The 277,219-nt window shown below is 49.6% G+C and overlaps 5 protein-coding genes and 1 pseudogene across 7 annotated transcripts; 2 read left to right on the top strand and 4 right to left on the bottom strand.

Moving 5' to 3' along the window:
• The first annotated feature begins 39,592 nt into the window (after positions 1–39,592).
• FIBCD1 (fibrinogen C domain containing 1) lies at positions 39,593–74,431 on the top strand. The gene is made up of 8 exons (XM_033858862.2): positions 39,593–40,088; positions 40,697–40,809; positions 50,035–50,514; positions 54,187–54,346; positions 54,757–54,893; positions 64,608–64,704; positions 69,791–69,970; positions 70,581–74,431. The coding sequence occupies exons 2-8, from the start codon at positions 40,738–40,740 to the stop codon at positions 70,838–70,840; spliced, it is 1,386 nt and encodes a 461-aa protein (XP_033714753.1). The 5' UTR covers positions 39,593–40,088; positions 40,697–40,737; the 3' UTR covers positions 70,841–74,431.
• An 11,342-nt stretch (positions 74,432–85,773) lies between these two features.
• ABL1 (ABL proto-oncogene 1, non-receptor tyrosine kinase) lies at positions 85,774–219,463 on the bottom strand. Of its 3 annotated transcripts, none has more exons than XM_019920219.3 (11): positions 218,746–219,463; positions 115,053–115,226; positions 114,223–114,518; positions 106,965–107,237; positions 98,882–98,966; positions 98,051–98,228; positions 96,052–96,236; positions 93,503–93,655; positions 92,217–92,306; positions 91,708–91,872; positions 85,774–89,480 (listed from the first exon to the last, which is right to left on the bottom strand). In XM_019920219.3, the coding sequence occupies exons 1-11, from the start codon at positions 218,879–218,881 to the stop codon at positions 87,769–87,771; spliced, it is 3,447 nt and encodes a 1,148-aa protein (XP_019775778.1). In that variant the 5' UTR covers positions 218,882–219,463; the 3' UTR covers positions 85,774–87,768. The 3 variants fall into 3 exon arrangements, with proteins under 3 accessions (XP_019775778.1, XP_019775779.1, XP_033714752.1); XM_019920220.3 differs by lacking the exon at positions 218,746–219,463 and adding an exon at positions 130,165–130,722; XM_033858861.2 differs by lacking the exon at positions 85,774–89,480 and having other exon boundaries at positions 91,839–91,975.
• On the top strand, positions 157,509–158,528 carry LOC109547473 (S-adenosylmethionine decarboxylase proenzyme pseudogene; annotated as a pseudogene).
• A 32-nt stretch (positions 219,464–219,495) lies between the features above and the next one.
• Positions 219,496–219,594, bottom strand: LOC141279016 (uncharacterized). The gene has a single exon (XM_073806730.1). It carries the CDS (start codon positions 219,592–219,594, stop codon positions 219,496–219,498), a length of 99 nt encoding a protein of 32 aa, XP_073662831.1.
• Positions 219,595–223,862: 4,268 nt separating this feature from the next.
• Positions 223,863–238,061, bottom strand: EXOSC2 (exosome component 2). Its single transcript, XM_019920259.3, has 9 exons — positions 237,921–238,061; positions 236,476–236,577; positions 234,681–234,726; positions 234,367–234,456; positions 233,223–233,288; positions 227,289–227,357; positions 225,953–226,129; positions 225,424–225,552; positions 223,863–224,901 (listed from the first exon to the last, which is right to left on the bottom strand). The coding sequence occupies exons 1-9, from the start codon at positions 238,040–238,042 to the stop codon at positions 224,821–224,823; spliced, it is 882 nt and encodes a 293-aa protein (XP_019775818.1). The 5' UTR covers positions 238,043–238,061; the 3' UTR covers positions 223,863–224,820.
• A 7,769-nt stretch (positions 238,062–245,830) lies between these two features.
• On the bottom strand, positions 245,831–260,604 carry PRDM12 (PR/SET domain 12). The gene is made up of 5 exons (XM_033859290.2): positions 260,382–260,604; positions 258,418–258,608; positions 256,766–256,921; positions 248,906–249,017; positions 245,831–247,496 (listed from the first exon to the last, which is right to left on the bottom strand). The coding sequence occupies exons 1-5, from the start codon at positions 260,602–260,604 to the stop codon at positions 247,087–247,089; spliced, it is 1,092 nt and encodes a 363-aa protein (XP_033715181.1). The 3' UTR covers positions 245,831–247,086.
• Positions 260,605–277,219: the final 16,615 nt, after the last annotated feature.

Below are 277,219 nucleotides of genomic sequence, written 5' to 3'. Positions count from 1 at the left end.
CTGAGACCTCAGCTCCTAAGACTCCAGAACTCCCACATCGTCGGCCAGCACCTTCCGACCCTCAGGCTTTCCAGGTCCCCTCCAACCCCAGGACTTTGGCACCTGCCAGTCCCTCTGCCTGAAACGCTCCTCTGGTCTTCTCACCAGCCTGATTCTTGCTCCTCCTCTAGGGCTCAGGCCTCGGGATAATGTCACTTCCTCAGGTTGCCCCGCCCCCTGGCTTCATGGCACCTCTAGACCCATCATTATTTTCATGTCCCTATTTCCCGGTCCCAGAGGACAAGAATCCTGTGGCTTCCCGCTCTGTCCCTGACGCGCACCCAAGGCAGGGTGTACAGAGGTCCATAAATGGTACAGAGTGAATGAATGAGTGCAGGAAAGCAGACTGGATCGAGGGAGGGAAGGAAGGAGAAAGAAATCTGGCAGCGAGGCCCAGGCTCCAGCTGGGCTCTTCTTTGGGGGTGAGGCTGCCCGTAAATGGGGGTGAAGGCCAAGGGCGGGGAAGGATCTCGCAAGCCCATGACCCATGACTGGGAAGTGATCTGCAAATGCACCTCACCCTTCACGTGGCTTTATTTTGAAAACGTGAACCTGACACATGTCAGGGAGAGGCTGGGGTTCTCAGCCTGGGGCCACAAGGAGCCATTTGCATTCCTGGTGCCAGCCTAATGGGGCTCTGCAGGGGCTGCGGGAAATTTGTGCCGCCTGCTGGGGCCGGTCCAAGGCCAAGGCAGGGGCAGGAGCATCTAGAAAATAAAACGGTAAGGCTGCCGAGTCTGTGCCTCCCCCAGGAGGGTGGGGCACCTGGAGGACAGGCAGGTGGAGAGGGTACCGCCCACAGGTGAGGGTAGCCGTGGGGACCGGGCAGTTAGGGGCCCCCCTTTGCTGCACCGCTCACCCTCCCCGCCTCGGACAGGGCCTGTCCCTGACCCCCTGACACGCAAACCATCTGGCTCCTTCTCACGGGGATCCTACTAGGGCGCAGGTATCGGCCCCACGCCTCGGATGGGGAGACTGAGGCACAGGAAGCAAAGTAACTAGCCCAGCGTTACCTGGCTGGGAGGGGTCAGGTGGGGTTTGAACTCAGTTCTCTCGGATTCTCTAGCAGCCTCCGTGCCTGCCCTCCCCCACCTTTCCCGATTTCCAGAACAAATCACATGTAGGGCGGCCCCCCAGCATGCTCTCCCCCCGAGAGCATCCTGGGTGCTCTGCCTGGGCCACGGAACACTTGCACATGCGCTGTTCCTGCCACTGGATCACCTCCCCACCGCACCCCCTTCCTTTCCAAAGCTGTGGTCGATTGTCCGTCCTGCTCTCCAGCAGGGAAATTTATCTCTTCAATGGGGATCATCTTTGCAAATCGCCCTTCCCGCACGGCTGTGTCAGGGGTGTGCTGGAGCTGCCAGGCTTCCGTTTGGATGTGTGCGCACGCGCGTGTGCACGTGTGTGTGCATTCACGTGTGTGTGCGTCCATGAGAGGTGTGTGTTTTGTGAGTGTGAGCCGTGTGTGTGTGGATCGATGTGGGGTATGGGCGGGTGTGTGTGGTGTGTGTCTGTGTGTGGTGTGTGCTTGTGTGGGTGTGACTGTGGTGTGTGTGCTGGGACCTGGGCTGGGGGTGGGCACAGACATGGTCTGAAGTCCGTGGAGCCCTGAGACACGTGGGGTCCCGCAGGCAGGCTCCGTGGGAGGTAGAGGAGGAAGAGTGGCGGGAACTGATGGGGGGGTGAGGGACGCATCCCCTGGAGCCTGAGGTTAGCGGTGCTTGTCCTAGACCCTGTGGCCTGGCCCAGCTGGGGGCGTGCGGGGCTCCGAGTCTATTGCTGGGATGGAGAGACACAGGACGGGAGCACCTCGCGGAGTGGGACTCGAGGCCAGAGGCTGGCCCCTGGAGGACAGTCCCCGAGGGGCACAGGGTGGGCACTGCAGGCTACTCAAATCATGGGGTACAGGAGTCCACATGAGATGGGGGGCCACAGAGAGGCTGTAGAGGGCAGCCTTGAAGCCAGCCTCAGGGCTCTCCAGCTGTGTCCTCAGCAAGGAGCAGGGGACCAGCCACTGAGCCCTTCTGTCACCCCCAGAACAGGGCTGGCTGAGGGCAGGGCTGGGGTCTGCCCATTCCCGAGGCCCCTCAACCAGTCAGTGCCCGGGCAACGTTTGTGCGGACTGAACGCCCAGCCCTGTGCCGCGAGCGTGCGCAGGGCCTCCCCGCATCTTGGAAGCAGCCCCGGGATAAAGGCCGCTGCCCCCTCCTCAGATGAGGAGACAGGGGTCAGGCAGGGTGACTTCCCCAGGCCCCCAGGGCTCAGAGGGGCCGCTGCTTGGTCTTCAAGATGTGGTTTGTCTCCCAAGCAGAAGCACGGCCTGGCCACTTGGCGTGGGGTCCCCACGGGAGCGCGGGCAGGGGGCACATGTCACGAGTCTTCAGTGTCCTCCACTCACAGCAGAGCTGGCACATCTGGACCTCAGGGGTCCCTGCAGGCGAGTGGCACTGGTTTCGGTCCTGAGTAGGGACGCCTCGGCCCGGTGGCAGGCAGAAGGTGGGCAGGGCAGCCTGCCAGCAGAGACCCCTAAATAACAGGGAGTGACCAGCATGACTGCTCCCGTCCCAGCCGGGGGACAGGCTCAGGCTTCATAAAGCGTGATAGATGGGCCTAATATGGGACTGGAGACGGCGGGCTGGCAGCCCCGGCCCGGCCTGCCGGCTGCCATTTACCCATATATTTATTTATTTATGCATTCTCCTCCATGGCAAAAGCCCAAAGACAATAAAAGAAATTGAATTGCATATCAGATGGGACATCAGAGGGAGAAACAGCCATAAATCACGTCGTATTTATTCCATAAATATCAACACCTCCCGAATAGCCGGTGCCCGTTATGAGGTTATAATCGGGAAGCTGGTCCCGCGATGCTCACCACCAGCCCCTCTCCCATTAGACAAACGGGCTGCGTCCCCAAAATAAATAAGCACTTCCTCAGGCCACCTGCCCTCTTTAAGACAGGCATCTGGTCACCCGGGCTGCCTTCACCCAGAGTAAGGGGCGGGGTCCTCGGGAAAGGGCAGGCGGTAGCTGGAATTACAAGGTGCCCAGGCCCCGATGCAGTGAGCCCATGGAGGGAAGTAAGTTTCTGCAGGCCCTTTGCTTCCACCTGCACACCTACCACCCTGGCACCTGGTTGGAGCCTGGATTCTTTCTCTTTCATCCTATGACAGTTTTTTTCCCAAGATGTAATTCACATTCGGTGGAATGCACACATAAGTACACAGCTTGATGAATTTTTACATGGGTGTAGAAACACCACCGGGATGGGCTTCCCTGGTGGCGCAGTGGTTGAGAGTCCGCCTGCCGATGCAGGGGACACGGGTTCGTGCCCCGGTCCGGGAAGATCCCATGCCGCAGAGCGCTGGGCCCGTTTTAATTTGTATTTCCACCACCGACTCTTACCTAGATGACTGCACTGACCTCCCACCTGGGGTCCCTGGGCTGACTTCCTGTCCCCTGCAGTCCATCCCACACTCTGTAGCCAGAGGGACACTGTTGCCAGGTCAAGACCCTCCTCTGCTCAGAACCCTCCCATAGCTCCCAGCTCACTGAAAGTAAAAGCTGAGGTCCTGATGGGTCCTGCTGTGCTCGGGCCTTCCCCCACCATTGTCATCTGTCCCCCCTTCCCTGGTGCCAGCTCTCCAAGGGCAGCACCTGTGTTTTGCTCGCTGTTGCATCCCCATAGCCTAGGTCAGCGCCTGGCACAGAGCAGAGGCTCAGTCAATACTGGCTGAACAGTTGAAACGAGTCAGTGGCAGGTAACATGGCATTTAGCAGAGCCCCTGTTCTGAATGAACAAGAAACTCATAACGTAGAAGTAAGCATTTTAAAGCACGCAGTCCAGTGGCATATACCGCGTTCACACTGTCGTGCAACCACCATCCCCGTCTTGTTCCAAATGACAGCGGTTTTAATGTGGCCTCCTCAACTTCTGATGTGACCTTAACAGTTTCCCCTCTTTATTGTTTTAATCAACTAAATGTCTTTGAGTTTCCAGCTCCCAGCCCTGAGTCTTGCTGTGTCCTGGAGCTCTCTCCCACGGTGTTTACAGATGGTCCAAACGTCCCACTTTGAAGGTTGGCTGACCGGGGACTCCCACCCCCGTGCCCAGAACGTCCCCCTCCACGTGGCCTTCCCAGGGGCCTGATGCAGAGACTGAGGGCAGGGGAGTGGCTGGTTGTCCCCCCGCCTCTCCCGCCACCCACCAACACACACACTGTTGACCTCTCTGCCTGGGCCCACAGGTCCCCTAGAGGTGGGACAGTCCTGGGCAAACCTGGCCTCTGCCGTCCCACACCGCTGCCCGCCTCCCTCACACCCCCGGCCTCCCTCTTTGACCCGCAGGAATCTTTTCTTTCATTTGGCTGATAACTGGGGGAGGGGAGGACGACCCAATTTATCTGGCAACAAATAAAGAGCTGCCGTGATTAAGAGCGGGGGAGAAAGTTTAAAGGAGGAAAAATACCTTGGGTAATGCCATCTCCTGCGTCTTTATATTCTGAAGCGGATCGTTCTGGATGCGGGCAGAAGGCCTGATTTAATATCCTCATGGAAAAGACTGCACCTGATCCAATTACCACGGGAATTTTGACACAGTCAGCAGTCAAGTTGAAAGATTCGGAGGCACTCACCGTGGGAATAAACACAGAGACTGAATTACGCAGATGCCTCTGGGGGGTGTTAAGCGGTTCGGATCGCTGTGAGGGCACCTCAAGCCAGGCTGGGGGGCTCAACGGAGGCCAGTTTGCTGTAGCTGGCCCTGCGGCTATGCCTTCTCTGTCCCTCGGGCTGCCCTCCACGCTGGACTCCAGGCCAGCAGAAGGCCCTCGGCTTGGGGCCCTGGTATGGCAGGCCAGGGGGTCCACACACGTGCCAGGGCCCGAGCAGGCCCTGGAGGTCCTCCTCGACGTCCAGTCCCTCCCCCACTCCACCCTTGCCAAACCCCGTCCAGGCTGCCAACGGAACCAACCTCAATGCACCCAGCTGGCTCAGTTTTCCAGCCACTAGGCTGGCCCAGGCTCCAGCTCCCTCACCTGGACGCCAAAGGCAGCCCCTCTCTTGTCTTGCTGCCCTCCCATGACGGACGGTTTACAAACATAAGTCCAACCATGTCTCTTCCGTGCTCAGAGCCTTTCAATCACCTCCAGCTCTTCTCAGGAGAAAGTCCAAAGGCAGGAAGCACCTCCAGGGTGCTGCCCACCCTGGTCCCTTTACCCACTCCAGCCTGCCCCCCATCTCCCTCCCTTGCACCCACCCGGCCTCCCCTGTCCCCAGACCCGTCCAGGTCTCCCTGCTGCGCGCACTCGGAGCCCCTGTCCTCTGCCTGCAAAACATTGGCCATGACAATAACTATTACAAAACCATCTGAGGACTGTATGTGGAAATCCATCTCCCCCCACCGGATTTGGGTTACACAGAGGTTGCAAGGGCCAGAAGCTACTGAGTCTCTGTCCCATGCTGGCCATGCAGCCTTGAGCAAGGCTCTGGACTCTCTGAGCCTCAGTTGACTATCTGCACAATGGGACAATAATGTCTACTTCCCAGAGGTGGGAGGATGGAGGAGATACTGAAGGAAAAGAGCGTGATGAAGACCCAAAGTCCTGCCACCAGACTCTTGGGAGCCACGTCCCAGCTTTGCCACCCACAGCTCTGTGTCTCCGCCCCCGCATCTGTGAAATGGGTTGCTCTGGCCATCTCATGAGTTAATAACACCATAGCCGTGTTAGCTTTTGTTACCTTGTTGGGTACCTTGAACACTTCCTAGTTACGACTGGAGCTCTGTCCCCCCCCTTGAACAGGAGGGTCAACTAAAGGCCTCGGGGCAGCCCCACCATTAGAGACCAAGGCCAGGGTCAAAGGGCCAAGTGTTTCCCGCTGAAGCCAGACATTAGCCTGTTAACCATAAACCCATGAGTACAGCCAGGCCTGTCACCTCCAGAGCTCACCTTTGGGAAGGGACATGGCAGGTGGGGTACACGGGAGGGATAAGTTTTGAATGGGGGCAGGAATGTAGGCTTGGGATTTTGTGCACAGAAAAGATGCCTGAGACAATGACTTTGGCTTTAAACATTCAGATTTGATTCATGAATGTGCCATATCAAAAAAATGTTGCTCTGGGACTTCCCTGGCGGTCCAGTGGTTAGGACTTGGTGCTTTCACTGCCGAGGGCCTGGGTTCAATCCCTGGTTGGAGAACTAAGATCCCGTAAGCCACGTGGTGTGGCCAAAAAAAAAAAAACCAAACACAAAAATGCTGTTCTTTCTTAAGTTTTTAAGTTCACCTTACATCTCACTATTCTATTTCTATTTCTATATTTATCAATGTAACACAACTGAACAGTCTCTTTTAAGGGCCATTTGATTACTCTTTGGTCCCATTTACAAAACTAGTTAATCAAACTCCTTTAAGCATTTGAAACTGCATAAATAAATTGGATAGATCCGGTTTTCTTTTAAGTACTTCAACGATCTGACCGGGAAGGCAGGCTCTCAGCAAAATTAAGTACCTCCTTTGCACACCTAATACACGGAATTTGTAAATGTGGTGAACTCCAGCACTGTTTACAAACTTCCCAAGAGTATAACCTGAAATCCCAAGTCTTAATCAAGTACTCAATTTCATATTTTAAATTCGAATTGCAAGGTTGACTAGTGCTTTAATCGGCAAATCCTGAAACTTACAAACGCTTAAGCCACCCAACCTGCACACACTAAAGACAAAGATATTAATGTTGTTTTGATTCTCTTAAAAGTGCCTTTTTTTTTTTTCTCCCTGTGGCTGCACCGTGCGGCATGTGGGATCCTAGTTCCCTGACCAGGGATCGAACCAGTGTCCCCTGCAGTGGAAGCACAGAGTCTTAACCACTGGACGGCCAGGGAAGTCACAAAGGTGCCTGTTCTTAATTCTAAAGCTTCTTGAGGCTGAAAGATGCTAACCCAGCCTGGAAAGATCAGGTTCCCGGGGCTCCCTGGCTGGTGGGGATGTGCCCCTGGGCCCTTCATTCTCCTCTCTGCTCAGCCCAGCCTGAAGCCCCCCATCCTGTCCTCCCCTTCCCCAGTAGATTGGATTCAGCTAATCAGTTTACTGATTCCTTCTGTCCTGAGCTCTTCATATCCCTCCTCTCAGTTAGGGCTGCTGCCATGGAGGACTCCTAATGACAGGTGATTGGATTCTATGTGTCTCTCAGGGATTCTGTCACAGTTCTGAGGTCACCACAAGGACAGGAGGTGGGTAGAAAGCCTGGCCACCACCCAGGAAGAGGCCCAGAGTAGGAGGAAGGGGTGGTCATGAGGAGACTGGGGCTCTCCGAGGGCCGTGGACCCTCATGGAGACTCCAGTGTCCCCACCGTTAATTGCAGGCCCTGCATCCCCTGCTGCTGAAGCCACGGAAACTTGGGGCGGCTTAAAGAAGGCAGGCTCTGGGGAAGACCCTGGGCTTCGAATCACAGCAGTCTGGCAGGCTTGCACTGCCTCCCCCTCCCTGCTGAGTGCTGTGGGCAGTAGCTCACTCTCTGAGCCCCACCCGTTACACAAACCAACCGCAGACAGGGTCTAACGCTGGGCATCGCTGCTGCAACACTGAACAGGGGCTGGCGGCCCGCAGGCTCTGCGTACACATCTGTCCCCTTCCCTTCCAGAGGGTGGGGTGGGGACAGAAACAGTTCTGGCATCCACAGTAGCCCCTTTCATCGACTGAGCGCTTCCTAGGTGCCAGGTTCATGGGAGGGACTGTCCGCACTGTGTCTTGTTTGATGTCTCAACAACCCCATGAAGGCTGTAACTGCTGTCTGGTCAGTCCTGGAGCTCAGCAAAGCTAAGTAACTTGCCCAACGTCACACAGCTTAGAAACAGCGGAGCTGAGGTTCGCACTCAGGCAGGTCTGACCCCTCGGGCCCCTGGTCCTGGCCCATGTGCTGTCCTTCCCCAGGGCTCTGGACCTCCAAATTCGGGCCTGGGCCGAACGAGGCAGCAAGCGGCAGGGGGAAGCAGCCATGACCGAGCTCTTTCCACAGTGGAGAGGATTTCCTTCCGTCAACTCGTCACCCCTTCCTCAATTATCTCGCCACCGGGAGCCTGAGAGAATCATATCTGCTGCAAAGGCAGCGTCTCACAGGGGTGCCCGCCGCCCCAGCCTCTCCTGGCGGGACCCGCTGGAGGGTGGGCACCGCGGGTGTGGGTGGGGTCGCCCGTCCAGCCTCTCCTCCCTGCCCGCCAGTGGTGGGCAGGGAAGGATGTCTTGGTAACTCGGGCTGAGTTGATGTTAGTCATCTTGGGATTCTTTTCCCTGTGATGAAAGGTCCAGCGAGGGGCGTGGGGCAGGGGGAGGGGTGGGGGGAGAGGCAGAAGGAGGCTGACGCCCTCCTTCCACGGGGCTGCTGACTTAATAAGAATAAAGGCAGCTCTGATGGTGCAGGAAACACCAACTGAAGGTTTGAGATGTGGCCTGGGGGCCGGGGAAGCCAGGCCCAGGTGTGAGGAAAGTCCTCAGTCCCAAACACCCCCCCAGGCGGGAGCAGAGCCTTGGAGGGACCAGTGTGGCTCCTGAGAGGTGGGCACGGCCGGCCAGTGGTTAGAGTTCAGCTCTGGTTGGCCGTGAGTCCCCTCTTTTCACAGGCTGGGCGGCCTTTTCCTCATCAGAACTGAGGGAGTAGCGGCACCCCTCCCCGGGGCTGGGGGGTGGGGGTGGACTGAGAGAGCACAGTGAGGCCCTTAGTGGGGAGCCCCATCCAACGGCCAGCACTGCCCTCATCATGGATGTGGTGGGGTGCGGCCTCGTCCCAGCCTGACCTTTTCTTTTTTTTTTTTTTTTTGGCCTTTCCACGCGGCACATGGGATCTTCGTTCCCCAACCAGGGATTGAATCCACGTCCCCTGCATTGGAAGTGAGGAATCTTAACCACTGGATCGCCAGGCAAGTCCCTCCTTTTCTTTTTCTGAAGCAGTTTGCAGAACTGCAAAATCATCTCCCTTGGACTTGGAAGAGAGGCTCACCATGGCCTGCTCTGGGGCAAGGGCACGTTCTTACCTTGATCCCTTATTCACTTATGTCCCTCTTTACAGATGTGGCCACAAGCCCCGGGAGACCATATGACTTGCCCTGGGCTTCCCAGCCAGTTGAGTCTTCTCTGGCCGAGGTGGGTGGCCCAGGGTGGGGATGAGATCCAGGTGGCCCCCACCGATGGCTCTTTTTTCTGACAGCCCATCGGCTCTGCCGTCTGTGCAGAGACCCTCAAGTCCCCCCGCAATGAGGATGGCTTCACAGTAAAATGCCCACACTCTCTAACCCAGAGCCCCACGTGGCCTAGACCACAGCTCCAGGAAATGACCGTGTCAGAGGCCAAACCCACTCTCGTAACTGACCACCCCCCAAGGCACCAATGCTCGGCCTGAGAGCCAGAGGGGCTGTTAAATCACAGAGCCAAGGATGAGAACTCCTCTGATGGGAAGGGGTGCGTGGGACGGGGCTCAGAGGGGCTACAGACGTTTTCTGAAGCTGCTTCTGCTCAACCACTGTGCAGGTGACCCGGGACACCCTCCACTGCCCGAGGGCCAGTGTCTCGTTCCTGAGTGCCCATACTGACAGGACTGCTATGCATTCCACAGCAATCAGAAGAGATTTCATTTAGTGAGCACTTACTGTGTGCCAGGCCCTACACTAAGGCCCTTCGTGCTAACTGCATGCAGCAGGGAATGTCATGTCTGTCCATTTTACAGGTGAGGTAAGTGAGGCTCAGAGAGGCAAAGTCACCTGCTGTCTTAGGCGAGGTCTTCCAGGAGCAGAACTGAGTCAAGGATTTCAGGGCGAGTGATTTTATGAAGGAAGTGCTCCCAGGAGAAGCCAGAAGGAGTGGGGGGAGCAGGACGGGGAGGGAGAGAAGGCAGACAAGGGTGTGATTTCAGGTGAGGCCCGGACTCAGCCGGATGCCGTGAGGAGCGCTGGAGCCGGGACTGTACCCTTGGCCTCTGTCTCATCCGAGGGCCAGGCTGGGCTTCTGTACCCACCCACCAGCCAGTGGCTGTAAACTGTTACCAGCAAAGCCAGAGAAGCTGGCAGATGGGCAACAGTGCCAGTAAAGGGGACTCTGGGGACCCGGCCGAACACCAAAGTCTCTGCCTTACTTGCTGTAAGTCACACATCTGGAAAGTGGCAGAGCCAGGATTCAAACCCAGTCCAGCCAGGCGCTAAGCCCTGGGTTCTCACTCACTGTCCTGCATGGGCTCTCCCGGGGCTGGCATGTCCTCACTCAGAGGTCGGCGTCCCTTCTGTTCCCTGCTCTCTACTAGGAAGCCACGGGGCATATTATTGTAGGTGCCAAAGTGACACGCCTTCATTATCCCACGCACTGTATCATGTCTAATACACGTCTCACCATGGAAAATGTAGCTCAGGGCCTCATGTATCTTTTATGCAATGGGACTCTCGGTGGGGGTACAGGGGGTGAGCCTTGGATATACACCCCTATGGCCCTGCACACTCGGAGAACTCCCCACGCGCAGAGGGACAATTAGACGCTCCTGGATTAGGGCCCCTCTCCTTGCCTTGCAAAGCGAGCAAACAAACGAGTACATTTAAAGAAAACGATTCTGTAGATGATGTGACCATTGGCCCATGGATATGGCCGGGTGACAGGTTTGGATCAAGCCGCCCAGTGGAGGGAGGAGGAAACAGAGGGGCAGGGCTGGGGAGTCACTCCTGGAAGAGTCATTCCTGCCTATACGGGGCATCGGCTCCAGACAAGGTGGCTGCCATTCTCACGACGCCCTGGGAAGTGGGATCCAACACCCCGCTTCTGGGGGCGGTCACCTCTCGAAGTTACACGCAGACGTGTGGCAAAGGAAAGCTGATGGGGAGGTAGGGGGCCACTTCTGGGCCAGAGCAGGTACCTGTGGGTGTGAGACCCCCGGCTCTGCTCTCCCTCCAAATGGTGGAGCTTCCATTCGCCTGGTCCCCAGAGCTTTTAAGCTAAGGCAACTCTGGGCTTGTTACCAAACAGTCATGTTGATGGAGCATTTCACAAATAAGCAAACAGGCTCGGCGGCCAGAGGAGACTTGCCCGAGGTCATGCCCCTGGAAGTGGGGCGGCAGGACCCGGATCCAGTCCCTTCAGCACCCCCAGCCCAGCTCCCTTCTAGCCCTGGGGCAATCTGGGCTTGTTTCAGTCCCTCAAAACCCTGCACACAGGCTGTTCCCACTGCCTGGAACACTTATCCCTGCAATCTTAGCTCACTCTCACACCTCCTTCAGGCCTCATCTCAGACGTCTAAGAGGCCTCTGCAGTAAAAAAAACCAGTAAACGTGAGGGTGGAGGAGCCCCAGAGCCCAGAGTCGGGGCCCAGGAACCGTGGGTGCACACACGTGAGCGTGTGTGACCTCCATCTTCCCTAACACCCCTCCCCAGATGCTCTAGTCTCTGCCCAGGCCCTGTCCCCACTGCATCAAGCCATGCTTCCTCCCAATCCACCTCCCCTACTTGAACAGAAGCTCCATGCGGGTGGCGACGTTGCCTTTTTACTGTGTGTCCTTAGAGTCTTGCCCAGTGCCTGGCACAAAGGAGGCATTTAAATAGTCACTGAATAAATGAACGAATGAATGAATGAATGCCTTGTACTGGTTGACACCTCGAGTGGCCATAAGTCAATGAAGATATATTTGAATTTCCCTGCCTGTCCCAGCTGGGACACAGACCCAGCTGCCCCTGTCCTGGGGTCCACACCCAGGTCAAGACCCGCCCCCCGTCATGGACGAGCCATGCCCTTCATAGGGCAACACCCTCGTGAACTCGACCTTCCTGCCCACAGTCCTGGCAGCGCCTGGTGCCCCCTGTGCTCAGGGTCTGTGTTCTCTGAAGTTCATGTGCAGAAGCCCTTGTGGCCCCAGGAGTCAGGCCTCCAGCCTTGAGCATGTGCCTCACGCTGGTTCTGGGTAGTAAAGACCTTGGCCTTTGGAGCCAGAGAGACCTCCCTTCCAGTCCCTCTTACTAGCTGTGTGACTTTGGACAAGTCACTGGACAACTCGGTGGAAGCCTCAGTCTTTTCCTCTGTAAAATGGGTATGAAATGGTACCACCTCCGAGGGCCATTATGAGGATTTGGGGAGCCAACTTCCAGAGTCTGAAGTTGTTGCTATTATGACCATGGCCACCCAGCCCTGCCCTTTGGACCTGCTCCCCCAGGCTGGTACTGCTGACCACGAGAGATTCACAGGGTGTTAAAATGGACTGGCCCTCTGAGGAAACTGCCTCTCCCACCGAGGGGCCTTGATGGTGGTGTGTTTCACATCTGGAAGAAACCACTCACCTGTCTGCATTCTCAAGGAAGACGTACCCATCGAAGGTGTGACACCAACATCGCTGGAGAATGCTCCCACCCCGAGAGCCCGTGTGGCCTCACCTTGAGAGAAGGGCCACATCCCACCAGGCTGGCAGCTATCAGGTGACAGCCTGAGGGATCATTAGGTGAACCTTCTCTCTTCTCTCTGACCCCAGGCACGGCTTGAGAGAGAAAGTCTTGGTCATGTTTCCAAACCTGTGATCCCCTGGCCATGATCAACTACAATGAGCAGAAGTCCCTGGAGTTTGGGCAGGAGTGAGCGTGAAACGTGGGCTGGTTCAGAATTTGAATTTTTGACCCAAAGCAAAAGGTGGGAGCGGCCGGAACGGCCAGGGTTCGTGGCCCGGTGGACATCGCTGTCCTGGCTCCTGCTGCCCCATGGGAGCTCCCCGCGGCCTCCCACTTGCCTGGGACCAAGGCAGGGGAGTCCCCACCATGGGGCCGTCGAGGGGCTGCCTCTGTGTCTCCCGCTCCCTGTCTCCTCCCACAGGGGCAGAGCTGGGAAGGCAGGGCTTACAGGTGACAGCACGGCTCAGGGAAAGGCTGTGTGGCCCCCAAGGAAGCCCCGGAGAGGCAGCTCCTCCTACACTGAGCTCTGGAAGCATTTCCACCCCTTCCTCAATGGGTGCCCGCTTGGGGCCAGTGGAACCGGAGGAGGGGATACCACGGGGATGCACACAGACATGACTCTGGCCACAGCTGCAGGAAGCAGAGTGCGCAGTCCTTGGCCACGGGCTGTGATGGAAGTTCAGGGGCCGGCACGGGCCGTCGGGGAAGACTGGACCCAAGGGTCAACCAGAGCTACAGTCAGCTGCTGATGACGGGCAGGGAAGAGCGGTCTAGGCAGAAGGGCAGCTTGTGCAAAGGCCCTGAGGAAATAAGGACGCAGAGTACCTGTGTGTTGTGTGTGTGAAGGGAAGGCGGGGTGGCTGCTCCTGGCGGGGCGGGGGTTGGGGGAGGAGTGAGACACGGGGCTGGAGAGGTGGGCAGCCCCACAGGCACGAGTCTGGGCTTTGTCCTGGAGGTGGGGCTGAGCCAGGAAGGGAGGGGATCGCCCCTCCTGTCCCACCGGGGAGGTGGCAGGGTCTGCACTGAAGGGTCCCAGCTGTGGCCACAGCTGTGCCCCCAGCCTCCAGGCCTGATGGAGGGACTGTCATTTAAACAACCTGGGGATACGCAGGAGGTAGAGGCTGGGGCTGGGGCCGATGGGAGGCTGCTGGGAGCAGGGGACCACCACCCCCAGCCCAAGGGTGGGCAACTACGCTCTGGAAGAAAGCCGGGCTGTGTTAGCAGCCAGGGACTTGCTGCTCTGGGGCCTCAGTGAACCCCGGTGCCCTCAGACCTAGGTCAATTCCTCTTCCCCACGGCACGCCGGGAGGGGATCAGCCCTCGGTGGCCTGGAGGGGAGCCCCCAGCCACGGTGCTGGGACCATTGCTTCTCCCTGCACACCACTCCCTTCTACAGCGACGCTTCCTGGAATGGCCCTGCCCTGCCACTGTCACTGTCACTGTCACAGGCGACGGCTGCCCACAGCCTGGGAGCCACAGGGGCTGGCAGAGACCTCAAGAAGGCTGGTCTGACATCTGCACAAATGGGAAGTGGGAAGTGGACCCAGCACCCCTCCGGCTGGGCCCCCAGTGGGCTGTGCTCCCCGAGGCCCCAGCCCACCTGCTGGAATTTCAAAGGCAAATGTTCTGAGAGATAATGAGGCTTAATAAGCCAGGCTGATCGATATTCCACCGAAGGAGAGGGACAGAGGGAGGGGGAGAGACTGACCCAGAGAGACACGAGAGACCTAGGGAAACACAGATTAACAGAGCTGAAAACAGAGAGAGATACTCATACACGGAGAGAAACGACACAGAGAGATACAGGCAGAAATCCACAGAGACAGAGGAATGGAGAGAGACAGACACAGATAAATACATAACACGGAGACACACAGAGATACAGTACAGAGAAAGGGAGAGACTGAGACCCCCACCACGACACATATACCCAGAAACAGAGACAGGGACATGGGGGGACACCCAGAGAATGGGGGACACCGGAGATCCGGGGCGCTGGGGGGAGTAGAGCTATGGGGTCTGAGCCTCCTCAGGGGAGCTTGGGTGAAGCTGCTGGAGTCCTGGGCCCACTGTCATGCTAGCTATGGGGTAGTGTCCTTGGTCCTCAGGTGAGGGGCGTGTGTGTGGTCATCCCCCTGCCCCAGTGCTCAGGACACAGAACGATGGACCACCTGACAGCAATGCCTGAGGTCAGAGGGATGGGCAGGGCTGTGACCTCCCACCCCAGGCCAGCTCACCGCTCTCCTGCCTCAGTTTCTATATCTGCAAAATGGAGGGGGAGGCCCCAACTCTTGCCTCCAGGGTGATCTCGAGCGTTAAACGAGGTGAAGACGATGAGAACCACTAGTCCAGCAGCAGCTATGCTTTCCGGAAGCTTCTGATGTGCCAGGTCCATCTGGGGACCTGAGGACCTTCAGAGTGAGGCACAGAGACCCCATTTCCAGATGAGAATAAGGAGGCCAACAAAAGAAGTGACGCGACCGAGGCCACAGAACTACCTCTGCAGAGATGAGATCGGGACATGGACCCTTCTTGTTCTTTCCATTTTTAAATCTGTTTCTACCACCCAAGTCCTAGGAGCAGGCGGACCAAGCAACCCAAGTCCTTTGTTAAGAATTGGGTGAATGGGGCTTCCCTGGTGGCGAGTGGTTGAGAGTCTGCCCGCTGATGCAGGGGACGCGGGTTCGTGCCCTGGTCCGGGAAGATCCCACATGCCGCGGAGCGGCTGGGCCCTTGAACCATGGCCACAGGGCCTGTGCGTCCGGAGCCTGTGCTCCGCAATGGGAGAGGCCACAACAGTGAGAGGCCCGTGTACCGCAAAAAAAAAAAAAAAAAAAGAATGGGTGAATGAATAGCCAAAACATGGAAGCAACCTAAATGTTCATCGACAGAGGAATGGATAAAGAAGATGTTGTACATGTATACAATGGAATACTACTCAGCCATTAAAAAGAACGAAATAATGCCATTTGCAGCAATGTGGATGAACCTAGGGACTGTCATACTAAGTGAAGTAAGTCAGACAAAGACAAATATCATATGATATCACTTATATGTGGAATCTTAAAAAAAATGAAACAAATGAACTTATTTACAAAACAGAAACAGACTCACAGACATAGAAAACAAACTTATGGTTACCAAAGGGGAAAGGGAGGGTGGGAGGAGGGATAAATTAGGAGTTTGGGATTAACATAAACACACTACTATATATGAACTAGATAATCAACAAGGACCTACTGTATAGCACAGGGAACTCAGTGCTCTGTAATAACCTATATGGGAAAAGAATCTGAAAAAGAACAGATATGTGTGTATGTATAACTGAATCACTTTGCTGCACACCTGAAACTAACACAGCATTGTAAATTAACTATACTTCAGTAAAAAAAAAATAGGCAAATGTCCACCACCAGGGGCAGAGAGCCATTCACTCATTCATTCCCCCGTGCACTCACTCATTCATTCACTCACTCACTCATTCATTCACTTCTTCAACATGTGTGAGGTGTCTGGCTGGTGTAGATTCCTGATAAACAATTTTGGAAACTAGGTATCTCCCGTCCCTTCCACTGTTCCTCAGAGGCTGTTCTGAGTGTTTTTGAGCACCTCAGGCCTCCTTTTCCGAGAGCAGAAACCGCGTGGAGCCTCTTCTGTGCAATGTTACCCCGGCTGGTGCACCCTGAAGGAGAGAGGGGAGGGGAGGCTGGAGCTGGGCATCCATCTTGGGGGGCCTGCCTGCCGCACCCCATCAGGTCAGGCCGGGGCAGCAACATGCAGGCTGCCCTTCCAGCCACCACCGGGAGAGCCTGCTGGATGGCCACCCTGTGCCAGGCCCACGCACGGCCCCCTCTCAGCTTTGCCACCGCAGGAAGGAGAGCGCCTTCACAGCTTCATTTAAGAGCTGGGAGAGGGAGGTGTCCCATCTGAGGTTGCACAGCTTGTGGTGGCAGAACTGGGACCCCGGCCCGTGCTCTGGGCCACCTTCCCGTCTATCAGGCCGGGGCCCTTGCCCAGCAACACTTCCTGCCCGTGCCCCCAGCCGTTGTGTCCTCGCTCAGGGCCTGCACAGGTGTGGCCCCTTCAGGCTCGTCTCTGGGGCTTGGTCCTGGAGTCCTGCCTCTGCATGGAGCAAAAGGTCTTCGCCACCCTGGTCTACGCATCGTCACCATAACCCAGCTAAGCAGCGATCCAACCCTGCCCGCCCTTTCTCTGCAGACTACCAGCTCGACCGCACAGCCTTCCTGTCTCAGCGGGCAGCGTCCATGCTGCTCGGCCCCAAGGGCTCAATAGAACAGAGGGTTAGAGGGAAACTGCTCCCCTCGCTGGCTTATTCCCCCCACCCATGAGCTTCCTCTCCAAACGTACGCTTCCTGAAGCCCCTCCCTTAGGTGGCTGTCCCCCAACCCTGGCTCTACATCAGAGGCCCAGATTCCTGGGTCCCACACGGCACAGTCCGGTTCCACCAGCCCGGATATCTGGTATTTGTTTACAGTGGTAAAATACACAAAACATAAAATTGACTGTTTTAACCATTTTTTTTTTTTTTTTTTTTTTGCGGTACGCAGGCCTCTCACTGTTGTGGCCTCTCCCATTGCGGAGCACAGGCTCCGGACGCGCAGGCTCAGCGGCCATGGCTCACGGGCCCAGCCGCTCCATGGCATGTGGGATCTTCCCAGACCGGGGCACGAACCCGTGTCCCCTGCATCGGCAGGCAGACTCTCAACCACTGCGCCACCAGGGAAGCCCCGTTTTAACCATTTTAAAGTGTACAGTTCAATGGAATTCAATACTTCTACAGTGCTGTGCAACCGTCTCCACTCTCTGGTTCCAGAACTTTTCCATCACCCCAGTGGAAACCCAGAAAGCAGTCAGTCTCCATTCTCTCCTCCTCCAGCCCCTCCCCCCAGCCTCTAGCAGCCACTTATTCTACTTTGTGTCTCTGTGTATTTTTCTATTCTGAGTATTTCGTATAAATGGAATCATACAATATTCAGCCTTTGGTGTCTGGCTTCTTTTACTTGCCATAACGATTCTGAGGTTCATTGACGTTGTAACATGTATCAGAATGTCATTCCTTTTTACGGCTCAGTAATTTTCCATTGTATGAATGGACCATATTTTGTTCATCCATTCATCCATTGATGGACATCTAGACTGCTTCCATCTTTTAAGTATTGTGAATAATACTGCTAAGAATGCGGGTGTACAAATACCTCTTTGAGACCCTGCTTTCAGTTCTTTTGGGAATGTATTTTTCTTGGAATATACCCAGAAGTGGAATTGATGATCATACAGTAATTCTATTTCTAATTTTTTAAGGAACCACCATTTTACATTTTTACCAGCAGTGCACAGGAGTCCAATTTCTCCACATCCCCACTAACACTTGTTATTTTCTGTTTTATTTATTTTTTTTGCGGTATGCGGGCCTCTCACTGTTGTGGCCTCTCCAGTTGCGGAGCACAGGCTCCGGACGCGCAGGCTCAGCGGCCAAGGCTCACGGGTGCAGCCGCTCTGCGGCATGTGGGATCTTCCCGGACCGGGGCACGAACCCGTGTCCCCTGCATCGGCAGGCGGACTCTCAACCACTGCGCCACCAGGGAAGCCCCCTTGTTTTGTTTTCAATCATAGCCATCCTAATGGTTGTGAAGTGGTATCTCCAGTTTTGATTTTCATTTCTCTGATGGACGCCTCTCATTTCTTTTTCTTGCTGTGGCTAGACCTTCTAATACTACATTGAACAGATGTGGTTAGAGCAGACAACCTTGCCTTGTTGGTTCACTGTGGTTTTGCCCCCAGAATTTTTTCAGGACCTGGGTGGTTCTGATGGGCAGCCTGTGGTATAAACCCCTAGCATGCTTTGGTCAGTGTTTCCCCACCTTATCTCTGATTCTCATTACAGTCTTCTGAGGCCTTGTTTGTGTACCCACTTTACACTAAGAGAGAAAACAGATGGCCAGAGGTGAGGGTTCTCCACAGGATGGGTGGTGGGCAGCAAAGCCAGGAGGACCCAGGCAGGGTAACGGGTCTCAGGTGGCACCTGTTCTGATTGTTGGAACAAAGATGAACAAGTTGCTGAATATTTCAAAGGTCACCAGCCCTGGCCCATGTCTGCCTGCTTCCAAAGTCCTTTGCTCCCCCGTCTCTAGGCACAATATGGTAGCCCAGGGGTTGGCAAACTACAGCCCAGAGTTAAATTCAACTCCAACCCGTGAGCTAAGGGTGTTCATATTTTTAAAGGGTTGCCAAAAGAAATCAAAGATGTACATGCAAAGCCTAAAGCATTCGCTGCCAGCCCTTTACAGGAGAAGTTTGCTGACCCCAGCTTTGCCCAGAGGAGAAACTCTTAATGGAGGAGCCCCCCGTCCTCAGGGCAGGGGTGGGTGCATGAGGTTTGGGGCACAATCCACACCCTCGGACGGTGTCTCCCAGCTGTGCCTCGTCCAAGGCCCAGGCGATGGCCGAGGGGCTGGGCCTGGGTCCCCAGTGCCAGATGTCAGCACTCAGCAGCTCAACCCTCCCTCATCCCAGGAGGTGAAAAATGTGACACCTTTAATGGGACATTAAAGTTTCATGGAGACGATGCATATTTAATGGCGCTTAACAAAGCATTCTTAAAGGCGGCCCAGACAGCCCCGCAGGGGCGGGTGCAGGCTGCAGGCGAGCCGCCCTGCCCGCGGCAGCCCAAACGCTCCCTCATCTGTCTGCGGGGGACAACTTGGCATTCCAAGCTCCTGCTGGAGCCAAGTGCAGGCCCTTTCATGATTAATATTAATATTAATAATATTAATATTATGAGGATGTCTGAGGGGCTGCGTGGGCAGGGATGCAACTCAGGCTGCCTGGTCCCTTTCCAAGCAGCCCCCAGCCTGGGGGACAGATGCGGGAGGCCTGCCCCTCATCCCCCCCACTTCTCCCTCCATCTTCTGACCCCCCCACTAGTGTCAGGGGCCACTGCTGAGGGTGGAAGGTCAGCCGGAGGCATCCTTAGGAGAGGGGCACGGGGACGGCCCCCCGGGAGCTTTGCTTGTGATGGGTCCCAATCACTGACTCTGAGATCAGTGTCTGAGAATCAGAGGTCACAGATTCTCAGATTCACGGCATCTTGGAAGGGCTGCTGCGGACCCTCCTGCATCTAAATGGCCCTGGCAGCTGTGAGTTGTGACAAAGTCACGTGGGCCACAGCACTCACTTTGCCGCTCTCCACCAGCCACACGACTCTGTGGCTGCAGCCTGCTCTCAGAGCCACCCAGATCCTGGGGGCTTCCCAAAAGGAGGCCACCAGTCCTGACTGATGTCCCGCACCGGCCCTTGACGAAGGAAGCTCCCCTCAGCCAGGCGGCAGGCGACCTGCCCAGGATGGCGACCTGCCCAGGATGGCGACCTAGGATTCTCAAGCTGGGAGTCCCTGAGACTCGGCCCCGGGATCTTGCACCCACGATCACCCCGTGTGCAGCGATGATACACGACCTGCACCTGCAGTCCAGCACCTGGACCTCTAACTGCCTCTAACTGTGGCCTCTAACTTGCCACATGGAATGATTCAAGGGCTCCCCCAACCCACTGTGTCAGTAGGAAGCTTCAGATCCACCCACCAAGCCTGGTTCTCACCGGGTTTCCTGTTGAAGTGACTAGCACCCTGTCATTGAAATGCCTGGGCCACATGCCAGTCTTAGGGTCACTCATGACACCCGCCTCTCCTTCACCTGTTTCTGACACTGTCCTTCCTAAGTCCCTGCAGCTCTGTCCTCTGCACTCCGTCTCCTCTCCCCAGGCTGGCCCAGGTGGCCAGCACCTCTTCTGACCCCTGTGCAGCCCCTGGTTGGCCCCCAGTCCGTCTCCTATCACCATCAGAGTGGACTTCCAGAAGCACCATCTGGTCACATTAAGCACCTCTTTAAAACCATCGGTGAGTTTCCAGTTCTCTCCCCAGCAGGGCTTGCAGGGGACACAGAGTCTGGTCCCTTTGCCCTGCAGCCCCCATTACACACCCTTCCCCTCTCCTCCCCTCCCCCACAGCCCCCCACCCCAGCACAAGGCCCTGGCTCCCTCCTCTCCGCACCTGTAACACCTGTTAGCCCTCCCATCTCACCTGCTCCTTGTCACTTCCTCAGGGGACCCTTCCTGACCAGGTCAGACCCCCAAGCAAGTTCCCGCCCTGCTGGGGTCTCTCTCCCTCAGGACACATCACAGAGGGCACTTGATAGCTCTCGGGGGACACCCCCCCCCCCACCAGCTGACCCTCCCAACGCCCACGGCATGCTGGTTCCACTGTAAGATTCCTGGCATCACCCAGGAAGCTGGCTTCAGGCCAAGATGCGAGATGGGCCACCCCCTTCCGTGCCAGTTATTCAACCTCTATTTATTAAGCACCTGCTTTGGGCCAGGCCTGGTCCCCTGGGTCCCAGAGCAGCACCGCGTAGCCCCAAGCGTCCCAAGGTCGGCCCTCAGAAGGGCCCCTTCCTCAGAGCAGACACGCCAACTCCCACCTCCTTCAGTCACCTCCACCCGCTGACATCTGGGGTCCCTGCTCAGGTGGTTATAGACACGAACAGAGCTGACGGCCAGGCTGGCAAGGAGCCCAGGCTCCCTTGCAATCTGAGGGGCTCACCCATCGTCCTAGAATCCGAGGGCTTTCCAACGTGCAGAAGCGTGGGTGTTACGTCTGCAGAGCACCCATCCAGGCCAGGGGTTAAAGGCGTCTCACAGTCTCAGGTTCTGTGGGGTGGCTTTGGGCTGTTGAAGGCAGGAGGGGCTGAAGGAGGAAACTGGGAGCCCAGGAGGGGGCCAGGGCCCTTCAGTACCCCCTGCCCCCCAACCCAGAACAACTCTGCTCTTAGACTGCGGGGTTCCTTAAAAGGTCTCCTTTAAACAGAGCGTGGCAGCTGAAATCGGATCCAGAGACCTCATTTGAAGATGGGGAAAGTGTAGCTGGGCCTGGGGGAGGGGGCGCTGGGCTGGGGGCTCCTCCTGGCCTCAGCCACATCCCAGGCCAGCGGGGACCCAGCCGCAGGGATGGAGTTAGCAGGAGAAGGAGGGAGCAGGGGGGGCTTGGCAACATCTGGAATGGGTGTCAGTCTCTGGCTCTCACCCAGGAAGCAGCAGGTGTCCTGGCAGCCTCTGCAGCCCGCTCTGTGTTTCCACTCCCTCCCAGATACCCCACGCCCACCCTCCAAGACGGCACAGAGCAATCAGCCGTCCTCACGTTTGGGAAGAATTACCAAATTCCTTTGCCATTTGTTATCTCTCTTAAAAATATATATATTATCCCAAACATCCTGGGAGGCCCATGATTTCATGATTCTAAGATCCTCTGGTCCCCAGATTCAGTAGTTGGAAGATTCTAGGAGCTGGAGATTCCCATTCTGCCCTGTGGACGGCAGAGCCCATCCTGGCCTCAGGCCACCTGTTCTCTCTGCCCTGGCCTGAGCCCTCCCTACCAGTCATGTGAGCTGAGAGACAACACCAGGGCAAGGTCGCACCTGCTGGCCTCCGGGGAGAGGAGGCCGAACGCCCTCACTCTGCTCCCCCGTCAGGGTGCAGAGGAAGCCTCTCCCCTGGGCCACCATGCTTGAGGGAGCTGTGTGGGGCTCTCTCCTCTCCTTCTCGGCCTTTGGGGGCCCCGTCCTCCCATCACAGCCTGAGCGGGCAGTCCAGGCCCCGGCCCAGGGAGGGCAGACCAACCCCACCCCACCCCGGTTCCCATACCCCTTCTCTAGGGGCCTGAGGTGAGAACTGACTTTTCCTATCCTGGCAGAGACTCGGGGTGGACACCTGGGGGCCAGAACAACCTCTCAGCTCACTTTAGTCGGGGCAGTTCAGGCCCAAGTTGCTCAGGACTAGGTAGAACTCTCCAAGGAACCTTCTGGAATTGGAGGCACCCTCAAGTCCCGTTTCACCTCCCATTCACCCATTGTCCCTGGAACCAATCTCCCTCAGGGGCCTCTGGGGTGGGGTGACCAGGGTCTGGGGCAGGATCCTTGAGTTCCTGGCCAAATCGTATCCTGCAGAGTCTGTCTCATCCCCTTTTCCAGGTGCCTTTGGGGCTGGAGCCCTGGGGTAGCCATGTCCATGGTTTACCCCATCCTGGTCCTCTGTGAGCCCTCTTAGGTTTGATGTTGATAATTTATGGAAAAGGGGGCTGACTGGTGGGCGGGGGGCGGAGGGAGGCCAGCAGGAATTCCGGGCTAAAGATAGACCCTTACTTCATAAGCAGGTCCCACTGGGTGGGCCTGAGCTGGGATGATAATCAAGGCATTAACACTGGGCCCTGTGAGCTGGGTAGAGAGCTCCAATGCTCAAGGGCCCACTCAGAATCAGCCCAGGCCCTGGGGGTGTACCTGACGGTCTATGGGGAGAGTAGGGTTGGGGTGAAAGGGGGGGAATGAGGACTTTTGTGTAAAAGTAACGGGGAGGTGTGGTGGTGACGGTGATGATGGTGGTGGTGGTGATGATGGTGGTGGTGGTGATGATGGTGGTGGTGGTGATGGTGGTGATGATGGTGGTGATGGTGGTGATGATGGTGGTGGTGGTGATGGTGGTGATGGTGGTGATGATGGTGATAGTGGTGATGGTGGTGGTGGTGATGGTGGTGATGGTGGTGGTGATGGTGGTGATGGTGGTGATGATGGTGATAGTGGTGATGGTGGTGGTGGTGATGGTGGTGATGGTGATGATGGTGATGGTGGTGGTGATGATGGTGGTGATGGTGGTGATGGTGGTGGTGGTGGTGATGGTGGTGATGATGGTGGTGATGGTGGTGGTGATGGTGGTGGTGATGGTGGTGGTGGTGATGGCGATAGTGGTGGTGATGGTGGTGATGATGGTGGTGGTAGTGATGATGGTGGTGATGGTGATGGTGGTGGTGGTGATGATGGTGGTGGTGGTGGTGATGCTGATAGTGGTGGTGATGGTGGTGGTGGTGATGGTGATGATGGTGGTGGTGATGATGATGGATGGTGACTATGGTGATGATGATGATGGTGGTGGTGATGGTGGTGATGGTGATAGTGGTGATGACGGTGATAGTGGTGATGGTGGTGGTGGTGATAGTGGTGGTGGTGGTAGTAATGATAGTAACAACAGCACCCAAAATTTACTGAGCACTTGCTGTGTGCCAAGCCCTGTCTTAAGGAGTCGATGAGCCTTATCTCATTGCATCTTCATGGCCACCCAAGGAGGTGTGGCTTCTTGTGTTATCATCCTATTTACAGATAAGAAAATTGAGGCTCAGACTGGCAAAGTCACCTCCTCAAGATCAAGGCCAGTTGGTAAGTGGTGAGGTAGGGACAGGAACCCGTGTCTGCCTGCCTACATAGCACTGCATTAACCTCTCATATTTGGTCCCCGCTGCAGGGACAAAGGTGGCCAGAAGGTGGCAGACCAGCTGGAGGAAACTGGCACACCCCTTGTCCCCTCCCGCCCCCCCACTCGCCCTTCCCTGGGCCACCTCACATACCCGCCTGCCCCGATAGCATCTGAGTGTGTGACTCACTACCTCCTCCGCAGACTGACTTCACAGCCCTTGTCTTCTTTGACCTCCGCAGTGGTCCTAAGAGGTAAACCTGATTAGCAGATGGGGAAACTGGGGCCAGAGAGGGGATGTGACTGGACAGAGGTCACGGAGCACAGTTCAGGAGGCAATTGGTCTAGAATGCAAGGTGCCTGACTCTCAGTCCAGGTTCTACCCAGCACCTCCCTGGGGCCGTCAGCCTGGTCACGGGGACACCCAAATGGGGGCAGCACAAGGTAGAGATGAGGGCACTGCCTGGCTGTGCAACCATAGGTGGGTGTCTCAACCGCTCTGAGCCTGGGTCAGGACTCAGCACAGGCCCTGGAACGGGACAAAATGTTGGTCCATGGATTTGTAGGAGGGTGCCCACGCTGGGCACGAGTGGTGGAAGCCCAGAGCCTTGGGATCCATGCAGGAGGCCACCCTGCCACCCACCGCCCTGGATGGAATGTGCTCACCCTAGAGGAGAGGACCCAGTACATCCCAGTGGGTTGGAGTCCAGTTAAGGACAAGCCAAAAGCCCCCTCCTATGGGTCTCGGAGGAGGAGCCTCGGAGGTGAAGAGCTTTCCCGGGCCTCACGTGAGTGGCTGAGCTGCGGGTCCCACGGGCTGCTCGGAGGAGGAGGTCCTCACACACACACAACCCGCTGCCACCAGGCTGGCAAGGCCTCTTGGCAGTGGGCACATCCAGGCTGGGCTGCGGCCCCCTCCGCAGCACCCAAGCTGTTGATAATGGGGGAAATTGAAAAAAACAAAACCAGATGCTTCCTTGAACATTTTTGGCATTCGTAAGGCTCAGAGTTTCATCCCAAACGCAGCTAACATCCTCTCCCCTGCTGCCGCCTGCCTTCAGCTCTACGCTTCCCCCACCCTCCAGGTGGGCAGCAGAGGGCCGGGAGGGCCAGCTCCCCTCTCTGGATCCCCCTCTCCCTGCCTCCCCCTGCCTCCTCCCCGCTTCCCCCACCCCGCCTTACAACGCTCCATCTTCTGTAGACTCAGCCCTCTGTCAGGCCTCGGCCTCCCCCGGGAGCCACGTTCCCGGTTGCTAGATCTGGCCCTGCGCCTGGGCCTGCCCCTTCCTCCGCTCCTGGGAGGCCGCGGCCTTTGCCAGGCCCTGGGGGCCTCCTGCAGAGGAAATGAGGCCCCAGCTGTGCTCCGGAGAGAGGTGACTGACGAGCTCGCCCAGCAGCACAGCGGGGGAAGGGCTGGGTCTCTGGGGGGGTTCAGCTGGTCTGCGTGTTGCTCAGGCGGCTTCGAGGGATGTTGTCCCACCTGCCAATTAGCAAAGAGGCAAAAGCCTGGGCTCTGGGCCTTTCCTCGACACCCGCCCCGGGGTTAGTCAGGGAAGGAAGCCGGCGAGGGGGCTCTGCTGTGTGTGCTGAGGGCCTCTGTGGCCTCAGTTTCCCATCTGGACACTGGGGGGATGTTCAGGCTGGATGGCCTCTCACGGCCCTCTGACTCTGATGCTGTAGGATTCTAGAACTGCCGCCCCCTATAACCTCATCTCCATCACTAAGGGCAAATAAAAGGGAAAAAGTCGCACCCGCCCCACCTAATCCTTTCCCGGCTTTCGCACCCACCCCACCTAATCCTTTACGCCAAGCAGCTCAGCTCTCTTGCCGGCTCCTCTGGGGGATGGCGGCAATGTGAATTTAAATAGAGTTATGCCGAAAGAGCATTACCCAGCGCGGTGCTGGCAGGGAGCAGCCCCGCTGAGCCGCAGAGGCAGGCCCCGGTCTGCCTGTTCGCGACGAGGGCAGCACCTTCGGACGATTTACAGTCAGGAGGCTTGATTAACCTTCCTCCCACCTGGCCCCCTTCCCAGGATTCTCCTTAATAGGTAGCTGCCTTCTCTGGGGGCGCTGGGGCCGGCTGCCGGGGACCCGCCGGGTGTAGGTGATCTGCTGGCACTGTGATGCCATCCACAACGAATGGGGACTCCAAACCAGCTCTCCGGGTGGCTCCGTGCCCCCTCCCGGCCAGGGGCGGCCGCCAGCCTGGGACGGGGTTCGAATGGCTGTCAGGTCTGAGCTGGGGGCTCAGCCATGGGGCTCCGGCCAGAACAGAGCTGGTGCCAGGAGCTGGGGGCAGCTGGGAGGCCCTGGCTCCCGCCACACAGCCCTGAGCCACCCCTGCTCTTTCCCATCACCTGAGCACCCTGGAGGGAGCGGACAGTCTGCCTGATAACTGCCGGGCACAGAGCAGACACTCTGGGCAGGGCTGTCCTTCCCCTGCCCTGGGCCGGAGGGTTTGTAACCTATAACTCAGCGGGGGCAGCTATGACAGGCGGGCAGGGCTGGCTGCGTGGGCTTGTGTTAGAGGTGCACTCCTTGGGGGCCCAGCACCCCCAAGCTCAGGCCAAGGGGGCATGGCAGTCCCCAGGGGGAGAGCCAGGAGCCGGAGGCCCAGTGGAGTTAGGCCTGAGCCAGGCTCTGGATTGACTACACAGCGGGGAGCAAGAGACCAGGTGAGCCCAGAGGGCAGGGATCCTCACGCCGTCAGAGCGAGGGGTCTCTGACCCCGGAGGGGCAGGGGTCAGCACGGGGAGGGGCCTTTACCTCCCACCGTCCCTCCTGACGCTGTGGGGCTTGTGGTGGCTGAATGGTGCCTGCTTTGGGGTTAAGTTCCAGAAGCTGCCCTTACCCCCCAGAAGTGGCGGTCGTGGTAGTGGTGATGACAGCTATGTGTAGGCTCCCAGGATGAATCAGATGCTTCTAGAGGGTCCGCCTGGCCCAGCGCAGGCCCCAGCCCTCGCTCAGAGTCCTGGCTACTGCTGGAGTCTTCGGGGTGGGCTCTCAGGGCCCCAGGAGCAGGGGGCTCCGGTCCTGTGCCTGCAGGTCCTACCCCCAGCCCCCTGAGCAGGCTCCTGGCCAGGGCCCTTCTCCCAGCCCCAGGAGGCAGCAGTGCGAGGGCGACCCAGCCCTGGTAGCTGTGTCCACGCGAGTGCTGGACTCAGCCTTGCATCTCAGGTCTGACATGGAGAGAAGTCCCCTTCCCCTTACTGAGCTGAACTCAACCCCTCCCACCCGTCAGACACACTCTTGTGTCCAGAGCCTCAGTCTTTCCTGGGAATTGCTGCTGGTTCGAACGTTCTGGGTCAGCCCATCCCATCGCCTCCAAACCCTCGACTTCTAGACACCTGCTAATACCTCTGGGGCCCCACCATCCCACCTGGTGCTTTGAATGAATTAGAAGAAGGCACCCATTTCAGCTCCCACCACCTTTCTCGGCCAGGCGCCCTTGTGCAGGGCACAGCCTGGACAAGTGTTCCAGGCGACTCTGCCTCATTTCTCCTCCTGAACCCCTAAAGCAGAAAGTCCTGTTGCATTAGTTGCATGAAGCTGGATCTCCCAGGTGCACCATTCTTTTAGGCTGTGAACAAATCCACTCTGGTTCCCAGTTTTGACTCAGCTGTTGGTGCCATTTGACATAGACTGGGTGCTGGGTGCTGGGTAATTGTAATAAGGCTGAGTGCTGGTAGTTACAATAAAACAACAGAGTCACCATGGACTGAGGGCCTGCAGGTGCCCAGCACCAGGCTCAGTGCTTGTCAGGCACATCTCCATGTGTTCTCAGCACCCTTGGGAGGCAGCTCTGGTGGTTTTAAAGAATTTCCATTCCTCTTTTAGGGCAAACCTAATTCCCCTGCCCTTGAATGTGGACTGTACCTAGGTGCTCACTTCTAATGAACAAAATGTGGAGTGTGACTTCTAACCATGGGTCATAAAAGACACGGTGGCTTCTTTTGCTCTCTCTGGTCCCCTGCTCCAGGGAAAGCCAGGGGCCATACTGTGAGGATGCTCAAGCCATCCTCTAGAGAGGGCCATGTGGTGAGGAGCTGAGGCCTCCCACCAAGCAGCCATGTGAGTGTTCCACCTTGGAAGTGGGTCCTCCAGCCCCAGTCAAGCCTTCAGATGATGCAGCCCCAGCCGGCATTTTCACTGCATCCTCCTGGGGGACGCTGAGCAAGAGCCCCCCAGCGAAGCTGCTCCTGAAGTCCTGACCCTCATGGACTGTGTGAGATAATAAACGTTTGTTGTTTCAAGCTGCTTAGTTTCGGCGTAATTTGTAATGCCACAGTCGATAACCAGTACAATAGGTATTTTTGTTCCCTGGTTGTTCAGACTTGAAAACCGAGCTCCAAGGTACCCTGGGGAGCAGGTCTGGCTTAAGCAAAGGTGCCCTGGCTGGAGCACCCATCTCAGAAAGAAAAGCAGTTGTCAGGAAAGGTGCACAGTGGGGATGAAACCAGGGATGGCCGTAGGGCTTTGGTTGCAGACCGAGGGGTTTGGGTCTGCATGTCCCCTTCCCTCCTGTCTCCCCACCCAGCGGTGGGGAGCTGCCCCTGTGGGCTCCAGAGTGTGGGGGGGTCTGCTTCACAAGGAGCTGCTGGGGAACCAGAAGTGGATCCAGGAAGGCCAAGGGTCTTATTCATTCATTCACTCGTTCATTCAATGATAACCAAGCCCCTACTGTGTGCCAGGAGCAACCACAATCCCTCCATTAAGACCCTCCCCTCCTCTCCCATCCTTTCCGGGAGAAAGCTGCCTCATTGAGCGCCTCGGCCCTCCTCAGTGGGGACACAAGTCAGGACCTGGGATGTTGGGCTGGAGGTCAGGTGCAGACTTGGGCAGGTTGGGACCAGGTGGAGAGAGGCCAAGGCTTGATGCTTCCCAGTGATGCCTGGCTCAAGACAGTGTGGGAAAGAAGGTAAGAGATTCCAAAAGCAAGGCCAGAGCAGGGGAATTGGGATTGAAGAGTGTTAAAGACAGTCCCGTCCTTTGACGCTGTAATTCTCTTCCTGGAAATCCACCTTAAGGAAGTAATCAGCAAGGCCGACAGCAATGGGGGCCGGGCGGGGGGCTGGAGGGGGAGGGGAGGCTGTTAGCTGGGCACTGTTTACAACAACCACAAAATAGAAGTAAATGTCCAAAAATAAGCGAGGCTTAAAAACGCTGTGTCCCCAGCCCCAACTCTGGAGTCCGATGACCCGGATATAAATCTCCAGTCTACAATCGTGACCTCTCTGTGCCTCTACTTCCTCTTCTGTCAATGGGGAGAATAACGGGACTTAGCTACGGGCCCCTGTAAGGGTTTGATGAGTTAGCACCCGGCGCAGGCTAAGCTCAGTTCCTGAAAGAGAGATCATCTTCCGTACATATTAGCTAATAGCATCATTACGCAGGCTTAACTCTAAGTGAGTTCTGGAAGCTTTAAGAACATGGGACAATCCTCACGGTCAGGTTATGCAATGGTATGTATGGTATGATCTCCATATGGTAAAACACGACATGCGCCGGAAATAACCTTCTCCACTTCAGCCTGAGGCCCTCCTCTGGGTTGAGGGTGGGACCTGGTCACTGGGGCACAGACGCTGGGTCACTTCCATCAGCGCTTTGGCCACGATCAGTGTCTGGCGCACAGTAGCAGTGGAGGTAACACAAGAACATGGTTGCGCTAGAATTCGCTGGATCACTGTGAGAGGGGACAGAGGTACACGTAAAGCCTATACACACAGCACCTGGGTGCCTTACGTTGGCTTCCCCAGAAGCAGAGATGTAAATACAAGAGGTTTATTTGGAGGTGATCCCAAGAAGCGCTGCCAGGGGAGTAGGAGGGTGAGGTAGGGGAGGGAAGGCAGCCTGCACTGGGTGTGTTGTGTATCAGATTGTACCGTGGCACCTGGAGCACCGGTCCCCAGGGGGCCTCTGGGAAACGGGGTAGACCATGCCGTTGCCAGAGAGTGAGGGAGCTGGGGTATTTACCCTTCACTCTCCCCCGACTCCCCTCTGTCGTTCGCCAAGGGCTGCCCTTGGGGGAGAGGGTGCAGTTGTTGGTCTCCGCACATTCTGGAACCGTGCGTGGTGAGTGCCCACGTGGGCAGAGATCCAGCAGTGCCCGCTGCACTGGTATCTGGTAAACATTGAGTAAATGCTGCTGGTATTTTCCCATCTCAATTCCACGGGCCTGCCCACAAAAACACCACCAAAAAAAAAAAAAAAAACACCACCAAGATCCTCTCCCCATGTGTGTGTGTTTTTGTTTTGTTTTACTAATGCTCTTTTTTTTTAAATTTTATTTATTTTTTAAATTTTTACTATTTATTTGGTTGCGCTGGGTCTTAGTTGCAGCAGGCAGGCTCCGTAGTTGCAGCTCACCAGCTCCTTAGTTGCAGCATCCGGGCTCCTTAGTTGCGGCAGGCATGTGGGATCTAGTTCCCTGAACAGGGATCAAACACGGGCCCCCTGCATTGGGAGTGCGGAGTCTTATCCACTGCGCCACCAGGGAAGTCCCCCCACCGTGTGTGTTTTATATCAGTACATACAAATAGATTCCCAAGACGTTGCTGGTCCCGTGGCCCATAGTGTCCGGTAACTACTTAGAAAAGACTGGAAGGAAGAACCCCAAATGGAAGCCAGGATCATCTCTGGGCACAACTAAAACAGGTGATTTTTACAACTGGAAAAACTGATGAAATCGAAGAAAGAAACATAGACGGACAGATTGTGACAGGGGCGACCATGAGGAACCCAGCGTTGGGAAGACACTTAGGGGAGCATCTCTGGTTTAGATTCACAGTTAATTCCACATTAGTGACACTAACTGGTGTTGGCTGCACACTCACCGTGCACCAGGTCCTGCACTGAGCCCACAAGTGCACGGCTGCATTTCCTCCTCCCCGCTGCCCTGGGAAGGAGGAGCTGGCCCTGCCTCTGTTTGTGCATTAGTCAGCTCCGGCTGCAGCAATGCTGTGTAATAACCACTCCCAACACTCGATGACTTACTGCAGCAGCATAAGTTTTTCTGGTTTGTGGCTCTGCTGGGTTCAGGCCTGTGCCTCATGTCTCTCAACCCCTTGGACCAGTGGCTTCCCAGGGCATGTGCTTTTGAAGGTCATGAGACAAGTGCAGGAGGGTATCTCTCAAGGTCTGGGCTCAGAACATCACTGCGCTTCTGCGTGCATTCCAGGAACCAAAGCAAGTCACATGGCCAAGTCCAATGTCAATGGGGTGGGAGGCACAGGAGAGTTACCAGGCGAGGGGCATGGCTGTGTGATTCCCTAAGAGGGAGCAATAATTCCATCTACTCCAGAGCCCACCACCTGCTTGTGACCTCGTCTCATGGCTCAGAGTTGATGACTCCAGCCTGGACCTCTCCCTGGAACCCCAGGCTTTGGTATTGATGCCCACTCCATACCCTTCTGCGAGGTCTACCAGGCACCCCACACTTAACATGGCAGGGACAGAACTCCTGATCAAAGTGCCCCACACGCCTCCCCTGGGCTTCCCCTATCTTGGTAAGTGGCACCACCACACGTCCACCTGGGTCTCGGGCCCCAGACCTCAGCATCACCCTTGCTCTCTCCCTTTACATCATTTGCCACACCCACTCCATCAGCCAGGCCTACTGGCTCCATCTCTAAAACGTGTCCCACATCTGTCCACTTCTTTCCATATCCACTGCTAACTCCCCAGTCTGAGCTGCCTCCATCTCTTACTAAGAGGGCTGCAAGCAACCTCCGTGGTCCCTGCCCTCCCACCCAGAGCCTCCTGAAGCCCAGCTTCAACAGGGCAGCCAAAATGAACTCGCAAAAACATCCATCAGCTCACACCATGTCCCTGTTACACTCTTCTGATGGTTTCTCAATGCAACCAGTGTAAAATCCAAACTCATTCCCTGCCCTGCCATCATCCATCCCTCCTTCCCTCTCCAACCTCACCTCTGCCCCCGTGTCCACTGTGCTCCAACCACAAGGCTTTTGTCAGGTCTTAACATATGCAGATCTCGATCCTACCTCAGGGCCTTTGCACCTGCTGGCACGTCTGCCTGGAGAGCCCTCCCTCAGAGCCTCCCATGGCTCCTTCTTGTCCTTCAAGCACCACCTCCTCGCCAACCACCCTGTATGACAGCACCCTGTTTTATTTTCCTAGAGCACATATCACCATTTGAAAGTATCTTATTTGTTCATTAGAATTAAGCTCCACATAGTAGGTGCTCAATAAATATTTGTTGAAAGAACTCTTTGATGGGTTGGACATGGGAAGTGACGGAAGAGGTGAGAGAGCAAGCGCTCTCCCTGGAGCTCAGCTGGTCTGGTGCAGGGTGCTGGGGGTGTGTGGGAGGCTTTCAGATGGGTCTCCAGAAGGGGGCATGGATTGCACGGGAACCACGGCTCTTGAGCCCTGGGCCCCGCCAGAGGGTGGTCCAATCCCTGCTGAGGCTTGGGACATTCTCACCCGCAGGAGCTCTCAGGGGCCGGTCTACCTGCTGGGCTCTCCCTATCTGGCCTCACCTGGCACTCCGGGTGAGACCTGGAGCATGAGATGGGGGGCACCTGGAACCTCCCACTCCAAGGCCTTAGGCTCCAGGAAGGCAGGGAGTCAGAACCCAGCAGAAAGCCAGGGCCACACCCTCAGTGAACAGGCAGACTGAGAACAAATCCACCTGCGGGTAAAGGAGCCAGGAGAATAACAAGGAAAAAGTGTCTCCCGCAAGTGTGTGGCCACAGGCTTGTTCTCATGGAGACTTAGGCTCTGAATTTATTCTACCCCTCGTGGTGCTAATGAGAACAGCAAGTGCTACGAGCACGCTGGGAAGCCATTTGGCCATTGTTCCATGAGGGCCCGGCCCTCAGCCTTTGATGCTGGTGGGTGCCGGGCAGTGTACCTGGAAAGTGGGGGAGTGGTGGAATGGGAGATAGAACGATGACCGACAGGCCCCTCCTCACGCTGACACATTTCTGAGGTTTGACCAGGATGCCAACTTTGGAGCACAGATGACAGCCGGCCACGGCTGCAACACAGACCCTCTGGCAGGCGTGATAGGAAAGGACACCACCCGCACGAGCAGAGCAGCACATGGGGGAAGGCTGCCCGGCCACCCTGAGGCCCAGATGAATGGGGCAAGGCAGGTGGGGTAGGCCTGCGGGACAGGTGCTCAGGAGATATCTGTGGAATGACTGAGTGAGTGAGCAAGGGGGCTTCCAGCAGGCACACCAGAGCCACCATTACCCACGCGGTACCCACAGGTACACCGGGAGAAAACCAGGTGTGAGATACAGGGCGCCTGCAGCCCAGATACTGCTAGTGGGGTGTCAGACGGTATGGCCACATTGGAATGCAATCTGGCTGTTTCGTATAAAGTTAAACTTACTCCCATCCCATCACCCAGCAATTCCAAGGAATGTGTACACGTGTGCACCAGCATGGGCGTACAAATGTTCACAGCCACACTGGGCTTGACAGCCCCAAATGGAAACGTCCCAAATGTCCATCACCAGGAAAGCGGTTAAGCCAATTATGCAGAACCATAAATAAAATACTATTGCAGTAAAAAGGAACAAACTACTGAAATACACAACGTGGATGAATCTCAGCAGCCTAATGCTGAGCGAAGGACGTCAGATCCAAAACAGCAACGTGCCATGTGCTTCCATTACATGAAATGTAAGAACAGGCAGAACGAAGCGATGGCGATGGAAATCGGAGCGCTGGTTACCTCGGGCCATGGCGGGTGGGCGGTGCGTCGGGGGAGGGCCGTGAGGGAACTTTCTAGGCTGATGGAAATGACAGGTGTGGTGGCCGAAATTCACCACACTCTACCCTCGAGATCTGTGCATTTTATCATATGTAAATTAGACTTTATTCTTTTAAGTTAAAAAAGGTAAATAGGCATGAGAGGAGAAGGGACTTTCCAATAATACGGTAGACTAGATGCCTACAACAGAAGAGCCTACAAAGGTTGGATATGATGTCACAAATATCTTTTAAATGTGCAGCTAAACTGAAAAAAAAAAAAAGGAGATCAACAGTGGCCAGAAACCAAAAGGTGGCAGGGAACCTGCAGGGAGATGGGCAGAGAGTAGGAAAAATTCCAGCTTTGGGGGAAGGGAAGAGAACAAGGAAAAAGTTTCCACTTTTTTTTTTTTTTTTAATTGGAGTATAGTTGCTTTACAATGTGTGTAAAAGCTTCCACTTTAGGGACTTCCCTGGTGGTGCAGTGGTTAAGAATCCACCTGCCAGTGTGGGGGACACAGGTTCGAGCCCCGGTCCGGGAAGATCCCACATGCCGCGGAGTAACGAAACCCGTGCACCACAACTACCGAGCCTGTGCTCTAGAGCCCGGGAGCCACAACCAGTGAGCCCATGTGCCTAGAGCCCGTGCTCCACAAGAGAAGCCACCACAATGAGAAGCCTGTGCTCCACGAGGAAGAGTAGCCCCCGCTCGCCGCAACTAGAGAAAGCCTGCGTGCGGCAACGAAGACCCAATACAGCCAAAAATAAATTTAAAATAAATAATTTTTTTAAAAAAAGTTTCCACTTTAGACTAAAAACTACAGGTCTGTTCTCATGAAGATTTGGGGTTTGAATTCATTCTACATGCAGGGTGAGAACTTAAAGTAGCCCTGAGTTCAGAGCATCCTCAGGTGCCCGGTGGAAACAAAAGCCATTCTTCTAGGGAAGGACAAATTCTCATCCCAGAACACACCGGATTCCCAAAAATAAAGCTCTAACAAAGAAGGAACACACAATCCAAAATTACAAAACACACGGGGAAACAATCACCATGAGTGAGAGTTGGCAGACATAGTGACCGACAGGATTAACACTGCGGGAACTCGAATGGTGGATCCAGTATCTTACAGCACACAGAAAGCAATAGAAAACAAGTCACGCCATTTTGGAAAGTCTGGCCGCTTGTAAGTTGGGATTTTTGTTTGGTTGGTTGATTTTTGTTGGCTGCAAGATTTTTGTTCTCCACGCCCAGTTCCTTTCATTCAACAACAAGCACTGGGAACCCAAGCTTTCGCTGCATAGGGAATTCAGCAGCTGTGGGTTCTGGAGAAGTGGGCTCTGGGGCCAAATTGCAGAGCTCAAATTCAAGCTGTGATGTTTATCAGATGCGTAACCTTGAGCAAGGTACTTGGCCTTCACGTACTTAGTTGTGAGATGGCGTAAGAAGTAAGAGCATCTGCCTCTTAGGTTCTTGGGAGGGTTTCAGTGAGAAAATCCAAGTCACCTGCATGGTGCCTGGCACAGTGGGCATTCAGTAAAACGGCACTTATCCTGATTCCTCTAAAATGAAAACGGAAACGGCTCCAGTTCAGGTCACCTGCTGGTCGGATTTCCTGCTTGGCCTGAATTCTGGACCTCTGTAGCATCCCTCCCCTGCCCTCCCATAGCTGGACCTTTGGACCTTTGGACCTTTCTTTCACCTCGCCTTGCGCTGACCTCGGCGGGGGCGGGGCCCACTCCCTCCTTTTCCCCCAAAGCCTTGCGAACACAGGCTGTTGCGCAGAGCAGACTCTTACCAAAGACCGGGGGGTAACAGATGGGATCTCCTGCAGCACCGCATGGAAACCACAAACCTGCCTCTCGTATTCATAACCGCGATGGGGTCCCCAGGCCAGCCTCCTCCCGAGGTCCCCATCCGGTTGGGTGGGCTTCAACCTCTCCCTCTCTTGTTCCCTCTGCCTCCCTTCTCCCTCCCTCACGGCCCCTCCCCTTCCAGCTGCTTCTGCCAAAACCACATTTCTCCCTGGGTTTCTAGCCTCCCTCCTGGGTCCTGCCCTCCCCTCCCTGGCCAAGCCTGAGCCTCAGCTTTTCACACCCAAATATTCCATCAGGATGTTCTGCTGAATAAAAAGCCAGAACTGTGCCTCCAGCTTTTAAAATAACAGTGTTCCTGTCCTGCTCCATGTTTCCAGGGCACTGATTATGTCTCGGAGACCCATGGGGAGGTCCCATCTCGCCCCTTCTGCCTGAGTTATCCCTCTCCCGGGTTCCAGACGCAGCCTTGAGGGCCCAGCCTTGGCACGCGTTTCTCTGGTTCCCTCCGAAGGGCACGCCGCAGAGATGCCACACACAGAATCCCAGTGGACTCGGGGTGCAGACCCACCGGCCCGTGCACAGCTCATCAACGCCAAGACCTCACACACTCACACACGCACGTTCTCTCCATACTAATTCTCGCCTTTGATCGCGGCCCCTAGTCTGTCATCGCCACTCAGTGTTGACAAAGCAAAATACAAAATAGAAAGAAAGAAATCCGCCCTGTCACTTGGAATGTCCCTACACCCACCGGGCTTGGCAGTCCCCACTCCCGCCCCCGCCTTTGTATTATGGGTTTATGTCAAGGTATGTTGGATGCTAAATTAAATGTCAGCGCACTGTACGTTTCTGGCTCCAGCCGCAGAAAATGAGGAGCTGGCATTGGAGACCATCCAGTTGTTCCTCTCCCCGTGCCTAACCGTGAGGGGTGACAAGCCTATTGAATCATTGCACAGTAGCTTTCCATGCCACGGGAAGCCAAGATAAATTTATTTTTAATGATAAATGTGACTGTCAGAGTTAAGTTGAGACAGCTTTTCAGTGAGAGTCGAGTGCCCTCGGCAGCGTGGGGAAGAGGCTGGGTGGACGAAGGCCAGTGGTCCCAACAACCCTGCCAGCCGGTCCCTGGGGCCCCATGAGACAAAAGTATTCAACACTCAGCCCACTTTCACTGAGCTCCACGTTCACTGGTCTCAGGCCCAGCTCTAGCCAACCAAAAGGATGGAGGCAGGGGAGAAAGGGAGATACACTCCAGCAGTGCAGAGCCCTGGGTTCAGATTCTGGTCCCATTAGTTGCTGTGTGATCTTGGCCAAGTTACTTAACCTCTCTGAGCTTCAGTTGCCTCATCTATAAAATGGGAATATTAATAACACCCACAGGTTTTTGGTGAGGATTACATGAAATAAGATATATTGCTGGGGCTTCCCTGGTGGCACAGTGGTTGAGAGTCCGCCTGCTGATGCAGGGGACATGGGTTCATGCCCCGGTCCGGGAGGATCCCACATGCCCCGGAGCGGCTGGGCCCGTGAGCCATGGCCGCTGAGCCTGCGCGTCCGGAGCCTGTGCTCCGCAACGGGAGAGGCCACAACAGTGAGAGGCCCGCGTACCACAGAAAAAAAACAAAACAAAAAAACCCAAAAAACAAAAAAAGAGATATATTGCTAATGAATGGTACACAGAACATGAAAAATGCTTCCTGGAAAGTAGCTATTATTTACATCATTTTACTAAGAGCACTCTTACCCAAGTTATGTAACTTACCATTTGGAGTCAGTTTTGTCATCCATAAAATGAGGATACCAATAGCTCTTGTTTATGAGGGTGGTTGGGAGGATACAGCGTGCCTGGCACAGGGCTGAGTGTAGGGAAGATGGGCAACGGATCACAGCCAGTCAAACAGAAGTAACCTGGATGCTGTCACCCAGCGTCTCTGGACACTCTCTCATCTTCCTTTCCACCTTCCTCATGTCGGCATGTCTCACTGCCTGCCCTGTACCCACTGCCTGCTAAGGGGGGTGCCCTGCGTCAGGATCCCACAGCCATGCCCTCCTTTGGACTACGGTGGGCACCTGACCAAGGACAGCTGTCTTCGGCCGGCTAATGACCTATGATGGATATGTCCCGGCTCCAAGGGATAAGCAGGTCGAATCACAGCCCGTCTCTCTGGAATTTAAACTAAAAATCCCAGACGAGAATTTTCTGTTGGTGGGGCCATCACACCTAGGTGGCCACGGGCAGGAAAGACAAGAACACGGGGAATCGGTGAGCCAGAGGGAGAAGGGTGAGTGGATGCGCAGGGAGTGGGCGGTTGGGGCGCCAGAGCAGCCTGGGGGGTCCTGGGTTCCGGATCCCCTGAGGTCCTGGCTGGTTCCTGGAATGCCCTGTCTTGGGCTGGCTGGAAAGCCCTGATCCCACTCTATCCCGCTGAGCACACGTGGGCTGATCCCTGGGGCTCTGTGGACACCAACTTTGTCCAAAGGAAATCAGAGGGCGGGGCACTGTCCCCTCTGCGGGGTCAGCTGCACTTTTGCTCACTGAGATCTCCTTGGGCCGCTGAACAGGGGGGCCTCTCCCCTCCCCAAGACACCACCCCAAGCGTGTCAGGTGAGGGCAGTGTGTAAGGCGCTGAGCAAACGCCTGCAGGCTCCTGGCAGAGCTGCGCCAGGGCTGACTGTTCTTCTGGGGGGCTGAGCAGGGGCCTCATCACAGAGGGGGTGATGGGTGAAGACCACGACACATGCACTCACCACAGCCCCGCGGGCAGGAAAGTGAGGAGTCTACGACCGAGCACGTGAGACAGCCTGACAGCAAACAGTGCCAGGAGGAGCCGCTAGGTGGCCCCCGCTTAGCTGTCCTAACCGCCCTTCTGCAGGCCTGGGAGGCGATGCTCCAGCCAGCGGCCTCCGGTTGGCACCTACCCGTGCAGGCTGCTGTCGCTCTCCATCCTCTGCCTTTGCTTTTTGGCTTCACAAAATGCCTTCCCCCCAACATGCAGCTGTCCCCACCTTCACAGCCTGGCTCACACCCCTCCTTCTCCAGGACGCCTTCCCTGCCCACCCAGAGCAGATACCCTGAAACTCTTTCGGTCCTTAGTATCCCTCCCAACACTTAGAATCTCAGTTCAGGGTCCCCCCAGGGTGGTCTTCTGTCTGTGCATAGACACGTCTGGAGTTTACATCCTCTCCCCAAACTGGAATCGATTTGCAGTCCCATCCTCATGCCTACAAACCTCACAGTTCCTCCATTTAGAAGGGGGAGATTGTGATTTCTTATTCAATGAGAAAATTGAGGCTTGGAGAAGACAGGAAATCTGCCCAGGTCATAGTGGGAAAGTTGCCCAGGTGTTTCAATGCACCATCTCTCAGAACTTCACGAGAGCCCTTCTGAAGAACGTGCTGTTAACTTTTTAGCATCCATGGGGAAACTGAGGCTCAGAGGCACAGCTGATTGCCCAAGGCCATCTGGCCCGGGCCCTGTGCTTTCCACTACACCCCTCTGCCCAAGCCTGATGGCCCAAGCCATCACCTGCCAATCCACAGGAAAGGCCTCCGGGGAGATATGCCATTCAGAAAGAGCCATGGGGCCAGGACTCCAACCCGGGTCCCCTGACTCCCAGCTAGTGCCGTGGGGCCCACTCCGGGTCGCTGGGCTGCCTCCCTTGGGGCAGAGGGGGTGGGGCAGCAGGTGAGGCCGGCAGGCAGCCCTGGAAGGAAGAGGAGGCTGGGGACAAACAGCTGGCAGGTTGTGAACCCAGCTTCTGTGGGTGAGTGACAGTCTGCTTAGGTGGCAAGGGGCAGGGGGTGCCCCGGACCCCCAGCCCCAGGTAGTCTGCTGCATCCGTGAGGGGCCGGGAGAGGGAAGAAGATGGGGCGACAGACTGGCAGCCGGCAGGAGAGAGACGAAGATGGTGCCAGGGAACAGCGTGGCGGGCCAAGGCGCCCTGGGAGCCGGGAAACAGCTTTGGGGAGAAGCGGGGGGCAGGGAATAGGGGGGTCTATTCTGAAGCTGGGGGAGCAGAAGATAAGGGGCCGCAGAGAGGGACGGGCGTGGCAGTCGGTCAGGCCTCCGAGGCGGCCCGGGGAGGGGGCGGCCCGTCAGGAACGCGGCGTCGGGTCGTGTGGGCGCCTCCCGGTCAGAAGCCACAATGGCAGCTCGTTAACAGCGCAAATTAAGGACTTTGTCAATTACCTCTGAAGGCTGCACCGGGCGGATTAAATGCTTTTAAAAGTGCTGCCAATGGAAAGGGGCGACTAAGAAACCTCTCCCGGCACAAATCCCTCCTCTACCGGGCAGAGGAGGAGGCGGGGGCTGAGGCAGCACGGGGCGCGCCCGGCAAACGCGGGCGATCGGCCGGGAGCGCGGCAGAGCGCGGAGCCGCTGGTACTCGAGACCGCGGCGCCGGCGGCTGCCGCGGCGGCGGAGACCCCCATTCAGCCCGCGGGCCGCCTGGGCTGGGAGGCGTCGGGCCGGCTCACCGTCCGCGAGCGCCGGGACCCAGGTCTACCGACTGTGGCCGAAGCGCCCCCAGAGCCGGCTCGCGGGTCGGGGTCCGGAGGGGGCGGTCCCTGGTGGCTGGAGACTCCGGGACTGGGCGCACTGGCCCCGGGGTCCGGACTCAGACCTCGGAGACCGGCAGGGGACGCACGCCGGCCGGCCCACACCCCAGGCCCAGCCCGGGTCTCAGGGTGAGCCCAGCGCCCTGAGGGGGCCAGGAGGAGCGCGGCGCCGCTCCTCAGACACGCCCGACGGCCCATCCCGGGCGCCCACGGGGCCCGCCCGGCGCCGCACCCCCCGCGCACGGTGAGTTGGCGAGGGTCCGGCCCGGGAGGAAGTTTGCGAGGAGGCGGCCCCAGGGGCTCTCGGGCCCCTCCGGAGCCGGCGAGGGCCTGGCTGCCCGCGGCTGTTTACTGCCCTCCGGGCTGGGCCCGGGGGTCTGGGCCGGTCTGCCTGCTCTCTATTAGGCTTTGGGGAGGTGGAGTTTATCGCCGTCCGCAGTGTGTGCGTGTGTGTCAGAGGGAGACCGGGCTCGGAGCAATAAAAGGCAAAGAGAGTACGAGACAAAAAAGACACGGAGATTGAGAAGGAGGAAGGGAGGAGGGAGGAGGGAGGAGGGAGGCGGGAAGAGGGAGAGGAGCGCGCAGGGGGAGGCGCGGGAGGCGGGAGCGGGGACGGCGCGCAGCGCGAGCGGCGGGCAGGCGGCTGGCTGCCGGCGGCTCTCGCGCTTCCGCTCCCGCTGTCGCCCGCACACACCCGCGCACACGCCGGCAGGCACACACACTCGCACACCCGCACACGCACGCCCGCTGGCCCGGGCCGCCCCGGCGCTGGGCACCGAGGCGGGAAGCCGGCGAGCAGAACGCGCCCCTCGTCCGAGCCCGCGCCCACGTCGGCGCCTTTGCGCTCCGCAGCGGCGCGCCTCGCCCGGCGTCCCCACCAGTCCTGCCGGAAGATGGTCAACGACCGGTGGAAGACCGTGGGCGGCGCTTCCCAACTTGAGGACCGGCCGCGCGACAAGCCGCAGGTACGCGCGGCCCGGATCGTGGGGACATGGGGCGGTGGGCGAGGCAGTGGCCTCTCTGGCCTGCGGGCTGGGCACCCGGGCTGGAGTTTGGGGCGTACCCCCGTGAGGCTCGACAGGCCCGGGTTGGGGCGGGCACCCTCCTCTCCTCCTCCTCTATAGGAGGCTTGAACTTGAGGTTCGGGCTGTGGATGGGGGCGGCACCCCTGCAGAAGCCCCTTTGCTCCACAACGGACTCAGGTGCACATCTGCGCAGAAGCAGTAGGGGACCTACGGAGTTTACAGTGTCACCGGCCCTTAAGTGTGAGTCTCCGTTTCCTCACCTCTACAATGGGCATCTGAACCACTAAAGTATTCACCCTGAGCACCCCCTGTGCTAGGCGGCTGGCATGCGCCCCATCACCCCCATCTCCTCTGAATCCTCACACTTTAGCCAGCCGACCCCCGACCCCATACAGTAGAGAATCAATAAATATTTGCCTCATGTGAGAACCCTGGATATTGTGATTCTCCAGCTTTAAGACAAGGAAAGTAAGACTCAGCGAGGGTTGCTTCTGCCCGAGGCTATGCAGCTCTGCTGGGATTTGAACCTGGATCCTTGGGCTCCAGGTCTGTTCATTCCACCCTTCTTGCTGCCTCTTCAGGGGCAGTGGAGGGTGCCCAGGGCTGTGGCCTGGAAGGGGGTGAGGGCAGAGCTCCAGGGCTGGCCAGAGAGGGGGCTGGAGATGGGAAGCTGAATGGAGGGGCAGCCCTGAGGCTGCCCCAGGCTGGGCTGCCAAGGGACTGGGGCAGGCAGGCGAGATGAGGAGTCCGCTCGGCAAGGAGAGGAAATAATGGAGCTGCCCGTTTTAAATTTCAAATTTCTCCCAGACAGATGTCATTGGGGAAGGAACAGTTCTTGTTTGCAGTGGCAGGAAGGGGGTGGCAGGGGCGGGCCTTGGCGGCCCCTCACTCCCAGGAGCGGCAGCCTGCGCATTCTGTCTGGAGTGACACTGCCGTGGCATGCCTCCACACTTTGCAAAGCCCTTTCCCAACCGTCTGCACAATCTCACTTTCTGCAGCAGCCTGGGGGCTAGGCAGGGATGCACATGCCCACGTCACAGGGGGATGGTAGCTCAGAGAGGTCGAGGCCTGCACCCAAGTCACACAGCATGTTAGCAGGAGAGCAAAGATTCAAAGCCAGGTCTGACCCCAAGCCTCTCCCAATGCCTTCCCGGGCTGGTCTATTCCTCTGTTAAATCAGGTGCACACCCAAGCCAGCCCCAGACAAAAAGTCCTCTCCTGCTGGGATCTGACTTTCTCCCAGCTTAGCAAGAGCAGTCTTACCTCCTCGACTTGTTCAAGCCATCTCCAGCCTGGCCCGCTGTCCCTTCCCGTTAGTTTCCTTACAGGTACTGGTTGCTTGTCATCTTGTCCTTTGCCAGCCTCTGGTCCCACACCAGACTGCCCATTTCCAAACCTTTGCTGTCTCATCTTCCCCCAAACACACACACACACACACACACACACACACACACACACACACACACTTCACTCAGGAAAATCCTACATATACTTCAAAACCTACTCAGATGCCACCTCCTCCAGGAAGCCCTCCCTGATGCCTGGTGGCTCTGCCTTGAAGTCCCAGCAGCATTTAGCCTGTGCTTCTCAGCTGCCTTTATCTCTCCCTGCCATGTTCCCTAGCCTTGAGTCCCTATTCCATCAGGAGCTCCCTGTGGACATGCACTCCTTCTGGGCCCCCATCCTGGGGTCTCCCCCTGAGTCCAGTCTCCTGTCCTTCCATGCAGCTCAGGTTGGGAGCTGAGGGATATTTGCTGAATTGAACTGCATGAAGCCCTGCCAGGAGGAACTGTGGGAGAGGAGCCAGCAAGTGCTGATGTGTCTCAAGGGGAGGTGGCTTCTAGGGGATCTATTTGAAATGTGGCTTTAAGGCCTCCTGGGTAGGCCCCAGCCTCTCCGCTGCTTCCTGGAAAATATATTCCAGCTGACACCAGGCCAGAGCCCAGCCGTCTGCCCCTTGGCATTGGAGGCTGCCGAGCGCTTGTGGTCCTAGAGGCCTGGGCCAGTATCAAGCACCACTTCCCCACTCCACTCCTTTGGTGATCCAGCATATAGACAGGCTGCCCTGTGCTAGCTCCAGGCTTGCCTGAAGATTCAGATACGAGACCAGGCCTTTCCTGTGCCCACTGTTGGAAGAGAGAACCTCACCTGCCCTAGTTCTCTTGGGCCTGGCCTTCTCTCCTCCTCTGCTTCTCCAATAGTTTCATCTTGACTATTGACATGCTGTGTGACTCTGGGTAAGTTACTCCCCCTCTCTGAGTCTGGGCTTTACCATCTGCAAAACAGGAAGAGCAATCCCTGCTTCCTCCTCACTTCACAAGGGCTGTTAACGAGGGCCGAGTGAAATACTGGTGTGCTTTGCAAACTGTAAAGCTCCGTGCACCCTTGAGGAGCGTTGCTCTTAAAGTAGCCTGTCCCTTTTTACAGGCTGTCAGCGTCCCGATCCCCCCTTTGCCCACCAGGGAAAGCAACTTGACCACCCAGTTCCCTCCAGAAGGGCCTGGCTGAGGTTCTTTAACAGGGCACTTCCTCCAGAAAAGACGCCAGTGCCACACTCTTGAGTGCCAGCTGGGTTCATTTGCAGATCTCTCCTTTCTTAGTCAAACCACCCTGGGAGGTTGGCGGCAGGAACGATCAACCCATTTGACAGACGAGGAAACTGAGGCTAAGAGAGCCGCAGCCAGGACTCGAACCTGGGTCCTCTAGGGTGGCCGATGAGCCTTATTGGGAAGATGCAGGGAGAGACGCTGACTGCCCTTGACTCAGCTCACTCAGGCATATTATGTAATTCCCAAGGAGAGGGCTCCAGCGCCCAGTGTGTGATCCCAGGGCATGCGCGGCACCCAGTGCCATTGAAGGGCCTGCATCCAAGTGTTGCTGTTTCAGGGACAGCCTTAGGCCGGCTCTGTCCCAGGCCTGTCTGGCCTCAGCTCCTCATTGGCTGGGTGACGTTGGACAAGGTGCCAACTTCGTGAGAACGTCCCTTCTCCCCTTGCAGAATGAAGGGGCTCTCACAGCCTTAGGGCAGGAGATTACGGTGGAATATTTGCCAGGAGTTTGGAGTTGCTCAGATAAAAGGATCTAGAAATAGACATGATTCTCCTAGTCTTGGAGTGTGGGGCAGGAAGTCACTCTGTAACCTTCTCCCCTGTTGCGGGGAAGGGAGGGCTTTTTTCTGAGCAGTCCCTGAGTCAAGCCACTCCACAGGGAGGTCGACCTCTGAACTATCCCAGGCCATGTCTCCTAATATTTTCAAAACTTTGAAAAATATTCCAGAAAGGAAAAAAAAATTCTCGTTGGGAAGTTCTTCTTGATGTCTAACCTAAAGCCTGCTGCATTTAATTCACTCAGTGACTATTTATAGAGTCCCTGCTTCATCTAGGAGACGTAGCTGTGAACCTGTGCCTCGGGAGCTTAGAGTCTCATGGGAGGGACAAACTCACATCGTGGGATTATTACAAACCACGATGGGCACTAAAAAGGAAACAATACACGCCTCTGTTGTCTTGTTGCCTGGGGTTTGGGCTGAGGTCACTGTGCCTGGGTTGAGAGAGAAGGAGGGTGAAGTAAGTGAAGAACAGGGGCTACAAGTCAAGGACTCCTTCCTTCTCCTATTTCCTGCGCCCCTCCTCTGGCCACGGGCTGCCCCACGGAGCTCACCCGCTAGCCCAGTGGTGTGGCTGTGATGGGGAGGCCAGGAGGCCAGGGGAGGCCAGGGGTGGGAGTGCAGAGACCACTTCCCCGGGGAGGTGATGCTTAAGCTGAGCAGCATTTGCCAGATCTGTGCTCCAGGGACACCAAGGTGTGTTGGGGGAAATGACAGAAGCCAGGCAGGTGCAGAGAACCACCAGGCGGAGGCTGGAGGAGGGCAGCTATAGCTGAGGCTGGTATGGGGGAGGCGGGGTGGGACCTGCTCCTGGGCCTCCGCAGCCCTGGAGGGGTCTGAGCACGAGTGTCCTGGGCCCTTTGCCATCAGGAGCGTCCCTGGCCGCCGGGTGGGGAATTGGTTGGCGGGGCCGGGAGGAGGCAGGGGGGCTAACGAGGAGATGGTTGTGGTGATGTAGAAGCAGATAACGGGGCTTGGACCAGGGCAGGGCTGGGGGCGTGGGGACAGAGGGGACCAGGGGATTAGAGGAGGTGGAGTGGACAGAGCCAGGTGCTGGCTGAGCGCGGGGGTGAGGGAGGGGAGCACAGGGAGGTTTTGGAGGGGGCGGCTGGTGAGGCTGGTACCATCCCCGGGTGGGAATCGCAGGAGGGCTCAGGTGTGGGGTGGAGTGAGCCTGGTTTGGGGCTCCGTGGGCTGGAGGCCTGGAGCTGTGGGGGGTGGGGAGGGTGAGCAAGACCCTCACAAGAAACACCTGGAGACCCTCCCGCATCTGAAACGGACCCGAAGCTGAGTGCTGTCGGGGGAGTGACCGAGCTTGGGTGGCTTGGAGCCTCCGGGAGGGGGCAGATGTGAGCCGCTCCCAGACCCTTCTCTTTGTCCCCTAGAACACCTCTGGCCACTCCCCCCAGGGCCTTCCCGGTGGCCTGAGGCTTCAGATGGCCCTCAGCATAGGTCACATTAAGAGGCAGGACAGGGCTTCCCTGGTGGTGCAGTGGTTAGGAATCCGCCTGCCAAGGCAGGGGACACGGGTTCGAGCCCTGGTCCGGGAAGATCCCACATGCCGCGGAGCAGCTAAGCCCGTGCACCACAACTACTGAGCCTGTGCTCTAGAGCCTGCGAGCCACAACTACTGAGCACGCGTGCCTAGAGCCTGTGCTGCGCAACAAGAGAAGCCACCGCAATGAGAAGCCCGCGCACCGCAACGAAGACCCAAGACAGCCAAAATTAAATAAATAAAATAAATGAATTTATTAAAAAAAAAAAAAGAGGCAGGACAGGGCACTCTTCCTCAGGGCTCATAGAACAAGTCCCAAGTCTTTGGGACCCCAGAGTTTTGAGCAGAACATCCAGCTCCTCATTTTAAGGGGTCTCTGGGATCCCCCTTCTGCCAGGGTCAGGGGATCAGAGTCCAGCCCAGGTCAGGAGTCATTTGCCTGGCCGTGGGAGCAGATGTGGGCTCCTGGGGAGAGGCGAGGAAGACTTCCCCAGGGGCTCTAGGCTGGGCAGGGGCTGGGCTGCCTGCCCCCTACATGATCCATGAGCCCATGTGCAGCTCTGAGTCCCTGCTGGGCCCAGAGCACACACCACGTCCCCCCTGGATTTCCCAGTCCACAGCCGCACAGTGTGTTTCTGCCACGATGAACAGCCATGCTGCCAGTGGCTGGGGTGTGCCTAGGAGATGGGGGGCTGGGAGCAGCCTTGCCTGGCCTCCCCCGGGGGGAGACTTTCTTCTTCCCCCTTTGGTACAAGGAGTGTAGTCTCAGCCTACCCAGGGGACCACGACCCAGCTTCCTTAAAAAGCAAAGAAGAAGAGGGGGTGCGGGCTGGGCGGAGCACGGTGGCCGTGAGCCTCTTCCTCCAGAGCTCTCCTGGCCTCCGCCAGACCCCATGGCCACCTCTGGAGGCTGGGAACTCGGAGGAGGCAGCTGGGACGGACGCCACCCCTCCACCGAGGCAGCTCTGGGGCTTCCTGCCCCCCACCTCCCCGGGCACGAGCCCATCTTGTCCTCCCCTTGGCTGGGACTTCCCGGGCAGCCTTGGACCGGGGGCCAGCACGGGGGCTCACACAGGGGACAAGACCACACCTCTCCAGCCGGGAGCTCACACGGGTGTTTAGTACCAGCAGTGGGTCTCAGACCCTGGTTCCTCTGAGGCTCACCGCCTGGGATACCTTCCCGATCTCCAGGCACCTTGCCCCTGAGAGGCGGGGGCCCTGTGTGCATCCTCCCGCCTCCCGCAGATCCCAGGGGTGTGGGCACCCAGTCTTCCCCAGCCCAGGGCTGATGAGTAAGCGCCAGACCCCCGCACGCTCCGCTGGGCTGCTCACGCCTGAAGCCCCCCCTTAGCATCTCGGGCAGATTTCTTTGCAAGGCACGTAAGCGGCAGCCTATAAAAGCGAACAGCACTTCATGTTTAAGGTGATCTCTGAAGACTGATTCTCCTCTGCTGAGTGGCCTGTTTTATCTCCAGGCTCGTCGTCCCCCTGCCCCTCAGGGGACACCTTGTAGCCTTCTCCAGCCCCTCCCCTCCCTTGTGCCTTCTGTCTTCCCGCCAGGGACCAAGGGCCTGGGTGGAAGTGGATGCCGAGAGGGCTGGGATCCCGGGACACAGGAGGGACGAGGCCGGCCACTCTGCCTCGCCAGCTGGGGACCTTAATGCTCTTCAGTGGAGGACGTCGCTCAGAGCAGCTCGGGGCAAGGTGTCTCCCAGCGGACTCCGGGAGGAGCCTGACAGGGACTCACTTGCTGACACAGGGTTTGTCTCTCAAACCCCAGTCACACTTCTGGCAGAGGCGGGAATGGGGTCAGATGGCTCAGCAAACAGTCTCGGCACAGATGGGCGATTCCAGAGTCACACGGGCCTGGGTTCAAATGCTGGCTCTACCGCTTGCCTCCCATGTGACCTTGGGCAAGGGTCTTCTCTCTCTGAGCTTCAGTTTTCCCATCTGCAGAATGAATCCAGCCACAGCAGGGGGGTGTTGGAGGTTTCAGTGGCAGGAACACCGTACGCACTCAAGGATGAGCGGTGATAAGGCAGTGCCTGCCCGTGTGGAACGTGCTGACCCGCAGTGACAGGGATGGGGCGGCCTGGAGGTGGCCTTCATTCTCTGCCAGGCCATCCCAGGTGGGCACAGGGCTCAGCGTGGAGGTTATGGCCTCTGCCCTGCCAAGCACCATAGGTCCCAGGGCCTTTGCCTCCTCCCCAAGCCAGCAGGGTCACAGAGAAATGACCTGGTCCATCTGTCTGTCCCTCCGTCAGTCCAACAACCAGCCGCTCTGCGCCTTTTGTGGGGTGGAGGGGCTCATGGTCTAGGGCAGGTTTCCTGGACCTGGGCATTGCGGGTCCCCAAGTCCCAGATTTCCTTGTATCCACAGCTTTCATCAAATCCCCAAGTCCCCAAGGGGATCCGTGCCCCCAAAGAGGGTAAGAATCACAGTCTACGGGACATGCGTTCCCTCAGGGCAGGGCTGGGGTGATTTTCCCTCCTTGTCCCCCAGTCAGGGACTGGCTTGGAGCCTGGCTCACGGGGACCCCGAGGAATATTGAACGGGTGTTTGAGTGAATGAATGAAGTCAAATTGGTAAATGCCACCGTGGGGGGAGGGAGGGCTGTGGGAACACCGAGGGAGAGCCCCACACAAATCGGGAGAAGGGCTGAGGAAACAGTCCTGGAAGAGGTGACATCCAGCTGAGGCCTGAAGGAAGAGATCAAGTTTAGGCCGGTGGAAGAGAAGCAGAGGAAGCGGATGTCTCGGGCTGGGGGAGCAGCCTGTGCAGAGCTGACGACACCTTAGGGTCTGGCTGGAGTAAATCGCGTAGGTGTGGGGAGCCCAGGATGGATGTGCCCCCCGGGCCTGGGCAGGGGTGGAGAGGCTTCCCCACTGCAGCGACAGGCTAAGGAATCCTCTCCCTCATGTTGCCAACAACACAGACCCCCTCCTTCTTCCTCCTCTGGTGCCAAGTAGGAGATTCAGGAGTGACTTGTAGAATTTGAATTTATGGAAAAGAAGCTGTTTGCTCTACCATATTTTATCATAGTAAGACGCGGGATGTAAGAGGCTATTTTATATATCACCGAGAGGGAAAGGAAAGTTGTCAATTACAATTGTAAGATTCCCCCCAAACGTCGGAGACGTTAAAATGCGAAGGGAAAAAAAATAAAACAGGGAAGGTACGTCCTAGCATCAGTGACACAGAAATAGCACTTTGGGTGGAAAATAAAAAACCCAACACCTCCAGATGCTCTGTGCACATTGATCATGAGATAGAAGAAGCCGCTAATATTTATTGCCTAAACACAGCATGACAGGCACGGCTCCAAGTGCTTTAATCCGTTTAAAGATGTGTCTTGGATTCAGAAAGTTGAAAATGTGGGGGAAATTCAGTGGTAGGAGATGCCTGGCCCTGGGGAGGAGGCAGGAGGCTGAGGGTCCAGTCTGAGCTCTGCTTCTAATCTGCTGTGTGACTGTGGGCAAGCCCCTGGCCCTCTCTGGGCCTCAGTCTCTCCGTGTGTCCAATGCTCAGTGATCGCTTTGCAAGCTCCTTTTGGGCCATGCGTGATTCGGTCCAGCGAGTCTGGATTTGCTATACATCATGGTGCCTCCTTTAATTACAAGCTGCACTGGGTTCCAGCTTCCTTTGTACTTAGTCCCTACTGGGTCTGGGGGGTGGAGGGGGTGCTTTGTGAAGAGGTGGGGGGAGGAGGAGGAAGGAGAGGAAAGGGGGAGGGGAGATGCTCAGGTGGCCACCCTCTGCCTGGGGACTTGTGGCAGCCTCGTGCGCCTGCAACGGCCTCAGGACTCAGGATGTGGGTGCTCTGGGTTGAAAGGGACCTTCAGTGACGGGCGCCCGTGACCCCAAGGCACTCATTCTGCTGAGACAGCGCAGTGATTTGTAGCATCGCTGCTGTCACTGTTACAGCTCTCTTCCTGAGTCTGCACAGCAGGTACCTGCATATGGGGTGGGCATGTCATTATTGCCCCCATTTTACAGATGAGGACAACAAGGCTCGGGGGGGTGAAGTCCCTCACCCAAGGTCACCCCGCAGGAAATGACAGCTTGGGGACCTGAGTCCAGCCCGTCTGGCTGCAGAGTGGGAGTCTCTACCTCCCGCCCTTACCAGACCCAGGAGGGCTCCACGTGGGGAGATGTGCCTACCCCAGGCGGGCCACGTGGGCCAGGACAGGGGCAGCGAGGGAAGGGTGCCTCTCTCTCCATCAGTCTCCCCGGCTCTGCCTCTGTTTCTCTTGTCATCCTCTCCATCTTTGTCTCCCTACAACTTTCGCTCTCTCCATCTTGCTATCTTTGGTGTGTTCCTGTCTCTGTCTCCCCTCTGGGACTCTGTTTCTCATCTCTGTGTGACTCCCTTCCCCCGTCCCCAAGAAGGGGACCCTCTGAGCCTCGTCCAGGCCTCACAAAGGCCAGAGGCCCCATCCTAGGGCTGCCTGGGCCCTCCTCACCGGGCAGAGCTGGAGGCCCCGGTCTGCCCCTGATGCTGCCCCCTCTCTCTCCCGTCTGTCCCTCTGTCTCTGTGTCCATGTGCCTCGGGCTGGCCCACAGCGGCCGAGCTGCACTTACGCGCTGTGCACCGTGCTGCTGTCCCTGGCCGTGCTGCTGGCCGTGGCCGTCACCGGCGCCGTGCTCTTCCTGAACCACGCCCATGTGCCGGGCACGGCGCCCCCGCCCCTCGTCAGCACCGGGCCAGCCGGTGCCAACAGCGCCCTGGTCACCGTGGACAGGGCCGACGCCTCGCGCCTCAACATCCTCATCGACCCACGCTGCCCTGACCTCGCCGACGGCTTCGCCCGCCTGGAGGGCGCCCAGGCCTCTGTGCTGCAGGCGCTGAGCCAGCGCCAGCCTGAGCCGTGGCTGGCGGGGCAACAGGAGCGGGAACTGCTGGACACCTTGGCTGACCAGCTCCCCCGGCTGCTGGCCCGGGCCTCGGAGCTGCAGGCGGAGTGCGTGGGGCTGCGGAAGGGGCACAGCGTGCTGGGCCAGGGACTCAGCGCCCTGCAGAGCGAGCAGGGCCGCTTCATCCAGGTAAGGGTGGGCTCTGTGCCTCGGGGTCTGGGCAGGGGTGGCGGGAGTCAGGGGCACGCCGGCCCGCTGGGTGCCTGAGGCCCGCGGCATCACTCAATCCCCAAGTGCCCCGGGGCCAGGGGCTGTGGCCATTCCCATCCACGGACTAGCAAATGAGGCCCAGGCAGGTGAGAGTGTCATCCGAGGCCACACCGCTGGTGTGGCCAGGATTCAAACCTTTACCTGAATGCCTTCCTGGTGACCTGGGTATTTGTGTAGCATCCACGGCGTCCAACAGTCGAGTCAAATCCAGGGCTGCAGGGGCTTCCCAGGCGCTCCAGAGCAGGTGAGACACCGGCAAGGCAGGACGTGGCCTCCGTCAGGCTAATGGAGGTTCAAGGTCATGTGGCTCGTCAGTGGCAAGCCCTCCCCCCAGTTGTGCCACGTGGCCAGAGAGAGCTGCACCCCCTCCCCAGATCCCCCCGTTCGCTGCCATTTGATGCCCACAGCTTTCCAGGGAAGGAGGGACCAGTTGAGGAGCTCAACCAGACCCGCAGACTGTCCTCACCACCTCCACCCCACCCCCGCGCTCGCCCCCTCCCAGAGCCGAGCCAGGTCCCAGCAAGCACCAGGTAGATCTGGGTGAAGGTTTCCAGCACTGACCACGCCTTGTGCACCAGCAAGAACTTCCCCCTTCATAGGATTGGAGATCCAGTATCATCTCATTGGCCCTCTGCCATTTTCCAGAAGAGAAAACTGAGGCCCAGAGTGGGGCAGTGATTTGTCCAGAGTCAGGCCTGGCATCTGGCCTCTGGAGCGCCGCCCAGCCTCCAGCCCTGTACCCCATGCCCCCCGTGACTTAGGTCCTTCGGGACTGGGAGGTGAGCCCCACCACTGCCATTGGTCCCAGCCCCTTCCAGACACCCGAGGTGACCAGGCATTTGGTCACCCAACAGCTCAAGAGCAGTGGACCTTTTCCCTCCCTCTGAAGGCTGCAGCTAGAGAAATTACAGTCTTCCTCATCCTGTCTGGGCGACTGATGGGAAGGCGGCTTCCCCATCCTTGGGTGGGGTGTTCAGCTGCCCTCCTGCTGCCCCCCGCTCCATCTGCAACATCCTCGCCCTCGTCTGCAGAGCTCGGGGAGACCTCCAGACGTTTGGGGGGCTCTGGGTGCCCCACCCCACTCTCCACATGGCTCGGCCCCTGGTCAGCCAGACCCGCCCTCAAACGCTCACCCTTAGGGCAGGGGTGGAGGATTGGGGGCAGGGGCCCAGGGTCTCCCACCCACCCACCCATGCGAAGGCCTAGAGCTGCTCCTGTGAGACTAACAGTTCTGGGACCCAGCAGTGCCTTGGCTTCCCTGATATATTTACTTCTCACAAGAATGTTTAATTTGACTCGTTTCCCACAGACTCCAGGTGATTTCAGAGACCATGTGTCTTGCAGTTAGGTCACCATAGCTCCTAGTTCCCCTTCTACAAGCTGCCCAGACCCTTAGCTGATCAGCGCAGAGCCAGGTTTTTCAAAGCAATGGCCGGAGTCTCTTTTAACATATCTTGTTAAAAGATATGTCCCTAGACCTCACCCCCAAACCCCGCCAGGGCCCCAACAGTTCAACAAGCACCCACCCGGGTGACACATGCGCACGGATGTCGGAGGCCCGCTGGCCCGGGAGCGGAAGAGCTGAGAGGTTCTGTCCTCACGATTGGAGTCAGCACAGTGAAGGCTCCACCAAGTACCAGCTGTGGGACCTTGGGCATGTCAGGTGCCCTCCCTGGGCTGGGCCTCCTCACCTGTAACACAGGGATAGCACAGTCCATACCTGATAGGTTGCTGGAGCTCGTGGCTGTACAGGGCTCGGCTGGCGTATGGCACGTGAGAGGGGCTGTTTGCATATCAGCAGCTCTTTTATTATGATGGTGGAAATTGTCTGTAAACTGAAGTTTCAGCCCATGGGGGACCGCCACTGAAAATCTTTTTTTGGGTCCACACCGGGTGTTAATAAGCGCTGTGCAGCACAATAGCCCTAGGAGGTGGGGATCATTACCCCATTCTACGGAGTGACAGACTGAGGCTTGGCGTGGCGAAGTGCTTTGTTTAAACTCAAACCACTGAGAAGCGCTGGAAGCAGCAACTCCGATTTCACTGCCTCTAAAACCTGCCAATCCCTCTTTAATGCATCTGTGCGGCTCAGCGAGCAGGGACTGACTTTCCCATTAATTCCGGGCATGTTTATATGTACATTTTCAACTTTAATCATTTGCTGGTTTAAACTGAGGTCTTCCTGGCCCGTTAGCAAGAGCCAGCCGTGCCTGAGTTTCTCGAGCATGCCTGCATTGTCACAGAAGGATGGGCAGTACTGATTCGACTTAACCAATGCACCCTGTGATCTTTGCTGCCCACACCCTGCAGGGTAGCCCCCTGCCCCCTGCTCCCTGGGGCGGCCCGCATCCCTCTGCAGGGCTCCCCCAACAGGGCCTGTCTACTGGACCCTGCAATAGAGCCCAGGGAGAAGCCCACCACCCTGCCCCGATGCTCCCGCCGTCCCTCTCAGAGCCTCTCCCCGAGGCCTCAGCCCCACTGAATCATCTGCTCAGTCGAGGAGAAACTGACAGGGCAACTAAAAGCTTTGCAGGGTCTCTGCTTTCAGACGAGCCGAGAATCATATTTTGTAAACTGCCGGCGCTGTAAATTTCTGCTTTCCTTCTTCCAACGAGCTATTATTATCTGACAAGTGACGGATTCAGTGTGTAAAACCCAGCATGCTTCAACGCTCGCTGGCTGCAGCCTGCCCGTGACCCTGTCTCCCCTCCTCCGGGTCCCATAGCGCTCCTTTCCCGCCAGGCAGCCCCGGGGGACCTCTCCTTCTGGGCCTCAGTTTCCCCATTTGTTACAAGCGTATGACGCCTCAAGCCCTCCCTCCTGGCAACGCTGTGGGGGGCAGGTGAAGGGATGGACACCAGAGGGCCCTGGAAAGTCAGAGCCATGGGGCATGGGTGGGAGTGCAGTCCCCAGGGCCCCACCTGTCCAGTGCAGACCCATCACCCCTCCTTCACAGCCTCGCTGGGGGGTCAGAAGAGACGTTGGGTGAAGGTGTTTTGTAACCTGGAAGGTGCCTTGCAGTGAGGTGGGCACCCAGGTACTGAGTACTGAGTGCCTGCTGTGGGCCCCACGCTGTGCTAGGTACTCCCCACGTTGTCACCGGTCCCCATAGCACTTGGGCCCGGGAGGCCAGGTTAGCCCCGTTTTGAGGCTTGGTTAATCACTCACCCGCAGCTGTGTAACTGGCCAGTGGGTGAGTTGGGGTTTTGAGCAACAGGGTCCCCTTTAGTCAGCTCACTTGGGCTGAAGGCACAGAAATGGATGAAAAACAGGGCGTGGGGGCAGCGGGGGCACAGGTGTCTGCTGAAGCCACTCTGTCTCCTCCCACCCGAGCCCCTGCCCTCTGAGCAGTGGGGCTGAGACAGACTCGGATGGGGGCCAGAGTAGGGCAGGGGCTGCCATCCCACAAGGAGCCCACCTCCACCTTTGGGACGGCTGTGTGCCCACCAGAGCCCTGCCACCCTGGCACTCCGCCCACCCCGGTGCTCCACCCTCCCAGAGCCCCACCCATCCGGAGCTCTACCCACCCGGAGCTCCACCCACCCCGGAGCTCCACCCACCCGGAGCTCCACCCACCCCTGTGCTCCGCAGCTTCTCTCCGAGAGCCAAGGCCACATGGCTCACCTAGTGAACTCCGTCAGTGACGTCCTGGACGCCTTGCAGAGGGACCGAGGGCTGGGCCGGCTCCACGTCAAGGCTGACCTTCAGAGGGCGCCTGCCAGGGGATCGCGGCCCCGGGGCTGCGCCAACGGTGAGTGGGGTGGGGCTGCCTTCCTTGGGTGACCTGGGTACTCAGGTTCGTCCCCACCTGCCCCACTAACAAGGAAACACTGCTGCTGTTTGCTGAGGACTTCCTGCTGCTGGGCAGCACTGAGCGCCCTACCTACACCCTCCTATTGACCCCTCTCCCAGCCTGATGAGGCGGAGCTCATTGTACCCATTTTCCAGATGAAGAAAGTGAGGCTCAGAGAGGGTGCTCACTCACCAGATTCACCCAGGGAGAGGCAGGACCACGGTCTGACCCCAAGCCCAGTGCTCTAGAGCCCACTTGACATTGCTGGATGGACAGACAAGTCAGAGAGACCCGGGGACGGCGCGGGGGGCCGTGGCGAGGGGACACGGGTGCCAGGCCCAGTGCCCTGACGGCCTTCCCTGTCTCAGGCTCTCGGCCACGCGACTGTCTGGACGTCCTCCTGAGTGGACAGCAGGAGGACGGCGTTTACTCTGTCTTCCCCACACACGACCCCGCTGGCTTCCAGGTCTACTGTGACATGCGCACCGACGGTGGTGGCTGGACGGTGAGTCTCCGGGGCTGTGTGGCCAGCTCGGCCAGGCCCCGCTTCCTTTGGGCCCTGCAGATGGTCAGGGCAGACCCTGGGGTGACCCAGGAGGCTATGCACATGAACCTGGGGTGCTCTGAGAGGCTTCTCACCCAGCCTTCCACCCTTGGCCTGAGCAGAGACCCTGGTGGCCTCCTGGCAAGGAGCCGTCGTGATTTCCTCGCACCTTCTGGTTCCTGCCTGGGAGGGAAGTGGGAGCAATGGAAAGGCAGGGGTGAGACAGCCGTAGGTGGCCCTGAGACCTCCCCTGTGCCAGGAGGAAGGGGTGGAGGTGGTGGGGCAGAGGCCCTGGCTTGAAGACCTAGGGGTCTTCAGATCTGCCAGCCGGGAAGCCCCTTCTAGAGCAGGGTCGGCCCACTGGTCTCCCACGGTCTCTGTCGCAATTGCTCAGCTCTGCCTTCGCGGGGGCGGGAAACGTAGCCACAAAGCAAAAACGCCTGGGGGCTGCATGGTGGATGCAAGGGTGAGGGTGACATCGTTAACCATGCAAACAGGAGGCGGGACCGGGAGGCCTGAGCGAGGCGGGTGGGCGGGGGCAAGCAGATTCTCTCGGGGGGCGGAGCCTGCTGTTAGGAGCTGGTGGGAGAGCCGCTGAGAATCCTCTGAGGACCCCGAGACAGACACACCTCTAAACCTCTCTTCGAGCTCCAGAGGAGAGGGTTTAAGTGTGCTGGATTCACATTCTGGGCCTAAAAGCGCTTTTGTTTTCCTAACTCGGAACATCTGAGTTATGGCCTTTGTGTCTGGGAACCCCTCGGCGGGCAGAACGGCTCCAATGCACCAGTCAGAGCCCAGAAATCAGAGTTAAGGGTTAGGACAGGCTAAATGAAACACCAAGACGCCGGCCTGGGCCATGCATCTTCCACTCCAGTGGACTTGAAGCCAGTCTCCTGGGAAGTCAGTCAGGATCGGGGCCGGGAGGCGGGTAATTCCTCGGGCCCAGGCTTCGGGGCCGATTAGAGGGGAGTCGATGAGCTGCGCCGGCCTGCTCAGCCCTCCCTCTAGGACATCTGGATCAGCTGGCCTGGAAGAAAGGCCATTCTCAGCTGAGAAGTGCTTGCGAGGCCAAGAGACGTTCATATCCATTTGGGATTCCATCAAAAGCAATCTCGTCCCAGATACCTCTGGGCATCTGTCAGGCTTACCTCCCTGCCGCACGGAATCGCTCGGAAACCCAATTGCTTGGGAGGGAGCTGGCCGCCGCCTTGCTGGACCCCGATACCATCCATCCTCATTAGGCTCCACGTCCAAGCTGCCGGGCCTCAAGTGCCAACACCGGTGGACAGGACGCCTGGGGCCGCACATGTCAACCGGAGCCTGCTTCCCAGAGAGCTGGCCGCGCCTGGGCGAGGGTGTGGCTCGGCATCCCTGCCCCCTTCGGGACACTTTACAGTTTATATACGGCCCTGCCTGGCACTGCGCCAGCCCTTCTCCAGCCCCTGGAGGCCAGCCGGGCAGCCTCAGAGAGGGCAAGAGCCACCCAGCAAACACGCAGCCCAGCCTCACACAAGTCCGTGGGACTGACTGTCACACGGTGTCACTTGTCAATGGACTCAACCACAGGGTGCCGACCACAGGCCAGAAGATTCCACAGCAAGCTGCCGGCCGGCGGGGAGCTGGGCGCATCCGCTGACTTGTGTGAGGGCTGTGGAGCCCCTCACGCCACCTGGAGTTACCAGAGAGGCTTCTGCACTGGGAGTTTGGAGCTCTGGGAGGTGAGGCAAGAGCAGTGTTCCAGGCAAAGGGAAAACGTGCGGGGTCAGCAGGGAGGTGGCAGGGCTTGTTCTGGGACTGCGGTGGCTCCGTTCCGCTGGTGTGTGGCGCTCGCGGGGCCAGGGCCAGGTGGAGAGGCAGGCAGGGCCTGGGTCGAGTGGCTTCTGCAGGTGCAATAGGAATCGGGCTTTTACCTGGGGGGCAGAGTGGGCTCCTGCTGCCCTCAGAATTTCCCCACGGAGGGAGTGACCCAGAAACGTGGGGCTGAGGGGTGGAGGGGGCGCGTGAGGTCCGTGGGCCCTGAACCCTTGCTGAGGGCATGGGAGTCGCCACGTGGGAATGAGGTCGGGGACAGATGGACACATGCCTCAAGGTGGCCTATCCGCTGATGTGGCCACTGGCCCTGGCTGAGCCCCAGCCCCGCTCTACACTCACCAACGACCCCAGTGACCCAGGCCACAGAGGGTCACGCTGATCGGCAAGGCCGCTCCTGAACCTAAGACGTACACCCAACCCCACCCCTGCCCCAGAAAAGAAGGGGGAAGGCAGGAAGGAAAGGACGGCCCCTGCTGACCTGTGACCCTGGGCAAGGGGCCCAGCTGGGTCGCCAGGTCCTTTGGCACAAGGCCTCCCGGGTCTACCCCTCATGCTCCCTTTTTGTACCTGTCACAGGTGCGGCTAAGCAGTCGCTGCCCAGGTGTCACCCGTCTGTGTCCCAGCCAGGCTTGCGCTCCGCGGGGCAGCGACTTGTCACCTGGTGGCCACTGCAGCTCAGGGGTCTGCGCGGTTCTCGCACACCATCTGTGCTGCCTAAATACTTGCCGGACAGGTGACTGTCGGCATCTTCTGGCAGTGTAACTTCCCCTTTCGTATCCTCACTTTTCTCATCTGTTAAATGGGTTAATGTAGTGCTCTTCCTGGTGGGAACAGTCAGAATCCTCCACAGGGTGCTCACCGGTAGGGAAGGAGCAGGGGAAGGGGGAAGGGACAGCAGGGGTCCACGGGAGCCCTGAGGAATCTGGCTCCACCCTGCAGGATCTTACAGTCAAGCAGTGTTTTTTTTTGGTTTTTTTTGCGGTATGTGGGCCTCTCACTGTTGTGGCCTCTCCCGTTGCGGAGCACAGGCTCCGGACACGCAGGCTCAGCGGCCATGGCTCACGGGCCCAGCCGCTCCGCGGCACGTGGGATCCTCCCGGACCGGGGTACGAACCCGCGTCCCCTGCATCGGCAGGCGGACTCTCAACCACTGCGCCACCAGGGAAGCCCTCAAGCAGTGTTTTTAAAGGGGAAGAAGATTCGTAAAATCAGAGGCCAAATTTCCTCATTTGGAAGGTGACGCATGGGACGAAGCAGCCATTTCCAGCTCATCTCCCGGCCCTGTGGGACTGGAAAGGTCACATTCCCTCTTGGGGTATCCCCTTCCTCGTCCAGCCAGTGGGGTGGCCCTTGTATGTCACGTGGCCACCTTTCAGGGCCTAGGGAACAGGGTGACCATGCCCAGGGCCCCATGTGTGTTTTATGGTTGGAAAGAGGGTCCAGCCCAGCATCAGCAGACTGGGTCCCCTGCTGTCCTGCCCCGAGGCACAGCCTCGTCCCCACCAAGATCCGCCTCCGCTGTGCGGCAAACTGGGCCTGATTGCCAAGCCCTCATCTTTGCATAATCACCGGCCGGGGCCAGAGAAATCGGGTCCAGTTCAGCATCTTCTACAGGGGGGACCTGTGATCGGATTGATTCTGCTCTGCGCCCCCACGCGGATCCATGGCAAAGCCAGCTTCCCCCAGCGCCATGAGCCAAGTGGCCCGAACCTGCATCTGCTGCCAGGCATTTTACTGCCTTGCGGGGTCGGCGGCTCAGATAGGCCTCTAATTGGCCCCACTGCGAGAGAAACCCTCCCCTCCCACCGTGCCCACTCCTGCCCTACCTGGGCTCCCCAGTGGGAGGAAAATCCTTCTCTCATCAAAGAAGCCGCCACGTGAGCAGAGCCCAGCCCAGCAGGGGGATCAGGCTCCGGACAGATGAAAAGCTCCCCAGCCCCAGCCAGCATGCCTCGGGATGTGCTGGGGGTGCCGGGACTTGGGAGTCCGCCGGGGGTGCTGCCTCCTCCCTGTGTCCCACAGGCTGTGGTGGCAGGAGGACCTGCCGTGACGTCAGCGCCCCAGGCTGTGGTCGGGCTCCGAACTGCTCTGGGGAGTCCTCGGAGGCCAGCACACGCTGACAACGACCACGGCGACTGGTGACAACACCCCTCTGGTCCTTGACCCTTAGGTCAGAGAAATCTGCCTCTGTCCGGAGCAATTTGGATTTCTCAAACCTTGAACGTAGACGGGGTGATGCACGTGGAGCTCGGCCCAGGGCCTCGGCATCTGATAGATGGCAGCTCTGAGCGGTGTTTGCCAGGAGCCGGCAGGCACCGACTGCCAAGCCTGGGAAGCGTGGCGGGGAGCCAGGCCCAGGGGTACCATTTGCAGTCAGAAACAAGGAGTGGGCCCACTTCCTTCTGGGCTTGGCACCTGGTTCTGAAGGGGAGGGAAGGTAGACCTACTGTGCTCCGTCCCCCCCACCCGCACCGCGCGTGCACCTTTTTCTTCATTGCATCTCTGCCGTGATCCTGCAGGGGTCACCGAGGCGTTGCTGGTGGGGCCTTTTTACAGAGACGGAAGGAAGCTAAGGCTCAGAAAGGTCCGGGACTTGTGCGAGGTCACACAGCCCAGGAGACGCAGAGCCGGGATGTGAACCCAGCTCGGCCTCAGTCCAGAAAGCGTGCTCTTGCCGCCAGCCCAGGCAGCGGGGCTGGGGTGGGCGTGCTATCCAGAGGTGTCCAGAAAGGATTTGAGGGGTGACTGTCTCCCGGGAAAGCAGGCAGAGTCTCCCCAGGGGCCGCCCTTGAAGGGCTGCGTTTGCTCGCCTGTCCAAGTTCTCTACGCTTTAGAGACAAGAACCCGCCTCTGCCACGGCCCGCCGCCCCTCCTCACGGGATCGCCTGCTCGGGAGGCCTGGGAAGCTGGCGGACGCCGCAGCCGCACAGCCAACACGATTCTGCCTGTAATTGGTTTCTGCAGCAGCTTCACCAGAGTTGAGGGAAAATCTCAGATGCTGCTTCGTGGGGACACTTCTCAGGCGGCAGAGACACGCCCTCCCCATCTCGTAGCGTTTGGACCCACCCCGCCTCTATCTCTTGCGCCTCAGCTCCTCTGACCACCTACCAAGACCCTGCTCAGTCTGCAGTTCAGCTGAGCATCTCCTCCTCCAGGAGGCCCTCTAGGAACACCCTCCCAACCACCCCAGCAGGTGGCTCATCCTCCTCTGAGCTCCCAACAAATGTAACAACAATTGTTACCCTTACGGAATGCCCCGTATCAACCAGCACATTTATCCTTGCGGGTTGGAGCTGTTATAATTCCCGTTTTACAGATGAGGAAACGGAAGCACAAGGATCAAAAGAACATGCCAGGTTGGGAGCTGCTCTACACTGAGACTGCTGGCTTGTGCATCCGTCCATCTCTCCTGGGGCTGTGAACTTTCTGAGGGCCAGAGTCCCGCATGAGTCCAGGCACACCATACGGGGTCTGGAGCAGCAAACCTGTCATTTTGCAGCAGAGAGAAGCCAAGACTTAGATGCTCATCCTGCCTGTTGGCTGGAGTCTGGCTAGAGCTTGAGTCTCCTGAGTGCCAGCCCAGGGCATTTTTTGGAGCAGATCTGGCTCAGCTATGATAAGGGCCACGGGGGCTCATGGGTGTAGGGGAGCAATGTCCACCCGCTCAGCCGTGGGGTACCCCTCGGCTGCCCTCAGTCTTTGTGTACCGTCAGTCTCTCCTCTTCTGGTCTCAGTGGGCCCCCACCTTGAGGCATCCCCATTCAGCAGAGGTCACCCCACCTCTCCAAACCTTACTCTTCTCATCTGCCAAAAGAGGGCACGAGCCGCTCCCTCCCGGGCTGTGGCGGGGAGGGCTGTGACTGTCCTTGAAGGCACCGGGGTGACCACACAGCCGGGCCCCGACACTCGGGAAGACTCCACACTCTGGGCCGCGTGGCAAACAAGAAGCAGGTCGGACAGGGCCCGTCTGAGGAAGGGGCCCCCGGCAGAGACCAGACCTGCAGAGCATGAGACAGGCCCCGGGAGCCCGTCTGACACACACGGGAGAGTCAGCCGCTCTGCTGCACCCCCTGTCTCCTGCCGCCCCAGTGCAGCCGCTCCTTCCTTTGAAACCGCCCGGCACCATCTGCAGGACCGTGTGGGCCCAGCGCGCCCCTGGCAGAGCCTCACGAAGCGGCACTTGGAAGACGCCGGGCAGCAGGCTGCTGGCTTCTGAGAATCCGCACCAAGAAAACGCACCCCGTCTGTCTTCCCACTCGTGGCACCTGCCCAAGAGGCCGCGGAAGCGTTTCTACATCAATCACTTTGCAGCCGGAACCCTAGGGAGAAGGCCCCAGGAGCCAGACTGATGAATGTTTTAGCCCTAAAATTAACAGTTAGTTTCCCTACCTTTCCCCCACTTTTTGCCTAAGTGGGGACCCCTGTTCTGTGGGCAGCGTGGAGGAGGGGGATCAATCCTTTCCTCGCTTCCCTCTTCTTATCTGGCTGATCCTTGCTCTGTGGCTGAAGGCCTTCTCGTTGGTGACATCCTGCCATCTGGCGTCCCCTGAAGTCCAGCTGGTTTCCAGGAATCTGAAGCCACAGCTGCAGTTCACCCTGAGCCTCTGAATCAGAGGAAACACGCTCCTAGGAGCCTCGCAGGACCCGTGGATGACCTGTGCCCTGTGCTCACTTGGAACATGCTTCCGCTGACCACGATGCACAGCGATCGGCTCGAGGGCAAGGCCAGGGTTTCGAGTCTGAGATCCCAGCCAGGGCCCAGCATGCTCTGTCACTCAGCGTTTGAACCAAGGAATCAGGGCAGCCCGTGGCAAAAGCCGGCAACATCAAACTGCGGTTGTGCTCCGTGGGCAGGTGGAGAAATCAATTTAATGGGTTGTGATCGACATTATTCTTTTAATCAAATAGAGTGGAATAGAATAGAACAGGATAGAAAATATTAGTGCCTATTCATCTTAAAGGCATATATCCTTTGGGAAGCTTTTGTTTCAGATCCAAACAGCTGTGAGTGTGTGTGTCATGATGTGAACTGCATTTCCCTGGACCACGGTCCAAAAGTCTAAAAGCCACGCGGCGTGGATGTGTCTTCAAGGGGTGGTTCATGCTTCGTTACCACTCAGGGTAAAGCGCTCGTGTTAGCAAACGATGCTGTGGCCTCTGAGCTGCTGCGGACTCGAGCCATCTCGGCGGGATGCCTGCCGCTCGCGGCTGACTGCAGATACCTTCCCAGGTGGAGGAGAAAGGCAGGGAGGCCCAGGTGGCCTTGTACGTGCGCTCATCCCCTCTGATCATACACCCAGACCGAGCCCCAGCAGGGGCCCTGCCTGTTACTGGCGCCCAGCCCCGCAGGGCAGAGGGAAAGAGGGGCCGAGGACGGTGGCTTAGAGGTCAGCTCTTGCCTCGAGAGGCCTGGCAAGGAGGCAAGGGGGCAGACTTGGGAAGCCCTGGCCAGTGACAAATGAGAGCGTGGACGTGGGGGGTAGGACATTGGCCTCCGGGTGTCCAGCCTGGCCTCAGGCTGAGGGGTGAGGTGTGGCTCAGACTGCCCACTCACGGCCACCTAACTTCTGGCCAGTTTCTGTCTCCTGTAACAAGGAGGGGGCCCAGGGGACACAGAACCAGCCTCCCAGTGTTGGGGTAAGGACGTGCGTGTTGCCGGGCAGGGAAGGCTTACGCCGAGCATATGTGTGGTCAGCTCTCAACCCCAGCCGGTCTTGGCCACTCTGCCCGTCCGCCCCCATTTCTGGGGTTCGGGTCCTGCCCGTGCCTGGAAGCGTGGTAGCCCCACTTCTACTTCATAACAGCGGGAACAGGAACAACAATACCGATGGCAACACTACTACCAGCCACTCAGTAATTTATTCCTCGCTGAGGTCCCGGGAGGTGGGCTGGTCAGTGGGCGAGGAGAGCGTGGCCCGGGGCGCGGGGCGGCGGAGGGAGGAATGATTTTCCCAGACCACACCTTGGGAAACGCAGGGCCCAGGACCCGGCCCTTCCTCAGGGCCACCCTGGATTCCTTCCCAGATGCCGGCCCCGCTGGCCACACGCCACTCGTCAGACCAGTCCTACTTCCCGCCTGGGTGGGGGTCCCCTGAGCCAGGCCTCTCCCCGTGCTCCTCTGCCCCGAGGGCCCTGACTTGGTCTCCCCACCCTGCTCCTGACATGGAGATGCTCAGTGGAACATTTGAGCGAATGAACGAGGCTTGGGGACGTGCCCTGGGACAGGAGGCTCGGGAGGAAAAGGGCCCAAGTCTGGAAGGAGGGGCTGGGTGTGGCCTGGGGCAGGGGCCAGGGAGGGGGAGGAGGGGTGGCCCTGGCCCCCTGAGCTTACTCTCGGTGGGTCACCGATGGGGGAGGTGCTGCCGGGGCCCCCATTTTACAGATGTGAAAACTGAGGCTCAGAGAGGTGGGGTAACTGGCCGGTGCTGTAAGGGGCAGAGCCCGAGCTCTAGAGCCCAGGTTTGTAACCACTGCCCCCCCATGCCCCCTCCCCGGCCCCTCCAGCCCCCCTCTCCCCCGCCTCCTCCTGCAGAAACAGGCTCCGCTGTCCGATGTCTTCTCGGGGGAGCATCTGAGCTTCTGCCAGGATCAGGCCTTTCAAGGGGCGCGTGCTCAGGGTCCCGATCTGCAGCCATCAATACCTCTCTCCGCCGGCTCTCAGATCTCCGAGCCTGATCAAATTTCCTTCCGCGCCGGCCCTTCTGAGGGCTTTCACGTGTCAGGGCTGGGCCAGGTTGCAGGTAGCGGAACAAGAAAAAAAGGTGTCACCTCCCTCCTGCCACCTGAGGTCAGAGCTGCCCAAGCGCTGTGACGGATGGGTCCCCGCGGACAGATGCGGAGCTGCGGGCAGACGCAGCTCCGGGCGGCTGAAATCCGGCTGCTTGGGGATGAAACGGGCGGCTCGCTGGTGCCGCGGCCAGATCTCTAACACGTCCGGCGTGGGCGCGGATGGGGGTGCTGGGGGCGGATGCTGCCTCCTCTGCAAATGAGCAAGAGAAAGGCTTGTTAGAAAGAGTTGGGGGGCGGGGCGGGGGGCGAGCTGGGAACAGGATTGCCAGTGGATCTTGTAGAGACTCGAGGCAGCTCTGGCCTGGACGAGCGCGGTACTTATTTCAAAGCAATTTAACCGATGGGATTCCCGACTCCCAAACCAGCAATGTTATTAAAATGAAGAACAGAGGCAGCCGGGCTGCTTGTCAGTATCCGAGTCACACCCCCGCTGGCTGTGGACCCCTGGTCCTCCCCTGAGAGGTGGCCGGGGCTCTGCTTTCCCAAGCCCCCATTCATCCCCTGCCCAGGTTCTTTATAAGGGGGGATGTGCAGTGCGTGACTGCAGCAGGGGCGTATCGAGAGAGAGCTCTGGCGGCCAGGCCTGTGTGTGTGTGTGTGTGTGTGTGTGTGTGTGTGTGTGTTATCGGGTTTTAAAAACTTGAGAATGGGGTTTTGTTCAGTTTTGTTTTGACCTGTGAAAAGATATAGGGACCCTTGCTCACCCCCTTATTATTTGACCAGTGAGGAAACCGAAGCCCCAGAAGGGATGGGACCCGTCCAGGGTCCCACAGTGGGGCGGCAGAGGTGGGCCTGGAAGCCAGGCTTCCTCCACTGCACCCCAGTCCACCCCGGTTCCTTCTTGAGGGGACGTTTCAGGGCCTGGGGGCATTCGGTCCGTCCCCCCTCAGGCCACCACGAGACTCCCGAGTCCCTGCTCTGCTCTGGGGCCCGGTGGGAGCTGTGGAGGGAAATGGAGGCCCAGCCCCTGCTGTCCCCAAGCAGGCAGGTGAAGGGAGAGTGTGGAGCAGGGGGACGCACGTGGGGTCCCGGGAAAGCTGGAGCTAGTTCTCCATCCTCCTCCTTGCTTCGCAGGTGTTTCAGCGCCGGGAGGACGGCTCCGTGAACTTCTTCAGAGGCTGGGAGGCGTACCGGGATGGCTTCGGCAAGCTCACGGGCGAGCACTGGCTAGGTGAGCCTCCTGATGCCCGGCCCGCGGGGTGGCCTGCCCTCTCCCTGTGCGCCACGCCCTGTCACGTCCGAGCCCCGTCCTCACGTGGATGCCGTCCGGGCCTCCCTGGTGCTACGTGCAGAGGGGGTCAGCGCGTCCAGTGTGAAGGAGCTCCACGAGCATGAAACCAAAGGCGGTGCGCTCGCGGGGGGGCGTGTCCCGCAGAGACGTGTGCTTTTCCTGCCGGGGACGCCCTGGGACTTGGTCGCTGTCCCGGATCAGGCAGCTGTGGCCAGTGCAAGGGCTGGAGGACCAGGACGACCCCAGTGCTGCCCTGCGCTTGGGGGTCAGCACTGCCCGATGCTGTGCTCTGGACACCGCGGGCGCATCTCCCCAAAGAGCGGCCGGTCGGCGCTCCTGGCCCCAGCTCCCACGGTCCCGGGGCCGGCACGTATTCCTTGCCTGGCACAAAGTAAGGGCTCAATGAGCTTATGTTAATATTATTATTATCACTATTATTTACTTACTATTTATCTTGAAATTCACTCAGTATTTTAAAATGTAAATATCTCACATAATCTCATTCTAAAGAATGACATCTGTAAACATCGCAGGTCGGAGGTCATGTATATATTTGGGAGCAAGCTGTGGCCTGAGGTCAGGTTTGGGGCTTTTTTGGTTTGTTTGGAATATCATTCACTATTTTAAAGGGCACAATTCAGTGGTTTTCATTATCATTATTTTTTTTCTCCTTTGGCCGCGCTGCGCGGGGGATCTTAGTTCCGCAACCAGGAATGCCCCCTGCGTTGGAAGCGTGGAGTCTTAACCACTGGACTGCCAGAGAAGTCCCTCTGGTTTTTAGTATATTCACAGAATTGTGCAACCGTCACCACTAATTCCAGAACATTTTCTCCACCCCCAAAAGAAACCCTGTGCCCCTTTAGCAGTCATCTCCCATTTATATTTTTAACATAAAATAAACACATGTCATTGGAGCCACGTGCCCCCCCCGCCCCCCGCCCCACCCCCAAGCATCGTTTGAATGACCTTGATCACCTCACGGCATACCTGTCCCCCTTCAGCTTTCTTGGGCACGGATTTCGGGAGTCTTCCCCAGCCAGGCAGGAGGGAAGAGCAAGGTAGAGGCATGTGGCTGGCCGGGAGCACTAACCAGGGGGCGCTGGGTGCCAAGGTCTGGGCTCCAGGTGGGGGTCAGGAGGGTCCCAGGTAACCCAGGAGAAGGTGGGTCCCAGGGGCGGGATGCAGATGCGTGCCCACTCTCCTGTGCACAGAGGCACCTGCTTTGCACTGTCTATGTCCCTCCCACCTGGAGTCCATGAGAGGGTCAGGACCCTCTCTGCCCTGACCTCCACTGTGTCCCCAGTGCCCAGGCGAGCACCAGCCACAGGAAAGGCCAGACACCCCACGATGGACCTCGTGACCTCAGCCCCTACGTACCGCACTCCTGCTGTGCGCTCAGCCCATTTTATATACATCAGCCCTGACACCGCATGCCCACACAAGGGGGATGGAACTGCTGTGTCCTCTCCTTTTAGGGATGAAGATACTGAGGCCCAGAGAGGTGGCAAGTAACCCAAGTCATAGGCTGGTGTGTGTGTGTGTGTGTGTGTGTGTGCGTGCGTGCGTGCACGCGCACGAGTCGGGGAAGCCTGAGCCGGATTCACGCGCAGGAGTCCATCCAAGCTCTGAACCATACTCTGAACTGAGTGAATGAAAGCAGGGCAGGATAGGGGTCAGGGGAGAGAAGCTTCCAGGTGGCGAGTCCCTTCCCCATCCCCTACACCCAGGTGGGTGTATAAAGATAGGGAGAAGTTGGCCAGGTGGGGACCCTGTTCCTGCAGCACCACCCACCCACTTGGAGCAGCACTGGTGCCTCTGCCACTCCCGGCATCTTAATTGAAATCTGTCGGCAGCCACCGGGTGTGGGAGAAGCATTTAAGCGGGGCCCTGATTAGCTCCTGACAGACAGGGAGCCCTGACGAGAATGTCAACTTGAGCCCAGCCCTCGACTGCCCTGCGCTGTTCCCTGCCTCTGCTTTTCCACACTCTCCTGTCACCTTCTCATCGTGTGTTTTGTCTTTTCCTATTGAGTTATGGGAGCTCTTTATATATTAAGGTTATTGATTCTTTGTCAGATACACATGATACATAGTTACTCCTGGTCATTTGTCTTTCAGCTTTTTTTTTTTTTTTTGGTAACATTATTGCTTATTTCCTAGAAGTTTTCAATTTTTATGTAGTCAATTCTGCTAGTCGTTTCCTTCATATCTTCTGAGTTTTAGGCCCTGCTTTCCCCTCCTAGTTTTATATCAATAAAAATTTTTTAAATAGGAGTATTTTTAAAATGCTTTTTCAGTGGTAGGTGGTAGGTTCAGGTCTTTAATCCATCTGGGAGCTCATTGGGGTGATGATGGGCATCTCAGTATTCTTCCACCAGGGTCTTCCTCCCCACTGTCTGTGATCTGAACTCTGATAGATGATGGGGTTGGATCTTGGCTCGCCCCCAGTGTTGTGAGCATCCTGGCAGATCAACAGGGGCTGGAGAAACCCAGAGAGTAAAGACTGAGGGGGAGGTAGAGGCAGGGAGGGAGGTGGCCTTCAGGGGAAGAAGGGTAGAGGCGAGGGGGACCAAATCCCAGAGGAACCCGGCCCTCCCTCAGGGCACCCTCATGGGCACCGGGACTGCGCAGGGAGCCCTGATTCGCCCGCAGGAGTGGGGTGCTAATGATGGGCACCAGCGACCACTCAGTGGTGGGGAAAGGAATCTTCTAGCATCCCCACTGGGCTGCTCTCCCTCTTGCCCTCTTCCTGGATCACATTATTTGTCCTGGGCAAGAAATGAATGACATATTTTTAAAGTCTTGGAGTACGTCAATCAACTTGTTAACAGTAGTTAATTCTAAATAATTGTTTACAAAAGATGATGAGTTGGGAAGATACATTTTCACTTCATTTTTCACGTACTACTGGATTTTGTTCCTTTGTTTAAAGACCATGCGTTATTTTCATGATGATGATGTAAAGCAGTGTCCATTTTGAAAACATAAATAAATAGAGTTCTAAAATTGGGGGAAAAATACCTTAAAAACAAAAGTACTGAATGAGCGCACAGAGTCTGGGCAAGTCTGCCTGGGTTCAGATCCCAGATCTGCCACTTACCAGCTGTGTGACCTGGGCCAGTTCCTTAACCTCTCAGTGCCTCATTTTCCTCACCTCTAAAACGGGGATAATAATAGCACCTGCCAGGGCTTCCCTGGTGGCGCAGTGGTTGAGAGTCCGCCTGCCGATGCAGGGGACACGGGTTCGTGCTCCGGTCCGGGAAGATCCCACGTGCCGCGGAGCGGCTGGGCCCGTGAGCCATGGCCGCTGAGCCTGCGCGTCCGGAGCCTGTGCTCCGCAACGGGAGAGGCCACAACAGTGAGAGGCCCGCGTACCGCAAAAAATAAAAATAAAAATAAATAATAGCACCTGCCTCATTGGATCCTGACAGAAGCAGCAAACACCTGGATAATGTGTGCAATGGGCCAGGCGCTGTTCTAAGAGCTGTACAGGGACACTTCAATTACGCTGGACTCGTTTTCATCCCACTGGCTTCACGAATCCACGTGCAGCGCTCACAGCAGTGCCTGCACTTGTAAGTGCTGTCCAGGTAGGGCGGCAGCTGCTGTCCTTGTTGCCTATAGTCTTCCCTTTACAGCTTGGAAAGCCCTCTGGCCCTCCCTCCACGGGTGTGCAGCCTGGGGCCCAGAGAGGGACAGCAGCTGGCTGTGAGCCTCCCGCCCAGGGAGGAGCGAGAGAGGCAGGGAGACGAGGCCCTTATGCTCCCGAGGCCGGGTCCTCGGTGAGGAGCGCGGGTGGCTGCTCTGAGGTTCTGGCGGGTCTGCTGTATGTACGGCTGTTGCTCTTCTCATGGCTCCTTCTCCTTTGCCCTGGACCTGGACCCTGGACCAGAGGCTTTCCTCTGGGCTGCGTGGGGAGGGGGGGCCGCACAGCCCTCACACCCTGGGGGCGTGCACACGCTGACCCGCTGACCCGTGCAGGAAAGGAAAGCGGGGCGGGGGGGTGGGGGGGGAGCGGCTGATGAAATGTCACTCAATGCTGATAACTCGTAAGGCATTTAATTAAATGCCCTCTTAATCAAGAGGTAATCAAACCGGCAGGGAAGCACCTTGAGTGTGAGTGAGTGTGGGGAGGGGGAGGGGGAGGGCCTGGTGTGAGACCCCCCCAAGGAGGGCGCAGGAGAACTGAGGAGGGGAGGGACGGGGGCTGCGGTGGGGTGGGGGAGGAAGGGGGCCAGGGGTGGTGAGGGGCCATCCAGAGCCAAGCCCCAGAGACGGCAGAGGGCACGGTCTTCTGCCTCTCATCCACGAAGCCAGCATTTATTGAGCACCTACTGTGCGCTGGACCCACCCTCAGATGCTGGGGTTCTACAGTGAGCGGGACAGTTGTGTTGCTCTCTCATGGAGCTTCCACACGGCGGGGGAGGCCCGACAAGGAGACAGGCGGCCAGGACCAGAATGATAAGCACCGATGGGGCCACCTGGGTTGGCAGAGGTCCTCAACCTCCACAGGAGGTCAGGCAGCCTTCCTGAGGAAGTGAGACCTGAAAATGAACAGAAGGTAGCCAGGTGAGGAGTAGGGCCAAGTGTCCCAGGCAGAGGGAACAGCATGTGCAAAGGCTCAGAGGCCAGGGAAGTGCATGTGAGTACCAGATCCCGTCTGGCTGGAGCCCAGAGTGTCAGAGAAGATAAAGGTGGCATCACCCCCAATCCAGAAGAGTTTCCAGACTCTTCCTGATTCCTGCAGTCTTTCTACCAGCCTTCAGCTTAAAACATTTGGAAGGCACACTCTGACTTAAAGCGAGCACAGAGAACACGAAACATGAAAAGCTGTCAGTCCTGTTTCCTGCCAAACACAGGCCTGCAGGAAGAAGGAAGTAGCCCAGGACTGACAGCATACACTTGGCGGTGGTTGTCTTTCTCTCAGCAGCCACGTGAGCTTAACTCTTGTCTCTCCTTGGTTCTCTCTGGGGAGGTTGCTTCCTAGGCCCCCCCAACGTCTCCCACCGTTCTCTCCCCCGTTCCAGGGCTCAAGAGGATCCACGCCCTGACCACGCAGGCAGCCTACGAGCTACACGTGGACCTGGAGGACTTTGACAACGGCACAGCCTACGCCCACTATGGGAGCTTTGGCGTGGGCTTGCTCTCCGTGGACCCCGAGGAAGATGGGTACCCGCTCACTGTGGCCGGCTACTCGGGCACTGCAGGTGGGGCTCCAGGCTACGGCGGGGATGGGGAAGGGCAAGGGTAGCCTAGCAGTCTCCCCAGCTGGGAGGACAAAGGCGGTCTTTCCCCCCCAGGATCAAGGCTTCTCACTGCCACCTCCCAGTCCCCACTGGTCCTCACACCAGCCACATGAAGCTTGCAGGGCCTCGCCTGCAAAACCACCCATTTTGCAGATGAACAAAGTGAGCCCAGAGCCAGGAATCAGGACAGCTGGAGTCTGGGCTCTACTGAGCCTCTAGACCCCCTCTGGGCTGTGTCTCTCCTCTCAGGCCAAGGCAAGAAAGCAAGGAAAGGGAGTGTGTGACAAAGCTAGGAGGAGGGAGAGGCTGCCTAGACGCAGGGACAGCCTTGGGGACCACCAAGGCGGCACCGTGCGTGCCTGTGAGCTGCGTGGACACCGAGCGTGGCGGCGGGGCAGGTGTGCACGCACAGGTGTGCACCAGTGTGCCTGTGGGGGGGCGCGCGTGTCTGCATGTGTGCACGCGCACAGCCTGGACGCACGTCCAGGGGACTGCATTGTGTATGGGAAGCTGTGACGCATGCACGCCCCTGTGCCCCCGTGAGTACACACCTGTGTGTGCACCTGCGCAGGGGACTCCCTCCTGAAGCACAGCGGCATGAGGTTCACCACCAAGGACCGAGACAGTGACCACTCGGAGAACAACTGCGCGGCCTTCTACCGCGGCGCCTGGTGGTACCGCAACTGCCACACATCCAACCTTAACGGGCAGTACCTGCGCGGCGCGCACGCCTCCTACGCCGACGGCGTCGAGTGGTCCTCCTGGACCGGCTGGCAGTACTCACTCAAGTTCTCCGAGATGAAGATCCGGCCGGTCCGTGAGGACCGCTAGACAGCGCGCTGTCCGTCCCCGCCCACCGCCCGTCTCCGCCCCCGCCCGTCCCCTCGCCATCCCCACGCCCACCCCGAACTCCGCTCCTGCTCAGACGCTCGCCCGCCTGCCCGCACATGACTGACCCGCTCTCGCGATGGAGTGGGCCAGGCCAACCCCGACACTAAGCACCCCCTGAACAAGTGAGGCCACACATCACCTTCGCACTGTCCACACCCACAATTTGCCCGGCTGCTGCGGGCCGGGCGAGTTTGACCACCCCAAATTCTGCCTGCCCAGACTTTGGCTCCTGGGCTGTTTGCCTTCCCTGGGCCAGGAATCTGCCACGTGCTCCTGGCAGCCCTTCCACTTTGCCAGCCCAGACACCTGGAGTGATGGGCACACAGAGGAGGGGCAGATGGTACCCCTGGAGCCCTTTTAGCAGAGGGAAGGGTCAGATCTTTCTGGGTCACGTCTGAGGCCAGCCTCCCTGGCCCTCCGGACCCCCCCCTCGTTCCTCTGGTGCCTGGAGGTCCGCCCTCTCTCCCAAGGACTGGGGAGTGGCTGCTGCTAAGGGCTGCCTGTGCCCATGGGCTGGGTGGCCACATCCCGCCATGCCCCTCGGCCAGGCTGGGGTGCAGCTGCCTTCGGGAACTCGCTCCCCAAGGTGACTGAGATCAGTTCCCTGGAGCCCTTCCCCACCCCCGAGCCAACCCGCTGTCTCTGCAGGCCTGGGACGTCCCCAGTCCCCTTGGCCGTTGTGCCCGCCCGCCTCCTGTCTTCCCCGGGCGGCTGGAGCCCCGCCCCACCCCACCCCGTTCCCCTGCCTGTGGAAGGCAGGGGCGGGGCAGGCCTGCGCCGCTGGGCTGGGCTGGGCTGGGGCTGGGCTTGTACCACCCGCCCTCCGATTTCCAGGCAGGGACTCTGGGACCCTAGGACCTCCTAGGAGCAGGCCTGGAGGGTGAAGCCTGGACCCAGATGGGTTTGGTGGCTGTTACCGGGTCAGCCCGGACACTGCTGTCTCAGTGGGGAGGTCGCCCCCTGCTGGTGACTGGGGGTGTTGCCACCTGGAGTCGGGGGCAGGGAGGGCCTCGCCGGGCAAGTGGGGGAGCCTGAGGTGCCCGCCAGGCACTCAGAGACATTTCTCACTGAATCCTCTCAACGCCCGATGTACTGTTACTGCTGCCCCCGACAAGAAGCACAGGTTCCCAAGGCCAGCGGCCAGGACGAGCAGGGCTGCTTTTCCACGTTCCCGCCTGAGGGGACCCGAGGGGGCCAGGAGGTCAGCCTGGAGAGCCGCCCAGAGGGTGGGCAGCCCAGCGACCCCTCCTCAGGCAGGGGGGAAGCCCTCCTCTGGCTTCCGATACAGGACACCTGAAGGCAGCCAAGTGGGGGAGTGCGGGGTTCGGCTCTCCCTTCCCCTCCCACCAAGTTTTGTGCTTCAATAATAATAATTCAGAGACGGCCAGGGAAGCAGGAAAGGCCCCGAGCGCCGCTGGCTGGCCACGTGACCTGGCCGGTCCCCTCTAGCCCCACCTGGCTGTCGGCGTTTGGCAAGGTTTGCGGGACGAGACGCCATCCCTGCCCTCCTGGCCCTCAGCTGGCATCAGAGACGGCCAAGGAACAGGCGATGACAGCTCAGTGTCACCAGGGCGGTGACGGGAGCACACAGGCGCGGGCGGGTAGGGGCGGTGTGGCAGGGGTGTGTGTAAGAAGACCCCAGAGACCCCCTGCTGGCTCCTTTCCCATCCTCTAGAAGCCAAGAGAAGCAGCCCACCTGGGCCGCTGGGCCCCAGCCACGAAGCAGAGGCTGGATGGGCCCTGCGTCCTCATCCCGGGAGCCCCCTTTCCCCCTCCCTCCTGCTCCAGGCTGGGGCGAGCCGCTGCTGCCAGCCTCACAGTGCCAGCCACTGTTTAGAACGTGCCAAGCGCTTCCGGATCTGTCATCAAACACACTCCTGGTGAGCTTGATGTTCATGGATTCACAGATGCGCGTGCACATCAGGAAGCTCGGGCGTTCGTGCCAGGGCTTGGCCGAGGAACAGACGTGCCACCGCTTGGGCCTGGCGGGCGGCTGGGTGAGGGTGTTTCAGGAGCGTCTGGCCGGCCTGCAGACACTGGTTCCTTCCCGCCGGAGAGCACCAGCCCCAGTCCCAGCCCAGGCCTGGCACCACTGGGGACACGGCCGGACCAGATGCTGGCTGGATGGGCACAAAGCCCGTCATGGTGAGGACAGTAAGGCCAGCGCACCCCCCTTCCTAAAGGGCATCGCTTCACAGGCTGGCGCTGAGCACACACAGTACCTGGGCCGGGAGGCTGAGGGGAGCGAGGCAGGCCTGGGCCCTGGCCTGGAGGAGCTCCCAGTGTGATTTCAGCGCAAATGGCTATCACTGGAGATGGGAGCGCCCACAAAGGGAAGGGGGCCCTGGGAAAGCCGGGGGGAGCGGCAGCTCTGCCGAGACCGAGGGATGACAGATGGGTGCAAAGGTCACCCAGGACCCATGGTCACTGCACCCGAACCCTGACCCACGATGCCTGAGTTGATGGCTTGATGGTGGGGTACCTGCGGCCCAGTTGTACCACGTGACGGGGCTGACACCCCACCTCCCCTTTCCTTCCTTCTCCCATGAGGAGACAGCCAAGCAGGGGAGGGGTGCGCTCTACACTGGGATCCTCAGGCAGTGCATTTATGCCCCCAAAGCTTCCAAAAGTTCCTTTCCACAAGCACAGGTAGGTTCTGTGGGATCAGCCAATGGCCGCATTCCTTGTCCTGCAAACTTTGGATACATCTCTGGGGTGCCACCCAGCTGGCCACCCCTGCTCCCCGAGTCCAGAGGAGGGACGGACGCTGGGTTTCCACCCTGATGGCCTCAGCACAGTCAGCAGTTGAGGACAGAGCTGTGGGCAGGTCTCAAATTGCATGTTCCCCCCGCAGCCGCATGTAAATAGGTTGTATAATGTTTGCCTTGGGGCAGAAGCGATATCCATATCCCAGGGCCCACCTCTTCCTGGGTCCCCCACGGCCACCCACCCTCATCCACGCAGGCCTCTGGCCTGGAAGGTGGGAGCCCCGCCACCCAGGATTCGGAGGATTCGTGGGGTTCATCAACAGGACTGCCAGCTGCCTCTGCTACAGCAGAAGGGGAGGGCGGAGGTGGGGGCACGGGAGCAGGGCTCGGACCGGCGGGGTTTAAGGAGCCACACGCCCACCAGAGGACACATTAGAGGATGTACAGACAAGGACATGAGGCTTTGGTCCGAGTGCTGGGGCCTCCCCAGGGCCTGTCTCTTCATCCGCTAGCAGGGAGAGGGCCGTCCCCAAACCCTGAGTGGCCACGCAGCTGGCAGGACTCGGCAAACCCGGAGGGCTGAAGTTGGACCTCGGTGGGACTGGGGGGCAGGGAGTGGGGAACCGGGCTCTGACCTGCTGTGCCCTCAGGCTGCCTGACTCCACACAAGACCTGTGGTGGGAAGAGGGGCGGGGCTAGGAGGGAGCTAGAGGCCAGCGCAGCTTGCGATGGACAGATGCTAGTGCGGCCTGTGTGCACTTGTCGTGTGTGTGGTCCTGTCTCCAATAAAGTCTCGTGGTGACCGACTCGGGCCTCTGCCCCCCACCCTGCTCAGCGCCCCACAGGGTGGATCAGACACCCCAGCGTTCCAAAACGCCTCCTGTACCATTTCCCCAGACTCCCCAGCGCCTTTATTTCTGCATGGGAAACTGTTCCCTAGACAGCTTAGTGCCCCCAGGAGCTGCCGGAGACCCTTGGGCAGAGCCGGCCAGCAGCCCCGGGGGTTGGCGTGGGTGGAGGGGAGGCCGCTTCCCATCACGGTCCCCAGGGTCACAGTCGGTCCCTGTGGGTCTCCCTTGTGGCCGGGGCTGCAGTCCTGAGGAGTCGAGACTCTTTATTAAGAAAAACAGTCCCTGATGCCTGTTTATTCATAAAACCAATGTGAAGCTTAAGGACAAAGCAAACTCCTGAGGTTATGCGATGAAATCCAATATTTATCGAGTGCCCGTGTGCAGGGCCAGGGGAAGTGAATGTGCCCCACGTCCTGCCTCGGGCCGACCTGCGAGGGCACCCGTGGCTGGAGCGTCCGCACTGCCCGCCTGTGCAGACAGAGGTCTCTGCCGTGCGGCCCGAGGTCTCCCAGACCATCCTCAGCACTAACTACTCCCCTCCAGAAAGTGTTCTCACCAACAGGCGTGCCCTCCTGCCCACGGATGGCTCGTATCAGGCCCCCCGGGACGCCTGGGGGTGACACCCCTGAGCCAGGCCATGGGAAGTCACTGAGGTGATTGTGGCCACCCTGCTCCCCAGGGGCCACCCCCCCCCCCCAGGTGGGTCCCTCTCCTGCCGCCTCCAAGCCAAGCTGCTCTGGCCCGGTTCACGGAATCTTTCCCAGATCCAGTGAAGTGCGCTTGCAAACCACCTTTTGGGTCAGGAGTTCTGGAGATCACCTGGCAGCCCCTGGAGTTGGGAAGCTTGGCACCAAATCTGGCATCAGACTTGGCTCCAGGTGCCCCTACTTGAGGGCTGGGGCCGAGGAGTCATACTCGCCCCCAGTCTTGCCCCCCAGGCAACCCATGCCCAACACTTGGGACCTTCTATGGCCACTTCGCAGAGCCCCAGGCCCCCGTCCTGAAGGGAGCCAGGCCAGTGGTGGTTTTCACAGCAGAATTTTCTTGGGGTCCAATGTGTCAACGGCCAAGCGGAGCTTTCCTCCTGGGGGGGTGTGTGGCCCTCGGGGCTCGACCTCACCTCTGCCCTCCCCACTCTCCACAGCTGTCCCTCAGGAATTCTGCAGAGCGCAGCTTGGGAACCAAAACCTCTCATTTTACACCCGAGGGAACTGAGGCACAGAGAGGGCAAGCGTCTGGCCCAAGGCCTCACAGCGAGTTGGTGACCCACTGCAGGCTGCACGCCATCGTTAACCAGCACCCGGTGTCTCAACAAACCAGCACTAACCAGGGAGATAAAATGACACCGCCCCTCCCATCTCACGTGCACGCATGCACACACGTGCATGCACGCGCATGCCAGCCCCTCAGAGGCAGCCCTGCTCTGCACCTGCTCCGGTTGGCCCATGGGTGCACCCTCTGCCCTCACCTGCTCTCAAAGTCCTCACCCTTGCCAAGGGAGGCCAGAGTGCACGCCACCCCATCCCGAGGGGTCCAAAGGCAGCCCACGCTCTCTGCCTGTTCCTGACCTCGTTCCTGCCGCAGACGGGGCCGGAGAGGGGAGCGAAGGACAGGGCTCTGACTTGGGAGCCTCGGTCTCCCCACCCTCTCACCATGAGGGGGTAAAGACTCCGGCCCCTCCCTTAGGGCACTGGGGGCGGGGAAGGGTCTCCGAGGCTGTCTATTCCCGTGGGGGGTGATTTTCCGCCCCTCAGTCCCTCCACTGCCTCAACCCCACAGGCAAAGGTGACAGGCCAGCTGGATGGGGGCCCTGGAGACGGAATGCTCTGTGCTCAGTCCCCGGCCTGGCCTGCGCAGCTCCCCCCAGACAGCTGCAGGGCGGCCGCAGCCTCACCGAGCACCTGATCACTCTCAGCGGAGGGAAGATCCAGGCCCGGCGAGCAGCAGAGGCTGGGGCAGCGCTGGTCCTTCTCGGTCTGCTGCTGGCCTCCCAGCAGCGGTGGGACAGGAGGAGGGGACGGGCAGGGGAGGGGCGCTCCTGGACCAGTCAGCAGGGCACCCATGGGCAGCGCTTCCCCGTCCTGGGCGCCGGCCCTGCCCCTTGGCTGGTGGCTGGAGAACACTCTGCTGAGCGCTCTGCCCAGCCGGGCCCCGCACCCCGGCTTAGCCGCACAGCCCCCTGTGCCCGGAGCAGACTCCAGGGACGCTCTGCGATCACACGGGTGCAGGGGGAGGGATGCAGCAGATTTGCTGTGAACAGGTGGGGGTGGGCGCCCTGAGGCGTGAGCGGGATGCCCGGCCGTGGCCACGCCTGGACCAGCGTGGATCCCACAGGGACTCGGCGCCCACAGCACAGCCCCCTCCAGCCCCAAAGCCCACTGTGGGGGTGCGGTGCAGGGGACAACTCGTGACGCGCCCCATCCTGGCCCGTAAGCTCACCTGGGGAGATGACAAGCGCTGGTGTCCTCCGTGACCAGGACCTTCACCCAGCCCTTGGCAAACCCCACAGTGGGTTAACAGCCTCATCTCCGTGAGTCACATCAGAGAGGCAGAGGAGTTTTGAAAACACTCGCTGGTCCGTCTGTCCTTTCCCAAGTGGGCCGCAGACACCGAGCCAGGCCCTGGGGCTCTGGTGATGGGAAGACTGAGCTTCCCTTCTAAGGAGCAAACCTACCACGGCTCGGGGGCCATGGGCTTGAGGGAGGGGCTCGCCAAACCCCTCTGCGCGCTCTCCCACTGCCCAGCTCAGACTCTGGGCACCGGATGCCCCTCTAAGGCTCTAGAGCAGGTGAGCTACGGCACCGGACAGAACTTCACACCGAACCAGAGTGAAAGGCCAGGGCCGGCTCCACAGGCGTCTGACCTCCGGAGCCCACGGCAGCGGTGGTGCTGGCTGGGCGGCGGGTGTGTGAGCAGCGAGCGCAAGGCGGACCCCACAAAGGCAGATCCCTGTTAGGATTCTGCAGGGTGGGCTCGGATGCCTCTTCCAAGGGTACTCAAGGGCCATGCCTGTGGCTCATAGTTAAGGATGCTGCCTGCACTCCTCCGAACAAGGCGGGCCTCTGGGCAAAGGGCAGCCCCGTCTGGCCCTCTCATCAGACCACATCCTGTTCGTGTTGGGTCTTCTATCAATGTGGTCCACACTGCGCCCTCCTTCACCACCAGGTCCCCAATGGAATCCCAGGGTCAGGAATGTGCAACAGTCAGAGCGCGCCACACAAGTGCACCCAGGGGGCCTATATGAAGCAGGGAGAACCCGGGAGCCACACCTCCTGGGCAGGGAACCCAGAGCAGCTCTGCCCAGCCCGGCCCAGGGTCCAGCGGCCCTCCTGGCAGCAGGCCTACAGCATGGTGAGTACAGCCGCTCCATCCCCAGCAGGAGCCCCACTCAGGCCCTCCTCCAGGTCAGGAGCTGGGCATGGGCAGTAGGAACCACGGGGACCCACCGGGCTGGGAAGGCCCAGAGAGGCGGAGACCAGCACCTCATCTTGCAGCCCAGGGCAGCACAGAGATTGGCCACAGGTGCCCTCCAGGGCTTGGCCCCTGGCCTTGTATCTGTGCTGGGGCCCAATTTTCGGTGTTGAGTGTCCCAAGCTTCCACTAGGTTCTTGAAGAGGTCCATGGTCCCCCCAAAGGGGAGAAGTGTCACTTCCGTCTGTGTATCAAGACGCCCCCTTTCTCGAGACCCAGAGGCCATTCCCAGGTGGGTTCATCCACCAGACGGAACCCCACCCAGTCCAAAAGCTGTCTGCATTGCTTTCTATGGGGAGGAAACACCTTGGGAAAAGCCCCCGCTCCATCCAGGCTCCGAAGGAGAGGCTCCCCTGAAGCAGGTGAGAGGGGATGAGGGAAGCTTAGGAGGACTGCATTTGGGAAGAGGAGGGCTGCCTTTATGAATTTTTTTTTTTTTTAAGCTTTCTGGCTGCGTATACTTCAAAATGTCTTCAAGGGAGCCGTTTCTGGAAAGAGCTCTGGGGGGTCTGCGCCATCGTCTCCAGAACCCACTCTCTTTATTCTAGCCTCGGTTCTACGCCTCAGAGGACCAGCCAGCATAGGCTCACCGTGGTCGTTACCAAAAAGGCTTCCTTTGCAAGGGAACGAGCAATTATTGCCAAGGGAGGGGCATTTTGGGAAGCTCTATTTCTGTTTCAAATCCCCCATGGACCGCCATCCTTGGGGTAGAGCGGCAGTTCCTGCATCAGGCCCAATTAGACCTGGGCTAGCATCCCAGCTCTGTCACTTACAAGACTGTGACAAGTTTGGGCAAGTCACCTGTTTTGAGACCGCTCCCTCCTCTGTAAATGGGGATAAGGGATGCCCTCCTCTAGGAGGGACGGTATCAGGTACGGACGGAAAGCACTGCCCACAGGCCTGGCACGCCAACAAGCCCCCTGGCCGTTAGGATCAGGAACCCCAGAGCCCCCACTTTCTAGCTGTGTGGTCTGGGCACAATCTCTTAGCCTTTCTGACAGTGCTCTTGCCTGAAAAAAATGGGAATAACCGTGCTTAAAATAAGGTTTATCGTGAAGATAAAGTGCAACCGTGCACGTAGAGGTTTCGCTCACAGCCTGGCACACAGGTGGTGCTCAGCAGGGACTGGCGGCCACTCCTCTCCAGGGGGACGTCTGAGCTAGGCCTGCTTGCAGGAGTAACTCGTTTCCACGTCAGGGAGACATTAGCAGAGCGTCCCGGCTAAACAGCTTAACCAGACCCATTCATTATCAAGTTGAAAACTACGAGGGATTGATGCTATTAATTTTCTAGCCCACGGCTCTGAGATGATATGGCCCAAGAATCAGTAATTATAATACAGGAAGAATGAGCCCAAATTTACTCGGCTCTCCCGGAGCTGTCTGTAAGCCATCCCAGCAGCAGCGGCGTTACAAGTGTTCAGTTGCCAAGGCCGTCAAAGATTGCAGGAGAGGCAGAACCAGCCTAATTGGTGCACTGGGCTCCTGAGCCTGCTAAGACACCCGACAGGGTGACACTTCCTCTCGCTGCCTGCGAGCGGGGCTTAGCCGAGCCACCAGCTTCCACCGTTGACGGCCGCCTGGGCCCTGGGACGTGTGCTGTGGCCCAGGAGTGCAGCACGTAACCCTCCCTTCTCTCCCCTGGCCCAGAGGGCGAGCCCTTAGTCGCTGCCCTACCTCCTCTTCCTGCCGCTGGCTGCCTGTTTTCCTGTGCTGGACACAGAAGAGCCCGTGGACGCCGTGGGTAGCATTGGAGGCGAAATATGCTGGGCCGACCTGGCAGGGGGGCGCCACTTCCCCTGGGGCTCCCCTGGGTGGCCGAGAGCGCCACACCCACACGCCCTGCTCGTCATGGCCGAGGAGCCACCGACGTTGGGCAGAGCGTGTGCCGGCTTCACGTTGAGGCTCGGGAGGCAGCAGGACGATGGCAGTGAGGCCACCGGCTTCCTTCTGGGTGACGGCGAGAAAGCTGGTGGCCTGTTAGGGACCCGGGCAGAGGAGCTCGACGGCTACAGTAGGGAGGAAGGCGGCTTCAGCTTCCGCTTCGGCCGGGGATGAAGGGGCCACAGCACCCCAGAAAGGGCTCCTCTGCGACCCGCACCGCCCCCCCTGCCGTTTCCATTCCCATCTTCTCCTCGAGCAAGACGCTGAGAAGGTGTAGGTATTAGCATAATGAATTATAACAGGAATTATAATAGCAGTGGGTTTGGTTAGGTGGGTGCTTACTTTTGATTTCCAACTTTGCTGAAGCAAAATTCTGGATGGTGTCAAAAACGAGGTGACCAAAAGCAAGTCCCAGTTAAGAAGAGAACACTGCTGCTGGTGTAGCTCCCTGGCGGACTGTTGTGTTTCAGCCCCGTCCGCTGCGGGGCTGGCTCTGAGCAGTCCCCTGGCCGGGGTGGCATGGAGCCGAGGATGCCTGAGGATGCCGTTGGGCCGTCAACATGAATAGGCAGAACTGGCCGTGCTGGCCCCGAGTTGAAGGTTGGTGGACTGAGCGATTACAGTGGGATAATCAAAGTTTTGACCGCCTCCATCGGGACGTCAGTGGTTGACATCCAAAGTGCAACTGTGAGCGAGCACGTTCCGCTGGGCACAGAGTATGGTTCTGAAAGTTAACAATGGAAAAGAAAAATCTTGTTCTCCATTCCATTAACACAACATCCCCCGGCAGGAAAACCTCATCCCGCTGGTGTTGAGATGCCATTTGGAACCACCTGCCCATCCCCTTCTGACAGCTCCCCTCCTCGGTGGTGTAGTATTTGCCAAGCCAGGAGTCCCGTGGGAGATGAACGAGGAAGGAATACATTTTTGCTGTAGCAAGGTTGCATTTCCAATGTTCAGACTATGAATGTGTTGTATCTTTTGAAATAAAAGTGGTAACAACTGCAAAACTGTAATGGAAAGCCCGCCTGACTCTTGGCTACAGGTCCTCTGTGCCCCAGGAACTTCGCTTTCCTGAGCTGCAAGTGCCTTAACTTTGGGGAGATGGAAATCGTGTTGCATGTACCCACACACTGCTCCCAGCATCCCCTTAATTGGCAGTTGGTAAAACACCCATGGCCAAAAGTATAGGGAAACACACACAAAGTGCATTTTCCTCTCCCACTAGATTGCTCTCTCCTTGGTTTTCTCTAAGCAGGGAGTATTCTGAAAACAACTTCTCTACCCTGAGGGAAGCCGGCGCTGGGCCTGGAGTGGCAGCAGCCCGGGGCGGGGGGCGGGGCCAGAGCACCTCTTTCAAACGCTGCTGCTTCGGTGTGTCCTGCATCCCATCCCGAGTCAGATCCAGCAGTCTGATGCTGTTCACTCCTAGGCTGGCTTCAACTGCTGAGATGAGAACCTGTATTGATGTTCCCATGGCAACATCTCCCCTCCTCCTTTAGAGCTATTGCTTGCCCCTGGTTCACAACTGAGTAATTTTCCATTGGGCTGTCACAATTAATTGGTAGATTTTTATTAGCCTTTTAGAACCACAGCAGGCAGGGCCCAGCTTGGCACCTTGGAGCATTTCACAGTGTTCTCCATTCTATTAGAGACTTTTTTCCCCAGTAGCAGCTCTCAGTCCTCGACAGCCAGAAAGCCACTTCATTAAGGGGTGACGGGTCTGAGCCACACAAGAGGCGGGCTGACTGGGGAGCAGTAATGGGCTGGAGAGACGGGACGGGAACACAGGAGTCAGAACATCACCTTATGCTGAGGCGAGCCGCCTTCTCCTGGGGCTCCTCCCTGCTCCCCCCCTCCGATGCCTTGGTATACGGGCCCTGGGGCTCAGGGCCACTGTGACAGGGGCCAGACGGTGACACTGAGTCTGGGAGGCACATCATACTCTTTGTCCTCTGCCACTGTCGAGAAAGGGATGATCCAGGATGCCTCCTGCCAACGTGACAGACAGGGGTGGGTCTTTGTCTGTTGGTGAAAGAGGCAAACGGCCCTCCAGCCACGGAAGGCAAATCTCAAGAAAACGAGGCCCAGGGTGTCCATAAAGGACAGCCCTGGTGCTGAGACTGTGCACTACAGGGTGGCCGGATGAAGGAAGTACGGTCCCAGCTCAGGCTCTGAGCCAAGCATGTGCTCATTTCCACTCTGTTAAGGGCGGTGCGGGGGCAGCAACCTGGATTACCCCCCCCCCCCTTAGCTCATTTATACACACAAAGAAGCCAGAGAACGTGCTCACGAAAGACCAGGTGAAACAGAACAGACCAGAGGCCAAGGGCAGAGGGACGCCCTGTGGCAAGGTCCCCTGGCTGACGTTCTCTTGCCGACTTCTACTCTTAGGACAAAAGGAGCCGCCCCTGTGGTCACTAATTGTGAGAACTCGGAGGTCACCGAGGTGGAGACACTCCTGCATGTGTTTACAGCCACTCTGGGTATACACGGGCTGGTTTTTAATTTAGTAGGATTAGATTAACCTTGATGGAGAAATCTGAGATAAAGCGGGGAGGGGGAGAGCCTTCAAAGCAGAGGATATCCTGTCATTAGTCTTTCATCATTGAACAGAAATCAGCAACAAAGCTGTTCTTTCCAGTTGCTTGTATATTTGAGCTCAATAACCCTGGAAGTCAGAGCAATCAAACTGCTGAGGGCATTGATCTGTTAGATCCACTCCCACTACATTTGGCTAAATTTCCTCTTTACCCCCGCCCCCCCCCCCCCCCACAGCCCTCTCCACCCTACTGGCTCTGTCAAGGTTTGGGGGCCTCTCGTGCCACCCCACACCCTCGCTCTCTTCTCGGTGGGGAAATTTCCTCCCCAGATTAGTGAAGGTGAGGCTCTTCGGAAAACACTTCTTTTGGAAGCGGGGAGATGAAGCTCCCCGGGGCCGCCAGGTCCGCTCCACCTGGCGTGGCAGTGCTCTCTCCTCCAGCCCAGGCACCCGAGAGCTCTTTGCATTCGCCCATTTTATACATTCAAGGCACAAAAAAGGCTTCATCTTGGTGTGTAGATCTCAAGGTATTTAGCTATTAAAACGGACGGGGAATATTTGTCTATGTTTTCTTGTATGTTTGAAATGTTAATAAAAATGTCTAAGAAAAAAAGAGATTCACGTGGCCAGCCAGCCATCAGGGCACTGCTGTAGTAAACAAGAGGCCACCTCGTCCTAACTTGGTGCTGGTGCCCAAGATGCTGCATGACACACTCCACTGGAGACCCCGACCCAGGCAAGGGGCTTTCACCCTCCAGGCAGGGAGCTGGGGCCCCGCCCAAGATGGTGGGCGACAAGGAAGGAGGGCAGACATGGGCAGGGGATACGGTGGTTGGGCAGTCTTATCCCACCTGATGTCTTCTGTACCGAGATGACATTTAGAAATCGATCCCCCAGAGCACTCAGTTGGGGAACCCTGTCTATTAAATATCCCCGACACCCAAAAAGCTGGGCTAGCTGTAATTCTGAATTCTTCTCTTCCATGATGAAGGGAGCAGCCTGGCCCTGGAGCCCAGGTCTCTGCTAGTCATGCTGGGGCCATCTGGACCATCGACAAATTCATCTGGCACAGCAGATGTTAAGCTGGCACGTGCTGTGTGACCTCGGGCAAGTTGCTTCACATCTCTGAAGCCAGCTTTCTCACCCATTAAATGAAGACAGTGACAGAACCTCCCTCATTTAAACAAAAAAAAAGGTGTGGGTGTTCCACGTAGTAATGCAGAGCGCGTCTATAATATCTAAAAGCACTCACGTGTGAGCTGTAATGCTAAGAAAACTTTCATCGCAATATAACACACATCCGGAACGTGCCCCAATTCTAAGTGTCGTCTGATGAGTTTTCACCCAGTGACACACCCTTTAGCCAGCACCACCCAGACTAAGCAAGAGGACATCGCCTGCCCCCAGAGCTCCCTTGTGCCCCGACCAGGCACGAGCCTCCTTCCCGCACCCCGATCACCCGCCCCCTGACTTCTACACCAGACTACATGCCCGTTGAAGTACATGGGAGCTGACGCATCACCATGTCGCCTGGCGGCTGCCCAGCATGACACACCATGGAGTGGGGCGAGTTTGTCCCACCCCACTGCTCCCCGACATTCCATGGAGTGAACACCCCGCACGTACCTATCCTCCCTGCTCTTCATGACCTTGGGTTGTTTCCCGTTTGGGGTTCTTCAATGTTTGGGGTTCTTTTTTGTTATGTGTATATATATTTTAACATCTTTATTGGAGTATGATCGCTTTACAATGGTGTGTTAGTTTCTGCTTTTTAACAAAGTGAATCAGCTGTACGTATACATATATCCCCGTATCTCCTCCCTCCCACCCTCCCTATCCCACCCTCCCTATCCCACCCCTCTAGGTGGTCACAGAGCACCGAGCCGATCTCCCTGTGCTATGTGGCTGCTACCCACTAGCTAGCTATTTCACATTCGGCAGTCAGAAAGAGCAAGTGTTTTGTTTTTAACACTCTGACACTCGAGGCTTGTATTTTGCGGTAGCGCCAACAGCGGCAGCCCGCCTGCGGGGGGCGGGGCCCTCGGGTACTCACTCCTCGGTTCTGCACCTTGAGGGCGGGACTCAGAATCCTCTGAACACCGTCGTGTGCGCACACGGGTACGTCTTCCTGGGGCTAAATCCGCAGTCCTCATTTGGTCCTCAAGGGTTTCTCTGACCTAAAAACAGGTTAAGGACCACTGTCCTAGAATGGCTAGACCCAAGAAAGTTTCTTGGGCTCGGGTGACGTTCATGGAAGATTCTCACTTTGGAGAAGAGTCTTCTAAGACCCTTATTTCACACCGGCACAGCCGCCACGTGGCTAGCGTGTACACGAGGCTGCGTCCCGGCCTCACCACGTGTGAGGTGTGGCTGGACAGGTAAACGCCAGTCACAGAGCGTGGGGAAAACGGGACAACGCAATGCCTAAGAGGCTGCTGTGAGGATTCCGTGAAGGGCCCACGTCAGTGTGGCTGTCCACATAATCGCTCTATGCCCTCTTTCAGATTGCGAGCTGTCACTCAAGGGAAGAGCGCGTTGCCTGTGGAAAAGCCCTGGACTCGGGAGGTCTGGTGTCAAGTGATGGTTCAGCCACTAACAGACTCTGCGGCCTGGGCCTGGGTCCTGCCTCTGTGAGACGAGGGAAGAAATGGGTCCCGGGGGCCGTCTGCAGCTCCGGCTCGAGCGCGCCGCCTGACGTGCAGCACAGCCCGCTGCCGAGGTCTCCGGGGAAGAGGCTTCACGGAACCGTGTTCTTCAACGTGCTTTGGTGGACAGGATCTGTATCCTCTGACAAGGCTGCTGGCTTAATAAGTACCATTATCAGAGGGTGCTACTCACTCCCCCCGACTTCCACAAGCTGCCAGCTGGCGTTAAATGGAGACCAAGACGAGGACTCGTCAGCACCCTCCTCGACAGTCCCCTTGGGAGAGGTCACAGCCCAGCCCGGGCCAGCACACCCTTTTCTTCCTCATCCACACAAAGAAATAAGGTGCCCGGGGCGTGGAACACAAGCGAGGGGCGCTCTGGGGCCTGATGACAGTGGCTCAAAGTGAGCTCAAACGTAAAGAGAAAGAATGCACTTGGGGAGGGATTAACCCTTTCAGGCCAGAGAGAAATCCGGGACGTGACCTCCCTCCCCCATTTCAGTGACACCGTGACGGCCTAACAGGTGGTACAGCCCACTCTCAGTGCCGCCGCCAAGAGCCAGGCTGCTGGCAGGTAGGTGTCAAGGGCACAGGAAGGGCCTGAGATGAGGACAGGCTTGTGAAACGGCCGACGCGGGACCGCTCTATTCTGTAAGACCCAACACGGAGACCCCGGCCCCTTCGGGAAAGCCTGACTCCTTCCCTGCCCACACGCACACCACGGCTCTGAACAACAGGGAGGAACTGCAGACCAAAGCAACCTGCCCATGTGCTAGTGTTGTAAACATTTATTTAAAAAATACTACGGAGGAGAGACGTGGATTCAAAAAACAGAGTCACATACAGAAACAAAATGTATTGGACTGAAAAAAAAAAAAAAAAGACACCATAGGCATTCCGGAAGGGAGGACGGTGGAAAACTATTTACACATCATTTATAAAAGAGCAAGTCTATAAAAAGAGTGTAATACCAAAGTATAAATGCAAAATATAGTGGCACATCATGTGAACAGGAAGAGACCAGTACCTCACAGAAACAGGCAGCGGAGGGAACCTGGGAGGGCTTTGTTCTGCTTTGTCTGCAAGGCCACTGGCGGTGCCCTGGCGCCTCCCTCAGTCTGTGTAGCACAGCAGTCTGGGGGGCAAAGAGGTGACGTGCTGTGAAAACAGCGTAAAACGACTCAGAGGACACCACCTCTACCAGAGAAATAAAATACAAATTTAGGTGATGAGCGTAAAAATCGGGCCTGTGCAGGTCACGGGCCCTAGGAGCCCTGGGGAGCGGAAGGTGGTTTCCTCCTGGTTTCTCCAGGGGGCGCTCCTGAGCGCGCCGAGGCCCAGACAGGTGCCCGTCGGCCTGCTCTTCAGCAGCCGCTCTAGGTCAAGGTCAAGGACACTGGGCTCCTCCCGCCCTACGAGCCTGGTCCTGGACGGCCTGGGGGAGATTACGCTGCTCTCTGAGACCCTTTCTGGGGGTTCATTTGTTTGTGATTTTCTTCATCCCTGATGAGCCCAACCGAAACATTAGGTTAAGTGTTGCTCGTGGTAATTAAATAAGACATGTGCCCGTCAGGGTGCAGCCCACGCTGGCTGGGCTTCGGTGCTCCAGTCCCTTTCCTCCTCTGCGTGCACTGGCGCCCAATGGCAGCTCCTTCTGGATCGGAGGCAGCTGTGCTGAGGGCCAAGTTCTGAAAGGCTTCAAGAACTCCAGAAAGCTGAAGACTGGCTTGTCACCAGGGAAAGAGCCCTGCAAGCATCTACTTTGCCTTAGAGGAGGACAACAGAGCGGAAAGAGGTCAATCGGAAAGCGAGAGCAAGCGCCTCTCCAGGGCACCTGGAGATTCGGAAGGAAGGTAACCCTGCGCTCACCGCAGACCGGCCCAGCCCTGGGCTATCTCAGCAGCAGCTGCTCACCCACCGCCACCCCTCCCGCCTCTGGAGCCCCCCTACGCTGACCAGCGACCCTGCTACCCTGAAGACTCAAGCTTTCTATCCAGGATTAGCGTGCATGTCACAAGAGAGCCGGGAACTGGGCTCTAAGGACACGGGGAGAGTGGGTGACAAGGGGCCTCTCCCACACCACGGGCCTCCTCGGCTTCCCCACCTGTCCCGGGACCCGGAGGCTGGTTGGTTTTAGCACCCTGTTTTACCCCCCAAATCAAGAGCTGTCCTTCACGTGAGGAAATGGTGAGGGCACCAGCCCGCGGCAGCAGTGGAGGGGAGGGTGGCCAGCTGGTAGCACTTCCCAAGATGCAGTTCTGCAAACGTGTCTTCGGCACAGGAGGCACGAGGAAGGTGAGTGCACAACCTCTCTGCGCAGGGTGAGTGGAGGCGACCGTTCCCAAGGCCTTGGTGACACAGCTCCCACGCAGGGTACTCGTTCTTGGGGTGAAATGGAGGCGAAGGCATAGCCGGGGAGGTCCTCCAGAAAGATGAAAAGGAAGTGCTCATCCGCCTTCCCACCTGCCCCCAAGAGCTCAGTTTTGAAGCACGATGTGGGAAAGACGCTGGCGTGCAGTCCACAGAGCAGGAACTCCACAGATAGAACTCGGACAGATGGCTCAGGGAGCCCGGGCTGAGGAGAAGGCAAGCGCAGGAGAACGGCGGGGCCTGGACGTAGGTAGTAGGGCTGCACTCCACGGCGGCCTCGGCCCTGCCCAGCGCAGAGCTCCTGGGCCAAGGTCCCAGCTCGCCGGTCCCGTCTCAGCCACCATCACGGGCACGGGGGGAGCCCTCACGCGCTGCAGGCTCCCGACGCCCGGCTTCTGCTACCTCTGCACGATGTCACTGATCTCTTTCACGGAGCTGAGGAGTTTGCTGAAGTCCTGGGTGGCCGCCGGGCCGCTCCCTGCCGTCGCCGGGCAGATCTGAAGCTCCCGAAGATTGTTCTCCAGTTTGTTGATGGCCTCGCGGAAGGCGAATTTGTTCCTCATTTGCTGGATGGAGTCCACGTAGCTCACGCAGAATGTGTAGAGGTTTTTGCCGGCTTCCAGCACGGCGCTGTGGCTGGCCATCTGCTCAGAGTTCTTGGAGACGGCCAGGCACAGGGCCTCGGCGCCGCCCAGGACCACGCCCCTGGTGATGGTGCCACTGGCAATCCGCTCCGGAGGCTGGCGGGTTTTCCGAAGAGACACGCGGGTCGATATGAGAGGGATGAAGGCGGTGGAGGACGGCTGGTCCCCTGCCAGGGCAGAGGATGCTGACGGCAGCGCGGAGGGAGCAGGGGCTGGGCTGGTCGGGGTCCCCGCGGGCTTGGCGGACGACTGGGGCTTTGGCATGGACGGGAGCGCGGGCTTTTTGACGCCCTCTCCCAGCTGGCTGGGTTTGGCAGCGTCACTGTTCACGGCATCCACAACCAGAGCCATGGGTTTTGCTTTCCCACTGGCACCCATCTCCCCGGCTGCTTCCTGGCTCGGGCTCTGGGAGGCCTTCCCGGCTTTCCCCACGGAGGCTGGAGGAGGGGGCGGCGGGGCAGGTTTGAGCTTGGACAATTTCCCCTTGTCTCTCCCTGGGGACTCGGAGGAGGCCTTGTGCCTCCTCACTCTGGACTCCTCGGCAGGGGCCTTGCTGGTCCCTCCAGAAGCACCCGGCCCCGCCCTGCCGGTGGGGGGCACCGGCTCAGCAGGCGTCCCCAAGGCACTGGACTTCCCAGCCTCGTCCTTGTGGGGAAGGCTGGAGGAAGGCGCGACCACAACCTGCCTACGGAGGAGTTTTGGGGTCAGGCTGGGAGGGCTGGAGCCCGGGCTGGACTCGGCCGTGTCTTTGAAGACCTCGTCGGCCACTTCCTCGGTCTTCTTCACCAGCCTGGGTGGGGGAGTGCCTGTGCCTCTGGTCACCTGGTCAGACCTGTTCTCACTTGCCCGCTTCCGAGGCAGAGCTGGCTTCTCACTCTTGTGCCCTCCAAACGTGGACGAGTCAAACTGTCTTCCCGTGGACTGCAGATCCCGAGGCAGCGTGACCGAGCGCCACTCGGTGTCCTTGGCCCCGTGGGGCACGCAGGAGGCGGAGCAGGAGCGCAGGAAGCGCTTGCTGGAGCTGCCGCCGCTCTCCTCCTCGCCGGCCGCCAAGCGGCTGCTGGTCAGCGTGCTGGACTTCTTCCACAGGTGGGGAGACCGGAAGCCTGCACCCCCCGACTCCCGGAAGGCTCCATTGGGGACGCCGGCCCCGCTGCTGGGCTTCAGGGACTTGGCTGGCTCGGCTGTGTCCGCGGGCGCGAGCGCCAGCGCCCCGTTGCTGATGTCTCGGCCTTCTTCCTCCGGGGCCCCCTTACGCTCCGGCTGGCCGTCCATCTCCCGGAAGGAGCTGCTGCGTTTGGGAGGGGTTGGGGCTGTTTTCTTCTTCTTCTTGATCAAGGCACTGAACAAGTTGGTCTTCTTGTCTTTGGGGAGGAGGCGCTCGTCTTCGTTTAGGCTGCCATCCTGAGGACCGCGTTCTTTTCGCGGGAGCAATGGAGACACGGCGGGCTCGTGGTCCAGAGGATCTGAAACACATGGGGAAGAGTTTAGTGACTCCAGGCCAAAGGCGACTGAGCGAGCGGGGAACCCGCCTGGATCGGCCGGCCTGTTCCTACAGGGCAGCCAGGGGTCCGGGCACTGGGCTCTGACAGGCCTGCGTGCGCTCCCGCTGCCAGCCACCGGGGCGAGTTAGTTCTCTCTGCTCATCCCCGGCTTTCCCATCTATAACACGGAGGACATTAAACCTATCCACAGCGCTGCTGTGAGGACGTAATGCGGTAACAAACGTGGAGCAACCACAGCTCTTGGCACGAAATTTCTCAGTGACTGTTGTCACTGTTGTTGGTATTATTATTAGGAAAAGCTTAGGTCTCTCTCCTTGAAGACAGCACAGCAAAAAGCGGGGACACCCCCAGTCCCCTCATCTCTTTGCTGGTTTCCTTTAAAGTAGCAGAGTCCCCTCAACACCACTATCTGGAGAGTAAAAAGCACGACAAGGCCAAGCCCAGGGTCAGAACCTGTGCCTCTCGGACCAGTCAGCCGCTTGAGGCTCCCACGAGGACGGTCAGGAGGGAAGGGGCCACGTACCACACGGTGCAGCGACAATGGGCCATTATGCTTGGGAAACAAGATGGGTGACCTTTTAAAATTTTTAAATGGTCATTCTTTAAATATGAATAATAGCTCCTAAGAAATCTTTCTGCTGTTGCCAAGCTCCCCGCGAGTGAATGACAGAACTCTCCCTCCGAGGGCGGCTGCGAGCACGGTTGCCGTCAGCGCCCTGGAACTCAAAGCTGAGGTAGCGGGAGCCTTTGTGAGAACACCAGGCGGCACACAGGGCTTCCGAATCAGGGGAAGCCAAGGACCTCCCCAAACCCTCATCCAGCGGAAGAAGGTGAAGAAAGTGAAACTCTAATGAATTATGCACAGCTCTATTTCAGGGCTTAACAGCTAATTGACACTCCTGGCTCACCATGAGATTACGTATCAAAATACCCGTCAGATGAATACTGATGGGCATAAATGAACACAATTGCTTATCAGTGGGCTTTTATAAGCTGCAAGTTTTCATAGCAGCCTCTCCTCCCCACACCCTTCCACGACCTGAAATCAGGGCCACTAACAGAAGGACGTGGGGTCCAGATTCTGGATAGTCTACATGCCATCAAAGCGGGGTGAGCTAGGTGAGCTAGACGGTCTGAGGGCGCGCCAAGAACGCACTCGAATTTAGGTTCATTTCTTATGTAAACCTTTCAAGTGTATACTTTTGCTATATTTTATAGTATACATGTCTGTGCAGTAGTACATACACATACCTATGTATAAGACCTGCACACTCAACTGTTTTTTTTTAACATCTTTATTGGGGTATAATTGCTTTACAATGGTGTGTTAGTTTCTGCTTTATAACGAAGTGAATCAGTTATACATACGTCCCCATCTCTCTTCCCTCTTGTGTCTCCCTCCCTCCCATCCTCAACTTTTTAAAATTAATATGGGTACATGATGAAAAAAATTGGGAATCATGGGGTCCACAGATTCCGGCTTTGTCCTGCCCCTTCCCATTCACCCAGCGTGTGGCCCATCAGAGCATCACCCAGATGCTGGGCCTGCCTCAGACACCTCCTTTCAGTTGGTCTGCTGTAGAACCGAGGCTTCTGTATCTTTTCTTTTTCTTTTTTTTTTGTTGGGGGAACTGCTAAGTCAGAACAGTCTCGCTTAGAGTCAAGCCCGGCACATGGGAAGCACTGGATCAGTGTTTGCCAATGTGACCCCCGATAGCACCTTTAGAGCCCTTTTTCACCACTCCCACTGCCCTCGCTAGTCTAGGGAAGAGCCCACGAGGGGACACCAGCTCTCCAGCTCTCCGCAGGTGTCTCCTGGCTCTGTGGGTGCCAGTGAGTGTCTCGTATCAGCGCTTTCACAACGAGCTGCTCTGCGTTTGGTTCAATATTTTATCATTGCTGTATCTGCCGCAAGAGCAAGCACAAACGCTGCGAACGATACACGAAAAGGTGGGTTTGCTCTCCGTAGGTTTCATAAGCACCACCGCCTATGCCAACGGCTCCTGAATGACGGGGCGGGGGCTTGCTGCAGGAAAGGGAGAACTTTCCTCTTTTCGAAGCTGGACCACTAACACGGGGTTTGCCTGTCTTTCTGCGCGGTTTCCACTCACTGCTTCCCATCTGCCTGCACTGGCCCTGAGGGCCGACTCCCCCAGGCCTCAGGCGGGTGCGGGTGGTGAGGACGTACCAGTCTCTCCTGGGCCCTTGGAGTGGGGCGTCTCGGGCACGTCGGGGGCGTCTTTGTGTTCGGCAGCTCTCCTGGAGGTTCTCGTCTTGGTGGGCAGCTCTGGGGCCTGCAGCAGAGTACCTGCAACCCCTCGCATGCCTTTCTTCCCCAATTCCTTTTCCACTTCTAAGAACCACCAAAAAAATCAACAACAAAACCAGCAGTCATCAGTAACGACGTCATTTTGGTATGTTGGTTTTCTTTTTCTTTTTAAGACAAGAGTAGTCATCTATACACAGTTACAGAAAAGAGATACACATCCTGAGGAAACAGTACTTGAGTAGTTTTCAGAACCCTGGCTGCAAGAGACAGAGGGCCACCCCCCGCCCAGCCTTCTGGTCTCAGGTAAGCTGCTGGCCCATGCACTCTAGCAGGAAGTGGACTGAAGGACTGGGCTGGGTCCCACACAGCCGTCCCTCCCATCCCAACCTCTCTCCCCACTGCAGGCACCCTAAGGACCAGCACTTTACCATCTGATATGCTGGATTCCTGGAACATTGTTTCAAAGGCTTGGTGGATTTCAGCGAAGGAGGGCCGGTCAGAGGGGTTCCACTGCCAACCTGGACAGATGAGAACCAAGTCAGACTACCCATGAGGCCTTGCTAACAAGCAGGGGATGAGAAGTTCTCAAGGAAAAGTCTGGAAATTAAAGCAGCATTCCAATCCTGCTAACCATCTTTTGCTATGACAAGTTAAAGTGACAAATGCCATTGTGCCCTGTTGCAGACATTAAGAATTTGGGAAGACTTTCGATACTGGCAGGAACATGGATTATAAAATCCCAGGGATACGCTGACAGCAACAACTACATTTACAAATATATTCTTCCCAACCTGCCTCCAGCAAATGCAGAAAATTACTCAACCAAGTAGCCTGCTTCCTATCTCACCCTTACGTCATGGTTATCGAAGTCCGAATTCCTCATCAGTAAAGACGTGCTAATTAAACCAAGATGAAAATGAGGATTAAGGACTGACTGATAAGCCCAGTGTAGGTGAGGACGTAGGGTCCCTCTCACAGGTTTCTGGTGAGAATATAAATTCATATAAACTCTTTGGGAAAACAATTTGAGAAAATCTATCAAAACTTAAAATGCACATGGCTCTGAACCAACAGTTCAACTTCCCTAAGTACTAGCATAACGCACAGGGGTATGTATGTGTGAGGGCGCTGGTTCCTGTCTTGTTCATAACGGCAAAAGACAAACAAATGTCCATCAAAAGAGGACTGGATGAATGAATAAATCATGTAATAGATGCCAGGCAGCTACATAAGGAAAGACACGAGGCGAGAAAGTGGGAGAGAGAGCGAGAGAAAGAAAGAGCACAAGCTCTGAATTATAGACACGGAAAGACACGCCTGTTACACTGCTAACTGCAAAAAAAAAAAAGTTGAGGGAATAAATTTTTATACATATATATAAAAACACGAGTGGATAAAAGTCACCCGGAATATTTGCCTACTATACCAGAAATCTGTATTTATTAATAAGAAACCCAGGTTTGGTATCTATCAATCTCATTTTTGCATTAAAAACAAAAAACACTCACACATAAAATACTATGGGTAAATAAAGGCACACTGAAAAAGTGAAAAAAAAACAGGTAGCAAACTGTTACATTAGTTGCTTCTGAAGAAGGGGAATGAAGAGAGGAAATGGAATACTTTGATTTTTTTTACTTTACATATATCCTCCTGCCCTGGGTATATGTAAAGTGCCCACAGAGACTTCTAGAACTGGCGGGGGAAGGCTCACATGCTCGCATGAGTTCGTAGACCTTCTCTGGGCAGCCTTCCGGGCGCTCCATGCGGTAGTCTTTCTCTAGGAGTTCATACACCTGGGACAAGTCAATTCCTGGGTAAGGTGACATGCCGTAGGTAGCAATTTCCCAAAGCAAGACTCCAAACGCTAAAAGAAAAAAGAAACAGCAGGATCGTTCGAGATGTGTAAGATTTAACTACACTGCATTTAAAACTGGTGAACTGTGCAGCAGACATCAGAAGTTACACCCTCAGAAGCAGGTCAGACACTGACATTCTACCCGGCTCTTAATTACCAACAGCCCCGGATAGAACAGCTCAGAAAGAGGCTTTCCGTTTACTCACTCCCACCGACTAAAACAGAAGGAGAGAAGAGGCCTGGGTTGCTCAGCCGCTCCAGGGTCTTTTAGGGAGCCTAGCCATCTTGTTGGGAGATGTGGTGGAAGGAACGTAGGACTGGAATTGAGGAGGCCATGACTACTCATGGCTCTGTGAGCAACTAGTCATGTGCCTAAGACAGGCCACCTCTCCTTTCTGGGTGCATGAGATTATCTCTAAGGGCCCTTCCAACTCCAAAAATTTCATTAAAATCTTACAGAATCGTTGAAATTCCAGGTCCCATTTAGGAACCAGAACTCCTTGGAGAAACAGGTGATTCAGGTCTGGGGCAGAGAATGAACCTGGAATATTTTATCATTCCAGATAGCAGAGATGCTATAGAAGACTACAGGGTTTTGTCAAAAGGACCAGGAACAATTTGAAGTCCCCACTGGCCAAAGATGAGACAATCTGAACGTCAATTTAAAAAACAACTGCAGTGGATTAATCAATAATATACTCAAATATATTTAAATCCAAGAGCTTATAATAATATCACAAAAGAAAAACAACAAAAACCTGGTCACCGTTGGAGGGTATTAAGAAACCAATTTGTTATTGTGGAAATCGGTAAATAATGGCAAGGAAGCAAACATTTATCCTATCTTTCCTGTATGAACTGTACCTCTACTATAGCCAAACAGTAGGGGAGAAGAAGTTTCTTCTTATAGAAGTATTGAGCTAATGATAAATGCATAAGGAATGAGAATTATCATTTGGCAACCCCTAATAAATCAGCGGATCTAGACAAAGAGATAAAACTAAGAATTATGGGCCTACTGATGAAAATGTACACCCCTTCCTATGAAGTACTCTTACTAAAAGAAAAACAAGTCAAACTCGAATGTGATCAAGCTGTCTCGATCCCAATACCCATTATCTAGGGAGAGTGAAGACTGAAGAACATGATGGATCTCACCACAGGGGTACGGTGAGCAGAATCCAGAGTGTGGGAGACTTTAAAGGACAAATGACGGGATTTCTTCAACAAATAACTAGCAAGGGATGCAGAGGGATAAAGAAGGAATTTACACTGCACAGGAGACCTAAGGGCCACTGTCGACTAATAGCACTGTGAGATTCCTATTTCCATCCCAATTTAAACATACTGTTTAAAAAAAAAAAAGGGCTTCCCTGGTGGCACAGTGGTTGAGAATCTGCCTGCCAATGCAGGGGACACGGGTTCGAGCCCTGGTCTGGGGAGATCCCACACGCCACGGAGCAACTAGGCCCGTGAGCCACAACTACTGAGCCTACGCATCTGGAGCCTGTGCTCCCAACAAGAGAGGCCGCGTCAGTGAGAGGCCCGCGCACCGCGATGAAGAGTGGCCCCCGCTCACCGCAGCTAGAGAAAGCCCTCGCACAGAAATGAAGACCCAACACAGCCAAAAATAAATAAATTAATTTTTAAAAAAAAGAAAAAAAAGCATGACTTTCGTGATTTCATTGGAAATTTGAACACTGACTAGATATTTGATAATATTCAGAAATGAATCTCAACTTGTGGTTATACAAATAAAAACGTCATCTTTAAGAGACTTATATGAAATATTCATGGACAAGATATTATGCTGTCTGGGATCTGCTTTGAAATAACAAGGGTCGGGGGTGGTGGGCAGGTGTACAGGATGAGAGGCACCACAAGGCGATGACAGCAAAGCTGGGTGATGGGTGCCTGGGGCGCATTAGGTAACTCTGTCTTCTTTAGTGTATGCTTACAATTGGCACAATAAAAAGTTCTTTTCAAAAAAGTAAAAATAAAATACTGTCACACGGGGCTTCAGAGGGTAATATTCTACTTGAATCCCAAACCAAACTATACAGCATTCTCTCCACAGAGGAAGACTCTGGGTGCCTGCAGGGTGGGCCGGCTGCCCCTGCAAACCTAGGCAGCAAACTAAGAGTGAAGACATAAAGAGGGTGAGTGGGGGGAAAAAAGCTAATCTGAATTATTTTGGAAGAAAAAAGCTCACTTTTACTTCATTTTGGACAGAAAACAAGGGAGAAAAGACTTTAAAATGAAAAAGAAGTAAGGAAGAGAATTAAGTAGTGAAAAAGAAATGAAAGAGCAAGAAAGAGGAAGTGAAAAAGCAAGGAGAGAAAGAAAAACAGGGAAACAGCCCCACCCTGCACGGGCGAGGGCGAAACCAGAGCAGCAGCCCTTACCCCAGACATCCGACTTGATGGAGAACTTGTTGTAGGCCAGGCTTTCGGGTGCCGTCCACTTGATCGGGAACTTGGCCCCGGCGTGGGCTGTGTAGGTGTCCCCTGTCATTAACCTGCTCAGGCCGAAATCAGCCACCTTCACCAAGTGGTTTTCCCCTACCAGGCAGTTTCGGGCAGCAAGATCTCTGGGAAAGGAAAAAGTTAATCTGTGAGAGTTTCCGGCTAGCTTTCCAGCTTCACAAGTCCACCACTGTTGTCTATAAAGGTGCAATACCGACAATGGGAAAATGGAGTCCGGGCCCCCTGGGGAGCAGCGCCCGTCCCTCAGCACCCACCGCGCTCCCACGCGCAGAGGGTGGCACAGGGAGCAGCCTCCCTGGCCCCGTGACCTGGAGCAAGTCAATCACCCTCGGATTCAGTTATGCCATAAAACGACGGCGATAATGACGGCGCTTACTTCTTAGGGTGGTTGTGGGTGGTAGTGAATTAACAGGTAAAGCACTTCGAATGATGCCTGGAGAACTGTGTCATCTAAGCGTCTGTTCAGTTATTATTGCTCCGTGCCAGGCACGGGGCACAAACGCATAGGCCAGGCCTCGATCTCGAGAAACTTAAATCAGACTGAGCCTCGTTTGTCCTATTCAGACTTGATAGGACAAAATTTTAAAAAAGCCCACGCCATCCTTTACCCAAATGTTATTTCCCACTGTCCTATTTCTTCCTGATGCTTATCCAAATGTGTCCTATAAATTCTCCCCTGTGTAATCAGCTTCCTCTCGCCTCCTGACTCTCCCTGGGAAGTAGGAGTCTAATCTTTGGTTCACGGACATTAACCATGAAATCGCAAGGCAAACTGGAATGAGGGATGAGAAGACGCACCAGCTTAACGCGATGGCGGCGTAAGATAGCCTGATCATCAGCGATCAGAGGGGAAGGAAATACAGGAGAGTTGGGCCTAATAGGATTTTGGTAAAGCACTTTAAGTTTGCTTGAACGAAGAGAGAACGAACCTAGCCGTGCAAGGCAAACCAGGAGTCAAGATATCTCAGTCTGCAGCCTCAGAGGGTTCACTTTCTTGAGTGACAGGAGCATCTGAAGGAGGCTCTCGTGGAGCAGAGAAAATCCGTCTTACGAGGAACCGCCAGCATTTCACACATGCTACCCTCACTCCCCACTAGGAAGTCTCATGTACAGGTTTCATACTTGAGTTAATTGGGTAGGAAAGGTCACCACGGTGGCGGGGAGAACGTCTTGTGTAACAGACTCCGGCAAAGCCCATCAGGCTCTGTCCTGCAGAGGCCGTCACTTTGCTAGGACGCCATTTCCACCAGCAAAGAATGCAAAGACCACGATAATTGCGGCACACTTGAAGGTCAAAACACTCCAGGCTTTAAAGCAGCAAAGACGCTTAATTCAGAACTACGTATACACAATTCTGACAGTAGAGGAAACGTCCCTGAACCAGGTGACAGCAAGTTAAGCGGAGAATGAAATGATAATAATGAAGAGAAGGAAAAACACGCAGCACAGAAACAAAACCCACGCACGGCTGTTACTGAGCGCTTGTGTAAAAGCAATGCCAACGGCTCCCAGGAAGAGGTCATAACTGATGAACCCCGGCCCTGGAGGAGCAATGAGCGCTCTATTCCAGAGGGAGCCGTGATGATTAGAAGGGGCGCCTTTTATAAACTTCATTCAATATTCCTCTTAGCCCAAAATGGTTCCGAAGTGAAATATTCAATACTTCTCAGGCTGGGGATGAAGCGCTCTGGCGGTCCAGGGGCCAGGCCGGGCTGAATTTAGTCCCGGATGCGCGCCCGAAGCCGGCGGCGTCAGGAACCTGGCGTCTGCCTTTGCTCCAAGGTCCGATGAGCTGCCAGCACTGAAGAGAGAGGCTGAGCCAGAAGACCTCGCGGGCTGGGGCTTTGCGTCGCAGGAGGCCCGCGCCCCACGCGCGCCCCGCAGGCCCGCGGCGGGGGCAGCTTGGCCGGGCTCCTACCTGTGGATGAAGTTCTTCTTCTCCAGGTACTCCATGGCCGACGAGATCTGAGTGGCCATGTACAGCAGCACCACGGCGTTCACCTCTTGCCGGTTACACTCCCTCAGGTAATCCAGCAGGTTCCCATAGGTCATGAACTCAGTGATTATATAGAACGGGGGCTCCCGGGTGCAGACCCCTGCCAACAAGACAAGGCTTCAGTGTGCTGCCCTGCTCCCGACAGAATGCATGTCACAGAAGACGAGCCCTGAAGAACTAGGCTTCCGAAACGGATTCGGACTCTGCCCCTGCGTCCTGGGCCCAAGTTCTAAGATGGTTCCATGCACTGGTGGGATGAGATTATGTTCCTGTGGGAGGGACGTGGCCCCACTCTTTCCTTCCTCTCAAGCCAATGAACTTCAACAGGAAGAGGCTGCCACTGAGTTCATAAACAAAGGCCGGGCCACATCAGACAAACTCAATCACTGTTAGTTTAACACCCACCGCCCACCCCACCGCCCCCCGGCAATCGGATATGTCTACGTACAGAATCACTTCCGTGAAGGAACTCTTGAAATTCTTAGGTTTCAGATGCCAATTTGCATTTGACTGCTTTGGGTATCAATTTAAAGTAATAACGTTCTCCCTCGCTCGCGTGGGCACACGGACGGACACACACACGTCCCCCTCCCACACAGGCCTCCTTTTACCAAGGGCTGGATGCTGGTGGGGGGCAGATGTACAAATCAGAAACCTCAATGTGGTGAGCCACCCACCTCTCCTCTAACAGCACCCGTGTCACCCCAGAGGGTTTAATTAAGAGGCCCTCTCTCCAGAGCTCCACGCACTCACCGAGTAACTGTACTAAATTGGGGTGCTTGATCTCTTTCATTACTGCGGCCTCTTTCAAGAACTCTTCCACCTCCATGGTATCCTCCTGCAGGAAAAGAAGAAGTGATGACATTATCTCAGCAAGGAAAGTGCTGAAGTGGGGAAGTACGACCTGAATGGTTAATACAGACAGGAGCTTCCACGAACCATCATCCCGGTCCACCAGTCTCAACCACGACATCGCTCTGGACAGGTTCCAAGGTGGCCCGATCATCACCCCCAACGGCACAAAGAATTGTCCACTTCGGTGCTGGGCTTTGGAACTCTCACCCTGAGCACCACGTCAAGGCTGGCTGTATATGCTGGGGACTTGCCCTGGTGGCTCTATGCAGACTGTACTTGTTTCCATCACCCGTGGAGTTTGTGGGGAGCAAGGGAGGTGTGTACAGGCAAATACCACAAACTTGGTGCCCCTTCCCTAAGGAACAGCTGGCTTCCAAGGCCTCCCAAAATGCTTAATATATAAAAAAAGAAAAATCACTTGAAGAATCCGAAATGTACTTGATTTAAGAGAAGAGACCTTGGGGCTTCCCTGGTGGCGCAGTGGTTGAGAGTCCACCTGCCGATGCAGGGGACGCGGGTTCGTGTCCCGGTCTGGGAAGATCCCACATGCCACGGAGTGGGTGAGCCCGTGAGCCATGGCCGCTGAGCCTGCACGCCCAGAGCCTGTGCTCCGCAGCGGGAGAGGCCACAACAGTGAGAGGCCCGTGTACCGCAAAAAAAAAAAAAAAAAGAGAAGAGACCTTGATGACACAAAAAGATGTATAGCACTACTGAAGAACGATGCCTCAAGATATGGCAGAAAGAGAGGATGTTCAACTTCTTAAGAATGCGGTCTCATGGGGCTCTCAATGAAGCAATCACCACTACCTGTCAGGTCAATTACTCACAGATTCTAAAGTAATCTTCACTAGCAGCTCCCCTAACAACGGCTTCACAAGTATCATCAGTACACATCACGTTTTAGGCAAGTTCACAGTATTTAAATGCCAAGGGGAGACAAAGATGTCAGCAAATGCCCAGAGCAAAGGCGATAATGTTTCTGCATTTCCTCACGTATCAGTCTTCGATAATGTTTCTGCATTTCCTCACGTATCAGTCTGGAGTGCTGTTGTCGGCTCTGTTTTCAGGAGCCTGGCTGTGGGTTTACGTCGGGTAAACCTCTTTTTGACTTAAAGAACCCGCTGTCTTCTCAACTGACTATCAGAGCAAGAAGCAGGTGGGTGATACGTGACACAGTCTGTTGCTATAAAAAACCAGCAAGGGAAGCAGGACCCCAGCCTCCACGTTTCAACATGGAGTCTGAGTGTGTCTGAAGAGCAGGCCTGCACGGGAGATGGGGAGAGAGCTACTTGGAAACTAGGTTCCCCAAGAGAAGCTTTATCAGCTGTACCTTAAGTGTGGAGCTGTATTTCCACCGTACCTGCCCCTTCGGGAAACGAAGCGCTAAAGTGTCCTACTCACTGCGGCTAGTCGGTTCCTACCTGGCACGTGGGGAAGGCTTCCAGAGGACGGGCCACCCTGTACTTAGTGCTGTCTTGCTTTGGTCAAGCGTGTTTACAAGCGAAGCGTGACCAGTGAGGAGATGTGTCAGCCCGCTATCGCTTAGCTTAGGGCTCGACGGGACTGAAACTCAGACACAGTTTATTGCTCTTTAGAAATGGTGAGCTGCTCCTAATGTCAACTGAACATCTTGGGTAGTCTCTGTGTCAAGCTGCGCGGGCGGGAAAAGAACACATCGCTGCCGCCACCTCACTGGCTGTTTACTTCTTTGGAGACCTGCCTGCCCCTGAACATGCTCAGCAGACCACACCGTTTCTGGCGTTCAGTGCTCTGACCCACCAGGTGCCGCTACTGTCAACGGCTGGAGAGCCAAGTGCCTGCCGGAACTAGAGGATTCAATGCTGCTCATGGAAGGACCAGGGCCTTTAAGAACCTTGCTCAGCCAACAGTATGTTCAAAGAGTGGCTCTCAAATGAAGCTTTCCACATTTGAGGCACCACACAATGAGCCTCGCACAGTGAACTCGTTTCCGATACAACACTGCTCTTATAGCTACTGACTCTTCTCTACAAGAACCATGTTCTAGGTCTTGAGAGGCACGGACATGCAAAAGGAACACTATGGCTCTCAAAGGCATCCCTCTTCTGCCTTTCTCTCTTCATTCACACACACACACACACACACACACACACACGAACCGCATGCACATGATGTGTGGACAGTATAAATAATTCCCTGTTTTTTCTTTCAGGACAATCAGTGTGAACTTGTCTCCCCCTGCTGGCATCAGACCTGGTTCAATTTATAATTTAAACTCCTAACAGCATCCTACATGTCTAGCTGTGTTAAACTGGAAATATCCCTGATGCTGTTCTCCCTGTTATATTCCTTTACTTTTATTTTTTAAATTTCCGTCATCTTTTTGAAGAGGATTCTTCCACTTACATAGTGAAACAGAAGTAATTCCGAATGATTCGGGCCAAGGCAACGCTCTGAACAAAAGCTGTGAATTTCAGTCTGGTCCGTCGGGGGGAGGTGGGCCAACTGCCCTCTCTTCATGAGGACTGACTGGCCTGGCCAGATGTGGGCCAGTGCTTCGGCTGGCACAGAGGCTAGGAGGACGATTGTGAGTTGTACCGACCAAGCTCTGCTGCTGCGAAGCCATGGTAAGTTGCCTACATAATAGATAACAGATTACCTGCGAACTTGTTTTCTCATCCACCAAATGGAGAGAACAGCGTATCTGCCTCGCGCACAAAGAGTGCTGAGTGCAGTGCCCGGAACACGGTCAGCACCCACTCAGTGGGACTCACTTTTCTTATTATTAACACAGTTGACCTCTACTCCTGAGAAGCAGACTACACATATTGCTTGTATGGAAGACAGGCCGGTTCTTTAATTAACTCTGGCTTTTGGTCTTTCTCAAAGACACAGTCTTCCAGACTCAACATCTCACAGGTGTTTTCTAACCCGCTTCGCCCTTTTTGCTCACTGGCCTCATCCCCAAGAGTAGGAATTCTACAGCATAACAAAGAACACGACTTGTAAACACAGCTCCGCGCCCCGCTGCCGCGGCACAACTGTTGGAGCTCTCCATGCCTCCTCTCAGCAGGGACCCCTGGCCGCAGCGCTGGGCTCGTGTCTAAGACAGATCAGTTTCCACATGTTTCCGGTTCTTACCCGATGCCGGGGAGCAAGGTTACAAGCACAGCGAACTGCCACCCTGCACCTATCAGCTCGACCAGGGTCCACACACTGGAGAGATGGGGCAGTTTCCGAGCTAGACCGAGGGAGGCGGATGGTTCACAAACCAGGTGGGGGACTTGCAGCTCAAGTGAAAAGGCCACAGGAAACAATCTCACAGAGGAGCCCCCATGACTCTGGTTCCCCAGTACTGCGGCCGTATCCAGCTCCACGGCCAGAAGGGAAGCCGCTGCCCGAGCGACTGAGACATGGCAGTAGCCTCTCTCCCCAGCGCACACCCCCCGTCCCGCCGTGAAGTGAGAGCCACCGCGTGCGACGGCCCAGTGTTCATGCTGTCCAGGAGCCCTTATTTCCTGCGGGGGGAAAATAACAAACATAAAACCCAAACCAAAACATACTGTGTTGGTGAGGGTAGGGAAAACAGGCCCTTCCTCCACACCAGTGGTGGAGTGCAACCTGGTTCGAGCTCTTTGACCCAGTAGTTCTACTCTGAGCTGACCTAACAGGACACTCTCCCACGTGTGCCAACAAGGAGAATCCCTGTGCACTGCCTGTAACAGCAAAGTAGTGGAAAGAAGACAAACGTCTACTGAAGGCTGGTGAGATATTAAAATAGATCCATACAAAAACAAGGCCACCTTACACGTACCGTCAAGGAGTAACTGCCAAGACACATTAAGTAAACGACAGAGGGCACAGAGCAGCCGTGTCTACAGCACTGCCACGTGGTTAAGAAAGATACGTGCGTGTGGACTGTTTCTGGAAAGACGCCAAAATCAAGGGTAGTTGAAACTATCTGTATATATTACCTATTGGAAAAACAGGTAAAGAATTGAGTACAGTGCTAAGTTTTAACTTTTTTCAGCAGCGTTAATTTCTGCTATTTTAGTAAATTTGTCAGCTAGCTTATGAGTCAATTTTAATAACACAATTAGATTAACAGTAGACCTATCCAAATTCTATTACGTGCACAACTGTTTCAAGAAAGAAAACTGACTTACAAACTTACTATACAGCTCATCTGAAACTTGGGGCTTCTTGTACTTGACAGTTCTCTTAGGCACATCCTGCCTTTAACAAAGAGAGTACGTGCCTACGACCTGCTGAATAGTGTCAAATTCAAACTAGCCGGTCCCCGTCAGGGCGCCTTTGTTGTAATGCCAGTTTCCCATCCATAGGGGTCAACCTAGTGCTCCCTTTTCTTCTCTTCGGGTCTTCCTTTTGCCCTGAAGGTATAGGGCCCAGTGGTGGATAAAAGTAGGGCTTCGCTCCCCCTGCTGGTTAAGGAGAGTCTGGTCCTGACCGCTGAGGGTCCGCAGTGCCAAACACCAAGGACAAGGAGGTCCTGCACAAAGAGGGGCTCAGTGAGAACCGGCTGAACAAACAAAAGCTTGGGCTAGAACTGCAAGGATTTCCCAAGTAGTCTTCAAGAGAGAGGCAGATCGTAGCTACAGCCTGTGAGGGAAGTGAACGGGGGTGGGCGGGGAAGGTGATTTTTAAAATGCGTAACTGTGGTTTATGCTTATTTTTCATGGTATGTGAGAAATCAGAACCAGAGGAACAATTTAAAAAAAGACCTGGGCTTTGGAGCGGGATGCCTGGGTTCAAATCCTGGCTCTGTCACTGCTGCCATGGAACTAACGCTAGGTCGGTTACTGAACCTCTCTCTGCTTCAGTTTTCTCAGCCTTAAATGGTGGTAACATCAGTAGCCTTCTCTTAAGGTGGCTGGAAGGATTAAATGAGATGCTCTACGTAAAGCCTAAAGCACTCAGACTCCGGCACGCAGTAAGAATCAATAAATGTTAGCCATCGCTGCTACCTGGAACCCACTCAAACCCTCAATGTCTGTAGTGGAGATGAACGCCCCAAATGTTGATACTAATCTTATTTGCCAAGTGGGAAACATACTGTACAGATGTTTTTTGTGCAGCGTGGGGTGGAAGGAGGGATAATTTATTTAGCAGTTGCTCAGTTCCTTATTTTGGGTTAATATACCTCTAGAAAATGACACAGTCCCTTGGGACTTCCCTGGTGGCACACTGGTTAAGAATCCACCTGCCAATGCAGGGGACACGGGTTCGAGCCCTGGTCCGGGAAGATCCCACATGCTGCGGAGCAACTAAGCCTGTGCGCCACAACTACTGAGTCTGCGCTCTAGAGTCCGCGAGTCACAACTAATGAGCCCGTGTGCCTAGAGCCCGTGCTCCACAGCAAGAGAAGCCACCGCAATGAGAAGCCCGCGCACCGCAACGAAGAGTAGCCCCCGCTTGCTACAACTAGAGAAAGCCTGCGCGCAGCAATGAAGACCCAACACAGACAAAAATAAATAAATTAAAAAAAAAAAAAAGAACCACGTTCACAAGTTAAAAAAAAAAGAAAGAAAATGACACATTCCCTTTTCCCTAATTAGCTACCACTTGGAGTGACTATTCACAGAAATCGATGCTACTATATTCTGTAATTTTTTTAATGAACTATGGGATCACAAGTTAATAAGGCTCTTAGGAAAAATAATTAAACGTATAATAAAAAGCTTAATAACACATCGTTAGAGAAGTATGTTCTAGAAGGCACCCACTTCCAGATAATTCTGATGTATTGGTATAAAAAAAAAAACCACCGCCGAGCTCCACGGGGTCCCTCCTCTAGAATCATCTTATTCAGTTATTTGGAAAATAACGGCACAGCATCAGCTACCAGACTCCGGACGCGCAGGCTCAGCGGCCGTGGCTCATGGGCGCAGCCACTCCGCAGCATGTGGGATCCTCCCGGACCGGGACACGAACCCGTGTCCCCTACATCGGCAGGCGGACTCTCAACCACTGCGCCACCAGGGGAGCCCTCTACCTCTTTTTAAAGTTTTCCAACAAGCCTTTCCTGGACTGCTATCTACTGTATTTTGTACTTTTACTCTTGTTTTGTTTCTGCAAACCCTGGCAAACGTGTGGGTAGCGCCTGCGCCTTTAACAGTTCTGCAAGCTGGTCAAGGCCCAGTTTCCCTGGGCCTGGTCTTCGGCCGAGTGCCGCCCTGGGACGCTGGAGCGCACGCCTCCCCGTGCCCTGGCCTGGGCTCTGGGAAGTGGGGCAATGGCTGTTCAGCTCATTCGAGGGCTCGCCAACATAGGCGTCCCCGAGAACAGCGAATCCGACCACCTTATTCCCGTGCGTCAAACCCTTCAACACGCCCCACTGCCTCCGGGACAGCGTCCCAGCTCCTCAGCCGGGTTCAAGGCCTCTGACTCGGCAAGCCCTCTCTGCCCTCTACTTTCCTTTCCTGGCCCCGTTCCCTTGGCCAACTCCTGCTCGCCCCGCTCACAACTCCCGTTCTGCTTCCTCCCTGCTGAGCAGAGCTCACCCGTCCTTCCTCTCGTCCCCATGTGGGGCCACAGCTCTGAGCTCGTGCCTCTAACACAGCCCTTGTCACACCGCACCACAATTATGGTCATACTTGCCTGTTTCTCCTACTAACTAGACTACTACCAACCAGATGATTCTAACCGCCTAGACTAGCCTGAGGTGAAGAACTCTGTCCAATTTGTTTCCAAAATCCCAGTGTTAAGCTCAGGGTCCGGCAAATAAAAGTGAGGAGCTTGATAAATGCTTATTAAGTTAAAGAAAATCCTATCTGGAAAATATCCAGGGGTCCTCGAAATACCCAGGCCACCACCATTCCCCACCCCCCTCCCCAAGCGTCAGTCCTGCCCCAAGGACCAAGCTAGCTAAGGGGACACAGTCAACATGAAGGGCAGGAAGCCACCTTTGGTTTCTGGGACTAAAGAATGCAATCTTTTCTCTAAAATGTCACTTCCTATCAACCAGAAATCACAATTTCCATTTTATGGTGCCTTTGAGTGAGGGCCGCAGGGAAATGACCGAGGCCCGGAAAGGTGGGCTCTCTGGCTGCGTGCACCTGACCGACCTTCAAGGAGCACGCACACACTCAGGTTCATTCTTGCCAGTGGTGGGTGTTTCAGTTCTGCTTCTTTGTTAACGGCTGCGAAACGGGGCTCCCTCTCTCAATTTCTGCGCACAGGTCAACATAATGGGAGTTCATTTAAAGCGAGCGAAAGCCACACAGGGCAACACTAGGGGACACTCTCACCACAGCTAACAACACGGCTCACGGTTTGGAGGAGGCGAGGCCTGCAAAGTGAACTTCCTTCCCTCGGCTCGCCAACAGCCGCTAGAGACTACAAACGCCAGGCGTCAGCTGAGAGTGGAAGCCGCGGTGATCGACAGCGGGCAGGCAGTATCCGAGGCCCTGCGAAGCTCCCGTGTCTCCTTGGTGCCTTCCTAGAGGAGGCAGCCCACGCCTGCGCTTCCAGAAGTCTGGACATATGATTTGGAGAATGGGGACGTCCTAGAAACACCCAATGCACCTGCCTCTCAAATCCACCAACAAAAATCCACAGAAGAGTCAGATGCATTTTGGTTGCGTCTCCTACAACTCAGAGACCCCCCCCCGCCTTCTCTTAACTCAGTAAGAAGCGATCCAAACGCCAAACAAAACAGCACAGAACCCCACGGCTTTAAAACACCCTGCCACAGAGTGAAAAACTCCTCCAAGTGACTAACCTTTTTACACCGAAAGACCCACAGCATTCTCAGCTCTCGGCATATGTGGAAACACACTGAGAATAAGAGGATGAGTCAACCCGTACACAGAAACACAGCCGGCTCGAGCTGCAGAGTGAGGCCCCGGGCTGCGAGCACAGGCAGGCGTCGCTGCGCCCCAGCGGGCAACAGGCCACCCTGAACTGAGGGGGTGCGCCACCTTGAGGCGCTGTGAGCAGCGAGGCTCTCACTGGACGGGCAGCTGGGCGGTCCCGGGCTTACCTTCAGGGTCTTCACGGCCACCGTCAGGCTGTACTTCTTCCACACGCCTTCGTACACCTCCCCGTACTGGCCTCCGCCCAGCTTGTGTTTCATGGTGATGTCCGTGCGCTCCATCTCCCACTTGTCGTAGTTCGGGGACACGCCGTAGACGGTGGGCTTGTTGCGTTTGGGGGCCGGATAGTGGAGAGTGGTGATGAGCCCGTCGGCCACCGTTGAGTGGTGATGAACCAGCTCGGCCAAAGTGTTGAAGCGGCTCTCCGAGGAGACGTAGAGCTGAGGGGACAGGGACGGCCTTCAGCCACAGAGCGACACACACGCCAACAACTCCGGAGGCCAGCTTCGCTGAGCCTTAGTTTAATGCACAGCAGAACCTCAGATAAACGCCTCTCCACACAGGGCCGAGTGTTCAGAAAACCACTTATGTTGTGTTCCTCCATGACCTCCTCCACCGGCCTAATAGTCACATGTCTGGCTCTCTGTAACCATTCTGAGCCCAGCGTAAATGTCCATGACGTAGTCCCTGACCACCCAATGTGCAGTCATCACCCGGCACCAGTTAGTCATCATATCACCTGCCTTACTTCTCTGCGTTGCACTTACCACTAGCTGACAACTCCTTGTTTATCTGCCTGATGACTGTCTGTCTCCAGCTACTAGAATGTCAGCTTCATGAGAACAGAGCCCTAAGCTGTCTGCTTTTATCCTGTATCCCCAATGTCCAGAACAAGAAATGAGCACATAGCAGGTACTCCATAAATGCTGTTGAGTAAATTAATAAAGAGTAGAACTTAATAAGCATTTGCTGACTGGAAAAGAAAGTAATTTTTAATTATTATTACCTAAAACCTATAATGATATCATTATCTAGAACTAAACAGTGATCAGAGATGAAAATCACTATAAAACATAAACCTCCTTCTCATTCCTGCCCCCTCGATTTGGGCTGAGTACGAAGCATCAGAGGGCAAGACTTGCAAGTCCCAGCAGTATGCCCACGGGAGATGCCCCCGCCAGCGCTCTCCCGGAACAGGGTGGGGACTGAGAGAGCCGCACAGAGGCCGTACAGCCTCGTCCAGCACAGGGAAGTCAGGAGAAGGGATACGAGACACAAGTGCACGTGAGTCTCTAACTGAGACCTACGGCAGGTGAGAACCCGTGCAGGGAGCCCCTGCCTGGGTCATTCGCGTCTGGACGCTGCGAAGGGGAGGAAGGCAAAGGTGCAGGCCGGCAGAGAGCAACAATGTGGACGGTGACGGCTATCTTTCTTCTCTCCTTTTTGTTTGGTTCGGTGATGTGGTGAGGGGATACTTCCTTACCAAAACCAATTCACATTAAAATTCACATAGAACATCTGGACTCCACGCACATAACTGAATCTGTTGGCTCACTAAGGGCAGCCCATGATCGCTGAAGGTGGAAAGGATACTAAGAATCACGACTAGGTGTTCATTTAAGACGTGCCCAAACTGCAAAGACACGGGAAGGAGGAAACAGATTTGGGACAGTGGTGATGCCTGAGGCCAGAGGGACAAAAAGGGACAGGATCAGTCAGCTGTAGCTGTAATATCTTTTACTACTTAAAAAGAAGAAACAGGAAGAAAAAGCCTGAAACACATCTGGCGGGGCCAAGGCCTTGGCTGCTGGCGATGGCAGGCTCCATTACCTTCTGCATGTTTGCAATGGGAGATAATAAAAATACTTCAGAAGAAGGAAGTAACAACAAATATACAATCTGAACCATCTGTAAGTCTCAAGAGGGTAAACAGGAGTCTTTAACAGGAGATTTTTTTTTTTTCCTTTTTTGCTTGGGGAGATGACAGACAAATTTTTAAAAATCATGCAAGCCAATGGCAAACTCTGGCTTAGAGATTTATAATTTACAATCTTTCTGTAGCAATCCTACTAAAATAAAATTCTGAGCAACCCAAGAACTGTCCAGAAAGATTCTGCAGCCCTGGGGACCTCGTCCCTCTGGAAGACGGTGCCTCTGAACAACGGCAGGACCTTTCAGCGTGAGGAGGCAGCCCGCGAGGAGGCCCTACTTTTAGACCTCAGGGCACCGAGGAGAAACCTCTAAGTGAACCACTCAAGGGAGAGGCCATGAGCCTCACTCAGGCCCCTGAACGTGCCGGGGGCTGGGTCGGGGTGGGGGGCAGAGGCGGGCACCGCTGAGCCTGCTCTTAGCTTAAGGCCCGCGCGTGCACAACACGGCACTCTCCTTGGTGTTAGTCACCAAGGCACGTGCAATTCACAAAGATGATGGAGTGGGGGATGCAGGGAGAGTTCCAAATCCTCGCCCCTCTCTGGAGAAGACAGCTGTCCAACTGCTTCACTACAGGCTGCAAACGCTCCAAGCCCTCTTCTCTCTGGCTACTCAGCTGGTGGGCACTCTTCCTACTAAGGAGGGACGAGAGGAGAGAAAACCCACTCCAAGAAGGCACCCGCTGGAGCCACAGCACCCCTCCCGCCTTGGGAATCACTGGCACAGTACACGCAAAAGAGCCTGTTTCACTTGCTGGGCTCCTGGGGCAGGTCGCCTGGGAGCAAGGCTCATTACCTACTTCTCCCCGTCAGCCTGAAAGGAGCACTCCCCAGCCCCAAGATTAAGTTCACTCAACGGCCCAGAATGCTAATGGCTCCCCGAAGCCCTAGTTTATGCAGAGTTTGTTCTTGGTCTCAGCTGATTCCCTCTCAGGCTCCTTTATTAGAGGTTTCAGAGTTATGGGAGGTTTCACTGAATGGGCAAACTTCATCTTTTTCAATAATTAAATTTACAGACCCCCAAACTTAGTTCATTTTTCAACATAAAATACCAACACACCAACACATTAAATATTGCAACTCCCTTAAATGTACTGCGCAGCCACCTTCTACCGGTCAAGCCTGGTGGCTTCCTTCTGATTACTGCTAGTCTGGGAGCAGCATTTTGCTAGCGAACGGGGTAATCTTCATCAGGAATTCACGGCATGTTCACAGAAGAAAGTGAAATTAGTGTTATGAATGGCATGTCATTATGCTATGCACCCAGTTACATAAACACTCTGGGTGCTCAGCCAGGGTGTGCCTCTTCCTAATCACGCAGGGACCCGAAAGATAGGACCTGTCAAAGAAACTCACCAGAAACAGCTTTCCCCCCGACAGCCAGACTCACAGGCTTATCGGACGTGTGCAACCTTTGGCTGCCTCAGACCCTGGAGTCCCACCTGGGACGTAGTATGTACAGGCTGCAAGGCCAGGAAGTGACCCCCACCCCACAACCAACCTCCGAGCTACTCAAATACCAGCAGGAAGGCAGTGTTTCATAAGGAAGCAGTACTTGGTAATAATGCTCCCGGTCTCCTCGACAAGGGAAGACCAGCTACGGCTTAGCAGGCTTTTCACCAGATGCCTGCACCTGCTGACCAGTGTCCCGCCACCTCTGCTAAAGCTGATGCCCGAATTCCACTCCTGTCAACTCAAACCTGTCACTTTAGGAGACCATGAAAATCAACGTCAACTGCATCTCCTGGAGAAAAGGAAGGACAGGAAAGACTCTATCAAGGGCCATAACCGTGGGGCTTGGTGGCGGCATCCCACCCAGGTACATACGATGCAGGCACAAATAACCACAACAAGTGAAGAACGACTGGGGGTGGGGGGTGGAGGAGGAAAATCAGTCTTTAATTCCACTACATTGGCAGAGGATTCCAAACTTTAAGAAAGCAGTAAGAATGAAAACCAAATCGCAGGGTATCTGAGGGCTGCTAAGACTCTCGGGACGCCTAGGAAACAGCAATGGCTCAGTTTGGTATGGTGCTTTCAAGAGTCTAGCCTGAAACTCCCAAAGTCCTAGGCTCTGGGCCCTGAGCCGGTGGCCCCGGGCTGACTGACCAACTGACAACGGCTGCTGAAAGCTCAGAAACATGGGAGGGAGGTCAACCAGAGCCAAGAGGGTAGAGGCAGAAAGAAATCCTTTGGGGCCTTAGAGAAGAATCTTCTAAATTCAGTTGTTTTCTAAAGATTAGCTAATTTGAAAATAAGAATTAAAACTTATTCAACCCCAGCCTATTCCTCCCACCAAACTTTAAATTTTCCCTTTCGAAATCCAAAAAGGATTGCATCAAAGCTCTGCTATGTGAGCAGCTTTTTTTCAACGCCAGGCCACACTGTCCCATGCGTCGTTATAACACCCCCCCTTCCCGATTCTGACACTGTTCCACTCATTCCAGGAATATAATCCCACCCAACAGAGCCCCCTCGAGTGTGGCCTGATGACCCCGTGGGTTGAGAAATCTCCAGGTGCTCGGACAGCTGAAGGGAGAGTCTTTGCCGGGGAGGGAAGGAGGAGGGCAAGATGCCCAGGTCACTTTGATGAGTAGCGGATACAGCCTGATCAAATGGGTTCCTTGTGCTCTACCTGGAATGAAGGGAACCACCTGGCACACATGAGATTTTAGAGGGCTCAGCTTCCTTGTCAGATGACTCTCAAATTCTGCAGATCATGTATCCACGTAGGCTTTGCTCTCCCCCTTTTAACCATATTTTAGATCAACCCCCAGCTAATGAGTTGTCAGACTAGATCATGCTTGCCTGCATCCGTTCCAAGGATGCTGATTAAACAACTCCAGGGAAAAGGAACCATTATCCTGTTCAGGACAAACCTCAACTGATTACCGTGGTGCAGCGGGGCTTGCCCTGGATAAACGGCACAGATGGGAAGCAAGCTGTCAGCTCCAAGAAATCACCTCCCTCATGGGCGGTGCACTCTGTTGTTCTAATTCACTAAAAGGGCACCCTTGTGGTCTGAAGCCAAGGTTTCAAAGGGCCCAGCACCCTGGAATACATCCCCCAGAATGGAGGACCTAGTTTCGCATCGGGGATGAGAACAGTGACCTGAAAAGCAGGCTGATGAGGCCGACCTCTGGTCACACGTCAAAGGCAGACTATGCTGTCCGTCCTACAGACTACAGTGCTGGTATAAAGACATGTGCAATGACGAAAAGGATCAGATATTGGCAATAAGGACTCTAGCCAGGAGACTTTGAGACGTGGAAAAAACAACAGATAAGAACACTGAAAAAAGAAACGCATTGTGCATTTGTATGGTACAAATGAATGTGTGAGGAGAGCCATGAAAATGCTAGCAAGATTAAGAAATGGGAACTAGGGACTTCCCAGTCCCCAGGAGTTCCCACCACTTCCCAGTAGTTAGGACTCTGCGCTTCCACTGCAGGGGGCGTGGGTTCGATCCCTGGTCATTGGGGGGTGGGGGGGCTAGGATCCTTCATGCCCCCCCGCATGGCATGGCCAAAAAAAAAAAGGGAACTAAACTAGCCCTATTAAAACATATTATAAAGCCATAACAATTAAAAGTCTGATTCTGGCATATGAACAGACAGACCAATGGAAGAGAGCAGACCTAAATACATATGCAAGTTTGGTGTACCTCAAACACACGGGAAAGAATGAGTTTAGTAAGTGGCATAGGAAGCACGGGTATATTAAACATGATGAGATGCCATCTTCACCAGTGACAGGGATGTTTTTACAAGTCTGAGAATATACTGCTGATGAGGGGAAGGGGAAACACGCACTCTCACAGCATTGCTGATGAGAAAACACATCTGTACAATTTCTAAAGAAAGTAATTTGGCAATATCTACACAAGCTTTAAATACACATAAACTCCCATCAGTTCTAGCAACTTACCTTGCGTATGCTTGGACTGTACACAAAGAAGTATGTGCAGTGCATTTTCAAAATGCCAGTCGTGACCCACCAGTGGGTCTATGAAATAAACTCAGTGCATTCTGACCAGGAGTTTCAAAAACAATGAAACAGAACAGAATGGTATATAAAGTATCAGAATGCGTTAAGTACAGTAAGTAGGGTTTCGTGAACCTTCTGTTCCTAGTGTGTGTACCGGATGGTGATGTAAAACTTTTTTTTTTTTTTTTTTTTTACAGTGGGCTATTTTTTTTAAAGGTTTGAAATCCACTTTCCAACAGCATTATTTATAATAGCAAAAGACTGGAAACAGCCTAAAAGTCGGCCGGCAGGGGACTGCTTAAATAAACGATGGTCCATCCACGCTAGGCAGTCATTAATCAGAATGCGGCGGCTCTAAATGTGCCGCCGTGAAACAACCTCCCAAATGTATTACCAGGTGGGAAAGGCAAGAAGCAGACAGTGCGCATTATGCATCGTTTGTGCTTTTTTAAAAAATATAAACATATATATACTGGGGAACTCTGGGAGAAACTGGTCACAGCGGTTGCCTCTGGGCAGGGGAACTGAATTAGGAGACAGAATTATGTTTCACGGCAATTCATTTTTTTTTTTAAACCATGTGCATGCATTACATATTATTAAAAAAGTACATACACCATGTGGGCCTATCCCGACAATCCACCTATCTGCACCCTCAACGACAGCCTGGTGCAGCGGAGCAGACAGTGGAATCGGAGCCTAGTTCCCATCAATTACCCACTATGTGATCTTCAGCAAGAAATTTTATCCCTCTAAGCCTTCATTTCTTTAATGCAAAAATGCGGCTGAAAGCAGTATCTGCCCTGAGGACTAAGGTGAAGTCTAAAAGAAATGAAGGTTGAAAAATGCCCCAGCAAACAGTAGGAACTCAGTACATGTTAATTTCTCCCTTCCCTTCGTGGACTCTTAATGACTGTTTATATGATGACCACAAAACCATATATATCAACTCCTTTACAAAACTACAGTTCGGGTTTGGAAATACATGGGTATGACGTGATCCCATTTTTGTTTAAAAACCGTGTGTATATATGTATTATACACACACACACACACACACAAATGTGATTTTATCTATAGAAAGAAAGCCACGTACCAGACTTGTTTTGGGGAGGTGCTATTAAGGTGGTCTTTCACTTTAAAAATAACCATCTATTGTGTGAATTTTCCTCACTTAGGATAAATTACTTTCATAATAAGAGATTTTTTTTAAAAAGGAAGAGTCTTAGTGTAAGAAATACATCCAAAACCCAACAGACGATCCACTTATCTTATGAACCTGCTGATAACCAAACTCCAGCAGGACAATTAGAGAACCACATCAGCCCGTGGACTTGTAATGTCACATGATCGGTCCTCAACGGAGGGTCTTTAACAAGGCTAGTGGGATGATGCCTGCTGTTTCAAACAATCTTCTTGGTTGAGCTTTGTTGCAAAACCTTATCAACCTAGCGGCAGGACCTCTTGTCCCCACCCTGGCCCATCGGCTCCCCTGCCTGGGGCCCCCTACCTTGCCATCAGAAGCAGTGTTGATCCTGTAGTGGTACACCCTCCCTTCGTATCTCAGCGAGATGGACCTCTGCCCAGGACTGCTCTCGCTCTCCCGAACCAAGAAGCTGCCATTGATCCCACTGCTCAGCAAGTACTCAGCGGCGTTGCGGGACACGGGCCCATGGTACCAGGAATGTTTCTCCAGACTGTTGACTGGCGTGATGTAGTTGCTTGGGACCCACCCTTGGCCATTTTTAGTTTGGGCTTCACACCATTCCCCATTGTGATTGTAGCCTAAGACCCGGAGCTTTTCACCTTAGAAGAAAAGAACCAAATCAGACATATCAGTTTTAGAAGCTAATTCGTTCATTCTCATGTACTCTTCTATGATTACTAAAGATCTCCAAGTTCCTAAATACCTATTTCATTTTAACAAGTCCACATAAATATACGTATTTACAAGCGTATGAGTATGAAGCTTCCTGTTTATATTGAATATGCAGATAAATATATAGCCTCAGTTTTTATAAATCTATTATCAAGTGCTTTGTTTCTAATATAAGGAAGCTTTTAGTGGAAAGATACTTTTTCTTAAAAAAAAAAAAGTGTTTGGTCCAGATGTCTTTTTCAATATAAAATAGGGAAAGCTCTGTTTTTGCCAAGAACTATGCAGGAACTCTTCTCCTTAAGGAAAAGTGACGCTTGTAAGGATGCTGTTAGTTTTTCGGGTCTCTCTGCATTCCAAACTAAAGCTGCTCTTTCCGCCAGCAAAGGGGCAGCCAGTCCGGCTCCGGCTTCCCCGGATTTCTGTCTCTTGCAACGATCACCAGCTGCCCACAGATCTTTTACCTTTAGTTATGCTTAAAGTGTTATCCCCACTGGCCACAAAATCATACAGTGCAACGAAAAGGTTGGGGTCATTTTCACTGGGACCAGCGAGAAGGTTTTCCTTAGAGTTCCAACGAGCTGCTTCGCTCAGACCTTGGGGCTCGAAGTCAGATGCTACTGGCCTCTGAAGGGCTTCTGGAAGAGAAAGAGAGAAACAGAAGAAAGAAACAGGGAAGAAAGTTTTATTCTCAGGAGCAAAAAAGTCTGTGTATCCAACATTATATATATTCTTAATTTATTTCATTTCTTAACATCTGCACGAATTATCTATTAATCAGAAAGGTGATTTAAAAAAAATGGACTCTTCCTTTCCCAAATCTTGTGAAAAACCCTAAATATTTACATTCCGGAGTGGTAACTACCGTTCCCAAATGGTTTAAACTTTTTAAGTTTACTAATTCAAAAAATTCAACTAGAAATAGAGACAGTCCATCCTCACACGTCTTTGCCGTTTCTTATGTTATAACATGGAGCAAAAGTTTCTTGCTTTAAAACATTTTTAAATGTAGGAAAGTTAATAAACGTGCATAATTTAAAAGTCAAATAGTGCTGAAGAGCTTATAATGAAGGACAAACAGTTTCCATCCCACTCCCCTCTACACCCAGAGGCAACAGCTGTTTTCTTGGTGACCACCTCCATCTCTCTGAACAGAAGCTATATCATTATAATCGCTGTTCCCTCTCCCCCCATCTCTCCTGCACCAGCCTCTACTGGTCACCTTTGCATTTTCAGTAACAGACTTACACTTTTATTTCTTTTTCTTCCTGCTAGAGACCGTATGTCTCAACTATTTACCTCGCAAGATGAGGATATTAACATCCTACCCTTCCTTCCAGCTTTCCCCCCTCTACACTCGAAGTACGGCCTTCTTTATATTTTCTTCCACTTTGTGTAAAAGAAATTCTGTTCTATTCGTTAATAAAGTCTTTCATTTTTGTCTATAGGTAGATTCTAAAGGTTGAAAACCAATCTGCATCTTTTACGTTAGGAATGTGTGACTATTACTCACTACAGGGTTAAATACAGTTCAATATTTTTTCCTGAAGTTTTTTCTTGTCTTTTTTTTTTTTTTGAACTATGTTCAAACTCTCCATGGGTCCTTTCACACCAGCAAATCTACTCCAAGTAGATCTTAACAGTTATAGAATATTATGGCTAAGAAATCAAACTTTTAAAAAGGGGGAAAGGGGAAAATTCTAATTTGAGAAGAATGGAAAGACCTACCATCTGTTTACACCAAACATAAATGGCAACAGAACAAAATTGTTTTAAATTTCCCTTTTTATGGATTTAGAGGACCCCCAAACATCTTTTCTTGGGCAGTAACACCCAGCTCAGGGATGGGCGTGATTCTGCAGTACTCACTTCAAAAAAGACACTGGAGGCACCTGATACATCTGAGAGACTAGCCTAAACTTCCGGAAACACAACTGGAGAACTTTCAGAAACAAACATTGTTTAAACTATCTCTTTGGAATAAACCAATAGAACATAAATAAGAAGGCCTCCCAATTCTAGCTTTTGTACTACTGACTATAGTGAACCTTCAGGAATTGTTTTTCTAAAAGAGAAAATCTCAAATTATGTCACTACTATGCTTGGTAATTTTGTTTTATGAATCTTGAGGGCAAAGATAATTTCAAGGAAGAGCATCTTGTAACACTACCATTTCCTAGAATGTGCAAAAGGCTTAGTGATGCGTTAGGCCCTGTTCTCTGAGTACTTACTTACAGCAGCTCTAAAAGTGTATCTAGTGCCATCGTGATCACAGACTGACCGATTAACCAAAAAAACCTGGTCAAAGCAGGGAATTTTTGAAAATTAAAATCTGTGATCCCCTAACCCCACCTGAATGTACACTGATTTGCTAGTCTTGACGACAGGGCCAAGGACTGTCCTTTTGAGTGTGGGTACGTGTTTACAGTTGGATGTTGTCTTACCATCCTACCTATAATGCATCATCTCACTTCAGCTTCCTACAGGTGGAAGAAGAAGCTGGAGCCATTCGATATGTCATCCCAGTACAATCCCTTCCAATGTTTACAGGTGTGTCACTCACACCTAGTCCTGTAGCAATTTTTAAAAAGTTACCGGCATTTACAGAGGCTATCTAAAACATTCACTTAAATTTTCATAGAGACAAATCTCTGTTCACATTTGGATTTCACTGGTTGCATATTAACCAAGTAATTAAAGCAACAAGTGTATCTGAAATAAAGAGGTGTAGAAAGAAACACAAGTGGCTCTGGGTGTGGCTGTGACTCAGGTGGTGGGAGCAATGTGTGGTAGTGGAGCGGCTGCCCTACCCCGTGGGCACCAGAGAGGCATGTGTTATGAAGGAAGCGGAGCTGCTGGTCGCTTCAGCAAGTCAGTTCGGTGAAAGCAAGTCAAAAGAGCTTCTAATGTCGTTACGTCGATATTAAGTAAAATTATTAGGCAAAGCATTCTTTTTTTTTTTCTTTACTCATTTATTTTTTTTAACATCTTTATTGGAGTATAATTGCTTTACAATGGTGTGTTAGTTTCTGCTTTATAACAAAGTGAATCAGTTATACATATGTTCCCATATCTCTTCCCTCTTGCCTCTCCCTCCCTCCCACCCCTCTAGGTGGTCACAAAGCTCCGAGCTGATCTCCCTGTGCTATGCGGCTGCTTCCCACTAGCTATCTATTTTACGTTTGGTAGTGTATATATGTCCAAGGCAAAGGATTCTTAACATAGAAGAACTCTTGCATATCAAAAGGAAAAGATAAAACCCTCCTCTATGGAAAAATAGACCAAAACTATGAATAAGCAGCACACGGGAAATTTAAATTACCGTTAAACACGGAAAGCATGTCTACCCTCCTAATAATCAAAGAAATGCAAATTCTCCATGAAATTGGGCAGGGACATTTTCTTGAGGCTAACAGGGTAAAACTTCAATGAAATGGGCACTCTCATACAATGCTAATAGTTAGTATAGATATTGCTGTAACATTTTAGGAGAAAAACTGGAAATGTGAACCGAACTGAGTCTTTAAAGAATTCCATCACCTTTGACATACTGCTAGGAATTTATCCCAGGAGACCCACACAATGATTTGTATATACTGATTTTTAAGTAACAGCACAGAAAAGGAAAGGTACACAATATTCAGCAACACGAGATAAGTTAGTTCGTGGTCCATCGATAAAATAGAATACATTCGTAAAGCCATTCAAAATATTTTTGGAAAAAATATCTAATAACTTGGAAATATACTATAACAATCCCCCATTTCATAAAAATTGAAAAAAAGTCCAGAAGGAACTATATCAAAATGTGAACAGTAGTTAATGCATGGTAGCATGTTAACAGTACCATTAACAGTAATTTAACTTGGGGTGGTGGGATTACGAACATTTTAAGTTTTCTTTATTCTTTTCTGTATTTTGGCATATGTCTCACAATGAATGTGGATTGTTTTTATAATCAGAAAACAATTACAAAAATAAAAAAACCTGTGATATATAGAAGCCAGCGGACACTTATATAATTGATCATCTAACATGAAAAAGTACACAGGGTGGGGAGGGAATCTCCTCAAGCTGTCCTGAGAAAGTATGTGTGCATTCCCCTCCAGTGTCCCAACTTCGTGGCCATGAGCACACGACTTGCGCGGACCAGGCCCACACAGGAAATTAAAGCAAAGTCATGAATACAGAAATGCTTTTCTTCTCAAATGCCATTTGACCTCTTCTATCAAACATTCTGCAGCATCTGGATTTGATCAAAGTTACATAATCAGGGGAAGTAGCCTGGAAAACACCTGGAATAGGCAGAACACAGATACTGGCTCAGGGGTGACTGTCGACTTAAAAGTATGGGTTAAAGAGGGACTGTCCCTAACGTGGAGACAGATGCTGAGAATTTCATGTGAGGGGATGAGGCCTTTGTCAGGAAGGAAAGGGCCTCCCACAGCTTTTTGATTCAACAGGACGTCAGGAAATCCAAGGCAGCCTTTCAATTTTCCTCTCCAATTCTTGCTCCATTCCACAAATTAATGGCCAAAGCCCAAAGGGAAGTATTGCTCATGCTTGCCTCTGGATCGAGACACCGAAGTGTAGCCACAGTCGAACACCAAAACCTTCCAGTGAATTCCCAATCCAGGCTGATGTCAAAATTGACTCACAATGTATAAATGCCAAGTTCCTTGCTTCATTTCACAGTGAACTATGCTTGTCAACCTTAAAAATGATCACAGTTTACAAGGCCAAAGTTGCAGAATGTACTTAAATCTTCCTTGCTTAATACATGAACTTCCTGCCAGTCCCAGGTTAGACCCCCTAAAGAAGCTCAAAGGATTCATTAAAAAAGGATGCCCCGAACAGCTCCCCTCTTCTGTTCTGCCAATGGAAAAAGGAATCTTAGCATCTATTATTCTTAAGAAGTTTAGTTAACGTTTTCTGCAGCATCCTGAGTTATATTTTTAAAATATTTTTATATCTTCAAAAATGTCTCCCATCTCATTGAAAATCCTTTTGTTATTTCACCACATCTTTAATGAAAAGGTTCCTACTCACCAACAAAACTCAGGAAAAGTCATATACCAAGAATGGTGCTATCTAAAAACATGCCTCCAAAGCTCTAAAAAGCTATGGCTCCAACCATGAGAATAGCAAACTGAAAATTCTGTAAGAACAATGCCACAGAATGCGCTGGATCTGTGCGTGATTAACTTATTTGGACAGTATTCTAAGAAAATAGCTTGGGTCTTTAAAGTACAATTTAAAGAGCATTTTATACAAAGATAATCCTTTCTTAAAGTTGTGAGTCACTGATCAAAAATGTTTACAAAAGATTCTCCCATATGGCATATCTGTCTAGACTTTCAGGGGCTGCTGCTGGAGCTGCCACTGGCAAAAAGCAGGAGGAAGTAATGTGCTACTGCAGTCCCGAGGGGAGGGGAGGGGAGACTTCACCTCCAGGAAAAACATCCCTGGGAAGCTTCCTACCTTCCTGTTGGCGCTGCTCGTGCCCAAGGTCACGGTTCCTTCTAGAGTGAGAGCAGCCAGCTCCGTGGCAGTCATTACTATCCACACTGGGGCTCTCACTGGGGTTCAGGGTGGGGGAGGGGCGCGAGGGTGGGGCGTGTCGCGGGTGATAAACATTCCCTTCACTTTTGCTCACATTCAATCATTGAAACCCTGGTTGCTTTAGTCTCATTTCCTTTGTGGGCCCTGCATTATTATGCTCTAGCTCAAGGAATCTCTGTAATTTAAAAATCTATAAAACAGATCCTTCAGAAAAGAAGGAAGCCTTCGTGTTTTATTTCATACTCGGTTCCAGCTGATGAGATCACGCTCAGACTATTTAACAGTCTAATACAACTTTTTATGATATGAGCTTAGAGGAAAAGTATTATTTCCCACAATCTGAACTCGATGAAAGCCATTTTATCTACATTCTACATGGTCCTTTATTTTGTAATTTACACCCTCACCCGGAGCAGTTAAAATTATTAAAAAAAAAACAAGTTTAGCTGAATATAGCCTTGGCATTAAGTTCTCACTCTGAACAAAATGTTCCCAGCGCCCCAAAACACTGTGTCAGCTGCTGGGGAGCAGGGGTAGGGCAACGTGGTAACGATGCAAGGAATCATCACACAGCCTCTGCTCCTTGTGGGAGAAACACAGTTCATGAAAACTGACACACCCTCAAAGCAAAAGTCTAATAGAAGATGGGCGCTGTCCTGCGGATTAATTGATAAGGACACGGACACTGAGGGCCAGGAGTTGTGAGGGGGGCGAGCTCAGTAGGAAGGAGGTGGACCCTGAACGAGACCGTGCCTGGCAAGAGAAGCAGGGTTATTAACACAGGGACCCACGGCTAGCCTGACACACCAAGGCTGCTAAGGGAGGGGTCTTCAGTTGGGCTGTGTTGTGGACCCCCTGGTGATGCCCAGGGACTCCTTCTCAGAATACAGTTTGTAACTGCATCAAATACATATGCAGCACTGCAAAGGAAAACAACTCTACTGAAACAGTCCTCAAAATATTTTTAAAGAAGTAATTTGTGATACGGTGCTTCTTTATTAATGCATTAAATATATGTTCCTTTATTAACACCTTAAATAACAAGCTCTAGTAGTAGCTACTGTCAGTTCAAAGTGGTGATGAGTGTAAGTAATAATTACAATTGTTACATGATATGAAAATATCTGATTTCTACTGGTGGCAAAGTCACAAGTACTGCTAATATTACTGTGGTTTGTTACCTACGTTCTCAAAAGAATAATATACTAATTTTCAGTTATGTTTAGTGAAATAAAGTTTTAATATTTTTCCATCCAAGGACATGGAGGCTCCGAATTCCACGCCAGACCCCGAGGGCCTTGCAGGTTCACAACTGCTACACGACAGATTTGGTTCACTAGAACCCCAGTAACCTGACAGGGAGAGGGGCCTAGAAAGGGCGCTGCAATAAATTAGCTCAAAGCCCGCATTATTCAGTTTTCTTTTTAGATAAATGCAGTTGTATTACTTCCCACTTAGGGGCATTGTAGGTAATAAATTGAATGGGTTTCTTAGAGAAATCTCCTTTAAAAAATAAAAGTTAAAAAATAAAGTTATTTAAATTAGCCCAAGGTCTAACTGTGTCTGGGAATCTTTTTACATTATAATGTTCTAGCCAATTTTAGAAAACAGAATTCTCCATCCTAACCTCTGTCCCCATCGGCAGTCCAGATACACAGTGCTCTCTTCTGAAGGTACAGAGTCCCTGCCCCCCTCCCTCCACCAGAAAGCAAAAAAATAAAAGGAATTTTGTGTCACCTTCTAAGAATCTACTGTCAAAGAAGTCTACAGTTACTGCCAATGAAGTATAAAGACCACTGTAAAATAAGACCCTACCGTCTTCAAACCATTCTCAACCCCATCATTCACACACACCCCCTCTCCCTCATCCCAGTAAGTGCACACCCACAGCCTGGCCACCTTCCCCCCTAAACCTCTGATCAGTCCCGTACTTTCCACGCCCCACCACACCCTTGACTGGTTTCCCCCTTCGACCCCCACCTTCATTCCACCTCCACACTGCCACCAGAGCAGTCGTTCTAAAATGCAGATCTGACCAAGTCACTCTTCTGTTAAAACCCACTGAGATGGCTGCTGGCCAAGAGGCAGAACAGAAACCTTGGGAGGCAGCTCTGCCTGTCAACGCTCAGTCACATTTATCAATACTAGCGCTGTCACCTGCGGCAACAGAAGGAACAGTGCTATCATGTGCCTCGCAGGATAGCGGCAGTTTGCCCATAATGCAGGCGACACTGCTCCTAGCGAGTAAAACGGGCCCTCAGAAAACGGCTGGGCTTGTTACTGCCACCACCTCTACAGGAGAAGTCGGCGCTCCAGAAGCAGCACCTTCCCCCCGCCGCCGACACCCACTCTTCCCCCAGCCTCCCCAAATGCCTTGCAGTTTCCCTGTTGCTGCCTCAGCTGTGTGCACCTGGACAAGGGCCAGTCACTCCCCCTGGAATGCCTTCCCAGCCCACTCCGTATCCTGCGCCCTCACGTCCTCTAGGAAACCTCTGACGGGTCCTTCTGCCTCCCTACCGCCTCTCCTCCCGTTGACTACTTCCCCTTCACCTCATCTGGGGAGCACTTGGTGTCTGATAGGGACACAGTAAGGAATCTGTTCCCATGTCCCTTGCAGTACAGTAAGCCTGGGCTCCAGGGTGGACAAGCCTTGTTCAAATCTCAGCCCACCATGTCTTTAAGATATTAATTTCTGAGCCTCAGTTTCTCAACTGCACGATGGTTTCAACCTAGCTGGGCTGTCAGGAGGGCTCAACGCATACTGCATGCAGAGAATTTCTGCACAAATGCGGGAGTGGTACCTGGCACCAGGGCACTGCACTACAGGATAAGTATTCCTTCTCTTATTATTGTTACCACAATAATGTGAATTCCTTTGGGGCAGAGACCAAGCATTCTTATCAGAGTCTTCAGCACCTGCCTAATGCAATGCACGACCTACAGCACCACCGCTCAGTGTTTCTTAAAATGAACTCAGGTGTAAGAACACCCTGTACTCGTTTGTCTTTAGCAAGAAGGTAAAAATATTAAGTCATGATTGAAGAGTGCACCTTAATTATCTGTTAACCTGAATTAAGAAAAGCAGAAATGACAGACAGTAAAGATGAAAAGCAAATGCAACCTGACCAGGAAAACTTTTATAAAGATCTAGGAAATACAGTAACTTTTTAATGGAATGTAAACCATGGCCAAGATCCTAAAACAAGATGTAACAGGAAAGTACATTTCTCTGTGCTTTCAAAAGAAATAGGATTTGTTACAGTCTCCTAACAGGCAGACACCTGGTGAGATCCGATGCCTCCACACACTTCTTGTCTGTGGGCGAAGAAAGGTTCCATGAATCCCTGTACTGGCCCAGATGCAAACTGTCCACAGTGAGCCTGCTAACCATAAGAGCATTTTTACTCTGTCACAGGCCATTTGCAACAGACTGAAAGCCTCCCCCTCTGCCTGCCAGGCCTGGGATGGCTTGAAAGCACTCATTTCACAATGCCTGTTCTCTTTTGAAGCATCATCAAGGCTCCTGGGCCAGTTTAGACCCGACTTAAGTGAAGGGGCTGCCCAATGGCAGGCAAGTTCCCCAGAAGGTCTCATTGGCCATTATTATTCCTATTGCTAACTGGAGTAAGTGAACATGACCCCCAAACAGGCATTTTGGCTCCAAAAAGCAATGGCTAGTTCTACTCATGGCCCACCTTTAAATTAAATTTTAAGGTATTCAATGTACAATGCTATCAGGTAAATTTGAGGACTGGTGAGACTGATAAGGATTAGGTCTCCAAAGAGAATTTAAGAGTAATAAGGCTAAAGTTTATGTCACTGAACGTGAGTGAATAACAGCTAGTACCGAGTGCAGTTGAGAGGGCACGAAGTGGAAGCAGAGGTGAAGTGACTCACCTGCTCTCCCTCCAGTTACCCATCCACAAGCCACCTGTCTGTCTGTCAGTCTGTCGGTGTCACTCAGTCTCCAGCACTGCTCTCTCATGATCTGGCTCTTTTTCCTTCTCATCTCTGGATCTCTTCCCTGCCAACCTCCATCCCCACTCTGCCCCTGTCCCAGCCCCCACCCTTTCCTTCCCTCTTATCTTGACTTCTTGTCTTTGTCTCCCAGTCTGTCTGTATCTCTCTCCTCTGTCTGTCTTCTCTATCACCACCACCCAACATACAGTATAACAAAGTATCGAAGGTGTGGATTAAGAAAGAAGGATTTGAGGGCTTCCCTGGTGGCGCAGTGGTTAAGAATCCGCCTGCCAATGCAGGGGGCACGGGTTCGAGCCCTGGTCTGGGAAGATCCCACATGCTGTGGAGCAACTAAGCCCGTGCGCCACAACTACTGAGCCTGCGCTCTAGAGCCCGCAAGCCACAACTACTGAGCCCGCGTGCCACAACTACTGAAGCGCACGCGCCTAGAGCCCGTGTTCCACAACAAGAGAAGCCACCGCAATGAGAAACCCACACACCGCAACGAAGAGTAGCCCCCGCTTGCCGCAACTAGAGAAAGCCTGCGCACAGCAACGAAGACCCACCGCAGCCATAAATGAATGAATGAATGAAAAAGAAAGAAGGATTTGAAAACCAATTTCAGAGAATAACAACTGTCATTATCCAAGGACGAAGTCAGTCTCACAAAAGTCAGTAACTAGCAAGCTATTCTTCCAAATGGTTTAGGTAAGAAAACAAGACTGACCATAAGTGATAAATGTTAAAGATGGGCGATGAGTACAAGGAAGTTCATTATGCTGTCTGCTTTTGTTACAGGTTTAAAAGTTTTCCACTAAAAAAAGTAAAAAACAAAACAAGGGTTTCCCTGGTGGCACAGTGGTTGAGAGTCCGCCTGCCGATGCAGGGGACGCGGGTTCGTGGCCCGGTCCGGGAAGATCCCACATGCCGCGGAGTGGCAGGGCCCGTGAGCCATGGCCGCTGAGCCTGCACGTCCGGAGCCTGTGCTCCGCAACGGGAGAGGCCACAACAGTGAGAGGTCCGCATACTGCAAAAACAAAACAAAACAAAACGAAACACAACTAACCTAAGAATTTATTTTATAAGTCATTCTTCTGGGTGTTTAATTATGATTCACCATTACAGAGGAAAAGTTAAATCCTTCCAATGTCTCATCTGATCTTCAGTTCTTGTTATACATATTTTTGGTTTTACTTTTTTCCAGTTTTATTGAGATATAATTGACATACAACATCGTATGAGTTTAAGGTGTACAACGTAATGATTTGATATATGTATATATTGTGAAATGACTACCACAAGAAATTTAGTTAACATCCATCACCATACATAGTTACAAATTACTTTCCTTGTGATGAGAACTTTTAAGTTTAAGATCTACTCTCTTAGCCATTTTCAAATAAACAATACAGTATTGTTAACTATAGTCATCATGTTATACAATGTTATGGATTTTAAAAACCTACCCATCAATAATTTTTCCTGTTTCTATTTCAGACCAGTGATTACACTGGCAAAATTACTATTTGATTTTGCAATAAAGGTAATAAGTAGTATGAAATTTTCAGTTTTCATATGTTTGGAGCTGTGGAAATACTGCCTCTAGAGAGAAGAAATAAGATGCCAACCATGAACCAATGGGATTTTTCTTCCACAATTAAAATATTCACCATGGGAATAAGAAAGGGTCAGAGGACTTCCCTGGTGGCGCAGTGGTTAAGAATCCTCCTGCCTATGCAGGGGACACAGGTTCGAGCCCTGGTCCGGGAAGATCCCACATGCCGCGGAGCAACTAAGCCCATGCGCCACAACTACTGAGCCTGCGCTCTAGAGCCCACGAGCCACAGCTACTGAAGCCCGTGCGCCTAGAGCCCGTGCTCCACAACAAGAGAAGCCTGCGCACCGCAACAAAGAGTAGCCCCCGCTCACCGCAACTAGAGAAAGCCCACATGCTGCAATGAAGACCCAACGCAGCCAAAAAATAAATAAATTTATTAAAAAAAAAAAGCGTCAGAGGAAGGGAAGATACTTTTCCTTAAAACCAAGGACAGGGAGTATTAATTATATGCATCAAAGCAAACTTGGAAACAAACTGTTTTCTTAACAACAAGAAAAACTATGGGTGGGTTTAGCTCTATTCTACCATCACACTTCAGCCATTAGAGAAATTGGCAATGCCAACATTTTAGGCTGTGAAATATTTACTTAAAATGACAACAGCTAACATTTGTAAACATCTTGCTCTGTGCTAAACAATTTAAATGAAATCTCTCATGTGAATCTCCCAACTCAAGAAGGTAGGGACTACTCTGAGCCTTATTTTAAAAATGAGAACACCAGGCTCAGAGAGCAACGTGCCCATGGTCACCAGCATCTGGGCCCCGGCTGGCATCTGAGCCCAGGCGGGCTGGCTCCAGAGCTGCGCGCTTCACGTGAGAATGGGACCTTGGCAATACCCTGGCCATAACACTGCCTTGATTTAAGGACATCTCAAAAGAACCTCACATCAGTATAAATACATACGTTTAGCACTTTATTGGTCTCAACACTTTCCCTTGAATCATCTCCTAGATCCTCAAAACAATCCTTGAAGGTGGGCTGGACAGAATGTTTGTTCTCTCGGTCTTTAGAGGTAAGAAAACAGAAAAGCTGAGAGATGAAAACTGGGATCGCCTGACTCCAAATTCAAAAGTATTTCCAACCAGAGTGAACTGGGGCCCTTCTTCCTCCTCTTCTCTAGAAACCTCATAGCGTTGGTATGAGGATGAAGTGAGGATGTCTATGAAGTGCTTGGTGCCAAAGAACTGTCACATCATAAATGCTCAACAATTTCAACGTAACCCCAAATGAAAAGGACTGACTGGCTTTCTATTTGGTTACAGAAAGAGCTTCAGATTTTCTTTGTTACTAAACAAGGGAAGTATCTGATGACCTCAGAAGAGAGTATTTAGAAAGAGAGCTTAAGCTTCTCTGAGGCATAAGTTCTAAAAGTGTATCTGCGTGGCTGGCGCCACATAAAGCATTCACCAGAAAGTTAACTGCTGAAAAGAAGCGTTTAAAAGTGGGCCCTTAAAATAAATTTTGAAAGTTCAGGAAGAGTTCACTTCACAGACATTAGTTTTTGATTCCACAGTACAGAACCAGCATGCCCATGTACAACATTCATGCACAATATACGCAAACACAAATACATGAATAAATCAAAGTAAACCGGAAAAAAAAAGAATTCAATTGGCTAATGTTCATGTTTTCTTTCGCACCTCTAGGAGAGGGAAGAAAGAATCAGAAAATTCAGTGCTTGAAGTAAACCTAAGATTGTAAAGCAAAATGTGGTCATGGTGAATAGTTACTGCTATAAACATATACTTTCACAAAGTTGGAGCACAAAATTTAAATGCTATAAATGCTTATATATGCATAAAATGTTTCTAGAAGGACACACAAGAAACTCAAGTGAGGCTGCTGGGTAGGGAAACTGGATAAAGGACAGAATTTTCTTTTCACTCTCCTATTTAGAATTTTTTATGATGTACAGCTATTTTAATATACATCTACTGCTAAAGGTAATCATTTTTATCAGTATTAGGCTTCTAGAAGAGAAAAAAAGAATATCCTTGTTTCAGGCTTTAGAGTGTTTCTGAAGATACCATTTTAACATCCACAGAGAGTTCCAAAGGATATAAACAGTCACAGCTGGTAAAGCATAGACTGGCTAAAACTGGGCTCTTTGGAGCCAGACAGCAAGGGTTCAAATCCCAGCACCACCACGTGCTAGCTCTGTGACCTTAGACATGTTTCCTAACTTTCAGATGCCTCAGCTTCCTCATCTATAAAATGGAAGTAACCAAAGGGCCATCATGAGAAATAAGCAAATTAAATCATACAGAATGCTGAAACAGTGCTTGGAACACAGTAAGCATGTAATAATTGTTGCTTTGACAGCTAGGCCCAAGTAGCAACAGATGCGTGATCAAGTTGCATTTATGGTTGAACTTTCTCTGATAGAATGGAAAACTTGACCATATTCAATTTTCTCCGTGACTTGGGATGCCTGGGTCCCTAGTGCATGTCAATTAAACACTGACTGATTGATTGAGGATGTCAGTAAAAACAAAAAGCCTGGATTACTTATCCAGATGTTGGCAAGTGTTTTTCCCAAGCGACTAATAGCACATCCAGTCTTTAAGAAACGATCACTGAGGTTTGTTAAATTCTCTCAACTACAAAACAGTAATTCCGTTTACTTTCTCCGATTAACCATAACAATGAAAGAAGGAAAACTCAGTCACAAAAAAGAATTTCTAGCGTGATACCTTCCTAGATGAAGCCTAATGCAAGGCAGTCTGCTGTAATCAGAATTTTTTTTTTTTTTGAGACTTGACAGTCAACATTATTTCAAGACATGCTGGAATAAGCATTGGATTTTGTCTCCCCTCCCCCAAAACAATAATTAGACCAGCCAGGTAAGAACTAAATCTCCTGTTTACTCCCAGGAAAACAAAACAATGTCACAGCATCGCTGTGACCTAACCTTTCTTCCATCACTGCAGTTACAAAAGCCCATTCATCTACTCTGCCTTAAGTATCCATCTGCAAAATGGAGACGGTAATGCCTAACACTAACTCGTTACAGATGTAAATGAGAATGTGTCCAGAATTTTGAGCAACTTGGAAAGTAAGCAACATATTAACTGAAGATGATTTTGGCTGCTCAGATGCCAACTTTTAGGGACAAATAAACCATCTTCCCCTCTAAACGCTAGATTTTGTGAGCCCACTCCATCTGGATGCATCTTCTCCAAGGGACTAACCCTGGGCTAACAATATACACATCTCACGGCAAGAGGGGCACCTGTATCACTGGAGTTTATGGTTTGAGCTGCACATGTATGTGACTTCAGGCAGACCCTCAAGTCAAAAAGTTGGAAAGAAAAGAAAACTAGGTTAGACGATTAACAAGGCCTCCGTTTACTTCGCCTTCATTTTAAAAAGAAAAACATTAAAACTTCATGGCACTACGGCAGCAGAAATTCTACTTGTTCTAAAATGAGCTTTACATTTCTATTCCTATTTCAAGTCCTGAATGAAAATGACAAACAAATGCAAGCAGGATTACATCTCTGAAGTACAATTAGCCTTTCTGCTGAAAGCAAGCAGTCTGGGATGACCAGTCCCCAAATCAGATAAATTTCAGATTCACTCTGAAGCTACAAAATGAGGTCCACTCATCATACTCAGTTGGCGCTTTTTTTTTTTTTTCAGTTGTCACCTTACTAAGACAGAAAACAAAGACAAATAAACAGGAAAGAAAAAAATGGGATTAGAGAAGAAAAGGAGAGTAGAATGGAAAGAGGGCGAAAGTGAACCGCTCCGGGCTCTGAGGCTTTACCGAAGGAACTTAACAGGAGGTTATCCTCCTCCCTCCCAAGTACCCTGGACTCATTCAAAATACCTTCTTAAAATGCGGTGTAACTTTTCTTTTCGCCCCGCAAAAGTGAGAGGATTCCTAAGACCTCTTCGTGGTCCGTAGATAAGGGGTGGGGGGGGGGAGGAGGAAGATCACTTGAAATTCTGTATCCATAAATGGTAGAGCCGTGTGCTCTTTGTACACGAGACTTAATGAAAATCATATGTTTCACAAACACGGGTTGACCTTTTTGACACATAATTCCTAATTAACGGTGGAAATTCCACAACGTGGGCTCACAAGGCCGTTCAGGCCTGTAGAGTTTGCTTTCCCCAACTTTCGGGCAGAGCCCCGCAGCCCGGGGCCCGCGACTTCGCCCTCCCGACATGGGCTCTGCCGCGGTGAGTGCGCGGGGGCCGGAGCCCCGCACCCTCCCGGCTCGCGGCAGCGCCCAGGGGCGGGCGAGGGAAAGAAAAAGAAAGAAAGAGAAAGAGTGAGAAACAGAAAGGGCGAGAAAGGGAGAGGGAGGGAGAGGGAGGGAGAGGAAGAGGAGGGAACGCGCGCGGGCGGGCGGGCGAGGCCTAGGAAGGCCCGGCGGCGGACACGCGGCCTCCTAGACCCAGTCCCGGCGCCGGCCCCGCGCTTACCTTCCAGGTAACAGCTGGAGGAGGACGAGAGCCCCTTCTTGGATTTGCAGCCCACCAACTTCAAGCAAATTTCCAACATTTTCGCGTGCCGGCGGCGTCGAGGCCGGCGCCCTGGGCTGGCTCCGCGGCGCGGCTCAAGCCCGGCTCTCCCGGCTGGCCCTGCCTGCCCTCCCGGGCCCCCGCGGCCCCGCCATGCCGCCTCCCCGCCGCCCCGCGCGCCCGCCCGTGGCCGCGGCCGCGTCTCGGTCTCCGCTCCGGACGCGCCTGTTAACAAAGGGCCAGGAGCCCGGCCCGCGAGGCCCGCCCCCGCCGCCTTAACCCTCTCCGCGCCGCGCCGCGCCCGGACCCAGAGCTTCCCGGCGTTCTCAAGGCCTAGGCCGGCCCTGGACCGTTACCGCGGTCCGAAACCGAGGTCCCGCCAATTTCTAGGTTAAGGAAAGAGAGGGTGGTTATTTTAAGCGCGGCATTCACGGGTTCTCAACGTTGGGAAGTGCGGTCCTAACATCCCAAGAAAGACACCGACAACTACGGCAGTTGGGGAGGGCAGGCCTGCATCTCTGTGGCAGGAGGTGCCCCCAACCTGCACCACTTAAGGCCAAGTGAGTTCCACTGGGCGCGGTGCCCTGGCGAACCCAATGTCCCTAGACTGTTGGTGAATAATGCAAATTCCTCTGGAATTATCAATTCTGGTCTCATTTATACTCAGTGAGCTTACTGTGATTCAGGCTAACTCAATGGGTGTCTGAGGAATGAATAATCAGAGCTGCAACCACATTACAGCTACACAAGTTTGCAACACATTTGTCAAATCGTACATCCAGACTAGGAGACAAAAGAGATGGGCAAGTTCAAATTCAAACATAACTTCTGATAATTTGTAAAGGGAGCTTAGTCTCCACAATGAGATCTCATCAGGGTCATGGCCTGTGTCCCTTCTTTAAGAAGCCTCATGTTCTTCAACAGAGAAGTCTTCCCTTGTTTGGTGTGTGCCACGGGGGGCCATTGTTTAAAATCCATTTCATTGCTGTACTTGGCTCAAATATTTTTATAACTAATGATAAGACAATATCATAAAATATAACAACATAATAAACAACAGTAATCACAATAATGTGTTCCTTGGCACAAAACTGGAAATCCAGATCAGTGGGAAACCATATGGAATCCAATCATATCAAATAATTTAATAAAAATCAGATAGGGACTTCCTTGGTGGCGCAGTGGTTAAGAATCCACCTGCCGGGATTCCCTGGTGGCGCAGTGGTTGAGAGTCCGCCTGCCAATGCAGGGGACATAGGTTCAAGCCCCGGTCCAGGAAGATCCCACATGCCACAGAGCAACTAAGCCTGTGCACCACAACTACTGAAGCCTGCACACCTAGAGCCCGTGCTCTGCAACAAGAGAAGCCACCGCAAAGAGAAGCCCGTGCACCTCAACGAAGAGTAGCCCCCGCTCACCGCAACTAGAGAAAGCCCGCTGGCAGCAACGAAGACCCAATGCAGCCAAAAATAAATAAATAAATAAAATCAGATAAATTTCAGTAACTATAGGAAAGTGAAGTTATCTAAACAGTGTTAGATAACTAAATTGCAATAGAGAGAAAAATGAAGTTAGTACACATCTTAGAGCACATGAATACTAAGAGCTGACATGTATTGAGATCTTACTATGAGTCAGACTCTTGTGAGAAGCACCCTCTGTTCATTACCACATTGCATTTGCACAACTATCCTGTGAGGAAAACAGAATTATTATCTGATTCTTCCGGTAAAAATCTGAAGTTTAGAGAAGTCAAGCACCTCGCCCGAAGTCCTATGGCTGGAAACAGGCAGAGCTGGACTCAACCCAGGTCTACCTAGCTCCAAGGATCAGGCTCCTAACCAGTGGATTATGCAGCCCCTTCCCACCAAGAATAAATTCCAAGTAAATTAAAGCTTTGGATATCTATATCTTTGGTTAAATAACTAAGGTTGTCATATGTTTCAGAAGCAGCCTTGGTCAAGAGACCCCAGCTACGGTGATCAGCTCTAGAGGCAAAGCTGGACTCATTCGTGGTCTAGCCTAACCTGCAGTGACAAAAACCTGGGTATCTTCAGTACACCAGGAATGACTAAGTAACAAGATCTTCACTCAGGTCTGCCAAAACTAGTACAGGACAGTTCAACATTGGACTGGATGTGACTAGTGTATATCACAGGGTTTCTCAGCCAGGGTGTCATTAACTTTTTAGAGATGTCCTGTCAGATTCTGATGCATGTACAAAATGTGTTTCTACTGCAAGTAAGGGACCTATGGTTTGTGTTGTAGTACCAGGTCAGGCCTCATAGGCACCTAAGAAGACACAGCAGTTCCCATCGCCTGGAGACACAGGGCTACAGGGCCACCAGGTGACAAGTGACTGTGGATGCTATCTAGATTCTGGGAGACACTATCATTCTGCTAGAGAGCGTGTTCGTAATGATAGCCAATTTGTTTAGTGTTACTTGAAACTTTCAACCTCCAGTGTAATGCCAAAAATAAAACCCCAAAGGGTGCCACCAGTACAAACAAGCTGAAAACTACTGTGTTGGTGCCAGTTTAGAAAGTTAAAGGTCTTTGGACCAGACTATAATAAAGTCTGTCATTATATAGCATTTAAGATTTAATGGGCTATATTCAAATAGGCACCTTAATGCAAAGGATTATATGTTAATGGACATTTTTGCAATTCCAACCATATCCTTGAATTCTATCAATTAATACAGGCCCAGGTATTTGTTTGCATGTGCTGTACTTTATATTAGGATGTAAGTTTATTTTAAAAAGCTAATGACTGTTACTAATATTCTACTCTTGAGTCTAAAATGACCATATCCCTTTGGGGACTTCCCTGGTGGTCCAATGGGTAAGACTCTGCGCTGCCAGTGCACGGGGGCCCAGGTTTGATCCCTGGTCGGGGAACTAGATCCCGCATGCATGCCGCAACTAAGAAGTCCGCATGCTGCAACTAAGAGAAGCCCTCATGCCACAACTAAGAAGTCCGCGAGCTGCAACTAAATAGATGCTGCATGCCGCAGTGAAGGTCAGGCGCAGCCTAAATAAATAAATAAATAAATAATCAAATAAAATGACTTTATCCCTTTAAAAACTCTTAAAATGAGTAATGCTTATAAACTGTGTCCAAATCTTTTAAAACTTAGTTATAAAACCATACATGAACAGGTCTGGCAAAACACTCTGAATTAGCAGCAACGAATATTGAAAACATCGTCAAGCTGCACAGCACCAAATTAAACCAGTACTTTTAAATTAAAATTAAATTTAAAATTTAATTAAATTTAAAATTAAATTTAAAATTTAATTAAATTAAATTAAACCAGCTCTTTCCAGATCTGGCTTTTGATGCTCTTTGAAGCTTATTCACAAGATACAAAAACCATTCTGTTACAAGCAAATAAGAGAGCTTCAATCTCCTGACTAGAATGAAGAAAGGCCTGAGAAGGATTCCCTCTAAGCAACCTTAAACCTAAAAGCCATTAACTTAAAGAAGAAAAAAAAAAAGGAAAACAAACAAAGAAATTAAAAAGACTGTGAACTAACGTGTTTGCTACATTACATTCAGTTTGGGAAAGGAATAAACTTTTAATATGTGCCTAATATGTGCCAGGCACAAGCCTCCCAAAAACCCTACGAATTTTGTGTAGTTTAACTTCATTTCACAGGTAAGGAAACGGGGGTAAGCAGCGATCGGGACAGGTAAGTATTCTGTCCAGGTTCACACACCTAGAAGTAGTAAGGTCTAAAGCCCTTGAACTTTCCAAAATGGACATAATTTGCAATTTATGTGAACGGTGGATAACTGTAGCAAAGCCAGAGGATGAAATAAAAATCATTAACTATTGAAAAATATGTCTTAAAACAATTCAGGGAATTAGAACTATTGATATTTAAGAATATTTTAAAATATATTAAGAATATTAAGAAAGAAAGAATAAAGGTCCTTAATTACATTAAAGTATGGGATCTGAGCTGTGTGTTTCTAAAAGTAACAGTCCATGGACAACCTATTTTGAATTGCCTGGGGTACTTACTTAAAATGCAGACTCTTGATCTCCGTTCTAGACCTACACAATCAGAATATGTGGAGCAGGCTGTATCTTAACATGTTCCCCAGATGATCTGTGTGCATATATTAGACATTTAAAAAATTATATTTATTATTTTCCTTCTTTCTTCTTTTTGGCTGCATTGGGTCTTAGTTGTTGCACGCGGGCTCTCTTGCTAAGGCGCACAAGCTCAGTAGTTGTGGCGCGTGGGCTCAGTTGCCCCGCGGCATCTGGGATCTTAGTTCCCCGACCAGGGATCGAACCCACGTCCCCTTCATTGGAAGGTGGATTCTTTACCACTGGACCACAGGGAAGTCCTCACACTTAAGTTTAAAAACCACTGTTTTGGAAGTGGGAAGAGCTGCTTCTTATTTTCCCTGGGAATAGGACAAACAGGGACGGATATTTCTAAAATTTATTCATTTGAAAGCAATTTGTGAGTTAAAGAAATTGTATAACTCTAAACAAGTTACCAAAAGAGAACTCTTCTCTGAAAATTTTGGATACAGATTGAGTTTTTTTAAAGTTTGGAGTTCAGTCCTATTTTTTTAAAAGCAGGGTGGGCGGGTGGACAAGGGTCCACCACAGAAGTTGGTCAAGGGAAGAAAGCAGGACACAGATGCAGGATGCGGAATCTCCACCTGGGAGCAGCAGGATCGGGGTGGGAGTTTAAGGCAGACAGATGAATCTGACATGGTGCCTGGTTTGGGGCCCCCAGGACCAGATGGTCCCAGATCTGACTGATCCCTTCACTGTTTCCAGCCCAGTTAATAACTTTAGGAGGAAAGAGCAAAGATCTTGAGGTATGTGTATGCTATTTCACATGCCAACAAAGCCCACATCCTCTGATTCTGCAGACACTGTCCAGTGAGAGACTACCAGGCTCCCTAGTGATGTGGGCTCAACCCACTGGAGAATGCAGCTTAGAATATCACATCAATCATACCCATTTTCGCCCCTGTAAAGGGCATACATGCAACCCTTTAAGTATCATACATTTTCAGTGAGATAACACTGTTTATTGGTCAAGTGTCAGAAAGGTCCAGGGACTCTGGTATGGGGAAACCAGGTGAGAGGGGGAGGCAACACAGTGGAGACTGAATGAGGTATGACATCTCGCAAACTTATTCTCAGTCTCAAACTTGCCACTCACTGTGATAGCTTGGGCAAGTGACTCAATTTTCTAGTCTGTAAAATTGGGGGATGGTCTTAAGGGTAGCTCTCTCACTGGGTTATGAAGATTGGAAATAATGTATGGAAAGTGCCCAATGCAGAGAAGGTGGTCAATAACTATTGTTATTTCCAAAAGAGGCCTCTTAACTATATCAGGTGATGGTCTGTTTACCTGCCTAAGTCTTACTCCCATAAGTCAAGAACTAAAATTAACAAATGTGATATGTGCAGCTGCTTCCAGAAAGCACAGTCTGAGGGAGTGAAAGCAGTCTGGAGGTTTTCCAAGGGACGAGGAAATCAACTTATTTTATTAAGGGAAAGAAACACTAGCTGTGGGGTAAGAGTAGCAACCAAGGTTCAATGTCACACAGAGTCCTATCTTTAATCCTAAAGCCAAAGTTTTACAACCACAGCTTTGTGGCAAAACACAAACTCCACACCCCACGTCTTTAGTGGGGGCCTATTTCAGGCCCAGAACTTGATGTGCAGGCCACACATACGACTGTCTTTCATATAACACTGCTTGTTTTGTTAGGCCCTTTGGTATTTACAGAGCTACAATTCTTTTTTTTTTTTTTGCGGTACACGGGCCTCTCACTGTTGTGGCCTCTCCCGTTGCGGAGCACAGGCTCTGGACGCACAGGCTCAGCGGCCATGGCTCACGGGCCCAGCCGCTCCGCGGCATGTGGGATCTTCCTGGACTGGGGCACGAACCTGTGTCTCCTGCATCGGCACGTGGACTCTCAACCACTGCGCCACCAGGGAAGCCCCAGAGCTACAATTCTTAATGGGGGGGGCCAAATCTAAACTGCTTCAGAGTAATTACATCCACTTTCTAGAAAATCTCATTTTAGTCAGATTTTACTATATTTTTAATAATCAACAAGTCAAACATAATGATTAAACAATTCTTCTCCTGGAAGAAACCAATATTGTTGGTATGCCCTAAATATTTTTTATTAATTTTTCTTAATCAAAGTAATATATCAATACATACATGGTTAAGAATCAAATAGTACTAAAAGTCTTATAATAAAATCAGTAGTCCCCTGACTCCATCCCCTTGTCTGTTTCCCCACAGGCAGCCTTCTTCAGATTTTTAATATCCTCATATTGTTGTTTCTGATTCATCAGCTTTCCACATTATATATTAACTTATTATAGTAGTATTATACTATCACCATCTCCAACCTCCCATAATAAAATCACAATTTTTGGTTAAATCATTGGTCAGTGTTGATATTATTATGATGATATAAATATTGTTCATTGCTCCACCAATAATATACTATGAATGTCTCCTTTATTATATAACTTTGTTTATCCTGGGGATATTAATTGCCTTGATTTTTTCATTTGATTAGTCTTCTCTATGCCTATTACTGTTTTTTCCCCAAACATTTCAAATATCTGCCAAACACCTAGTAGAATTTTTTCCAAATACTAAGACACTTAAAATATCCTCAGTTCTGTGTACTGACTTACATCCTTATCTTGCTGGAATTCATCATCCAGTAGCTTCCTGGGGGGGGTAAGGGGAGGTGCATGTCTAAAAAATGCCTTTCCATTCCACTCAGTTTGGCTGGGTATAGAATTCTAGGTTGAAAATCATTTTCCCCACTTAATTTTGAAGGCATTTCTCCACTGTCTTCTAGTTTTCAGTATTGTTGTTTAGAAATGCAATTCCACTCTGACTCCTGATCCTTTATATATCACCTGCTTTTCTCTTTGGAAGCTTTTAGGATCTTCTAATATTCTTGGTGTTCTGAAATCTTACAATGATATGGCTTGGACTCTTTCTCTCTCTCTCTCTCTCTCTCTCTCTCTCCCTCTCTCTCTCTCTCTCTCTCTCTCTATATATATATATATATATATTCTGTGTACTCAGGGAGCCAATGCAATTCAAAGATTTGTCATTTAACTCCAGAAAATACTCATTTCACTAAGCTCTGGAATTTTTCTGATACTTATTGTCTCCTAAATTCTCCTCCATTTTCTCTCTTTCCGGAATTCCTACCAGATGTATACTGAAGCCCTGGGATTGAGCTTCTAATCTTCTTATGTGTTCTCCTTTGTTGTCTAAGTCTTTGTCTTGTGTTTTGCTTTCTGAGATGGACTATTTGCCAAGTCTTGTGTTGAATTTTAAATTTTATATCATGTTTTCAGTATTAAAGAGCTCATTTTATTCTGATTGTTACTTTTTAATAACACACTGTTGTTTGACGTTTGCTGTATTTTTCTCTGAGGAGAGCAGTGAGTAGTTCTTCTGAACTCTTCTTCTGTTTCCTGCATTGTCTTTATTTCCACCATGTTCCCTTTCTCTGTGGATTTGTTTTACCCTCTATCTATCATGTAGAGACTTTTAATTTGGCTGTCCATTCATTATACATGAAAGAGGAACTGAAAAAATATGCATGGAAGTGGCACAACATGTGGACTTCAGTGAAGGGAGGTGGTGAGCTTACTTTTCCATCAAGAGAACCCCCAAATGGGCTTTTCTCTGGGACCATTCAATTTTATTTTTTTGTTTTTTTTCTCTAGAAAAGAATCTTTCCATCTCTTCTCTGTTAGGGCTCTGGCTACCAGGTATTGGAAGAGGCCTGAGAATCTCATTATTCAGCACGCAGACTTAAAAAAAAAAAAAAATCTGCTCTTGCCCACCCCGCTGTTTGCAGTCCAATGGCTAACCTGCACCCCAGCTGGGGGTAATATCCCTGAGTCTGGAGCCTTTATAGGGCAATTTCTCAATAATACTTCTCTCTCACGTAGGTGGGAAACAGAAGTGGTCATCTGGCTGTACAGGGATGGGGAAGGGTGTGAAGAATCTAAAAAGTCCTTTACAGACTTCCAACTGATCCCCTTGATTTCAGTTAAGGCCTCACGACCCCCTGCTTTCTGTGGTACTAATGTCTCTAATTTCTGACTTTTTCTCTCAGGTTCTTACAAGTAAACTGGCTTACTTCTAATCAATGTCTCTCTTAGAAGAGGTTAGGCTTCAGCTTCTTCGATTCTGCTAAGTCTATTACCACGCTTTTGACTGCCTCTCATTTTCCAAAAATGTGTTCACCTTTCTTATCTACTTTCCCCTTTGGGTTCGTTTTGTCCTTATGCATTTTCACTTTTCAAAAAATCTTTTTATTATCATCCCAGTGGGGCTTGGGGGAGGTAATAGAAATAAAAACAAGTCTGCAAACTTTAATCATTTTAAATTAGAATCTAGTTTTGGGACTTCCCTGGTGGCACACTGGTTAAGAATCCGCCTGCCAATGCAGGGGACAAGGGTTCGATCCCTGGTCTGGGAAGATCCCACATGCCACGGAGCAACAAAGCCCGTGTGCCACAACTAAGGAGCCTGCGCGCTAGAGTCCGCAAGCCACAACTACTGAGCCCGCGTGCTACAACTACTAAAGCCCGCGTGCCTAGAGCCTGTGCTCCGCAACAAGAAAAGCCACCACAATGAGAAGCCCGTGCACCGCAACGAAAAGTCGCTCCCGCTCGCCGCAACTAGAGAAAGCCCACGCGCAGCAAGGAAGACCCAACACAGCCAGAAATAAATAAATAAATAAATAAATTTTTTTTTAAATAAAAAAAAAAGAATCTAGTTCGACTATTTTACAGATGAGACAACTGAGGCACAAACAGGCTAAGAAAACTTGTACAAGGTCTCATAGCAAGTTAGTGGCAGAGCCAGGAAAAGAGCCCAGATCTCCAAACCACCTTGCTAGATTTTTTCGATTATGTGACACCCACTAGGCACCCATAATGAAGAGCTGACAGACTAGTTTTAGGATACCAGGCTGAAAAAGTATTTAAAATTTGTTGCAAACTACAGGTCTCAAATCTTAATATTGCTGGTGGTGAAGAAACAACCAAACCCTGAATTCTTAAATCCAGTCACATAACTTAAAGTCAAATTATAAACAGTTATGTTATTAAACAAAAATAGTTTGAGATATTCTTATTAAAATCTAAGTGCTTGAATTTAGCTTAAAGAGGTTTTGCATGATTTCATGAATTGTCTTTGTCCCTTTTACTTTGGTTAACTTTTGAAATAAATGCCACAGAATTTTATTTTAAATCGTGGTAAGTCTTGTTTGTTTGTTTTAATCTGAATACTGAATAAAGATTAAGATATCTACAAAACAAACAAGTCAAAAGTAGCAATGTTGCAAAAATCTAAAGGCGATAAACTATCATCATTATAATAAGGTAAATTTAATCTGCCTTAAGTAGAACTGGTTGATAAAAGAAAAGCCCAAGCACTGGTTATCTACAAACAATACTTTTATTTTCAAACACTGGTACTGCTTTTGGCTTTTATAGTTTTGTTAAGTCTGAACTGGAAAACCAATGGTTAATTTTTTTCCTCTCTTTCTCTAAGACTAAAAGAATCTGCCAAAGCAGCAGACCAGGCCTAGGAGATCACGTTACTTTGGGGGTGGGGGAAGGAAGGCAGCTGGAGGGGAGTGTAGAGAGAAGGGCCAGAAGGGAAAGAAAACAAGTTGTCTGAACCTCCCCACAGTGTAAGACCCAGCAGGGATTAGGAGGTACGTGGAGGAGCCCATGTTTATCCAAGTTATCTCTGGGGCGGCTGAAGTGGGCTGTAAAAGTATGGGCTCCTTTGATATTAAAATCTTCTCAGCAATAGAGCTGCACCCGGGAAAGCAGATTTCTTGGTAATGTTACCAAGGCCTGAAAACCTAGAAATGAAACACTCAGAGAGCGTTAATGTTTGTTTCTTCAAAACATTCAGTACCAATTTGTTTTGTTGTCAGGGTTTTAAACATACAAAGGACAAATGGATCCAGAAGATTGCTTCCCTCCACGTGTTAGAAATTACTGTTGTCCTTAGACAAGTAATGACATCTCTAAATGAAACAGTACTGCTCTTTTTCTTCCTAAAGAGACAGATCTGGCATATTGATCCAGAACTACATACTAACCAGACAAGAACAGCTACGGTGAACATTGGAGAAACTGCTCATTAAATGGCACTGTCAGGAGGAAAGAGCCACTTGAAAAGAAAACTGCAAAACAAAGTCAACCTGGCAGAAGCTGTCCTCTTGTTTGCTACCCTTCCTACGAGCTGGTATATAAAATCTGTATTCAGTAAAGCAACTCCAGAATTGTATTTAATCACTAAGGTATCTTCACATTCCCTAAGCAATAGTAATTCATATTTATGGCTACTTCACCATTAAGAACATTCTAGTGCAATTCTAAAACAAAAGTAAAATGAACTGCTCCAAAAGGTTTCGGCCAATAACCTCATATCAACTAGACTTTCTTTGATGAAAAAGTAATGGGAATCCCACAGAGACTAGTTACAGGAACTGCCAAGCCCAACAATGTCCCCTAACATCTGTTCTCCTCTCTCACCATCAACCCTTAAGTTTTAGGTGGACATATGGCCCCAGAATAAAGACTACATTTCCTAGTCCCTCTTGTGCCTAGTCATTACCATGTAACTAAGTTTTAACCAATGATATGGCGAGCAGCACAGATACATGCAACTTCTGGGTCAGGTTCTTAAAAGGAATGAGAATGCTCTCCCTCTCTTTTCTACTTCCCACTGCCTGCAAGGGGACAAGCTTGCTGGAGTGGCCATTTGGATCCTGAGGTAGAATCCACACCTTAAAAGTAACAACATAGCAGGTGTCTGATTCTGTGGAGTCCCCGTACACATGCAGGACTGCTAATGTCAGCCTGTTAACAGAAGCAAGAAATAAACATCTAGCTGTTTCAAACCGCTGGTATTCTGCATTTAGTCTTTACGGTAATACTAAAAGACCAGTTTTAACTCCCGTAAATCTAAGAATTTCCCAAATCAATTGTTTCTTTTCTTTATCTATTAAAAACTGTTAATTGAAGAGCAAGCGTTTGAAATTATCCTATAACCTTTAGAAAATGAGAAAGTGCCTTAAATAATCGCTGTGAAACACACAGTCCAGTATCCAGCTCATAACAAAGACTCAAAAATTACACATTAATTATTATTGCTACCTTAACCGTCCTTTCCCCTTTCCAGCGTCTCTGGTACTGGTGTGAGGAAGATTAAAAAATTCTGTGTTCTGTCACATATCTGATAAAGAATTTGTATCCAGAATACAGAGAACTCAACACACAGTAATAAGACAGTAAGCAAACCAATTAAAAAATGGATAAAAGATTTAAATTGATGTGTCACCAAAGAAGAAATATGAATGGCTGATAAGCACATGAAAAGACGCTCAGCATCGTTAGTCATTCCAGAAATGGAAACTAAAACCACAACGAGGTACTTCTTCACAGCCACTCAAATAGTTATGATCAAAACGACAGACAAAACCAAGTGTTGGTGAGGATGTGGAGAAACTAGAACACTCATAAGCTGCTGGGGGGAACGTAAGATGGTGCAGCCCTACTACAGAAAACACTGTGGCAGTTTCTTAAAAGGTTAAACATAAACTTACTATAAGACCCAACAACTCTGCTCCTAGGAATCTACCCTAGAGGAATGAAAACATATCCACACAAAGACCTGTACATGAATGTCCACAGAAGCATTATTCATAACAGCCAAAATTGGACACAATCCAAACGTCCATCAGTTGATGAATTAATAAACAAAAAGTATATCCAAAGAATGGAATAATATTCAATAATAAAAAGGAATGAAGTACTGATATGTGCTACGATATAGGGAAACCTCAAAAACACACTGAGATATGAAAGAAGCCAGTCACAAAGACTACATATTGTATGATTCCATTTATAGGAAATGTGCAGAAAAGGCAAATCTATAGAGACAGAAGGCAGATTTAGCGGCTGCCTGGGCGTGGGGGTGGGACTGGCTGCAAAGGGGCACAAGGGATCTTTTTGGGATGATGGAAATGTTCTAAAACTGGACTGTGGTAATGGCTGCACACTATATAAATTTACTAGAAATCACTGAATTGTACACTAAAATGGTAAATTTTATGGCATGTAAATCTTACCTCAAAAAACGTTAATAGAAAAAGGGAGAAAGCAATGTGTTCTAAGAGTTTGATCCCATTTCCTGATTGGATGTCATAGAAAGGATGAGACAGAGGATTAGAAATGCAATACGTTTGGCTGCTCAGTTCCATGCTGCGAACCTAAAAAGACCATACTCTATGTGTTGCAGGTACGTGGCATCTTATTTAGAGATGCTTCTAATAAGAGCCACATTCCCGGAGAGGAAACATGCACCAGTTCCACCCAGCCCTGACACCTCTACTGACTCCCAGCATACTCCTGGCTAAGGAGTGTATGTGAGGGGGAGGACTGTATATACAACTAAGATAATCAAGACCTGGGTGGGAGTGGGAGATGTAGCTCAGGTTGATTAAAATAGAGATATCTGAGAACGCTGGCAGCCTGGCACATCAAAGGCTGAAAGGCACAGAAACACATCTCCCACTCATAGGAAGCACCTGGATACTCTCACAAGTAACTGCAGCTCTCCAGTCTGCAGCCTTCACAGAGGCCTGAAGGGCTGCAACTTTAAGAGTTCCCAAATATACACCCTGGCACCACCCATCTTCTGGACAAACAGTCCAAACTGTTAAACTTCTCACAGAAACCAAGAATCAGAGTAAATTAGTTGAGATCAAAACGTTAAGAAGAATATTTAAGATCTATTGTAGGAAAATTTCTAGGTAGGAAAATTTCTAGGTGGTAAATATTATGTTTCCAAAGTACTAGGGGAAGGAGAAGCAACCAATGAAATACTGGAATTAACAATAAACATTTCATGAGTCTTAGGGTTCTGATAAACAAATGAATTTCAAAGGTTAATCAGTCAATAATTCTCAATACTGCCCAGCGTTTTCCCTTACTTTTTCTTGTCCGATCTCCAAAACAACTCAAGGGAAGGGAGTTGTATTCCCAACAAAGCCACAGTAACTGAAGCCCAGCATGAAAGAATCCCAAAGGAAGAGGGACTCAAGAAGCCAGGCATGCTCTGAAGCTGAGATTCCACCAATAACCCAAATGTGCCTGGTATGACAGACCCACCCTACGCGTCCCTGGCAAAACAGAGGTCACACCAAAGTAGAATAAGAAACAGCTCCTCCTTTAAAGAGAACTGGGTCTTTATCTTCACTTCTTGGTCCTCATCTGACTGGTATAGCTCTCATAAAACTCTTGACTTGTCATCACTTGTCAATCAAAGATGTGACTTGTCGTCAGAGATTTGCGAATGGGCCATTCATTCAACAAACATTATAGAGCCAGTGGTGATGAAGATGATAAAAAGGAAGAAGACACACTTCTGGGCCTCCAAGGATGCTTGGTCTTGAGAGAGAGGTGGGAAGGAGAGAGGAGCAGACCCTGAAACAAGGAATCATAAGGGTGAGAAAAATTCCATAGTAAGTGTATGCATCATAGCTATAGGAGCCCAGGGAATGCCCTGGCAGTCCAGTGGTTAGGACTCTGCACTTTCACTGCCGAGGGAACAGGTTCAATCCCTGGTCGGGGAAGTAAGATCCCGCAAACTGTGCTGTGCAGCCAAATAAATAGGTAAATAAATAAATAATAATAAAAAGGAGCCCAGAAGAAGTGGACAATTCTGCCTACAGATGTTAGGAGAGGCTTCCCAGTGGAGAAATCAGTAGTATAGAAAGACTGGAAGATTCTTCCTTTTACCATTCTCCTTTTAGAACTCAGAAATCAGTTAAAAGCATACAAGTCGCCCACTCATATGTGCTGAATTGATTCTCCACAAAGGTGCAAAGACAATTCAATGGAGAAAGGATAGTTTTTTGAACCAATGGTCCTGGAATATCATGCATCCATATACAAAATGATGACACTTGGTCAGTATGCGCCACATATAAAATTGAATGCAAAATGGATTATAGATCTAAATGTTAAATAAAACTTCTAGAAGAATATCTTTGTGATCTTGTGTTAGGCAAAATTTCTTAGGTACAACACCAAGTATGAACCTTAAGAGAAATAACTCATATATTGGACTTCCACCAAAATTGAAAATTTATGCCATTCTTTTTTTTTTTGGCCGTGCCATGAGGCTTGCAGGATCTTAGTTCCCCCCAACCAGGGATTGAACCTGGGCCCACGGCAGTGAAAGCGTGGAGTCCTACCCACTGGACCGCCAGGGAATTGCCAAAATTTATGCTCTTCTAAAGACACTGTTAAGAGAACGAAAAGAACAAGTCAAAGACTGGGAGAAAATATCAAGTGCTGGTAAAAATGTGGAGCAACTGGCATGAATGCAAACTGGTAGGAACTGCTGGTGGGAATGCAAAATAATACATTCACTTTGGAAAACAGCTGGGCAGTTTCTCATAAGTTAAGCATACACTTAACATATGGCCTAGCAATTCCATTCCTAATTATTTAATCAAGAGAAATGAAAAAATGTCTACACAAAAACCTATATGTGAATTTACAGTGGCTTTATTCATAATCATCAAAAACTGGAAACAACTCAAATGTCCTTCAACAGCTGAATGGCTAAACACACTGGGGTATCTTCATACAACGGAATGAACCACGTTGACTACATGCAACAACACGGATGAATCTTAAATGCATCCTGACTCAAAAGGTTATACACTTTATAATTCTATTTATGATATTCTGTAACAGACAAAATCCTAAGGACAGAAAACTGAAAAGTGGTCGCAGGGGCTGGGAGGATGCATTGGCGACCAAAGGAATTAGGGCTGGAGGGGAGGGGCTGGGAGTGATGGGACAGTTGTAGATTTCAAGGGTGGTGGTAGTTACATGACTGTAAGCACTGTCAAAACTCATACTCGGAAAGGGGCAAACTTTACCATATGTAAATGATACCTCAATAAACACACTGTTTTCCTTCTTCAGATGTCCCATTCCTCAGGGGAGCCCACTCACCGCCAGAGCCCCTGCTTGGTGCTCCCCTGTGAATGAGCCCCTCTGGGGCTGTGAGAGGGCACTCCACTGCTGGACTTGATTCGGCTGGTGAGAACGATATTAGTGGGCCTAGAGTGAGTACAGTCCGTACAATTCGGTTTCTTTCCCTTTGCTCCTTCTGCTCTACAAGACCCCAAGTGGAATATATATCAGAAGTACAAACAGCACCGATAAGTAGCTTTATCCAGTGTCATGCCAGGTGGTAGAAATCCATGCTAAAGGGTTGTCTTTCTCTAATGCAAACCTCCCTGTACCTGGATAGGAAAGCACTGGTGACCGTGGAGGAGAGGCAGCTGTGGGTGGTAGACAGAAGCCCTGCAAGAGAGCAGGGCCCTGGGTTCCAGTGGGAGGCTCGGGGAGGCACTTCCTCCACTCGGAGCCTCATTCACCTGCAAAATGGAGGCTGAGCTAAACGCCTGTTACCATCCGTCTAGGCTCTCAGTCTGTGAGCTGATTCAAGGTCTAAGGTAAATTTTTCTTTCTCCTTGTCAAGGGCTTTTAAAAAATGACATTTTCGGGCTTCCCTGGTGGCGCAGTGGTTGAGAGTCCGCCTGCTGATGCAGGGGACACGGGTTCAGTCCCCGGTCCGGGAAGATCCCACATGCCGTGGAGTGGCTGGGCCCGTGAGCCGTGGCCGCTGAGCCTGCGCGTCCGGAGCCTGTGCTCCGCAACGGGAGAGGCCACAACAGTGAGAGGCCCACGTACTGCAAAAAAAAAAAAAAAAAAAAAAAAAATGACATTTTCCTGACTAGAAAGAGTAAGTTTGCTAACTTACAAATGCCAGCACTTGTACCAAAAAACTGGCTTCCCTTATCTAGACTGTGCCCACAACCAACCAATCCTTACAAATGGATTTAGGAGCCTTTGGGCCACAGGAGGATGAGGGGCAGGTCTCCAGCAAACCACATCAAGAACATGGACAGTCAGCCCTGGCTGGCTGCAACTGATTCCTGTCTCAACATTTCCAGAGCAAGTGAGCCAGAAAGCTTTATGAAAAACAGTGTCCAGAGCCCTGGGTGTTCAACTTCCTGCCAGTGAGTTGTACAAAGACAAGGGGCGGGGGCTTATCAGGTTTGTACATGGTCTCCTAAGGACTGAAAGCAGCGTTTAATTAATTCTGCACCTTTCCACTATTTAAGGTGACAAAATTGCCTTTAACTTTGTTCTATAGTTGCTAGCTCTTGACTCTGCCTAGGATTTGCATATCTGATTCCTGGTTCTCAAAAAGTCCCATAAGTGAAATGTGGCAATATTCAATATCTCTCAGAACCTCACATCTATTTACCCTTTGACCCAGCAATTCTATTTCTGGGAATTTACAGACTTGCCTACACATACACATACAAGTGAATATGAATACACATATATTCACTGCAGATTGTTTAAATAGCAAGGATCTATCATTAAGTTAAATAAACTTTGGTCTTAGCCTTCAACATGGGGTACACCAATGCCTGGATGGGGGTTCACGTAAGCTTTCCAAGAAGTATGCAAGTACTTATTTAAAAAGGAATCAACTTTCAAAGCCTCAATCTCATACGTCAACCTTTCTAGAACTGATCTGCCTAAGAACTCCTCTGACAGTTCTCCTTTCCTCATGTTGCTTTCGTAATTATCCCTCTCCTTCCCCACAAAGGAGAGGAACACCTCTTGTAAATCCATGGGTTAAAAAATTCCTGGTCATCAAACTATGGGACAATCTGAGAATATATCACTTTAGACAGGAAGGTGGTTTTCTTTTTCTTTCTTTTTTTTTGAGAACAAAGCAAAGAGAGCACCATTAAGAGAGAAATATTCTGCAAATGTTTACAGAGTACATACTAAGAGCTAGGTACTGTCCTATGCTCTAGGGTTACAACAGGTAGAATATGGGGAAAAAATCCCTGCCCCCTCGATAGTTCACTTTCCATTGGGGTAGGGGAGACAGACAACAAAATAAATTAAAGAATACATAAGAGGGTAAAAACCACTAGGGAGAAAAAGCAGGTAAGAGGGATGGAGTTGCTGAGGTTGAAGAGTGGGGACTGAGATTATAATTTTAAATAAAGTGGTCAGAAACACCATCACTGAAGATGACAATTGAGCAAAGACCCAAAGGAGGTAGCGTGAACTATGGGGGAAGCACTTTCCTAGCATAGGGAACAGCACTTGCAAAGTCAGTGGGGCAGGGAGGATGACTGGGGGAGGTCCAAGGAAGAGCAAAGAGGTCAATGTGAATGGAACAGAGTAGGTAAGAGGGAGAGTAAAAGGACATTAGTCAGAAGCTGCAGGGAGGTGGGGAGATCTTGTCTGCCTGCGGTGATTGCCAGGGCTGTGGCTTTTACTCTGAAGGAGCTGGGAAGGCACTGGAGGTTTGGGGCAGAGGAGAGACTGGGATTTGATTAGATTTAAAAGGATTACTCTGGCCGCACAGGGAGAAGAGACTAAGAGGGAACATCTGCGCAGTAATGCTTACCTGGAAGAATGAGCTGGGAAGTGTTTGTCCCCTCTTTTTCTCATTTCTGGAAAGGCAGTATAGAATTTGTAATATTTCTTTCTTAAATGTTTGGTAGTATTCACCAGTAAAACCATCAGGCCCTGGCATTTTCTTCGTGGGAAGGTTTTTAACTACACTACAAACTCAGTTTCTTTAATAGATTTGGGCCTATTGTGGTTGTTTCTTCTTGAGTGAGTTTTGGCAGTTTGTGTGTTTCAAAGAACTTGTCTGTTTTTTCTAGGTTGCTATTTGGTTTACTTATTAAAATTTTTGTCTTCTCTTTTTTTCCTGATTGGTCTGGCCAGAGGTTTATCAATTTTATTGCTCTTTTCAGAGAACTGGCTTTTGGTTTCATAGATTTCTTCATGGTTTTTCTGTTTTCCATTTCACTGATTTCCACATTGACCTTTTTTTCTGCTTAATTTGGGTTTCACTAGCTTTCATTTTTCTAGTTTCCTAAGATGGGATCCCAAGGTCAGTTATTTGAAGCTTTTTTTCTTTTCTAATACAGCGTTTTAGTGTTAAATAAATTTCCCTTTAGCCCTATCCCCAAAATTTTATGTTGCATTTTCACCTTCATTCAGTTCCAAATACTTACTAATTTCACTTTTGATTTTTTTTTCTTTGACTCATGGTTTATTTAAAAGTGTGTTATTTCGTTTCCAAATAATTGAAAGCTCTTCCAGATATCTTTCTGTTACTGATTCCTTATTTAATTCCCCTGTGGTCAGAGATCATACTTTCTATGACTTGAATCAGCTCACATTCATTGAGACTTTTCTAATGGCCCAGAAAATGATTTATCTTGGTAACAGTTTCATGTGCACTTGTAAAGAATGTGTATTCTACTGTTTGGGGTGGAGGGGTAGAGTGTTCTATAAATGTTAATGAAGCCAAGACAGTTGATTATATTGTTCAAATCTCCCATATCCTTATTGATTGTCTGTCTATGTGTTCTATCAATTGAGTGAGAAGTGTTAAAATCTCCAAATATAATTGTGGATTTCTCCTTGCAGTTCTATCAGTTTTTGATTCATGTGTTTTGAATCTCTAATACATATACAAACACTTAGGATTATATGTTCTTATTGGATTGACCTCTTTACCATTACGAAATGACTCTCTTTATCCTTGGTAATATGCTCTGTTTTGAAATCTACTTTTTCTGATATAGACATTCAAGTTAATCTTTTGATTAATGTTGACCTGGTACAACTTTTTCTACCCTTTTGCTTTTAATCTATTTGTATCTTTATATTAAAAGTTGGGTTCATTGTAGGTAACATATAAATGGGTCTTACTTTTTTATCCAATCTGACAGTCTCTGTTTTTTATTGGGACATTTAGACTTTTATATTTAATATAATATCAATATGGAATGTAATCTACCATCTTGCTATTTTATATATATCCAATCTGTTCTTTTTTAAAAAATAAGTTTCAGATGTACTGCTATGTAATCTGTTCTTTGTTCACTTTTCCAAGTTTTTCTGTCTGCCCTTTTTTGTATTAATTAAATATCTTCATTATTATAATTTATCTCTGTTGGCTTATTAGCTATAACTCTGCTGCTTTAGAGTTTATCATATACATCTTTAACTTATCACAATCTACTTGCAAATGATATATTACTTCACATATAGTATAAGAATCTTACAACAGTATAATTCCATTTTCCCACTCCCATTTGTGCTACTGCTGTCATAAACTTTACTTCTACATAAGCTGTAAACGCCAGTGTGTTATTTCTGCTTTTGTTTAAAAGACATATCTTTTAAAGAGATTTAAATAATGAGAAAAGGGCTTCCCTGGAGGCGCAGTGGTTAAGAATCTGCCTGCCAATGCAGGGGACACGGGTTCGAACCCTGGGCTGGGAAGATCCCACATGCTGCGGAGCAACTAAGACCGTGCACCACAACTACTGAGCCTGCGCTCTAGAGCCCGTGAGCCACAACTACTGAAACCGTGTGCCACAACTACTGAAGCCTGCATGCCTAGAGCCCGTGCTCCACAATAAGAGAAGCCACCGCAATGAGAAGCCCACACACTGCAACGAAGAGTAGCCCCTGCTCTCCGCAACCAGAGAAAGCCCGCGTGCAGCAACGAAGACCCAACACAGCCCAAAATAAATAAATTAATTAATTAATTTTTTAAAAAAATAAATAATGAGAAAAAAATGATATATTTACAAGGTAGTTACCCTTCTCCAGTGTATCCCTTTCTTTTTGTAGCTCTGGTTTCCACCAGGTATCATTTTTCTTCTGCTTCAAGGACATTCTTTTACATTTTTTTTAGTGCAAGCCTGATGGTAATGAATGCTTTCAGTTTTTGATGTCTGAAGAAGACTTTATATTGCCTTTGTTTGTGAAAGACATTTTCACCAAGAAAATAATTCTAGGTTGACGATGTTTTTCTTTTGTTAGTTTAAAGATGTCGCTCCACTGTTGCCTGGCTTACACTGTTTTCACAGAGGAATCTGCTGTCATCCTAACCTTCATTTTCTCTGGCTGCTTTTAACATTCTTCTCTATCACTAGTTTTATGCAATTTGAGTATAATGTGCCTTGATACCAGTTTTCTTCATGTTTCTTGTGCTTGGAGCTCCTTGAGATTCTTGGATTTATGGGTTTATTACTTTCATTACATTTGGAGGGTTTTTTTTCAGTCATTTTTTTCTTCTGTTATTTCTTCTATCCCTCACACTTCCTTCCTCCTTTAGACACTCCAATTACACATATAATTGGCCCCGCATTTCACTGATGCTTTGTTCATTAATTTTTTTCAGATTTTTTTCTTTCTGTGTTTCATTTTGGACAGTTTACATTGTTTTCAAAATCACTAATCTTTATTTCTACACTGTTTATTCTGACATCGATTTCATTCAATGTATTCATCTCAGCAATTGTAGTTTTCATCTCTAGAAGTTTATCTCCATGTCTCTAATTAACACAAACTTTCCTCTAGCTTCTTAAACATATGGAATACAATTATAATAATTACTTTAATGTCCATATTTACTAATTCTACCATCTGTGTCATTTCTGGTCAGTTACTGGAATATTTCCTACTTCCTTACATACCTAGTAATTTTTGACTGGATGCAGACATTGTGTATTTTACCATGTTGGGTCCTAGATATTTTTGCATTGCTAAAAATATTCTTTAGCTTTGTTGTGAGATACAGTCTGGAAACAATTTGATCCTTTCGGGTTTTGCTCTTAAACGTTGTTAGGCAAGACCAGAGTAGCATTAATTCTTCCACTAATTGGGGCAGGACCCTCGTGATGGTTAATTTAATTTAATTTTATTTTATTTTTGCTGTATGTGGGCCTCTCACTGTTGTGGCCTCTCCCGTTTCGGAGCACAGGCTCCAGGGCTCCAGACGCGCAGGCTCAGCAGCCATGGCTCACGGGCCCAGCCACTCCGCGGCATGTGGGATCTTCCCAGACTGGGGCACGAACCTGTGTCCCCTGCATCGGCAGGCGGACTCTCAACCACTGCGCCACCAGGGAAGCCCCTGATGGTTAATTTTATGTGTCAGCTTAACTGGGTCACAGAGTATCCAGATATTTGGTCAAACATTATTCTGGTTGTTTCCATGAGGGTGTTTTTGGATGAGATTACCCTCCTTAATGTGGGTGGATTTCATCCAATCAGTTGAAGGCCTGACTAGAAAAAAAAAAAACGCTGATCCTCTCCCAAGTAAGACAGAATTCCTCCTGCCTGACCACCTTTGAACTGGTATTCTAGCTTCTGTGTAAGAACGGGATTTAAAAGTATATGAATTCATTTTTGCTTGTATTTGCACAAAGAAACAATGGAAAGACATCTAAGAAACTGATTATAGTGTTTATTCATGGGAGAAATGAGAATGCAATAACAAAGTAGATATGCACAAGGGTCAGAGTAAGACTTCTCAATCTACACTTTTTTTTTTTTTTTTGCGGTATGCAGGCCTCTCACTGTTGTGGCCTCTCCCGTTGCAGAGCACAGGCTCCGGACGCACAGGCTCAGCGGCCATGGCTCACGGGCCTAGCCGCTCCACGGCATGTGGGATCTTCCCAGACCGGGGCACGAACCCATGTCCCCTGCATCGGCAGGCAGACTCTCAACCACTGCGCCACCAGGGAAGCCCTCAATCTACATTTTTATATATTAATTTTTAAACTAGTGAATGCATTATTTTATTAAAAAAAAAAGTCATCACAGAAAATAGGGCTGGCCTGGCTTACCAACATAAGAACAGGAATCCTAATATCTTGCATCATGCTGGAATCCAGTAGGGGGGTTCTCTGGAATTTAAGTCTTATTGGTGTAACTATTTCACAGTAATTAAATCATCTTGGATCAATTCCAAGGCAGATTTATCCTACCATTAAGGCAACAACTTAAGCAATATTTTGCTCAAAAGAAGAGCTAGACTGTGAGCTCCCTAGGCAGCTGAAACTATGTCTTATGTCTGATCCATCTTTGTATATACCTACAGCCAAGTCCTGTATACAGTCACTCATTATTGATTGCTTGGGTTGGCTGAATTAAGAACCTAATTCCACCGTTAAGCAAATGGTGTTAAAGTGAATTTCCACAAGCCCTGTTTTCTAAGGGTAGTGATAGACATCAATTGTTGGGGGGTTCATTGGAACTCCACTTGGTGACTCCCTGGCCTTTGAACAGATTCTGGAGATATGAGGTTTGCATAAGCACCAGTCCCTCTCTTTTTTTTTTAAATTGAGGTATAGTGATTTATAATATTATATTAGTTTCAGGTGTATAACACAGTGTTTCAAATTTCTTTATAGCTCATACTCCATTTAAAGCTATTATAAAATATTGGCTATATTCCCTGTGCTGTAAAATATATCCTTGTAGCTTATTTATTTTATACATAGTAGTTTGTACCTCTTAATCCCCTCTGCCTTCCCTCTCCCCACTGATAACCACTGGTTTGTTCTCTATATCTTTAAGTCTGTTTCAGTTGTTATATTAATTCGTTTTATTTCTTAGATTCCACATATAAGTGACAACATACAGTATCTATCTTCCTCAGTCTGACATTTCACTAAGCATAATACCCTCCAGGTCCATCCATGTCACTGCAAATGGCAAAATTTCATTCTTTCTTGTGGCTGAGTAGTATTCCATTATACACATATACACACACATACACCCCACATCTTCTTTATCCATTCGTCTGTTGATGGACACTTAGGTTGCTTCCATATCTTGGCTATTGTAAATAATGCTGTTTTGAACATTGGGGTGTGTGTATCTTTTCAAGTTAGTGCTTTTGTTTTCTTTGGATATATATCCAGGAGTGGAATTGCTGGATCATATGGTAATTCTTTTTCAGTTTTTTGAGGAACCACCATATTGTTTTCCATAGGGGCTGCACTGATTTACATTCCCACCGGCAGTGTACAAGAGTTCCCTTTTCTCTACATCCTTGCCAATAATTGTTATTTGTGGTCTTTTTTGATGATAGCCATTCTGACAGGTGTGAGGTGTGGTTTTGATTTGCCTTTCTCTGATGATTAGTGATGTTAAACATCTTTTTATGTGTCTGTTGGTTATCTCTGTGTCTTCTTTGGAAAAATGTCTGTTCAGGTCTTCTGCCCATTTTAATTGGGTTGTTTATGTTTTTGATAATGAGTTGTATGAGCTATTTATATATTTTGGATAATGACCCCTATCAGTCATATCATTTGCAGATATTTTTTCCCATTCTGTGGGCTGTCCTTTCATATTGTCGATGGTTTCCTTTGCTGTGCAAAAGCTTTTAAGTTTAATCAGGCCCCATTTATTTATGTTTGCTTTTGCTTCCTTTGCCTTAGGACAGATAAAAAATATATTGTTACAATTTCTGTCAGTGTTCTATGCTTTCTTCTAGGAGTTTTATGGTTTCTGGTCTTACTTTTAATCTGAGTTTTTGTATATGGTGTAAGAAAATGTTCTAACTTTATTCCTTCATATGTAGCTGTCCAGTTTTCCCAGCACCACTTATTGAAGAGACTGTCTTTTCCCCCATTATATATTTTTGCCTCCTTTGACATAGATCAGTTGACCATTTAAGTGCATGGGTTTATTTCTGGTCTGTCTATTCTGTTCTACTGATCTATATGTCTGTTTTTGTGTCACTACCATACTGTTTTGATTATTGCAGCTTTGTAGTATAGTCTGAAGTCAGGAAGTGTGATACCTCTAGCTCTAGTCTTCTTTCTCAAGATTGCATAAGCACCATTCCTACTGACACCATTCTTGTGAGGTCTTCTTTTCCTGGCCCTTTGGGCCAAATACCTGCTCTCTTCATATTTGAACGCATATGTATCTCTCTCTAACTGGTGTAATTTTACCAATCTGAAATTGCAGTTGCCATTTTGAAAATTTTGTTATGAATAAGGTTTTTCATTTAAGAGACACATTAAACACAGAACAAAAAGGGAAGAAACCTCATGAGGAGAGTCTCTGTCTTGCCCATCTAAAAGACAGATCATCTTTTTAAATTGGGAGACCTCCTCTTTTCCACCATACTTACTAAGTGCCAGCTTTTAAAGGACATGACTTAATAGGATGCCAAGAATCTGAATTACTATTTAAATGAGCTGTACTGACTTTAGCTCTGGTAGGTTTTTTTTTTGGCCATGGCTCATGGGCCTAGCCGCTCCACGGCATGTGGGATGTGGGATCTTCCCGGACCAGGGCACGAACCTGCATCCCCTGCATTGGCAGGTGGACTCTCAACCACTGCGCCACCAGGGAAGCCCTAGCTCTGGTAGTTTTGAGTGGGTCTGTCAAAATGGGTTTTGCCTTGTCTAAGTCTTCTCCTCTCCTTACACGGAGAAGATAATCAGCCACTCGTATCTATCTGCAGTCAGCTTGCTCTCACTTCTTTCTTCCTTCCTTTCCCATATTTTCTCTTTTCTTGGGAAAGTCTGGAGATTAACTAATTATAAATAGTTTTTCTGTCCTTATGTGCAGACTCAAGAAATACTAGTACAGATTAACAGTCCAAAATTTCCATAAGAAAGAGAGAAAAATTAAACTATTTTTGCTTCTACTTTTCCCTTACTGAAATTATAACCCAAAAGTTTAAATGTGGGTTTGGGTAATAGTTTTGTTTCCTATACCTAGGCTTAGTATATCCAAGAGTCTTAAAAATCTTTTTGGATATATGACCATAGGAGGTTTATTTATATTAAAATATTTATGTAATATTCCTGATAATTAGATGATTCTTTGGACTATATACAAGAGTGAGATAAAATTAGCTTAAAAATAACTATGCCTCCTGATTTTATCATGATATAAAAATAATGTAATAATTAAATCAATGTAAGATTTGGGGTTAATTTCTCATGGTTTAAACCTTCTAAATTAACTTTATTAGTTCTATGGATCCAGTAAGTTATCACTGTTTCCACAAATTGTTTAAAATTATAAAAAATAAAATTGAATTTAGTTGAAAGAACTTATATAATAAAATATCTTTTTTAAATGACTTAATCTCATGAATTCTTATAATGCTTTAAATCATAAAGATTTGATGTGTTGGTCTAAGTTTCAATTTCCAGATGTTTTGTCCACTTAAAGATCTCTTAAACAAATGATAAATTGAGTTAATTAATAATCTTTGGATATATGGATAATTTCTAACTAAAGGAAAAGACCCAAACATTGGGCACCACGTGTAGTTTTAAATTACCCTTTTTCCTTATTTTTATATAAAAATTACCTATAAATTGATTAACTGGATATGTAAATTTCTCTAAATGATATATCCATGCTTATTTTGACACTTTAAAATTTGTTAAAGTGACATAAAATGTATGCTCATAGAAAAATTTGCTAGACAGTTATTGGTTTCCAGTCTTCTAGTTTTCTCTTGTGTCTAGAAACTTTAACTTTAAAGTTGGCTAATATAAATGGTTACAGAGAAATAGGAATAGGTACATAAGATAAATGTGGTTTGTCTGTTTTTTTCATTAAGAAAATTATTAGTTTATTAAGACAGTAAACCAATATAATCTATGCATTGTTTTATTTAATGTGATATAATCAGTTAAATTTTACAACTAGTTAAGAGGTTTAATTTTATCATCTATGGGACTTCCCTGGTGGCGCAGTGGTTGGGAATCCGCCTGCCAATGCAGGGGACATGGGTTTGAGCCCTGGTCCAGGAAGATCCCACATGCCGCAGAGCAACTAAGCTTGTGCACCACAACTACTGAGCCTGTGCTCTAGAGCCCGGGAGCCACAACTACTGTGCCCACATGCCACAACTACTGAAGCCCACGCACTTAGAGCCTGTGCTCTGCAACAAGAGAAGCCACCGCAATAAGAAGCCCACACACTGCAATGAAGAGTAGCCCCCGCTTGTCTCAACTAGAGAAAGCCTGTGTGCAGCAACAGACCCAAGGCAGCCAAAAATAAATAAATAAAAACTAAAATTAAAAAAAAAATTTTGTCATCTATTCATAAACACATACCTAAGAAGGTATATTAATTAATTCCAAGTTTTATAAATGATAAAAGATACCAGAAGACAAATTTGATGATAAACTATTAATGGTAAAGGTAAAGGGTCTGAGGAAAATAAACTGTTTGTCTAGATTTATAATGCCTACAGATAGTGAATTTGAAGAAAATATTGAATTGTGTTTAAAAATACTGGAAATCTTGGCTCAATGTTAATAAATTTATTTATTCATTAAGAAAAGGACTTATAAATCTTTATTGCAAAATTTTAAAAGAATGATAGACAAAAAGTAAAATCAGAATTTGGGTTTTCTTTCTGTAAAGTGACCAAGTTATTCCATTGCCAGATAAAAGATTCCTTTCCTTTTTATCAACAAAATATTATGTTAACTATCTGAATTTTCTGTCATTACTCAAGAATCATTTTGAAAAGAAGTTCCCCCCTTTTTTTTTTAAGTTCCTATAATCAACAATTTCTTGTCTTTGGATACTATGACATGTCATATACAGAGGGGGTTGGAACATGCATAGAGAAACTCACAGCATTTCTGACTTGGTGAATCAGAAAAGTGAAGCCAGGAAACTACGAATGCTGAAGAGTGCAGAGTAATCTTAGAAGGGACAGAGGTGGGTGATCTCCAAACTCTGTACACTCATCTCTCACTGACCCTTGAACTACTCATACTCATATGTGGGACAGACTCAAAACAGCTAAGCTAAAGACAAAAGATCTAAAGATAGAAACAACAACAAAAAACTCCGGGTGTTTGGAGAAAACCCTAAGCAACACACAAAAAAGCTACTAGAACTGATAAGTGAATTTAGCATATTGCAGGATACAAGTTCAGTATACAAAAGTCGTTCTTACTTCTATACATTAGCAATAAAAAGTTAGAGGCTTCCACAGTATGGCCGGCGACATTAGCTAGCGCTCGCTCTACTCTCTCTAACGCGGAAACAGCGGACTACAAGGGACTGAGCTGTATCTGCCTCTATTTCCAACAGACTCACGTTCAACTTTCGCTCACACACACAAAGAAAAAGCCGGGAAAATTTTATTAACTCTTTAAAAAAAAGTTAATATAAAATTATAGCAAAAATGGAACCTGAACTTTAGTTAACACAGCTGGAACAATTCGCAGCTGCGGCAGCAGCGGCAGGAGAAGAGATTTAATTTAGTTGATTTTCTGTGGTTGGTGGTTGTTCGCTAGTCTCATGGTGATGGAAGTTGAACATTTTTTTGAAGGCACCGAGAAGCTGCTGGAGGTTTGGTTCTCCAGGCAGCAACCCGGCGCAAACCAAGGATCTGGGGATCTTCGCACCATCCCAAGATCTGAGTGGGACATACTTTTGAAGGATGTGCAGTGTTCAATCGTAAGTGTGACAAAAACTGACAAGCAGGAGGCTTATGTACTCAGTGAGAGTGGCATGTTTGTCTCCAAGAGACGTTTCATTTTGAAGACATGTGGTACTACCCTCCTGCTGAAAGCACTGGTTCCCCTGTTGAAACTTGCTAGGGATTACAGTGGGTTTGACTCAAAGCTTCTTTTATTCTTGTAAGAATTTCATGAAGTCTTCTCACCAAGGGTACCCACACTGGAATTTCCAGGAAGAAATAGAGTTTCTTAACGCAATTTTCCCACATGGAGCAGCAAATTGTATGGGAGGCATGAATTCTGATTGTTGGTACTTGTATACTTTGGATTTCCCAGAGAGTCGGGTAATCAATCAGCCAGACCAAACCCTGGAAATTCTGATGAGTGAGCTTGACCCAGCAGTTATGGACCAGTTCTGCATGAAAGATGGTGTTACTGCAAAGGATGTCACTCGTGAGAGTGGAATTCGTGACCTCATACCAGGTTCTGTCATTGATCCCACACTGTTCAATCCTTGTGCGTATTCAATGAATGGAATGAAATTGGACGGAACTTATTGGACTATTCACATCACTCCAGAACCACAATTTTCTTATGTTAGCTTTGAAACAAACTTAAGTCAGACCTCCTATGATGACCTGATCAGGAAAGTTGTGGAAGTCTTCAAGCCAGGAAAATTTGTGACCACCCTGTTTGTAAATCAGAGTTCTAAATGTTGCACAGTGCTTTCTTCACCCCAGAAGATTGAAGGTTTTAAACGTCTTGATTGCCAGAGCGCTATGTTCAATGATTACAATTTTGCTTTTTTTCCCCCAGTTTTGCTAAGCAGCAGCAACAACAGCAGAGTTGATTAAGAAAAATGAAGAAAAAACGCAAAAAGAGAAACACACATAGAAGAAGGTGGTGGCTGCTTTTCAGATACTGATACCAAGGGCCATGCTTTTCATAACCACCACCTTGTAGTTGCAGAAAGCCCTAGATGTAATGATAGTGTAATCATTTTGAATTATAGGCATTATTATATCAAGGAGTTAGATATCTTGCATGAATGCTCTCTTCTGTGTTTAGGTATCCTATGCCACTCTTGTTGTGAAATTAAAGTGCATGTAGAAAAAACCTTTTACTATATGAAACTTTACTACACTTGTGAAAACAATTCAATTTGGTTTCTGTACAGTGTAATATTTCTCCAGGTACCATCCAAAATTCCCCACAGACAAGGCTTTCACCCTCATTAGGCATTGGCCTCAGCCTAGACATCTGGGACTATTCTATTAAATTGCTACCAGGATTTTGCATCCAGTTACCTCCACTTACTAGAACATACTGTCTACTAATGTTACTGAAACCAATTTCTACTTCATACAGATGTTTTTGCAGCACCAATCAAAGTTCTTTTTCCACGAGTCGAGTCCTCTACGAAAATGACTGCAGTTATCCATTTTGTGTATTACGGGCTTCCCTGGTGGGGCAGTGGTTGAGAGTCCGCCTGCCGATGCAGGGGACACGGGTTCGTGCCCCGGTCCGGGAAGATCCCACATGCCGCGGAGCGGCTGGGCCCGTGAGCCATGGTCGCTGAGCCTGCGCGTCCGGAGCCTGTGCTCCGCAACGGGAGAGGCCACAACAGTGAGAGGCCCGCGTACCGCAAAAAACAAAAAAACAAACATTTTGTGTATTACTATCTCACTGCTTCATGCTTGTGTGACTTTAATTGATTCATTCCTCACCATGGTTTCTCCCTCCCAACCACACCCCCGCCCTAAAACAATACACTGTTACACTGTGGGTTTACACTAACCTTATACCCCAGAGGGGGAACGGGGTGGGGGGGATGGACTCTGGGCTTAATTTTCTTTTAAGGTCAAGGGAGTTTGGCATTTTTCGTTACTATGAGCTCTTTTGGAATAAGCTGGTGTTGATTAGCAAAGAAGGTGTACATTGATACTAGGGAATATTGGCAGAACTATATGGAAACCGTATGCCATTCTGTGCCCCCCGTTAAATGAGATTAGCCTCTCATGAGTACCATGGCTTTATTAACTTGCTAAGTAGTAGTATAAAAGAATTATCACTAAATTTGTTAGCAAGGAGATTTAAGATAAAGGTTGTATTGGATTCAACAAATCAAGTCAGCTCAGATGATGCAGCCTTTTCCACTAATTTCTATTAATGGTAATGCCATAAACTTTGGTTCAAAGCAGAATCGATGTCTTTGCCATCCTGTGACTTAAAAAGTTCTGTGACTTTGTGATGCATGTGATAGTGTTCTGACGGTTCCTCTTACTGGTATTTCTTTCACCGTGGAGTAACATCAAGTGATGAATGAGAACTGTTCAGATTACTCAGACATACTACACAGTGAAGCAGAATGCTATCCATAAAACATAACATACAAAATTCCAAAATGGTCAATGGGAAATGACTAGAAATACAGGCTTAAAAGACTTGGCATCTTTTAGCTGTATTTGCTAATATGGACATCTAAGCAGCTGAGAAAAGAGCAAAGTTGACTCAATTTTGTATTTCTTCTTGTCCTCAAACAGTTTTTGATTCTTTCTGGATTGATGCAGTGATGTTTTTGTTCCCTCCATACTTATAAATGAAACACTTTTTTTTTTAGTGTTTCTAAACATAAATTCTACTTGGTTTGAAATCAAGTGGTTGGAACACTTTTGACTTTTAAACATGTTGATTCAGAGCTTCACTGAAGAAGCTTTCGATCAATGGATCAGTCCGATTCTGCAATTAGCGCGCAGTACCTAATGTTTTGGTGCTGTTATGAGGACCAATGCTCAAAGTGGATTTTCTTCTTGAACAGTGTCCCAGTAGATTTGATGAACATTTATTGGCTTGAGGTCTGATTCCCCCCACCCCAACAGATTTAAGATTTCTATTTAATGTTGAAAAACGGCACAAATTTGTATGGAACAAAGCCTAGAAAAATGAAAACTAGATTGAATGGTAATCTAAATTAATCCTAGTGTGTATGACAGAGGAGGGAAAATTTTGGTGCCATAATTTCTCTCTTCGTGGTGTTGGACTTAAATCAGTTGAAATGTATTTCTGTACCACAATTTAAGCTTCAATAAAGGTTTGCTTAATTCATTGTCTAGCGAAAAAAAAAAGTTAGAAAGATTAAATGACAATTCTATTTACAATATCGTTTAACAATACTATTTATATACTTAATGAAAGATGTGCAAGCCCTGTACACTGAAAATTATTAAGACATTGGAAAGGGAAATTATAAAATACCTAAATACACTGAGAGACATACTCATGGATTGTAGAATATTGATTCCTCATGAAGCCAATATTAAGACGGCAATCCCCTCCAAATGGATAATAGACAATGCAATCTCAATCAAAATCTTCACTGGCTTTTTTGAAGAAATTGACAAGGTAATTCTAAACTTTATAAGGACAGGCAAAGACCTAGAATAGCTGAACAATTTTGAAAAAGAACAATAAAATCTGATGACACCTTAATTCAAGATACATTATACAGCTACAGTAACCAGGATAGTATGACATTGGTAGAAGAACAGACACATATCAACAGAATCAGAATAGAGTCCATCTGTAGGTCCATATTTACACTTGTCCTATGACCCAGAAATTCCATTCTTAGGTATTTCTCCAGCAAAAATAAAAGCGTATGTCCACACAACGACAAGTACAGGACTGTTCATAGCAGCAGTATTCATAAGAGCCCCAGCAACGGAAGCAATTCATATGTTATCCACTGATAAATGGATAAACAAACTTAGCAAGGAAAAGAAAAGAGACAGTATACACAACAACATGAATGAATACCAAAAAGTCATGCTATGTGGAAGAAATCAAATACAAAAGTCTATGGTTTTTGTATTATTCCACTTACATGAACTTCTTGAAAAGGCAAAATTACAGAGACAGAAGGCAGATGGATAGTTGCCTGGAATCAGTGGTTGGAGAAGGGAATTAACTGGAAAGGGGCACAGAAAAAATTGTTATAACGAGGGAACTGTTTTATAATCTCAGTTGTGACAGAGGTTCCATGATTACGCACCAAAATTCATCAAAACGTACACTTAAAATGGGTGGACTTTATTACATGTAAAGAATACCTTAATTTTTTTTTAATTACTTAAAAAAAATCTCCCAACCCAGGCCCTAATATTCTATACATATCCTCCCCTGACTAGGACTCTGTCAAGGTGCTGTTCAGTGTTCTCCATTTACTTCACTAAGATTTCCTTCCTTGACAGGCTTCCCTGAAGGTCTGTGAGGAGTTGATGTTAACAAAGTTCAACTATATTTCACTTATAAAAACCATTATGTTACAGATATCAATAATGGTTGACACATAACTTTTTACTTACTCTATCAAGCACTCTATATGCAATATCCCACTGAAATCCCATCAAACCCTTTAGGGAGGTGGCATTATGATCGACTTTCTTACTGAGGCCATAAGACTAAAGTTATTTGTCCAGGGTCACAGCTAATACATGATAGAATCTAGATCAGGACTCAGACTGGAGTATGTGTACCCCTTGGAAGTAAATGAAGATTTTCCAGGGGTTATTAGACACGGATCACTTTTAAGAGAATAAACTCCCAAACCTCAGCCTTCCTGTGTACTCTTCGTATGACCAATCTGCCTGAGCCAATGCACCTGCAACCCTCCCAGTAATTCTTTCCCATGGCCCTTTCACTATCACCTGTCATGCACTTTACCAAGGCAAAGCTCACTCTCATCACGGAGCACTGCTTACCAGTACGAACACCTCTGGGAGGACAAACACAGCTCCAAACATTGGCGTTAGTGAAGCCTCCTTTCCTTATGGCACCTTAAACCCACAGTTTTATGACTCTCCTGGCTGCATTCACATTACTGTTAAGGGTGAAGCATGGGGCTGGAAGAGGGGCCTTGGAGGTTGCTCTGAACTCATGTACATCACAGAATGGGCTGGTATGTGTAAAGACAATTTTTGTTTAACCACCTTGCTTCTTCAATCCCCCTGCTATTCTTAAAGAATTCATTGTTATTATAGGAAGAGGCAGAGAACAAAGTCAAGAAAGGGCTGGTAGGAAATACTGAAGGCACAGGTTTCTCATTTCATCCAGGTAACAAACCGTGGCAAAGTACTGTACAATTTTCAAGAAATAGAAAAAGCACACTGGGAAATACCAATCAATCTCATGGCATGTCTCCTCTGTATTTCCACTATTCTCAAGTAGTGTGAAAGAGCTTGGTGGTTATTGTTTTCTTTTCTTTTTCTTTTTTTTAGAGATTCTTATTTTTACTTGAAAAGTAAAAATAAAAACAACAACAACAACAAAAAACAACTAAGGTACACATTGGGAATTGAACTACTATAGTTTTTCTTTCTAGAGATGTGACATCCATGTTTTCTGGTCAGTAACGTTCTACCAAATATTGTACTAAACCAGTGTACCAAATCCAAGCAGACAGATGACCAGTAAAGCTGTTTGCTATTGGGTGATCATTCTTGATTTGCCAAAAGATTCTTAGATGTTGTAAATCCACATTTATTTTTCACTTGGGCACAAGTCTCCTGCTCCTTGTTACTTATCTACCTTTTCTGATTATTGGAATAATACACTTAGCAATTTGAGATTAATTTAACAGGAATATGTTACAGGTTCCATTGCGAGCAATAACTTAGTAACAGTCATTAATAGACGTTTTGTAAGTTCCACACTTAATGTTGGGCCCAGTGTCTTCTCTGCCTTTCATTAATAACATCTACAAAGTAAATTAAATTGTACTCTGAGAAGCAGAACATCCACTTTAACATATGGTGGAGGATACGGTGTTTTCAAATGCAACCTTCTTAAACATGCAAGAAGCCAGGAGAAAAAGGTCTGATGAATATTCAACAAACAACAGGGGTTACTCCTAAGGGGGGTGATCAAGAGAAAGAGACATTTACTTATTTTAAAATAATGAGTAAATACTACCTTTGTAATAAAAACAATTACAACCAAAAAGTATTCATCAGAATAAGAATTAAAAGGTAATCATTTGTTTACTGGAAGCTTCTGGAAGCTGTATCAATTCTGACCTGCTGAAGAGATGAACACCAAAGGGCGGGAAAAGGAGAGAAAAAAAGAGGGAAAAAATGAAAAGGTAACTGGTCTAATCTCTTGATGTAGTGTTTGAACTTTGAGAACAGGTCCATGGGTTCTGGCAACAGAGATTTGCACCTGGAATCACAAACGCACTAGTCCTGGGAGTGGGAAGAACATCCTGTGTTCTTTTATTACCAAAATATTCCTATATGGAAAATGCCTGGAATAACCGTCAAACACAAATAAGAATGGTTTTGGCAGCAAGATTTAAATGTTAACCATCACGTTGTTGAATGCTTTGTATGCAGTGACCACCCAATACTTACGGAGTACATAAAGCACTCAGAACAGGGTCTGACATAGTTAAGAGTAATGTAAGTTTGCTATCGTTATCATTATACTGCATTCTAGTAGTAGAGAAAGGTGAAAAGCATTTCACTGATTCATTCATTCACTCAATAAGTTTCTACTAAACATCTACTATGTGCCAGGTAATAGAATATGTACTGAGATTTAATAAAAGCACAAGATAGGCATGTTCCTGTGCTAAGCAAGCTTACAGTCCAGGAGGGGAGGGGCAGTGAACAAAGTATCACATTAATTAAAGTATAATTATAAATCAAAATAAGTTCTGCAAAGACAAGAATAAATCCTATGAGAGAATACAACAAAATGAAAGTTTATATAAAAAATTCTTAATGACTTGCATAAGTTTTATAAATTCCTGTTTTTAAAAGATTCTCTCATTAAAATTCTTTTGATAAAGTAAAAGTCAGAGTAGAGACTACCAGTATTTTATTTTTTATTTCTATTCAGTTTTTTTAATTTTAATATTGTGGTATCATACCTAAACTAGAAATTTATATCCCACTTGAAAATATACTGATTGCTTAATCAGCCCAGCCATGGCTTTTTGTTAAGAATTTTTCATGTTTACAAAGTGAAAACCACTTATTCTCTAATTTATCTATTTAGTCAGTCAGTTGTGACTTCTAGACATCAGAGTCCCTTAAAGAGAAATATACCTTAACAACAAAAAAATGTGGCCAGTTATGCAAAATAAAGGTACCAAATTAAATCTTTAAGCTATGAATACGATAATCAATATATCATATCTGGACATAACTCTATTCATAAGTGCAATAACTTTAAGCAAAATTTTTTTTTTTTTTTTTTTTTTTTTTGCGTTACGTGGGCCTCTCACTGTTGTGGCCTCTCCCGTTGTGGAGCACAGGCTCCGGATGCACGGGCCCAGCCGCTCCGCGGCATGTGGGATCTTCCCGGACCGGGGCACGAACCCGTGTCCCCTGCATCGGCAGGTGGACTCTCAACCACTGCGCCACCAGGGAAGCCCTAAGCAAAAGTTTTGTATCTGTCAGGCTCATGCGCTTATGATATCGTTGGGAAAAACATTTTTAAAAATAAGAGCAAAGGAACAGCTACAAGGAACAGACTATTCCGAAACCACTTCCAGGAACAGGGTTTGTTTAAACAAAATGTATTAAGTGAAACCAGCTGCATTAAGGGTCGATGCCATCTGAAGTGGAATTCTAAAACCACCCACTTCATAATATCTGGGTAATTATTCCTTCCTGTTGCTATAAATGAAATACTCAGTGGCCAACGAGCTATGTAAGACAGCATGGCAAGGAGCAGTTCACCAATGAACAAAAAGCCCAATTGTAGTACAAGTGGATGCTCACAAGAAACCCTTGGGTCTTCCAGCTAGTCCAACTAGCTTTATGCTTCCTTATCACACATTGGACAAAGTGCTAAAGAAATGTGAAGAGAGTCGCTCTTTTGAGGGTACCAGGAGAGAGGTGCCTACAGTCAGGAATAATCATATTCTGCCAGTGGGTCAACTGATGACACTTTCACACAAACTGATGATTTAAAAAAAAAAAAAAAAAAAAAAAAACACTCCAGGAATTAAAAATATGCTTTAGGGAATTCTAAAATGCATACTTTTTTTCCAATCTGAAAACTAAAACAGATCTGAAGAAAAATGGAGCCTGAATCATAACCAAGGTTTCATTATTTAAAATCATTTTCCTTAACTTATAACAAAAGCATACGAAACGGCTTGCCCCTTTGATGACTTCCTGGTGGCAACATATCAGGGGAACCCTTCGGAAAGTCATGTGACCCAGTCAAGAAGATCATCCATTTTGAAAGTGTTTCCCAGTGTATCATCAGTACTGGCGGTAGGACTGTAATCAAAACAATGCAGTTGAGAAACGCAGCCATTAATCATTTTATTTTGGAAACCAATTAGGGGATGATGAAGGAAGAAAAAACAGTGATTCATTTGTTTTGATGAAATCTGGCCTTCAAAAGACAGAATGGGCCAGGAAACACACATATTTTTATGTTCTAAGGTATCTTAAACTTGGCCTTTAAAAAAAGATTCTTCCCAAGCTCAGTAAATGAACAAAATAAATCAGCTAGTTGATGAACTTGACTATGATATATTCTGCTAACTTTATGGATGTAAGCTTGCAGGTAAAAAAATATATATGACCTAAGGGCAGTCACAAACTTTGCTGTTTGAAGCACCAAACTCAACAAGATAGCGATGGACCATGATCCAAGGTCACCTGCAGGATGATGGTGGCTCACGTTTGAAACTGCATCATTAGCTGTGTTTACCTGACTCTTTAAAAAGCAGGCAAAGCTCAGTACTAAAACTCCAGTCAAAATGTGCAGTTCACAACACAGCTTGTACGGGCCAGATCTGTTTCTTAGAAGAAACAGTCTGAAACTTCTAAAATGCACGGAGAGCATAATATAAACAATGCTCTGAAAGGTTTAAGAACATTTCAATGACAGGAAATCCTCATTATTATGACTACCACCAGTTAAAAATGCAAGCACAACTACGTAGACAGTACAGTATTATTTGAAATATCTCTTAAAATATCCTATTTCTTTTTAAAATACCCTTTTTTAAGTTTTGTTGAAGTATAGTTACTTTTCTCTTAAAATATCCTATTCAACATTTTCCACACACCTTAACCCATCTTATACCCTCCCCCATTCAATACTTCCACTCTTTGTGCTTCCCAGGACCCCACATCAGAAATCTTATTTGACATGGTTACTGGTTTGTTATAGAGAAGGGGTACAAGTGGAGGGCTGGGAGGATGAAGAAGTTCTTGAAGGACCAGTCGGTGCAGGAGGTAGCTGATAGAAACTGGAAAGGAAAAAGAAGAAAATCAAGAGACAAGCAGTGACATGAAAGGGGTCACCTCACTGGAGAGGCTTTCGGTTACTTGTGGCCTCAGGCTACCATGTGGCCTCTTGAAGGGCAGAATGTAAAGTTCTCAGTTTGACCAACCAACTCAGCGTCAGGAGAAAGGAAAAATGACACATTAGCAATGGGAAGCTCAGAGCGAATTCCCAGAGGCTGTCAAGACTCAACCTAAGTGATGGTATGTCCTCGCACAAATGTAGGGCTTACCTCAGAAGTGAACCCCGAGGCAACCTAGGTCTACTTCCTAGATGAAAATGCTATTCTATTTTCAACTTCATTTCTTACTTTCATTCTGTCTGGATGGAAGAAAGATGATTTGGGGGTTTAAGTCCTGGCTTGGTTCTAAACCAACTGGGATATTTAGGCAAGTTAATCCACATCTCTGGGTCTATTTAACTTCTTAAATTCTAAACCTTCTTTCTTAGAGTCATTTCCCTTCTTGAAATATATCCTTGAGAATGTCCTTTCATGATGAGTTCTCAGTGGTAAATTCTTTTTGTTTTTATTTATCTGAAAATGTCTTTATTTCATTCTCATTCTTGAAAGACTGTTTTATGGCTATACAATTCTAGGTTAATAGCTATTTTCTCTGCCTACTTTGAAAATATTATTCTACCGTTTTAGGGCTTCTACTCTTGCTGTAGAAAAGCCAGCTGTCACTCTAATCCTTTGTAGGTGATCTGTCTTTTCTCTCTAGCTATTTTAAGAGTCTTTTCCATCTTTGATATTCTATAGGTTCACTATGTATTTAGACATGGGTTTCTTTCCTTCTTTTCCTTTCCTTTTTGACTGTGTTGGACTTTGATGGGCTTCCTGAACCTGAGAACTTTTATCTCTCTACCACACTCAGAACTTAGGACAAGAGAGGACCCCGTCCTCAATTCCACAATTTAACAGACTGCAGCTCTCCCCACAAGGCAAGGGGTCTGAAGGCTCAGGGGATGTGCCCACCAAGAGCCTAACTACCATATTCTAGGTATCCAGGACCCTGGAATTCCCTACCTAATCAGCTCCAAGCCCACATTCAGGGCTTACATGGATCTCTTCCCACCACTCTGAAGGTGGAATGCACCAGCAGTGTGGGGGGCAGATTAAACATGCCAGAGGTGTCCTCTAGTGGCATGTTTGTGAGAAATGTAAACAGAGATTATGTAGGCAGGCTGAAACATCTACACATGTGTGCTTGAGGCCCCTCACAGTGCACAAAAAAGCTGGGGGAAGAAAGAGAAGAGGGTCAGGCCATAGGTCAGGGTCTGGCTCAGTCTGTGCTGCTACATGCCAGTGCAAAACTCTGTGAAGTTCAGACACTCTAAATTTCTAGGTTACTATGGTATATTCACCAAGGCAGGAGTATAGAACATATTTTATTTAGTAATTTGTTACACCTGTAACTTTTAAATATTTAGACATATAGTTTGTGGGCCTCCATTTATACTGATGCCCTAACTTCCACAAATGACAAGGGATGGCCTGCTGTTTATCAATTATAAAAATTCTCACCAGTTATCTCTTTCAGTATTTCCTCTTTGCCATTCCCCCTAGCATCCTCTTATGTTCTTGGAACTCCAATTAAACATAAGTTGGATCTTCTCACTATATACCCTGTCTCTTAATCAATCATATTTTCTATCTCTTTAAACTGCAAGCTGTGTTACTTCTTCAGATTTATCTTCCAATTCATTAATTCTCTCTTCAGCTATATCTATTCTGATATTCAACCCCTCCTTGAATTTTTTATTTCAAAGATTACACTTTTCACTTCTTGACATTATATTTGGTTTTTAAAATAAATTTGCCTGGTTGTTCTTGATGATATCTTTTTCTTTACTCATATTTTCAATTCCTTCTTTTGTTTCCAAAAATTACTAAGTGATTTTATTTTATATTCAATATCCAGTATTTCCAATATCTGAAATCTTTAGATGTCAGAGTTTACTATGATTTCTATTGACTCTTGCTCATGATATCCTGTCTCTGTGTGTCTGTGTGTCTGCCTGTCTCTTTTGGTGTGTTCATTTTAGTTGGAATGATCCACGGGAATTCTTTGAGTCCAAAGAAGACTTCAATTTGCTTCTGTCATGTGCCCACGGACACTAAAAACCTAGGTCCACTTTAAATCAAGATTTCCAACTTGCAATTATGGGGGAGCAGTGTCACGCAAATAGTATAAAATCAATTTCCAAACCCATGTGAGAGCTAGTCAGTAGCCACAAGTTCTCATGTGAGTTTTTTTTTTTTTACTTTGTCCTCCACCCAAAGCCAAAAGTGAAATGGAAAATTTTCTTTGCTGCTTGATACTGTGTAAAGTACTCCTCTCCTAGTCCACCTTTTCTCTGAGAGTGTAACCTCTCTGAAGTCTTGGCTTTACAAGAAACCGTCTTGGATCAGCAACCCCTTCCTCTACCCTAAGAGAGCCCAAGCTTGTCACAGGCACACCACTCTCCTCCCTCACCCCACCAGAGTTCTGGGTCATTTGAATCTGTATACCCAGGGCATCATCAATTTCTGGGGTTAAAGTTTTGTGAGGAGCAGATTATTTACATGGTCAGGGAATGTCTTCCCCACAGATTGCTTTTTAGTTGCAAGAGGAAAACTAGCAACTGATTATCCAATGGAGGAACCAAACCACACCCTTGACTAGATAATCAAAATTAATGTCACTAATGACAGGCAGAAGGACACTGTGTGCACCTGGATGATACCATGAGAAAGAAATAACATCACTCCTGCAGTATTCTAACCAAGAATGTGTAACCTGAATCTAATAGTAGGGAAACATCAGACCAAAACTGAAAAACATTCTATAAACTAACTGGCCTTTACTCTTTAAAAATATCAATGTTATGCAAGACAGAAATACTAAGGAACTGTTCCAGATTACAGGAGATTAAAGAACATGACAATGCAATCCATGATCCTGGGCTGGATCCTACACTTGGGGGTGGGGGTGGGGGGATGCTATAAAAGGCATTACTGTGAGAAAACTGGAATATGGACGGTAGATTAAACAAAATTATTGTTATCAGGGTTAAATTCTTAAAATTGGTAATTATACGGTAGTTAAATAAGAGAATATCCTTGTTCTAAAGAAATACATTTGAAGCATAAGGGACAAAATGTTACAACCTAATCTCAACTGACTCAGAAAAATGAATTTTCTATCCACATACACATACAGAAAGAGAGAGAGGAGCGGGGAGAATGATAAAGCAAATGTAATGTGGCAAAATGCTAAAAGTTGATGACTCTAAGTAAAGAGCATGTGGGAATCTCTACTATTCTAGTAAATTTTGAAACAATTTCAAAATACAAAGTAAAAACCACGGTTGGTCAAACTTGAGCCAATGGTAGATGTGGAAAACAGAAGAAACAAACATACAATGTTTGCATTAGCAAACTGTACTGATCTAGGAGGAACCTAGAACTCCATTTTACCAAATATTTCTGCTGAGGAACAGGTGAAGAAATAATACAGAGTTCTGCTCCTGCTTAAGACATAGAAAGCTGTAAGAGAACATCCGTCCCAACCTAACAAGAAAAGGCTAGATAATCTATAAAATCATAACATTTCTTGAGCTAATCAGAGAGCTGAGGTCACAAGGTAACCAAGTGAACAGAATTCTAAAGAGTGACAAGTCCCTCCAAAGAGACAAGACATACAAACTGTGTGACCTTTCACAGAGCACAGGAGGAACAGGTGGCTGCCATAAAATTAGGTAAGAGGAAAACAGCTTAAATTTTAATAAATTCTTATAAAGCCGAGTGTGGCTTAGTATAACATATCGAATCTCTGGGAGTTCCAGACATCACAGCTGTCTGAACTGACTTGCAAGCTCTTTTCCATGGGGCCTCTACTAGATGCTCATGATAAAGATTGGGAGCAGAGAAGGAGACTGGAGAGAGCCCCCCAGTACTGAACTGGGATAAAACCTTGCCCACTTGCGTGAAAACTTTAATCCATTGGGGGGAGGGCAGGAAACCCTCCCTGCCCCCCAGGATCCAGGCAAAGATCTACTGCTTCTGGGGGTGGAGGAGAAGCAAAGCCATTGTCAGCTGGATCGTGCACTGGTACAATATAGAGGTCTGCTATTGCTGGGGAGGAGGGGCCCATGAGAAATTCTATCCCACCCAACCAACACCCCCCGCCCCCGGAAGGTAGAGTTTGGGTGACACAGAGCACCGGTGGAAGTGCTGGAATGCTAAGAGAGCCCCACCACAGGACATGTCTAAGACTAAAGACTAAGAGGACCGAGAAATTCTCTGCCCCGACCAACCATGAGCCTGGCTCCAAGTAAAAAGCTACAGCAGGGCTCCCCTGGTGGCGCAGTGGTTGAGAGTCCGCCTGCCGATGCAGGGGACACGGATTCGTGTCCCGGTCCGGGAGGATCCCACATGCCGCGGAGCGGCTGGGCCCGTGAGCCATGGCCGCTGAGCCTGCGCGTCCGGAGCCTGTGCTCCGCAACGGGAGAGGCCACAACAGTGAGAGGCCCGCGTACCGCAAAAAAAAAAAAAAAAAAAAAAAAAAAGCTACAGCAATTTACCACTAGGGTAATAATAAAGGTAGGTTAAAAGTAAAAGAATGGGGAAAAAACATTACGCAAGCATTATCAAAAGAAAGCTGAACTGGCTATCAGAACAAGAAATATTACCAGGGATAAGGAGGGATGTTACATGGTGATAAAAGGGTCCATTCAACTAAAAGTCTTAACAATCCTAAATGTGTATGTACCTAATAACAGAGCTTCAAAATATAAAAAGAAATACTATAAATAAAAGTAATGTAGTCTTCCCTTTAATCCTGACTAGTCATTTCTTTGCTTTTCCTCCATCCTTACTGGTCCAACTTTTATTACTTACTATCATATGATAACCAGCTTTTAAAGCTAATTATTTACATAATTGTTTACTTATTATTATATGATAACCAGCTTTTAAAGCTAATAACTCATTTCAAAATATGCCATATTTTCACTGCAGCACTGTTTGTGTTAGCAAAATAACTCAAATGTCCTTCTATGACAAATCGGCAGAGATGTTTACTGCATTAGGGAAGAGGGAGCAAATGATATGAGAGGAGCTCCATCCCACCAGAAAGAAGTAGAAGGTCCAACCCTTCCATCATATCAAAGTGTGAAGAGAAGAAGAGAGGAAGAAGCAAATAGTCAAACAAGTGTCATTACTTCCCCTCCCTGCAAAATTCGGAGGGAAGAGATGATGTATCAGTCAGGGTCCAGTCAAGAGATGGAAACCAAACCAGTAATTTGTACAGGGAAATTTTAATATAAAGAATTAACTAACAAAAAGTTGTTAACTAATAAGAGGATTTTCTGACTGTGCGTTCTCAGGAGTCCATATTTGTCTATTTGGCCTCCATTAATTACAGGGCCAACTTGCTTAGATCTGCCCCTGTGGTCCAGAGCCAACACTCGAAACCACCCCCTTATCTGCGTCTCATACACCCAGCCAGTACTTCCCCTGCCCTAAGTCATCCAGGGCCAAGCACCAGACAACTAGGGCTGAGGGAAAGCAAACAAGGAAGGAACTAAAGAACTCAGAAGCACCTCCCCTCCACTCCAAAGACTAGGTTCAGATCCTGCAGAGAGGTCGTGCTCCGCAGGAACACACAGCCTGCTGGCGGCAAGGACGCCTGCCAGAGCGAGTAATCCACAGAGGTCTATGAAAGTGGCCCACCGTGCAGTGGAGACATTTGTTGGAGGGTGTGAAAGGGTTGGCGTCAGTCCACAGTACGGCCTCCCGGGTGGTCTGTGAGGGACGCTGAGTGTCACTGGGCATAGCCCACTGAAGGACATACCCCACTGAAAATCAGCACACCGGAAATAGGAAAGGAAACCCCTTCTCCCTCGATGGCCTTGCAGTGTCCCTTTAACATTGTCCCTCTGTTGACAAAGCTTAACATTAAGCCAGCTGGCAAGGGAGAAGTGCTTACGGAGTCCAGATCCTGTGTCACAAAGCAGAGCGAAGAAAAATGGATTTGGAGATGAAGGGCAATAAACTGGTAACTGGCACACTGAGGGGAAGGGAGGGCAGACTGGTAGATTGAGGGGGAAACAATGAACTTTTGCCCCACCTCCTAATTGAAACTCCGAGAGAAGATCACCTTGCGGGATGCAACCTCCCATCCATATATACACGGATGGCCACAGAATAAAAGTTGGGAGTAGCACGGCAGGTAAGGTAGAGAGACCTTGTTAATTAAAACACTTCTCTTTACTTCTCCCCACTACAACATGGCAATTTATGAGGAAGGCAGATAGGTGACTTTTTTTTTTTAAGACTAGCATATCTCTGCACAGCTGGGTAGTAGAGTAGTATACAAATCTATGACTCTTCTACATTACTGTATGTCTTAAAAAAAGAGGAAAAAACCAAAAAGAACACACAAACTTGTAAATGCATAGAATATTGCACTTCATCAAATCTAAGATGCCACTGTGAGACACACCTTTACTTTATGTTCCATTAAACCATGGCATTCTATTATAATAGAATTATTATAAGATCCACCCTGATTTTAGAGATTTTTTTTCTTTTCAATTTTTAATTTTTTAACTATTTTTTTAAACTGAAGTATAGTTGATATATGTTCCAGGTATACAATATAGTGATTCACAATTTTTAAAGGTTATATTCCATTTGTAGTTATTATAAAATATTTGCTATAGAGTTTTTTTAATGTGAAATAATGGACATTTTGGAATTAATTAAAGTAGCTTTGAAAAAATACAGAAGAAACCAGTAAGGTAGACCTTACTTCTACTGAATGCCTGCCTTTGTTGCTTTAATCTTCTTACTGTGTGTGTATGTGTATTTAAAAAACACACATGTAAAAAAAAAAAACACACACACACACACATGTACAAACTTCCATACTATTCATCTTAAATTCTCTCCTTAAAAAACATCCTTGTCATCCTCAATTTGAGGGAAGAACTTAAATTCCTACCTGGACACATTAATCCCAACAAGTATGTGTTTCCAATTCACAGCCGCTTAAATTCAAATGTAACCTACTGCTCTACCACTTTGCATTCCGGCGGGTATCTTCTTGGTGCCTCATTTTATTACCAGAACACATCTGTGTGAACCGGCAAAGTAAAGGATGCAATCTCTAAAGCAGGTGTGTTGACTGTCCCACACAGAGGAGACAACCACAGCCTCCATCCCATCTCACCAGCTCTCTAAGGTTCACATAAAAGGATGCCAACGATTGATTTGATATTCCACGTGAGAGGTACACTTTTGGTGGTTACTTTCAACTTCACAGGAGTCTTCAGCTCCACGAGGAACTTCATAGGCCATCTAGTTCATCCTAAACTCTCTGAGGGGTTCATGTTTAAAACATTACTGAGAGCTGGGGAATTCTGAATGTGGACTGCATGTTGAACAATGTTATTGGGTTAATGCTGGTTTTCTTATGTGCTGCAACGGTGCTGCGGTGGTGTAAGAGAATGTCCTTATTCTTGGCTATCATGAGTCTACAGCCAATTTCCAGGTGGTCTGGTAAAAGGGAAGTGTTTTATGTAAAGAGAGATGGAGAGCGTGTGGCAAGTGTTAAGAGTTGGAATCAAGGTGAGGGATAGATTGGTAGTTCTTTGCACTATTCTTTCAAGTTTTTATAGGTTTGAAATTTTTCATAATAAAAAATAAAGAAAATAAAATAATTGCTCTTGATAAATACAATCTATCCTTCTTAACATCTTCAGGAAAGGAAATTCCACGACTTCCCATGAAGCCAATACAGCTACAGCACCTTAGTAAGGACAGTCACAACTACCACTGCAGCAGCTACAATTACTGGGGGTTCTCTGCAGGCACCGTGCTAAGAGCTTTAGTGCACTGCCTCTTCGCATCCTCTCAATAATCCTTTGAGGTGGGTGTGTGTTATCTCCATTCCTATCTCACAGGAGTCAGAGCCAAAGCTTTCAAGGGCCAATCCAGTAACGGTGTGATCCCACTCAAGTTATAGTAGAGTCAGGATTTCTGGATAGAGAAACTCTGGAGCCCACACTCTTTACACTACCATCTCTTCAAACCTAGATCAGGACTCATTCTTGGTCATGAAATCCAGCAGTAAGTCACAGCCAGCATTTTTCAATATGAAATAAAAAAGAACAATCACTGTGCTGTATAATGAGTATATGTATTAATTCAGAGACTTTCTTCAGATACACACACACACACACACACACACACACACACTCACTCAAAGTGGAGTATTCCCCACGCAGGTTGCAATGCTTGAAAACCACTGCATTATTCTATATTGCCTCCTTCCACCTCTTTCATTTCCTGCCCAGAAGGCTCACTGTTTAGGAGACTAGAGGAAAAAAAAGCAAAGCAATGCAGATTTGTATAGTTAAGGGAAAAATTCTATTGAGAATTCTCTAATCTCAAAGTAAGCCAAAATAATATACTTGTAGTGCACACTATCAGATAATCATGCAGCTGGCAGATTTGCTAATATAAAAGACATTTGCAAGTAGGAATTTGGATAATCCCCTTGATGTTTATTATAGTAAGATGTTATCTGCAATCCTATTAAATAATATCAATTTAAAATTCTGGCTGAAATAGTATATATAAATATGCTCAATTGGTAAAGTTAAGTGAAGATTCTTCTCTGGTGATTCTTCTCCACTGAAAATCCCATTGCATGTCAACATGACTGAGGTCAAGAATGACCAGGGAAAACCATACTGAGAAGTCCAAGTTGAGGAGTGTATGTATGTGTCTGTGCTGTTTGGGGGGGTGGGGGGAGGTGGGCAGGGCAAGTGAGCGGTAGAGAATTATATTAATAGAGTCTCCCCAAACCAAGCACCCAACTAGATGTCCTATTTTTAAAGGTTAAATGACAAAAGTGAAGGGAAAAAAAATTCCATATGGGTTTAAGGCCCACCGTTAAAGGAGGGTTATCTGAATTAATCTTACCATTACCAAATGAAGTCATAGGAAGAAAGTACTATGTCTTTAAATCCACAGCAATTTTTCATTCCAAGTTTCTGTTTGAGGCCATTACTGCTCCCTTGGGACTGTGTTGACTCACTGCATCTTCAGAATGACGCAAGTGAGCTTCTCTGTACAACTTCAAAACAGACTGTGAATATATCCAGGCAAAGGCTGTCTTAGGAGCCAAGAGATCAATCAGGCACCCATTCACAGAACCGCTAGGACCGGGCAGGCGATGAGAGTGTTGCGCTCCGCATCTTCAGTTTCATCACAGTCTAATCACTTTCTTCAACTGGTAAGATGGCTTGACCATTTTTTCTAAATCTTTTCTTAACTTGCCCATCCTCTCTGGGACCTCACATCCATCTTCACTGCCCATTTAGGGGCCAATCTACTTTCTTGGACTTACTTGATCATGTCGTAAGAAAAGAATGAAAACAAGAAAGCCACTTCCAATTTCTCCAGTGCTGGGTGTCTCACACATCTCCAGTTCCCTCCTCTAATTTTTTTCTTTATCTAAAAAAAGAAAACTCATTGTGGGGAGTGGGAGAGCAACTTAAATTATCCATGCTCTCCTGCCCCATTATTAGAAATAACTGAGAGCTGGCTGTAAGTCTATATTTCTTCCAGCACTAGTAGAGATGACACCGAATGGCTCACCTAATCTCCTAAATCAGTCCCCATCTGCATCCACCAACCATGGGCATAGCGGATAACGGAAAGGACTGGCAATGGCAGACCTCCACCCAGCCATTCAAAATGAAGAGCCTCAGCCCATGGCATGTGCCAGGCTCAATGCAGGCGCTGGGGACACAGCAGACTGACTAAGACAGTCACAGCCCTTCCCTGCATGGAGCTGACAGTATAGTGAAGGAGGAAGGCTTTACATAACTGCCACACTAATAGGGTTCATTATAAGTAAGGAACATGCCAACACAGACTAACACGAGTGCTAGAGAATCTGAGAGCGGAAAGGTCTCTGTGAAAGTGACAGGTAAGATGAGACCTGGAGGAGGAGGTGATGTTAGCCAAGGAGAGGAAAGTGTGAGATATGGGAAGTGGGGGGAACAGTTCACCTAGAAATAGCAGGTACAAAGGCCTGAGGCAAGGAAGGACCTACTACGAGAATCAATATGAGGTGAACAGAATCCAAAACTGAAGCTTCAAGAGGTTTCATCTGGGGACTGGTCAGATACACACAGTCCCAAGATCACCACCAATATGACAAAGGCAAATAAGGCTACACCTGCATGGCCTGTAACCAGATAACTCTGGTGTCACCTGGTTCACCACATTTCCAGCCCTACAGCTTCCTTCCCAAAACACACAACCAAAAACCAGAGACTGAACCAACATAAAATGTGTCTGCTTTTTAAAAAAGTAGTTTACATTTGGGGCTGATCATTTGCACACAGTGTTCTTTTGAGAACACTCAAATTATAAAAGGTGTCATCCGTGGTGCCAGAAAGCAGAGTGGGCTCTTTTAATACAATAGCTGAGCAGCTGTAGATAATAAAACCTCTAGTAATCAAACTAAATGTCAGGCTTTGCCAGTAGCATCTCAAAATCAAATGCAACTTCACCGTATTTCAATTTTATCCTTACCAAGACATTAGCCACCTATAAGTATCAAAAGTATGACATTGTTTTAAACCCAAAGTAACTCCCCACATAACTACTCATATGATATACATATTGTTGGTTGCTTAGTTGAGGCATTTCACTATCAAACGCACCACTTCAAACTCATTTCTCTATATAAATTTATAAGCTCCCCCTCTCCAAGCATAAAGGGATAAACAGTACAAGATCCTTTCGTGATTTACTGTTGGGGACTAAAGTCTTTAATGTACCTCGAGACTTTACAGACTGTGTTTCAGAGGTGAAATTGTACCACATTATGCCAAAAATCAGCAAGCTCTAACATAAAGTAAAAAATGGCGGAGGGCCGCAAAGAGGCAAAGGAGGATGGAATTTTTATAGTAAACAACTTTGCCATTGTGAATAATGACTGTTACTAAAATGTGCTGCTGCTTTTCCAGCGTCTCTCTTTTTCCCTCTGTTGATCTTCGTTGCCATAACTACCATGTGACTCATCTTAACAACTGCATACGCATCTCCAGTGCTGTTACCGCCTCCCTGTCACTCCAGGTCAGCTTTCACTCACCTGGCAGCTGCTTAGACCACAGGCTGTTCTCACATCACACAGGGGGGCTGTTTTGTGAACAAGTAACTAGAAATTAATTCTTAGATTTTTAAAAAAGTCATAGTTCTCAATATATGATAATATTTAAATCTCATTTAATCGTAATTCTCAATTAACTAGAAAGTTTTTTCCTCCCAAATTACCAGAAACTTTTTTTTTTAATTTTCAAGGGGAAAATGACAAATTTTCAAAATATAAGGAACTTAAAAAAAATTCTAAGCTCTGAATAATAGCCTAGAGGTTAATATATATTTGGCTTCATGGTCTATGTTTTCTCTATCTTAAGTAATCCATAATCATCAAAGGTGTTAAAATAATGACTGGGTTTCTGGGGAAAGATGGTGGACTGAGCACATGTGCTTATCCCCTCTCCTGACTGTGACCCCTTTAAATTACAATAAAGGAATTTTTTTTAAGTCTAAACCCACAACAGTGAAGAGAAAAGAAAGGGGGTTGTCATCATACAACAAATTTCGACAAATTTTTTGGAATCTGAAAGTGGATGGGTGCACATTGCCTACTGAAGCAGAGCGGAGGAAATCCCTGCTGCAGAGAGTCTTGAAAGAGTAGAGTGATAGAGGGAGCCCATGTGCCAGGAAGAGCTCCAAACATGAAGACTGCAGGTAGAATGCAGGTGGAAGTGAGACATAGGGGTGAAAACTGATGATGCTACATCTGTTCATGAAATGGTCGACGGCCAAAACACACACCTGGCCCACCTCTGCATGCCCAGACATTTACCACCGGTAAGGAGGAATCTCCTCTAAAGAAATAAAAGGAGAGACTCCCCTGGTGGCGCAGTGGCTAAGAATCTGCCTGCCAATGCAAGGGACAGGGTTCAACCCTGCTCCGGGAAGATCCCACATGCCGCGGAGCAACTAAGCCCGTGCGCCACAGCTACTGAGCCTGTGCTCTAGAGCACCTGAGCCACAACTACTGAGCCCTCGCTCCTAGAGCCCGTGCTCCACAACAAGAGAAGCTACCGCAATGTGGAGCCCGTGCACCGCAACACAGAGTAGCCCCTGCTCGCCACAACTAGGGAAAGCCTGTGCGCAGCAGTGAAGACCCAACGCAGCCAAAAATAAATAAATTAATTAATTAAAAAAAAGAAATTAAAGGAAAGTCTGGAAAACACTAATGCAGCATGTTGGTGCCCCAATGTCATATAAGCCATCTGAGAAGATTTCTTAATTCCCCTACTCGTTAATCCAGAAATGGAACCGGCCAAGCTACAATCCCACCCACATACATAGAACTCCTAATCAACCTTCCCATTCCCACTTTCTTAAATAGGAATAGACAACAAGGATCATCAGACTTTTAAGGAAAGCGTAGAACATCACAGAAAAAGACCAAGACGAACAGATTAACCCTGAAGGAAACAGATAATTTTGGAAACTGGAGAAAATTTTTTAAAACACCAAAAAACAAACCCCCACAACTCCTCTAGTTTATATCCTCAGAGAGACTCATAAGGATTATATGTTCAGAAATCAAGAATGTCATGTTATGAGAAAGATTTTTAAAATTAATAATAAAAAAAAACCTCTGGTAGTTAAAAATGTGACTGCCAAAATAAAAAATTAATTTAAAAAATGAATGAAAAGTAGTCAAGGATATTTCCCAAACAGCAAAGGAAAAAAGGCAAAGGTCCAGGAGGGCAAATGTTAAATTAATACAAAGAGCCCCTTCTAAGAAACGTGACCCTGTTTCATCGCTCTGTAGCTGTTGGCACTATCCCTGCAACTCTGCCCATCCCCTCCAGGGCTTTCTCCTGCATACCATCCTTGGCCACCAATGTGCCTGAAAATCAGTTTCCAAAACTTCTTAATTTAGGTTAACTTAGAGCTCACTTGATTCAAATTTCACAGCGGACACCTAGAGCAGACTGACAGAGGACTCTCACGTTTAACTCCTTTATCTCAGAGTGGCTTTATCATTCAAGGGCTAGTCTCCTGGGTATTGCACAGACATTCTCTTTTGCATTGCAGACATTCTCCCTTTTGGGGTCATTTTCCCTTTTTTTAAAGTATAAAAGTTCCTTTGTGAGTCTGTTGGAGGTAAAAGCTCAGTTTTTGTTTAACTGAAAATGTTATCATTCCCTCATTATTAAATTATATTTTAACTGAGTTTAAAATTCTAGGTTGGCGATAATTTTCTCTCAGCACTTTAAGATACTATTCCTCTGTATTCTGGTTTCCATCGTTGCTGCAGAGAAGTTTTCCTTGCAGTCAAATAGCACTCCTTGGGAGGTAATCAGTTTCTCTTTGATGCTTTAAGATCACCTTTATGTCTCTGGCGTTCTATTATACTCCAGTTTGTCTGGATAAGGTTTTTTTTAAAAAAATTCTACTTGGGATTTACTCTGATTCCTAAATCTAAAGATTTCTGGTTTTCAATATTTTTGGAAATTTTTAGCATAATTTCCTCAAATACTGCCTCTCCCCTATTACCTCTACCATCTTCTGCCTCACCATTTTTTAAAAAATATTTATTTATTTATTTATTTTTGGCTGCATCGGGTCTTAGTTTCGGCATGTGGGATCTTTCATTGTCGCCTGCGGGCTCTTCGTTGGGGTGTGAGGGCTTAGTTGCCCTGTGGCATGTGGGATCTTAGTTCCCCGACCAGGGATCGAACATGCGTCCCCTGCACTGGAAGGCAGATTCTTAACCACTGCACCACCAGGGAAGTCTCTCACCATTATTTTAAATCATCTCATTCTGTTCTGTTTCTTTAGATTTAATTTTCATACTTTTCATCTTTGTCTTTCTATACTGCATTCTGTGTAATTTCTTAAGCTTTATCCCCAATTTACAAAATCTCTCTTTAGCTGTGTCTAACTCATCGTTTGGCCCATCCATTAGGGTTTAATTTCACTGATTATATATCTCTGTTTTCAATTCTTCCAGGTCTTTCTTCATAGGATTTTAGCCCTCACTTATTTTCTACTTCACATTTTACTTATTTAAATGTTTTTAAGCCATTATTTTATATTCTGAACCTGATAATTCTAATATCTAAAGCTCCACTCTAGTTCTGCTTTTTTCTCTCTCTCTCATTCATAGTTGTTTATTTCCTTGTGTTTTTAAGTTTTGGATTATGAGCTCATGTTTGGTGAGGATTTATCTGTGGGAATCCTGGGCTAAGGCTGGATAAAGGCAGGAATATCCAAAAAGGATATGTTATTGACTACTGCCAATATCTGGGAACTCTATCAACCCAGCATCTCTTTAAGATAATTTCTCTTCTTGGAAATACCCAGACTACATAGGTCAGGTAAATTCAAACAAAGTTCAAGAGAAGGCAGGCCTAGGGTAAAAACTACCCGAGGAGACTTTTCCCCCCATTCAAAGTACAGCCAAATCAGACAAGTTTAAAAAAAAAAAAAAAATCTGCCAATGGGCTTATTTTCTCATTCTACCATTTTGCTAGAGATATGGACAGCACTTCAAAAGTCCCAGCTTTATATGGTAGTCTCAGTTCCACCTCCATGTTTAACACAAGCCCAAGACTTTGTCTCCTGTGTCCAAATAGCCTTTAAAATCCAAGTCTCACAGACACCCACCATATGACTGAACCGTTCCACTCCTAGCTCCTTACCAAAGGGAAATAAAAGAATGTGTCTGCACAAAGACTTGTTCACAAATGTTCTGGCAGCTTTATCTGTAATAACCCCAAAATGGAAACAACCCAAATGCCCACCCACAGGTGAATAGATAAACAAAGTATGGTACATCCAGACAATGAAATAGTACTTAGCAATAAAAAGGAACAAACTATTGATACACACAACAACACAGATGAATCTCAAAATAATTAAGTCAGGCAGATAAGAGTATATAGTATATGACTGTACTGTCTAGAATTTTATATAGATGAAAACTAATGTATAGGGATAGAAAACAGCTAAGTGGTTGACTGGGGATGGAGAAGGGTAGATGAGCAAAAGACTGCAGAAGGTCATAAACTTGATTGATATTTTCATTATTTTAATTATGGTGATGATTTCATGGGTATATACACATGTCATAATTTATTAAATTGTACACTGTAAATATCTGCAGTTTATTGTATGTCAATTAACCTCAATAAAACTATCTGGGGGGAAAAAAAGCCTCTTGGTTACTGAAATCAGCAAATGACTCCAAGACAGCTGTAGTTTGAGCTTGCACCTCAAACTTCCAGTTTGTCCTTTATTTTTTAGGCCTTGAGGAGGTCCCCCTTTTCTTGCAAGTTCAGCTATTCACTAAAAAGATGTCATATATTTAGGCATCATGCCTAAGTGTTTTTATCAGGTGGATTTTCAGAACAGTTAATCTGTCATATCACCAGCAAAAGTCTCCCTCATATCTGTGTTTGAAGGCAATGCTAAATTTCCCCGAAGTTCTGTCACATTGTCCCCATCTCATCCCAAAGCCTTCAACAACGAAACCCCTTAGGCGAGCATACAGAGTTGGATCACAACCTAATTCCTAAGGACCTTGTATTTTCCTTTCCTCAGACTCTTGTACAGGAAGGACATGCCCTCTGCCCGGAATCTGTGTCACTGTCCTGTACCCTTTACTCCTTTTAATAGTCAGATTTGGGGTGGGGTGAAATCCTACCTCCTTACTCCTGGCCTCTTCATATGCCCAAAAGCTCTCCTCATCTCCCCCCACCAAATACCACTCCCAAGTTTCTCCCTGACCATTCACCCTAGTGAAGAGCAGTCTCTCCTTCTCTCAACCACTGTAATTCTTCTTACCTATATTATTAATGTGAACAAAATAAGGCGTAGCATTTGAATTAAACGTTTGGGTGTTTCATCTCAATTTGATCCCTGAAAATCAGGACCATCTTTTTTTTTTTTTTTGCAGTACGCGGGCCTCTCACCGCTGTGGCCTCTCCTGTTGCAGAGCACAGGCTCTGGATGTGCAGGCTCAGCGGCCATGGCTCACGGGCCCAGCCGCTCCGCGGCATGTGGGATCTTCCCGGACTGTGTCCCCTGCATCCGCAGGCGGACTCTCAACCACTGCGCCACCAGGGAAGCCCAGGACCATCTTTGAACCTCCCACAGTTCTATAGCACAATGCCTTGTGCTCATGTGAGCAAACAATAAATACCTGGCAAGTGAATCACTGAACACAGGCGGGAATGAAAATCCTGAAGGGAAAGTAGTATAATGGGAGATAGCTCCCAAAGGTGCAAAGGTCAACCAGCCTGACATTCTGATGTAACTGCTTAGAACTGCTTAGAAGCATCCATTTCAAATCTACAAGGCATGTACACTTTGCTTCAAGAGAACGACACCTAAAATGTTAAAACTGCACTCCCTACAGTAATTATCAGGCAGCATTTTTAAATACCAATTCTTGAAGGAGAAACATTGGTGATATTTTCTTTACAGATGTATTTTTTTCCTGCTAAGCACACAAGCTTCTGAGTGAAGATATCCGCAACATTTTAAAAGTATAGCATTGGTTCATGTAACATGAATATGTCACACTGTTTAAGAAAGAACAAATGCTCCTATATTCTGACATCTGCATAATTTCCTGAGCCAACAGAATGAAAGGATTCTATGTCCCTATTTGTCCCCCCAAATTCAAGGCACAAATGTACAGAACATAAACTGGCACTCTAGCTGCCTGTACTCAATTCCATGCCCAAACCTATAATGCTTTAAATTTCATTTTTTAAGGGAGTGCCACCATGTGGTGACTAACTTTAGTACACTTTTAACATAGATACCAATAGGATGTGTTATGTACTTGAAAACAGTAGGGGAAGGAACAAATTACCCAGGCCACATTTTATAGGATATTTTATAACATATTACTTTCACAATGATCAAACTTTAGAGTTAAAATATTAGAGTTAAGATATTATCTGCTCCTTTCAGGAGGATTCAGATTGGGACCCTTATTTCATGTTAGTGAGACCCAGAGTCAATTAATCACCCACGGTACCAAAGCCTGCAACTGGGGCAGGGGTGAGAAGGGGAAGGAATATCGCTAGGGCTACCACCCTGGTCTCCTGCCTCTCTGTACTATCCCACAGCCCTGCTCTTATATATAAAATGCAAGTTAGGGCTTCCCTGGTGGCGCAGTGGTTGAGAGTCCGCCTGCCGATGCAGGGGACGTGGGTTTGTGCCCCGGTCCGGGAAGATCCCACATGCCGCGGAGCGGCTGGGCCCGTGAGCCATGGCCGCTGAGCCTGCGCGTCCGGAGCCTGTGCTCTGCAATGGGAGAGGCCACAACAGTGAGAGGCCCGCATACCGCCAAAAAAAAAAAAAAAAAAAAAAATGCAAGTTATTTGGCAACTTAAAATTTTTTATTTATTTAACAAGCATATATATAGCACTTACTATGTGCCTGCAACTGTTGTAAGCACTATATGTGTCAAATAAACAAAAAATTAAAGCCTCCAAATAATTTGTATTTAATGCAACTCTTCTCATCTGAGGATTCTGAAATAACACCTATATTATAAAATCTCAACAATCTTCTAGGGTTAAAAAAAAAAAAAAAAAGGAGGCACAATTGGCAGAAATAAAGCTAACAGCAAAAGCCAGAAGTCTGTTTGTGCTCCTAAAGGCTGGAGCACTGTCCTTCAACTGGTGACTGGATAAACAAGCAGCGGTACATCCACACAAGGGGACACTACTCAGAGATATAACAGGAGGAACTGTGATAACATGTAACACTGTGAATGACTTGCAGTGCACGATGGTAAGTGAAAGAAGCCAGACTCAAAAGGCCCTGTATTGCATGATTCCATTATATGTCATCCTGTACATATAAGGACAGAAAACTGACTGTGGTTGCCAGGAGCTGAGGAGGGGTTGAGGAAGGACGACTATAAAGGAGCAGCACAAGGGAATTTAGGGGGTCATAGCACTGTTCTGTATCTGAATGAGGTGGTAATTTCACACCTGTATGCATTTGTCAAAGTCCAGAGAACTGTACACTAAAGAGTAAGTTCTATACTATATAGAAATTATAACTCAATAACCTGACTATAAATAATAAGATAAAATACAATAAAAGACTAGGTCCATAGTTTGGCTTTCCAAATTAAAAACTGGTTATGCTTTCAGAAGCTAAAGAAGTTGCATTCCATAAAAGTTAAACAAAACCTGATTAGATTTTTTCTCTGTAAGTGACCTACTCTAATGAGACCTCTAGCCTTTATTAACTTTATAACTACCCTTTATAATAGTTATAATTTAGGGGCTTCCCTGGTGGGGCAGTGGTTGAGAATCTGCCTGCCAATGCAGGGGACACAGGTTCGAGCCTGGTCTGGGAAGATCCCACATGCCGCGGAGCAACTAGGCCCGTGAGCCACAACTACTGAGCATGCGCGTCTGGAGCCTGTGCGTCTGGAGCCTGTGCTCCGCAACAAGAGAGGCCGCGATAGTGAGAGGCCCGCGCACCGCGATGAAGAGTGGCCCCTGCTTGCCACAACTGCAGAAAGCCCTCGCACAGAAACGAAGACCCAACACCGCCATAAATAAATATTAAAAAAATAGTTATAATTTATCGAGCTAACTATGTAACAAGTACTATTCTGTTTCTTTAGGTTTACTGCTTAATTTTCTATGTCAGTTACAGATGTATGTAAAATAAAGAGGGAAAAATGCCCCCTCACCTCTCCACACCATGCTCCACCATCCAATCCACTCCCAAGAGATAACAGCTATCAATAGACTTTTTTCTACACGCGTACAGACCCACAGCTTTCCCTGTAGTATGAATGGCACTGTAGTACACTTGCTTTTCTATTGGATGCTTTAAACATCTCTCCATGCCAATCCACGTAAAGCTCCCTTCACCTCCTTAACAGCTGCAGAGTGTCACACAGAACCCTGGCCACAGTTTATTTAGCCATTCCCCAATGATGAATATTCAAGTTATTCCAAATGCTCTAAGCTAGGTTCCTCACAGAGGGTTTAATTCCCCCAACGGCCCTGTAGAGTGGACCTGTTACAGGTAAGTCCCCCAAGACTAATTCGTTCCTTCAACAAATACTACTCTGTGCCAGGAATACAACAGTGCACAGGGTCAGATACTCCCGGGCGTCATGCAACTCACTACTTTTCTTCTTCACTGGCTGTAGCAGGCAACAACCCTCTCAACCCCCCTGACCATACAAGTCAGGGTTGATGAGAGGAGGGCTCTGGGGCCTGCAGAGGGACTCTCAGCCCGAACTGGGTGTAGAGTGACCACCCGGGGAGGGCTTCCTGTTTCTGCTACTTGGTGCTGCCTCTCCTCCATCCCCATCAGATTAAGGACACACAGTGAGAGTCAACACTGGCTCTATCCTAGAGAGGCTTTGCTCTCGAAAGGAAAGGAAGCATGAGCTGCATGTTGCTGCTAAATGCCAGTTCACACCAAGCCTCCGAGGAAGTTGTATACTCAGCAAATCGCGAATTATTTCACATGTTCACAAATGTAGCCACCAAGTAAATCCTGCCACCAATCTTTCTATCAAGAAGGAAACGTCCCTGGTGGTCCAGTGGATAAGACTCTGCGCTCCCAGTGCAGGGGGCCTGGGTTCAAGCTCTGGTCAGGGAACTAGATCCCACATGCATGCCGCAACTAAGAAGTCCACATGCCGCAACTAAGAGTCCGCATGCCGCAACTAAAGATCCCACACGCTTCAACGAAGATTGAAGATCCCGAGTGTCACAGCTAAGACTCGGCGCAGCCTGCCTAGATAGGTAGGTAGGTAGGTAGATAGATAGATAGATAGATAGATAGATAGACAGATATTAAATTTTTTAAAAAGGACACAAAAAGAGGAGATCGTAAGCTCTGACAGTTGTACACATGAATGAAATGTACAGGGAGAGCTCTTCCATTTTAAGAGATGCTACTTAAGAGAAAAGCAGCCACTCAGCTCCAGCAGAGAGCTGCAAGTAAAAATGCAGGGGATAAAAATCTCCCAGTTAAAAAAAAGGATTATGGAATTTAAAAAATATATCTCAGAGTAGAAGAGCATCAGAACCTCCATGCACTCCACATACCCCATGTACCCACGTCCTACTCTTCCTGGCTTCAATGAGCATCGACTCATAGCTCACCCTCTTTCACCTAGACCCCTAACCACTCTTGCGGCCCAAATAATTTTGAAGCCTATATCTAATATTATATAATTTATGGATTTCCACCACCGCAATTTTTACACTTTGTTTGAATTCAGATCTTAATAAGCTCCATATATTGTGATTATGTGTCCTTTAATCTACAGGTTCCACTTAATTTTTTTCTTCCAATTTACTCATTAATTAAACCAAGTCATTTGTTCCAGAGTTCCCCTCTGTCTAAATTTTGATGACTGAGCTTAACATGGTAGGAGCTATATTTTGATGTTTCCTTTCGTGGGGAAACTTTCCTTGCTCAAATGCAGGTGACGGTTTCTGTTTAGAAGAGATGCCTTACTTCTGCGGGGGGTGGGGGAGGAATGGGTGTACGTGTGCACTTTAGTTTGGAAGGCTGTGCCGTGGCTGGTTTGAGGAATCAAATGTGTTTCTCATACGACCTGCAGCTCTTCCGGAACTAAAATGTGGTATTTCCTCATGAGGTCAGACTCTCCAGGGCATTCTGAGGCCAGGTGAGCCTTCAGAAGAATAGGAGTATGAAGGGATCCTCGGCGCTCCAGTAAGAGTGCAAACAACTACATCCACAACTAAACAAGGTGATTTCAGACGGCATGAACTGCGAAGAAATTAAAGGGGGACAGCAGATAAAGAGCTGCTGCCGGCATGGGTACTCTGCCAGCACAGGCACTCTGGACTAGGTCGTCAGGGAACGCCTTTCCTAAAGGTGCCACATGAGCTGGGGCCTGCACCAGATCTGGTGTAACAGTACCCAGCAGCGGGCAGGGCAGGGCCTGGGGCGGGCACTAACAGAGAAGAGCGCCCCAGTAGACAAAGGGAGTGACGGGAGGGGAAGTCCAAGAGGGAAACCAGGTCCAGATCTCACAGGGTCAACAGGCTGTGGAGAGAAATTGGGAATTCTATTCTGAGATGAGTACCCAATGGAGGCTACAAACTGGGTAGTGAAAAGGTCTGACATAAATGTCCGAGGAAAGGTCTCTCTGCTGGCAAGAGAGTAGACATAGATGGGAACAAGACCAGGCTGGAAGGCTGAGACATTTTTCAGAACAGAGATGGCGGTGGTGAGGGGCCAGGGTGGTGTTTATTTACTCTAGGATGTTTTCTAGGACTCCAGGGTTATCCTAAGATTTACTGTAGGATTCATTATTCTGGAGTGTTTGCTGCTGCATCAGATGTGGGAGGAGGAGTCAAGGATGACACCTACGGGGATGGCAGGGTACCTGGGGATATGATGCCGTGGTCACAGGCTGTCACCCTTTCCCCAGGTCCTAAGCCATCCAAAAAAGGACAGGACGACAATGTGAAGACCAGGTTTGGTGAGAACCCATTAACGCGAAAGAAAAAGCCCCTGAAAGACCTGCCCTTCCTCCTCGTCATAATCACAGGGCACATTCTCATCCGTGCCCTAATGAGCCACGTCCAACACAGCGACCCCGGCGGCCTACCTGCTCGGCCCTACAATTTCCTATCAGAAGCCACCGTTGGCTGGGGCTGCCGTTCACAACGGGTTTTGCATTCTTTTCTCAGGGTCCTTCTCAGAAGTCTGTCTAGGATCATCCTTTCTCTCCCTGAGCCTGTAACCATGAGGCATCTGTCCTGCCCGGCCGGCCCCCACTTTCCATGCTGTGGTCACACGGCTTGCTCTGTTTATGCAGCCTGACTGTGAGCAAGTGGCAGGAGGTGCCGGGGGAGGCCGAGTGTGCTCGGTATGTGCGGGTGGAATGCCACGGCCACGGCCGCATTCCTCAGAGCACACCAACGCACTGGAAACCCCGGGCAGCCGTTTCTCCACAACCCTGGGAAACTTGTCGTGGGCGATGACCCGCACCCACTTGGTCTCCATGCTGCCAAATACAATCTGATGAATTGACCCAATTCTTTGCTTTATCTTTTCTCTCCTCGGGGAAGTGCTCAAAAGGAGACCAACACCCAGTCCTGTGACAGTCTCCTTACCTAACTCTGCTGACCAATGGTTTTTCCACCAAGCCGCCGCATACAACTGATTTTTTGGTCAGTTTTTCCCAGGATTGGGAAAATGTGCCAGACTGTGATGCCCTATTGGATTTATAACACTTTCAAAAATTTCAACATTTGTTAAAGCATTAAGCTATGGTGTTTAAAAAAAAAAAAAAAAAAAAGCAAAAAGGGTTCTTGGTGGCCTAAGAAACAGATCAGAAACACAGGGGCTGTCAGGTGGAATTATGGCTCTACGCCACAAACTGACTTGGATTTCCTCTTGATAAAGAGAAATATATAGTGATCTGTCCTTGTCAGCGTGCAGGTAAACTGTTCTACTGGACACACCTTCCAGAAGGGCAGTTCGCAGTATGTCTCTAAATCCTTTAAAGTACCTATTATTTCAATGCAGAAATCCCACTTCTAGAAACTTATCCTAAGGAAATAATAAGAACATACAAAAATGTATCATGAAGAAGATTCTGGGGAGAAAAACTGCAAACAATGTTAAGTGCTCATGAATAGGGGATTCGGAGAATAAATCGTGATATATCCACATCTCTCACATGGCAGATTTCCATTCTGCCACACGTTTGTATGGCATTCCCTCCTCCTGCAAGAACTCAGCAGAGAAGCAGGTGAGCAGCACGCAGGTGGCCCCAGGCTGCTGGCTGCAGCGCTACCATCACCGCGCCAAAGCCTCGCCTAGCATCTCCGGCAACCGCCTTGAGAAGCCGGTAAAGGCTATGGACCTTCTCACCAAAATAAAGGTCAGCAACGGAGTTTAGTCTGAACCAGAAGACCCAGATATACATTCCCCCCAGGGTAATGAAACAAAACCACTTAAAGAGCTCTGGGGAGATGCATGGTACACAAGAACCTCACTTTGCAGGATAAATGCAATCCAGAAAGCTCGGCTCTTATTTTCTCCACTGGTTTCTGGATAAACTCAGCTATACTCCTAGAGAAGAAGATCTCCCTAAAGAGCATGGTGATGACCGCATCCTGGCCTCGGCAGCTGGGCGTGACGTGATCTCTGCCCCCTCGTGGCCACTCTGCCCTCTCCACTCAGCAGTCTGCCCGCTCAGCACCTTCGCGTATACTGCCCCTCGGCCCGGAATGTTCTTACTTCTCCAAAGCCTGCCCCTTGGTCCAGTCCCGGCTTAAATGTCTCCTCCTCTTGCCCTCCCCACCCCCCGACCCCATTACGTTAGGTTCGTTTCCCATTGGGCTGGCAGAGGAGGTAGTGGTGATGGTAATGACAACACACAATTGCAACTAAGATTTCTGGAGTGCTTACTAAGTACCAGGACTTTTCCTCATTCACTTTACAGGTATTTCTCATTGAATCCTCCTTGTAAACCAAGGATGTGGGTACCACTGTGATGGTCACCGTACAGCTGGTATAGCAGTCAGCCTCCAGAATGGTCCCCAGTGATTCCCATCGCACTTGTTTAGTCCTCTCTCTCACTGAATAGGGCTGACCTGTGTAACCAACAGGATACTGCAGAAATGACAGTGTGACTTCCGCCGCCAGGTCATAAAAGACAAGGTGGTTTCTGCCTTGTGGTCTCTTGGATTGCCTGCTCTGCAGCCACTCGAGCAGCCTGTGGAGAGGGCCATGTGGCCAGGAACTAAAGCCTCCTGCCGACACTCAGCACCGCCTAGCCAGCCCTGCAAGTGAGCCTCCTCGGAAGCGGACCCTCCGGCCCCAGTCAAGCTGTCAGATGACTGCAGCCCCAGCTGACATCCAGCCTGCAATCTCAGTGAAGCCCACAAGCCAGACCCAGCCAGCTAACCCACTTGTAAATTCCTGGCCCGCAGACACTGTGAGATAACACATATCTGCTGTTTTAAGCCACTACATTGTGAGGTGATTTCTTATGCAGAAATAGCTAACTAGTACTGATGGGAAAACTGAGACTCAGAGTGTAACTAGCTTACAGTTACACAACTTCTAAGTGGTGGGACCAGAAGTGTTGAATCCTGCTAGTCTGACTCCAGAGCCTGAGTTCTTAACCATTACACCAGGCAGCCTTCTCCACAGCAGGATTAATGCCCCAAAAGACCTCACAAGGCAAGAATCATGACTGTCTTTTTAATACTGTAACCCCACCAAACACTAGTACAATATACCTGGCATATAGCAGATATTTTGTCAAAAGAATGAATAAATGGAGTGAATGAAATGAAAAGAATCACAGAAATGTTAAGAGTCAATGGTGGGATTATGTTCTATTCTATACTTTGCTATATTTTAAAATTTTCTACAAAGTACATGTATTATGGGGTTCACCTCACTTGAATTCAATTTGAACTGGGATCTGAAAGAAAAGAAGGCCAATCAGCCAAATGCCCCAGGGCAGAAGAACTAGAAAGCAGTGCAAAGACTCTATGGTTGAAATAGATTTGTCATATTTAATGAATAGAAAGATGGGCCAACGTGGCTGTGAGGGGATGCTGGGGACATAGGCCAGATCTCAGCGAGGCGTTTGGCTTTTAGTTGAAGTGAAATGAGAAGCTACTGCAGGGTTTTTAGCAGAGGAGCAATATGATCTCATTTGCATTCCTGAAAGATTATTCAGGTTTCTGTATGAAAAATAAGTTGTAAAGCAGAAAGTCTGAAAGCAAGAGGAGGCCATTGCACAAGTCCAGATGAAGTGAGGATTTGATGAGATGATTCCTAAATAAGTGCTTAGCACAACGCCTGGCAGACTTTAGGCACCCAACTGTTAGTTTTTCTTTGCAAATGCTCAATTTGAAAATCACTATAAACGTATGCAATCACTATAAAGTACACATGGACACAACACAGAATAAAAACTTACCATATTCTACATTCAATGGCATGGAAAATGTTTACAATGTATTGTTAAAGGTCTTTTAAAAAGCAAATGAACAGTTTCTATGCATGAGGGGCATGGCTCTAAGCAGAGAAATAAATCTGAATGGTTTCCACAAAATAAACGGTGGTTATCTCTAAATAGGATTAGAGATCTCAGTGCAGTTGTGGGTGATTTTTTACTTTCTTCGTTATCCCTTTCTATACTTCTGAATTCTCTTTTTTAATAATGAACATTCATTTATTTAATAGAGATAAATATATAATTGTTTTCATTTGTAGGAAAACACTTAACTTTTCTGTATACTTAAAGAAAAAGAAAGAAATCTGAAGAAATGGCTGGATCGTCCACTAAATGAAGATTTATATCATTTCAAAGGAGAAGTAATATTAACTGGGAGAATCTTCTGATCACATTGCAACAGTGAAATGCAACGTTCATGATAGAGCAGGGAAGAAATGATGCTCTCAATGCTGGATAACAGTGAACGGCTTCTTGTCTGTTAACGTCTAATGATGACTTTTAAAAAATTAAAGGGAGAGTTGGTTAAAACAGGATATTTCAGCATTTCTTGATTTTTGTTCTCCTGGTCCTAAAAATGCTTCAGAACAAAGACCTTTCCTTCACAAAGAAAAGAAGGCTGTGAGAGGCTTCAGGGTGGGGAAGAACTGACAGGTTGGAGAGAAGATAGATGTCACTTTGCTAACCAGAAGTCAATTATCAGATTTTAGTAATATGCCAAAGACCGTGACTAGTCACAAAAGTAGGAAGAAATACATTTAGCCACCAAAAGAAATTTGTAAGAGAAATTTTCTTCCTTAAAACGTAGAGAAGCAGTATAATGATTTATTATCCTAACATTTAAGCAAAAAAGTCATCTCCTAATATTTTTGGGTCTTTTTACAAGGATCAGTTATGCAGCCCCTTGGAAAAGATCAGAATATTTCCTGCTTTCAAGAACCCCTGACATTTGTAAGACTGGGAAGGGTGTATGTTAAGTGAACAGAAAGAAATCCAGGAACAACAGGCCTCTTGTGACAGGATGGTAGTGTCTATTACAAACCCAAGAATACCAGGAATCCATTTGATAACAATGTTCCAGTCCTTAATAGTGCGAGTCCCCACACCAAAGGACTGCCTTTAAGGAGGGGGTAAGGGACCAAACACAGCAATTGCTTCTCCCTGGTACAGCAAAATGACATCCCAACGGCACCAGGAAATGCAAGCAAGGCAATGACAATTGGTTTGTGACCCAAGCATAAGGAGACCAATTTCAACCAGGTTCAATCATGAAAACTAAACAACTGCAACGTGGCCTGGGGTGAGCCTTCCAAGTCTGCAACAGGAGCCTGGGCTCCCGTCCTGGCCTCACCACTAAGTGAGAAGCGTGGCTAGTGAGTAATCCTGGCCCTGCAGTGCTATTGGGAGGATTAAGCAAGAGACTAGGAGAATCCCAGACACACAATATACTCAACAATTATTACGATAACGGCAGATATCCTGGGAAACGCTCACCCCTTGCTCCTGTGCCTGCAAGTTGTACAGGTGCCACAGCTCTGGAGAACGGCTGGAAGGCACCTTACCAGGCCTCCCTCTCCTCTGATGAATGAGAGAATGTCCTCTCTTAGTCAACCTCCCAAACCCAATGAAACAGGTATGATTTGGGCCGAAATAAGTAGTTAGTTCTGATGGCTAGTAAAGACAGAGTCAGAACTCCATCCCAGGTCTGACTGCCTCCTGCGCCCAAACTCTTAGCCACTCTGCAAATCAAAAGGGGGACAATATGTCAAGCACCCAGCACATCGCCCGCTCACAGTAAGCACTCAGTATAAGTCGGCGAATCACCTAAGTAGCATTAACAATTTCCCTTCAAGGAAGGTATTACTGGTCCCAGTTTCTAAAGGAACTGAGGTAAATCTCCTGGGGGAGAAAAGACAGTGCCTGGGGGATGCCCTCGAGGGACCATAGCTTCTTAGCTTTCTCAGAATCTTCCTCAAACTCCTCCAGTTTCTTGTATGAAAGTCAGATTCTCAACAGGGCCTGTATGCTTCCCACCATCTGGTGTTCTCCTCCAGGAGGCGAGCAGCCCTTCCCAAGGGGGCTGATCTCAGAGCCTGTCTTAGAGCAACTTGTTCTGAGCTCTGAGAATGTACGCTTGAGCCAACCTCAGTTTCTTTACTTATAAAGCAAGCTTCTAAAAGGGCCCCAAACTGCCTTCCCACAAGGTCAGAAGAGCATTCTGCAGAATAAAATCCAGTGTTCAGGATCCCCCCCTGCCCTGAGGTCGACTATGTAGAGAGGACAGCAGGCAGCAGCAAGAAGAGGCCAACTCCGCCCAGGCTGCGGCCTGGAGGAGTCCACATGCCCAAGCTCCAGAACCATGAGCGCAAGGCAAGAAGAGCTTCGTTTTCATTTCCTCTTAAAACGCCCCAGACACACACACCTCCAAACCTTACAGTCAAGTCGAAGTGCACACGGATCAGGTATCACATATCAGAATGCAGACAGCCAGCGTGGATGCTGCAGAGGCCAGCAGCCGGCCTGCACCACGGGTACGAAAGTTCCTTTAGACATCCAAAGATGATTCGGCAAGTAGCAGCAACAGAAACAACACCTTCCCTTCACTCCGGCAGCCCTAATAACTTCTCTTCTTTGCCCCAGACACTGTCAAGACAACTCCAAAGGTAAAGAGACAATGTTAGGGTAAAATGCATTTCAATGGCTCGGAAGAGAAAACCTTCCATTTATAGCAGTGCTGAAAAATAGCTGAAAAAGGCACCAACTGTAGTGTTCGAATTTGTAGAATGTTTTAAAAGTTACGAAGAACTACGTGACCCACTGAATTAGCTGACTGGAAATCTAAAGACTGCTGCAATTTCATGTGGAAAATCTGAGGTAAGTGTCTTTCATTTGACCAAATAATTAATTAAACTCCCTATCGAAATGCAGAAAGCCCAAGAAGCAGCTCTCTGCGGGAGAACTGGGGGAAGCCTCGGTGTAAACCTGGTGTGTCAAAAGTCAAGGAGAGGGGCTTCCCTGGTGGCGCAGTTGTTGAGAGTCCGCCTGCCGATGCAGGGGACACGGGTTCGTGCCCCGGTCCGGGAAGATCCCACATACCGCGGAGCGGCTGGGCCCGTGCGCCATGGCCGCTGAGCCTGTGCATCCCGAGCCTGTGCTCCGCAACAGGAGAGGCCACAGCGGTGAGAGGCCCGCGTACCGCAAAAAAAAAAAAAAAAGTCAAGGAGAAAGGAAAAAATACAAAGCCTCCCGAATTCAGCTGCTTTCCTAAAGGAGTATAAATTTGGAAGCAGGCTACTGCAGGGAACCAACTTTTATTTGTTGATCTTTGCATTTCTAAACCTATCCTTGGGACTTCCCTGGTGGCGCAGTGGGTAAGAATCTGCCTGCCAATGCAAGGGACACGGGTTTGAGCCCTGGTCCATGGAAGATCCCACATGCCGCGGAGCAACTAAGCCCGTGAGCCACAACTACTGAGCCCGTGCGCCTACAGCCCATGCTCTGCAACAAGAGAAGCCCCCGCGCCACAATGAAGAGTAGCATCCCGACTCTGCAACTAGAGAAAAGCCCATGCACAGCAACGAAGACCCAAACACAGCCCCGAAAAATTAAAAAATAATAAATAAACCCATTCTTCTTCATAAGAAAAGCAGTTGCCCCTTTTCTCACGGAGAAGTATTATACTAAATGGCTTACACAATGGGCCAACTACAATGTTTACAAATCACTTCTAATAAATAAGAAGTGTAATCGACACTTTTCTGTATTTTGACAAAAACTTATCCTGACACTAAAGAGTGCTCTTTCTGTACAATCAAAGTCCTGAAAGGCATAGGTCCTGGAGCGTGTCCTGGTCCTCCTCGGTCACCTGAAGCGGACATCTACAGATGGCAGGTCATAGACCCCATCTCTGGGGACCAGGCAGAGGCCCCTCGCGCTGGGTTTGCGCAGAGTGCCCTTATTCCACAACCCCACGTGCGCAGGGGAAGGACCTCCAGGGCTGGCGCCAATGACTCAGCAAAACAGAGCTTTGTTTGGCTTTTCCAAGATAGCAAAAAGGGGAGAATGGGTCAAAAGGGTCTCCGAACTTACCCACTACTACAGCTAGCACATCAAGTACACCTTATGAGTGAACAGGAAAACCACATGAAGGGGTGTGTCTTACTGAACCTACGGGAAATAAGTTCTACCAGGCGCTTACTCTCATCATTACATTTGATCCTCTCTAGAGACCCAGACTGCCAAGTCATGGTGAGAACCGTGAATAACATGGAAGTAAGTGAGGAGTGAGTGACACATGCGTACAAACCACAGTGGGAAGAGCGGATAGACATGGTCAACCCAACACCATTACTGAAGCATGTCCAGAACCAAAAGCCTTGCCTCCTGCTTACGTAAGAACTACAAGGAACCACCCTGTTTCTGTGAATGTCACTCCCATTTCTGGTCACCAGACTGAAGTTCAGAGAATCATTTTTACCACTTCCCCATCTCTGCCCACTTGACCAGTCCAGTCAATCCCATATCCAAGATGGCTCTTGGTGTCATCTTCCTTTCTTCAGGCTCTCCTTACTTCTACTTAAGTGTCCTCCCTTCCACTTGCAACCTAAACTTAGATTAATTTTGCTAAATCATGGCTCTGATCTTTTGACAAACTCCTTCAACAAATATTTATTGAACATGTACTATAACTGTTCTAAGTACTGGGGATATTTTCATGACGCTAACATCTATAACTTTCATTGGCCACCAGATACCTCTGGAATCTCTGGCTTGGCGCTCAAGGTCATCACTGAAGTAGACCGAACGTGCCTTTCCATTTTAACCCATGTACTACCCTGAATAACCCAGCCAAGCTATTCCTAACATACTTTGCCCTTTGCCACCTGAAGCTAGCGTCTCTCCCTTACTAGATAATAACCTCCCTGAGACTGTTCCCTAGTGTACTCAACAAAGATACTCAGAGAAGGAAGAGCCCTGAGAAGCCCCACTGTGTTCAAATCCCTCCTTATTGTCGTATCTTGCCTCCTCTTGAATATCCCCAGTGACAGAATAATCATGGTCTTCCAAGGCACCCATTCTATTGCTTGCCTGCTCTCCTCGTCTGAAAGCTCTTTCCACGCTAAGCTCAAACATGTCTTATTTTGTGACTGCCATCCACTTCTCCTAATTCTGCTTTCCAAAGCAGTGCAGGGTGAGACCAACTCCCTCTTATATGACCATCCTTTAAATATTTTCAGACAGCTAACACACCTTCCCTTAGTCTCCTCTTCTCCAAGCTCAAAACATCACCTAGGTTCTTTAACTATTCATTATGCATTCATTCATTTAATATTTACTGAACATCCTACGTGATAGGCACTACCACACAATCTCTGCTCTAAAGGCATTTAAGAGGAAGTGACAGGGAGGCAATTATAACACAGTTCGATAAATACCACAGTGATAAGCAAAGAATGCTGTGGGAGCAGAGGAAGTGATACCTCTTTGGAGGGGGCGGATTCTGGTAGGTAGCAAGGAAATGACAAGTAATACGATTTTCTGAGCCATGACCATTTTTAGGTTAAATAACGGGTTCTTCAATTTTCAGAGCCTGAAACTCGGTACTACTTATTTATATTAAACCCCAAATGTCATATTAAAAGGAGCACAATTAGAATAACTTAATAATATAAAGATATGTCATTTACTTTGCATCAGTTCATTTATCCTACTCTGCCATGCCTTTCTGAACCAAGGTTTTAAATTCTCAGATAATGGTTACCAGCGTTCATTTAATTGCCCGTCATAACTCAATAAGAACTCAAGCATCAGAAGCTACTGTGTTGGACTTAATCAAGGACCAAAGCACAACTTAGCACAATTTATTACTATAAACCACTGCTTCAAGAGAAGATAAATGGTCAGGACTTCAAATCTAGTCTAAGTGATGATTAAATGTCCCTAAAAGTGATCTACAGCAACATTAAACCAGCGTGAACTGCAGCCTGACAGCAGCAAAAAGATAAGCCCATATCATGCTTGGGATCATGGTGGTGGTGAGGCTTGGTAGAGATTTTTCATTTAAAAAGATAATGTGGTAGAGAATCAGCATGATTTAGATTTTTTATTATTCATTAGAAAGCTATATAACACTTGCCTCTTAAAATAGAACCAAGCATATCAACAACTCAGATAATACTTTATTTAAAAAATTTAAATTAAAGAAATTTAACAGAAGACAGATTAAATGGAATAAAAGAGACTTGGAACGTGTTATGGTACTGCGTACTGGTACACAATGCTGTTAGGCGAGATTCTGCTATAAGACTATAATGTTCTTCTTTCTTTAGCTATGATTCAGTTCACGCTTTTCTTCCTCATACTTATGAAGGCAACAAAAAGACAAAAATTAAAAGGCATGAATTTTTCTTTTCTTTCTTTTTTAAAAAATAAATGTATTTTATTTATTTATTTTTGGCTGCAGTGGGTGTTCGTTGCTGCGTGCGGGCTTTCTCTAGTTGCAGCGAGTGTGGGCTACTCTTCTCTGCAGTGTGCGGGCTTCTCATTGCAGTGGCTTCTCTTGTTGCGGAGCATGGGCTCTAGGCACACGGGCTTCAGTAGTTGTAGCACGTGGGCTCAGTAGTTGTGGCTTGCGGGCTCTAGAGTGCAGGCTCAGCAGTTGTGGCACACGGGCTGAGTTGCTCCGCGGCATGTGGGATCTTCCTGGACCAGGGCTCGAACCCGTGTCCCCTGCACTGGCAAGCAGATTCTTAACCACTGCACCACCAGGGAAGCCCCTTAAGTTTTCATATGGAAAGATGCTCACCATCATTAGCCAGCAGGGGAATGCAAATTAAAACCATAATGAGTACTCAACAAGAATAGCAAAAATAAATAATAATGATAATACCAAGTGCTGGCAAGGATGCCAGGAATTCTGGCATGGAAAAGTGCTGGTAGGGATGTAAAATGATAGCCACTCTGCAAAATAGTTTGGAAGTTTCCTATAAAACTAAATAAACTTATCACAAGAGCCAGTAATGTCTATGCCCAGAAATAAACCCATGCACTTATGGTTAATCTACAACAAAGGAGGCAAGTATATACAATGGAGAAAAGACAGTCTCTTCAATAACTGGTGCTCAGAAAACTAGACAGCTACATATAAAAGAATAAAATTAGAACATTTTCTCACACGATATACAAAAATAAACTCAAAATGGATTAAAGACCTAGATGTAAGACCAGAAACCATAAAACTCCTGGAAGAAAACATAGGCAGAACACTCTTTGACATAAATTGTAGCTATATTTTGGAGATCTGTTTCCTAAGGCAAAAGAAGCAAACACAAACAAATGGGACCTAATTAAACTTAAGATTTTTTGCATAGCAAAGGAAACCAGTGACAACATGAGAGGACAACCTACAGAATGGGAGAAAATATTTGCAAATGATATGACCAAGGGGTTAATATCCAAAATATATAAACAGCTAATAAAACTCATTATCAGAAAAACAACCCCATTAAAAAATGGAAAGAAAAACTGAATAGACATTTTTCCAAAGAAGATATACAGATGGCCAACAGACACATGAAAAGATGCTCCACATCACTAACCAGCAGGCAAATACAAATCAAAACCACAATGAGACACCACCTCACACCTGTCAGAATGGCTATCACCAAAAGGACCACAATCGACAAATACTGGCAAAGATGTAGAGAAAAGGGAGCTCTTGTACCTTGTTGGTGGGAATGTAAACTGGCCACTATGGAAAACAATATGAAAGTTCCTCAAAAAACTGAAACTAGAATTACCATATAATCTAACAATTCCACTCCTGGGTATATATCCAAAGAAAACAAAAACACTAATTCAAAAAGATACATGCACCACAATGTTCATAGCAGCATTATTTACAATAGCCAAGATATGGAAGCAACCTAAGTGTCTATCAACAGATGAATGGATAAAAAAGGTGTGGTATATATACATACAATGGAATACTACTCAGCCATAAAAAAGAATGAAATTTTGCCATTTACAAGGACATGGATGGACCTCGAGGGTATTTTCCTTAGTGAAATGTCAGAGAAAGATAAATACTGTATGTTATCACTTATACGTGGAATCTAAAAAATAAAACAAGCGAATGAATACAACAAAACAAAAAAAAAAACAAGAGGGAGGCTGGGGGAGATGTGACTACAAAACAGGAGTAGAAGATGTAACAACGGAAGTGAGAGGTTGGAGGGATTCAAGGAGGGGGTCACAAGTCAAGGAATGCTGGTGGCCTCTAGAAGCTGGAAGAGGAAAGGAAGAGGTTCTTCCCTAGAACCTCTGAAGGAGCAAGGCCCTGCTGACACCATGACTTTGGCCCAGCAATACTAATTTCAGACTTCTAGTTTCCAGAATAGTGGGAAAAGAAATTCCTCTTGTTTTAAGCTACCCAGTTTGTGGTAATTTGTTACAGCATCCATAGGAAACTAAGATGCTAAGTGAAATGAAAGTGTGTATTCCCATAAAAACTGTACACAAAGATTTATAACAACTCTATTCGTAAGCATCAGTAACTGGAAACAACCCAAATGTCCTTCAACAGGTGAATGGATAAACGAACCGTGGTACATCCATACCACAGAATACTACTCAGTAATGAGAAGGGACAAACTATTGTTATATGCGACACTCGGATGCATCTCAAAGGCCTTATGCTCAGTGAAAGAAGCCGGTCTTAAAAGGTTATACACTTCATGCTTCCATTTATATGACATTCTCAGAAAGACAAAATACAGCGACAAGAACAGATCAGTGGTTGCCAGGGGGCAGGGGTGAGGGGAGGGAATGACTGTAAAGGGATCACATGAGAAAGGTTATTGGGGTTATGGAAGTATTTTGCGTCCTGTTGTGACGGGTGGTAGTTACACAAATCTTTAAGTTTTATTTATAGTCTATTCTATATCTTCCCTGCTTAAATCAGCACTAGCACAGTAACAAAGGAGAATTAAGTAACTTCTGAGCCAGAAGAATTCTCCAAAGACGTTTGCGTCAGCCCACTTTCATCGCACAATTAAATATAAACTTAAGGACTATAAAGTCAAAAAATGCTCCTACAGGGGAAGAGCCTCAAAGAAATTCACCTGTTCCCTTCATCGTATGGGTAGTGAAGATGCTGGCAAAAAATAACATGGCTAAATGGCATAAGAAGGGAGGAGACTGAAAGCAAGGGCCTGGAAGACCAATCTCCAAATGACCGGCACAGAGCGTAAGGTTTACTTTAAATTCCTATAAATTTCTTTAAATTGACAGATTCCCAGAAAGTCACGAGGAGAATTAGCCGTCACAACAACATAAAGAAAAAACACAAATACTCTGGTAGACCAGTAAATTTCTTAGGCTATTCTCCACACAAGAAATCCTTCGGACCAAGGAAAATTAAAAGCTTGCCGGGTTGGTGACCACACACACTTGTAAACCTCAGAACTCACCTCTAGCCAACTAACCACAATATATTACACCAAACTGTGCTTCACGAATCTGTCGTCTACACAGGTTCATAAATAAAACCTATGCAGACTGTGAGAAAAGAGCTGAAAGAATGTGTGCTGAACAAGAAGCAGTAGATTTAAGGATCAGATAACTTTGTCCTGAAGAAACAATAAATTACACGAGGAAAAGAAAAGCAGCCATCTGGCGGGAGGATGCTGCCTCTCACAGCAAGAACTGCCTGAAGACCCAAACGACATGGAAATCCTCAGGGCAAGTCATGAGAAGCCCGGACTTCATGCAGCAGGGGTGGAAAGATCTCTACAGCTCACATCCTCCAGTCACCCTATAGGAAGTACTTTGAAAAAAAAAAAGTATTTACAGTTTAAGCAGGGGTTTTCTCTAGAATTTTCTTGAGGAGTTGCATTCCAGTGTCATCAATGTGTTCAGATATAACCCACGGGTTTTACAGATAATCCATAATTACCAACACTGTACAACCTTGTCTCAGGCAAACTGCTCATCACGTTATTACTACTAGAGTTTCTTTCTTTTTTTTTTTTTTTTTTTTTTTTTTTGCGGTACGCGGGCCTCTCACTGTTTTGGCCTCTCCCGTTGCGGAGCACAGGCTCCGGAAGCGCAGGCTCAGCGGCCAAGGCTCACGGGCCCAGCCGCTCCGCGGCACGTGGGATCTTCCCGGACCGGGGCACGAACCCGTGTCCCCTGCATCGGCAGGCGGACTCTCAACCACAGCGCCACCAGGGAAGCCCTAGAGTTTATTTCTCAGTCTTTCTCTGGTGTACTCTCTTTTGGCCTGCTCCTTATTACTGACAGGTATATTATTCTAGAATTATAAATAATAATAGCAGCAATAATTAATATTTGTTAGAGGCTAAGTGCCAGGCATTGTTAGATATTTTTTACTTATTATTTCATTTAATTCTCTCATCAACAGCACAATCAAGGTAAGTACTATATTCCCATTTTGCAAATCAGGAACCAGAGACTCCGAGAATTAAAACGACTTGCTGTACTGCCAGTTGCTAGCAACGTGCTCAACTAGTATCTACTACGTCAGTCCTGATGCCTGCGGTCACACTGCTGTTAAGTGGTAAACTGGGATTTGAATTCAGATAAAACCATGATTTCAATATCACCCCTGTCTCCGTTGGACTAGGAGATAAACACAGAAGCAGGAAATTGTCAGGGGACAAAATAACTATACATTCTACAGTCTGTACTTGCATTTCTGGGAAGGTTTGGTTTAACATACACTGTCACACTGTCAAGCCTTACTTTTCCAGGTCCAGTTTTATTTATTAATTTGATCTTCAATTTGCTGGGAGCACATTCTACTCTTTTAAAAACAGAATTTAGCCACAACCAAACAAGCAGGAATTTAATAATCAGCCAAACTGGGAGTTTTATGAAATCAAAAATGCTAAATTTCAACACCGATAAACATTTTTCCATATGCACTTCAAAGAACAGAGCTAAGGTCTGTTATCAAGAGTTCAGGCTGAAATCTGAGGGAAAGAACTTTAGAATGAGAAACCTAAATGTGAAAGTCATTTCCCGCTCACTCCGGGAGTTTCCATTTCCTATCATAAGCCAGAGTATGTAGGCAGAAGGAAGGGAGAAACGAGGAGGTTTGATTTTTTTTTTTTCCTTCTACCAAAAGCTGCAAATCAAAACAGCAGAGTGCTCTATTAGGTAGGCCAGCAAAAACCACCCACACACTAGACAATTAAAGGTCACAAGGAAGGGTAGTACCCTCTCACCTCCCTACCTTTACTCCTTGCCCACTTGGTCTCCATAAAAGCAAACAGGTGAGAAAATTCAACTCCAAAACTTTAAACACAACTTTGGCAAAAAAAAAAAAAAAAAAAAAAAAATATATATATATATATATATATATATATATATGGTTTGCTTGCTCAAAAAATTTTCAGATGAGTACATAATTTTGGGGACTTCCCTGGTGGTCCAATGGTTAAGACTCTGCACTTCTACTGCAAGGCGCGTGGGTTCAATCGCTGGTCGGGGAACTAAGATCTCACATGCCACATGGCAGAGCAAAAAAAAAAAAAAAAAGAGTACATAAATTTTTACAATAGAAACTGCTGCACTATATAATGGGAACCACCAGAAGTTTTTGAGCTACAAAATGCCAAACAGACTGCAAATTAGCATAAGGGCTCTGACGTTAATTGGTAACTATAATTTGCTTGCTCAAAAAATTTTTAGGGATAAAGGTACGTGATTTTTTACAAAAATAGAGACTGTTGCTCCACACAGTGGGAACCACGAGAGGGTTTTAAGCTACAAAACCCCAAACTTAGATTGTTCTTAGCATAAGGGCTCTGGCATTGTTTGGTAACTGTTAAAAATAATATGCCAAGGGCTCTGCACAGAGTCTAGCCCAGAGAAAGCACTCAAAGGGCAGCTACAACAGGTAAGGAATGTATGACAACACCTGGTGTCTAAGATGGGTTATTTAGATGCAACCCATTGTCTGTGAATCAGGGACAGCCTCCAGTTTTCCTAATGCACTTCAGAAGAGATGGAAGTGCTTTTGCTGAAATAGGGCTCAACCTCCGGCCAGCGGAGAAAAGCTTTTAAATGTAGTCACCAGTACTTCTCAGAAGTCTGTCAGGAGAGTGCACTGTATTGGGTTAATAACTGAAAAGCCATGTGTGCATCCCAGCTGACTCACTGCCAAGCGTACATCCTCAAAATGACATCCACTGCAGCTGGAGCACATAAGTGGTAAAATGTACCAATATTCCTCACAAATGGCCATCCTTTGAGTTCAGCCAAAACCAAAGACAATCAGAGAACACACATGACACTGCAACCTTGGTGGGCCTAGGAATGAGACTCACACCACAACAGAGGACTTAGACTATGGGGCAAATGGCCGAGTTCCTCCCTCTTGTCTGTAAAGCTTTTGATTTCTCCATCGAATCTGAATGAGATCCTTGCCAGTTAGAGTAATCTTGGTTGCAGGTTCTTCCCTTTCATCACTAAATACATCAAGCCACTCCCATCTGGCTTATAGAGTTTCTGCTGAGAAATCAGCTGTTAACCTTATGGGAGTTCCCTTGTATGTTGTTTGTCGTTTTTCCCTTGTTGCTTTTATTAAATTTTCTTTGTCTTTAATTCTTGTCAATTTGGTTACTATGTGTCTCAGCATGTTTCTCCTTGGGTTTATCCTGCCTGGGACTCTCTGCGCTTCCTGGACTTCGGTGGCTATTTCCTTTCCCATGTTAGGGAAGTTTTCGACTATAATCTCCTCAAATATTTTCTTGGGTCCTTTCTCTCTCTCTTCTCCTTCTGGGACCCCTATAATGCAAACGTTGGTGCGTTTAATGTTGTCCCAGAGGTCTCTTAGGCTGTCTTCATTTCTTTTCATTCTTTTTTCTTTATTCTGTTCCGCAGCAGTGAATTCCACCACTCTATCTTCCAGGTCACTTATCCGTTCTTCTGCCTCAGTTATTCTGCTATTGATTCCTTCTAGCGTATTTTTCATTCCAGTTATTGTGTTGTTCATCTCTGTTTGTTCTTTAATTCTTCTAAGTCTTTGTTAACATTTCTTACATCTTCTCGATCTTTGCCTCCATTCTTTTTCCAAGGTCCTGGATCATCTTTACTATCATTATTCTGAATTCTTTTTCTGGAAGGTTGCCTATCTCCACTTCATTTAATTGTTTTTCTGAGGTTTTATCTTGTTCCTTCATCTGGTACATAGTCCTTTGCCTTTTCATTTTGTCTATCTTTCTGTGAATGTGGTTTTCATTTCACAGGCTGCAGGATTGTAGTTCTTCTTGCTTCTGCTGTCTGCCCTCTGATCTGGGTTCCTCTCTCTTGACAACTGGTCTGAAAAGGGCACAGAGTCCCGTGCTCTTGAAGGTCTGGGTCAGATGTACTGCAGCCCCCAGAGCCCCGGTGCTATGCAGTGGCAAGTAGCTGGGCGTCACCAATCCTAACCAACCTACTTGACCCCTTTTCTTAGGCCCTCATCCAATTTCCTTTTTACTACATTTTTCTTACCTCTCTCTTGTTTTTCTCTGTACTGGATTGTAAATGCCTGAGGACAGGTGTGGTCTTGCCCTCTTCTGGGTAAGCCACACTTCTTGGCCAAAACATGCTCTCCAGTGGGTTAACTGGCATCCCTGCTCATGGGTCTGCAACGGCATCTGTGGGCACAGGCAGACCCATGACTAGCACTCACACAGAGCAGAGCAGCCGCCCACTTAGCCTTAGCTTAGGAACTTTGTACCTGAGCACAGAGAAGGAGGCAGTTTCCAGTTCTTTCCAGCCCTGCAATGAAAGGACATCCCAAAGAGCAAGGACATGGCTCTTTGGACTGTGTATTTGTGACCATTCATTACGGGATTCATTATGAATTTACTGATAAGTTCTCCAACAAGCCAATTTAAACAAACACTTCATTTCTATTAAAGAATCGTAAGTTACTGGCCCTTCTGACTCACTATCAACATCATGATTACACATTCTTACAAAGCAATGATGTGAACTTACACAGAAAGTCATACCAGGATTTGATCAACTTATAAAAATCCATCCAATAACTATGACTTCATAAGCTGGAAACACTGTAACCCAAATGCACCCTGAAAACTGCTCTTAGGACACCTACATTTTTCTTACTTTGATCATGTATTACTTTTACTAAGAAATGATTACTTTTCATTTGAATAGGAATTAAAGTAACACTGATCATGCTGACTGAACTTCGAATTACTTTCTGAATCAAATCTTTGAATAATTTACAGAAATGCATGTTTTTTAATAAAAAACAATGTATCTATTTTAAAAATAATACATCTTTCTTATATTTCCTGAAGGCTTTTCTCTATTATGCCCATATCTTAATTAAACTTAAAAAAAAAGCCGTCAAAAAATTTTTTTTCAGGAAACACTACGCATTTAATTTAACTGACAATGACATGGTGGCATGTTCGTGAATTAAACAACACCAAGGAGGGCGCTACTAATTAAACGTCACATGTCATGGCTCAGCCGAAGTAACACAGGGCTATGCAGGCAGCTTACTGTGAACACATAACAGAGGCAACGCACTTTTCTGTATTTCAAGAGCTCTGTTGTCCCTGCTAGACTGAAAAGGCTCACATATCACCCCCCCCACCCAAAAAAAACCCAACACATTTCTCTGAGGGTAAAAATTTTTCCTTACCTTGTAGCCACTGAACAATATATTTTGTTTTGAATAGTGGGGGTGGAGAGTAATAACTGTTACTATTACTCATAATAGCATGTTTTAACATTTTTATGTTATCGTTCATTCACACAAACCACCAGATCCCAGCAACTACCTCCAATGCGATTCTCAAACAGAAACAAACCTTCCAGACTTGCTAGTAATGATCACTTCTTAATTTCCATTTTTTCGTTGCTGTTAAAAATATCTGAGGGCTTCCCTGGTGGCGCAGTGGTTGAGAGTCCGCCCGCCGATGCAGGGGACGCAGGTTCGTGTCCCGGTCCGGGAGGATCCCACGTGCTGCGGAGCGGCTGGGCCCGTGAGCCATGGCCGCTGAGCCTGCGCGTCCGGAGCCTGTGCTCCGCAACGGGAGGGGCCACAGCAGGGAGAGGCCCGCGTAGGGCAAAAAAAAAAAAAATATATATATATATATATATATATATATATATATATATGAAATTGTTGTTGTATTAAATAACTTAATATATTACAAGTAATTGGACTAGTGCCTGAATATAGTACGCACTCATCAAATGTCACCTGTTAGTATTGTTAGCCTCCGGAAGGAAGGGCAATTGAAAGACAAACATTATCATGACATTTCTTTCCCCTCAGGCAATGTTCTGACTATATCTTAGGCTATGAGGTTCTTAGCATTGGGATTTTTTGTTTGTTTGGTTTTCCTCCTAATTGACCGCCATTCCTCAAGAACAGACACTGTTGTGAGGTAGAAGCTGTTTTAACATTTAGGCAAACAGGAGCCAGAAGCATTCTTCAAGGGAGATACCGCAACTGAGCTGAGTCCTTGACCAGTCTTTCCCCCGGGGCACTCAGCACTTACCACTCTCCCCGTGGCTTCCTCGCAGCACAATCTGGAACAAACATAAAAGGTCCTTAAGCCAGAAGTCCTGCGTTCTTCAAAGCGGCCTGGAGTTCAGCACGTTAGCTGGAGATGCCAACTGCAGGACAAGCCAAGCTGTAGGGGCACAGGAGGGCTGGCAGTGGCTGATGCAGTCAGTCCCCGAGAAGTGGCGGCAGCCAGGCCGCACTACCAACCCAGGACTGGGTTTTAAGACAATATAAATAACGCGTTATCTTTAACAAAGTGGTGCTATAACATGGCAGTCCAGCAATACACCTCAGGGATATAATTAGTACACCGTGGTAGGGAGAAGTAAGAATATCCTTATAACACAGGATTTTGCCAATTTTACAAAACATAAAAACAAGTGTGAAAGTAGTATGTAAGTTAAGAGCCTAACACATGTAAAGAATTATAACATCATTTGTCAATGGAATCTGTCATTTTTCTCTCAAAAGACGGAAAGGTGAAATAATTGATCGAGTTAAAATGTATTGCTTTGTCAGCGAGAACACCAGTGGTGCAAGTAATAGTAAGCCCAACACAAAATGACTTAAACTATAAGGAAACATACGACGTCACATAATTCAAAGTCCAGAGGCAAGCTGGCATAGCAGCCCCACATTGTGCCCACTCCCTCCCCCCACTCCACCCCCAACACCAACCCCGCCCCAAGGCTTTCAGGCTCCAGCCTGAGGCTGGCTGCCCTCTAGGTTTACATTGATGACCAGAAGCAAAGATGGTCCACCCCCAGCTCCAGGGAAGAAAAGGCCTTGCTTTCCATCAGACTGGGTCAACTCAGAATGCTATGATTGTCTTAGACCAGGGGTGCTCAATCCTGACTGCCTGTAAGAATCACCTGGAGAGTTAAAAACAAAAACAATGGGACACTTTGCAGCCCTTACGATCAGAGCGTTCTCTCTATTTCAATAGTCTCTTACCCTCCCTCGCAATAATCTTTTTGAATAAAATCTCTCGTTAATAGAAAAACAGGCAAAAAACTGATGCTCGGGCACCTCCCCGGGCCAATTAAATCCTCCCCAGGGGTGGAACCTGGACAGAAGTCTTTTTAAAGCTCCTGAGGAGATTTTAATGTACCGCTAGGGCTGAAAACCACCTAATCAGGCCCCCTCCCAGAGGCTGGGATGGGGCTGTTTCTTGTGAGACACACGGGCAGTGACAGATCAGAGGACAGTGGATGCTGTGCAGGCAACCAACCTGGCCCTGCACAGTTCCCTACTTCAGCATTTGCCACATAATGGACCTGGTGAGATGGTTCACAGCAAGATAAATATGTCTGTCCATTAAGCATCTTCAAAATGCTCAAGGTTGCTCATAGGAGAGCTACTAATTAAATCCATAGGAAATCCAAAATACTATCACTTACTTAAAAGTCCCAAAACTTGGTAACACTCTCTCAGCTAGGCTCTGGGGATATAATCACTCTTGTGCATTACTAGTGAAGGGAATGTAGCCATCAACACAGTATCCATATTAATATCTATCTATCTGCTACTACTATCTACTAAGTAATATCTAGCTATTAATAAAAATTACAAATGCATTTACCCTTTAGCCCAGTACTCCCATTTTTAGGAATCTCTCCCACAGCTATACCTGCACAAGGATAAAATGACAGGTATAAGGTTATTCTTGCAGCTTTGTCCGTAATAGCTAAAGACAGGAAACAACGCAAATATCCAGAAACAGAGGACTAGTTGAAAAACCAATGGTACTTCCAAGACAGTGGGATACAACAGAAGCCAACGGAAAGGATGAAGATATCTATATTCCAATATGGAGAGATCCTAAGGATACATTAAGTGAAAAAGTTTAAAGTGCAGAACAGTACATACTGCATGCTACCGTCTGTTTAATAAATATATATTTGCTCACATTTGCGAAAGAAACACTGGAAGGCTAAGAGAAACTAATACAACTGGCTTCCCAAAGGGAGTAGCGGAATAAAGAGGATAGAGGACTGGGATAGAAGCAAGCTTCTCAGAACAGACGTTTGTAATATAGTTTTATAGTTTAAATATATGTAATGTAGTTTTGTAGTTAAATCAGAAATTGTATTGTCTATTTGAAATTATTAAAAATTTTAAAATAAAATTTAAAACTGTCACAAAGCACGGAAAATTTACAGGTTTCTAAAATTATGAATAAAATTTAATTTATTAAAGCATAAATTGTAAGTTATAAATGCCTAAATAAGGTATTTTGTTATGTACTACCATCCCCAAACACCCAACTACCAAAAGGTAAGAATATTCAATATAGTGTCAAAAACATATTCCACAAAACAGTAAAAAAATAAACTTCTTGATTAGATGCATTCGAAATCTGAACACCCCCCGCCCCATTTCAACATCGTGAAGATTTTCAAAAGGCATTAGTCCATCTTCAAAAAAGTAACGTTTTTGACAGAAAAAATACTCAAGCTATCAAAAAACACTTGATTTCAACCCCAGCTCTATAATGAATCAGCAATAGAATCCTAAAAACACTACTTCACCACCCTGAACCTCAGTTTTCTCTACTGAAAAAGAGGAATAACATCTATCCTATCCACATTATAGATTTCCCCCCAAAAAGTATATGAAAGTGCTTTTAAAATATTTAGATCTTTACACATCCATAAGAAACACCCTCTGTAATTCAGGATTCTACAGAATCACCAATAAAACCATGAATTACTTAATGATACTACAGAAGCAGAAAGTACATAAGTTAACGTTGAATCTACACAATACCAGGGCAAATTCAGGAGTTGTTTGTTTTGACCAAATTCTTAATACTGGAATGGCTGCCTTTCTTTCTTTCTCATAAAAGTGAAAATGCCAAAAAAAAAAATCTATTTAAGTGAAGGTTCCAATTAAGTTTAGGTATTACTATAAATTCAGCCCAATACTCCTGTACTATACTGTATTTCCAGATTCAGTTAGTGGCCACAAGCAGTCCTTGGCATAAAAAGATAAGAACCTAGGTGAAAGGTACTGTTGGCTCCAGCAGGGTCTCCCCACCACTTAACCACCAAGATCAAATTGAACAAGTACCCCCTTACTTCAGCCTGTTTATTGGACCTATCCCACACTGTTGATTCAAAGGCAATAACCACTTTCCCAAGCAGATGGCCAATGGTGGTCCTCAGGATTGTAAACTAGACAGTCTTTTGTTGGCTAGCTACCTTGTCCCCTTGTTCTGGGGTAGTCTGCTGTCCTACCCCAGACTGACACAGTTCATGATACAGAGGGGGCATTGAGAAAATCACTTAACTAGATTCAATTCCATATTTACTGAGCATCTAGCCTGTAAAAAATATAGTGCTTGACCCATGAAGATGTATGAACTTGGTCTCTACCATCAAGGAACCAAGTACGAAGTATCAAAGAAAATCTGAAAGAAAATTTTTAATTTAAAAGAATTTTAGGACTTCCCTGGTGGGGCAGTGGTTAAGAATCTGCCTGCCACTGCAGGGGACATGGGTTCGATCCCTGGTCCAGGAAGATCCCACATGCCACAGAGCAACTAAGCCCGTGCGCCACAACTACTGAGCCTGCGCTCTAGAGCCCGTGAGCCACAACTACTGAAGCCCATGCACCACAACGAAGAGTGGCCCCCGCTCGCCACAACTAGAGGAAGCCTGCGCACAGCAATGAACACCCAATGCAGACCAAAAAAAAAAAAAAAGAATGCCCCCTAGAGTAAGGGCCATGCTTCTGGACTAAGGATAAGTCCAAAATAGACTCAATCTAACAAAACACAAACCAAACTTCAGGGTCAAAAGAGTATGTCAGTAACTTAACTTCCTGTCAGAACAAAACGAAAACCTCTCTAACGTAAGACAAGATCCAAAAATCCCTACAATGTAACATCCACATGTCTGACATATAATAAAAAATGATTAAACATGCAAAGAAGCAGGGAAATGTGATTCATAATGTAAGGAAAAAGCAATCAATAAAAATAGACCCCAAGATGACCCAGATATTTAAATTAACAGACAGAGCTTTATCATAAATACCTTCAAGATTTGGAGGAAAAGATGGACCTAATGAGTGAAAACGTGGTGAATCTCAATAGAAAAATACAAACTATAAAAAAGAACTAAATGAAAATTTCACAATTTAAAATGACAATATCTAAAATGAAAATTTTAAAGAAACTTAAGACTGGAAACTGCAGTAGAGTTAGTGAACTTGAACACAGATCAATAGAAAGTATCCCAACTGAAAAGCAGAGAAAGAAAACTAAGTTTTGGTTACGTAACAGAGCTTCAAAATACATGAAACAAAAACTAACAGAATACTTATAGTTATATTTTCATTCTCAATATTGCTCGTGTATGCCTTTTCTTTTTCTTCATCAATCTTGCTAGACGTTCGCCTAATTTACAAATTTCTTTCAAAGTCAGCTTTTGGTATTTTTATCATTTCCATTTCTTAATTTCTGGGTTTTTTGGGCTGTGTCAGGTCTTCATTACTGCACACGTGCTTTCTCTAGTTGTGGCGAGTGGGGGCTACTCTTCATTGTGGTGCGGGGGCTTCTCATTGTGGTGGCCTCTCTTGTTGCGGAGCACGGGCTCTAGGTGCGCGGGCTTCAGTAGCTGTGGCATGTGGGCTCAGTAGTTGTGGCGCACGGGCTTAGTTGCTCCATGGCATGTGGGATCTTCCCAGACCAGGGCTTGAACCTGTGTCCCCTGCGTTGACGGGCAGATTCTTAACCACTGTACCACCAGGGAAGTCCCTTAATTTCTGTTTTTATTTTTACCATTCTCTTCCTTCTGTGTACTGTGGGATTACTTTGTTTTTCTAGCTTCTTTAGTTAATTGCTTAGTCCCCCTCCTTCCCCCACCCCTGCCATCTTTGTTTTCTAACAAACACTTTAAAAGCTAAAAAAATTTTAAGATAGAATTAAAAGCAAAGAAAACCCAAAATCTATCATCACAGCTGTGATTTTTAACACCCCTGCTCAGTAACAAAAGAGACCAAAAAGAAACTTAGCAAAAGTACAGATAAAAAAGTATACAAAAAATAACTAAGGCTGTAGAAGATTTTAAACAGCACTGTCAACCAACTTGATCTAATTCACATTTATAGAAAATTACAACCAACAACTGCAGAACACATATTTGTTTCAAGTACAAATGGAACATTCAGTAAGACAGGTCATAGGCTGGGCCATAAAATTAATCTCAGTAAATGTCAAAAAACTGAAATTTTACAGAGGATGTTCTCTGACCACATGGAATTAAGTTAGAAATCAGTAAGATATCTAGACTCTCCCAAATATCTGGGAAATAAACACTCCAAAAACAACACATCAAAATTTGTGTTCAAGAAGGAGGTGGGACCCAAGCAGAGTTTTGAAAGGTAGGTGGGTTTTGAACCCACAGAAGAGTGATGTCAGGGGCGCAACCACCAAAAAGGCAAGGAGTCAGGGAACTGCAGAATACGCACACAGAAGACCTTAAGGGAGTGCTTCTTTTTACTGATACTCATCATCTAAGTAGCAATTTTAATCTTTTTACCCCGTAGACCCAGATAATATGCCTGACATACTCCTATGGGTATAATTCCTAACTCAATCATGTTAACTCATCCTTTTCCTCCCACTCATAAAGTGTATCTCTTTGCAACACACTTCACAACACACCAGTGGTTATCACATGGAGATCTGAAGCACAGATCTTAACCAATACAAAATGATTTCTTGTTTTCTCCAATTTCTATTATTTTCTTTAACAGGATGTTTCATTTAAATAAGGTAAAAACTCTTTTCGTTAAACCATCTTTGATCATGCTCTGTTACTTATCCCATGACTGAAATTTCTGTATTCTTCTATATTATAAGCATATTTCTTAAAGTGGCAATAAGATTTCATGAAAAACAAGAAAGCCATACAAAATGTATTAGACTATGGAAAATAACAGGATGCCTTAAAAAAAAATGTACAAACATAAAATTTTGCATTTTCTTAGTTCATGTACCACAACCCAATACCTAATAAATACAGGGATATAATCTTTCCAAACAACCTCTTTTTAAGGATCTGACTGAACTTTAATACCTATAAGACTCAATAGTTGTATGTTCTCCCACCTCCTGATGTGTTTGAATGCTTAGTATAATTTAACAGTGATGAGAATTACAGTGTTGATCTATCAAGTTCCTATTCGATTACCTTGAATAAACTTTTATTTGAAAAGAGTAGTTTTAAATCGAGAGTAAACAATTTCTTAAAATCATTTTTCAGTTAAGGTCATAGCAAAACATCTGATATAAACAAATTAAATAAGTAATACCTTGAAGGACATAGATGTACTAAGTTAAAATTAGAAAATCCAGAAATAATTTATAGAGGAAAAAAAAGCTTCAATTTTTTAAAGCATTAACTAGAAAAGAATTACAAAACTTTAAAAATTGAAATGGTTTTATATTAAAAATATTCACTACCAAGAAAAATAGGAAAAATTGTGTGCAATTTTTTTTAACTCTGAAACTTTCTGATTTAGGGGGAAAAAAATCCACAGAGATATAGGATTTAAAAATCATTCCCACGCAAAATTTGAATGTCGTCCCCCCCCCGCAAAAAAAAAAAGATTCAAACTAATCCTATATAAAAATGTAAAGTCTTAATATCATAAACTACTGAATAGCACCTTACTTATATGAAAGACACATACATGGAGATTTCCCTTGGGGATGTCATCCATTCTCTTAGCTTTAAATACCATCTAGAACCTGGTGACTCCCAGGTTCTCTCACCAACCTGGATTGCTTCCCTGAATTCAGACTTGTAGACTCAACTGTGTATCTGTCACATCCACCTGGATGCGTAACAGGCACTTCAGCTCCAGATCTTCATCCCCCAACCCATTTCCCCAAACCCCGCTCCTCTAGTTTACATTTCAGTAAAAGGCAACGCCATTTTTCCAGTTATTCAGTCCAAAAACCCTCGACTTCCCTCACACCCCACGTCTCATATCAAACATAAGAGAAAACCTAGTCTGCCGTGCCTTCAGATATTCCCAGAATCTGACCCCTCCACCACCGCCACACCCTGCGCCAAGCCTTCACCATTGTCCTCTAGGGTAGTGCCATCAACAGCCAAGTGGAATCCCTCCTTCCTCCTTTGCTTTCCTTCAGAACGCAGCAGCCAGAGATTTTATTAAAGCGTAAATCAGGCCCTGTTACTCCTCCCTCAAAATTCTCCCAACACCACGAGTAAAAGTCAAAATTCTTGAGATGGACAACAAGGCCACATTCTTCTGCAGCCGCCTGCCCCCACCGCCCATCTCATCCCCTCCAACTCTCCTGCCCTCTCTGCTCCAGCTACTCTAGGCTTCTCCGTGAGCCTGCTATGCAAGCTCTGCCTAGGGCCCTGTGCGCCCTGACTCCCCTCTGCCTGAAAGCCATTAATTCCATGGCTTGCTCCCTCACCTCCCTCCTCAGGTCTTTATTCAAACGCCACCTTCTCAGTGGGGCCTCTCTAGCCACCCTAATGAAAATCACCCCCCTCCAATAGTCCCTGCTCCCTTTCCTATGTTACTCTTCTCCTCAGCACCTACCACCACCTAATATACTCTATATTTTACTTATTTAGCTTATTTATGGTCTGTCTCCACCCACTAGGATGTAAGTTTAAGGAAGGCAGGGAAGTGTTTTTATTCACCAATGTATCACCAATGACTAAAACACTACCTGGAACATAATGTGAGCTCAATAAATGTTTGCTGAAGAAAGAAGGACACACTAAGGTGAACAGATTTACTAGTGAATGCTTTCAGTCCTGCTTTACCAGCTTTCATAAAAGTGAATTTTCTTAGTCAAGACACCGGAATTTGGAAGGAACATATGGTCCCTGAAATAATATCATGGTTTCCTTTTTTTTCCCCTGTACATATGACCAGCCCTTTGACCCTGAAAGATCCCAGCAAAAAGCTGCCATCTGCCCACTCCTTTCAGATTCATCACCACCACGCAACATTATTCTTGGCTTCCAGATTCATGTCTGGTTCAACGTTGCATGTTATGGCTGCAAGTTTTTTAATCCAATCTATATGGATGTTAACCAACTCTAGAAAGATCAGCCTGTGAGAGATCAAGAACCATTTGTTCCCCTAGAAAAAGTATACCCGAAGTCCAAAGAAATTGATTTGTCTTCAGTAAAACATGATCTAGGCAACTTCTTTCATTAAAAGGTGCTACAAAGAAGTGATTATTTGGTTGGGCTCCCATCGATTTGGTTTTTAAACCCTCATAATTTGGGTATTACAAAATAAAACAAATTTGCTGTAAAAGGTCTGGAATATCACAAACGCAAAGTAAAAAGTGAAAGTTTTCTGCTGTTCCGCCTAAATCCCAATTCCCTAGAGATTAACAACTATGTCAGTCTAAATCCTTCCACACTTTCTTCTGTGCATGTACAAATAAATAGTTAATTTTTGTTTTACAAAACTGGGCCATACCATGCAGACTGATCCCCAAATCGCTTTTTTCCACTTACCATTATGTGGACATCTTTCAGTGGTGGCACTTTACAGTATGCTGGCAATAAATATCCTTAGATGACTTTCCGGGCTTTTTTGTTCTTTTTTTGCGCACACCCTTATATGACTTCTTGATAGACTTTCTGTAGCAGCAGTTCTAAAACTTTTTTTATCTCGTGACCACTTTACTCTCTTGAAAATTATATAGGACCCCAAAGTGCTTTTGTTTATATAGGTTATCTCATCAATATCTACCACAGTATAAATTTAAACTGAACAAGTTAAATCATTTATTCATTTGTTCACCTAAAAATAAACAGTTTATTATCACTGGAAAATAACTTGTTTTCCCCTGTTTATAAATAATTGTAGGTATTGTTCTTTGAAGCTACACCAAACTCGCTAAGTGGTAGTTTCTTAAAGATTAGTTTTGAGTAGAATCTAAAACTCTATCAATTAATTTTTGTATTCTGTTACATTAAAATCCAATGGTCCATCTTGCACCTTGAATGAATCTTTTGTACCTGTGCCTGATTTTATAACATCATGTGTTGATCATTTAGAAAATATCAGTTGACTGAATTATGCAGATTTTCCAAATAATACATTCCATTATAAGATATCAAAATAGCACATTTGTAAATATTACCACCAATCTCTACATCACAGTAGCAGATACAAGTTTTCCAAAATCCTAATTTTCGCTGGAAAGCAAGCAAAAATTTTATCATTGACAAGAGACACTACCAGTTGTCTTCCCTGAAAGACTCTGTTATACATTTTTTAATCTGAATAACCATAGTTTGTTGGTAAAAATGGTAGTCCATGAAAAAAGCGGCAAGTTCAGCTCGCAACTAGCCACTGCCCAAGCACTCTTCCTAGAGACAACCGGCACACAAAATTACTTCCCCGTTCATCCACAGAAGATTAACAAGATATAAACACAAGAGTCAAGAGTTAGTAAAATTAATCATTTTTGCTGCTTCACCAGGAACATTCTTAAGTGAAAACCAAAAAAATTTTTTTTTTTTTTTTACTATGCGTGCACGGCATGAAGAATACAACGCCTACTACAGTTAGTCGCCACAGCCTCGATTCATGCTTAGGAGCCTGCATTACTTTTGCACCAATAGAGCAAAGAGTGCAAATAACGTCTTGTCTTAGTATTGTGTTAATACGAAAAGTTTTAACCTCTGGACCCCCCGGAGGGGTTTAAGGCACATGTAAGGCACTACAGTGTTCTATACCAGGATAGTTTCCTAGAAGTGAGATTACTGGGTCACTGGTATGTACATTTTAAATTCTGATAAGTTTGGCCAAAGCTCTCCAAAAACCCTGTACCAATTTTCACTAAGGCTGCATGATCATCACTACTTAAAAATGTAAACAATTCACTTTATAAATCCTGAATTTGGGAAGCGCCGTAACACATTACTATATTTGCCTGTCTAAAACCAAGGCTAAAATATAACTAATGTTTCAAGGCAAAGTAAAATCCAAGTACTCAGGTTATTCAGATGACGATTTCCGTTAAGAAAATCAACCTCAACTGTCAAATGCAAGTTCACTGAACAGAGAACTTCGTTCGTTGTAGTCACCCACTGTTAAGGGTATTTGTGATTGAATTTCAAAGTATATGCTACTTGCACACGTCCTACGTTTGCTTATAGGGTGGGTGGGCTCAGTTGATATTTTAATATAAAGTACACAGTCTGAAAAACATCAGGCTGTGACAGTACAAACAGGACCCTAATTAATTGGTGCATGGCTGTCCCCTGTCCCAGACATCAGTCTAAGCTGACCCTTAGCTTTAAAACTTCACGCAAAATTACTGGACGTGACCAGTATAATATGTACTGTCAGCACTCAAATGCCAGTGACGTTCATAAAAATGTCAAAGACAACCTTTCTTGTCCCAAATGTCATATGAAACAGGGAGAGAGGAGGAAAAAGCCCCATCCGTGGCAAAGGAATACTCCTGGTGTGAGGTGAAACAACTAGAAGCTGGGGATCCTCAACTCACAAGGAATGCTGCCTCCGCCGCCTCGACTGTTCCCACATAGCTCCAAAGTGAGTATTTTCAAGTTCTACTTATAATTGAAAAGGTCAAGAATATTCGTGTCAACTAAGACCTGTGGTTTTTAACTTTGAGGGGAGCACAACCCCCTTCGAGGATATGGGAAAAGCTCCCTGTAGATAAAGTAGTAAAATCCACGCACCGCAGGGGAAGGAAGACCCCATGCGTTAGATCAGAGCAGAATCGTGGACTATGGGTCCTGAGAAACCACTTAAACCCAACCTCCTCAGGAAGGTGGAATAGTAAAATGGCTTGTCCAAGGTCAACAGTGAGTTAGAAGGGGAATCAGGCAAGAAATAAGCAACTCAGAGATTTTGAATAAAGCCATCCAGTGTCACCAAGTAACTTTTTCTTATACAAAGAAAGTTCCACCAGAAACTAAGAGATAACTACAGAAACAGAAGTTTTAAGTAAAACTGGAGAGAACTGACACAAGTGCTGTGGTTCAAAAGTTCCTTAGGCATTCCCGAAGCTGAAAACAGGACCAGAAGCTTGAAAAGCACTCACCATGTTCCACAAAAACATTGCAGTGTGGACCCCCATGCCTCGATGATTCTTTCTTGCCTGCTCCTTTGATAAAGTGCAGGGCAGGCAAACTTGGCCTTCTCTGGTCCCCAAGAACTTTTCCAGGCTGCTGCCCCATAAAGTAACGATAGGCACCCCTTTCCAGAAGAGGGTTCAAGATCTTTCAGAATGATCAGGGAGCTTAGAAGGAAAACGATCTATATGTGGGATTTCACATTCACCGTATCTCCACAAGTCAGTAATTGAGGTCAATCACAAGACATCTTCCATTGTGAAAGGAAGCGAAGATTTTAGGTTGACATGTGTAAACAGAGGAGTTCAGATTATATTCGCAGTTTATCAATTCGAAGTAATGTAATTGCGATGTGATCCCAAAGTTTCTTGATTTTAAGTGTCTTTTACTGGCTGAGTTAAGTTTCTTCCCTTTCAAGCAGAAAAACCTAAACAGAAATATTCACAGGGTATGCTGTACAAGGGTCAGTAAGGCTAAAGTCATGTCGATTTCCACACATCAGGGAAACGTGGATCGTGTTTGGAGGCTCCTCCAGAACTTTTCCTGGGGAAGTCACCCAACCCCTATCTTGGTGTCTTCATCTTCCGACAAACTTCCTGCTGCCCTAGCTGCCGCTCCTGCTTCTCTACCCTGCTCTCCGGAAAAGGACACGGGTCACCCCGACTTCAGCGAGAGCTGGCCCTCCACTCAGACGAGAAGGAATGCATTGCCAGCAACTTTTAAGTCCGCTTTTTAAAAGGCCTGTGAAACCAGTCCAAGCTTTTCCTTTGCATTAAAGTTTTTGGCTGGGCTGAGACTAAGGGGGCCGTAGGTGACATTGGAAGAAGTCAGGGCATTAGAGGCTCACGGGAGCAACCTGGGGGGAAGGGGAGGCCCCTTGACAGCAGGGATAGGATTTGAATGGGGGGCTCCGAGGCCAAACCTGGGGCCGGGAGTCGGAGCAAGGAGCGGCTCGGGGGCAAGAGAGAGGCTGCCGGGGCGAGGCACGGGTGGCTTACTCCGGGGGCGACGCTCCTCCACGCCTCAGGAAACGGGGTGTCCCAGGTCTGGGGAAAGACACCACCCCGAGGGTCCCAGAGCCCGGGCGGGGCTGTAAGGGACGAAGGACTCTCGCGGCCCCGAAGGCGGGTCGCGGGCAGAGGGGGAGAGGAGGCCCGGCCGCCTCAGCTGCTCCGAGCCTGGGGGTCTCTGCCCGAAACACCCCCTCCCCCGGCCCCGGACGTTGCTTCGGCCACCGCCGCCAGGCAGTCACATCCCCCGGGCTCCGTCGCAGGACCCGACCTCCCCCCGCAGGTAGGGGCCGTGGACAACGGAAGGGCTCCTCAGCCGCAGGACCCGGGAACCGGCTCCGGCTCCAGCGCTGTTCAGGGACGGTCACCGACCCCCGCGGCCGCCATGATGGATTACGAGCCGCTCACAACGAGGCCAGGCCCCGCCTCTGGCCCCGCCCCCGGTGACGTCCGGTGCGCGCCGCGAGGTGACCGGGACCCTCCCGGCGCCGCTTACTGGGACGCCGCCGCACCTTTTGGCTCTAGTCTCCCTGCCCGCCGGAGCCCAGCCCCGCACGACCTGTTAAATGTGGTTTTTCCAAGCGCAAGGTGAGTGGTAAGGAAGCTCCCGCCTCCCCTGTACTGCCATTGGTCTCCGAAAATCCGGGTCAGATCACTCTCCTGCATCCCATTGGCCGGTAGGGACAGTACGGCTAGAGCCCCCAGCCAACCACTTTTGGCGTAGCCCGCAGGGCGTGCTGGGAGTTGTGGTCCTGCGGCGCCAGCCCCTGTCAGCGCTCGCCGGGGACTTGCCTTCTACTCCCAGCTCCTGAGCTTCGGTCCGCCCTCCTGGGAGCCGGTGGACTCTATCCGGCCGCGCGTAGGGCTGGCCGATGGCTCCCCTGAGCGGGTAGTTAAGACCGGCGAGGAACCAAAGCAAGGGGAAATCTGCGGATTGGATTTCCCCAGAACTGGAGTTGGATTACTTCCTTGAGCCTCTTTAGGAGAGAAAATTTAGCTCGCTCCTGGAAACTGAGGTATTTGGTGACTTCACCGCCCCCCCCCTCACCCCCAGCTTCCACCTTTACTCCAAGAAGCATAAATATTAGAACTAGCGAAAAATAGACAACTGGAAAGCGTCCGACATTCTGCTAACGAATTCTTTCTTTGGAGTATCAGGAAGCTCACCCATTAAAGAAACAGCATTTAAGAACCTTTCGGAGGCAAAACCAAACACAATCTTAGATGTCTGGGTGAGAAGGAACCTTTGAGATTAATCTCAAACTCATACAGTGAGGTATATTAACTTCTGGGGGCGGAGGAAAGATTAAACAATCTCATTTCAGAGGTGTACACATATTTACATGAAAACATGTTAGCCGAGATCGTTGAGTAGGCCTACAGAGCTAGCCGATGACCCGGACACACCAAACCCACACCTGCCATAACCCATTTTATGCAACTAAAATGCACCCTTGTCCCCAGTTCTTCACTCCATGTCTCCCCAGAGCAGTGCACCTACCTTCCCCGGATATACCCATTTCTAAGAGGATCCACTCATCACAACACCTAGTCTATACTATGCTGTTATGCTTTTCATAAACTGTATTCTCATTTAATCCTCACTCTAGCCCAGTGAAGCATGGATTGCTAACCCCCATATACAGATGGGGAAACCGAGTGAGATGTGACTAGGTCACTGGCCTAGTGATGTGTGACAAAGTCACTATTTTTCCACTGTACCATTCAGTATCAAGTAACTGTTGACTTAATGTCAGACAGTTGATTTTTTTTTTTTTGTGGTACGCGTGCCTCTCACCGCTGTGGCCTCTCCCATTGCGGAGCACAGGCTCTGGATGCGCAGGCTCAGCGGCCATGGCTCATGGGCCCAGCAGCTCCTTGGCATGTGGGATCTTCCCGGACCGGGGCACGAACCCGTGTCCCCTGCATCGGCAGGCGGACTCTCAACCACTGTGCCACCAGGGAAGCCCCAGACAGTTGACTTTTTAGAAGTTGCTACTGACAGTAGAGGGAAACCAGTTGCATTACAGGTGGTGTACATTCAGTTACCGAGTTGTGTATTTTAGAAATACTTTTGCTGGATTGGGAAATGGTGCTAATTTTATAGATATTGGCTTGAAGAAAAAATAGTCACTTGGAGGTACTGAATGTGAATCATATGAAAATGTGTGCCCAAATTTAGAAGTGGAATTTATATTTACATGTTAATTGGGTTAGCTTTGCTCTATCACTAGTCTGGCTGACAGACTTGGTCCTGGCTTGTAGAACACTCTTCAGACTTCAACAACTTTGTTCCCTTTAACTCACCCCTTTTTTTTTTTTTCTTTTTTTTTTGCGGTACACGGGCCTCTCACCGTTGCGGCCTCTCCCGCTGCGGAGTACAGGCTCCGGACGCGCAAGCTCAGCGGCCATGGCTCACGGGCCCAGCCGCTCCGCGGCATGTGGGATCTTCCTGGACCGGGGCACGAACCTGCGTCCCCTGCATCGGCAGGCAGACCCTCAACCACTGCGCCACCAGGGAAGCCCTTTAACTCACCCATTCTTATCCTGGTCATCACCCTAATCTTTCTCTTTGAATTTGGCTTTTTATTCCTATTAATGCTTTAATCATTTCCTACACATCTTCATTCTTCTCTCTAGGTTAGCTTAAAATTGAGCAATCAAATCAGAACTCTTACTAACCCACACTTCTTAAACTAATAATTCATTCACAAGCATTGTGGAGCCCCTGTGTACCACTGTCCTGGGTGCTGGGATAAAATTGAGCGGGGGACACAAACGGATTCATCCTTGTCCTCCCAGAGCAGACATGGGACGGACAGGCAATAAGTAAAATGAGTAAAATCCAAAGTATTGGTCTCAATGCTGGAAATAATATTTCTGGACCCCATAACCTTTCACAATCAGTCCAACCCATTCTCTAAAGGGCTGCTTTATGACGCCTCTCTAGAGCTTAAACCTACAGATTCATAGTTGCTAATGAGCTTTAATGAAGTCACTTTAATTCTGTGAATGGCTTTCATTTATAAATGGGGGTCATATCAAACTTTACAAGGTTATCATGAAGATCAAATGGGATCTTGTTTCCCACAAAGATTGAGACTATGCTTCCTAAAGTCTGGGTAGAAGCCAACAGCACTAGTTTTAGGTGAACTCCAAGCCCAGACTGCAATATTTCCTTCCACAGATGCACGGTATAACACTGTAGAATGATACGCTCAAGGACTTAAAACTAGAATCCTGAGCCCAGCAAATGCCTGACAGTCAGAAGTAAATAAATGTTGCCAAATTTGAATAAATCCCTTTAAGCTCACATATTCTATTAAAAGTGATTCAGTTCAGTCTAATTTTGTCCTCATGTTTATAAAGCAAAGCAACCCACAAGTTGCTACAGGGATTCAGTACCCGTGTAAAAACTTCAGCTTTTTTTTTTAAAAAAAAAACACCTACTGGAATTACACTTAACAAGGGCACCCTCTAGTGGGCTACAGAAAGTGGATAATCACCAAAAGGTGCTTTCAGACCTTTATATATTTCCACTTAGTAGGTAATCACTATTCAGAATATACTGAATGAACAGCAGGGGCTGGCAGCTTGGGAGACCAAGTGAGAAAGATAAACTTTCAACGAACCTCCATATGTCCTGGTCAAAACCAACCCAAACCAGGGATGCAGGCTCCCATCCTTCCCCATTGCCTTCTCTTAAGGGGCACACAACCTGGAATGTGTTTCAGAAACAACAAGGGAGCAAATCCAAAGTTGCAACATAGCCTATACAGTATTCAGTTGTCTGCAAACTCCTCAAAACAGGTGATACACTTGGGATAGGAAAAAAAAAAAAGAGAGATAAAATTTGTCTGAATAATGTTATAAAGAAAAGACATACAATTTAACAAGAAAGAGCTGAGCTATATTTCAAAACTGTCAAATGCTCCACCTTACTCCTGAAACTGTCCTAGGTTTAAATTTTACTAGGTGACTCGAGTAGTTAGGTCTCTGTCAGAAGAATTCCTATCTCCCAAGCCTTCCTTCAACTGTACTCACTTCCCAAGTATTACACAGAACACGAGAACAGAAACAGTGATGCCACATTTATAAATATAAAAAAACAGTTCACCAAACAGCACTCTCATATACTGACTTTAAAAGAATGTTTCCCCAAAACCCAAATCAGGGCATCATTTTTAGATAGTCATCCGAAAAACAATGCACAGACATTCTAGCCCTTCCCACTGAGAACTAAAACATCTTGTTTTTACCTTTTAACCCTGAATTATTGAAAAGTTAATGCGTTACTCCTTCAACTGTAGGAGGAAAAACACCTTTTCTTTTCCCATCTCCATTTTTCTTACTTTGTTTTCATGTTTATCAGAGCACCCAAAACATTCATTCTCTTTTATCCATAATTCAACTTCTTACAAATCATCCTTGAAGGCAGGACAGATTAAGGCAGCCTGGCGGGAATATACTCGCATCTATCACTAGGAGGAACATGCAATGGGAAATAAGATTCCAACCAAGCAAAAGGCTGCTTGGTTGCTTTATTCTTCCATTTGATTCTTGGGTTAACTTTACCAACTATATTCTTCAGTGCTGTACTCGCACTGTAGGAGAGGTGGGAATGGAGGCCAAAGCAGACCATTTGGGGGTCAGGGAGGCCATGTTTTCTGTACAGGCAATTTCAAGGGGCATTGTGCCTGGTGATGGTTGATGGTAAGCACAGGACAAAAGATTCCTTGTGTTATTCCAGGATAGGAGTCCATTCGGCTGGAACACTGAGTGCTTTTAAGGCCTGAAACTACCCCAAAACTCTGTGGGCAACCCAAAGGGCCGGCAGTGCTGTTCACCTTCCCCCAGGCTTTGCCTTAAAACAGGAGAAAGCAGGTCTTCAGGGTGGAGGCAGCCCCTTGCAGGTAAAGTGATGAGCTCCCCAGGTCTTCACTGAGCTGCACGTGGGGACCACCAAGCAAACTGTTCACTTTCAAGGACTGCTCCGGCCAGGTACACACAGTCCTGTCCTTCAGGTGCCTCTCCTTATCCCTCCTGTTCTAAAAGCCTCTGGCGTGTTTCCATCACAATTTCCTCCATTATTTCGGGCTTTAAGATGTCTTTGATCTGAAAGAGAAAGGGAAAAAGGTACTTGTTCTAAGCACACCATCAAGCCAATCCAAATGCAGAAACCAAGCATGATTAACATGAACCTTCTGTTTTCCTTTCGTGTATCAGCGGCTAAGTATTTGCAAGATATGATCTGCTAGAACCAGCTTAATAAATCAGCAAGGTTCTATGAGATATAGCTGACAAGAACAAAGATGTTACTCTGGCAGTCACTAGAAAGAAAGCTAAAACTTGGGATGGGCAAGATGAAGTCCAGGGGGTTGCTGTTGTAAATTAGCCTCACCTGGCACCTCCAAACGCCCACAAATCCTTACACTGACATTAGACATTGAGAATATTACTAGCATCTCGCGAAAGCTCTCCAGACACTCAACAAGGCTGTCCACCAGATCAGTTCACACCGATGGACATGGTTAAGGTATGTGGGAGACATGCTTGCTGTCTGAGGAAACATGGAGCAGATGACACTTAAGGCTGCTCACAGATCAACAAGGAAAAGGGAAGCCCCGGGGAGAGTACCTGATGTGGAAGGGATGCTTCATAGCAATACAGGATACTGGTATCATACAGCATCATTCTCTGAGTTGCCAGCGAGACGATGCAGTTCCGAAGCCGGGAGATCACCTCTCGATCAGCAAGGGAGACAGGCTACCAGGGAATGCCAAGGGGAAGGGGAGGGAAATAGAATCAGGACCAAAAGAAGCAAATGGTTACAGCAAATCCCGGGAATCATTTATAACTGAGGCAGCATCACTCTGGGACTCCAAACCAATCCAACTGCTAGCTCCAAGAGAGATTAAAAAGGACGGCTTCTTCAGTGGCTCTTAGGCTACTACCCTGCAACTTTGCCATCTCTGCCGAGAAAGATCAAACCAGGCGCTGATTTCATCTCTTCAGAACAAGAGAGGGCGACACAATGTTTCGATGGAAATTCAAACCAACTCAAACTATAGCAATGCGGCAGATAGAGAGCGTCCCCACCTGCCACAGAGGCACAGCACCGACTAAGTGCCGCTCCATCCCAACAGTGACAATGGCGTTTACTCACCTCCAGGTTTGCAATGAAGCCCCCTGCATCCTCTTCTTTGTGCTCAGGTGTTGGGTAGATCCAGACGAAGCCGTTGTTGCCCAGAATCACTGAGGCACCGCATGGCAAGTCATGGAAGTGAGTCTTCTGCCGTTTCACCAGGGAGGGGGAGACCTGAACCAAAACGCCCTGACCTAGCTAAAAAAGTATATCGTAAATTAAGTCACTGTAGGATCATCAGTGAGGCAACTTAAAAGCAGAGTACAGGATGTGTCCTAGTTGGACTGGAATCAGGGTCCTTGCTGTTGATAACTGCCCCTACATGCACATACATAGTAAATACACAGAACACTTCCGGATGCATTAGTTGTTTACATATCCCAACAGAAGGTAACTTTCCATCTCTTCTCTTCTCTACCATTTATCTTCCTTCGCAGTCGTCTTCACATTCTAATCCAGGGCTGGTGCCACAGCTGTTAGAAGCTGGAGCCAATGAGGACGTGGGCTCGAGCCTCCTGTGGGTCAAGGAGCACTATTCTGTTCCACCTTTACCTCAACCACCCATCCTGCCCACGAGATACGCCACTGGACAAGGTGACTGGCCCAGGGCTGGGTGCAAATCCATCCCTGGTCCCGGCAGGTCAGCTCAAGCCCCACATCCCGCTGAGGGGGCGTCTATTACAGGACCCGGGCCCACGAAGGTCCGCACGTGCAGTGCGGCTGTGTCCTCTCCTGCTTCAGGGACGTGAGCGTGATTGGCTGTAGCCACTCCACTGAGGAAAGAGGTTTTTGTTCCACCCAGAAAATGAGAACGTTCACCCAGAGAAAGGCAAGAGACTGATAAATCATAATTTGGTTTGGGAAGTATGCTATCATTAAGAAAACAAAGAGCCTCCACGCTGTCACCTTACAGTAGAAAAGCGGTACGATTTCATTTAGAGGCTCAAGAGACAAGCCCATCTTTCCCAACAATAATATCCATTTTATTGACTGGACACGTGTGTAAGGGCTGAGGCCATCCTACTTCATCAGTCCATGACCTCCCTTTGTTCTCAGCACAAATGCAATGCGAAGCTGCCACGCCCCTTGGGAGAGAGCAGAGACAGCAGGGCCGCAGGGCCCAGGGCCCAGGGTCATAGGGGCTCTTCTGCCAGAACAGTCTCCGCAGAAAAAGGGTTAGAGTTGTCATCCTTGATGATGCTACCGGCCCTCACTGTGTGAATCAGTGTGTGGGATGCCAGCCTGTTAAGGCTTGACTTCTGGAGGGCTTTAGGTCAGCATTCCAGAGAGCACTGGGGATTGGGAAATGGATCTGAAGTCTCAGTCAGCAAATGAGAAGAGCCAGAGCCCAACTTACTTTCCCGTATTTGAGACTCCTCGTGTGCAGAGAGACAGCTCCATCGGAGAACACTGCCTGGACCTCAGCCTGGCCGGGTGATGAAGGAACAAACACTTGCACGTCACCTGCGTCCCTGGTTCCCCCCTCCATCCTTTCCTCTAATGGCCAAGAGTCCCGCCCAAAGTCGCAGACGGACCCAGAGGTCACACTGCTGTGACCTAACCTCTCCCCCTTGGCTGTCATGAATACTCTGACATGAACACCACCTCTTCTACTCCCTCAGATAAAAGTTAACATCGCGGGTGGGGTTAATGGCGGGCTCTGGGAGGGCTCACACCAAGGAGTACTTCCCAGGACTTCTGCTGCCAGTGTCCTCGTCCTCACGGTGAGACACAGCCACCCCCCGCCTCTGCAGGAGACCCTCCAACACTAGCAGATCGAGATAGCCTCATCCACCAGAGGGCAGACAGCAGAAGCAAGAAGAACTACAATCCTGCAGCCTGTGGAACAAAAACCACACTCACAGAAAGACAGACAAGATGAAAGGGCAGAGGGCAATGTACCAGATTAAGGAACGAGATAAAACCCCAGAAAAACAATTAAATGCAGTGGAGATAGGCAACCTTCCAGAAAAAGAATTCAGAATAATGATAGTGAAGATGATCCAGGACCTTGGAAAAAGAATGGAGGCAAAGATCGAGAAGATGTAAGAAATGTTTAACAAAGACCTAGAAGAATTAAAGAACAAACAGAGATGAACTATACATAACTGAAATGAAAAATACACTAGAAGGAATCAATAGCAGAATAACTGAGGCAGAAGAACAGATAAGTGACCTGGAAGATAGAGTGGTGGAATTCACTGCTGCGGAACAGAATAAAGAAAAAAGAATGAAAAGAAATGAAGACAGCCTAAGAGACCTCTGGGACAACATTAAACACACCAACATTCGCATTATAGGGGTCCCAGAAGGAGAAGAGAGAGAGAAAGGACCCGAGAAAATATTTGAGGAGATTATAGTCGAAAACTTCCCTAACATGGGAAAGGAAATAGCCACCGAAGTCCAGGAAGCGCAGAGAGTCCCAGGCAGGATAAACCCAAAGAGAAACACGCCAAGACACACAGTAATCAAATTGGCAAAAATTAAAGACAAAGAAAAATTCTTGAAAGCAGCAAGGGAAAAATGACAAATAACATACAAGGGAACTCCCATAAGGTTAACAGCTGATTTCTCAGCAGAAACTCTACAAGCCAGAGGGAATGACATGACATAGTTAAAGTGGTGAAAGGGAAGAACCTATAACCAAGATTACTCTACCCAGCAAGGATTTCACTCAGATTTGATGGAGAAATCAAAGCTAAGAGAATTCAGCACCACCAAACCAGCTCTACAACAAATGCTAAAGGAACTTCTCTAAGTGGGAAACACAAGAGAAGAAAAGGACCTACAAAAACAATTAAGAAAATGGTCATAGGAACATACATATCGATAATTACCTTAAACGTGAATGGATTAAATGCTCCAACCAAAAGACACAGGCTTGCTGAATGGATACAAAAACAAGACCCATATATATGCTGTCTACAAGAGACCCACTTCAGACCTAGGGACACATACAGACTGAAAGTGAGGGGATGGAAAAAGATATTCCATGCAACTGGAAATCAAAAGAAACCTGGAGTAGCAATACTCATATCAGATAAAATAGACTTTAAAATAAAGAATGTTACAAGAGACAAGGAAGGACACTACATAATGATCAAGGGATCAATCCAAGAAGAAGATATAACAATTGTAAATATTTATGCACCCAACATAAGAGCACCTCAATACATAAGGCAAGTACTAACAGCAATAAAAGAGGAAATTGACAGTAGTACAATAATACTGGGGGACTTTAACACCTCACTTACACCAATGGACAGATCATCCAGACAGAAAATTAATAAGGAAACATAAGATTTAAATGACACAATAGACCAGATAGATTTAATTGATATTTATAGGACATTCCATCCATAAACAGCAGATTACACTTTCTTCTCAAGTGCGCACGGAACATTCTCCAGGATAGATCACATCTTGGGTCACAAATCAAGCCTCAGTAAATTTAAGAAAATTGACATCGTATCAAGCATCTTTTCCGACCACAACGCTATGAGATTAGAAATCAATTACAGGGGAAAAAACGTAAAAAACACAAACACATGGAGGCTAAACAATACGTTACTAAATAACCAAGAGATCACTGAAGAAATCAAAGAGGAAATCAAAAACTACCTAGACACAAATGACAATGAAAACACGACAATCCAAAACCTATGGGATGCAGCAAAAGCAGTTCTAAGAGGGAAGTTTATAGCAATACAATCCTACCTCAAGAAACAAGCAAAATCTCAAATAAACAATCTAACCTTACACCTAAAGAATCTAGAGAAAGAAGAACAAACAAAACCCAAAGTTAGCAGAAGGAAAGAAATCATAAAGATCAGAGCAGAAATAAATGAAATAGAAACAAAGAAAACAATAGCAAAGATCAATAAAACTAAAAGCTGGTTCTTTGAGAAGATAAACAAAATTGGTAAACCATTAGCCAGACTCATCAAGAAAAAGAGGGAGAGGACTCAAATCAATAAAATTAGAAATGAAAAAGGAGAAGTTACAACAGACACCGCAGAAATACAAAGCATCCTAAGAGACTACTACAAGCAACTAACTCTATGCCAGTAAAATGGACATCCTGGAAGAAATGGACAAATTCTTAGAAAGGTATAGCCTTCCAAGACTGAACCAGGAAGAAATAGAAAATATGAACAGATCAATCACAAGTAATGAAATTGAAACTGTGATTAAAAATCTTTCAATAAACAAAAGTCCAGGACCAGATGGCTTCACAGGTGAATCCTATCAAACATTTACAGAAGAGCTTACACCCATCCTTCTCAAACTCTTCCAAAAAATTGCAGAGGAAGGAACACTCCCAAACTCATTTTATGAGGCCACCATCACCCTGATAGCAAAACCAGACAAAGATACTACAAAAAAAGAAAATTACAGACCAATATCACTCATGAATATAGATGCAAAAATCCTCAACAAAATACTAGCAAACAGAATCGAACAACACATTAAAAGGATCATACACCACGATCAAGTGGGATTTATCCCAGGGATGCAAGGATTCTTCAATATACACGAATCAATCAATGTGATACACCATATTAACAAATTGAAGAAAAACCATATGACCATCTCAATAGATGCAGAAAAAGCTTTCGACAAAATTCAACACCCATTTATGATTAAAAACTCTCCAGAAAGTGGGCATAGAGGGAACCTACCACAATATAATAAAGGCCGTATACAACAAACCCACAGCAAACATCATTCTCAATGGTGGAAAACTGAAAGCATTTCCTCTAAGATCAGGAACAAGACAAGGATGTCCACTCTCACCACTATTATTCAACATAATTTTGGAAGTCCCAGCCACGACAATCAGAGAAGAAAAAGAAATTAAAGGAATACAAATTGGAAAAGAAGAAGTAAAACTGTCACTGTTTGCGGATGACATGATACTATACATAGAGAATCCTAAAGATGCCACCAGAAAACTACTAGAGCTAATCAATGAATTTGGTAAAGTTGCAGGATACAAAATTAATGCACAGAAATCTCTTGCATTCCTATACACTAATGATGAAAAATCTGCGAGAGAAATTAAGGAAACACTCCCATTTACCATTGCAACAAAAAGAATAAAATACCTAGGAATAAACCTACCTAGGGAGACAAAAGATCTGTATGCAGAAAAGTATAAGATACTGATAAAAGAGATTAAAGATATACAAACAGATAGAGAGATATACCATGTTCTTGGATTGGAAAAATCAATATTGTGAAAATGACTATACTACCCAAAGCAATCTACAGATTCAATGCAATCCCTATCAAATTACCAATGGCATTTTTTACAGAATTAGCACAAAAAGTCTTAAAATTTGTATGGAGACACAAAAGACCCCAAATAGCCAAAGCGGTCTTGAGGGAAAAAAAACGGAGCTGGAGGAATCAGACTCCCTGACTTCAGACTATACTACAAAGCTACAGTAATCAAGACAATATGGTACTGGCACAAAAACAGAAATATAGATCAATGGAACAGGATAGAAAGCCCAGAGATAAACCCACGCACCTATGGTCAACTAATCTATGACAAAGGAGGCAAGGATATACAATGGAGAAAAGACAGTCTCTTCAATAAGTGGTGCTGGGAAAACTGGACAGCTATATGTAAAAGAATGAAATTAGAACACTCCCTAACACCATACACAAAAATAAACTCAAAATGAATTAAGACCTAAATGTAAGACCGGACGCTATAAAACTCTTTAGAGGAAAACATAGGAAGAACACTCTTTGACATAATCACAGCAAGATCTTTTTTGATCCACCTCCTAGAGTAATGGAAATAAAAACAAAAATAAACAAATGGGACCTAATGAAACTTAAAAGCTTTTGCACAGTAAAGGAAACTACAAACAAGACGAAAAGACAACCGTCAGAATGGGAGAAAATATTTGCAAACGAATCAATGGACAAAGGATTAATCTGCAAAATATATAAACAGCTCATGCAGCCCAGTATTAAAAAAACAAACAACCCAATCCAAAAGTGGGCAGAAGAGACCTCAATAGACATATCTCCAAAGAAGACATAGAGATGGCCAAGAAGCACATGAAAAGCTGCTCAACATCACTAATTATTAGAGAAATGCAAATCAAAACTACAATGAGGTATCACCTCACACCAGTTAGAATGGGCATCATCAGAAAATCTACAAACAACAAATGCTGGAGAGGGTGTGCAGAAAAGGGAACCCTCTTGCACTGTTGGTGGGAATGTAAATTGATACAGCCACTATAGAGAACAGTATGGAGGTTCCTTAAAAAACTAAAAATAGAATTACCATATGACCCAGCAATCCCACTACTGGGCATATACCCAAAGAAAAACATAATTCAAAAAGACATGCGCACCCCAATGTTCACTGCAGCACTATTTACAATAGCCAGGACATGGAAGCAACCTAAGTGTCCATCGACAGGTGAATGGATAAAGAAGATGTGGTACATCTATACAATGGAACATTACTCAGCTATAAAAAGGAACGAAATTGGGTCACTTGTAGAGACGTGGATGGATCTAGAGACTGTCATACAGAGTGAAGTAAGTCAGAAAGAGAAAAACAAATATATTAACGCATATATGTAGAACCTAGAAAAATGGTACAGATGAACCGGCTTGCAGGGCAGAAATTGAGACATGGATGTAGAGAACAAACATATGGACACCAAGGGGGGAAAGTGGGGGGGGGCGGTGAGGGGTGTGTGTGATGAATTGGGCAATTGGGATTGACATGTATACACTGATGTGTATAAAATGGATGACTAATAAGAACCTGCTGTATAAAAAAAATAAAATTCAAAAGTTCAAATAAATAAATAAATAAACAAAAATATAGATCAGTGGCTTTCAAACTTTTCTTTATACAACCCACAGCAAGAAGCATATTTTACTCAGAGTACATGTACGTATGTTTGTGTAAGCAACTGAAACAAAAGTTTTACCAAACCATATCTTTCTTATAGTTTCATTAAAAAAAAAAAAGTTAACGTCGCTAAGAAAATTTGAGCTAGCTTAAAGCATGGGCCACTGTAAGTTACAAGACCCAAAGACATGACTGAGCAGCAGCAGGTCTGAACAAGAGCTGGAGGGTCAGCTGGGTTAAGGAGACAGAGAAAGGCTGTAGCAGAGCCCTTCACACTCAGTCAAGGACTCAGATCCCTGCCAGGATTCCATGTTTCTCGTGTGGGAGACCTACAGTTTAAGCCCCAATTACTAGCTCCACAGCAAACATAAAGATGCTGGAATGCAAGGTAAAGGATACACTGATAAGGTCCCCTTCCTGCAAGAAACCTCTCATTGCCAGCTCATCCTCTGCAGATCTTCTCCTCTGAAATACACAAAGAGATGGCCACGTTATGGAAGTCAGATCCTAAAGGAAGATCTCTCTCCATCCGTCTCTTCTCTTTCACTTCCTCCCGAGATCTCTGAAGGCAGCCACAATGTTCACACACCAGAGTAGGTAACCTGTACCACTGAAGGAAGACAAAGTGACAACCACTACTTTCCGTCTTACAGACCTTCCCACGGCTCCTCTTCTCCTTCCTCTGAATGATATTCAAACTCCTTACGTGATATTCAAAACCCTCCCAATCTAGACCAGGCCTTTTCCGCGCTTACCTTCTGTGGCGGCCCTCCACACTCCAGCAGAACCAGACTGCCTCCAGCTTGACTGTATCTTTGCTCACACATTTCCCTTTATCTCAGATTCCCTGAACTCATCATTAAAATTCTACTCATCCTTCAAGGATCAACTCCAACACTCATCTTTCCTATGAGCTTCTCTCCAGGAACTTAATCACTCCTTTTGTACAATCACACGCCTGTCTATTCTTGGACTGCCGGGTATTCAGACCAGTTATTTCATATCCCCTGCTAGTCTAAGCTCTTTCAGGAACTCAGTCGTGCCTCCTGGATCTTGGCATTCTCCAGAGAGCCTAGCACAGTGAGCCTCTCTATAGATAGATGCTGGCCTGAAGGTAAAGCGGAACCACTGCGTTTTATAAAAGGAGGCAGCTCAGGTCCTGTGGTTGTCTGGAATAATCAAATGCCACTCAATTCATGGAAAGCTAATCTAAACACAACTTTTCAAGGAACACTTTCACTGAGCAAAGCTGATACACCCAGAGAAGGAAAGTTATTAGCACCAAGCATCTGAGAGCTTCTCTCAACTCTCTTTTGGGATCGCTCCCCATGGACATTCCAGATCCTACCATATACCGGTTGCTGCCTAAGTTGGGAGGCCTGGGCCAAGTGAAAAGCCTATGTGTACATCAAGGCAGCAAACTTCACAGCAGACAAACAGGAGTAAAGGTGGCAACCTCAGGGTAAAGCAAAGTTCTCTGGTGGAGCAACGGACCCCAGAGCTCTCGCCAGCAAACTATACAGTCCCAGCTGCAGACCCTTACCAGCTCTCCTCCGGGAAGGTTCATGGATGAGAGAAGCAAGACTGAATCCAGCCTGGAGTTGGTCTCCACCTTCCACCTCTTCTGTTGAACCTACAAACAAAGAAAGCCCACACCTGGACACATACGCCAGGGGCCAGAGCTCACACTGTAAATGACCAATAATTCCAAACGTAATGAACTGTTTACATCAAAGGTCACAGGAGAGCCAAACACAACGAATGCCTAGTTCGCATAAATGCATGTAGAATGACTATGCCATTCATTAGATCACCAGCCTGCTTTTGCTTTGTAAAAACCAACCAGATAGACTTTACCTCTGTGATTCTCCCCACTACAATGTCTCCCACTTCACCATTGTACCTGAAAGATGAAACAGAAGGCCCTCCATCAGTGAAAAGGCTTCATTACAAGACCAAGTTACCATCTGAGATTTCAGTTAGACAGGGGTGAAGGCCTTGACGAGGCACCACATTTAGTCAATTCACATAGTTATGCTGTTTGGACTTATTCTCAGGAACTGATAACTTCAAACATCCTGTATGTATAAAGTCTCCATTAACTAACTATTCTTAAACCATTTATTGCAAATAGTTCATCAAGCCTGAAACCCCTATTTTGTTAATTACATGAAAATGAGGGACTTCCCTGCGGTCCAGTGGTTAAGACTCTGCCTTCCGATGCAGGAGGTGCGGGTTCAATCCCTGGTCGGGGAACTAAGACCCCACGTGCCGTGGGGTGTGGCCAAAAACTTAAAACAATAAATAAAAAGAAAATGATAAGCATGGAATCTTTTCTGGTGGGCTCTGGAACACAGATGGGTTCTGCGTCAGCCAGAGGAGGAGAAAGGAAAATGAGACAGGACGCCGCCCAAACCAGCCTGCTCCCCACCCACTGGCTGCCTATCTCAGGCCCCTCTGCTAGTTCCTCATCCCGATTCTAATGATGACGTGTCCCATGTCGAAGGCGCAGTCCCTGGACCTCTTCTCTTTTCAGCCCATACTCACTTGGTGAGCTCATCCAGCCTAATGGCTTTAAATACCACTGATGAGTATACCACTCCCCTCAATTCCAGAGTCTAGTCAACTGCTGGCTACCCAGCACCTCCATTTACGTGACTAATAGGAATTTGCAAAAGTAACACACCTACAGCAAAGCTTTCCAGCAGCCCCCTTCACTCCCCCATAGCAAACTGAAACTCTCCCAGTTGTCACGAGCTCAGGAAATGGCAACTCCACCCCTCCAGCTGCTCAAGCCACAATCCTTGGAGGAACCCTTGATCTCTCTCAATCTCTCGCTCTCTGTCTCTCTCTCTCTCTCTCATGCTCCAGGACAAGTCCAGCAGAAGATCCTACTACCTCTAACTTTCCAATATAGGCAGAAAATAAAAGGCATCCAAATTGGAAAGGAAGAATATCTCTTCTCACAGACATGGTCCTATATATACAAAATGCCAAAGAATATAAAGTCCTACACATTTTCATGATTAAAAAAACACTCAGAACACAAAACATACTCAAAACAGTACATTAATCTGTCTCCCTAACCCTGTCCCTATCCCCCCACCTTCCCGGCCACCCACAGCAGCCAGAGTGATTTTATTAAAACAGAAGTCAGGTCATGTCCCTCCCCTGCTCCACCTCCTCCAGTGGCTTCCTAGATTACACAAAGTGGAAGTCGAAAATGTTTACTGTGGCTACAAGGCAGACAGACTGCCCACCTCACCTCTCTGCCTGCGTCTGCTCCTACCCCACTGGCTTACATTCTGGGGCTAACCTTCATTGAGCCCTTCTAGGTAGGAGGCTCTGTGTAAGTACTTTACGTGCACTGTTTCAATGAATTCCAATGAAAATCCTACAAGGTAAGTCATGCTAGGTCTCATTTTGCAGAGGAGGGAACCAAAGTTTGGAGAGGTCAGGAAACATAGGGAAACTTCTGAAGCCCGCGCTTACCTGTCAGTCATCTATACCCTTCCTATAGCCATGTTCCCAAAATCCCAGACCTACAGAATGATACAGCAGGCCGGGATGGGGATGGAGGGTATGTCGTGGCAGAAAAGACCTGGCTGTGCAACTCGGATGCCACAAGAGAATACACACCTTTTGTTCTCACCTGGTTTTCAAAGCTTTCACGCAGACCAACTTGTTTACTCTCTCCACAGAGCCAGCCACAGATGCAATGAGCTTCTCTTCCCCCATATAGGTCCCATGGCCCCTGTTGCAACAGGAAGATACAAAGAATACCAGGGTAACACTTGAGGTGACCTCTCGCAGCAAGACCAATGTGTTCCTCAAACCTAACAGACTCCTCCTGCCTTAAAGGCAGGCTTTTGCCCTGGTTGCCATCTCTTCCTAAAACACTCCTTCTTTAGACAGCTACATGGACATCTCCCTCATTCTGCTCAAGTCTATTCAAATGTCACTTTCTCCACCAGGCCTTCCTCGACTATCCCATTTATAATAGTCACCCACCCTGCTGCTGCCACCACTACCATATCCCAACTACGCTCCACTCACCCTGCTTGGCTTTTAATTTTTTCTATTGCATTTATCGCCAAACATTCTGAATAACGTATTTGCTTGTTGTGCTTATTGTTATCTGTCTCTCCCAAAGAGAAAATAAACTTCACCAGGACATTGATTTCCACTTTGTTCACTGTTGTACCCCAAGCACACACATACTGAATGCATGAATAAAGGACTGAATCTTAAGATTTCCTGGGATCCAACAACCCCAAACTAAGAGATTAAAGGGCAACAGTATAAATGCTGTACCTCTCCTGTATGTACAAGTGTACCCCCTCCCCCCAAAAAAAGGCTGAGATAACCACTAGTATTTCTCTATGATGGTGACAGAACGGTGAGTTTTGCTTCTTTTCGTAATCATTACCTAATTTAATCCTCACAGCCTTATCGAATAGTTAATGTTATTATCACTAGTTTACGGATGAGGAAACTGACCTCGGAGAGACAGTACAGCCAATAATACTGTGATGGCAGCAGGACTCGAACTCCAGCTGTCCAACTCAAGAGCCTGCCCTCTTAACGACCACATACGGTACTGCCCTCAGTTTCAAAGGCGGGTATTTGAGTGCATATAACAATGTATTTGTACGCCCTAAGCCCAAACAATGACTCGTTCCAAAACCGTAACCCCTGGCTAGGCGACGACGCGGAGGGATAAGGGGCCCAAGTCAAAAACGCCCACCGTCTCCCCGCCGAAAACTGTTAAGAGGCCCCAGCTCCTAACCCACCCCAGTCTTCCAAGTCCTCAACGAGGAAGGCTCAGGATCTGGGCCTCAGGCAGAGGACCCACGAGTCCGGCCACCAAAGATCAAGAGAGGAAGGTTTCGGGAGACTGGGGCAAATGCAGACAAGGACACACAAGATGCAGGGAGTAAGAAGTCCGAAGCCTAGAAACCTAGGCGACCGAGATGCTCAGCAAATGTGTCCCGGGTACCACGGGAACTTACATGCAAGAGAGCACAGGCCCGGGTTTCACGTGGAGAGCAATGTAGCCGCCCCTTGTGGCCCAGAGTCCCCCACGTCCCCACGTACCGCATGAAGCCTGTGTCCGTGGTGATCGTGTCCCCCGGCACTACCAGGTGTTTTTTCGTCTCACGGCCCAGGCTCTCGCTAAGAGGCTTGCGAGCGACGGGAAGCCTCATCTCCATCGCCATCTTGACGCTAATAACCTGCGCAGGCGCAGCCCGACTCGGACTCGCAATATCCGCCTCCGCAATTCCCGTCCTTCGCTCTTAGGGGCGGGGAAGGGCGGGGCCTCAGAGGAGCGGCCAATGGGAACTCACGGTCTGGCTGCCATATTGACTATTGTAAACCATTAGGTTAACATGAAGGGAAGGAAGGAGTCGAGTTGCCATTTTTATTATTGGCAAGGCTGCCTTTGTGGAGTAATAAAAATCTCAAGTTGTATGATGTATTGACTTTTCACCAAAACTCTCTTGTACTCATCATCCCAGTTATTGTTTCACAGTGTTAGAGATAATTGAGAAATGGGCCTCAGAGTTTCCTTCCAACTCTAAGCTGCTAAAATCTAATTTTGGGAGGACTTCCCTGGTGGTACAGTGGTTAAGAATCCACCTGCCTAATGCAGGGGGACGCAGGTTTGAGCCCTCGTCCTGGAAGATCCCACATGCCGCAGAGCATTGACTTTGAGACAGTCAACGTCACAAGCCCATGTGTCACAACTCCTGAGCCCGTGTGTTGCAATTACTGAAGCCCGTGAACCTAGAGCCTGTGCTCCACAACAAAGAGAAGCCGCCGCAAGGAGAAGCCCATGCACAACAATGAAGCTTGTTGCAATTAGAGAAAGCCCGCGGGCAGCAACGAAGACCCAACAAGGTCAAAAATAAATTAATTAATTAATTTTTTAAAAGTCCTTATCTTTAAACGAAGACCCAATGCGGCCACAAATAAATTAATTAATTTTTAAGAAGTCCTTATCTTAAAAAAAAAAAAAAATCTAAATTTTTGGGCATGAGATTGCCCAGAGGATCAGGAGGGGGGATATACAGAAAACACCATCTGGACAGAGAGAAGAGCCCCTTTTCATACTGTTACTAGTGGCCCCTGTGTTCTACATACTGCTGCCTCGTGGGCGCTGGTTCAGCACCAACTATCACCTACAACCCCAAACAACGCTCCAGGTGCTGTTTCCGTTCTTTCTTAAGTGAGCTGATTTCCCTAGTATTTCTTTTGAAAGAACAAGGAACCATCTAAGACATTCAAACCTTGCCAGAAGGGTGTATTTGGCAGGGAGGACAAATGCACACATGATACGAAGATCTTCACTTGTATTTACTCATACAGTGAATTGAGCCAGGAGCTGTTCTAAGGGTTCCGTGATGAACAGATAGATGGATGTGTGGCTTTACCTATGGGCCAGGAGCATTTCCCTCATTTCTCTCCCTGCTTCCCACTACCCTCTCCCTCACCTTTCCCCTGCATGGTTTATAGCATCCACAACAGACTGAGTTTCAACCTCAGGGAACTGGAGATGACGATTCTTCATGCACAGAGACTCTAAAGGGGATTCAATGAAGTAACTTGTGTCAGCACCACACACTGAGCCCAGTAAGTCAGGTCTGCTGCCTCCTGAAGGTCCAACAGACCAACAGATTGATAAATCTTCAAAAGGACAGCACTTCTTTCACCTAAGCACGGCTCACAAACTACACTTGTCAAGAAAGCCAACCCTGTGAGACAGTCAATGATATAAATTCTAATGCCCCACAGGTCATGGGTAAGTGGACAGGCCAGACACTTGCCCTCCTCCTTGCCTGGAGGAAGGGGCTAGAGCCAAGAAAGCATGAGAAGGGCCCATATGTGGAGTCTGGCCTCAGCCAGAAGAGGGCGGTGCTGTCCTTTGAACCAGCATAGCTCAGTCCGCCAGGCAGCTAGGCCTGGGAGTGCCCCTAGACCAAGGCTGGGGTATAGTCTTGACATCATTCAGTTTCAAGGAGGGATGGACATAACGTGAACCCCTCCCATTCTCACAGCACTTACATTTAGGGAGCTTGTCACAACGTTGGGATTATGGATCTGAGTGTAGTGGCGGATTCAGTGTCTGGTGAGAGCTCGCTTCCTGGTTCAGATAGCTGTCTTCTCCCTGTGTCCCCACATGGTGGGCGGGGCTGGGGACTCTCTGGGGTCTCTTTTATAAGGCACTAATCCAATTCATGGAGGCTCCACCCTCATGACCTAATCACCTCCCAAAGGTCCCACCTCCTACTACCATCACCTTGGGGTTAGGATTTCAGTATATGAACTTGGGGGGGGGACATAAACATTCAGTCCCCTGTAGGTACCTTTTTAAAGAGGAGGAAACCGAGGCCCAAAAAGGACTAGAATTCATACAGCAGTTGGTAGCAGGGCCATGTTCCTTCAGACTGCACCTGCTTCATCCTAGAGCCCGCACGTCTTGAGGGATGGGTCCTTGGCTGGATGCTTCACAAATATTACGTTATGAACTCCTTATACTCAACCCATCTTGGACGCAGGCATTGCTATCCTCGATGGACGTTTGGGGCCACTGAGTGCACATCCTTAAGGGGCTTGTTAGAAATACAGGTTCCTGAGCCCAGATTTAGGCACTGGGGCTCTGCAAAGTGGGGTCCACAAGTCTGTGAGGGTGTCTTAACTCCCAGTGTGATTTTTTTTTTTTTTTTTTTTTTTTTGCGGTACGTGGACCTGTCACTGTTGTGGCCTCTCCTGTTGTGGAGCACAGGCTCCGGACGCACAGGCTCAGGGGCCATGGCTCACGGGCCCAGCCGCTCCGCGGCATGTGGGATCTTCCCGGACCGGGGCACGAACCCATGTCCCCTGCATCGGCAGGCGGACTCCCAACCACTGCGCCACCAGGGAAGCCCCTCCCAGTGTGATTTTAATTGCTGATCAGGTCTAACATTCACCACTTCTTCCCATATCCTTCTACCTCCCCATCTGTGCATGTCCAGGGCCATCTCCCCAAGACGATCAATGTCATCTCTCACCTGGGCATCACCGCCTAACTCAGCTCCCTAATTCTGTGTTTGCCCCTCCTACCACCCAATGTCCATACAGCAGCCAGAGGGAGCTGAACTTATCTACGGAACAGGAAGAAACCCACAGACATAGAGAACAGACTTGTGGTTGCCAAAGGGGAGGGGGAGAGTAGGAGAAGGATGGGTTGAGATTTGGGGTTTAGCAGATACAAACTATTATATATAGAATGGATAAACAACAAGGTCCCGCTGTATAGCACAGGGAACTACATTCACTATCCTGTAATAAACCATCATGGAAAAGAATAAAAATTAATAAATAAGTCTTTTAGGATACTCATAAATAAATAAATAAATAAAAACAGATCAGATTAAACCACTTCCTTGCTTAGAACACTTCTGGCAGCTTCCCTGTACACAAGAATGAAATCCAAACTCGCATTTCCCTGGCTCTGCCCATCTCTGACCTTTACTCACTACAGACGCTGCAGCCAGAGGCGCTGGCCCCAGGACCTGCGTGCTTTCGGTGCTCTCTGCGTGGAATGCTCTTCTCCCAGTCTTTGTGTAGCTGGCTGCTCTTCCTCACTTAGATCTCTGCTCAGATATCACCTCCTCAGAGAGGCCTTCCCTGACTACCGTATCTGGAATAATCCTCAGTCCCTCTTTTACCACTTGATCCTGTTTTATTTCTTGTCACTGAATTTTCTTATTTTTTTGTTTGTTTGTTTATTGCAGTCTTCCTCCACTAGAATGGGAATACTCTGAGAATAGGGCCGTTATCTATTTTGTTCATCTGGTACCTAGAGGGCAACCGTAAAACATTTGTCGAAAAAATGACATATATTTACTCACCATGTATCTTCCCCACAGGGTATAAGCCCCGCAAATGCCCAGACTTTTTGTTCACTGTCCAGTCCCTAGCACTGTCTGGGTACAGAGTAGGCTCTTTTATTAACCATATCTTCGATGGTAGTCTGATGTTTGGACATTTTGGGGCTTCCCAGAGCCTGGAAGGACTGCCCCTTCCAGGGTTAGCTGATCCCTAGAAATGGTAAACAACTGGCCCGGGAGTGTGCCTTTTGAATGCAAACCAATCAGTCCAGAGCCCATGCCCTCCACCACCTCTTTTACGGGGCTCTCAGACTCTGGACCCCTATGCGCCTGCCCTAACCCCCCCAGGGCCCTGTACCAGACAACTAGGGACAGGCCCTGTGCCTCAGAGCCTACTGAGATTATTCAAACCAGCCAATCCTAAACCTGCTTCCCCTGCTTCCCCTGGTCCTTCCTTTTGGAAACCCCAGAAAAGGCTCTTTCCCACATTTTCTCCTCATTCCCGCTGCCTTCTGATCGGCCCCCCGTGTGCTTCCCCATGGGCTCTGCGTGGTGCGCCGTGCCTCCTGTTTCTAGGCAATCTTAAGTATGCTGAACTTCTCCCTTCAGGACAGTCATTTCCATGTTTGCATGTCTTACCATACTTGATTAAAACACATCCCGGGCACCCTTAGAACAGCACTAAATAAATGTTTGTGGAACGAATGAATAAACTTATTCGGCAAGCATTTCTGGAGCATTTCCTGCCCCAGGCATCAAGGTGCTCGGTCAGGAGCTCAGGTTTGGGGGGTGGGGGGCGGGGAGGACAGAAAGGCCTCCTGACAGCAGCGGCAGATGAGTGAGCCTTGAAGGAAAGGAACTACTGACACTGGGGAGCGGGTTGAGAGGGACAGATGAACTTCAAGTGAAAGTAAACAACAAGGAAATCTTGAAAAGTGTGAAAGCAGGCAGCAGGAACGCTCTGGCCCTGAGCTCTTGCCCGATCCTGATCTACCCACTGGCTTCACCTTGTGTTCCATGAAATGGTAAAAGTAACTGCAGAAGTTTTCTCTTTTTTTTTTTGCCCGTGCCACGTGGCTTGTGGGATCTTAGTTCCCCGACCAGAGATCGAACCCATGCCCCTGGCTGTGGAAGCATGGAGTCCTAACCACTGGACCGCCAGGGAAGTCCCTTTTTTTTTTTCTTCAGAAAATTTCTATTCAGAGATGTGCACAAAGATTTCTGCCCAAGGACCCTCATCAGAGTATTACCTTCTCCTGAAAACATAGAAATAGCCTTGATATCTGCGGCAGTTTTTATACATGGCCACAGAATTTTTGCTGAGTCTTCAATTAAGAAGTGCAGTCAGAGCCTCCTCGTCTTGCATCTGGGCAGGCTTGTGACTGCTTCGATAGCTGGCGCGTGTCAGAAGTGCCTCTACGGGACTCCGAGGACTGGTCAGAATAGACCACGCAGCTTCCACCTGGTTCTCCTGCAAACACCTGCCCCTGAAGCCCTGAGACAACATGCGCGAAGTCTGGCTTCCCTGAGGCAGCCATGTTGTAGGAAGCAGTCAGGATGGGTGCTAACCAGCTGCCAGCCATAACCTTTCCCACCCCTCGCGGCCACACATCCCAGCAGACCAGATCCAAGGTGGGAAGGAAGCTGAAAGCTTCGGATATCTGTTCTTCCGCTTCAAGAGATCTGAGGATAATGGCTATAGGAAAGGTCAGGAGAAGAGGAGAGGGCCTTAGATGCCCTCTGGGGGATGTCCAGTGAGGTAGGCGATAGAAGCAGCTACAACCCTTCTTACCCACCAAAGGCATCCATATGCTAACAACAGCTCCCATTTATTGAGCACTTACTACGTGCCAGATACCGAGCCATGTACTTTATTCATTAATTTATATTATCCCACCTAATCCTCCCAGTATCCTGAGGAGTTAAGTATCACCCCATTTTTCATTTGAGGAACTTGAGACACAGAGCCATTAATTGACTTGCCCAAGGTCACACAGCTAGTGAATGGCCGAGCAGGGTTTCAAACACAGACCAGTGGCCTCTATCTAGAATCCTCTACACCTGGAGGTCCTGAACCATGCAATAAAAAAGGCATCTTGATTGAAAAGGAAGAAATAAAACTGCCTTTATTCACAGACAACATGATCATGTACATAGAAGTCCTAAGGAATCTACCCCAAAAACCTACGAGAATGAATAAGTGAGTTTTGCAAGGTTGAAATATACAAGGACAATTTACAGTGCTGGTCTACACTGCATCCCCATGGGATACGCAGCAAGCCCTTCTGGGCGCATCTGCAGGCTGACTGGGCGGTGGTGTGGCCTGCTGGTCATGAGCATCGCTTCTAAGGTCAGTTGCCATGGTGAAAACTGCTCTGCCACTCATTGGCTGAGTGACACGGGCAAATGACTTCCTCTCTGCCACAGTTTTCTTATACTTCAAATGGACTTTAATAGAGCATGGGGGAGAAACAAGAAAAAAGAGTACCAAGCTCATGGGTTCACGGGGAGGATTCCTGGAAAGCACGCATGTAAATCTCTAAACCCCAAAATGACTGTGGCTGTGTTTGCATGCCTTTGTGGGGAGGAGGGGGCGTGCACTCTTGGGAAAGGGGCCCGAAGCCTCCTCTGGGAATGGGAGCAAGGTAGATTAGGCTTTGAGTACCAGGCCTCCCACCAGCGTGCAATTCTTCAGAATGATGATTCCTATCTGCTCATCCTAGCATCTCCAGCGCCAGCACACTTCTGGAGGAGAAACAGGTCAGCAGCCGGCAGAGCACATGCACTTTCGTCTGCAATTACAGCCTTCTGCCACCAGGTGGGTTCTGGAGCCCGCCCTGTGAACTGTAGCTGAAACTTCACAGAATTACCTACAGAGAGCGATTTAGATTTTTGATCAAGGGCCCCACTGACTTCTCTGAAGTCTGACACCTGCACTGCAGTGAGAGAAGGGTAAGGCCAGGGGCCGCCAGGGGCCACCAGAGGCATCTGAAGCCTCATGGTGAAGAATCAAAGGAGAGGCAAGATTTGTAATGGGAGGAGGGGTAGTACCACGGGTGACATCCCCCACTAGCCCAAGGAGGAAACCCCAGACCCTAGATGGGATCTACCAGTGAACACATCAAGTGTACATCTCTGCCTGTGCCCCCCTCTGCCAGGGTGCAAGACCAGTCCCCCAAAGTATGCGGTCTTTGGGAATACCTGAAGCTCCAAATGGGAATGGTCTGTGTGTACAAGTGTGAATTCCAGTGTCTTCAGGTGTGTGTGTGTGTGTGTGTGTGTACAGCTAGATGAGGGTGCACAGAGAGGTGTGCCTGAGGGATGTCAGTGGGTTGGAAGGGTGACAGCCTCACAGCCTTACATGCTGGAGCACAGGTGAGAACTCACACTTCCCAGTTTGTACACCTCCTCCTGGTCAGGAGGTCCTGGAGAGGAGAGCCAGGGCCTGGCCCTACATTGATGGCCTCCTTGCTCTTTGGTCTTCCTCAAGGAGGGACCGGAAATGGGTGCCCAGAGCATTTGGAAATTCTAGGCTTTGGGAGTGCACTTGGCGCCCATCGTGGTCCACCCACACTGGCTGCTTGGATTCCTCAAGTTGTCCATGAAAATGAAAAAAAAAAAAAGTAAGTAAAGATTTGGGGCAGTAACAAAGCAAGACACTGATATTTGAGAGTCAGCTGGAAACCACGAGGAATCTGCCAGCCCTTTGGGGGATTTCTGATTGCTCTGTGCTGTGGTCATCTCTCTGGGAGCTGACACCCAGCTGTGCCAAGGGTGACTTTCAAAACCAGTAAGTGGGGCTTCCCTGGTGGCGCAGTGGTTGAGAGTCCGCCTGCTGATGCAGGGGACACGGGTTCGTGCCCCGGTCCGGGAAGATCCCATATGCCGCGGAGCGGCCGGGCCCGTGAGCCATGGCCGCTGAGCCTGCACATCTGGATCCTGTGCTCCGCAACGGGAGAGGCCACAGCAGGGAGAGGCCCGCGTACCGCAAATAAACAAACAAACAAAAAAACAGTAAGTGGAACAACTCTTCCTGCCCCCTCTCCAACTTCTAGACATTTTTCCTTTTCCATATTTCCTTTTCATGCAGACAAAAGCGTCAGTCCATTCAGATGCTAAGCGATAAATGTTCCAAGTAATTTTTATTTTAGATACAAGAGAGGTACAAATGTATTTACAGTTGTACATATACAGTCAAATAATATATATCACAGTTTCGTAAATATCATTTTAGATAAATATTTACAAAGTTAAAGTGACCATTTTCTGGAAGTAGAACACAAGTTTTTGAAAATTCTATACATTTTGTACTTTTCATTAATATTATAATAGTTTATTTTACAAAACGCCCTACAGGAATTCTAGTAAATGACTGCAAGGTGGGAAAGGCGACACCAGAGGGCGCCCACGGCCGGAGCTTGGGGAAACTTGGGACAGGACAAGGGCGGAACCTCCCGGGATCCCGCACAGCTCGGAGATGCTTTCCGGGCTGAGAAGCCAGTCTTGGCCTCCTCGGGTCGGAGAGTGGCGAGCAGGGGCAGGAAACTTCCTCTTTCCAAGCTTGATGTCAGAGCTGAAGGGGAGGAGGCATTGGTCCAACTCTCTCATTTTACAGACGGGGAAATGGTAAACGGAGGCCCAAAGAAGGGCTAGGCCTTTCCCGGGGTCCCCGTAGTGGATTTCCGTTTTGCCTTCATTCTCAGCCTACCTGGCACATTTGTGCCTCGTCCATCCCCAAGGAGCCGACTTTCGGGGGAAGGTGGCCCGAAGGAGAGAAGGGCCCGCTTGGCAGGGAAGGGCAGGTCTCTCCGGCCTCTTCTGGCTGCCCCTGAACCCCTTCAGTCCCCAGATCTCAAGGTCGCGTCCTTGAGTTCTGACATTGCAAGATACCAGTCTCAGAGGCGGGAGGAGGAGACAGATGCGCGTAGTGCCCGGGCCCGCTGCCCACACTGGGACAGGGAGCTCCATCCCAACACGCAGCTCTCTGTGGCGGTGGTGAGGGCCCCCTTTCCCCGCTGAGGGCCCTCGGAGACTTTCGGTCCCCTCTCCTGGCACCCACCAGGGGGCTATCAGCCTGGACAGCCGACTCCACAAGAGAAGGGAGACTCAGGGGTGAGGCCGAGCATGGGGATCCCCTGAAGAGGAGGCGGCCGAGCAGCTGCACCAGCTGCGCGGCCCGCGAAAAGGACGTCGCCTCTCAGTGTCCTCCTCTGCGAAACGGGGCGAAGAGTGTATGCCTGGGCGTCATTTCTGGGGCGCACCTACAGCGCCGGGTCCGGCGGCCGCGTGCCGCAGGGAGTGCGAGTCGCGAGGGAGAGCAGCCCCGCCGCGCGCCCCGGCGGGCTGGCCGGCGGAGGCGCGCGCGGGCGGGAGCGGGCGCGGCGCGGCGCTCACAGCACCATGGCCGGCAGGTGGTGCGCGGCGGCGGCGGCGGCGGCGGCGAGCGCGGGCGCGTGCGCGTGCGGCGCGGGCAGCGCGGGCGAGTGGGTCTGCAGCGCGGCGCTGGGCGGCCGGTGGCGCGCGCTCTTCTGGTGGGCGCGCAGCCCGGCCAGCTGCGAGTAGGCGCTCTGGCACACCTGGCACTTGTAGGGGCGTTCGCCCGTGTGCAGGCGCACGTGGTTGCGCAACGTGGACGACTGGCTGAAGCGGCGGTTGCAGAAGCGGCACACGAAGGGCTTGTCCAGCGTGTGGATGCGCATGTGCGAGCGCAGGTTGCTGCGCGAGTTGAAGCCGCGGTGGCAGATGACGCAGCGCATGCGGCCCGAGGTGCCAGCCGCCGGGTCCGCCGGGTGGAAGTCCTCTGGCCGCGCGGGCGGGGCCCGGGGGGGTCAGGCGGGGAGGGGGAGAGAGAGAGCAGCCTCGTTAGAACCCGCGCGGCCGCGGCCTGGTCTCCCCGTACCCCTCCCCCACGTGCGCCCCTCCCAGGGCCCAACCGCCTCCGATCGTTGGGTGGCCACTGCTCAGATTGCTGGCGCTGGCAGAGGGGTGGTAGGGGCAGCAAGAGACCTGGCCTGGGATCACATAGGAGCTGGACTCCAGACCATGCTGCGAGATCTCAGGGACTTAGTGACTTCGCTTCGGGAAACCTCAACCTTCTCATCCGTAAAATGGGAAGCTACTACGACCTCACGGGGCTATGCACGACTACACGAGATGATCACAAAAAACTGACGTCTTTGAAGATTACTCTGTATTGATCACTTTACCTGCCTGAGGCCGGATATGGGGAAGTACCAGGTTTATAGTAACCTTCCATCAATGGTAGTCACTGTTATAACTCCTCCTCTCCCCCCAAAACCTTTCATTTATTCATCCCACAAATATTTACTGAATGCCATCTATGTACCAGTGAACTGCACCTCACTTTTCTCATCCCTGAAATGGAAGTAATAATAGCATCACGCCCAAAAGGTTGCTGTAAGGATCAGAGAAATGGTTTGTGAAACATTAGCTGCAGAGCAAGCTCTGGATAAACAGTAGCTCCTGAGCCTCAGGTTCATCCTCTAAAAATAAGGATAACCAGATATCACAAGGGTTTTATGAGGACCCATGTGGGATGACACCTGTAGAAGGTTTAGCCCAATACTTGGCAGGAAATAGGTCTTGAGCAAATGGTCTCTACCGTGATACCAGCGCCCCACCCCACCCCGCTGCAGCACACACACAGGCACACTCCGCTCTGCCTTCATTCAACAGGTTTATACTGAGCACCTACTCTGGGCCAGGCTCAGCACCAGGGACAGGGCAGGGAAATGTGGACTGTGAAAGCTGGAAGGGAGCTTAGAGATCATCTCGCCCAACATCCTTCCTTTACAGGTGGGTAAACTGAGCCATTTCCTAAGATTGCACAGCAGAGCTGGGACTCAATCCAGTCTCCTACCGCCTGGCCCGTTGCTTCTCCACCACACGCTGCTGCTGCCTCCACCCAATCTGCCCCCAGACAGTCTGTCTTGTCCAAAATCAGAACTGTCTTCCATCTATGCCTGGACCATGGCAGCGGCTCCAGGGTCATTGGCCTCCTTGAACCAGTAAGTCCCATGTGCTTGATGCTGCTGGATGAGGAACCAGGGTCCCCAGAGGCCAGGAGCCTCCCTGCCAAACACACACACACACACACACACACACACACACACACACACACACACTCACTGTCTCTCTCTCTGGCTTCCGTGGCTCCCTTGTCATTGTGGCCTCATGGGGACTACCTACCATGCTTGTTCTTTTTCTGCTCCTCCCCCAGCCCGGGCACACCAGGGATCCCCAGGAAGGTGTTGTGTGAGTTTCCATACCACACCAGCAGCTCCTGGTCTGGAGGGATCATCTGTAGGGAAGGAGGCAAAAGGAGATCAGGAAGGCAGCAGCCCGGGGTGGGGGGTTCCCTCACAGCCAGGAGGGGCTGTCCTGGTGCCCACCTTGGAGATGTGGATACAGTCTCAGCCCCAAGAAAGGCACACTTGGGTCCCTTTCCTCCAAGCTATCCCCGGCAAGCTTCACAGACATGGAAGGCCTTGAGTTGCTCTGCCCCTCTGCCCCCCTCTGCCAGGACTTCTCACTGTCGCTGTCCTGGCTCTGCTGCTGGGACCAGAGCTGTCTCCTGGCCACACGGGAGCTCCCAAACTGACAGCAATGGAACAGAAACCTTGCCGCAAGCAGAAGTAAAGGAAGAAGGAAAGCTAGAAAACTTCTCATTTCTCTCCGAGGGGAAGCAGAGTCAGCCAGCCCTCAGGTCTGTGGGGCTGAGCCAGACGTTCCCAAGGAGAGTGGCCTGCGGGGCACCCTGTGGTTCTCGGTTACACCCTGCCTGATGATGTTCTGGAAATATCTCTTATCCAGAGCAACCACGAGGCAGCGCCACATCACGTACCCTTCTCTCCCCATCACAGGGCTCCGCCTGACTCCCTGTACGCAGCTAAAAAAGAAGCGTTCAGTTCAGTGAACACCTCCACCTCCGGAAATACTGGGGCACACAGCCTTAAACAAGATGCGTTTGCCATGTCCTAGGTCTACGGCAGAAAACTCCACAAATGGTGACAGGGCTCTGCTGCTCCCAGGGGAGGACTGCCCCAGGGACACGGTGCCCGCGGTCAGGAGACAGGGCTTTGCAGTGACAATCCAGGGAGGCAGTGGAAGGCCTGCTCCTGAGGTGAGGCTGACCCCGCCCCCTGGGACAGCCCAGGGGCCCGCCACACCTTTGGTGGAAGCCAGTTATTCCTCAAAGCAAAGAACCTTCAGGCTCCAGCCAGCTAGAGCAAATGAGAGAGGGGAAGGCCCATCGCCTCCCAAGGCCTGGACCCCGGAGGAGCTAGCTGTGGCACCCACCCTGGGGGTCACTCTCTGATCTGCCCAGAGAAAGGTGGATGCCGCCCCCCCGGGCAATGGCTGGATTGTCTTCCTGGCGGGTCTTCTTTTAGTTGAAGTACAAAAGGTCACACAGGACTCCATCTAGGGCTGTCTGAAATCACACCAGAATAGGGCCCTTCTCCTTGGCCTCCACGGTCACAGAGAAAGCCCCCGCCCCTTCCCTTTTGTTCTGGCCTGAAGACCCCCTATCTGCTCGCCACACCTTCCTTCCTCTGGTCAGAGCCAGGAAGAGCCTCAGAGCATCACAGCCAGCCAGCCCTGCTGGACCCTGAAAGGAGAGGGAAGCAGAGACAGGAGGGGGTGGGAGAAGGGAAGCTCCAGGGGGCCTAGGCAACGTCCATCCTCCTAAGACTCATCCAGGGGTCACTGTGCCCCTTCCCAACAGACCCTACAGCCCACGGGGTGTCACATCAAGCCTCAGGGACGGTGAGTGACGAAGAGCCGGGCAGAGGGTGCCACACCAGCTCGGACTGACGGGGTTAAATGTGGAAAAACCAAATGCAGCCCCGGAACCCAAGGAAAATAGGCCGTGCATCAGAGAAAGCAGGCAGGTTAGAATCTGGCCCCACAGCGAGAGTCCTCGAGGCCTCTCTGGTCATTCATAGTCACGGCCGCTGCAAAGGAGGGCAGCGGGGGTCAGAGCTGGAGGCCCTGCTGGAGAAAGGGTGGAGCTGAGTTTTGTGAACCCCTTAGAAAAGCGGGTGATGGAGCTAAAATATTCAAGCTAAATTCACCGTGAAGGAAGCTGCTGAGAGATGGTGCCGGTGGGCCCTCGGTCGCCAGGTCCCTGGGTGACCCTAGGCAAACACTCTGTCTCTCTAAGCTTGTCTCCTGAAGTGAAGGGGGTGGAGAGCATGATCCCTGAGGCTCCCCCAACTCTAGGACTCTGATTATGTCACCTCTGACATTGTCCCAACCCCTGGCTTCAATTCTCAGACGACACCAGATGTTTGTACATCACGGTTCTTCTAAAGCAACCGACCCCTCGTCCAACTGTCTGTACACTCCCCTTCCTTCCGGAGACCGTACTGCCGAGGTTCCTGGCTCAGGGCCTGGGCTCACACACGTCGGGGTCCGCTTGGGCTCCCCACCTGCTGAGCGTGTCACTTTGGGCAAGGTGCCTTCTGCCACTGGTCCTCAGTTTCCTCAACTGCAGAACAGGGACAGCCCCTTCTGTAGCCTCACAGGGCGCTTGTCCGGGCTCAACGGGGCCACGCACTTAAAGCTGTTTGTACTATTTTCCGAGAGCTCATCAACCATTCAGAGAAGCTGGCAGCCACCTCTGGGACATGGGGTCCTTCAGTGACCATCAAGAGCGCAGGCTGGGGACTTCCCTGGCGGTCCAGCGGTGAGGACCCAGCGCTTTCACTGCTGAGGGCCTGGGTGCAATCGCTGGTCGGGGAATTAAGATCCCACAAGCCGCGCGGCAAAAAAAGAAGGAATAAGCACAGGCTGGGCCCACATGCTCCCAGGACACCAGTGCCCCTCCGGTGCCACCTCTTCCCTGGCCCATCTGCCCGGGGGCGGGGAGCACAGTTGTGGGATGACAGGTTCAGCAAGTCGCCAGTGGGAGCTGCATCTCCAACCCCAGATGCAGTCTGGGAATCAAATATCTAAGTCAACACCGGCCTTTTCATTTGCATTGACTAACAATTATTATTACATATAAAACAGATATAACAGCAACAACAATCATGGTGGTGAATGAGAAGCCAAGAACGAACTCTGAATATTATTATTGAAAGTGGTGGTTGGGAATCATATTTTTAAAAGAAGAGCTTTAATACTGACTGCTTCCATATAGGCTGAGTCATGTATTTACTAACACATTTTTCAAATGTACTAAAAATTTTACTAGTGCATGTTTTTGTTGTTGTTGTTTGCAGTACGCGGGCCTCTTGTGGCCTCTCCCGTTGCAGAGCACAGGCTCCGGACGCGCAGGCTCAGCAGCCATGGCTCACGGGCCCAGCCGCTCCGCGGCACGTGGGATCTTCCCGGACCGGGGCACGAACCCGCGTCCCCTGCATCGGCAGGCGGACTCTCAACCACTGCGCCACCAGGGAAGCCCACTAGTGCATTTTAAAAATTAAAACAGTGATACAGACACAAAGCAGTATATAAGGAAAAGTAACTCTCTCTCCCACTCAGGGCACCCAGCCACTGTGGCCGGTTTTCTGCACATCTTTCCTCAGAAGCGTTTGTCGTTTTGAGACCAGTTTTTTTTTTAATGCTGATTTAAGGTGCATGAGGAACAGCATGACGGAGCGGAGTGACTTTCATTTTCTACAAGATGCATCTGATTTTTTAAGAATTAATGAGCACATATTACGTTTATACAAAAAAATATTTTTTAAAGAGAGAAAATCTATTAAAAAGAACCTACTAGAATTGAGAATGACACACATCCCCAGACAACAAGAAGCCTCCGGCTGTAAGGCAGCGCTGGGGAAGGCGGCCTCACCCGCACAGAGGCCGGGCACTAGAGTCTCTCTCTGCCCTTCAGAGCTCTGGGAAACCAGCAGCAGCTCCTGGCCTGGACCTCTGGCATCTGCGTGCTCCCAGACACCCCTCATGCAATGACCCCAGAGATGGAGACCAGGAGTGCCGGGGAGACCCACAGCCTCTTCCCTGAGATCTTAGTACCGTTGTCCAGAGGCTGCCAGGGTCCCATCAGCCAATCACCTAAGAGCAAAGAACGGCCACGGTCCCGTGCAGGCCTCCTCAGTAGCCCTGTTTCTTTATGGCCAACACTCTGGCCTGGCCCAGCCAGGGCTTTCCACGGGGGCTCGGAGAAGGAGAATCAGCTGCTCATCTACTTTTCTGGGGATCCGAGACTGGCTCAGGGTACACAATAAACACAGCAATTCCCAAAGAAATGAATCCTGTCCCATAAAATCCACATCATCAAGACACGGGGTGAGTATCAGCGCCTGACTCCTTGGTTGACAAATTATATAATCTCCCAACTGGCGCCTCTTCACCTTCCCTGTTGGCCCAGAAGTTCTGTCCTGACCCTTTTCTGAATTTTTATTATCAGTTGAAAACGTTTGGGGGTTTTCGTTTGTTTTCCTAATACAAATTCATGTCACAGTATTGAACGTGCTCCCAGGAGGCTCTGATGTCCTCCCCGTCCTCCCGGTGGTACAGAAGCCCTCGTCTAGAAGGACCTCAGTGTCATCTGGACGAATATCAATTTCCATTGTACCACAGATGTCCCAACACACCAATTAATAGAGTTCCAGCAAAGAGATATTGGTCAGGGAGGTCCCACGGCGTGGTGACCAAGGGCTCCACCGTGGGGTCCCACAGGTCTGGATTCAAATCACAGCTCAACAATCTCCCCAAATCTCCCTGAACCTTAGTTTCAACGTCATTAAAACAGGGATAGTGATAGCACCAGACTGAGTGGATTCGATTTTTTCAAAGTCGCTAAGACCCTTAGCACAGTGCTGGCACGTGGTAACTGCTCCGCAGACGGTAGCATCATTAATTATGCTTATTATTAAAAACCGAAGTGCCTAACTGCACCCATCGGTGAGTAAGATCAAAAGGAAAATGGTGCTTTGCCCTCACAGAGCTAAGAAAAAGAGAGATGGGGCTATGAGGCTCCAGGGGAAAAAAAAAAACCCAAAACAAACCTCAATTGCCTGAAATGAGAAGCAAAGCAGCTGAAAAACAAAGCCCACGCTTCAGGGCACAGCCATTTGCCAAAACCTCGGGAGGGGAAAAGCCTGGGAATTCTCTTCCCAGTTCCAAAATGCAAAATTTTCATAGTTTATTCCTAAATCGTTTTCTTGTGTTGAGTTTGGGGGTCAAAGTTCTTGCTTCCCTGGGGCAGCTGGTTTCTTTGCCGGTTTTGTTTTCTTGGGAGAAAAGGGTCCGTGTGTCCATTTTCAACCCAGCCCCCATCACCTGGAGAAAGACTTATTCATTCAACATTTAGTGCCCATTTGCTACGTGCTGGGCACTTTCTAGAAATGTCATTTTAGGCACCTGAGGTTGAAGATAGCGAGGGGAGAGCCTGGGATAACATGTTGGTAGATCTGCCTAGGAATTCTGCACAGACTGGCCAGCCTGGAGACCCATCACCCTCGTCTCCCTTTGGACGGCTGTTAATTTTGTATTTGTGGGAAATTTTAGAGCAGCCGTAGTACATTCTGCTTACTGAATGAAGATGTTTCTTCTCACTTTTTTTTGGCAAGTAATGGGTTACTGTTATGAAATATACACAGTGGTTCTGAGTGACGGAAAGATTAAGAAAACAGGTCATGGCACAGACCCTTCTTGGCTCACACACACGCACAGAACAAACAGCCCACGAATTCGAGAGGCGTCCGGGGAGTGGCCTGGAGCAGCAGAAATGTCTTCTGGACAAGCCCTGCTGCATGGTGCTCACACACACCTGGACACACAGCTGGTCCGGTAAGTGGCGTCTGACATTTTGACACATGGCTTTAAGAAAGTTGCCACCACAAAAAATGTACCTGACTTCACTTATTAAAAGTAAAGTGGGTGGTATTTTGCGTTTCCTTATTCGTCACTCCGGCACTCGGCTTGCTAACTCTGTGAAAGCATGAAGAGGCAAACCGGTGGTATCTACTTATCTTGATCATACACGGTAGACTTTCCCAATCCTCTTTTTTCAACTTAAATTCCTGATCAGATGTCGATGACTTTTAAAAAATCTTATAAACTTAGATTCCCCCATGGAGATGCACTTCAGCCACCTTGTCCTCCGACTCTGAATTTCTGCATAAACGTCTATTAATATTTCCTGACCCTGTTCAGCTCTCAGCCATGTGACCTGAACAGCAAGATGAGACTCAGGCCTCCGCATCTGACGCTGTGGGGAGTCCTTTTGCCAAAATCATACCAGCGTCCTTACCCTCTCTCCTGTGTGTAAGCACGTGTGTGTGTGAGCGTGCGTGTGTCTGCGTGGAGGGATGGAATGATTGGGTGTCCCCCATCTCATCTGTTTCAGGGGGGCCGGGAAGCAGTGTGCAGATGTGAGGACGTGTGTGAGGTGGAGCGGGTAAAGGGGGGCGCTCTCTGCCAGGGGTGAGGTTCAGCCACCCATGAGGCTGATCCCAGGATGTCTAAGGGGGGGCCCTCGCTCCCATAGGGTGGCAGCCCAGCCAACAGTCTCAGGAAACACCTCTGTCCTCAGCCTGGGCCACCGTCAGTCCTATCCTCGCACTGTCCCACCTCACCTGAACCCCAGTCCAAGAACGGCTCACCTTTCTTTTCTTTTCTTTTGTGCCGCACAGCTTTCGGGATCTTAGTTCCCTGACCAGGGATTGAACCCAGGCCCCAGCAGTGGAAGCACCGAGTCCTAACCACTGGACCGCCAGGGAAGTCCCAACCTTTCTTTACCCCTCTTGGGCTGGACCACACCAGGGCCCAGGCAAAGGCCATTCTGTTGTCACTCCTGGAAGATTCCCAGGGGCCTGGTTATTGAGGGACAACTGTCCAGTGCCCCTTGGGGCCTTAGAAAGACATGGGGCTCTGAGTTACAGGAAGAAAACGGACTAAAGGAAAGGAGAGTCATTCTCTGGCCTGGGGCGGGGGGCTCCTTCAGAACACCCCCAAACTCAGCCAAGCCTAGCCGCACCCCAAGGGGCACCATGCTTCTCCCTCCACAGAGGAGCAGAAGTGTGGGGTCCAGAGGACTACTGGGGGAAGAGCCCCACCACCCATGCAGAGCACTCGCCACCAACCTGCCACAGGGAAGCTGGGCCGCCTGCCCCGTCCTGGGCTGGATGCTGAGCAAATGTCCTGCCAAGAGACAACGTGCAGGGAGGGTCCTCACAGCATGGCTGCCTCGGCTACCGCCTCCCGGCTACCACCACTCGGCCTGCTCTGTGCTCTCATCATCTCCCCGAACACCGTGAGCCTGTCTGCCTCTGCCCAAGCGTTTCCCCACTGGGGACACCTCCTTTCCCCATCCCGCCTGAACCTCTCCCTGCCCTGGGCCTGGCCAGCTCCTCTGACAGCCCCTCCCACCCACCACAGGATATGCTATTTAATCTCTCCCTCTCTCTCTCGTCTGAGAAGCTTCGCCCAGCTCAGACATTAGTGTTAGCGTCCCTCACAAATGCTCAGACATTAGTGTTAGCGTCCCTCACAAACGCCCATGGAAGCCGCTGAGTCTGCCACTCGTCAAGTGAGACCCAGCACACTGGAGGTAATCACAGAACCCTCCCTTGTGGATTCAACACGTGAGGATTAGATACGGTAATGCGCATACAGTGTCTAGGAAAAGCCTGACAAGTGATCAGGATGCGATAGCTGAGGTTAGAGTCGCGCGTGGTCCACCCGTCACTGGTGGCGGGCAAGGCACAGCCAAAATGCTGCCGACACAACGCCCTCTCTCCCCCCCAGATGCTTTCCCTGGGCCGCCTTCTGGTGTCTTTCCCTCTGTATTTCTATGGCTTCTCAACCCCAGCACCCCCTCAGCAGTCATCCGGGGACCCCAGTGGAGGTGCACATGAGATTCACGATGGCATAAAGTGGAAAGTTCTGTCCTTTCTGATCTACGGCAGAAAGCTTGCCCTGGAGGTCGTGCTCCCAGAGACAGTGATGCATGGGCCTCAGTCCTCCAGCCTGGGCAGGGCCAGCTGGGCCAGCGCGTACGCCCCTCTCTCCACCTCAGTCCCCCGCCCCCGCCAGCTGCACGCGCCGCCCCCACATAGCAGCGCACACACTCACCTCAGCGGCTTTGTAGAAGATGCTGGTGCCGATCTGGACCACCTCCAGGTTCTGCTCTTGTTCGTTACGTGCGCACTTGATGTAGGTCATCCAGCTTCGGTGGTCCTCCTGGCTGGCGTCGATGAAGTAGCGCACCGTGCCATCCTCGTTGAACACCTGCGCGCAGGTGAATCGGGGGCCAGGTGAGGCGGGGCTGTGTCCTGTGTGCCGCCCGTGGCTAGGGCTATGGGCCCCAGGCTGGGCACATCCACACGCTCTCTCTCTCCATCCTCACAACAGCCCCAGGAAGTGGACGCAGCTATTAGTGTCTTGGTTTTCCAGCCCGTGAAAGGGAGGCTCGGAGCAGTACAGTGACTCGCCTGAGGCCAGCTGGCTAGAAGTGGCCAACAGGGAGTCAGTCTCCAGGGCCCCACAGGCTCCTGCTGCCACGTCCTCCCCATCCCCAGATGCAAAGCATCTCCAAGAGATCACTGAGCGCACAAAGTGACGTCCACTCCAGCTAGTTCTCCGGGGATGCAGAGGTGCTCCCCAAAGCCGCGGAGAGCACTGGCCGGGACCTCAGCGGGGGACACAGAAGAGCCTAGAAAGGGAAGGCTGGCTCACTGTGTCACCCTGGGCTGGCCCAGGCCCCCTTTGTGGGAGCTACCAATAGTACTCAGAAACCAAACTGGACCCCAACTTCCTAACCCAGCAACAACTGGAGATGGGAACCACGGCCCAGGCCTCCAGAGGTGGGAGGAGGTGAGGTTAGGGGAGGCCTCATGGCCCTCTGCTCTCTTCCTCTGATCCTGTGACCAGGTGCAGGATTTGGCCCATTCATCTCCTTAGTGGTCTGCCCGGTGGTGGGGAGCCATGGAGCAAGGAGGAGAAATGACATTAGGGAGAGGGTGCCTCAGCCTGGCCTCCTCAAGGTGAGACCCCCAAGAGGAGGAAGTGCTCTGGGAGGGGCTTTGTCCCAGGGTGGGCCGTCCCTGGCATCTGGCACCGTTGTGGGGGAGGAGGGTCAGAAGAGCCTGGATGGAAGGTCAGTTTCCTTCTGTAAAATGGGAATAATAACTCGTGGGGCTGCTGAGCACATCTGGTGGAATGCAGGCCCCGCGCTCAGAAAGCCATCGGTGCTCATTTCCAATGCCGTTATTCTGCTTGGCTTGGGAAGCCCGACTGCCAAGGAGCACAGGCTCCCTCCAGCCTTCCTTCCAGCCACCCTCACCCCAAGGCCAGGGCTGGCTTTGAGGGGCTTTCCTTGCTGCTTCTGGAGTGAGGGAAAGAATGCAGGTGGCTGGGCGGTGGCTCCCAGGAGTGGCTTGCCAGCTCTCCGTGGGACCCTGGGCAAAGGACATGGCCTCTCTGGGTCTCCATGCCCTCCTCTAAGAAGCGGACCTAACAACGGACGTGATCCCTAGGGCCGGCCAGAGGAGAGCGCCTTCGCCTCGCGATTTGGGGAGGAACCTCCAGGCATCAGGCGGTAGGATCCGGCCTCAGGGAGCGTCAAGGCCTGGCCCAAGGCGCCCGCAGCTTCCAGCGAGGGCGGAAGTAGCGGCCGGACGCCAGGGCCCCACCCGAAGCCCGCAGCACGCAGCCCCGCAGCCCCGCAGCCCCGCAGCCCCGCAGCCCGCAGCCCCGCAGCCCCGCAGCCCGCAGCCCGCGCGTACCTCCCACATGAGGTTGTTGTTCTTGCAGATGTCCACGTGCTCCGGGGCGATGACGCGGCCGGTGAAGGGGCCCATCTCTGTGCCCGCCTTGATCCACGTCTTGGAGAAGATGCCGAGGCCCTCGCCGGGGATGGAGCTCTGCGCGATGATCACCTCGGCCGGCAGCACCAGGCTGGACAGCTTCTGAACCTCTGTGGCCGCCGGGCATGGGGACTGGGTCAGAGCCTGAGGCAGGGGAGGCCCGGCTCTTCCCGGGGGGTGGAGGCTCAGCGACCCGAGTCTCCTCTGATTGCAACCCGGGGACCCTCCGAAAGCAAGAGGTGCTTTGGGACTCATTTCGAGGACAGCTTTTTGTTTGTTTGTTTGCATTTGCTTTTGTTTTTAGTCTCTCCACGAATTCTCAAAGCATCCACAACCTCCCCTGCCCTCCACCCCGGCAAAGTTTAAGAACTACTGAGCCGACCGCAGTGCGTGGCTTTACCAATGGGTAAACTGAGGCCCGCTCCCACGAGGGGGTGACGGCCCAGCCAAGACTCCTTCGCCCTGTCTGGTTCTGGGCCGATCGTGCGTCGCACGGCGCTCACTGCGCGTCGCGGCACCGAGCACAGGGCACTGTCGGAGGACCCAGGACGCGGCCAGGGCTTCTGACTCCTTTCGCGGTGCGGGGTGGGGCGGGCCTCGCGCCCGGGGCGGGCTGGCAGCGCCCGGAAGGGAAGTCTAGTTTCGAGGCGGCGGAAGCTCAAAAGAAACGCGGGCGACGGCGGGCCGTGTCTCGCGCTCTCTGGGTGACCCCGGGCGCGCCTGGGTCCCTCGCTGCCGTCAGGATCCGGGGTGCCAGGAAGGGCAGTGCCCGTATCGAGGCGAGCCGCGCAGTCGCCTCTCTGGGCGGACAAGAGCCGGGGCGGCCCGCAACCTCCGGGGGTCCCCCCGCCTGGTCGCGCAGCCGGAGTGGGAGCGGCGAGGCGCACAGGGGCGGCCTCCGTGTCTTACAAGGTCCCCCTCTAAGCTACCTGGGAAAATACCCGGCCAGCGGGCCAGCTGAAAGGGGGGGTTAAACGGTGTCCATTGCGGCGCGGCCGGCAATTTGTCACGCTGTTAAAGTGATCGCATTCATTCGGCTCCATTCGAAAGAAATTGCTAATTCTAAATTCATTAGCCCTGGAAGAATGCTGTAGCAGTAAATTGTAGCTCAATGCGGAGGGGACTTGTTTAAAAGGGGCCGAGGAATTCCCCTTACAAAAAGGGGGGATTAGATGGTTGACATAGCGTGAATGGAAGTGGAATTAGTCTGCACGGTAAATTAAGAGAGGAACAGAAATCGTAAAGGGGGAAAAGAGGGCGACGCGCAGAGATGCCAGCGCCGGGGAAAGATATTGTTTGCGGGTTGATGAATGAGGAGTAAGAACTTGAGACATCTTAAAGAAAAGAAACTTTTCTTACTCTCTCTTTCTCTCCGTCGCTCTCTCCGCGGCTTTCTCTCCCGTCCGCCCGCCCTCCGCCCCCTCCCCAGCCCCCGCTGCCTTTTAAAGTTCTTGGTTTAAGTGGGAACTTTCGCGGGTCAAGCCCAAGTTAACTAAATGAATTTAAAACCCCTTCTTTTTGAGTCAACTGCTATTACACGCCTAGTAAGGCTTTAAATGCCGGGAACCCGCCGGCTCTAAGGGGTGAGGGGCGGATGGGGAAGCGCGGGGGCGGCGCGCCCGGCCGCCTGGACGCCGAGATCTCTTCACCGTGCCGCGCGGGGTGGAGGTGCTCCCCGCCCCCGGCCCCTCCCCGCCCGGGCTTGGCTGCTCGCTCCCTGGTTCGGCTCGCGGGAAACTGAGTCACACGCAGCATCTGGAACGCCCAGATTGGCGCGAGCTGCTGCGACGCCCCGTGTCCCCGCCGCGTCCTGCGCGTGTGGGCCCGGGAATCAGGGGCCGCGGGGAGGAGGGGACGCGATCGGCCTCGACGGCGCGACTCACCGCCCGAGAAGGACTGCGCCAGGACCTCGGCGGTGAAGGCTGTCTTGGGGCTGGCGTGGTGGCTCTTGTCTTCGAAGAGCTGCTCGCCCAGCACGTTGCGCCAGCGGCCGTACAGGAAGCTGTGCAGGATGTCGGAGGTGATGACCTCTGCCAGCGCCAGCCCCGGCGCCTTCAGCCCTGTCTTGAGCACCAGGGCCTCAGCCGGGAGCACGGAGCCCATCATGGGCGGCCCGGGGCTCGCCGGCGCCGGGGACGGACGGCCGGACGGCCGGGCCGAGGCGGGTATGTGGTGGGCGAGTGGGGAGCACAGGGGCGAGAGAAGAGGGCTGTGATGGGGGAGGACGAGGACGCTGGAGGTAGTGGGAGGCGGGGGGCGGGGTGGCTGGGAGGAAAGTGAACGAGGGGGAGCGAGGCAGAAATGAAGAGAGAGATGGAGAAATCTGCGGAGATGGCAGAGGCGGCGCGGAGGGCTGGAGAGCCAGGGGTGGAGGCGGAGGCGGGTGCGAGGAGGGGGGCAGTGCGGGGTGGGTGGGAGGCGGGTGGCTTCAGAGAAACGGCGGCCAGGGGCTCTCGGCCGCGCGCTCGCCTCTCGCACACCCGGCCCGGACGGTCTTCCCCTTGGCAAAATCTCAGCGCCTTTATAGGAGCCGCAGTGACCCTCCTAATTGGTTATTAATGACCCCCTGACGTCGGAGGACAGACTTGTTGTACCCGGCCCGGCTCGAGGAGCCTCCGCCGCGAGAGCTCAAGGGGCGGGGGCGCTCGGGCCGCTCGGAACGCTCCCCACTGCGTCCTCCCGCCCCGCCCCGGCCCTTCCACCCCCCTCCTCTTCCTCCTCCTCTCCCCGTGGGAAGTGCCGGGCAGGGAGGGAGGCTCAGCCCGGGGCGAGGAGAGGAGGGGACCGAGCAGGGCAGGGGGAGCAGCGAGGATCGCTCGGACTCCGGGGACCAGACTAGGCCGGAGGGGACGCCTGGCCTCGGGCCCCGCGCTCAGCCGCTATCCTAGGCCGGCTCTGCGCTCAGCATCCCTGGCCGGCCGGGCCGGCATTCACCTCCCCTACGCTCCCTGGTCCGCCCGGCCCGCCGGGTCCCGCGCTCTCCCGGGCTCCACGCCCCAGACTGCGGTAGTCGCCCTGGAGCCAGCAGGCCCGGCGCAGGCCGCGCTGAACTCCTTCGCAGCAGGCGCTGCGGAGGCCTGCTCTTCGCTTCAAACGGGCCGCTGCAGCCGCCCTGCTCGCTGCCCGTGGCCGGCTGTCAAACTCCTCCCTGGGCGGACAGGGCTGCGGGGCGGGGCTGCCGTCGGGGCTGAGCCCGGCCTGAGACGGCTTCGTAGGCGACCGTCTCCCGGTCCTAGGGGGCTAGGTCGGGGTCGGGAAGGGCAGACCGAAATCCGAGATAGCCGCGGGTCGCTTGGAAAAGGCTTTCCTTACGGAGGCAGGGGGACCGAAAGGGGTCTCCGGACCGTCGTGAATGGGAGCAGCGGCTGTGCCCTGGAGCGAACGCCCTCCGAATCTGCAGGCAGCCCCGGACCAGGCCGCTGTGCGCCCTCGGCTTAAGGCTCGAGCCTCCAGGCTCGGAGGCTCCTTCGCTCAGCTGCGACCTAGGGAGGCCCGCTGCGCCCTGCACTCCTCCCTTCTTGCCTCCTAGCTCTCACCCTTTCTCTTCTGGCCTCCCTCTTCCTCTCTCCCTTCTTCCCTACTCGCTTCCGCACCCCACCCCACCTCAACCTCGTCCCACCGGTAGACTTTCTTCGTGGAGGTTCCGAGGTACCCAGAGTGCCAGCGCGGTCTTTCCCTGGAGACAGGGAGCTGCTGAGCCCGGAGCCAAAGCGGGAAAGGTCACCACTTCCTGCGGGCTTTGCCGCCTCCCAGGGTTAGCCTCATCCCCACCTCAGCCCCAGACAAGGGATGGGGAGCACAGGGACATCTCCATCTGCTGAACTCCTCAGCCCTCCCCCACGCCACCCCCCACCTCCCTGCAACGTCAGATTCCGATAATGGAGCCGGGTTTTCTGGACGTTCAGGGCAGTGCGTTGGGCTCACGGTTAGCTGGAGGAATCGGACTCCCCAGGCCTTGTCCTCAGAGAGGGGACTTGGGTGGAGGGGCAGGGGGCCTGGCCTTCCTACAAGGAGTCCTCAGGCACCTTGGCCAAGTGCTCCCTCCATCACGGGATCCTGCCTTTGCTAAGCCAGCCTCACACCTGGCGGCCGCAGACACCCGGGCTCTGCGTACCCCGTTCCGGCCAGTGGTCTCCTGGCATCCCGGGGTCCGCATCGGGGCGTAGAGTAAGGAAGGCAGCAACCACTGGCCTTCAGACCCAGAGCCCGGGTCACCTCGAGTCTGATGCCCGGGAGAAGCCGCACTGGGCAGCAGGGGCGACCGTCGGGCCCGGCGCCAGCAGAGGGCAGAGCTGCGGAGGAGCGAGGGCAGCCCACGGGTTAGGGTCCCGGAAACTCAACTTTCTTCCAGACGTCGCCGGAGAGTCACACTGGCTCTGGCTTGGGCCCAGAGTTCACGTCTGAGGAGGGCGGATGGACTCCGGGCATGGGAGCCTCACCCGCGCCTGGGCCTCGGCTTCTACAAAGACTTGATGGAGGGGAAGAGAGTCACCAGGAGCCGCAACCAACCTCAGCGCCTCCGGGAGACCAAGGAGGGATGAGGACTGCTGTGCGTCCCTGGGTCGGCCCTTCCCCTCTCTGAGCCTCACTGTCCTGATGTGTGCAATGGTTTGGGCTGGACTTTGTGAACTGAGGTTTCTTCCCGCCTTGTCTCTCTGGGTCAGGTCACTTTCCTCTGAAAGCCCCGAGGATTCCCAGCCCACACCCCACTGAGAAAAAGTCCTCAGCTCTGTGCGGTCCCTCCGTCCTGCGGGTGCAGCCTGTGGGTCCTGGACGCTAGCTCGGGGTCAGAAGATGAGAGGATCGAGGGTCCGGACTGAGGCCAGGGAGCCCTCTTCTTTCCCTGGACCCGCAAACCCCGGGAGAGGTGCTGGGGGCGGGGCAGAAGCGGAGCCGGCCGCGAGCGTCTCCTCTGCGCCCTCAAGTTTTGTGCTTCTGTTTTAGCCGCAGACCCACCCGACCGCGCCCCAGGGAAAAGGGGACCTGTAGGGAGCGCCCCAGTCTCAGGGCCCATTGGAATTGGGGAGCAAGGCCCCCCGCGCTGGCATCTCCCCTCGCTGAGATCGCGAGGGAAAACACCGCACGTTCTGGGGTTTCTCCGCGGATGAGCCGTGTAGATCTCCGCGGGGCCCGGGCGCGGAGTGTACCCGCGCCAAGCCCCCTCCCCTAGCCCCGGCGGCCTGAACTCGCAGGCGCCGCCCCCCTCGCGGCCGCGGGCCGCCGCTCCGAGCTCTCTTCAATATTCATGGACGTTAATAGAGAGGCCCCCAGTATATCGGTCCATTGTGGGCGGCTCGTAGGGCTTGAATAGGCCCCGGCCCCCTTTCTTCGGCGCGGCTTCCCGAGGGGCCAGGCCAGGAGTGAATGGCCCCGCTTCCCGCCCCGCGCCCCCTCCCCCTTGCGGGAAGAACATCTTTATCCCCGCCGCCGCCGCCGCCGCCCGGGCCCCCATTCACGCGGCCCGGGCTCCGGGCGGAACGAATCAATCGGCCGCGGCTCTTCGGAGGTCAGCCTCATAGCCCTGGCACCCCCGTCTCCTCGCGCCCACGGGAGTGGAGAGAGGGAGGCGGCGGCAGGCCGACGGACCCACGGGCTGAGGGGCACTGGGTGGGTGGGGAGGTGGCAAGGGCACGGGGACATCGGGAGGGGTGGCCGGGCCGGGGCAGGTGAAGAGGGCCTCAGTGCCCCGCGGCCGCTGGAAGCCGGCTGACCTCTCCTTGTTGCCCTGCGCAGGGCGGATCGCGGAGAGAACCGAGCCGCTGCCCAAGCCCGGAGACCTGTCCTACCTCCCCTCGAGGCACCCGCACTGGCCCCTTCGGGTCCGGCGGCCGCACCCGCAAGGCCCAGGGCACGGGGTGGGGGGCAGCCTAGGGCTCCCCAGGCCACGCTTCTCGGCCCTCAGGGCACTTGCGTTCTCGCCTGTGCGCCCAGGTCCGGACAGTGCTCTTCCAGGGGCGTTCGGAGGGGAGGCCGGGTTCCTGGTTTCCGCGCCCTCGCTCGGCGTCCCGGCCCAGGTGGAGGGGGCGCTCGTCGGTCAGGCGGGGCCAAGGCGCACGGGTCCCCGCCCCTCCCGCCCCGCCGGCCCTAGGAGGCGCAGAAAGGAGCCCATTGTCCGCCGGGAAATACATTTTTGGGGGCCGAGTGAAAGCCCGTCTTTCTTTTGAACTTTAGAAGAAAGTCTTCTGCCTCGCCCCTCGGAGGGAAAGATTTGTTCCCACCTCCCGGGGGCCCCGCGCGCCTCCTCCTCCCGAAACATCTGCCAGGGGAAAATCCACCCTGGAGGGCAGATCGCGCTCGCTTTAAGCCCCTCGAACTCATTAAAAAGTTATTAGCGGCGGGGGCAGGTCCCGCGCAGGTATCGATCGGCCAGAATGAGCCAGAGGAAGAAAAGGCGAAGAATGTGGACGAGCGGCGCCCCGACCCCCTGCCCCGGTCCCCCGGCCTCCGGCGCTTCAGCCCCAAGGTGGGAGTGGGGCCCCTGCGCCGTCCGCGCGTCTCGCGGTCCGCGTGTCCGGCTGCCTCCGGCGGCTACTCGCCCCTCCCGTGCCCGGCGCCCCCGCCCCTCCTCCCGCACGCGAGTTCCCGTCTCCTCCCGCCACTTCCCTCCTCCGCTTCTCGCGCCGCCGTCGCGCGTCCCCCATTCACTTCTCTCCTCCTCTCCCTCCTTCCTCTGCGCCTCTCCTTTTTCGCGGGCGCTCCGGCTCCCGCTCCGGCTTTCTCACACCCTCTGGGCTTCCTCCTCCCATTTCTCTGTGTTGCTGTCTGAATCTCAAAATCTGTCTGGTCCCCACGCCCGCGTGGCCTAGGGAAATTCCTTCCCCGCGTGGGGCCCGTGTGCCCCCTCCCGCGTTCCCGCGGGACGATTCGGGGCTCCGGGGGCGCCCCGGCTCGCGCGTACAAAGGAGCGACCGCTGCCGAGGTGGGGTGGGAGGCGCGGGCCGCAGAGACAGTTTCAGTCGACGTGACTCGGGCCGGCCAGCGCAGGGCCGCCAGGTGGAGTGGCGGCCGCAGCGCCGTGAAGGGGGACAGCGCCCCTTCCTCAATCTAATTAGCCTCCGCGGCCGCGGAGAGACAAAGGCGCGCCTCGGGGCGCCCACGTCGAGCGCGTCGGCGCGGAGCCGGCGCCCGGCCGGCAGGTGACTGCCACGCGAGCCTCTCTGGGTGCTGAGGCCCGGGTGCCCCCTCTCCTGAGCCTCCGGGAACCTCCTCCAGTGTCTCCCAAGCCCGGACCCCCAGGCCCACCTTTGCCACCGCTAGAGTCCTGGCCGATCAAGGCGGCGGGACGGAGGGGTGAGGCATTTGGGGAGGCTGGACCTCCAGGGGGACGCGGCACGGCTTCGGGAGGCATAGTGGGGCCGAGGTGGAGGGAGACTGAGGCAGAGACGCCGAGATGGAAGGAGCCAGATAAAAATCGGTCTGAGACCTGGAGACACAAGGACACAGAGAAATGAAGGAAGTGGAGGCAGGCATTCCAAAGGAGCCCGAGGCTTGGGGAGATTTCTTTGAGAGTTAGAGAGGCAGGAATGGGGAGGAATGGGGGTGCCTCAGACACAGAGATTGGGGGAGGGTGTGGGAGTGGGGGAGGGGTCGATGAAAACAGGCAGGAAATATGAAGGGGGGGTCGGGTGGGGTAGGTAGGAGACGGGCGGACCCCCCTTCCCTGCCCGTCTTTCTCCAGGCCCTCTCGCCTGGCCCCTCACCCTCACCAGCTCTCTGCCCCTCCTGTGAGTCTAGGGGCAGCCAGAAGGAACCATCCCTGACTCACTCATGCCCCTTCCTTTCTCCAGAGGCCCTTCCTACCCCACACTCAGCCTGCTGGCCTTCCTCCTCCATCTCCGGGCCCTTGCACCTGCTCACCCTACCCCTGGGATGTCCCCAGAGCAGAGAGGGTTGGCACAGGAAGTTGAGCCCTAAAGGCGCGGCTCCCTGCCACCACCACTGCCACCCACACCATCTCCGGCCTCATGGGGAATCCTGGAGGCCCTGGTCATTCCTTTGTTCCAGAAATATTTATTGAGTGCCTATGTGTGCCAGGCTCTGGGCAAGCCCTGGGGGGAGCAGGTGACCAGGGCAGACCCAGTCCTTGCTTTCTCTGACCAGCTTCCGGGGTGGGGCACACTCCGGTGGGGCCAGAGGTGGTGGCAGCCTCTCCCAGGCACCTCTCTGGCTCTGATGCCTCTGTCCAAGTGGCCTCATCTGTAAAGTGGGGACAATCACCTGCCTGTCTCATGCAGCCTGATGTGCCCGGTGTGGAGCTGACACTGAGGAGATGCCTGTGGCTGTCGTCTCCATTCTCATCCCCTCTCCAAAGACCACTTGGCCCATGTACGGGTCCACTGACCCCATCAGGAGATGCCCCAGGCACCAGAGACCTGAGGATGCGAGTCCAATTCTGACTCCAGCAGGTACTGTCCGGGAGCCAAGGCACTCACTTTCCCTCTCTGAGCCTCAGTTTATCTGCAAAATGGGGATAAGAATAGAAACTCCATTGGGAGAGCTGTCATGAGAGAGAAAAGACATCATGCGTGAAAAGCTCATAGGATAGAGAATGTACTTGATATATAGAAAACATTAGCAACTTATTACATTTAAAAGTAACGGGCTTCTCTGGTGGTCCAGTGGCTAGGAATTGGCCTGCCAATGCAGGGGACACGGGTTTGAGCCCTGGTCCGGGAAGATCCCACGTGCCTCGGAGCAACTAAGTCCGTGCGCCACAACTACTGAGCCTGAGCTCTAGAGCCCGCGAGCCACAGCTACTGAAGACCGCGCACCTAGAGCCCGTGCTCTGCAATAAGAGAAGCCACCGCAATAAGAAGCCCACACACCGCGACGAAGAGTAGCCCCCGCTCACCGCAACTAAAGAAAGCACGCGCGCAGCAACGAAGACACAAGACAACCAAAAATAAATAAATTAATTAATTTAAAAAAAAAAGTAACACATGTCCATGCTTGAAATTTTGGGAAATATAAAAGTACAAAAGTGGGTACCAAATACCGCCTACAAAGGGACATTGGAAACCATATGCTAAGGAAGTTGATCACTATGCTAAGGAGTCTGTGTTCCAGTCCATGTCTTACAAAAAGCAGTTGGAATGAAAACCACAACCACCACCACCACAATAATATAATTAACATTTGCTGGGCACTCACTAAGTATCAGTACTTTTAAGTATCTCACATGGATGTTTCTCAATCCGTCCTCACCCCAACACACTGAGGTAGCTGCTATAATTATCTCCATTTACCAGAAGGGCAAACAGGCACAGAGAAGTTTTAGGTGTCTTAGGAACACTTCTGGTCCCATCCACAGTGGACCTGACCTCAATGGCTCCTGTAGGAAGTGGGTTATTTTCTCACAAAACAGATTGCAGAGGTAAGCAGGCATAAGTTTGCTTAGCATGTCAAGGATGAGAGGCCCGAGGTTCCCTCTGTTCTCATGGTCACAAGGTGGCTGCTGCAGCCCTGCCATCACAGGTGAAGGTGAAGGGGGCAGTGTCACTGACATGCCCATGGTCACACACAGTGAGCAAAGAGCAGAGCTGAGACTCAAACTCAGGCAACCTGACTCTAGGGCTGGGCCTCCACCACTGTCCCGTAGAGCCTCCTGGCTGGTGCGGCTAAATCACAGTCGTGACTTAGGCGGACCCGTGCGCTGTCTGCCAATGCCGAGAGGCTGTTCCCGTGGTCAGCGAAGCACCTTTCACTTGCTGCGGAGGAACTAGGCATGAAGTGTACAGAGGTGAATAGGCCTGCTTCCAGGCAGGATGGCGTGAACAAGCTTGAAGGACGATGGGGCCTCTGGACTTGCTTACCTTCTCTGGGCGGCATGAAGGAGCTTCTGTGTCCCAGCAAAGTGACATCTGGGGACAGCCAGCCCCTGTCAAGCTGGCACAGCCAACAAGCTAGGGGAGCCCAGATCCTCTGAACCCTGGGGCCCGGTTAGGATGTGGGAAGAGAGGCCGAGGCCCAGCCACAGATGCTCCCACCTGAGTAGACATGAGCCAGTGGGACCGGTGTCCTCAGGCCTGAGAGGCTGAGCCAGAGGGACCCACTGCTGGGGACCAGGTCCGCCCAAGGCTTTTCTTTTCCTCCCATTCGTCCCAGCCAGGGCCCCAGACTCCCTGGGCCTCCCTGCCTCCAGCCTGTATCCTGTCCACAGAGAGATGCCTCTCCCGTAGCACCTGATCACCACTGCTGTCCTAGTTCCAAAACCATCGGCAGCACTGAGGATAAAGTGGTTCTGGCTCCCGCTGAGAGCTCCTTTTGCTCCTCTGCTGCACTGGACCAGGCACACGCACACGAGACTATGAACAGCTCATATAGCAACTCTGCAAGATAGGTCCCAACATTCACCCCATTTTACAGCAGAGGAAATGGAGGCTACGCGAGTAATGGATGCTCTCCAAGCCTGGGCCCTTCCCTTCTATGCCTTCCCTGCTCTCTACAGCCAGAGAAGAAAGCCCTCGGGGTTGTATCATCACATCCGTGCGCCCCATGCAAGCCAGACAAGAAAGCCCTCCACGTGCCCCCATGCAAGACTCTAGAGGTGTCAGGAAATGAATGTTAAACTGGGCTGGATGGAGATTTTTTTTTTAATTAACTAATTTTAGTTTTGGCTGCGTTGGGTCTTCGTTGCTGTGGGCGGGCTTTCCCTAGTTGCTGTGAGCAGGGGCTACTCTTCGTTGCGGTGCGCGGGCTTCTCATTGCGGTGGCTTCTCTTGTTGTGGAGCACGGCCTCAAGGCGTGCGGGCTTCAGTAGTTGTGGCACGAGGGCTCAGTAGCTGTGGCTTGCTGGCTTAGTTGCTCGGCAGCATGTGGGATCTTCCCGGACCAGGGATCGAACCGATGTCCCCTGCATCGGCAGGTGGTTTCTTAACCACTGCGCCACCAGGGAAGGCCAAGATTTTTCAATGTTAGACTCATTTACATCCTCCCACCTCTTCCCTCCTCTTTGTCCAATGGCAGACTTTGGGCAATCAGGGAGGACAAGCTCACCTGAAGACCAGTTAAATGAGCTATAGTTACAATGAAAGGGAAGTGTGCTGCTCCAGGTGTCCAGTAAGTCACAAGTTGTATTTATTCTGGAGGCTTCTGGACACCCCAGACTCTCAGAGCATCGTGTATTTATTTTAATTATGCAAATATTTAATGCACACCCACAGGGTGCCGGGCTGGACCTGGAGGCTGGAGCATCAAGAAAGGGAGTGTCGTGTCCTGCAGCGTCAGTCCAACCCTGGTAGCTTCCAGTCCCAGAGACATTAGTTAAAGGTTGTTTAGTTCAACCAGTATCCACGAAGAACTTGCACTGTGCCAGCCCTGTCTGAGCATTGAGAGGCTGAAAAGGACCCAGCTGGTCTCCACCCTCAAGATATTGATGTTTTCTGAGCAAGCCAGGCATATCCTCGTGCCCAGGCTGAGAGATATTAGCTGGAGTTGTAGAATTCTTCTCCATGGGATTTCAAGGAGAAAAGTCTCGCCTCCTTGATCTCCAGCTGCTTGGAATGTCCTCTTCTTCTCTGCAGCTCTCATGAAGGGGGTGCTTGGAGACACCAGCCAACTGTGCCCGGCTCTGTGACAGCTCTGTGTCCCCACCGTGAAGTGAGAAGCTGCACTTTCACATCCCTGGACGGGGGCGCTTCAGATGCTGGGGGAGCGGTGAAATGCTTTCTTCGGATGAGATCTTAGGAAGGAATCTAATTAGAAAACAGCTATAGGACTTCCAGGTACAGCTCCTCCATGTAGAAAACTTGGAAGTCATCACCCTCACCTTTACAAATGGAAAATCAGCAATTTTTCTTGGACCCATCAGAGAACGGAGGTTGCAAGGCAAACTGTCACGCTGCCATCTGGAGGGAAGGGGAACTCTGGAGGATCACAGCTGAGATCTGTTCGCCTGGAGCAGAATCCCTGGAGTCACAAACTGGTAGGAACACTGAATGGCATTTTTTTTTTTTTTTTTTTTTTTTTTTTGCGTACGCGGGCCTCTCACTGCTGTGGCCTCTCCCGTTGTGGAGCACAGGCTCCGGATGCGCAGGCTCAGCGGCCATGGCTCACGGGCCCAGCCGCTCCGCGGCATGTGGGATCTTCCCGGACCGGGGCACAAACCCGCGTCCCCTGCATCGGCAGGCGGACTCTCAACCACTCGCCACCAGGGAAGCCCCTGAATGGCAATTTTGATGAATTGCTGGAAGGCAGAGTATGGACTGGCATCAGGGTGAGAAACTCCTGGGGTGCCCAGTCTTGGGGGAGAAGGCTTTTGCACTTTCATGGGTTTTACCACCAGGAACCCCACCAGGTTCTCCAGGAGAAGATCTGAGAAGACCTTGGTAGGGGGACAGGAGAGAAATCCTGGTGAAGTTCACCCAGAGCCTCATCCCACGTGGGGGAAGGGAATTCTCTCCTTCCAGCCCCCTCCAGACTTCCTGTCTCACCTAAGGGAGAAACAAACAAACAAACAGGGAACAGGAATTTGCTTGGAATTACTGCAGCCAGAGAAGGGAGGGGGAGGCAGAGGGAAAAGCTCTACCACTGGAGAAGCAGCCCTGGGACACAGGCGCACTTAAAAGACTGACATTTAATTGGAAGATGATAGGATACTCCCCATCTCCTGCCCACCACCACAGCACCAGCAGGGCCCCAGTATACTAATGGTGCATTACAGCTGAAAGAGCTGCAGGTCTTAGACTCTATCTGAGGAGGAGCACGTAGGGAAACCCAAAGTCAAGGGAGGAGACAAAAAAAGACACTCGAGAATTTGAAGCTTCGGACACCTACAGCTACAAACTCCTAGGCAGGTTAACATGCATCTAAAAGTCTATTAACCTCATTTCCTATCATCTCATACAACGTGTGCAGCTTCCAACAAAAAATTACAAGGCATTCCAAAAGGCAAGGAAAAATACGATCTGAAGAGGCAAAGCAATGATCAGAACCAGACTCAGATAGGGCACTAAGCCTGGAATTATCAAAAAGGAATTTAAAATAACTATAATTAATATGTTAAGCGCTGTAATAGAAAAAGTGGGCACCATGCAAGAACAGATGGGTCATATAGGCAGAGAGATGGAAACTCTAAGAAAGAATCGAATGGAAATGCTAGAGATTGAAAACACTGTTACAGAAATGAGGGATCCTTCTGATGGGCTCATCAGTGGACTGGACACGGCTGAGGAAAGAATCACTGAGCTTGAAAAAACGTCAATAGAAACTTCTCAAACTGAAGTGCAAAGAGAAAAAAGAATGAAAGAAACAGCAGGATAGGTAACCAAGAACTGTGGGACAATCTCCAAGGGTATAATGTTTGTGAAGTTGGGAAACCAGGAGGAGGGGAAGAAAGAGATGGAACAGAATATTTGAAGTAATGATGGCTGAGAATTTTCAAAAATTAGTGAGAGGCACCTTGTTTATCCCTCCTAATTTAGGAGCTTGGGATAAACAACTACTCACTATTGTATATAAAATAGATAAATAACAAGGTCGGGGACTTCCCTGGTGGCGCAATGGTTAAGAATCCGCCTGCCAATGCAGGGGACACGGTTTTGAGCCCTGGTCCAGGAAGATCCCACATGCCGCAGAGCAGCTAAGCCATGAGCCACAACTGCTGAGCCTGTGCTCTAGAGCCCGCGTGCCACAACTACTGAAGCCTGCGCGCCTAGAGCCCGTGCTTTGCAGCAAGAGAAGCCACCGCAATGAGAAGCCCGCGCACCACAATGAAGAGTAGCCCCCGCTCGCCACAACTAGAGAAAGTCCGCGCACAGCCACGAAGACCCAACGCAGCCAAAAATCAATAAATAAAAATTAAAACAAACAAACAAAAAAAACCCCCAAAACAAAGCAAACAAAAAGAAACAAAACATTTATAAAGAAATGAAATAAATAAATAAATAAAAAAACCAAGAAACGAAACAAAGAACTACAAAAAAACAGACACACAAAAGACGCCACACTTTGGCGTAACATATTCAAACTGCAGAAAACCAAAGAAAACAGATACAAGTGACATTTAAATAGCAAGAGATGAATAAGGTCACATTTACATCTTACTTGCCAGTCAGGCCACGGCATCAGTGAGGCTGGTGATAGAATCAAAACAAGGAGTTTGGGGATGAGTTTCACGTGAGCCACAGACCCACGTTATTTCTGAATCGGTTGCACACGGTGGGTGTGACCTCGATTCAGACAAATAAGCAGTTGCTAAGGACAACAGTATTAAAACTGCTTTTACCTTGTTTGTTTTTTTTTGCGGTACGCGGGCCTCTCACTGTTGTGGCCTCTCCCGCTGCGGAGCACAGGCTCAGCGGCCATGGCTCACGGGCCCAGCTGCTCCGCGGCATGTGGGATCTTCCCGGACCGGGGCACGAACCCGTGTCCCCCGCATCGGCAGGCGGACTCTCAACCACTGCGCCACCAGGGAAGCCCTACCTTGTTATTTTAAATAGTCTTTAATAAATTCAGAAGATTCAAAGGGAAGGTGTAGGAAGAACTTTTTGTCTCAAAGCTGAGTTGCTAAGTAGCCACTGCCAGCTTTCCTGGATGGCAAGCTCCATAAGGGGAGAAGTGGCTTTGCTTTCCTCCCCAGGCCCAAGCACAGTGCCTTGAGTACGGCTGGTGCTCTAGCGATATTAGTCGTGGGTGTTAACTGCACAATGACCACTGGCCATGGTGAGATGATCTGCCTCGCTTCTAACTGAGCGTGGAACTCAGTAATAAACGGAGGGATGAACTTTTTGGTACGGTTTTGCTGGAGCAGATACCTGCAGGCCTGAATTCAAAGAGCAGCCCAGAGCGAGAACGTTCCTCATCAGGAATGTGAATGGTGGTGGCATCACCCAACTGGAAATGGGTTAAGCTAGGAGCATGAGTGGGCATGTCTCAGGTCTTCAGTGGGTTAAATTATGGTGTCGATTATAGACCGATTGTTCTCATGAATACACACGCAAAAATCCTAAACAAAAATATTGGCAAATCAGTCCGATGATACACGAGAAGGATACGTAACACATTACAACCAAGTGAAGTTTATTCTAGGAGTGCAAGGCTGGTTTAACATTTGAAAATCCATCAATGTGATTCACTATATTAAAATTAAAAAGGAGATTATTCATGTGATTCTGTCTATAGATGCAGAAAAAGCACTTGAAAACTTCCACGCCCATTCATGATAAAACTTTTGGCAAACTAGAAACGGAAGGGAATTTCCTTACCCGATAAAAGGTATATACGACAGATGTACAACATATAATTAATGGTGAGTTATTGAAAGTGTTCCCTTAGAATGCAAACGAGACCAGGATGTCCACTCTCACTGTTTTCAGTCGACAATGTACTGGCAGTCTTGGAATTGCAAGGAAGCAATAAAAAGAAACAAATGGCATAAAAGTTGGAATGCAAAAAAATGACACCATCATTATTTATAAATGACATGATTCTGAAATAGAAAAGCCAAATGAATCTACAAGTTATTAGAATTAACAAGGAATTTAAGTATGGTCGTTGGAATCAAGGTCAATGTGTAAACGTAAATTATATTTCTATCACCAGCAACAAAGAAATTAAAAATGAAATTTAAAAATACCATTTTCTTTTTTTTTTAACATCTTTATTGGAGTATAATTGCTTTACAATGGTGTGTTAGTTTCTGCTTTATAACAAAGTGAATCAGCTATACATATGTCCCCATATCTCTTCCCTCTTGCGTCTCCCTCCCTCCCACCCTCCCTATCCCACCCCTCCAGGCGGTCACAAAGCACCGAGCTGATCTCCCTGTGTTATGCGGCTGCTTCCCACTAGCTATCCACCTTACGTTTGGTAGTGTATATATGTCCATGCCTCTCTCTTGCTTTGTCACAACCTACCCTTCCCCCTCCCCATATCCTCGAGTCCATTCTCTAGTAGGTCTGTGTCTTTATTCCCATCTTACCCCTACGTTCTTCATGACCTTTTTTTTTAAAATTTTATTTATTTATTTATTTTTGGCTGTGTTGGGTCTTCGTTTCTGTGCGTGGGCTTTCTCTAGTTGCGGCGAGCGGGGGCCACTCTTCATCGCGGTGTGCGGGCCTCTCACTGTCGCGGCCTCTCTTGTTGCGGAGCACAGGCTCCAGACGTGCAGGCTCAGTAGTTGTGGCTCACGGGCCTAGTTGCTCCGCGGCATGTGGGACCTTCCCAGACCAGGGCTCGAACCCGTGTCCCCTGCATTGGCAGGCAGTTTCTCAACCACTGTGCCAGCAGGGAAGCCCCATGACTTTTTGTTTTTTTTTAAAAATACCATTTTCGATAACAGCAAAATATCAAAAAACCTGGGAGTCAATGGAAAGAAAGGTGTGTGAGACCTCTATACCGAAAACTACTAAAATTATAGAGAGAAATCAAAGAACTAAACAAGAGATAGGGATATACCACATACATGGATAGGAAGACTCAATATTTTTAGGTTGTCTGTTCTCCCCATAGATTCAGTGCAGTCCCAGTCAGAATCCCAGTAGCTTTAAAGTCATTTGTGTGGGGAGTAGGGGATTGATAAACTGCTCCTCAAATTTTTATGGAAATGCAAAGAGCTGAGAATAGCCAGGGCAATATTGAAGAACAAGAAAGTTGAAGGACTCACTACAAATGTACACTAATTAAGATAGCATTGCATTGACACAAAGATAGACAAGCAGATTGAACAAATGGAAATTCAGCATATAACATACTTGAGTGCATGGTGTTTCAAAACATTATAATGGAAAATGTTTAAAGACATTGAATGCATTTTATTGGAACTGGAATTGAACAACTGGGGAACACTAACACAATTTGGAAACCACTGGTGTGGTCTGGTTCCCGAAGACAAACTGAGATGAAGAGACGTGATCTGCTCGTCACAGAGCAAGTGAGACACCCAAGCAGGGAACAAAAGCCAGGACTGTGGATGCCGCAGCTGCTCGCCGTCTCCCCTTGACTGAGGAAAAGGCAGGTCTGGGGAAGAACCTTTCAGTAAATACGCTCAGACAGGTGACCTCGTGGCATGACATCAAGCCCCAGGACAGAACTATGATCCCTGTCCTGTCCGCGCCCAATCTTGATCGTCAACCTTCTCTTAAACACAGAGCTGCAGCTGCAAGCATCTGACCACACCCCAGTGAATGGAAGGTACGGGGACGTTGGGGGCTTGGTCTGAATGCAGCAGAGTGGCTGGCAGTGAGTGACAGCTGGGACAGGTGGGGGGCTCAGGTCCCTGCTCAGGGGCCAAGGTACCTGCTTCCCAGCTAAGTCAGGATTAGAGAATCTGATGCAAGAGGGAGAGACCAAAGGATCACATATTCCGTTTTGATGTGCTTGAAAAGGTTTTCCTTGTTATTATTTTTAATTTTTTTGGCCGTGCTGTGCAGCTTGAGGGACCTTAGTCCCCCGACCAGGGATTGAACCCAGGCCTGGCAGTGGCACCGCCGAGTCGTAACCGCTGGACCACCAGGGCATTCCCGTAGAGGGTTTCCTTAAACGGCATCTTGTGGGCCAATACTGAGCAGCCTGGAATCACTGAACAACTGGCCCAAGCCGTCACCCACCCACCTGTGTGTTGGGGTCAGGGGTGGGCCTGGTCCTCAACCACCCCTCGGGGGCAGCTCCTTTCTAATGGCCTAGCTGCCCGGACCTCAGGGGACCAGCGAGCTGGACCTGAGATCATGTGCTCTGGGGGGACCAAGGGAGCCCAGGAGAAGCTTAGAGGGTTCGTGCTGAGGCTGACATTTGTTTCAGGTCACACGGTCTGTCCTGGTGCTCAGAGGGGAGCAGAAGAAGCCACCAAAGCAGTCAGAAGCCCTGGACTCAGTTACTACTACGAGCTACCACTGTGTGAGAGCTTATGATAAGCCAGGTGTCAAGGGCTTTACATACGCGTCATTGTGATCGGGGAGGTAGTTATTATTCCCGCTGCAGATAAGGAAACTGTTGAGTAGTGGAGCTTGGGTTTGTACCTTTAAATCTTCCAGTCTGTGCCCCCCGGTGGGCTGAACCCGTTAGGTCCCTCTAGAACCAACTTAGGTGTCCCTCGCATATGTGTCCGTTTCTGTCCTCGGAGTGGCAAATTGGGCCGGTTTTGCAGTCCGACTGAGGGCTGAGCCCTGCTCTGTCGCCTCCATAGCCAGGACTCTGGCAAGAACCTGTTCAAACCTGTTTCCTCATCTCCCAGGTGGGTCCCCAGGGCCATGAGGCTCTTACGGGAAAGTAAGGTGTTGGCCGTTCTTGTTACTTGCTGTGTGATGCTCTATAAAGTTGCAGAGAAACTGGACCAGCGAATACTGAACCCTTGCTCCTCAGGGAAATACAGGCTCACCGCATTTTTTCACCAACCAACCAGCACATAACTTTGCTTTATGTGTGTTTCTGTTTAAAGCCATCTTATTTAATATATATTGTCGATTCATTCACGTTGAACTCTCAGCCAGCAGCATTATAACTCACGCTTGAGCAAAGCTTGTCTAACACCTGTATCTTCTCTGTAAAGGACATCATTAGACAGCACTAGGCTTAGGGGTCATTTTAAACGCAAAATAACCAAGGGAAAGCACGAAAATGCAAAACACACGGCACTAAAGAGACTGCCGGGAGGACCCTTGCTTGGAACAGGAGCTGGAACGGGAAGGCAGACCGTTTGCCTGGTTCATTTCAGCTGGGAATGCGAGCAGCGGGCGACTCAATTTTTTTTTTTTTTTTTCCTTTTCTGGGAATGACCACAGAAGTG

The sequence above is a fragment of the Tursiops truncatus genome, chromosome 6 (assembly GCF_011762595.2).
Source record: "Tursiops truncatus isolate mTurTru1 chromosome 6, mTurTru1.mat.Y, whole genome shotgun sequence".
NCBI classification, from domain to species: Eukaryota; Metazoa; Chordata; class Mammalia; order Artiodactyla; family Delphinidae; genus Tursiops; species Tursiops truncatus.
The sequence above is the reverse complement of the archived record's forward strand: the minus strand, read 5'-3'. Positions and strand labels throughout refer to the sequence as shown.

What these genes read in the sequence shown, in the direction of transcription:
- EXOSC2 (XM_019920259.3), bottom strand. Translation starts at nt 238,042, where the DNA reads ATGGCGATGGAGATGAGGCTTCCCGTCGCTCGCAAGCCTCTTAGCGAG. An exon ending in GCTTCATTGCAAACCTGGAG is followed by an intron (nt 225,553 to 225,952) that starts GTGAGTAAACGC and finishes ATTCCCTGGTAG; the next exon opens with CCTGTCTCCCTTGCTGATCG. An exon ending in AAGCATCCCTTCCACATCAG is followed by an intron (nt 224,902 to 225,423) that starts GTACTCTCCCCG and finishes TTTCTCTTTCAG; the next exon opens with ATCAAAGACATCTTAAAGCC.
- ABL1 (XM_019920219.3), bottom strand. Translation starts at nt 218,881, where the DNA reads ATGGGGCAGCAGCCTGGAAAAGTTCTTGGGGACCAGAGAAGGCCAAGT. An exon ending in CAATGTTTTTGTGGAACATG is followed by an intron (nt 115,227 to 218,745) that starts GTGAGTGCTTTT and finishes TTTCTCTTCCAG; the next exon opens with AAGCCCTTCAGAGGCCAGTA. An exon ending in CAAGGGCCCAGGAGAGACTG is followed by an intron (nt 89,481 to 91,707) that starts GTACGTCCTCAC and finishes CATGTGTTTCAG; the next exon opens with ATCCTCTGGACCACGAGCCC.
- PRDM12 (XM_033859290.2), bottom strand. Translation starts at nt 260,604, where the DNA reads ATGATGGGCTCCGTGCTCCCGGCTGAGGCCCTGGTGCTCAAGACAGGG. An exon ending in TCTTCTACAAAGCCGCTGAG is followed by an intron (nt 249,018 to 256,765) that starts GTGAGTGTGTGC and finishes CCTTCCCTACAG; the next exon opens with ATGATCCCTCCAGACCAGGA. An exon ending in GCAGAAAAAGAACAAGCATG is followed by an intron (nt 247,497 to 248,905) that starts GTAGGTAGTCCC and finishes CCGCGCGGCCAG; the next exon opens with AGGACTTCCACCCGGCGGAC.
- FIBCD1 (XM_033858862.2), top strand. Translation starts at nt 40,738, where the DNA reads ATGGTCAACGACCGGTGGAAGACCGTGGGCGGCGCTTCCCAACTTGAG. An exon ending in GGCCGCGCGACAAGCCGCAG is followed by an intron (nt 40,810 to 50,034) that starts GTACGCGCGGCC and finishes GCTGGCCCACAG; the next exon opens with CGGCCGAGCTGCACTTACGC. An exon ending in AGCAGGGCCGCTTCATCCAG is followed by an intron (nt 50,515 to 54,186) that starts GTAAGGGTGGGC and finishes TGTGCTCCGCAG; the next exon opens with CTTCTCTCCGAGAGCCAAGG.
- LOC141279016 (XM_073806730.1), bottom strand. Translation starts at nt 219,594, where the DNA reads ATGTCACCTACGGCCCCCTTAGTCTCAGCCCAGCCAAAAACTTTAATG.